We start from the raw sequence: 288,358 nt of genomic DNA, 5'->3' as shown, positions 1-288,358 counted from the left end.
TCAGGAGTGCAGGGTGGCTGGCAGAGAGGGCGAGGAGGAGCACGGCAGGAGAGCAGATGTGCAAGGGGATGAGGGCAGGGACCAGAGCACACCTGCCATGAAGAGGTGTGCTGCATCTCTTGTAAGGCTGTGGCCAGCTGCTCAGGCCATGTCCTCAACATCTAGCAGGTGTGACCCTGGTTTTGTGGGTACAAAAGTTTATACACTTTTGAAAGATCTTCTTTAATAAAAGACAATTTAAAACATCTTAGATCTTTAAAAAAAAAAAAAAAAGAAATAAAACTGATTTGGTCTCATGAATACCTGGCAAGCGTCTGTGAAAAATGTTATCCAAGTGGAGGGACCCTAAAGCTCGGGCTTCATTAACTTCATGGGAAAGCCACCTCGGGACTCGTTCAGAGCAGGTGCCAGCCCTCAGCCCTGGTACAGCTATCCTGGATGTCCCAGCCCAACATCAACAGGCAGGTGAAGCAGGCGGTAAGAGTTTTGAGGGGGCGGAGACAGTTGGGGAGGAACCTTGGAAAGAGTGGGGCAATGGTGTTAAGGTGTTATTGATATTTGCAAGGGAGTTGTGATAATAATGGCCTCTGAATCTCAGCTGCAGGAGTTACATAAGTTATCTATTTGTACGTGCTACGTAATACAATAACGTGCAGTCTATGCAGGAGGAGGAAAATGATGGAGAGGTCAATGGAGTCGAGATCTTGTGGAAGTCCCAGAATTGTGCAGTGTATGGGGTGGGGGGGTGCCAGGGCACATTCTTTTTAGACAATGGTATGACGGGAGAGTGTGTCCATAGAATGTAGATGTTAGAAGGGGTTCCTTTTCTGGTGATGCTAAGGAGCAGGAAATAACTGTTTGTGGTCACTGGGGGTAGTGTACAGGAAACATTGGAATTGAATGGCTGGAGTGTGGGACGGCTCCACCATGTGGATGCTTCAGCCACAAATAATGATGCCAAGCGCTGGGGCAGAGGAAGATACTGAGCGCTTTTTTTTTTTTTTTAAATCTTTAATTAAAGTGGAGAATTCCCCATTGTATAAGAAGCAGCTCTAGCTCTAGTTCTCATTTCCCCTGTTGCTGGAGGCGCTGGACAGAATCTACACAGCATCTGAATTCCTCTCCCGGTGGGAGATTCTGCTGCTGGTGTTAGAATCATAAGCAGACGCTACTGCAGTTGTCTGGGGCTTGGCTGACTCTGTGATCAGTTACACTGTTATATCTGTACTTTTCCTTTCCTTGGGAATGAGTGCCTTTCAAATGATCATGAGCTCTATGCCAAGTGTGTCATTACAAAGGAGAGATAGAGTGACAATGAATATATTACACTTTTTTGCTTTGCAAAAGCCTTTCATACGTTACCTGATTCTCAGAACAAACCCCCAAACAGGTGAGACAATCCCCACAAAAGAGAGAAATAGAGAAATGAAGTAACTTCCGCAAATCACACAGCTTGTAGATGGCATAAATACCTGAGCTGACTTGAAACCACGTATTGTAATTCCCTATCCAGTGTTCTTTGCACAATTTCATGGCCACTTCCCTTTTGTGAGGATGTCACCAATTCAGCTGCACTTACCAAGTTGCTTTCCTAATGTTACAAACCAGTTGGTCTCAGAAGAAAGGAGCCAATGACAGGGTACCAGGCCCGGGGCTTCATACGTCTGGGATGATGGTTTCCTCCACTGGAATTTGCTTGCTGAGTGGGCCATGTGGGTACTAAAGATTATGAAGCTGCCCCCCAAAAACTTCATAGGCTGTTGGTGATCATTGTTAATGCGAGTGTACAGCGGTGTAGGGAACCTTTCATTTACCACTTCTGCCTATGAGGTTGTGTGCACGGGTGCAGATATATAGACAAACCGGCTGGCCTATGATACCAAATAATTTCTAAGTTCCCTTGCCACGGTGCCTCTGCACATAACCCCCACCATCTAGAACATCCTTCATGCCTTCACTGCACGTCTTCCTTAATTTTACGTTTTTGCTTAAATACTCAGCTCTTGGAGGCAAAGTTTTTATCTTCTAAACTCCCTTTCATCCCAGTACTTTCTTTCTTGGATTAGCAGGAGTTCCTATTGTGAATACAATACCTTGACGTGGGAGTATACATATATAACTGTACACTGGGACATAGAAGAACTTTGTTAACAGTCTGCAAGGAGGGCCTGTTCATCTGGCCTGCCTGCCTGCACACAGATCTTGATTTGGGGCATCCAGGAGAGATGCACATGCAGTTCTGGTACTACTGAGAAATTCTAAGGTAAAGATGGCTGAATTGTAATGATAGTGATGGGAGGTAAAGTCAGAGTGAATGAGATAATTCCAGGGGGATTAGTAAGAAGCGAAGCAGGATGAGGACTGAACCTCGGGCAAACATTTAAAGGGAGACGATAAAAAGAATGTTGCACCAAAAGAAATTTGTCCCAAGTCAGCCTGTGCACGGGAGTGATAAAATAGCTACAAAGTAGCCTATGTGAGTAGTGAGCTACAACCTGGCTTGATGTGCATGCAGGTTGCAAGCGAACCCAAGAATACACTTTTTTTTGACAAGCAGGGTTAGAGAGAGACAGAGAGAAAGGTCTTCCTTCCGTTGGTTCACCCCTCAAATGGCCGCTACAGCCTGCTTGCACTGCGCCAATCGGAAGCCAGGAGCCAGGTGCTTCCTCCTGGTCTCCCATGGGGTGCAGGGCCCAAGCACCTGGGCCATCCTCCACTGCACTCCTGGGCCACAGCAGAGAGCTGGACTGGAAGAGGAGCAACCGGGACAGAATCTAGCACCCCAATCGGGACTAGAACCCGGGTTTCCGGCGCCGCAGGCGGAGGATTAGCCAAGTGAGCCGTGGCTCCGGCCAAGAATACACTCCTATAACTAAGCAACTGAGCCTCAGCCAATTGGAGGCCCAAAGCTACCAAAATGTGACCAAGAAAGGAACCACCAATGGCAGGTAATCAGGTTATTTCTGTATGTCACTGCCTTTTCTTTGGCTACCAACAGAACCACCTTTAATTTGGAATGTTGACTGGTTCTAGAACCTTTGTCTTGCTCTTGTAAAAGTTAAATTGAGCTACTCTCAGTTCTGTTTTGTTTTGAACAAGAGGAACCTCTGAGAAGAGTTAACTGGGATGTAGGAGAGTCAGGAGACTGTGGTTGGGAAGTGGTGACTAATGTGATTAACTGTTCCTCATTGCCTGGGACTGAAGGGGTTTCCGGGGTGTGGGACTTGGAGTGCTAAACCCAGGGAAGTTCTGGGTGGACCAGAATAAGTCGGTCATTCTATGTGAGGAAAACAAGAAAGCCCAACCTAAAAGCCAAACTCCAGATCTGAAAAGACTGTGAGGGAAGAGGTAGCAGCAGGAAGTAAAGCAGTATTGGGTTCATGGAGAAACTGAGTGGGAGGTACAGAGAGTGCTCAGTTAGCCCCTGTGCTCCACACACACAGCCTCGCCCACTTCAGTGTCCTGCTGAGTGGTGCCTGTTACAGCGGATGAATCTGCACTCACACATCATTACCACCAAGTCTGGTTCAGTTCAGATTTACTCCTGATACTGTTGTACATTGGATGGGTTTTGAAAAATGAATAATGGCATGTGTTTACCATTACAGTATTACCTGGAGTAGTTTTACTGCCCCCAACATCCTCTGTGCTTTGCCTCTTCATCCCGCCCTCCCGCAACTCTTCCCAACTGCTGATGGTTTTACTGTCTCCATGGAGTTGCCTTTTCCAGTGTCATACAATTTGGATCATGTAGGATATCACCTTTTCAGATTCATGTCTTTTTTTTTCTTTAAAGATTTATTTTATGTATTTAACAGATGGAGAGAGAGAGAGAGAGAGAGAGAGAGAGAGAGACGTCTTCCATCCACTGGTTCACTCCCCAGATGGCTGAAATGGCCAGAGTTGAGCCAATCCAAAGCCAGGAGCCAGAAGCTTCTTCCAGGTCTCCCATGTGAGGTGCAGGGACCCAAAGACTTGGGCCATTTTCTACTGCTTTCCCAGGGCATCAGCAGGGAGCTGGATTAGAAGTGGAGCAGCCAGGACTCAAACCGGTGCCTATATGGGATGCCAGCGCTGCAGTTTGGGGCTTTAACCAGCTGCACCACAGCGCTGGGCCCTCCTGCCTTTTTTTAAGAGCAAGAAAAACATAACCAGATACTCCATCAACTCTTTGTTCATATTTGACCATGGAACTGAGTCATGTGGACACCGTAAACAAGCCCACCGGGGGTTGGGCATTTGTATTATATAACTGCAATTTGGGTGATGATGATGATGACGATTGGCCTCTTCCATGTCTGTTTTAAATGATATCTGTGAAGACTGCTTTTAAGATGTTCTTCGTTTTCTTTAAACCTGGAAGAAACCTTTTCCCAGCTTATTCTGCCTATTCTCTGCAGACAGCTGTGCAACACTGTATGGTTTTGTTATAGTAACTGTGCAGATGAAGTTGAACACAGCACTCAGGCAATGGGAAACCAGCCCTTGGTGTCTGGTGGCTGTGTTTTTTTTTTTTTTTTTTTTTTTTTTAGATTTATTTAGTCATTTGAAAGTCAGAGTTATACACAGAGAGGAGAGGCAGAAAGAGAGAGAGATCTTCCATCCGATGGTTCACTCCCTAATTGGCCGCAATGGCCAGAGCTGCGCTAATCCAAAGCCAGGAGCCAGGAGCTTCTTCTGGGTCTCCCACATGGGAGAAGGGGCCCAAGGACTCGGGCCATCTTCCACTGCTCTCCCAGGCTATAGCAGAGAGCTGGATTGGAAGTGGAGCAGCCAGGTCTTGAACCAGCGCCCATATGGGACGCTGGCGCTTCAGGCCAGGGCTTTAACCTGTTGTGCCACAGCACTGGCCCCTGGCTGTGGTTCTACAACCTGTTGTCTGCTGTCTTGAAAACAGGAGGTACCTGCCTACCCTTGGGCCTATGCCGTTCTGAAGACTAAAGATTAGTAGAATGAAAAGCTCACATAGAAAATGCTACTGTCCCAGAAGTGCCTTAATACTGATAAGCTATGATGGGTTTATGATTCTTTTTTTCACCTATTTAAATCTCTGCTGAAATGTTACCTTCTCAGAAAAGTCCTTCCCTATCTAAAATAGCTCTCTCTGAGCCCTCATTCAGCTTCATTTTTGCTAACAGGACACACCAATGTGTATATTTGTTATCTATTGAGCCTCTAGGCTGAGGGAAGGCACAGTGTTTTGGAGGCTGCTGATTCCATAGAATCTAGAGCAGTATTCCACATTGTAGGTGTTCAATAAATCTATATTAAATAAAGGGAAATGAGACCACCAAGATCACCATCGCAGCCATTTTTTTTCTGAACAAAATACAGTTTATTTCATTAAGTACACAGTGTTATCAGCACCTTGGTCAATAGTTGTCGATCCTAACTATATACCTGAAAATTCAAAAAAAAGTAAAAATTAATATGTTTTAAGCTTAAGTCCAGCCTTGCCTCTTTGAGATTATGATCAAATTGGTTAAATGGGGCCCAGGAACTGGCATTTTTTTCTGTGATGTGCAGCCAGGAGTTAAAAAAAACCAGCCAACTAGTGGCTCAACTCTCTCCTAACCCTGACGCCACATAGCTGCAGACCAGAAGGTCTCTTCTGCACCCTCCAGTCTGTGCCAGTGGAGACTGTTTCTCCTGAGTGATGAGTTCATGTGCCCAGAGTGCATCTACCTGCTCCCCCAAATGAGGCCAGCAAGATTTTCAAGCTAATCAGGATTTTCCTTTTGGGTTTTGTGAAGATGGAATTAAATACCAGAATACAATGCAGGCCTGCTTGTAAGAAGAATAATTGTTTAGCAGAAAATCATCTTTGTGAGTCCACATGAAGACTCTTCTTTTTTTTTTTTTTTTTTTTTTTTTGACAGGCAGAGTTAGACAGTGAAAGAGAGAGACAGAGAGAAAGGTCTTCTTCCATTGGTTCACCCCCCAAATGGCTGTTATGGCCGGCGCGCTGCGCTGATCCGAAACCAGGAGCCAGGTGCTTACTCCTGGTCTCCCTCGTGGGTGCAGGGCCTAAGCACTTGAAGACTCTCCTTTGACATGTCTGGTTTATGAAATGGAAACTTTATGATTTTTTTTTGGGGGGGGGTCTCTTCCAATTTGAGGTCTTTGCAAAAGCAATAAGTACATATTCCTGCCTGAGTTTCTGGTACTAAAACATCCACTCCACTGTGAGAGCAGGATGAGTAATTAAAATTCTCATCTTTAAAAAGGTTTATTTATTTATTTGAAGGGCAGTGTGACAGAAAAGGAGAGGCAGAGAGAGAGAAATTGTCCATCTGCTGGCTTTCTTCCCACATGCCCACAGCAGTCAGGGCTGAGTCAGGCTGATGCCAGTTGCTTGAAAATCCATCTGGGCCTCCCCTGTGGGTCACAGGAACCCAAGTACTTGAGCCGTCACCCACTGCCTCCCAGGCACATTAGCTGGAAGATAGTTCAGAAGTGGAGGTGGGGCTCATTCCCAGGCACTTGAATATGGAATGTGGGCATCTCAAGTGATGGCTTAACTTGCTGTGCCACAAATCTGCCCCAAGTCATTAATATTACAGTCAGCAGTGAAAACAGTTATCATTCCTTATACTGATTTGCCACTGCAGGTTTTAAAGAATTTCACATCTATTTATGAATTTTTTGATTATGGTAATAAGATACTCAAGGCAAGCGTTTGGCTTTTGTATTTTCTATGTAAAGATGAAGAGAATGAAATACTCCTTAATCCCTCCAAAATGTCCACACAACTCATAAGGGACAGAACCTGGATTCAAACTCAAGATTTTCTGAAAATATGTTGAATACTTGCTAGATGTCTATTTTTTCTACAATACCCATACTGACAGTCTCTCCTTTCTGACCCATTCTGAGCCATGAAAATATTTATTTTGGGGGCTGGCACTGTTTGCATAGTGAGTAAGGCCACTACCCCAGTGCCGGCATCCCATGTGGGAACTAGTTCGAGTCCCCGCTGCTCCACTTCCGATCCAGCTCTCTGCTATGGCTTGGGAAAGAAGAAGACGGCCCAAGTCCTTGGGCCCCTGCACCCATGTAGGAGACCCAGAAGAAGCTCCTGGCTCCTTGGCTTCAGATCGGTGCAGCCCTGGCCATTGTGGCCATCTGGGGAGTGAACCAGCAGATGGAAGACCTCTCTCTCTTTGCCTCTCCTTCTCTATCTATGTAACTCTGATTTTCAAAAGAAAAAAGATTTATTTTGAATTTGTGTTCAATTTGGCAAAGATTTAGTGGACGTTTTTCAATAAACTTATACCTTAATCCTGAGTTAGTAGAATCTCTCCAGTGCTTAAAGCATTCCCAAGTAGGTCACTCAATTGAATACAGTTTTGTTAATCACTTGCTGTGTGCTAAGGTCTGCCAGGCTTGGTGCATAACACAAAGAGTAGAAGACAGTTTAGCATAGGGCAGCTGCAGATGTCTCTTCCAACCCCTGGGCTGCCACAGGACTTTATTTTAATCTCATTTCATCTGCTCAACCATGTAGGCAGGTGGTGGAGGTACAGGGCTGGGCATGCCTACCAGGAATGCCAGCCCCGAGGAACGGCTGGGTAATAGTCATCCTGCCTTGGAACTAGTCATTGCTTTGTGCCATATCTCAGAGCCCCCTCTAGCTTCCTCAGCTGCCACAATGTCCTAGATCCTGCCTACTAACACAAGGCACAATGATCTTTCAAAAATTACCCCACAACTTCTCCGTGCATGGTGTTGTAATTTAGAATGTCCATGTGGGAGGAAATTGAGGTGTAACCAAATTGGAAGGGAATGCTTACAAGGATATATGAAACTGAATTTTCTTAGCACAACATGAAATTGAAAAAAAAAGTGCTGATTGTTCATTTCAAAGAATAAAGCGCTGGGGCTTGCTTTGTAGCATAGCAGGTTAAGCCATTGCTTACTATACTGGCATTCCACATTGGAGTGCTTGGTTGAGTCTCAGCGGCCCTGCTTCTGATTCAGCTTCTTGCTAATGCGCCTTGGAAGGCAGCAGAAGATTGCCCAAGTACTTGGGCCCCTGACACCATGGGAGAGATTGGGATGCAGTTGCTGGCTTCTGGCTTCAGTCTGGCCTAGACCTGGCTGTTGTGGCCATTTGAGGACTGAACCAGCAGATGAAAGATCTTTCTTTTTGTCCCTACCTCTTGCTCTCTGTCACTCTGTCTTTCAAATAAATAGGTAGATAAAGATTTTTAAGATTTATTTTATTTATTTGAAGGGTAGAGTGATAGAGAGAAAGACAACCAGAGCTATATAAAGAGAGAGATATTCCTTTCACTGGTTTATTCCGCAAATGGTCACAATGACTGGTGCTGGGCAGGCCAAAGCCAGAAACCCAAGACTCTGTCCAGGTCTCCCAGGTGGGCGGCAGGACCTCAAGCACTTGAGCCATCTACTGCTGCTCTCCCAGGCACATTAGCAGAGAATTGGATTGAAAGTGGAACAGGCGGGAGTCTAACCAGTGCTCATATGAATGCTGGTGTTGTGGTGCTACAACACTATCTCCAAAAGCAAATTGAGAGAGAGTGAGAGTGAGAATGAGAGTGAGATTGAGAGTGAGAGTGAGAGAGAGAGAGAGAGAGAGAGAGAGAATATAAAGGGCCAATGGAGATTTTGGAGGAAGCTAACACCTGTATCACAATACCTCTCAACCTCCCCACCCCCGTTTGCTAACTAAATGAGGTGAAGATGTGGGATGTGCACTGGGTATAATGTAGCAAAAGAAAATACAGTTCTCAGGGAGATGGAGATGCTGGAGTGGACCTGCTGCTCAGGACTCATTCGCTTCCCGACAAAGCCTACCCAGAAGTTTGAAAGGCATTTCTTTCAGCAGGACATTGAGATGAAATTTCTGTTTTTGCAAGAATGAAAAATTATAGGCTCTGACTGACTCTCCTACTAAAAACAATTTGGACATGTGTATAAAATATTATAAAAATTAGTGCAAACAGGAACTGGAAAAAAAATGGAAACCTTTAGAGTCCAGACCCAAAGTGAATTAAAAGAATATGTTATTAATGTATGCAACAATATGGAATTAATCTCAATATCATTATGGTGAGTGAAAGAAGGCAGGCAAAACAAAATACATCCTGCATGATTTCATTATATAAAATTCTAGAAGCTGCAAAAGAATCTACAGTGATAAAAAGTAGCTCAGTGTTTGCTCGAGAATGGGGGCAGATGGAAGGATGTGTTAAGGTGCAGGGGGACATCTGAGGGTATGGAAATGTTATGGAAATGTTCTTTACCCTGACTATAGGGATGGCCTCATGAATACATAGTGCCAAAATTGGTCAGATACATGCAGCTGGTGGTACTTGAATTACACAGCAATGAAGTGATGAGTAAAAATCCCAGACTAACTCAACTAACACAAACAAAATGATAGCAGGAATTCAAACCTAAATCTTGCTTTGAAGTGGCTTTTGCCTGAGGAGCATATGATGGTCTTGGATTTCCCTCTCCCAGTACAGAAGGGCAAAGGGAAAAGTAGGAGAAGCCCAAAGTGGGGAGTTTAATTGAAGTGGCCCTTGTTAGGAAAAGAGGCGCTGGATAGAGAGGAGGCAGTGTAGGAATTACAGCCAGACTGAATTTATCCAGATAAAATAAATTCATAAATGTGGGTGACCAATTGCCTGTGTGCACATTAATGGGACATACTGACTCCCAGGGGTCAGACCTTTTTATCTTAGGAGGGCTAGGGATGGGGGTAGGGTGGGGGTAGTAGGTGGAGGGGAATTCCTGGAATTGGTCTTTCAGGTGGCCCTGTGGGACCTTGGGAACGTGGGAAAGAATGTGGGGCTGTAAATGCAATAGGGTGTGAGACTCAACTGAGATCCAAGGGCAAGGAAGAAATTCCAATGTTTATCTATCTTTTGGGCATTGAGCAAGAATGGATGGGGCTTATATCCTTGTTCCATCACCCCTGGTCAATGCTGGGACTCCCAAGTGCTGCACCTTTCATGTGAGGAAGACCAAGACATAAAAAGGCCCCTCGCTGCCTGCCCACTCAGAGGATGGTAGGTTTTTGTATGTGTCTACACTTAATTTATCTTGATAGTGAACACGAAGTTCCTGGAGCAGAGATCAGACCAGGAATTGGCTTATAGTAATAACATTACAGGTTTTCCGTGCTCCATCTACCTCCTTGTGGGGCCGGCATCCACCCTGCCTGTGTGTTGGGGAGGCATCTGCCCTACAGGGAGGACCCCTGAAATGATGACCCTCATAGTTGATGCTGCACAGCTGCTACCCTCAGCTCTACAGGGAGGGAGGGAGGGAAGAGGGAGAGGGAGAGGGAGAGGGAGAGGGAGAGGGAGAGGGAGAGAGAGAGAGAGAGAGAAGCACTCTTACTCTCTATGTAAACAAATCCTTTCTGGAAAGAGAAGGGGACAGTCCTGAGGCATTTACAATCCTTTGAAGTGTAAGCAAGCAGCTCTTGGGAAGGGAAAGCCCTAAACCTCCTTGGGGTTATGAACTACCTTTGACTTCCAAGTTTTGTTTGCCATACACTCTTATTTTGCCAGTAATTCCTGCTCATGCACAAACATGGAAATACACATCCAATGTGTTTCCCATACATTGGAACACTGCCTATCTTGGGTTTAGATACTCTGTACCCATTAGCTGTCACTCTGCATTCCACTCCAAAGCCCTAAACCCTGAGAGCTGATACTCTCATTTGTGTTTTTATGGACATGCCTACTTTTGACATTTCACATAAAGGGAATCATACACTAAGTGGCCTTTGATATCTGGTTTCTTTCAGTTAGCATATTGTTGTTAGGGTTCATGCAGGTTGTAGTCAGGACCAGGACTTCATTCATTTGGTGGCTGAATATTACTCCATGGTATAGTTATCCATGTGGTTTATCCACTCGTCACTTGATGAACATTTTAGTGGTTTCCACATTTTGCCTGTTGTAAACCATGCTGTTATGAAAACTCAAGTACAAGACTTTGTGTGAACCATATGTTTTCAGTTCTCCTGGTACATATGCTTAGGGATGGAATTGCTGGGTCATGTGATAAATATGGTTATCTTTTTAATGAACTTTTACACATTTCCAAAAGTAGCTGCTCCATTTTGCATTCCTACCAGCAATGTATGAGGGTTTCAATTTCTACACATCCACATTAACACATGTTATTGTCCACATTTTTAATTATAGCTATTGTAGTATATGTGGAGTGCTATTTCATTGTAGTCTTGGTTTATATACTCAATGACTAATAATATTGAGCATTTTTCATGCACTTATTGAATATGATATGACTTTTTTGGAGAAATGTTTTTAAATATTTTACCCATTTTAACTGATTAATTCATTTTTATAATTTATTTATGAATATTTATTTTAAAAAACAAAGAGAAAGAAAGATTTTCCATCTTTTCATTCACTCCCCAAGTGCCTGTAACAACAAGTGCCAAGCCCAATGCGGGAGCTCAGAACTCCTTCTGGGTCTCTCATTTGGGTGGCAGGGACCCAAGCACTTGAGATATCATCTGCTGCCTCCCAGAGTGTGCATTAGGAGGAAACTGTATTAGACACAGAGGTGGGACTTGATCCCAGGCACCCCAACATGGGACGCGGATGTCCCGAATACAACTTCACCTGCTTCATCACAACCCTTACCCTTTCTTTTCTTGCTCAACTTAAATTGACTTTTCATCTTTTTATTATTGAGTTATGACTTCTTTATATATTCTGGATATTTGCTCCTTATTGCGTATGTGATTTGCAAATATTTTCTCCCATTCTGTGGTTTTTTTTTTTCACTTTTTTAATACTGTCCAGACACTTTGTCTTTAAACCATTGAATACTAAGATCAGAGACAATTTTAAAGGCTGTTTCACTGTTCTGATTTGCTGGCGCCCTCTTCTCTTCAGGCTTCACTGGGTACATTTGGTGAACTGAAAGCACCTTTGACGCACAATGACATTTGATAGTGTTCATTATCCTGAACGCCATGAGGCCTGAGCTACTCATTTCTTCCTTAACACCGGATATTGCCTTGCAGAGCACAGAATAACTGCTCCTAGACAGCAGCAACTCAAGTGGTCAGTAAATAAGGACCAGTAGTTGTTTGAGTATAACTGCTTCACACACGTGCATGCATGTGTGTGCGTGTGGGCATGAGTGTGTATGCACATGTCTCACAGATCCAGAGCTCCGGGGACAGGTTGGTACAATGACTCTTGGCTTTCCTTGGGTTGGTGATCAGTATTGACTATATGTGGATGGTTGCCTGGGGAGTTGATTCATTTTTTTTTAGAATATAAAAACAAGTTTATTTAAATAGATGCATTTAGATTAAACATTAAATATATAACTGTGAGTAGTTGGATAATATAAGTGAAATAAATATTTAAGAAAATTCACTGTGGCTAATTAACATTTTATACAATAGTCATTAGCATTCCTTTGCATATATATAAGGTTAACTCTTAAATATATATATATATTTCAAAATATTTATTTATTTATTTGAAAGAGTTACACAGAGAGAGAAGGAGAGTCAAAGAGAGAGAGAGGTCTTCCATCTGCTGGTTCACTCCCCAGATAGCCCCAGTGGCCGGAGCTGTACGGATCTGGAGCCAGGAGCTTCTTCCAGGTCTCTTACGTGTGTGCAGGGGCCCAAGGATTTGGGCCATCTTCAACTGCTTTCCCAGGCCATAGCAGAGAACTAGATCAGAAGTGGAGCAGCCAGGATTCAAACTGGTGCCCATATGAGATGCTGACACTGCAGGTGGTGGCTCTACCTGCTATGCCATAGCACGGGCCCCTCTTATGTATATTTTTAAAAACTGCAATAATGAATACAATTCCTATATACTTAATCTTTGCCATTCCCCCCCCCCCCCCCCCCAGATCACTTCACAAGGCAAATTGGAGAGAGAACAGAGTTATCCATTCATTTTCTGGCCACCAGGATGAAGACTTCCCTGTGTGCCTCCTGGTTCCTCAAGCAGCCTCTTCCTGCAACCTCTGTGAGCCTCTTGGTTGGGCTAACTTGTCATATCCCCTGACCATGCCTTGCATCTGGTCCCATCACCGTTCTCCTGGCTTAGGCCTCCACGACCCGCTGCCTCCTCACTCCTTTCCTTGTTGCAGTGCCTCCTATGCCACCCTGGCCCCTGCACCACTGGGCGTCTGCTTCTGCATCTTCTAGGCTTGAACCTTGCCATTTACATTCTGCGAACTTGGCTCTAGGGATGGAGCCTTTTCAGTCTTATGAATAGCAACCCTCAGTACAAACTGTGTTAAAGAAAAGAAGTGAGCCTTCCTCCTGGGGTCTGAAGATCTCAGCATGGCACCCAGAGCGCCTTCTGCACCTGGCTGTATTCAGTGTCTCCTGCCCCATTTCTCACGGATCTCTTCTCCCCATACCTATCCTCGCCTGTAGCACAGCTGCTCTGCTCTGCTCTGTCCCTTGGCACCAGTAGCACCTCCATGGCTCTTGGCCCTGCTACACTTCATCTCTTTCTTCTTAGAATGTTCTTGATTCTTCAGGAAACAAGTGAAATTCCTCTTCTCCTTCCAGGCAGAGCTCCAACATCAGTTCTTCTTTGCAAATCTTCCTGAATGCTTTCTCATGGCCTCTTCTTTGCCTCTACAGTGCTGTCTACTCTTGTACAAGTGGCCACCTGCCTCTCATCTCCTTCCTGGAAGGCTGGGATTTTGTTTCATTCGGACACATCCTTTCAGGGCTTAGCACAGTGCCTGGTTAATAACTGAGGGTCAGTAAACATTTGCTGACTTGAGCTAATGTTTTATGTGCAAGCTTAACTTTTGGTTGGATCTTTCAGGATGAAAATCCAGGAGAGGAATGGGAATGAGTTTCAAAGGATAATGCTCTCCTTATTCCCCAGAAGTTTTTTCTATTTCAGGTGCCACCCAGCGGAAATCCCTGTCCACACAACAAAAAAGGGGGACTTCTTTTTCCTCTTCCACCTCCTCTTTGTGACCAATAGGTGTGATATCGGCTACCTTGGACTGTCTCCATGGTGACCTGGAATATAATCAGCAGTCTGCCACTGCACGCAGAAGGAGCAGGAGGGCGGAGGAGGGGTTCAGATCCTCTTACTTCTCTTTTTCTGGGGTGAGATTCGTGCCTGTTATGTGAGGGTGGGGGACAGGACTCAGAGCAGGAGCCCCCCGGGTATGCAGATCATTCGCCCAGCACTTCATCTCCCCCCACAGCCTCTGACAGGGACTCACTGTTCCCAGAATTGCCTTTCCTATGGGGTTAAGTCTAGGGTTCAGCCAAAGGACAGGAGGCAAGATCATAAAAACCTCTATACACCAAACCATCAGAGCTGTGACATCATTCATCTGTAAGGGCGCCCCAGTGGTGCTGTGCCTGGAGAGGGCCTGGGGATGGCAGTGATCGTCACTGTCCTTATGCTGGGGGGTGGCATCTGCCTTCTTGTTTTCTAGCACCTGGCCTCTTAATCCTTCTAATAACTCACTGTAACTGCTGTACTCAGACTGACAAAACCCCTCTGAACAGTTTTGAATATAGATCTCCCCATCCATCCCTCCTGTCCCTACCTGCCATTCCTAATCTCTCTCTGCCAATATGCACACTTTCAGAGCTAGCCCAGTGCTTAGCATCATCTCACACAGTTCAATATGGTACCCACCACGTATGTGTGCTGTTACATTTACATGGATTAAAGTCAGATTAAAAATTCGTACTAGTCACATCTCAGGTGCTCAAGAGTCACATGTGGCTAGCCTACATATTGGTCAGTGTAGACCTAGAACATGTCCATCAAGGAAGGAAGTCCCATTTGAATACACTGTCAACCACAAAGCGGAGCCTCTATGTCTTTCTGGGACATGCTCAGTGAATGTTATGTGATTTAGAAGATGTTTTTTCAAATTGAAGCTTTTATTGCTCATCTATTAGTTTCTTCAGAGAATCATCTTCTAGAGTTGGATGCAGTGTCACCAGTGTGGGTACACAAATAGGGGCGGTATAAGAACAGGCATTACTGTGCCCTGCCTGTTTTGAACCAGGTTACTTTCTCGAGTTGCTTCTGATCCTCAGGACAACCTTGGGAGTTAAGTATTTTGTTTCTGTTTACTAGAGGAGACTAAGGCTCTGAGAGGTAAAATGAACTTAAGGCCACACAGCTGATCAGGGGCTGGATTCCCACTCAGGTCTGTCTGGCTCCGAAGTCCTCTCTAAAAGAAGGAGTCTTCAAAAAGTGCATGGAAAATGTATATTATGAAGCAATGAAGCGTGCTTTCAAAATTTTCTTTCACCAAAGTAAACTTACCTTTGAATTCGATTTTTCCATGAACATTACGAAACACCCTCATATGCAAGTATACATCAGTGTCCCCACAGCCTGAAAAACCATTTGAAATGAGGACTCCTGAGACAAGGGGGCTTGGAAGATTTCAAGCACAACCTCTGTTTGCAGAGATCTTTCAGTCTAGCTGGGAAGGCAAACCTCATTGCTACTGCTCCCGGACTGCAAACATTTGTAGAGCACCTCATAGTTTACAAAGGGTGTTCTCCTGATGGTGGTACTCCCCGAGGTGCTGGAGAGCTGGGCTCAGGGAAGGAGAGGGGTATGCATTGGAGGGAGCCCTTAACTGTGATTGATGGGGAGACAGAGCAGGTGGCACAGGAGCTGAATCTCGATGGACGATGAGGGTTTCTACAGGTAGAAGGTGTACTGACCGGGCGGGGACAGCCACGTGATGGGTGACACCCAGCCTGCCTCCTTATCCCTCTCTGAGCCATCCTCCCCCACCCAGCTGCCCCAGGGAGCGTTCAAGGCTCTCTTCCTGGCTTCAAAGATTGTGGTGGCTCCCACTGCCCTGAGATACAGTTCTAACTGCGTGGGTTGGCTTGGGAGGCTGTACAGCCTGGATCTACCATTGTTCTCAACACTGCCATGTGTTTCTCACCTCCCACTGGACAGGTGACTTGTTTTCCTAGAACATTACAAGCCCTCTCTCACCTCGGGGCTTTTATTTAGACTCTTCTTTTTACTTGAATGTCCTTCCCTTCACTGACTTTTTGTTGTTGTTGCTGTAGCCAATGTCTCTTTATTTCTTCAAGATTCAGTTAGCTGCATCCTCTGTGTTCTGGGGCATCCTGTGTTTGCCATCGCCTCCATTGAAATAGCCTATTTTGGGTGGCTGCCTGCAGCTCCTCAGGCAATAAACAACTTAAGAGCAAGAACTGTGCCTCGTTCATTATGTACAGAGCACCAAGCACATTGTACATGATCGATAAATATCTGTTGAATGCATAAATGGAACTGTTCTTACTTAGGACACATACGGATCTGCCCTTAGGGAAAGCACCAGGTTTCCTGGCGAATGTCTCAGAAAGACCCTAAAGTAATTAGTATGTTGAATGTGCATGATTCGTGGGATGTTACCACAAATCAGTTTTATTTGCAGCTCCCATGACACTACATATATTTTTCAGTAGGCCTTGTTCTTCCCTTGCCCCTGAATAAAAGTGTGGGCATTTCCCGTGGATTTTCTAGTTATCCTTAAGTTACACAAAGCAACTCAATTTAGTAATTAGGAAATCAGTAGCCTGTTTAATGCCCACTTTGCTCAGACTGCTCCATCACCCTGATCCCTGATTCCTTCTTTGCCTGCTAAGACTGATACTGTGTTCCAGGGTGTGGCTCAAAGGCCACCTTCTCTGAGAGGCCTTCCCGAGAACTGCAGCTGGAGTCGCTAAATCACTTCCCAGGATCCCTGTAGTTACAGTAGGACTTTAACCAAGCTTAACACACTCTGCTGCCTTTAAACACACAATTGTTAGACGTCTCATTGTGTCAGATGCACCGGCTGTTGGCTTCTGCGACGCAGGAGTTGAAGGGGTGGTTGGACAGGAAGCGAAGATTGTGTGGATTGGTAAACTGAAGACCTTCAGAAGAGATAGAAAATGATACCTTGCTCCCCGTTTTTGGGGTGGCGAAGGATATTTGGGTATCATTAGGTAGAGGACAAGTGCCGGAGACTGAAGTCTCCATTTGCTCTCATTGAAGTTTTCAGGTTTTCTAGAAGCCTTGGTTCCCAATAAGAGGAAACAAGGACAGCACTCGGTTGACCAGTTGTCTCTGACAAGGTGATGGCCTTTGCTGGACCCACAGAAGCCCATAATTAGGAATTCAACTCCAGGGCTGGATCTCCTAAGTGAAGGGAAAGGCACTCTTGAGATCAGAAAGTTGACAACCTGGGGAAGGGGCTTGCTGATATCTTACTGTTTCCTGATTCGGAGTCTTTAGATTACTTTAGGTTGATGAAATTTCATCATACAGCTATGAACTATGCTAAGGTTGCTTCCAAGATGTACTGTGTGTGTTAGGGGTGAAGGAAGGGGTCCTCTGGTTTAGTGCCATAGATGGTCACAGCCGTGTTATAAAACCAGCAAACCATTATGGGGGAGCTTGCACAAGTATCTCCTGGGGACCAAAAAGCACGAGTCTATTCGTCACAGGATTGCACAGCCCTTACTTCATCCCATGTCTGGCCTTGTGATATTAGTTCTGTTGCACCATTAAACTGTTGGCTCTTCAATCTTGTGCACTCTGTGGACTCGGCTTTGGTGTTCACAGAGAACACTTCATATATTTATTTTGGTGTTTGGTTATTGAATGGCACTGCTTTACTTATTAAGGTTTCTTTGCTCTTTGTAGTCGTTTCACTCAGCTGGAATTGGGTGTGGGTAGATTGACACGCTGCTACTTGACCACTTGGGTAAAAGTTGAGTCAGAAAGCAGTGCTCAAATAGTGTGATGGGGACGGGGGATGGGGATGTTAGGTTATATCAAGTAAGGGTCTGCATTCAAGGATGACTAGTCAAGTGTGGAAAATATGATTGCATGAATGAAATTAGTTCTACTACATAATACCATTTAGCTCCCATATCACTGATTAAGAGAGAGAGAGAGAGAAGGTAACGGTGGTGTCTGTATAATGGTCAGTTTAGGGTTGTTGCCATGTAATTTTCCTAGACAAGGCTAGACAAAATATTGGTGGTAGCAAAGAAAAAGCTGTAGGTCTGGCTTCTATATCTGAAGAAGCCCTCCAGCCTAATTTTGGAATATGAGTGCACTTCCACCTGGGCCTTGCTTCCTGGAGAGGTACACGCTGTACCTCATGTGTGCACCTTGCAGATGTTGTGGCAAATCCTGTGCTGTGCGGCAATCCAGCTGCATTGTCTTTGTGCCCGCAAGCTGGCATTTGCAATATTTTGTTCTGTTTGCAAAACCTCCATTACTTGGCACAATGCTTTGCATAAGTGATGTACTTGATGAGTAAAAGGCAAATGAGAGGCCTTTGAACTTCAGGATGTAGCTGTACTGCATTCCAGGTAAGAGGTCACCACCAGAATAATGCTTATTTTATGAATTATCTGTAACATTGTTTTCAGATTTTCAGATGGGCCAAACAAAGGACTGCTCAGAAGGGACAAGTTTGTAGAAGGATCTTACTTTAGTACATTCATACCCTTTCAGCTCTAAACATTCAGACCAACTGGAGAGTGGTTCTTCTTGCCTGGTCTCAAAAATGTAGCACCCCCACAATCTCTATTACCCCAGTTCACTGCTACTTAGTTCACTTTACCCCCAAACTTTTAACAATTTTATTTACCTATTTACTAGTCATTTCCACTGGAATGTGAGTTCACTGTCATAACCCAGCTCATACAATTACATTGATTCGTAGGTGTTCAATAAATCATTGCTTAGTGAATTACTTAGAGTCCATGACTCATTGATTTGGGTTGTGACTTTCCAACTTTATGATGGTATAAACATGATATGCACTCCATAGAAATCATACTTGGAATTTTTTATTTGTAATCTTTGCCTAGGCTAGTGGGAGTGTGATGGCGGGTGGCAGTAGCAGTGGCTGCAGCTCCCAGCTACATGACCTGAGAGTAAACAACAGATACCCCACTGTGTTGCCAGTGTGTTTAGATATTGCACGACGAGTTTTCGCATCCTGTCATGACTTCACATCTACAAAGACCCATCTGTGTCTGCACATGAGATAGTCAATCATTTATTAAGAAACAGCCTTTGTAGTAGATGGTTTTACCTAACTGATATAAGTGTTCTCTGCACATTTTAGACAAAGTAGGCTAAGTGATGGTGCCTGGTAGGCCAGGTATTATTAAAAGCACCTTCAACATAAAATAGGTTTATCAGAATATGTATAACCCCATCATAAATTGAGAAACACCTGTATTCAGATCCCACCTTCTGGTACAAACACTTTGGAGAATGATTGGTACTACCTTGCACACATGCACAATGCATACTCTGTCATCCAGCAATTTCACTGCTAGGTATAAACTTATGGTAGAATTTACAGTTCTTTTCCATATACATTCTCTGCCTCCTACATGGAAATAGAATTCCTAGCTCGTAATCTGGCTGGACAGAATAAAGAATTTGTTTCTCATCCTCCACCGCCACTAGATTTGGACACATAATTTCTGGTCAGTAGGATATAAGCAGAAATGTATTGTAGCGTTTTCCAGGAAACTTCTAATAGATGATGTCTGTGCTTTGTATCTTATTTTTAAGAAATTACTTATTTATCTGAAAGGTGAAAGGAAGACACACACCTACACACAGGCCTTCCATCGGCTGGGTCACCTCTCAAATGCTTGCAACACTGTTGGGCCAGGCAGAAGTCAGGAGGCATTAACTCAATCCAGATCTCTCATGTGGACAGCAGGGACCCAGGTAATTGAAGCTGTCTCCCAGGATACATATTAGCAGAAAGTTGGAATTGGAAGTGGGGTCAGGACTTGAACCCAGGCACTCTGATATGAGATGCAAGTGCCCCAAGCAGTGTCTTAACCATTGTGCCAAGCACTTACCCCTGTATCTTAGCTTTTTTATTTTCCCTTCATCTCATTTGCTGCAATGCAGAATGCCTTTGTCTTGGATTGTGAGGGTGGGAACCATATCCTATCTGTGAGCTGAAAGGAGTCAAGGTCTCTGTGCACTTAGGGAGCAGGGCTGCGATTTTAGCCATGAACCGCTTCCAGTGTATAAGAGGGGGATACTTGTTGATTTGATTTGAAACCCAGTATTTTGGTTTCTGTCACTCATGGTTGAAACTAAGCCTAAGTGAAACAAGACCTAAAGAGAATCTAGCACGTGGACAAGAATACCCACATTACAATTGTTTATTATGGAAGTGAACAAGGAAATGTCCATCAAAAATTGAATGGAAAAAATTTTTCTTATCAAGTCATAAAAGTACAGAAATAAAAATAACTGAATGGTAGCTGGGCACATCAATATGGATGAATCTCAAAATCACTGTGAAGCCAAATGAAATTACAGAAGAATATATACAATATGATTTCAGATATGATACATGGTTCAAAAATAGGCAGAACAATTCTTTTTTTTAAAAAAAGATTTTATTTATTTGAGAGGTAGAGTTATAGACAGTGAGTAGAAGAGACAGAGAAAGGTCTTCCTTCCATTGGTTCACTCCCCAAATGGCCACTACGGCCAGTGCTGTGCCAATCTGAAGCCAGGAGCTTCTTCCTGGTCTCCCATGTGAGTGCAGGGGCCTAAGGACTTGGGCCATCTTCTACTTCTTTCCCAGGCCGCAGCAGAGAGCTGGATTGGAAGAGGAGCAGCTGGGACTGGAACCAGTGCCCATATGGTTTGCTGGTGCCTCAAGTGGAGGATTAACCTACTGCGCCACGGTGCCAGCCCTGGCACAACAATTCTTTAGGGGTACTATATATATACCAGAGAAACAGGAGGGGTGTGACCACCTGTGAGGGGAGGAGGGAAAATACACCAGGACAGGGCATATAGGACTTCAGAGGAATTGCAATTTCCATTTGTGAAACTCTGAAAGGGTACATGGTGTGTGTGTTTCCATATTCCTCTTTATACTAGACAAGTATTCTTGAATTTAGGGTATATTTCTTAGTTTTAAAAAGTTTCTGGGAGGTTAGTGTTTGATCTAGAACCTAAGACATTGGTTAAAAAACCCTCTCCACACATCAGATTGTGTAGCTTCAATACCTGGTCCTAGCTCCCAACTCCAGCTTCCGGCTCATGTAGACACTGGGAGACAGTGGTGATGGTTCAAGTAACTGAGTCTCTGCCCCCATGTGGAAAACTTGAATTAAGTTCCTGGCTCCTGGTTTTGATCCCCAATCCATGACCCTTTCAGGCATCTGAATGAACCAGAGGTTAGGCTCTCTCTCTCCATCTCTCCAAAAAGATTTTTTTTTTTTCTACTCTACCCATGAAAACATTGTTGTCATTTAATGTTTGCTCTTCATCTTGCTCAAAGTCTTAATACACCTAGGCAGACCATTGAAGATTAAGGTAGATTTATTCTACTCAGAGTAAACACAGTGATTAATGGTGACAATTAGTGTAACAGGGCAAATGAATGTCTATGTAAGGCTGTTATCCACTCATTTTATTATCAGTAATTTCTATCCATTAGTGAGAATTCTAATTTTCTTTAAGTTAATGCTGAAGTCTCTTCGTAACTGAAAGCAGAAATGTATTAATTCAGCAAATATTCATTACGTGTAGACCCAATGTGTATTTATCATTGTTCTTGGCACTGCAGATCCCAGTGTGGGCCACACAGACATGGTTCCTTGAGTGTAACAAAAGCACCAGTAATGATTATGTGACTGTTCCTAGCTCTACCACAAATCCCTAGCCCGTAAGCCTTAACACTGTCAGGTGGTTTCCCATCAATACCCTTTCCCTCCTCCTATCTGTTTTCTCTCCTTTAAAAGTTGGCCTCTGTATAATACTCATAGCTTAGAGTTAAATTGTTTACTTTGACAGATTCAAATCCCCCGAATTTTAGTGACTTTCAGCAAGACTTTCTTGTTTGAAAACATTCTGTGCTGAGTCTGGGCTGCTTTGGGGGGCATTGTGTTCAAGGTGTAGGCTCAAGATGTCAAGTATTTTGTGTTTATGACACTTAAAGTCAAGACTTGCTCCTACAATTCCCAGTGCAGGGGAATTACAGCTACAGAGCTGTCAGTAACATTTTCTTGGTGAAGAAAATTATGTGACTCCTTATAACATCAAGAGAGGTGGCAAAGGGCAATTCTCTGTGAGTCTGGAAGAAGTGGATATCAAATACTGTGAATACGGGCACAGCTATGGTAGTCTAAGATACACATTATGGAGGGCTCTTACACACCACCCAACCACGCCTCTGTTCTATGCCCCCAGACAACACAGCAAGGAAGTTAGTATTTCATTTCTCCGGATGACAAAGTTTTTGTTGCTTGCTTCAGATCACTTTTGATATAAGGGGTAGAGAAAGAACTCAAGTCCTGTGCCTGACAATAGTAATGTTTAATTGCCTTACATACCTTGTGAAGGAGTGAACCATGAATATAATCCGTGCTCTTCTTTTAGCTCCCAAACATTAGCCTAGCAAGAGTCATAAATCTTCTGGCTGGAGATGTTCCTTACTCACAGCAATAACCCTCAGCTCCAATAGGCTCCAGCACACATTTATACATTTCATTATACAGAGAGGCATTATTCAACTGTTTTATCAGTGCTTGCACATCTTCTTTCAAAACTTTTTTTTTTTTAATTAAAAAAGTTAGAGCGAGCTCCCATCTGACCTGCGGGTTCACTCGTCAAATGCCAGCAAAGGCTAAGACTGAACCTGGGAGCAGGTGACAAACTCCAGGTCTCTCACGTGGGTGGCAGGAACCCAATTACTTGAGTCATCACTGCTGCCTCCCAGAATCTGCACTGGAAGGAAACTGGAATCAGGAGCTGGAGCTGGGAATCGAACCCTGGTACCCCAACGAGGGATGTGGGCATCTTGGCTGCTAGGCTAACCACCTGTCCCCCACAGTTTTAAAATGCTGAGAACTGCAGTCTGCTTTTGTAACTTCTGTTGTACATCCCTTCCTAATTCAAGTATTCATGGCACAGCTTTACTAGGTATGGCAGCCTGAATAATGGGTTCCCAAGGATGTCCGTGTCTTAATCCTTGAGTCCTATGAATGCATTAATGGCCAGGGGGACTTTGCAGATGTGATGAATTCAAGGATCTTGACCTGAAGAATTTATCCTGGGTTATCTGGGTGACTCCAAAGTAATCACACATGTTTTTATAAAAGGGAGGGGGGAGAGCCACGGTCGGAAAAAAGGAGACGTAAGTGCAGGAGCAGGGCTTGGAGTGAGGCTCCCCGGAGAAGGGGGGAAGGGCCATGGGGGAAAGAATGCAGGGTCTTTGGAGGCTGGAAAAGCCCAGAAAATGATTCCGCCCTGGAGCCTCCAAGAGCAGCGCGGCCCTGCCCACACCATGATTTTAGCCCCATCAGATTTCATCCAACATCAGACAACTTCTGTGTTGTTTCCAGCCACTCAGGTCGTGGTTATTTGATAGAGCAGCAGCAGGAAAGGAACGCTGGGGCACACAGATGGGCAGCCTCTGGAGAGGTGTCTCCTCCATGGCCCTGCTGGGAGGCAGCTCGGTTCTCCTCCCCGTGCAGTCCTCCTCTCCCACGTCCTTGCAGTATTCCTGATCCTTCTTCCCTCCCTTTTATTACCTGGCATGTCACAGAGCCTTTGGATAAAATGTATTTCTGACTCACATTAGAAATGAATGCAAAAAAAAAAAAAAAAAAAAGAAATGACTGCAAGATGCCCCATGTAATGCATTTTGGAAGAAATAAGATACAAATTTAAATTAGAGAAAGTAAGAAGCAGAAGTCCCGTGGGCTGGAGAATCAGAGTTGAGCTTGAACATGAAGACAACCCAGTACCTTCAAACGTTATGTGTGCCCTTTTTAGATCCTACATTGAGTAAAAGGGCCATAAAAAAAGACAGATGGAGCATTTGTAGTATTTCAAGTGTGATAACCTACTATGAATTATGAGGACATACTTTGAATGAGCTCTTGTCTTCTAGTTCTTCCTAAGATATATAATATGGTATTATGAATATGGTCTCCCCACTTGCCATGGAACATGAGAACATATTTTTTCTTCCTAACTGTGTTTTGGTACCTATTCTCCAACTTCCCTCTTTCTCGACCTGCCCCCCACCCTTATCAGCCTCTAGTAATCACTATTCTACATCCAGATCAACTGTTTTTAGCATCACATATGAGACAGAACATGCAATATTTGTATTTCTGTCTCGGGCTTATTTCATTTAATATAATGCCCACCTGTTTTATTGCAAGTAACAGGATTTCATTCTTTTATGGGTGAATCATATTTCATTGGGTCTATGTATCATATTGTCTTTATCCAGCCCTAATCCCTTCTCCTGCAGAGATATTTTACTTATTTTTTAAATGTTTATATATTTGGAAAGCCAAGAGAGAGTATATTGTAGGTGTGTTCCCATGAGCTGGTTCACTCCCCAAATACTCTCAGCTGCCTGGACTTGACCCTACTGAAGTCAGAAGCCAGGAATTCATCCTGCATGGGTGGCAGGAAATCCAATTACTTGGGCTGTCTCTTGCTGCCTCCCAGGATCAGCAGTGACCAGAAGCTTGAGTCAGGAGTCAGAGCAGAGAGCAAATCCAGGCACTCCAACATAGGACACAGCCATTTTAACTTCCAGGATAAATGCCTGCCCCATTGCAGTATCTTTAAGTGAATCCCAGCTATCATGTCATTTGCCTCCATGATTATTCTAAATCACCTGACTTTGAGGGAGATTAAAACATTTTCTATTTTGTTAAAAGACTTAATTTATTTATTTGAAAGGCAGAGTTACAGAGAGAGAGAGGGAGACCAAGAGAGATTTTTTTTTTAAGATTATTTATTTGTTTGAGAGGCAGAGTTACAGAGAGGCAGAAGCAGAGAGAGAGAGAAGTCTCCCATCTGCTGGTTCACTCCCCAAATGGCCACAATGGCTGGAGCTGGGCCAATCTGAAGCCAGGAGCCAGGAGCCTCTTCCAGGTCTCCCATGTGGGTGCAGGGGCCTAAGGATTTGGGCCATAGCAGAGAGCGGGATTGGAAGTGGAGCAGCCGGGACTCAAACTGATGCCCATATGGGATGGTGGCACTGCAGGTGGTGACTTTACCCACTATGCCACAGTGCCAGCCCCCGAGAGAAAGATCTTCTGACAGGCTCTGCCTGGTGCCCATATGGGATGTTGACATCGCAGGAGGCACCATGACGCCAGCCCCAGATTAAAACATTTTCACGTTAATAAGATTTTAAGAACACATCGGCCTTGCTGATGGTGAGCTGTCAGTGAAAAGTGAGTGGTAATAACTGAAGGCTGTGCTTCCATGAGAGGTTCACATCCGGGCTGAGAGCGGGGAATGGCAGGTAAAATCGATACCTGCGTCAGTGTGACTAAGCCACTCTCCAAGTTGTGCCCCGAGGGGCTCGGGCTCTTCTTTTAGATGACAACAGCCCTGAACTTTTAGAAAAGCAAACGTGTACAAGCTGGACTTGTTGCTGGTGTGTGCGAAAAGCCAGTGCCTCTCTGGAAGGTTCACCCCCCCCCCCCCAATTTTTCCTTACAGAGTGGAAATCATCGAAGATCCGGGAGAAAAATCACACTATCTGAAAAATTAGACACACATCAGGTCATGTCTGATATCTTTCTCTTTTTTCCTAAGATTTATTTATTTATTTGAAAAGCAGAGATACAGAGAGTGAAGGAGATACAGAATGAGAGAGAGAAAAGAGATCTTGCAACCACTGGTTCACTCCCCAAATGGCCACTTCAGCTGTGGCTGGCCTAAGCTGAAGCCAAGAGCCAGGAGCTTTTTCTGTGTCTCCCACATGTGTGCAGGGGCCCAAGGACTTGGGCCATCTTCTACTGCTTCCCCAGGCCATAGCAGAGAGCTGGATCGGAAGTGGAGCAGCCGGGATTCGAACCAGCCTGCATATGGGATGTCAGCACTGTAAGCAGAAGCCTCATCTGCTATGCCACAGCGCCGACCGCTCTTTTTCTTTTTAAGTAAATATTTATTTATTTATTTGAAGGGGAGAGTGTCAGAGACAGAGGAAGAGATCTTCCATCCGCTGATCCATTCCCCAAGTGGCTGCAATGGCTAGGGCTGGGCTAGGCTGAAGCCAGGATCCCAGAGCTCCATCCAGGTCTCCCGTGAGGGGAAAGGGCTCAAGTACTTGGGCCATCCTCTGCTGCTTTCCTGGGTGCAGTTGGGACTTGAATCAGCGCTTAGATACAGGAGGTGAGCATTGCAGACAGCAGCTAAGGGCTCTGCACCACAGTGCCAACCCCAGTGACTGCTGTTTTTCTTCCAAAAGGGACAGATGCAAGTATTTTAAGAACACTTCAAAAAGTTCATGGAGGTGGGCAATCGATCTAGTGATATCAGAGAGCCTGGGTTTGAGTATTGGCTCTGCTCCTAATTCCAGCTTTCTGCTAATGTGCATTCTAGGAGGTAGCTGGTTTGAGTGATTGGGCCCCTGCCACCCACAGGAGAAACCTGGATTTATTTCCCAGCTTCTGGCTTTGGGCTCACCCAACCCTGGCTATTGTAAGCATCTGGGTCATGAACCAGTGAATAGGAGCTCACACTGTCTGTTTCTCTATGTTCTTCTGCCTCTCTAGTAAATAAGTCATTTAATTTATGGAAAATAGAATTAAAATTTATGTTTATTTTGGTGCAAGTGCCCATGCACACAGAAGTATTTCAAAAAGTTCATGGAAGATGTATATTATGAAAAGATTGCCTGAATTAAAAATTTTTGCACCCAAATAATTATTTAATTCTATTTTTCCACAAAAGTTTTGAGTCCCATTGTGTGTGTTTGGGTCTGGGGCTGCGCTACGTTATTCCACAGTCATCCAGCATGTAAAGATAACGTTTGCTGCTGTGCCATCTATTTTCTGGTAGCTGGGCCCAGTGCTCAGTCACAGCCAAGAGCGGAACAATTACCATGCTGAAAAGGTCGCCTGTAAGTGCCTCCCAGGCTCCGCGGCAGGGCTGATTTTCTCCTGATTGCAGTGTTCTAATTTCACAGGAAATTAGAACCAAGAACTACTATATTCTCTCTCACCGATAAAAACAATTTTCCCCACATGCAGTGCTAGAGTTGTAGTGTAGCAAAATGTTTGTGTAGAATTTAGTGAATGCATTTGCTTATGCATATAAAGCCATACCCACCTGTGTGAAGCTGGGGATGCACGTGCCTACCTAGGCAAGGATGCACTTCAGCAAATGCTCCTGCTACATGTTGTGCTGAACATCGGGGCCCCAGGGAAGCTTGAATCTGATCTTGGTCCCTTTTTTTTTTTTTCTCAAGGTCACTGACAAAGAGCATCATAAAACTCAAGTTTGCTTTTCTCTAGGAGCATGCTATGCCTTGCTCCTACCTCCTCTCTCAACTCCCTCCATGGTTCTGCTTTTGCCACATATTACATCCCCTACTGATATGGTTATTGGCAGGTGATCCTGGCTGAGGTCAGAGAATCACCCGGAAAAGGATTTCTCAGGTGTCACTGATAGAAGGCCAGGCTTGGTCTCTGCCTCCTGAAGAGAGTTTTCTGTAGATCTAACATACACTCCTCCCCTGCCGCAAAGATACATAGTCCTCACCAGCAAGTTCATTGCCCAGATTCTCTACCATAAGGAAACCTATTCAACCTAGTGTTTCCAGGACTTATTTGACCTCTGATGCTGTTCACCAAATGAATTTTTCCTTTGTGTTTTGTGGAACAAACTGTGGGCATTGTCAACCCAGAGGCATCTTGAACCATTAGAGCTGTTGAGTGCGGTCTGAATGAAACAGAATAGGGATGTGCCCAAATAGCAACTACTTTTGTCGCCTTCTTTGACTTTCGGGTTATTTGAAGCTAGAATCTAAGAAGCTGAAACTCTTATAGGAAAATCTTAATGTGTTTATTGTTCCTTAGCTTTATTCAGGCTAAAGGTGGCCTTATATTTGATCTACCTGAAGTGCTCTTTCAAAAAGCAATTGATGTTAAAGTTGAGACACCTCAAGTGGCGTCACTGTGTCACACAATTCCTTGGGGGAGGGGAGAGCAGTGGTAACAATTTTTCTTCTTGTAATCACACTATAAACAACGTTCCCTGAAGATTTTCTATACTTGGGAAGGCTGTGACTATCAAGGAAGGAAACCTGATTTATTACTTTTTGAGTCTCTAGTGTGAAATATACAGTAGGCACCCAATGAATGCATCATTTGGCTTCAGGTCCTATATTCATTCAACATTTGTTCTTTGGGGAAACCAAGAAGCTAATGAGGTTTTGAATATGATATCCCCAAATATGGCACCTTGGGATACTGGATTTATATGAGAGGCACACACATACATACACACACACAGAGTGAGAAAGAGGGAGAGGGAGTCACCAACCATTAGTTTACTCCCAAAATGCAAGAACACAATGATTTGAGCCATCACTGCTGCCTCCCAATGTCTGCATTGTGAGGAAGTTGGAGTCAGGAGCCTTAAGTGAGTATTGAACCTGGGTATTCCAATATGGGCCTTGGGTATCTTAACTGCTAGGCTAAATGCCACTCTTAAGACATTGAATGTTATAAGCTAAAGGAATTAGAAGCGGCAGGTGCCCTAATCAGGTCCTAAGAGTCTCATGTGGCAGGTACTTTTCCTAAACCTGCAGAAAAGGAACATCTTTATCTCTGAAGACACGAGGTTAATGGAAGGAATCTGAATAAACAGGGCTGGCTATGTTTTCACCAGTTTGACACTTTCTAGCTCATACTTTTGTTCTATCACTTTCTCCCACATCTCTACTCTTCATTGAACATAGCATAAAAAATGTTCAAGTTGAAGTACTTCAAGAAGTACTCCTTAGTCCTACAAATCTTCTGTAAAATAAATTTGTGTGCTTATCTCTCATTATTCTATCTTTTGCTGTAGAGGCCCCAGCTGGGAACTTAGAAGGACAGAAAAAAAAGAGGTTTTTCTCCCTGCAAGGAAAAGCTAGAACTGAACATCGCCACTCAGAACACGGACAGCACTGTATTTACGCCTTGTGATGCAGGACGAAGCCAGAATCGGGTTTGCAGCAGAAGCACCCTGGCCAAATGCACCCCTCCAGATTAATCCCAAAGTTACCCTGGTATTTGCAGAGGAAGCTCTTCAATCAAAAAAGATTCTCAGACTTGGTTCTATGGAGCAAGATTCTCAGACAAAGACCAGTGATGGGATGGCATTATAGTTTCATCTAGTGTGATTTTATTAAGCACGGTATTTGAAGGTAGACTCTGTTAGAGAGGAACACACACACAAACCCACAAAGACATGTGGCCAAAATAATAAAATAACCAAATATATACTTGATTCGCCTAAAAGAATGCAAGGAAAAAGGGACACATCCAAAAATTTAAAAATAGGTTGAGCAAATAGACAGCAAGTGCCAAGATGATAGCGTCAAACACTACCACTATGTAAAATATAGATGGGCTAAAAACTCCAATTAACAGAAATATTGTCAGACTGGATACAAAAATCAAAATGTTGTTAAAATGGGGAGAAAGAGATCAGTTGAATGTGTAAGCATGGGAAAGGGTGTGTAATACAGCCACTAAGCATAAGAAAGTCATTGGCCCCTGTATTACCAGGTGGTTAGGGAGTAGAGGAGATGAGAGTCAAACCCAGTGCACTTGGTCTACCACCACATTCCTTTCCACTGTAGTGGGAATGAACCCACTTTATAATAATGTAAGAGAGAGCGTATTCTATTGAATTCAGTGATACACAATTATTTTGTATATTAGTAAGACAAAAATCTGATATGCAATCAAGTGTAATCACACAACAGAATTTCAGAGATGTTAAAATATGAAAAATTGTGCTTGTTAGGATTGATGAAATTGGGACTAACTTCTTAAGAACTCAACTTAATTTCAGTCTGCATGATCCAGTTCAACTTGACTGGTACAAATTTAATAACCTCAGTACTTCTTGAAGATTTGAGGTAAATAATTAAATATAAAATCTCCTGCTGACTCCATGAATCATAAACCTTAAACTAGACTGTGACACACGTCATTGGCAATCTGCTAAGGAAATTGCAAAGAGGGAAAGGAAACTCACGCTGTTACACAGTCTAGCAAATACAGCCCACTGTCTACTTGTTAGCTGTCTTTATCCAAAGGAAAAATAAAACTCTGCTATCCTTAGGAAAAACAGAAAGTTAAATCCAGGAGGCAAGTGGTAGGCTTAGCCTCCCAGAAACGCAGGACCACCAACTTTGATGTTCACATCCAGGCCTTCAAGGAACTTCTTGGGATGCAAAACTGGCAAGAGACTTACTTAGCTTTAGAAAAAGGATTTACATACATCTCAAAGAGACAGAGAAAGCATTTGAGGCATGAAGTTTTCTAAAGAAAATGTTAAATTTAAAAGAGAAAGAAAACTCCATTTCTTGGTAGAGGGAAAATTTCAAATTTAAATTTCTTTTAGGTTTATATTTATTTGTTCTTACAGAGTGTCCTCTCAGGTTGTACCAAAGTTGCAAGATTTTTTTTTTTTTAAAGATTTTTTTAATTTGAAAGGCAGAGTTACAGGGAGAGGGAGAGATTTTCCACCCTCTGATTCATTTCTTAAATGGCCACAATGCCTGGGACTGGGCCAACTGAAGCGAGGAGCCTGAAACTCTGTCCAGATCTCCCACATGAGTGGCAGGGCCACAAACACTTAGGCCATCTTCTGATGCTTTCCCAGGCACGTTCACGGGGAGTTGAATTGGAAATGGAGTAGCTGGGACTCAAACTGGTGCCCCTAGGGGTTGCTGGCATTGCAGACAGTGGCTTAACCGATTACACCACAATGCCAGCCCCAGTTGCAAGATCTTTTAGGATACTCTATTAATTTCCTAGATTTGCTTTGACAAAATGTCACAAACAGGGGGTTTAAGATGAGAAATTGGGGATCCTAAAGTTCTGGAGGCCAGAAATGCATAACCAAGATGCTGGTAGGGCCACACTCCTTCTAAAACCTCTAGGCAAGGTTAGGTTCTAGGTAACCTGCCAGAGTGCTTGGTTTATGCCACTAGCTATAATCTCAGTCTGCACATTGTCATCTTCCCCCTCTCTCTGTGTCTCCTTTCTTCAAATAAGAACTCTAGTCATAATGGATTAGGGCCCACCGTCATCCAGCATGAATGCATTTTAGTTTGATCACATCTGCAAAGATGGAATTTCTTGGAGTAAAGTATCTCCTTCTACCTGGTGAGGTTCATTGGCTGGGGGCTTCTGCAAAAACAAAGACATTTAGTGAAAAAAGCATGCCCATTTATTTAAATTTTATATGACATAGGAGTCTTCATTAGGAAAGGAAGCCCCAGAGAAACAGCTAAACTTGAATGTGTTTTGTAGTAGGTTTGTTAAAAAGTAGGTTGTGACAGACTATGATAGAGGAAAAAATACGAAATTAAGAGAAGTAAGGGAAATTGGCAAGGCTTGTTTGGTTGAATTCCTCTTTGCCCCATCATCTTTATTTATTTACTTATTTATTTAAAAAGCAGAGAGAGAGAGCTCTCGATATCTGTTTCCTCTGGGCACCTCCCATGTGAAGTTCCTAATGATCTCCTTAAGGGGACAGCCAGACAATCCTTCCTAGGTTTTAAGACTCATTTGAAGAGGAAAAAGCTGGTCAGGCTTGAAGAGACCTTTCTGGTTCTGAAGTTTTCTCCAGTTCCTTCCACCTAAAATATTCAGTGTGCCAAGGTCATTCCCAACAAAGTCACATTCATGGGTACTGGGGATTAGGACTATCGTTTTGGGGGGCACAATTCAATAGACAATGGGTGCCCAAGTGTATATGTGTATATGTGTATAAGTGTATATGTGTATATGTGTATGGTGGAAGGGTGTGCAGTCCTCTCCCCAAATCCACTTGAACTTCAGCACCCCTTTCACACTCAGGGATTCACACTCAGTGATTGTGTCCCATGCCACACTTGGGACCCAGGGAGTTTTCTGGGACTGTCTCTGGTCCAGAAGGCACTAATCGTGCAGGTCCTACGTGCCTGCCCTGCGGCATTCCAGAGGCTCCGGGTGGTCCCCTCCCCTCTGGGGTTCTGAGACATTGTCTGGGGTTCCCTCGTTTTAGGGGCCCTAGACTTATCTGCCTGTTCACTCCTTTTCCATTCAGACCAGGCTGTCTGCTTCTGGTCTGGACAAGAGCCCTCTCCATTCATGATTCTCCAGGACAAATGAGCTCCCCTGGGGAGAGATTTTCAGGGTGATATTGCCAGATTCTTCCTCAGAGCAGGTGGCACAGAGCTGATTGCATAATTGGCTGTCAGGATGTAGATGGAATTATAGAGGCTAGAGTAAGATGTCAGACTTGTATTCCAGTTGTAAAAAAATTGAAATATGAATAAAAATGCTTTCTAATAAAAAGTCAAAGCAACAACAAAACAGTCACTCTCTCCTCCCCAACGCTTGCCAAATCAGCGTGCGTTGCCACCACCTTTGGATGCACAGCATGAAGAACCGGCTCATCTAGCGTCCCCCACCCCCACTCCCCTTCTTCCTGCTTATGGGGATCAGCTTTTCTGTTTTTCCCACTGCCATTCGCTTCTTACAGACCAGCTCGCTTCCTCATGACCCACCCCCTTCTCAGATGAACACACACATCTCTTTACCCAGGTCCTTTTCTGTCTCTAATCTAATTATTTCATGAAATTCTCTTTCTCCAGACTTGCGACGAGCTCAAAAGTGGCCCTAATTACAAATGATGAGCACAAGGACACTCTAATGACATACTGAGAAAAAGGAAAAGGAGAGCAGTGAAGTGTTCGGGGAAAATGACGCCATTACACCAATAGAGCCAGCACTTGCAAAGTCCTTCAAAGTCCTCAGAAGTTCCCCACAGAACTCTGGGGAAGTTTTTGTACGCCTCTCGATCTTGTCTAATCACGCCTGTCCCTCTTCAAGTAGCCCTGCACAAGATGAGTCAAATCAAATGTTCACTCATACTGCTGCATCTCTGGGAAGGACATTGCGGATACTTTGTGCTGAAGAAACTGATACTCGGAGAAGAAAAGTACTCGTGGCCAATAGGGCTCACCTACTCAGCGAGTTTGTGTTTACTGTGTCCCTACTATGTGCCAGACACACAGACACTATTTTAATTAATTAATTGATTTGAAAGGCAGAGAGAGAATGATCTTTTATCCTGAGGTGTGTTCCCCCAGATGCCCACAACAGCTGTAACTAGGCCAGGTTAAGTCGGGAGCCAGGAACTCAACCTGGGTCTCCCACATGGGTAGCAAGGACCCGAGTGCTTGAGTTCCTTCCCAGGTGGCTCATTAGTAGGAAACTGAGATGGAGATTAGAGCCACGACTCAAAGCCAGGCAGTCTGAGATGGGATGCAGGTATCTCAAGTGGCATCTTAGCCGCTGTGCCAGGCACTGTGTGTGTGAGCCTTGGAACTGCAGTGATGAATAAGGCAGACGTAGCTCCTGCTCTGGCTGAGATGACATTTTTTGAGATACAAAGGGAAGCAAATAACTAATTCAATGCCGCGTCTGCCGTAAGAGGTGATGGGTTGGTGACAGGAGCACTGGAGAGTGGTACCTTGAGAAGAGGCTCTCAAGTAAGTGAGATGCACTTGGCGGCATTTTAGCCAGATTCAGAGCTGGATGATGTTTGGGCGACTCTAAGAATAACACAAAAATGTATTCTGAGTTGCAAAGAAATGACTTATAAAATGCTGGCAAACAATTTATTTTACAAGGTGAAAATGAAGCTTGTTTTCTGATGTAGTTCCCTTGACAATTTGACCATAGGCACAACATAGGAGGAGTCAACAGTATAGAAGATGACCAGAAATTCTCAGTCATATACTTGTGATTTTCTCAGATTTATTTTTGCTATTGATTTGTAATTTCATTCCAAATTTAATGGCTTAATGAATTATCTATCTTGAAAATGTTTTACATATTCCAGAGATAATACATATTATGCTCTTGTTGGAGTGTTCTAATACTTTAAAAAAAAGATTTAAAAAATATTTATTTATTTTATTTCAAAGGCAGGATTACAGAGAGACAGAGAGAGAGAGAGAGAGAGAGAGAGAGAGAGAGAGAATCTTCCATCTGCTGGTTCACGCCCCAAATGGCAGCAATGGCCAGAGCTGGGCCAATCTGAAACCAGGAACCACATGGGTGCAGGGGCCCACACTTGAGACATCTTCCTCTCTTCCCAGGTGCATTAGTAGGGAGCTGGATTGGAAGTGGAGCAATTGGGACTTCAATGGTATCCATATGGCATGATGGCATTTACCCACAACACTGGCCCCTAGCATACACATCTTAACCTACTAGAATCTGCTTTAGGATTATGGTAACTTTAAAAAAAGAGAGATTTATTTATTTATTTATTTGAAAGGCAGAGTTACAGAGAGGCAGAGACAAAGAGAAAGAGAGAGAGAGAGGGAGAGAGAGGTGTCTTCCATCCACTGGTTCACTCCTCAAATGGTCACAATAGCCAGAGCTGCACCAGTCTTTTTTTTTTTTTTTTTTTTTTTTGACAGGCAGAGTGGACAGTGAGAGAGAGAAACAGAGAGAAAGGTCTTCCTTTGCCATTGGTTCACCCTCCAATGGCCACCGCGGCCAGCGCGCTGCGGCCGGTGCACTGTGCTGATCCAATGGCAGGAGCCAGGTACTTATCCTGGTCTCCCATGGGGCGCAGGGCCCAAGCACTTGGGCCATCCTCCACTGCACTCCCTGGCCACAGCAGAGAGCTGGCCTGGAAGAGGGGCAACCGGGACAGAATCCGGAGCCCTGACTGGGACTAGAACCCGGTGTGCCAGCGCCGCAAGGCGGAGGATTAGCCTAGTGAGCCGTGGCACTGGCAAGAGCTGCACCAGTCTGAACTCAGGATCCAAGAGCTTCTTCTGGGTCTCCCACATGGATGCAGGGGTCTAAGCGCTTGAGCCATCTTCTACTGCTTTCCCAGTCCATAGCAGAGAGTTAGATCAGAAGTGGTGCAGCTGGGACCCGAACCAGTTCCCAAATGGGATGCTGGCACTGCAGGAGGCAACTTTAACTGCTATGCCATAGCACCAGCCCCCAAAATCATAGTAACTTAATTCCAGTGAGCCATAGATACGTAACTCCTGTATAGCTCTATTCCTTTTCCCCCTTTTGTAGTATTGTTGTGGGGAAATAACGGTGGAGAACATATTACTGCAGTTCTTTGTCTCACATGGAAGAAGAATTTCCAAGGGGACAAGCAGAGAGATTTGAAATCAAAATTTGTTAGTGTCAAAGACCTCTGGTTTTCTTTATTCTTGTGCATTCATGTCACTATCTAGAGTCATTTCTTTAGCTCATGGACTTAACATGAATCTTCAGGAACATTCTACAGAAGATAATAAAAAGTGTAAGAGTATTGCAAAATATAATGCAAAATGGAAATAAAAAATAAATTTGATGGTAGGGATGGAAGGAATGGTAAGGATGGACCTGGCAGAATTTCACTAACAGAGCCCCCATGTATATTATGCATATCATAGTGTGTGTACTGTTCATGAACTTTTCAAAGTACCCTTATAAGTGAACATTTAGAAAAGAAACTGGGGCTGGTGCTGTGGCACAGCAGGTTAACACCTTCGCCTGAAGTGCTGGCATCCCATATGGGCACCGGTTCGAGTCCCGGTTGCTCCTCTTCCAATCCGGCTCTCTGCTATGGCCTGGGAAAGCAGTAGAAGATGGCCCAAGTCCTTAGACCCCTGTACCCATGTGGGAGACCTGAAAGAACATGCTGGCTCCTGGCTTCCGATTGGTGCAGCTCTGGCCATTGCAGCCAACTGGGGAGTGAACCATCAGATGGAAGACCTTTCTCTCTCTGCCTCTCCTCTCTCTGTGTGTCATGAGTGCCTACTGTCATGCAGCTCGACAGTAGCAAGTGCTACGTATGACTTGTCAGTCACGGGGAAGAAAGGAACACCAGGACACAAGACTGTCTTTCCAATGAGAGATTTTATTGCTTACACACCAGGGTTTTTTTTTTTTTTTTTATCACACTACTCATTAGCATGCTCATTGAGGTCAATACACTTATCAGTATCAATATACTTATCAATCTATACTATTTAATACACTTATCAATAAACTTAACACCACTACTTAATCATGACTTAACTACTTAACTTAGCTACTTAGCTTAATGTAGCTACTTAGCTTAACATAACTACTTATCTTCTACTTAACTTACTTACTATAATAACACTTAACTATCAGAGTAACACTATTTTCTTAATGACTAGAGGGCTACTGGAATCAATACCATTAATATCAATATCAATAATACTACTTAAACTTATTCATTAATCCACAGATCACAGAATACAGTGTTAAAGTAATTTTGAGGGCTATCCAATTATAATAGTATATGTACATCAAGGTCTCCAGCATTATTTGCAGATACCTTGCATAGGGTCAAAACATAGGGTCAAAGCATAGTTATATTATATTACACATGACTAACATTATTTGTAAAAGCTGCGTTTTCAAAGCTCATATCACGGTCATGAAAAAGTGTCAGTGTTCAATGTCCAGAGCTCTATGTCTCGGCAGAGATGGATCTTGGATCAGTCACTTACAGGCACGAAGTCGTGGGAAGGCTGTCACTCTGGACAGCAGGCTCAAAGTTACCAGGCGGATGGCCAGGTGAGAAGTTGGAGAGGTCCCCTGGTCCGGCTGAGAGGCCTGGTCTGGCTTTGTGGTCAGATCTGGCAGCAGGCTGATAAGGGGTCCAGGCAAGGTGGTGAGGCGGCATCTCGGCTGGAGTTTTGATCCCGTGGTCACCTTGTGTCGCTTAGCAAGGGGGGCTAGCGAGCTGGCTCTTCAGCTCCAAGTGCGAGGAGATCCAGAGGTTCACACGCACCGGGCCCTTTGTCCATTGTCGGCTTGTGCTGCTACCTGCTCCATGCAGAGTAACGGGCTGCCTCTTCAGCCCCAGATGTGTGGAGATCCAGAGGTTCACACACACCGGGCCATGATCCCCGAAAGGATTGAGAGCGGTGCAAAGGCTCCCCTTTTAATCCTCATTTTCCGGCAGTCCTCCAGCTTGCCATCCTCCAACTTATTGTCCAATCAGTGCTGGTTCCTCCTTGCTTGCAGTTGAACAGTCCAGTCAATACTGTTCCCGCCTCACTTATGTTTGAACAGTCCAGTCAGCGTGGGTAGGAGGGTATTGCCCATAGCACACTGTTATCTGACTGACCAGAGATGTCTGCTTGGTGTGATTAGGAGCATCTCCCTAACAGCCATTAGGCATTGCCTCAGCTCCTGACTTATAACTCACTTTACTTTTATTTTGTGGCTAGTGCTAACTTCTTAACTCAATGTTTTACTGTGGAGTTTCCAGAGTTCACCTCCTTTCCAGGTAAGCGGTGATCCGTGACTCTTTTTGAGACTCCTGTGGGATTCTCCACACTGTGTAACTCTGACTTTCAAATAAATAAATAAATCTTTAAAAAGAAAAGAAAAGAAAAGAAACCAAGATGGATGGGTATTTGGTATAGTGTTAAACCCCTGCTTGGCATATCTGCATCCCATGTTGGAGTGCCTGGATTTGAGTCCTGGCTCTACTCCTTATTCCAGCTTCCTGTTAATATGTATCCTGGTGTTACAGGGGACCTGGCAGCAGAGAAAATATTTTTTCCCAGTTCTTTGTCTTACATGGAAGAAGAATTTCCAAGCAGACAAGCAGAGATTGAAAGTGCGATTTTTAGTCCAAGACCTCCAGCCAGAGTGGCATGGAGGGGTGCTCCAAGAGAGGCAAAACCCAAGGGGGCTGGGGGTAGTGGGGTTTTTAAGCACAACTTTGGGGAAGAAAATACTTGACAATCAGATTGACATTCAGTTACAAGGAGGGGACAAAACCCATCAAAAGACCTGATTCACAGTCTTTTACCCTGTCTGGCTTGCTCATGATAAAACAAAAGAGCCATCAGAAGGGTGGATACCTAATTTGTTTTACAGAAAACTGGGAGCTCAGAAGGGTGGAGTCACCACTCCCTTGCTAGTCTCATGATAAGACTGGAGATTCCTAAAGAAGTAGGGCAGGCACTTTTGATCTTGCTTAAGATAACTTTTGGGGAAGAAAGCATTTTGCACCCTAAATTTCCACTGGGACCAACCTCACTGCCTATTAACCTGTCTGACTCCTCCCACTGATGTCTCAAGTAGATGCGTCCCTGCCACCTGTGTAGGAGACTTGGCTTGGATTCCAAACTCCCAACTTCACCTTGGCCCAGTCTAGGCCTTGTGGGCCTTTGAGGGAATGAACCAGAGGACAGAAGCTCTGCTTCTCTCTCTCTGCCTCTCAAATGATAAATAGAAAAGAAACTAACATTTGAGAAAACCAGCTCCATAGTAGAAGCTATGTAGTATATTGTACTAAGTGGTTTAAAAGTACTTCTGTGGGTTAGGCATTTAACCAATTTACATGAAGAAGTTTAAATTTTAAGAGCTGAAGCAACTGCTGTTCGGTCCTCTGCACTACGTGCACCCCAGCCGTGTGTTTCGGTCTCTCTGACTTTTGAGTGTCAGCACAGGCTGATTCCTCTGCCTGGCATTTTCTTCCTTACCACAGTCATGCTCCTGCTTGTCCTGCAAGACTGAGCTCCAGCCCCACCCCCTTGCAGAAGCATTCTTGGGTCTCCTAATTAATGTGGCCATTTGTTATTGTCTATAATATTTCAGTCAGGGGAACTACAGGCATTAAAGGACATTCAGAGTAGCGGCTCAGTAAATATTTGTTAGATCAATACCACATAGCATGTATTCAATGGGTTGGCTCTACTGTGTATTTGTCAAGACCCTTTGGGTTGGATGTGATAGAAACGATTCAAACCTACTTAAACAAAGGAGAGCTTATTGGTTCTTATAACTGCAAAAGCTAGGGGTGGCTCATTCAATCAGTTATGTTTTTGTATTCAAACAGTATTGTTAGTGAAATCATTGAGTGTCCTCTCTTCTAACTCAGCTCTGATTCCTGCGTTCGGCTCACCGTGAGGCAGAGGCAGATCTCCCCACCAAGCTGAAAAGATAATCACAGGTAGCTTACCTTCTGCCACAAGAACTACTCCAGAGGAGAGAGAAAGCCCAGGAGGATTTGTCTGCGAAACCTCCAGTAGAGTTCTTACAGGCATGGCCTGGTTCTGCATCTATCCCTGACCAATTATGTGGCCAAGAGAATGATAGGTTTTGAACAGTGAGACCTTGTAGTCATCTTCCTCCAAAGCAAATGGACTAAAAATAGGGAGCAGAATATTCCTCAAAGGAACTATCGGGGCACTAGCATCATCACAGGGAATAGCTGTGGGGCCAGCTCTATTAGCTGGGAGCTCCTGGGCTTCAGAAAGTTTTCTCAATTCCCTGAAACTCACACAGCAGGTAGCAAGTATATGTTGAGGACTGAACACTGATACATGTGATTAACTCATGCCTTTGGCTACTGCAAGCAGGAAAAGAGCAGGATGAATCTTAGGAATTAGAGAGCAGTCTCTCATTGAAAGGTGAGCACCTTATCCCGAGGACTTCCCCCTCTCCCTCCCAAACCCCTTTCCTCCTTTTCTCCTCCTTCCCTTTCCCCCTCTTCCTCCTTTCTCTTAATCATAGAAGTAGATTAGTGGTTCAGCAGCAAACAAAGCCAACCATGTCCTGGGGAACCGAGTGGGGAATATTGCTCCCATTCAACAGGGATCTGGCTCCTATACTACCAGGGGGAGAAGGACAAGGACATTAGTAACAAACAGAGTGTGGGTGCACATAGAAAATTTTAAAATAGAGAATAGAAGATTTAACAGTGGGACAAAGGTAAATGAGGGCCCCTTAAGAGCTATTTTCAGAGATCTCTAGAGTAGAAAAGGAAAGAGCAGTTCATCTTGCTTAAGGAGACAAGATTGAGGCAGACGGTTGAAACCTACCTGGGGGCAGATTTTAGCACAATATTATGAGTGTTTTTTAACCATTAGAGTTCAATCAATAATATGTGTGCCGTTACAGTAGTAACAGCTTTACTTTTGTCTGAGATTGGAGTTTGGCTACCAAAAGCCAAGACATGACCCTCATGCATTGCTGGTAACCATGAGAAGCTAGAAGGGGCACGGAAGAATTCTTCCCTTGAGACTGAGAGAGAGAGAGAGAGAGAGAGAGAGAGAGAGGATGGCCCCGTGACACCTTCCTGCTGGACCTGAGAGAATGGCTGTAGCGCCTAACCACCCAGCTGCTGGTGCTTTCCCTTGGTGTTGTTTTTGAAAGGAATGCACCAGCTGTGCCCCGAGAGCTTCTCCAAGCCTCAGTTGCTTCCTTTGTGGAAGGGAATACAAGCAGGTATATATTGTAGCTCTCTGAGGCCCCATAAACTTGACTTTCCTCCGGGCAGATAAAAGAGAAAGAGGTGCCGGCATCAGGCTGCCCGCGCCTCCCGCGCTGCGGTCAGGGCTCGGCGCACTGCCCACAGCGCCTAAGAAAATCGCCCCTGGTCGTTGGTGTGAACATTTTTCTCTTAACTGCCACAGCTCCCTTCTGGCTTAATTTCCAGACAGAGACGGCCGTCTGGGGGCACCGCTTGCTCCTGGAAGCCAGGCCGGTTTTAGCCGGTGATGAATGGATTTGTCGCCAGCCGTAGGGGTGCTGCTGTCTGACGTCAGAGACGCCTGGGCGCTAATTAAGGGGTGACTGTGTTTACAGGAAGACGGAGAAATAAATGTCAAGACTGCAGTGCTCCGGCTGCTATTTCACAGGGTCAAGGCCAATGATGACGTCTTTTAGCTGCGAGGATGGGGGTCAGACGGCTCAGGGTCCCCTGGTTCCTCACGTAGGCTGTGGCAAGCAGGAGCTGGGACCCAGGAGGGGGTCTCTCTCTCTTAGTCCCTCTATTCTCTCAGCTCCTCATCTGTTCTCCACTTATGCTTTGTTATAGGAGGGGGACACGGAGCAAGGAAAATCGTATCTGGTGAAATTGATGCATTTATAAAGAAGCCACGTTTCTCATCCCTAGCCGGCCTTGCAATCCTGCTAATGGTGTTTGGAACTGATAAGTCAGTCTTTCTAAACAGGGTATGAGAGGCTGCTTGGCTTTTGGAGGGACAGGAAATGAGAGGGCCTTGAGAGGGATGCGGCTGTCTGGCTGCCCTCTGTCCCTGCCCCCATGACAGACCACGACCTATGGTAGAAGAAAGCATAGGATGGGGCACAGGAGGGAGACTGAGGGGGGCTATTTGGCATTCACCTCTACATCAAGGATCCAGACAGACCCCATCCAGGACTGACAGCAGTGACACAGGAATTGATTAGCCAGAGAGCCTCATCTAAAGCTGGCTATCAGTCAAAACCTCTCAGCCAGGAGTTTAATTAGCTAGGAGGGTTGAAAGGACTGAACCCCCACACTGCAATCCTGACCCCTAGTTCCTAACTCTGGAAGCCTCTTGGGGCACTCAAGCCCCTGGATAGACAACATAATATCTCAAGGTCAAAGGCACCTTGGAAAGGGAGGATTGGAAACTCCCAGGGAAAAGAAGACCTCGGACAGGGTAGAGTCCTGGTGAGGGGCTCTGATGAGCAAAGCAGTCTGCTGACGTATTTGGATTCCACTGAATCAAACTGAAAAGTTCATTGTAGAAACATTTCCAGGAATGGTCCCATTTTTTCCGTGAAGACCAAAAGCTCGGCAAGAATGAAAGTGGTAATGGTTATCGCTATCATTTATTAAGTGCTATTGCCTGCCTGCAAGTCTGCATACATTTTGCATATTTCTTTCAGTAATCCTGCCGTGTAGGTGCATCGTTCCCTCTGGATAGGTGAGGAGGCTGAGGCTCAGAGATACACAGGAAGAGGCCTAAAAGCACACAGTGTGCGAGGGGAAGAGCCTGGCATCAAATTCAGCCCGATTTTGTGCTCCATGATTTCTGTGCTCCCTCTGCATTCCAGATGTCTATGGCTGCATAACTGGCCACGCCATAAATCATTGGAGATCAGTTATTGTTTTAGACTCCACAAATGAGTGAGATCAGGTGGTGCTTGCCTTTCTGTGCTTGACTTATTTAACATAACGACATTCAGTTCCATCATGTTGTTGTGAAGGACACCATTTCAACCTGTTTTGTGGCTGGGTAAAATTGTGTGGTGTATATGCACCACATTTTCTTTATTCATTCTTGGGTGTATGGACGCTTAGGTAGTTTCTGCTTCTTGGCTGTTGTGAATAGTGCTGTGATAAACCTGAGGGAGCAGATGTCTCTTCAGCTTTCTGTGGCGATATACCTAGGAGTGGGGTTGCTGGATCAGGTGGTGCTTCAAGGTGTGGTTATTTGAGGAACCTCCATACTGTTCGCCTGTTGTGTTCGAATTTCCCAATCAATGCACAAGGCACAGTCACATATGCGAAAGCAGAGGTTTATTTGTTATTTGTTACCAGCATCTGGGACCCCACACACAGCCATTTAGTAGTGCACAGGCAAAAGGCCCTCTCGTTTGCATAAGAGAGGTTTTTATAGCCTCACACTTACAAGGGTGCACGTGGTCATCTCCTGCATAGGTTACCTTCTTACTCTCTATATGGCAAGGTATTGGGACCTAACATGTTCATTGGTTCATTTAAATGTAAAGACTATATATGTTATATGGTGGGAAGGCCACACAAAGGGGATGGCACTGGGAGGAACTGGTGGGAAGCATTGGGCCATAAATCCCAGGGGAGCTGGTCGGGGGCAGGAGGTCATAAATTCCAGGGGAGCTTACTTTGTTCTCAAGGATCCGGCCTGCCTCCTTCATGGCCCAAGATGAGGCCTGTCATGGCCTTACAGCAGGCAAGCAAGCAAGCCAGAGTACAGAAGCGAAACCGGCATTTAGCAAGCTGGGGACTCCGACTCCCACATTCCCCACACGCCATGATGCCTGTACTGATTACGTTCCTACCAACAGTGTGCAAGGGTTGCCTTTTCTCTGCATCTTTGTTATCAGCCAGATAATCAGGCCCTTGCTACTTCTGCTGGACAGCCAATTCACCAGAGGTGAGAGTTGATCAAAGGAATGGGTTTATTTCAAGAATCCAGCATTCTTGGGGAGAGATCTCCGGATCCAAAATGTGTTCTTTCTGCCAAATAACTCCGCAAAACGGCTGTGTGTGAGTTTTTGTTTGTTTTTTAAAGGGACAAACATAGCTGTAGGGGGAAGTTAGAAAAGAGCAAGGAGTCCAGCTAATTGAGAATTAGGCAGATTTTCAGGCTTTTGTTCTGCTGATGGTCCATCCAGGAAATCCAGGGTGTAGCATCAGTTGGATGAAGGCTTCCTAACCCTGGAGCTTAGCATAAGTTGAGTGGAAGATTCCTCATTAGCTGGGTCTCCGGTCTGTCATTCCAAGTCATCTTTCAGTTGGCTCCTGAAATTCTTAGGCCAACATTATTCCCAAGACTAGTCACTGGTAATTCACAACAGCACTAGTAGTTTTGTTGTGCTTGCTGTTGCTAGTAGTAGTAGTAGTAGCTAAAAATATGAAAAGGAAGGGAAGATGCCTTGGTCAGGTAAGAATGTGAAAAGTAAGGAAGTGAGGATACTTTTCTTACAGTTATATCAGCACTTGTCATCTTTTGTCTTTTCAATAATAATCGATTTTACTGGCATGAGGTAATATTTCACTGTGGTTTTGATTTCATTTTTCTGGTGATTAGTGATGCTGAGCATTTTTTAAAAATGTACCTGTTGACCATTTTTATGTTTTCCTTTGAGAAATGTCTGCTTAGATCCACTGCCCATTTTAAAATTGGATTATTTGTTGTTTTGGTGTTTGAATTCTTTATATAGCCTGGATATTAACCCTTTCTCAGATGTGTGGTTTGCAAATATTTTCTCCCTTTCTGTAGGTTGTCTACTCTGTTGATTGTTTACTTTGATATGCAGAAGCTCTTTAGTTGATGAAATCCCATTTGTTTGCTTTTGCTTTTGTTTCCTGTGCTTGTGGGGTTTTATCCAACAAACCCTTGCTCATTTTAATGTCTTGTAGTATTTCCCCTTTGTTTTCTTCTGGCAATTTCAAAATTCCGGGTCTTACATTTATGGCTTTAATCTATTTTGACTTGATTTTTGTATGTGGTGAGAGATAAGAGTTTAGTTTCATTCTTGGGTGTGTAGTTATCCAGAGACATTGATTGAAAAGACTGTCTATCCTGTGAAACAGAGGTCAAGAAAAAGTTACCTGGATTCTTTGTCCCACATGGAGGAAGAATTTGCAAGCAGACAAGGCAGAGAGAAAAGCAAGATTGATTTAAGTCAGAGACCTCCTGGCACAGTGGCCAGGAGAGGGACTCCAAGAGAGGCAAAAACCTGAAAGGGCTGGTGCTAGTGGGATTTTTAAGCTCAGATTTGGGAAAGGAAAAAAAAAAAAAAAAACCCAACTTGATAATCAGTAACAAGGCAAGGACAAAACCCATTAAAAGACCTGCCTTGTAATCTTCTTTGCCCTGTCTGGCTTGCTCAAGATGAAACAAAAGCCATCTGAAGGGTGGATTCACAGTAAGTTATGAGCTCAGGAGGATGGAACCACCACTCCCTTGATGTTCTCATGATAAGACTGGAAGCTCCCAAGGAGCGGGGCAGGTGCTTTTGACCTTGCCTCAGATAACTTGGGGAAGAAGGCATTTTGCACCTTCAATTTCCACTAGGACCAACCTGACTGCCTATTAACCTCTATGACTCCTCACACTTCATTGCATGTTCCTAGTGCCTTTGCCAAAGATCACTTGCCTGCAGCTGAGTAGATGCATAGATTTAATCCTAGCATCTGTATTCTGTTTATTCATTGAACTACAGATCTGTTTTTATGCCCATATGTTAGTGTAGCTTTATAATATATTGTACAGTCAGACAATGAAGTGTCTCTTGCTTTTTATTATTTGTTTTTGCTTAGAATAGCTTTGGCTATTTGTGGTTGGTTCCATCTGAATGCTAGTAGTGGTTTTTCTAGTTCTCTTAAAAATATCATTAATATTTTGATAGGGATTCATTGAATCTATAAATTTCTTTGGATAGTGTGCAAATTGAAAAAAAAACATGATATCATACAAGTTAGTGTAGAATGGCACTATTCTTCTCTCATAAAATTATGGGCTACTTCTCTTGAGCAAGGAATATTAGGAAACAAAGTAGATACTAACCTATGTGTGTGAGTGTGAGGGGCTGAAGAAAATAGGAATTTTTGTGCAGTTGAATGAGGAAACAATGTAGAAGCAGGCCTTGGGAGCAGACCAGCGTTTGCACATCCAAAGTCTTACCTTTGTTCTATAACCTTGTTAGATGGGTGCCGGCCCTATCCTGGACTCAGGGGGCTGTTAGGTCCATTAGCACTGTGCTGCTAAAGTTCTGGAAGGAAACTCACAAATTTCATGCCCAGAAAGCCCTTACCCCACAATTTCCCAGGAGAGGTGGAGGGGAGGAGAATTGGTAAGTCATACCCAAATCTATGAAAAATCTAGTGTGAATGCAAACTGGGCTGTCAGCTCTTTACTGAGATGCATGCCTGGTCTGTCAGGTGTACTCTTTCCATTAAACTTGGCTAGCATGCTTATGGCTAACAGGAAACAAACAAAACTAAAATGGTTGTTACTACAGGCTGGGGAGGGAAGAAAAAACGGAGAAATGTGGAAAAGGTAAGGAATAGGTACTAAGCTACAGAAAAGACAGGACTAAGAATGTCTGGGATTTTCTTGCACAGTAGATGACTGTATATCTCCCTTCTTCATAAAACTAGAAGATAGGATTTGGGATGTTTTCACCATAAAGGAACAGCAGCTGTTTGAGGAGACAGATGTATTCACCCTGGTTGAACTTCACATAACATATACATGTGCCAGAGCATCACACAGTGTCACATGATATGTATGATTTTTCCGTGTCCGTTAAAATTTGTCTAAAAAGTCTGTGGAGTCGATCAACAATCATTTCATCACGTTGGTGAGTCTCTGGGTGGGGATTTAGGCAGGTCACAGTGGGGATGGCTCACCTCTGCTCCACAATGCCAACGGCCTCAGCTCGGGTGACCCCAAGAACGGGAGACAGCTGGGATAATGCTGCCAGGGCACGTGTCTGGGCCTTGATGCTGCCTTTCTGCTGGGTGCCTCTGTTTTGCTCTTCATTGCGTCCACTGATTTCTAAAAAGTCTTCTTCATTCACATGCCTGGTGCCTGTTTGGATGGCTGGGACAGAGCCTCTGTCTCCACCAAGCCTCTCCACAGTCACTTTTTCCACTGGTGTCTGCATAGCGGATGGGAAGAGACAGGAATCAGAAGCTCCCAGTTTCTTAAGCACTGACCCTAGAAGGTGGCACAGTATCACTTCTGCCATATTGTTTCTGTCGAATGAGTCAGCGCCCACCCAGATTCGGCGCTGCCTGCTAGATGCCTTGTGATTATCCTCTCCACTCCACACCAGGGCCCTGCTACAGAGCTCTTCTGAAAAAAAAAAAAAACAAAAAACAAAAAACAAAAAAAACAAAAAAAAAACCAACAAAACAAACAAAAAAAAACACAGTGTGTTGGATAATGATGATGCCTCAATTTTGTTTTGCTTTGTAGATTTACGAAGAGCTTCCAACTCTGCCTTTGAGGCACGTAGACTGGGTTGTACTATCCTTACTTTCAGGAAATTAAGCTTTCAAAAAAGCAAAAATGCTCACCCAAGGTAAAGCGTGGGCAAACTCCCAGCCCACCTGACTCTGGGAAGCTCCACAGACTACAGCTGGGAGCTCTTGCTGCTCATTTGTCATACGTGAGGGGTCTTCCAAAAATGTTTAGCCCCAAATAAACTTATCTTTAAATTCCATTTTCCATGATTGGTGAAGCACTGTTGTATGATTACTCTGCAGCATTTTTTAACCTTTCCAGGGGACTTTCAGAATAATAGTCCTGTTAATAAAATGTAGGGCTGAAAATAACTTAGAAAGCTATGTGTTTTACTTTTAATATACTTTTTAAAAAAGATTTATTTATTTTTATTTGAAAGACACTTACAGAGAGGCAGAGGCAGAGAGAGAAAGAGAGAGGTCTTCCATCTGCTGGTTCACTCCCCAGATAGCTGCAATGGGTAGAGCTGGGCTGATGCAAAGCCAGGAGCCAGGAGCCAGGAGCTTCTTCCAGGTTTCTCATGTGGGTGCAGGGGCCAAAGGACTTGGGCCATCTTCTACTGCTTTTCCAGGCCACAGCAGAGAGCTGGATCGGAAGTGGAGCAGCCAGGTCTTGAACCAGTGTCCATATGGGATGGCAACACTGCAGGTGGCGGCTTTACCCACTATGCCACAGCACCGGCCCCACTTTTCATATAATTTAGCTATTGTTTGTTATTTATTGTACTGTAATTCACACAATATAAACTTAACCGTTTTAAAGTTTGAGATTCAGTGACATTGAGTGCTTTACCACGTTTGGAACTGTGGCTTCTACCTAGCTCCAAGACACTTTCATCACACCCAAAGTTCCTGTGTTTTATATTATAAAAGTTACATGATATTTTCACCTTATACTTGGAAACAAAATGCTTTGTAGGTAATTATTAATGCTAGGTTTTATTAAAATGAAAAATCTGAGCCTTTGGACTCAGACTGAGCTGAATTGAAATCACAGCTCTCCAATTTTCTAGCTCTCCAATTTTCAGCAAAGTATTTAAGCCCATGTCCTCATTTCTCACACAAGGGAATAATGATGCCTGCTTAGAAGGGAAATTGTGAGCACTGGTGAGATAATGGCCTTCAAGCACCTCTCACAGGACATGGTTCTTGGTGGCTGCTTAAATAAAGGCACTTGTTATTCGTAGCATTAATGGCCAGAAAGGAAGAAAACCATCACAGCCCTCTGGGCTTCAGATTCCCAAAGGGAAACTGAAAGTCTGGGATTGAATGATTTCTGGGCTCTGATATGTAAGATGCTAAATGCCCCACAGCTCTAGTCTCCTTCCCTGTTTTCAAAGGCTTCATCCAATTTCCTTCTTCACCACCCCTACCGCTCATACACACACATGCACATGCACACACACTTATACACTCATATGCACACACATACTCTACCACCACATAATCACACAAATATTATTTCTCATCTTTTTTTAAAAGATTCATTTATTTATTTGAAAGTCATAATTGCAGAGAGAAGGAAAGAGATCTTCCACCTGCTGGTTCAATCCCCAAATGGCCACAATGGCCAGAACTGGGCCAGGCAAAACCCAGGAGCTTCATCTGGGTCTCCCATATGGGTAGCAGGTGCCCAAGCACTTGGGTCATCTTCTGCTGCTTTTTCCAAGCCATTATCAGGGAGCTGGATTGGAAGTGGAACAGTCGGGACTCGAACTAGCACCCAAATGGGATGGCAGTGTCACAGGCAGTGGATTAACCTCCTATGCCACAATGCCAACCTCTTGTTTCTCAACTTCTTGACCAGAATGAATCTATCTTTTAAACAGTTTATTGCAGAGAATTTGACATGTGAGAAACTGAACCTATTTAAAGTATAAAATTTTAGTTTGGCACATGTATACACTCATAAAACCATCTCCACAATCCAGGTGACAATGCTATCATCATTGCCAAAAGTTTCCCTTTCTCCCTGTGTTATTGTCAGCCCCCAATTATGAGAGGCTTGGGATGCCCTCGCACAGCGCCATTAGGACAGGCTTGTATGTTTTACTCATTGTATCCTCAGCAACCAGCAGAATACAGGCAAATAGCAGATGCACAACAAATATTTGTTAAATGAATGAATAACGCCTTTGTCCCTTGACTCCTGTTGCAACGATCTTCAGCATTTTCCTCTGAGTGCTGCAGCGATCAATGCCAAGACAGGAGAGAGCTCTGGTGGCTGGAGTGGTTGGGAAAATTTCACAGAGGAACAAAATTGCTTTGATGCTCGGCTGATGAAAAGGGGTTGTTGAGGAAGGCAGAACTAATGGCCTGAGCACAAGCCAGGGAGCAGTCCCGGAAAGTTGAGGAAGGAAAGAGTACATGGGAGGCAATGCAGTGGCTGAGAGTGCTGACAAGTGACGAGGGTGAGACCCCCCCGGAGCTGTGGGAAACGGGAGACTTTCTGAGACAGCAAAACAAACATAAAAGTAAAGCAGGTGCTGCTGGGACCTTGGCTGAGAATCACAAGGTATTAGGACTGGCTTGGCGGTTGGATATTAGACAAACACCCTCAGAACACAGATAAAAAACTGTAGTCTAGAGAAGTGACATCAATGTCTCCAGGTCCCACCGTGGACTCCTGGGAGAAGCAGGAAGGGGCCAGTCATGATTTCCTGCTTGGGGTCACTCATTCATCTTTTAATATTTATTTATTTATGTATGTAATTTACCAAGCTCTGGCAACATGCAAATACCATGTGAGGCACTGAGATTACAGAGATGAAAAATAGAATCCCTAGGATCAATGAGCTCATGGTCGAGTGGGAAAGGAATAAATTAATTATACAATGATTACAATATTGTGGGGCTGGTAATCCTAGATAGAGCTCACGTTTTCCCCAAATAAGGAGACAGCAATCTGTGGAGGGGAGATGATGTTCCAGGCACTGGGGGCAGCTTATGCACAGGAACACTTACTACACTGGGGAACCTCAGCCAAGTCAGGCTGACAGACGGAGGTTGGGGTTGGAGCTTCAGCCGGAAGTGACTGGAGAAGCCCAGCCATGGAGGATCTCTTCAGTTAGAGACTGGACTCTTTCTCACTCTCTCTGTTTTTAAAGATTTTATTTATTTATTTAAGAGGTAAAGTTATAGATAGAGAGAGGGAGAGAGAGAGTGAGAGAGAGAGAGAGAGAGGTCTTCCATCCACTGGTTCATTCCCCAAATGGTTGCAATGGCTGGAGCTGGGCTGGTCCATAGCCAGGAGCCAGGAGCTTCTTCCAGGTTTCTCATGTGGGTGCAGGGGCCCAAGGACTTGGGCCATCTTCTACTGCTTTCCCAGGCCATAGAAGAGAGTTGGATTGGAAGAGGAGCAGTCGGGACATGAACCAGTGTCCATATGGGTTGCTGGCACTGAGGGGGAGGATTAACCCACTATACCACAGTGCCAGCCCCTTGGCTCTTTCTCTTTAAAACAAGGGGAACTCTTAAAGGAGCTTGCTCTGAGGAGGCTATCATGGGATTTGAATTTGGGGAGGCTCACTGGGTCATCAGTGTGAGGGAGAGTGAAGGTGGGGGCTGGGCGATTCATACCTGTTCGGAGTAACCTTTCTGAAATGTCAACAGGACAAACTGTCCTGCTTAAACTTCTCTGCAGCTTCCTATTTCCTGTAAGAGTACAGTATGGACTTGATGCACAAACTACTGTATAAACCCAAACTTGCAAGGCCGGCGCTGTGGCTCACTTGGTTAATCCTCCGCCTGCAGCTGGGCTCCGGATTCTAGTCCCGGTTACTCCTCTTCCAGTCCAGCTCTCTGCTGTGGCCCGGGAAGGCAGTGGAGGATGGCCCAAGTGCTTGGGCCCCTGCACCTGCATGGGAGACCAGAAAGAAGCACCTGGCTCCTGGCTTCGGATCGGCACAGCGCCAGCTGTAGTGGCCAGTGGGGAAAGAGTGGCATTTGAGGAGTGAACCAATGGAAGGAAGATCTTTCTCTCTGTCTCTCTCTCTCTCACTGTCTGTAATTCTAGCTGTCAAATAAATTAAAAAAAAAAAAACAACCTTGCTAACTTTCTAGACTGTTCTATGGCTTCTTACCAACGGCCACCTTATTCTCACACCCAGTTTTTCTGCTAGTTGCTGTTCTGCTCAAGTACCCAGGTTTCTCGCTCCTCCACACCTTTGCAGCTGCTCTGCGCTTTTCCTAGAATGACTGCAGCTGCATTTTTGCTGAGATTCCTCCTCCTCCTCTTCTCTATTTTCTCCTGAGAAGCCCTTCTTGGGTGCCCTATTCGGACTGCTTCACTGTTGAGGCGATGCCCCCATTGAATCTAGCTTATGTCCCAGTGAAATTTGCCACCCTGTGCTGGCATGGTGTACCCATCTGCTTCTCATTAGGTTGGGAACCTCTTAAGGTCAAGGATCTTGTCTTTTCGTCTATGGCATCCCAAGCTTTCCTGTGCCCTGCCACCTTCCTGGGACTTAACAAGTGCCCTTCAAAGGATTCTACTGCTCTCCAAAGGGAGGCATCGGCACTGCGGGAGTCGGACTCTTTGCGCCCCACCTGTTATAGGCTGAGTTGTGTCCCACCAAAATTAGCATGTTGAAGTCTCAACCCCTAATCTCTCAGAATATGACTGCTATTTTGAGACACAGGCCTTCAAAAAGGCAATTAAATTAAAGTCAGGCCCTTAGGGTAGGTCCTAATCCAATCTGATGAATGTCCTTATACCCAGAGGTAATTTGGGTACACAAAGAGACACTAGAAATGTGCACACAGAGGTGCAAGGACATAGGGAAAATACAGCCATCTGAAAGCCAAGGAGGCCTCAGAAGCCACGTCTGACAGCACCCTGCCCTGACCTTAAACTTCACAGCCTCCAGAACTGTCGGTAAACCAATCCCTGCTGTTGCAGCCACCCAGTCTGTGGCATTTTGCTATGGCATCCCTGGCAGACCCATAGCCACGCCAGCTCTGCCCTATGGGCTGGCGTACCTGGGACTTGCTTTGTGCCTATTTAAGGTATCCATTTTCTGCTAGGCGTTTCTAGATTTCTAGAAGGGGTCGTTTTGAGAGATAGGCAGATAAGGGTTTGCTGGGCTGCAGAGAGAGCGAGGGTACTTCAGCTTCCCATTTACGCCTACTCTCTTTCCAGCTATACTCCCAGGATATAAAACACCATCTGGGTATGAGGGCCCCAGTGGTTACCATGGTGAGGCTGAGAAGAGCCAGGGAGACTGGTTGTGTGCCACTGTCTCTGACACTTGAGTCCAGTGAAATGTCAGCCTGGCTTGTGTTCATTTTTGACAGTATCTTTTTCCAGCTAAGTCATCTGAAAACGTTGTGTAGGTCCAGTTCTGATCACCTACAGGTACAAAGCTCCTCAAGAACAAAGGCTGTGTATTTTCTTATTTTATTCCTTCTTTCTGGTCTCTGGCCTCTCCACCCCCAGCCTCCACATTGCCCATAGCATTTCAATCAGGATCTGTCACTGAGTCGATATTCAAAGTTATTTGACCATTTTGAATTAATTAACCTTTGGAGAAACTCTTGTTTTTGTGTTTCCTTCTGATTTTAAAAGGCATTGACAGTTTCACCAGAAGTGTCTAGTAAATTTGAGTGGCGAGTTCAGATATTTGGTAGATAGCTGTGGCAGGATGGAGACATGAGCAAGGGACAGGGATTAGTGCTCAGAACTCAAGACTCTGACTCAGCTGGACCTGGGTTCCCATCCAGGTCTGCCATCAAATCGTTGTGCATCAATGACATCAGGCCCTTCATTTCTCTGGCCTTTTTCACTGTCCTCAAAATTGAGATGGTAATCTTCCCTGCTTCGTGGGGTTTCTGAGAGGGTTAGTGGGAACAGCACAGGGGAAGCCCTGGATGGAGCCCTCTGAATATTCCTGAAACTGTACCTGTTAAAATGCTTTTACGAGTTTGCCTTCCTTTTGGGTCCTGAGCTCTATGAGCTTGGGCACCTGTGTATTGAACTCCAACATTCTTCTTTATATAACACCCACAGATGTTTCTTTGGAAACTACTGAATTAGACTGTGAATTCTTTGAAGGCAGGGGCCATGTCATGTAAATATTGGCATCTCCTAAGTGCCTAGTGATGTGTTGTACCCATAAACATTGGTTAGTACTTGCACATTGATAGTCTATTGCAGCAATTCCCTCCCTATTTAAAATCTTTTTTTCATAGATTTAGTTCCAAAAGATCAAAGTCTTGATTGCAGTGTAATGTAATTGACCATAAATCATAATGAATTTACTTCCATTTTTGCCAATATAAAACCATGCTAGCTTGTAATAACTTCTTCACAGATGGAATTTCAGAGTTGATGCTAATTCAAGCTCTGTCATTCTCTAGCTATGTGGCCTAATGAAGGTCAGTCATTTCCGGAACACCAGGAACCATTGATTTCTCTTTTTTAAAATTTTTAAATTTTTTTTAATTTTTTATTTTGACAGGCAGAGTGGACAGTGAGAGAGAGAAACAGAGAGAAAGGTCTTCCTTTTGCCGTTGGTTCACCCTCCAGTGGCCGCCACGGCCAGCGCGCTGTGGCCAGCGCACCACGCTGATCTGATGGCAGGAGCCAGGTGCTTCTCCTGGTGTCCCATGGGGGCAGGGCCCAAGCACTTGGGCCATCCTCCACTGCACTCCCTGGCCACAGCAGAGAGCTGGCCTGGAAGAAGGGCAACCGGGACAGAATCTGGCGCCCTGACCGGGACTAGAACCCGGTGTGCTGGCGCCGCAAGGCGGAAGATTAGCCTAGTGAGCCGACCATTGATTTCTACACACAAAATCCCATTCTCCACAGTCTTCTGCATCTCCCAGACTGGTGCCACCATTAGCCTATTTGCTTAAACCAGAAACCTACGTGCCATTTTGAATTCCTGTCTTCCTTACTGCAATTCTCATCCTATCCGCTAGCAATTCTTACACAGTCCATCACAGTCCACACAACGGCCATCCAGTTCTTTCCACCTCCCTTGTTACCTGGACAAGAACAGCATCATCTTTTGCCTTAAGTAACAACTTCATCCCTGGTTCTTTGCTCCGTTTTGTCCACTTTCCCCTACAATGTCTACTGCAAGGTCAGCCAAAGTGACCTTGAATGTAGACCGTGATACTCCTGCTCAAACTCCGTCAGCCTTTCTGCTGCATTCAGTGAAATTCCTAAACTCCATATCATGGGCTGTGTATCTCTGCTGATCTTTACTATTTCTTTTTTTTTCTTTAAAGATTTATTTTATTTATTTGAAAGGCAGAGTTACAGAGAGAGAGAGAGAGAGACAAAGGGAAAGACAGAGAGAGTTTCCATCTGCCTGTTCGCACCCCAAATGGCCACAATGGCCACGGCTGAAGCCAGGAGCTGGGAGCCTCATCTGGGATTCCCACATGGGTGCAGCAGCCATGTGCTCTGCTGCTTTCCCAGGAGCATTAGCAGGGAACTGGATTGGAACCAGCACCCGTATGGGGAGCCAGAATTGCACCCACTATGCCACAATGCCGGCCCCCTGTGCTGTTACTTTCTTGTCTATTCTCTTCTTTGCTCGAGGCATCGCTGATTTATTACTTGTCTCTTATTTTCCCAGACAACCCAAGCTTCTATTGCCTCAAAAGTCCTACTGCAACTCCTTTCCCTGCAAGAGTGATCCATTCACTCTTCACATTCTGGGATCTTTTCTTTTCTTTTTATTTATTTATTTGAAAGTCAGAGTTACACAGAGAGAGAAGAAACAGAGAGAGTGAGTCTTCCATCCACTGATTCACTCATTCTCCAATTGGCCACAATAGCCAGGTTTGCACCAATCCAAAGCCAGGAGCCAGCAGCTTCTTCTGAGTCTCCCACGTGGGTGCAGGGGCCCAAGGACTTGGGCCATCTTCCACTGCTTTCCCAGGCCATAGCAGAGAGCTGGATTGTAAGTGGAGCAGATAGGTCTTGAACCAGTGCCCATACGAGATGCTGTCACTGCAGGTGGCAGGTTAACCCACTACGCCACAGCACCAGCCCCGGATCTTTTCTATACTTTAGGTCTCAGCTTAAATTCACCAGCCAGGGGCCAGTGCTGTGGCCTGTGGGCTAAGCTTCCACCTGTGGTGTCAGCATCCCACATGGGCACTGGTTTGTGTCCTGGCCAATCTTCTTCCTATCCAGCTCCCTGCTAACATGCCTGGGAAAGCAGTGAAAGATGGCCTGAGTGCTTGGGCCCTTGCACCTGCGTGGGAGGCCGGAAAGAAGCTCCTGGCTCCTGGCTTTGGGTTGGCTCGGCTCTGGCCATTGTGGACTTTTGGGGAGTAAACCAGCTGATGGAAGACCTTTCTCTCTGTCTGTAACTCTACCTCTCAAATAAATAAATAAAAATCTTAAAAAAAAAATTGCCTCCTAAAAGGACCTTTCCCAACCCCTCCCTATCCCTGTTTGTTCTCTATTTCTGTGACTTGTTTGTCCCCCTTTAGCACTGCCACCATTTGTTGTTATTTTATCCCTGTTTCTGTTGGTGTCCGCCAGTGGACTATGACCTCCATGATCTAGGATCCGTGTTTAGTCCTTGTATTCCCAGTTCTTGCTGGAATGACTGCAAATACACAGGAGGTGTCCAGTTTAAAAAAAAAAAAAAAAGCTCCATTTCTTCAACCTGCCTTACATTTGGTTGAGCCTTCCCACATAGCTTTAAACTGGCTCAAAGAAATAAATTCATGCTTCAAATATTTAATGTGCCAAGCTTGGTACTAAATAATACATGTGGTCATTCTTGAGAGATACAGTTTTCTGTGTAGTGGAGACAGGAGCTTGGACTTCGGGATAAGAAAGAACTGGGTTCTGTCAGCTTCTCTAAATGCTCACATCTTTGATTAAATGCTACTGCCCCTGAACCCCTCCCATCAGAACCAAAACTCAACCTTAGCTGTTCTGCTTGCATGTCCCCATGGCACCATTCCCATATCCTACATTTATCACTGCAAGCAATGATCTCCTCACCCTTATTTATAATCTGCTGGACTCCCAGGGACCACTCATGTAATGCTCACTGTTGTTGCTCTGTCCCCTCTACACATCCTGCATTGGAAGCCTTGACATTTCACGTGCTTCCTTGAAACCTCTGAGCCTCACTGGGCTCCACAGTCCTGGCTGTTCCCCTGCTTTTGCCAGATGTGCCTCCCACCCAATGGAAAAGGGTCTCTTATCAGCCAGCTCAGCTCTACCCATCTAGTCCCCAACCTAATGGGTTTCATCCACTGGCCAACCCTGGGAACTTTTTTTCAAAAACCCATTCACAACCTCTGGTAGGAACCACAAGTCATCTTGCCCTCTTGTTACCACAAAATCTAGCTGACACAGTCCCTGCCTGCTCATTCAGCTGAGTGCAATGTGTGTGTCTCTCTGTAGAGTGTTCACTGCCTCTTACTTTTCCATGGAAGACTTACAGAATGGATAAAGCCTATATCCCCCTTTGCCCCATTCTTCCCTGATTAATGCCCTGTGATAAAAGAAACTGCTGCCTATGACTTCTCTTACAGTTCTCACCTGTGTATTCCCAGGACCAGGGCTCAGATCACCCAAGTGTCTTACAGGAGAGAAGAATCTTTCCTCTTGGCTCTTACGGTTCATCTGCCCTTGCACCAACTCTCTATAATATTTTTTAGTTGTCTCAAGATCTCTGGACATACATCTCACCCTTTCCTTACCTTAATGCCCTCTTTCATGAGGTTTCAACTATGCCATACCACCGTAGTAGTCCTTAACATCTAGATTGGACCCACATGGAAATAAGCAAATATAATAGAGTAATTTGGTTAGTGGGGAGAACTCAAGATTTAGAATCAAGATGGGATTCCCTGACTCATTCTTACTGAGCTGTGTGACTAAAATCCCATCATTTATATGTCTCTGTACTTTGATTTTCTCATTTTGCCAAGAGAAAAACAGTAATGGTATCTATCCTTTTAATATCATGGCATGTTATATATGCAACATTAAAGTAACATGTTATAAAGTAGCATGAATGATCAACATTTGAAAACTTAGCACTCCAAAATGTTTAATAGCAGTGTGTGGGTATTTCTCACCTCTGCAAAAAATAAATATGCCAGGGTGGCTGAATAAATCAGACAGCTTTTCCAGAGAACCAGCCATAGTGTATATTCGGTCCATCTTGCCAATGTACATTCAAGTAGAATGTAAATGTGGGCCAGAGGTGTTAATTAGTTGCCACTTAGAAGGGCCAAGGACGCAAATTAAGTGTGCGTGCATAAAGCATCAGAGTTGCCAGCTCCTCACACTGACTGGGAGCTGAGCTGCTCAGGTCTTTGCCCTCTATTTCTCTCTTTCATCAACTTAGCAGCTGCAGTTGGCCACCCAGGTCCATGAGAAAGAGACCATCGAGTCTCCTACCTCCTGCTGAGACCCAGCTGACTCCAGACTCTGAATGAAGGAGTGGAATTGAGACCTGTCCAGGAGGGGTTCATCAGCCAGAGGGACAGGGATGAGTTGATCACAGCGGATGTGGGATGCTGACCTCATTGTGCTGGAAAACATGCTTTAAAAACTTTCTAAATATCTTTGCTGATAGGCAGTAAGGAACCTTGAAAAATAAAAGAGAAAAGAATACTCTCTGGAATATTACACATAACATTTGAAAAACTAAAATAGTGGCCAGTGCCGCAGCTCAGTAGGCTAATCCTCCACCTTGCGGTGCCGGCACACTGGGTTCTAGTCCTGGTCAGGGCACCGGATTCTGTCCCGGTTGCCCCTCTTCCAGGCCAGCTCTCTGCTGTGGCCAGGGAGTGCAGTGGAGAATGGCCCAAGTGCTTGGGCCCTGTACCCCATGGGAGACCAGGATAAGTACCTGGCTCCTGCCTTTGGATAGGCGCGGTGCACTGGCTGCAGCGCGCTGGCCGCGGCGGCCATTGGAGGGTGAACCAACGGCAAAGGAAGACCTTTCTCTCTGTCTCTCTCTCTCTCTCACTGTCCACTCTGCCTGTCAAAAAAAAAAAAAAAAAAAAGAAAAGAAAAACTAAAATAGTAAGAATGAATAATAAAATGATATGAATAGAAAAATGCTTTAAATATTTTTCATTTATTTGAAAGTCACAGAGAAACACACACACACACACACACACACACACACAGTGAGATCATCCATTCACTGGTTTACTCTTCAAATGCTTGCAACAGCCAGGGCTGGACAATGCTGATACCAGGAGCCTGGAACTTAATCTGAGTCTCCCACACATGTGGAATGGATCCAAGTACCTGAGCCATCACTGCTGCCTCCCGGTGCACAATAACAGGAAGCTGGATTGGAAGCACAGCAGCGGGGACTTGAATCAGGCACTGCAATGTGGGATGTTGATGTCCCAAGCATGGCTTAACCACTGCACTTCTGCCCCATTGAAGATGTCACAGAGAATGTTTACTCATGTGTGCTAGACACTGTGGTAACTGACACATCCATTGAGTCTTTAAAAAATTTACTTTCGGGGCTGGCGCCATGGCTCACTTGGCTAATCCTCCGCCTGCGGTGCCAGCATTCCATATGGGCACTGGTTCCAGTCCCAGTTGCTCCTCTTCCAGTCCAGCTCTCTGCTGTGGCTGGGGAGGGCAATGGAGGATGGCCCAAGTTCTTGGGCCCCTGCACCCACATGGGAGACCAGGAGGAAGCACCTGGCTCCTGGCTTCGGATCGGCGCAGCTCCGGCCATAGCGGCCATTCGAGGGGTGAACCAACGGAAGGAAGACCTTTCTCTCTGTCTCTCCCTCTCACTGTCTGACTTTATCTGTGAAAAAAAATTTACTTTCAAAATAAAAAATAAAAGTGTATGCACGTGGTTTTAAAAGTCAGTTATTTTTATAAAGTTTATTAAAAGGAAAATTATTCAGCTTGCACAATCCCCCTCCCCACATGTCATTCCCATGACCCTGAGCAGCTGCTTTGGACTCACTTTTTGACAGTTGCTTTGGTATTCCTACATTTCTCGACAGCACGCTTAGACTACTGTTTCTCCACCCCAGGAATTACGCTTCAACTTCCTGCTGTGAAAGATGAGGATTTGATTTGATTCTCTTATTTCTTCCTGGAAAACACACACACACACACACACACACACACACACACTGCCAACTTCACTCCCCCCATCCTCCTAAAATATTTATATCATTCAATTGATCAGTAAATATGACCAGGTAATTTTTATTCACTGTTGAGTCATAAAGTATACACTCTTTTTTTTTTTTGGTTTGGTGTTGAATTATTGAATAACTCTTTGGGGCTTTTTACTTTTTGCTATCTTACTTTTAGATTTCCAAGAGTGTTTTATTTTTATTTTTTTGTTTTATTAATGCTTCTTGGAAAAATAACAAATTGTTCTTATTTTATGGCTGCAACTGCCTTTTTTCTTTTTGAATATACTAATGTTATTTTCATTGTTCAAGTTACTTCTTCCATTGTCTCCATTTTCTACAAATCCCCTTTTTCTGGTATTTGTCAGTTGTTTTTCCTTTGTTTTGTTTTAGAGAGGCAGAGAGACAGAGAGGGAGAGAGGGAGAGAAGGAGAGACCAAGGATGCTCTCATCTGCTGGTTAGCTCCCCAGATGACTACAACAGCCGGACCTCAGGCATCCCAGCCAGCACCTTAACTACTAAGCCAAATGCCTGACCCAGTATTTGTTAGTTGTGATTCCCATCACTCAGGTTAGAAGTTTCTTCAAGTGTCTGGCAAAATTTGGGGCTGTCAGCACATAGATAGGAACAGGATATTGAAAAGCCAAGTGGAGGCTTTGAGGAGCATGAGCAGGCTCGTGGAGTTCATGGTAGGTGGGCCAGAATCAGCAGTGCTGGGGTTTACCTTCCTTTTCTCCTGGACTGGTCAAACTGCTCAGAGAAGACCCCAGCTTGGAGACTGCCCGGCTGCGTGTGTGGATTTTCTTCAAGCCCTCCTGGTTTCATTATATTTTCTCTCTCTGCCCTACCCCACACCCCAGTTGGGGTTTATACAGTCTCCAATCCAGAATCCCTTTGGTTTCCCGTCCACCAAGAGAATCAACGTCCACCCTGCAGGGAAGGGGCAGTTATCAGCTTTGAGAAGTAAGAGAGGAAATCTAGGGGTCTAGCTATATTAAAAATAGATTTTTCAACCTGTCTTCTGGTTTTTAGCTACCACCTCCCTCCCCTAAACTTACACTTTCACGGATCCCTTGATGCTGCCAATTATCAAGTTGATACGGAGCACAGCAGTACTTCTCAGCTTGCTTTTGGACTCCCTCAGAGCCAAATTCAGGCTTAGCGTTCTGAGGTCTGCTGCTGCTAAGGCTGAGAAACACTGCCCAATAATTCTGTGGCAAATGGATTGGAGGTTTGCAAGGGAAAACCAGGGGACGAGTTAGGAGGAAATAGCCATAGTCTAGGCAAGAGATTATGTGCTTTAGACAAACACAGTGGCAATGGAAATAAAGAAATAGTGGGACCTAACCTCCCCTTGTCCTGTACCTACCAAGTATTTATAAGTGCTCAATTCTTTGTTATTCATGCACAAAGAGTTGCTTTAATCATGGCTCTTGCTCAGTTGGCATGAGGTGTAGAATAACATTAAGTACACCATGGCAAACTTGATTCCCAAACAGATCAGCTTTGTGGGTACAATTTAAAATATTAACCTATGACTTTAAGAGCATTCATACCATAATTAAAGGCTGATACTTGTTTTCCTGTATCAGAGCAATCATTCATGTCAAATCTTTCACAAATATCCAATCATTTCTTTTTCAGAAAGTGTATTTTTCACAAGAAAAAGTGAGGGCTCCCTTACCCTTGAGCTTAGGTCTACTCTAAGAAGTTTCTTTTCCCCACCCCCACTGGGCCCCCAATATCTGATCAAATGGATGTGTGCAGGGGCTGAAAGATGGAGGAAGAGCAAGGGGACTAATTACACTTGTGAGAGGCAGAGGGAGGGAGCCACTTCTGTGTTTCCCTCATTTACCCGGTCATTGGGCAAGGCTCATTGAGTTCCTATTATGAATCAGTTGCTGAGGGGAAAAAATGCTGAATTTTCCCTTAATAGCTAGTGGGGACACAGAGTCTTTATAAATAATAACACAAATCCACATCTCTCAGTTTCAAAGTCTAAAGCACTCTGAAAATCAAAAGCTTTTTCAAAAGTTTGCAATGCTTGGCAACAAATCTGACCTGACTGATTTGAATCCATTTGTAGACTTTATCCCAATTATTTAAATACATGCCATGTGTTCAGACTTATTGCTGAAAAACATTCCTAAGCAACACTTATAGCAGCCTGCAACAGCACAATGGGATTATTACAAATATGAAAAGTCTTAGTTTTTAAAAAGATTTATTCATTTGTTTGAAAGGCAAAGTTATATAGAAAGGGAGAGAGCGGGAGAGAGATCTTCCATCTGCTGGTTCACTCCCCAAATGGCTCCAATGGCTAGGGCAGGGCCAGGCTGAGGCCAGGAGCACGGAACTCCATTGGTGACTCCCAAATGGGTGACAGAGGCCCAAGCACTTGGGCTATTTTCTGCGGTGTTCCCAGATACATTAGCAGAGAGCTGGATCAGAAGTGGCGCAGCTGGGACTCAAACCAGCACTCACATGGGATGCCTGTGTTACAGGTGATTGCTTCTGAGTTTTGAAATGCTTCTGGCTATGGGAATCTCCATGAATGGATAACATGTGAGTTAAAGAATCAGACATTTGTAGAATACCCATCAAGAACAAAACACCATGCAAATTACTGTATAGTATTATATTCATCTCACCCAGACCTCATGACAGCCCTCCTGACGTAGGCAGTACAATCCCATTTTACAGATTAGGAAACTGGGCCTCCAAGTAGCTTAAATAACTTGTATGGGGAAGGGGCATAGCCAGGAGTTGATCTCATGTCTGTTGACATACATTGATGTACGTTTTAGACACTTAGAAGCAACGGAGTGAGAAAACCTGGGTCTGAATGTGGTTGGTCACTCACTCACATTGTGTCAAAAAAGACCAGAAACAGACCCATAAGGTCCTATAGACTCATGTTTTAAAAAGAGGCAGAGGGGGCCTGCAGAGGACAGAAGCATTGATATTGTTTTGAGGAACACCCTAAGAAGAGTGGACTTTGAGCTGGCTCTTTAGGATTAGCAGTCATTTTTCTTGCAGGTGGTGAGCATGGCTCGCCTTACCTGCCTGAGGGGGAACAGGTACCTGGAAAAGGTTCCTGGCATCGTTCCCACCTGAGCTTTCCTGCAGAATACCTTGTTCCAGGGTTTGTGAGTGGAGACTGCGAGGGGCTCCTGGCTAGGCAGGAGCTGGTTCCCTTTGGAGTTAGGAGAGGGCCTCCAGGCTTAGGGCCTGAATGCTGTGCGTGGCTATATCAATTTTGAGGCTCACGATCTAGGCTGCCAGCCAAAGAGGTGCCCCTGGGAATCTCATAAAATATATTTTATTTGAGCGAGAAGCTTATTTTTTTTTTTTTGTCCTGAGTGGACATCAAACTCCTTTCATATATCTTGGAAAAAATGAAAAGGCTTTATCTTGGTGTTTCTGGGACTTTAAGGGTCTGACTTCCTCTGGAACTTAATAGAACACTGACCTTTCTCCTCCTGGGACATGAAAAATGCTCCCATCACAAGTTTCCCTGGTGGCACACTCGTTTGTCACCTGGAAGAAGCCTGCAAATTGGAAGGTTGACTCAGAAGCTGAGAGGGTAGCATGTGGTTAGTTCTCCTGTGGCGGGTTTAGATGTAAGGATATTATCTTCATGCTAGATTCAGAGGTGTTTAATGAGAAAAAGAAGAAAAAGCAAACAAACAAACAGAAAAATCAGGCCTGGGTCAGAATCAGGCTCTAACCGCAGCTGAGAAATGGAAAAGAAGTTCCCATGGGGCGGCCCTACTCTGCGCATTCCCAGAGGCTGCTGGACAGGCTGGGAGTCGGAAGCGCTGGGCTGTTGCAGATGTAACACATCTGTGACCTTCTTAACCTCCTCAGTCCAACAGAGAGATGAACTCTGTCATCTTTAAGGTCCCTTCTAGCCCCCCTAATTCTTTGTGGCTATGATTCTAGGTTTTTCATTTCACATTTAAAATATTTATGTTATAAAGTCAAGGCCAGCTATAATTTTTTATGTGGCAGCAAGGGAGGAGACATAGGGAAGAAGGTTGTCAGAGGATCAGCAAGTGTTGTGTCTGTGGCCCAGGGATCAGATGGTGAGGAGTCAAGGGCTGTGAGCTCTGCTCTGAACTGACCGCTCTCTGGAGCAGCCCCCATTGCTAATGAGCGCAATCAGCACCCCATTGTGATGCGCGTGCGCCGCCTGCCAGGCTGGGGGCAGAGTCAGCAGTAGGTTTTGGCTGCAGGCCCAGGGATAATTATTGCCTAGCCAATTAGAGATGGGCCTTCTGGGTACACCTGTAATGGAAAAATTACTGGGCTGTCTAGCATCAGCGTGGACCCTGCGTGGAGCCTCATGCCACCTACGGCTTCTCCCATTCCTTACCCCAACCTACAGGTTGGTTTCTGTCCAGCACTAGATGTTGGTTAATATCAACAGCTAGAGCCAACGTGGTGTCGTGGTGTCTGTGTGGATCCGCACTTTTTCTATTTGGGACCAAGGCCCTGCAAATGAACTGTGCTCTTTTACAGTTGGGGGTGGGGCAGGATATTCCGTTGCAAGTTGACTATACAAGTAGGAGAGTATGCATTACTGCATTTAAAAATTCAGGTAAGAATCACAAAACTAAGTAAATAACATCATGTTCATTTAACTTCAGGTTCTGAGTAATGTTCAGTCTGATGACAGAAACAGGGTGTAACGAAGTGTCTGAAAAGCATCCACGGATCACATCCATGTGCTAAGGCAGGGCCAGAGGCTGGGATTGCCAAAGTGAGCTGCATTTTCTCCCTGCCCTCAAGGGGCTTATAGCAGTAATACAGACAGACACAGGCAGAAATAAACTGTAGCTATGATGCATGGTGGTGGGTCCTTTGCCCACGGGTGGTGTTTGACAAATGCAAAGCTATCCTTATCTTTTTTCAGTATTTAGACCCTTCTCCTCTGTTTACTCTTCCAGGTCAATGTTAGAATTACTTTGTGATTAATGAGTTTCTGGAATAGTTTAGGGAGAATCATGTCTTTGAAATAATAAATACTCTCATATAAACACATGATACATTTTTTTCCAATTTATTAAGTTATCCTGTGACTGTGGATGGTAAAGTTTTATGTTTTTTTTATGTAACTTTTACATATTTTCTGCAATGCTTATTAACCTTGGTTTTATGTGTATAAAAAACCATAAGTGGGATCTTTTTTGTGTGGTAGTTTCTAAATGATTGTGCTTATTATATGGGAAAGTTGCTGGGTTTTCTTAGTCAGACTGAATTTATTTTGAGAACTTGAATATCAGAAAAGAATTTGGGAAACAAGAAGAAATTTTCTTATAATCAACTCTCCTTCTTCCAAAATGGACATGTTATAGAAAAAAGTATCAATAAAGGAAATTAGTAGAATACGCAAATACCTCAGTTTAGCCATTAGTTTGGATCATCTTTGACAATCAATACTTTCTTGAAATTGTGTGTGAATCTATTAAGTGAGTTCCCTAGCCTACTTAGGCTGCCATAAAAACTCCATAAACCGGGTAGGTAGTAAGCAACAGAAAGCTACAGCTCACAGTTTGGAAGGTTGGAGGTCCCAAATCAAGACACTGGCATAGCTGGTGTCTGGTGAGGCCCAGTTTTCTACTTTACAGGTGATGCCATCTCATTGAGTCTACTCATGGAAGAAGAAGCTAGAAAATTCTTTGGGTCCTCCTTTTTTTTTTTTTAAGATTTATTTATTTATTTATATGGAGAGAGGTCTTCCAACTGCTGGCTCACTCCCCAGATGACTGCAATGGCTGGAGCTGTGCTGATCTAAAGCCAGGAGCCAGGAGCTTCTTCCAAGTCTCCCACGTGGGTGCAGGGGCCCAAGGACTTGGGCCATCTTCTACTGCTTTCCCAGGCCATAACAAAGAGTTGGTTCAGCAGTGGAGCAGCCAGGACTTGAACTGGCGCCCTTATGAGATGCTGGCACTGTAGGCAGTGGCTTTATCGCTATGCCACAGCGCTGGCCCCAACAGCAACTTTCACACTTTTCCTACTAATCTGCACTAGATGCAGTCTATTTTGCAGGTGGCTGCTTGAGCCGCTACGCCACAGCACCGTCCCCAAAGGTCCTCCTGTTTTATAAGGGCACTAATCTCGCTCTGTGGTCTTTGCCCCCGTGACCTGGGTACCTCCCATAAGACCCCATTACCTAATACTACCACACTGGTGATTAGGCGTTAACATCTGATTGACAGGGACACATTCAGAGCATAGAAGTAGAGTGCAGGGGTAAATATGACCAAGGAATCTCCCATGGCTGCCTTCTTGGGGACCCAGGGATCTGGGCTTTTGGCTTCACTGAGATCACTGGTGAGATCCTGCCAGAGGTACCCCTCTTCCTAGAGCTGCACTTCCCCACCTGCAGAATGATGACTTTGGTCCAAATTATTCTAAGATTCTTACTGCCCCTAACATTCTAGGGACTACTAAGGAGCAATAGAAGTGACTGATAAAGTTTATCCTTTTGGGGGGCTCTTGCCTATCCTTATTTGTCAAAAAGAACCACTGAAAAGCAGGGAGCAAGCCAGAGAGACAAGGAGTCCATGTGATATCTAAACTCAGTAGTCTACCCTTGAATTCCTGAATGTTGTATCACAACACTGGACAAAGTAACAGGGCAGGAAAGCTCCAGATAAGAGGAACAATCTAGCTGTCAACCTCTCCATGACAGGCTTTGCTGCCCCAGATCATGTCATATTTGATTTGTCTTGATTAAGCTCTGCTTTCCATTACTGCCTTGTAAGAAACAGAGTGTGAAAGAAGGAAACAGGAACATGGTAGGAGCACACTAGCTGGTGTTTTCACCGAATGAGGGTATATTGACCACATATCTATTCAGCATTCAAAATGTTCCAGACGGGGCTGGCGCCGTGGCTCACTTGGTTAATCCTCCGCCTGTGGTGTCAGCATCCCATATGGGCTCTGGGTTCTAGTCCCAGTTGTTCCTCTTCCAGGCCAGCTCTCTGCTGTGGCCGGGGAGGGCAGTGGAGGATGGCCCAGGTCCTTGGGTCCTGCACCCACATGGGAGACCAGGAAGAGGCACCTGGCTCCTGGCTTCGGATCGGCGCAGCGCCAGCCGTAGCGGCCATTTGGGGAGTGAACCAATGGAAGGAAGACCTTTCTCTCTCTCTCTCGCTCTCTCTCTTACCCTCTCACTGTCTATAACTCTACCTGTCAAATAATAAAAAAAAAATAATAAAAAAAATTCCAGACTCTCTGTTTCAACTGTGTATGGACAAATTAATAATTCTTAATTGAATTAATAATTCAAACAAATAATTCTTACTCTCCAGAAGGATGGCAGACATGCAAACATGTATGTAAAGGATAATTTTAGGCGCTACCATAGAAATCTAAATTCAATATTGTGGGGATACTGGAGAAAGAGTTTGATTCTTCAAGGATGACTAAGAAAGTCGTGGAATAACAATCCTGCTTCCATTTTGAAGGCAGGAGGTAGAGAAGCCTATGCTTATAGAGAGAATGTCTAGAACAGAGGTTCAGGGGGCAAAATACAGGCTGGAGGGGCTGCAGATCTACAACTCTGGAGTGAGAGGGCAAGATACAGGCTATAGACGTGGGTGTGGGAAAAATGTTAAAGGCACACTTAAACCTTGTTAACAGTATTGTGAAGACCATGATTGGTTTTCAAGTGGTGGAGTGCTGTGGGCAGATGAAAGATCATTCTATCGACTGTTTCAACCTGGGTGGTTTGAGAAGACTTGAAACTGTAAGCAAGGAGACTGTTTAGGAGACAACCGCAGAAATCTGAGTGAGAACAAGGTCAAAGCTGTCTTGAGAAGGCGGCACATCTATGAGGTGGTAGGTTTGCTTTCTATTGGGGAATAACAAAATAACACAACTTGGCAGCTTAAAACAACACCCCCTTCTTAGCTCACCATTCTGTAGGTCAGAAGACTGGGCCTGGCATGGTTTGTTCCTTGCATGGAGGCTTACAAAGCTGAAATCAAAGTCTCAGCCAGCGCTGTTGTTCTCATCTAGGATCAGGATCCTCTTCCAACCTCATTCAGGTTGTTGGCTGAATGTTCTGTCTTGTTGTGGGACTGCGGTCATAGTTTTCTGGCTAGCTGTCAACTGGTAGCCACTCTCAACTCCTAGAAGCCATCACTCTCATATATAGTACTCACCAGGGATGGTTGTTTTCTTCAAGTCAGCTGGATTGCATCTCTCTGCACAAACCTTCTACTTCTAGAAGACACACATGTTTAGGTGAGGTTTTCCTGGTTCACCTGTTTTTCTTAAAATCAGGTGTGCTGCATTTGTACCCTAGCGATGGGAGTAAAATTCATCATGTTCACAATACCAGGGATTATGCATGGTGTGTATGTGGTGGACATGTTGGGGATAATGTTAGAATTCTGCCTACCACAAACAGTGCAACACAACAACAACCACAAAAAAAAAAAATGGGACTAGATAGAAGTTGGTTCTTTTTTAAAAAAAAGATTTACTTATTGTTTGAAAGTCAGAGTTACACAGAGAGAGAGAAGAAGCAGAGAGAGAGAACACAGAGAGAAGAAGGAGAGAGAGAGAGAGAGAGAGAGAGAGAGAGGTCTTCCATCCACTGGTTCACTCCCCAATTGGCTGTAATGGCCAGAGCTACACCGATCCTAAGCCAGGAGCCAGGATCTTCCTCTGGGTCTTCCCATGTGAGTGCAGGGGTCCAAGGACTTGGGTCATCTTCTACTGCTTTCCCAGGCCATAGCAGAGAGCTGGATGGGAAGTGGAGCAGCCAGGACTTGAACTGGCGCCCATAAGGGATGCTGGCACTGTAGGCTGTGGCTTTATCGCTATGCCACAGCACCAGCCCCAACAGCAACTTCACTCTTTTCCTACTAATCTACACTAGATGCAGTCTATTTTGCACAAATAACTCTTTTCTCTTTTGGACCTCTCTATTTGGCTCCTGACTTAAAATTTACTCTTATTATTCAAAATGTGTAAATCTTATGTAAGACATGGGAATCTGCCCTGTGCAACTTTTCCCCCTACCCTTTATACGTATCCAGCACAAACAGATTAACTTTCCAAAAATCTTGTTGAAGGATCTTAAAAAGCTATCCAAGTCTGAACAATCCTCAAACTGCTGTGAGTTCTCAGCAGAGTGAGTCACCAGTGCTTGGGATTAAAGTTTTTTTTTTTTTTTTTTTTTTAATAGAATGCCAAACATCGCCTGCTGCCAAAATGTGGTCAAATATTCTTTCCTAATATCTCTAGGTTTTTGGCTTCTTTTGGGTAGACATTGCCATCTCCAGCTTCTAGAAGAAATAGCCAAAGACTAGGCTATTTTCTAATATTAATTGATTCTTCCATTGTTTATTCAACATTTAATGACACATACAATATGCTGGACATTGTGTTAGGTAGTGCAGCTCAAAGATAGGAGAGACGCAGTACTTCTGTTCAGGAAATTCAGCCTATCAGAGGTGATTCCACTTAACACAAAAGCCAAAGTACAAATCACAGCAGATAAATGCTGTGGAAGGCCAGAGGTGGGAGAGATTTACCTCCAGCTTGGAAGAAAAGAAAATATTCAATTTTTAACCTTGGTTCTGCTCTAAAATTTACGCAGCCGGCCCTGATATATTAATTATGTGAATTGCAGCCTCAGAATAATTACTGTGATTAGCTCAAGAATTTTTAAAAGGGATAAATGCTAATGTAAAAAAATGACAGACTCAACAAGACGCATTAGAGGAAGCTGTTATGCACAATGGAGCAGGTTGAGTTTCCACCCCTCCCGTCTTTAGCGTCTCTGTTCCAGTGAATAACAGCAAAACGCACTCCCCTGTGTAGCCATTGCTCTTTTGCTTCTAGCTATCTAATAGGATGAGTCACTCTCTCCCCCTTCTGTCTCCTCCACCCTCCTTTCTGTTTCTCTCTTTTTCTCCTCTTTATCTGATGCGCACGTCTGTCTTCCATGTATTATTTATCCCAGTATTCCTCAATAATTATCTTCCTAATTTACTTATTAAAACATCTTCTTTGCAACAATCCATTCATAATTCATTGCCAGCCTGGAAAGTTGGTGTTTGTAATTATAATTTGGTAATCTGTGTTCAATGAATGGATATTGACTTGAATAGCTCAACTATAAAATAATACTTTGCATTGATACATCACCTTCTAGTTTCTTAAATGGATGCTGATGTCTTGTTTTTTAAACTTGAAATACCTTGTGATGTTAATTGGCCTTGTATTATGTAGACAATAGGAGAGACACTTGGACCCAATTAAAATTTGATTTGGTGCCAGTACCATCTAAGGCTAATCTTTTGCCTGTGCCCATTGCCTCCTCTGCAATAAATACGAAGGTTCATCCAGCACCACCACAAGCACAAGCTCATGCATGCTCTTGTTGCTCTTCTTAAAAAATTTTTAAATTGTTTTATCTATTTGAGAAGTAGAGTTATGGAGAGAGGGGGAGGCAAAGAGAAAGGCCTTCCATCCGCTGGTTCACTCCCCAGATGGCTGCAAGGGCCAGAGCAGCGCCAATCTGAAGCCAGGAGCCAGGAACTTCTTCCAGGACACCCACACAGGTGCAGGGGCCCAAGGTCTTGGGCCATCTTCTACTGCTTTCCCAGGCCACAGCAGGGAGCTGGATCAGAAGAGGAGCATTTGGGACTTGAACCAGCGCCCATATAGGATGCCAGCACCGTAGGCTGAGGCTTAGCCTACTATGCCACAGCACGGGCCCCTATTGTTGCTCTTTTAAGCTTCAAGTCAGGGCCGCCCTCTGCCTGGAGGGACTCTCATTCTTTATTAAAATCTCTATGCACTTGCTACACTCTCTTCTGTTCCTTCCCCAGAGAACCATCTTTATCAATCCTCACCTTGGTAGAAATAAACATTTGACTTTGCCAAAGTAAACCTACATGGAGATCAGGGTTTTGATCTGCTTGAAAATTCAGCAAGTACTAAGGACTGTATTCAGCAAGGTGAAAGGAGGGTCTGTTCAACAGGTTTGTGAACACACATCTAACATCACTAATCATTGGGGAAATTAAAGCCAAACATTAAAACCAAAACAAGATATTGCCTCACACCCACTAGGGTGCTTATTAGTAAAAAGGCAAAAAATAACAAGTGTAGGCGAGGATGTGGAAAAAGTGAACCTTTGTATACTAAGAAACAGTATGAAAATTATGTGAAAATTAAAATACAAATAGTTAACATAATCCAACAACTGCACTTCTGTATATATATCCAAAGGAAATAAGATCAGCACTTCAAAGAGATATCTACACTATGTGTTCATTGTGAATTACAATGATCTGAGTGTCTATCATCAGATGAATGGATAAGGAAATTGTGGTACATGCATGCACACACACACACACACACAGTCAAGGGCATATAATTCAGCCTTAAGAAGAAGGAAATCCTGCCATTTTCAAGAGCGTGGATCAAGCTGCTGGACAATATTCAAGTGAAATAAGCCAACCACAGAGGCCAAAATACCACATGATCTCAAATTTGTGGAATCTAAAAAGTACAATTAATTGAATCAAAGAGTAGGATGCAAATCAAAGGGCAAGATGCAGGGGAATTGGGAGATGTTGGTCAAAGGGTATAAAGTTTCAGTTATGTAAGATCAAAAAGTATAGTTATAGAAATACACTTAACATTTGATAACAGAGTGTGGTTTAAATGTTTTCACTACACATGCACAAAAGGTAATTGTGAGATGATGGGTATGTTGAGTATCTTAACTATAGCAATTATTTCACAACATATATTATATCAGAATCTCAAATTATATTTTGATCAAGTTATTTCTTAAAGGCAAGGCTACTTATTATCAAACTTTTTCAACTTGGGCTCAGAGTTCTACATGCCCCACTCTGAAACTAGGCAAATGGCCAGAATCTCCGTAAGCTAGCAATCTATTGAGATCTTCTAGGTCTTCAGATAGCCAGCCCAAACCTTCCCATGCCTGGTAGGCAGACTAAACTACTGACTTTCCCCTTTTTAGTATTTGGTGCCATCAAGCAGAAACCAGGAACTGATGCATTTCTCAATGCTCATGTCCTAATTAATTGGGCAAGTTTAGAGGAGAGCTGGTAAATATCACAGAAAACAGACAGTGCACAACTTGGTCCTATTGTGATCTATCACTTTACCAAATACTCTGATGGAAGAGATATCCTAACCCGCCCCGGATAGGGTCCCTTTAGATTCAGACATTCTCCAGCTGTTCTTACAAATATTTCCTTCTATTTATTGAGCCTCATTTTGCATTTGATAGGCCAGACCACCAGGCTCTAAACAGATTAGAATGATTAGCTGCACATGAATATGTCCTTGAGGCCAGCGTGTGTGAAATTCAGGCAAAATGTAACCCCAACAAAATTTGTAATACCATATTTGTTGCAAAAATAAAAACAGGAGACTCACAAATAATGCCTATGAAGATCTCATTTCGAACTTTTGGTATTGGAGGCTCAAGGATTTAGGATTCTTTTTTTTTTTTTTTTTTTTTTTTTTTGACAGGCAGAGTGGACAGTGAGAGAGAGACAGAGAGAGAAAGGTCTTCCTTTTGCCGTTGGTTCACCCTCCAATGGCCGCCGCTGCAGCCGGCGCACCGCGCTGATCTGATGGCAGGAGCCAGGAGCCAGGTGCTTTTCCTGGTCTCCCATGGGGTGCAGGGCCCAAGCACCTGGGCCATCCTCCACTGCACTCCCTGGCCATAGCAGAGAGCTGGCCTGGAAGAGGGGCAACCGGGACAGAATCCGGCGCCCCAACCGGGACTAGAACCCGGTGTGCCGGCGCCGCAAGGTGGAGGATTAGCCTATTGAGCCACGGCGCCGGCTAGGATTCTTAAGTCATTTGATTTGGGGAAAAGTTCACAGTGTCAGTCTTACTCTAGGCCATTCATTTGCCATTCCTCAGATTGTCACAGCTCCTCCAGCTACCATACCAACCGTTACTGAAACCCAAGGCCCTCCGCCCAAATCCTGAGTAAACTCCACATCTATACCAAATCCATTCTCTGACCTCCATTAATAGAAGGCTCTTCCTCTTGCCTTATTAGAGACCTAGAACTCACTGGATTCCCTGACCATTTGTTGTGGACACATGCCAAATATTTCATTACGGTACCTTGGTATACATATAATTATCAATTTTTACAGTCCTCGTTAATGCTGGGACTCATTGCAATTTGATACTAAGTTAATCTTTCAAATTTCAAACTGGAAAACACTTGGCAGGCTGATATTGTGGCACAGTGGGTTAAGACCCCACTTACAATGCTGGCATTCCATATTGGAGTGACAGCTCAAGTGCCAGCAACACTCAATTTATTTATTTATTTTTTTAAACTTTTATTTGGTAAATATAAATTTCCAAAGTACAGCTTATGGCTCCTCTACCCCCATAACTTCCCTCCCACCCGCAACCCTCCCAACTCTTGCTCCCTCTCCCATTCCATTCACATCAAGATTCATTTTCAATTATCTTTATATACAGAAGATCAATTTAGTATATATTATGTAAAGATTTCAACAGTTTGCACCCACACAGAACATAAAGTGTAAAATACTGTTTCAGGAACAGGTCTTCAAAGAAGGAGGTACCTTTCTCAGAAGGGAGGAGAGAACCTCCACTTTGACTATGACCTTGTCTAAACAAGATAAGAGTCGGAGAACTCAAGGGGCTTCCATAGCCTTGGAAACTCATGACTGGAGCATAGGGAGATTACTGATGCCATAAACAGGAGTGTCAATTTGTAAAGTCAACAACAGGAGTCACTGTGCACTTACTCCTCATGTAGGATCTCTGTCCTTAATGTGCTGTACATTGAGACTTAATGCTATAATGAGTACTCAAACAGTATATTTCACTTTGTGTTTCTATGGGGGTGCAAACTGTTGAAATCTTTACTTAATGTATACTAAACTGATCTTCTGTAAAAAAAAAAAAAAAAAGAAGAAATTATCAATTCCCAACTTGACTCTCACTGGGATTAAACATGACAATAGGTCTGATCTGATTTCATCATCATTTAAAAAATCATCTATTATTTTTCACTTTATGTTTCTGTATGGGAGCAAACTGTTGAAATCTTTACTTAATGTATGCTAAACTGATCTTCTGTATATTAAGATAATCGAAAATGAATCTTGATGTGAATGGAAGGGGAGAGGGAGTGGGAAAGGGGAGGGTTGCGGGTGGGAGGGACGTTATGGGGGGGAAGCCATTGTAATCCATAAGCCGTACTTTGGAAATTTATATTCATTAAATAAAAGTTAAAAAAATACTGTTTCAGTACTAGTTACAGCATTAATTCACATTGAACAACACATTAAGGACAGAGATCCTACATGAGGAATAAGTGCATAGTGACTCCTGTTGTTGACTTAACAAATTGACACTATTGTTTATGGCGTCAGTAATTTCCCTAGGCTCTTGTCATGAGTTGTCAAGGCTATGGAAGCCTTTTGAGTTTGCAGACATCGATCTTATTTAGACAAGGTCACAGTCAAAGTGGAAGTTCACTCCTCCTTTCAGAGAAAGTTACCTCATTCTTTGATGGCCCTTTCTTTCTACTGGGATCTCACTTGCAGAGATCTTTCATTTAGGTGTTTTATTTATTTATTTATTTATTTATTTATTTATTTATTTATTTTTTGCCAGAGTGTCTTGGCTTTCCATGCCTAAAATACTCTCATGGGCTCTTCAGCAGATCCACGTGCCTTAAGGGCTGATTCTGAGGCCAGAGTGCTGTTTAGGACATCTGCCATTCTATGAGTCTGCTGAGCAACACTCAATTTAATCACGTTCCCTGGTAATGTGCCTGGGAAGCCATATATGATGACTCAAGTACTTAGGCCCCTAACATATACGTGCAAGACCAAGATGGAATTTCTGGCTTCGGCCTGGCCTAGCCTTGGCTATTGAGGAGTGAATCAGTGGATGGAAGGTCTATCTCTCTCTCCTGCTCCTTGACTCTCCCTTTCCTTCTCTCTGTGTCACTCTGCCTTCCAAATAAATCTTTAAAATTATAAATTAAAACAAAAAAAGAAACACTTAACCATCAGCTTGTCACTGGTCATTGAGTCTAAGGAACTCAAACACTTTAGGAATACATTATGCCCAGGTTCTACATGTTAACAATTAAATTCTTAGCTCATACAATGGCTCTTACTCTAAAGAAATAGCTTGCCAACTTGCTAAAATGTCTCAGATAGGTTTAAATATAACAACGACAGCCATTTGGCACTACAGTTAAGCTATCACTTGGGATGCCCACATCCCATATCAGGGTGTCTGATTTGAGTCTTAGCTACTCTGCCTACAATTCCAACTTCCTGCTAATGCACACTCTAGAAGGCACCAGATGATGGGTCAAATATCGGGACCTAGCACTCACTTGAGAGGCTCAGAATAAGTTCCAGTCTCTAGGCTTCGGGCATTTGAGAAGTGAACCAGTGGATGGAAGATCTCTTTCTCTCTGTCTCTCTGCTTCTCTGACTTTCAAAAATTGATTAATTAGTTGATTAATTAATTAAAATATAACTATATGCCCTTGCCCTTAGCTCGACGAGCCTAAGAGACCTGGACTGTTAAACTTAGAGTGAAACATCATAGCATCCTAAGGCCCTGGCTCCAACCCAAACCTAAGTTCCTCAGTGTGCTCTCTATACTCTGTCTCACCACTGGTTCCATGGCCAACGGAGATCCATGCCATAGTGAATGCTCCATCTCTCATCGGAAAAATGATTTTATTGAACTGCTATCACAAATGGCTGTGTCTTAACAATAATTGACATTTATACATACTTCTCTTGGCTAATCATTCTCAACAATCTACTGCTAACATCATGAATAGAGATGTCACCAGATTGTTCTTAGCTCTCTTTGTGTCCCCGCATATCATTGACTCTGAACAAGCTACTCATTCATTTCAAGTGTGGGCTTTACTTACAATGAGGCATCATTGGCACATCCATTTTCCTGCTGTTCACAGGCATCAGGCTTGATAGAAAGACATAATGGCCTCTTCAAGGACATTATCTTAATAAGTAAACAAATTTTAGCCTGTAAAACTTTGGTGTGTGGTGGGAGACCAGTCAGAGGATTTTTCTAACTGGAAATGACTTCTTATAGCTGTGGCCAGAAGAACAAAGGAAACTTCCAAACCTCCTCCAAGTTGGGCGTGTAGGGCTGGTGCTTGGGATTGATTCTGAAGCTCTGATGATCGTGTGCTATGAAAAGAACTCTTAAGAAATCGTTCTTCGGCCGGTGCCGCGGCTCACTAGGCTAATCCTCCACCTAGCAGCGCCGGCACACGGGGTTCTAGTCCCGGTCGGGGCGCCAGATTCTGTCCCGGTTGCCCCTCTTCCAGGCCAGCTCTCTGCTGTGGCCAGGGAGTGCAGTGGAGGATGACCCAAGTCCTTGGGTCCTGCGCCCCATGGGAGACCAGGAGAAGCACCTGGCTCCTGCCATCGGATCAGCGCGGTGCGCCGGCTGCAGCGCGCCAGCCGTGGTGGCCATTGGAGGGTGAACCAACAGCAAAAGGAAGACCTTTCTCTCTCTGTCTCTCTCTCACTGTCCACTCTGCCTGTCCAAAAAAAAAAAAAAAAAAAAAAAAAAAAAAAGTCGTTCTTCCTCCTGCTCACTGTGTGGCCAAATTCTTGTGATCATTTTGTGCAACCACATATCTCATGGGAGAAAATGCTTCAGCTTTCTTACTTTCTGCCAAATGGTTTCTTAAGGAATCAAAGACACAGCAAAACCACAATCATCAGAAAGCAGGCCAGGATGATATCCTGGAACATAGGCATAGCAAGAGGATCGCCACATTGCTCAATTTTTGCTATTGCAAAAGTTTTTAAAATGCATTAACCTGCTCTCTTGCAAACAGGTCAGTAGGCTGACAGTGACTGAAAATCTCTGGGTACTGTCATGGTACAAAGTACACATGGTACTCAACTCTGCTTGAACTGTTATGTCCAAGAATGTAGGATGATAAAGTAGTATGTGTGAGCTCCAGCATATGCCACAAAATAGTTTAATAAAAATGCCTCTCATATCCTGAGCATATACTTGTGCCTGGTGATTTACATACATCCCCTTAAATCCCTACAGAAAGTCTATGAAGTAGTTACTATGGCCATCCCAATTTGGTGGAAAGTGGGATAAATGTTAAAGTCACTTAGCCAACAAAAGACAAAGTTATTTTTTTTAAAACTTTGGTCCATGTCACTCTCCAAATCCTAAATTATAACCACTGTCTTTCCTTCCTTTGATGTTCTTCATAGGTAGAATGATGCCTCCCAAAGATGCCTATACTCCAATCTCCCGAAAGGCAAAATAGACTTTGAAGATGTGGTTAAGGGCAGGATCTTGAGATGGGGAGATTATTTGTAGGATTATTGGTGTGGATCTAATAAAAGGATATTTATAAGAGACAAACTGGTGGGTCAAAGTTAGAGAAAAAGACTTGGCAATGGAAGCAGAACTTAAACTGACATAGTCATACATCAAGGAACATGAGCAGTGTCCAGAGGCTGAAAAAGTCAAAGAAGGAATTCGCCCCTGGCATCTTCAGAAGGAGTGTGGCCCTGCTCACACCTTGAGCAGATGTCTTCCACTGCTCCTTCCCTCCTCCACAGCAACCTGGGAGTTTGTTAGTGATGGGGAACCGTAGTGTGCAGAAGCCTTGATCCATTTCCACCACTGTATCTTTTTTTTTTTTTAAGATTTATTTATTTATTTGAAAGTCAGAATTATACACAGAGAGAGGAGAGGCAGAGAGAGAGAGAGGTCTTCCATCTGCTGATTCACTCCCCAGTTGGCCGCAACGGCCGGAGCTGTGCCGATCTGAAGCCAGGAGCCAGGAGCCTCTTCCAGGTCTCCCACATGGGTGCAGGGGCCCAAGCACTTGGGTCATCCTCTACTGCTTTCCCGGGCCATTGCAGAGAGCCAGACAAGAAGAGGAGCAGCCAGGACTAGAACCAGTGCCCATATGGGATGCCGGTACTTCAGGCCAGGGGATTAACCCGCTGCGCCATAGCACTGGCCTCAGCCACCACTGTATCTTTTATGAGCAAGAAACAAATTTCTACTTTTTCAATCTACTGAGAGTAGGGGATTTACCTATTTTAGCAAATATTACCTTCACTGCACTGCAACTTTGTGGAATAGCACCTCATCAAGTATAAATGTAAAGGACTATTCTCATGTTTGGTGACAGCGAAACTAGGGCTCAGGATGATGAACTAACTTGGACACTGTGAAAAATTTGAAAACCATAAAGATGGAATTCTGACTCCAAAGATAACGTATTTCCTTGGTGCTACCTAGTATTTTCTACAAAACTGCTGTTCAATTATCTGTTGAAAAACACATTAATTATTCATTCCATTTTTTGCTTATTTTTAAACAAAGTCTCTGACTTGTAGATTTAAGACCTAGAAGTCAATTTACATATTATCTTCCCTAAATCTTCCACAGTATTTGATTTTTTAATTTTAATTTTTATTTTTAAGATTTAATTATTTATTTGAAAGGCAGAGAGAGAGTCTTACATTCAATGGTTCACTCCCCAAATGGCCACAACTGCTGGAGCTGGATCAATCTGAAGCCAGGAGCCAGGAGCTTCTTCCGGGTCTCCCATGTGGGTGCAGGGGCCCAAGGACTTGGGCCATTTCCTGCTGCTTTCCCAGGCCATAGCAGACAGCTGGATCGGAGATGGAGAAGTGGGACTCGAACTGGTGCTGACATGGGATGCTGGCACTGCAAGCGTCGGCTTTACCGGCTACGCCACAGCACCAGTCCCTTACGGAATTTCAAAGATGAGAATAGAGATGCTTAAAATTGTCAGGTGGCTGGCCCAGGTGCTGAGTCACAGCCAGGACCAGAACTGAAGTCTTGACATCCCTACTCAAATTATTCTTGCATGAAAATTTGTTTTGTAGAGAACTCTTTTTCATAAAATGATTTGCAAATCTTTTGGTATCATCTCACATACAGTCATGAAGGTAGAGTTTTTTCTTTAGAATGGTCTTATTCTAGACTCATCTAGGTACAGTAGTTTGGCACCCAGTAATCAGAAATTTTGCTCCATTTTAAGTTTTCAGTCAGAATTGTGTAAGATGAACCGATTGAGATTTCATAGTGTTGGCCATGTTTCTGTTCATGAGAGCATGAACAAGATTACTACCTTCCTTGCAAATCATTGCAGACGGTTTGCTATTGTGGTTTTTATACATTATCTTGTTCCTTCTTTAAAAGAGTTATCCATTAGTAAACCACTGATTTGTGTTTTGTCTCCATAAGCTTTTTGTAAGACATCAATTATTTTACCCTTCTTCTATTCAAACTTCACTCTAAATTTGATATTTGTTATTGTCTCAGTTTCAGCTAAATTTATGTTTCTTTCAGACTGATGTCTTCCTTTCTTCATGCCTCAAATTTGATTCTGTCCAGACACAGAAAGTTAGTATCAGTTTACTTTGGTGCAAATAATAATAATAATAAAACCCCTGAAGTTCCTGCCTAGTTTTTCATTATATCCATTTTCCATGAATCTTTTGAAGGGCCCTCATGTATGTGTGTGTATGTGTGTGTGTGTGTTCATACCTTGTCTTTGCTCTATTAAGACTGAATTATATTTTAGGCCGGCGCCGTGGCTCAAAAGGCTAATCCTCTGCCTTGCGGCGCTGGCACACTGGGTTCTAGTCCCGGTCGGGGCGCTGGATTTTCTCCCAGTTTCCCCTCTTCCAGGCCAGCTCTCTGCTGTGGCCCAGCAAGGCAGTGGAGGATGGCCCAAGTGCTTGGGCCCTGCACCCCATGGGAGACCAAGAGAAGCACCTGGCTCCTGCCTTCGGATCAGCGTGGTGCGCCGGCTGCAGTGCACCAGCCGTGGTGGCCATTGGAGGGTGAACCAACGGCAAAAGGAAGACCTTTCTCTCTGTCTCTCTCTCTCACTATCCACTCTGCCTGTCAAAAAAAAAAAAGACTGAATTATTTTTTAAAAGATTTATTTATTTTTATTTGAAAGGCAGAGTTACAGAGAGGCAAAGGCAGAGAGAGAGAGAGAGAGGTCTTCCATCCACTGGTTCACTTCTCAGATGGCAGCAATGGCTGGAGCTGTGCTGATTGGAAGCCAGAAACCAGGAGCTTTTTCTGTGTCTCCCATGAAGGCATAGGGGCCCAAGGACTTGGGCGATCTTCTACTGCTTTCCCAGGCCATAGCAGAGAGCTGGATCTGAAGTGGAGCAGCTGGGTCTCGAACTGGTGCCCATGTGTGATGCCAGCACTGCAGGCAGCAGCTTTACCTGCTTCACCACAGCGCCAGCCCTATGACTGAATTATTTTCATGTTAAAAAAATAAAAGTGGCAGAGCACTGAACAGATGGAGAATTAAAAGAATGAACTGAGGATTCCACAACTTGGCAGCCTGAAAATATGTTCCACGACACTAAACATATTTTTAGCTAACAAACAATGCCAACTCATGTGGTTTAGCTTGTTTATTCTCCAAGTATAGCTGAACAATTTTACATATACATTTTTATTCTTATGGGGTGAACACATTTCATGTATGTCATATATACAGATCTAAGAACACAGTGATACTTCCCACCCTATCCCTCCTCCAGCCCATGCTCCCACTCTCCTTCCTTCCTATTTTTTTAAATTCTTACAATGACATACTTTCAGTTTATTTTATAATCACAAGATTAACCTTTCACCAAAGAAAGAATTCAACAAGTAGGAAGTAGAAAAGCCACTCTTCCTCAAGAGTATGCATGAGGGCTATAAACAATAATCAAATGTCAAAATGTCAATTTCACTCATATACATTACTTTTTTGTACTCTGTATATTAATTACTATAAATCAAGGAAAACATATGATATTTGTCTTTTTGACACAGGCTTATTACACTAAGCATGATGGTTTGCAGTTGCATCCATCCTGTTGCAAAAGACAGCATTTCATTATTTTATATGGCTAAGTAGTATTCCATAATATAAATATATATATCACATTTTCTTTATTCAGTCATCAGTTGATTAACATCTGGGTTGATTCCATATCTTAGTTACTGTGAATTGAGCTGCAATAAATATGGAGGCACAGATAACTCTTTTATATGCTGATTTCATTTCCTTTGGGTAAATACCAGGAGTGGGATGGCGGGGTTATATGGTAGGTCTATTTTCAGATTTCTGGGGAATCTCCATGCTGTTTTCCATAATGCTTGTACTAGTTTACATTTCCACCAACAGTATATTAGGATACCTTTTCCCCTACATCCTTGCCAGCATTTATTTTTTTTAAAAAAATTTAATTTTTCAAAAATATTTTATTTATTTATTTGAGAGGTAGAGTTACAGACTGAGAGGAAGAGACATAGAGAAAGGTCTTCCATCTGCTGGCTCTCTTTCTAAATGACTGCAATGGCCAGAGCTGAGCCGATCTGAAGCCAGGAGCCAGGAGCTTCCTCCAGGTCTCCCAAGTGGATGCAGGGGCCCAAGCACCTGGGCCATCTTCTGCTGCTTTCCCAGGCTGTAGTAGAGAGCTGGATGGGAAGAGGAGCAGCCAGGACTAGAACCAGAATCCATCTGGAATGCCGGAGCTGCAGACAGAGGATTAACCTACTGTGCTACAGTACTGGCCCTGCATTTGTTTTTTGATTTTTGGATGATAGCCATTCTAACTGGGTGAGATGAAACTTCATTGTGGTTTTTATTTTCAAATCCCTGATGGCTAGTTATCCTGATCTTTTTTTTCATGTGGCTATTGACCATTTGAATTTTGTCCTTTGAAAAATGCCCGTTCATATCCTTTGCCCATTTCTTGACTGGATTGTTTTGTTGTTGTTGAGTTTCTTGATCCTCTTGATAGATTTTGGAGATTAATCCTTTATCAGTTGCATAGTTTGCAAATATTTCCTCCCATTCTATTGGTTACCTCTTCACTTTGTGGAGAGTTTCCTTTGCAGTGCATAAACTTCTTATCTTGATGTAATTCTATTGTCTATTTTTGCTTTTACTGACAATGCTTCTGGGGTCTTTTCTAAGAAGTCACTGCCTATGCCAATGTCTTGCAGAGTTTCCCCAATGTTTTCCTTTAGTAATTTGATGGTATCAAGTAATAAATTTAGATCCTTTAACCATTTTGAGTTGATGTTTGTATAAAGTGTAAGGTAGAGATCTTATTTCACACTTCTGCATGTGAAGATCCAATTTCCCCAGCACTATTTGTTGCAGAGGCTGTCCTTTCTCCAGGGACTGATTTCAGCTCCTTTGTCAAAGGTTGTAGATGCAAGGCCTGATTTCTGGGGTTTCTATTTTGTTTTGTTTGTCTACATGTCTATTTTTGTATAAGCACCAGGATGTTTTGATTATAACTATTCTGTAGTATGTCATGAAATCTGGTATTGTGATGACTGGCTTTGTTTTTGTTGTTTAAGATTGCTTTAGCTGTTTGGGGTCCCTTTGGTGCCATGTGAATTTTAGCATCATTTTCTTCTAGATCTGAGAAGAATGTCCTTGGTATTTTGATTGATATCACATTGAATCTAAAAATTCCTTTGCGTAGTATGGACATTTTGATAATATTAATTCTTCTGAACTATGAACATGGAAGATTTTTTTTTTTTTACATTTTCTGTGTCTTCTATTTCTTTCTTTAATGTTTTGTAATTTTCATCATAGAGATCTTTCACATCCTTGGTTAAATTTATTACAAGGTATTTAAATTTTTTGTAGCTATTGTGAATGGGATTGATCTCAGAAGTTCTCTGAGCCATGACATTGTCTCTCTATACAAAGGTTATTGGTTTGGGGCTGGCGCCATGGCTCATTTGGCTAATCCTCCACCTGTGGTGCCAGCATCCCACATGGGTGCCAGGTTCTAGTCCCGGTTGCTCCTCTTCCAGTCCAGCTCTCTGCTGTGGCCTGGGAAGGCAGTGAAGCATGGCCCAAGTGCTTGGGCCCCTGCACCCACATGGGAGACCAGGAGGAAGCACCTGACTTCTAGCTTCAGATTGGCATAGCTCTGGCCTTAGTGGCCATTTGGGGGGTGAACCAACAGAAGGAAGACCTTTCTCTCTGTCTCTCTCTCTGTCTCTCTCTCTCACTGTCTAATTCTATCTGTCAAAAAAAAAAGGTTATTGATTTTTGTATATTAACTTTCTATCCCACATCTTTCCAAGCTCTCTGATGAGTTTCAATAGTCTCTAAGCGGAGTCTTTTAGTTTCCCTATATATAGAATCATGTCATTTACAAACAGGGATAATTTGAGTTTCTCCTTGCCAATTTATATCCCTTTGATTTATTTTTCTTGCCTAATGGCTCTGGCTAAAACTTCCAGAACTATATTGAATAGCAATAGTAAGAGTGGGCCTCCTACTCTGGTTCTACATCTTAGTGGAAGTGCTTCCAACTTTTCCCCCCTTCAATATCATGCTGACTGTGTGTTTGTCAATACTGCCTTGATTTTGTTATGGAATATTACTTCTCTACCCAATTTACTTAAGGTTTTTATCATTAAAGAATGTTGTATTTATCAAACACTTTCTCTGCATCTATTGAGATAATCATATGGTTTTTATTCTTCACTTTGTTAATGTGATGTATCAGATTTATTGATTTGCACATGTTGAACCATCTCTGCATACCAGAGATAAATCCCACTTGGTCCAGGTGAAGGATCTTTCTGATGTGTTGTTGGATTTGATTAGCTAGAATTTTGTTGGGATTTTTGCATCTATGTTCATCAGGGATATTAGTATATAGTTTTCTTTCTATGTCATATCTTTTACTGGTTTTGGGATTAAGATGATACTGAAGAACTTTGGGAGGATTACCTCCCTTTCAATTGTTTTCAATCGTTTGAGAAGAATTGGAATTAATTCTTTAATAGTTTGGTAGAATTCAGCAGTGAAGCTCTGGTCTGGGGGTTTTCTTTATTGTGAGGGTCTTTATTACTGATTTAATCTCTGTCTTGGTTATTGGTATATTTTGGTTTCTATGTCTTCATGACTTGATTTTGGTAGATTATATGTGTCCAGAAATCAGTCTGTTTCTTCTAGATTTTCCAATTTATTGGCATATAGCTGTTTGTAGTAATTCCTGATTCTTTTTATTTCCGTGGTATCCACTGTAACACTTTTTTCTTCTCTGATTTTATTAATTTGGGTCTTCTCTATGGTGTATCAATTTTGCTTATTTTTTTCTGTCTTTTTTTGTTTTTATTTTTTTAAATTTTGCTTATTTCAAAAATCCATCTCTTCATTTCACTGATCTTTTGTTTTTTTTTATTTCTATTTTTGTTTATTTCTTCTCTAACTTTATTTCTTTCTTCCTACTTATTTTAGGTTTGATTTATTCTTATTTTGCTACATCCTTGAGCTACATTGTTATACTACTTATTTCATGATTTTCTAATTTCCTGATGTGGGCACTAGTTACTATAAACTTACTTCCTAACACTGTCTTTGCTATATCCCATAAGTTTTGATATGTTGTGTTGTCATCTTCATTCATTTCCAGGAATTTTTTTCTTCTGTGACCCACTGTTCAGTCAGGAGCATGTTATTCAGTCTCCATGTATTTGCATATTTTCTATAGTTTCTTAAGTTGTTAATTTATAGCTTCATTCCATTGTGGTAGAAAAGATGCATGGTATGATTTTGATATTTTTGAATTTGGTGAGACTTGCTTTATGGCCTAGCATATTGTCTATCCTATAGAAAGTTCCATGCACTGAGGAAAAGAATGTGTATTCTGCAGCTGTGGGATGAATTATTCTGTAGATATCGATTAAGTCAATTTGGTCCATAGCTTAGATTAGCTTTGTTGTTTCTTGTTGATTTTTTGTCTAGTTGAAGCCCCCATTATTATTGTATTGGAGTCTATGTCTCCCTTTAAACCCACTAACATTTGTTTTAAATAGCCAGGTGCCCTGATATCGGGTCCATAAACATTCATTGTAGTTGCATATTACTGTTGAATTGATCTATTAATCATTACATAATGCTCTTCATTGTTTGTTATAGCAGTTTTTGTGTTAAAGTCTATTTTGTCTGATATTAGGATAGCTATTCCTGTTCTTTATTACTTTCTATTATTATGATATATTTTTTTCCATCCCTTTACTTTTAGTCTGTGTGTATCTTTGTTGGTGTGGTGTGTTTCTTATAGGCAGCAAATAGATCCTGGTTTTTAATCCATTCAGCCAATCCATATCTTTTAATTGGAGAATTTAAGCTACTTACATTTAAAGATGTTATTAATAAGTAATAACTTAATCTGGCCATTTCCCCATAAATATTCCTATTGTTTGCTTGGCATTTCCTCTGTATTTTTACTATCAGATTTTTCTGCCTTCACATTCGTTCCTAATGATGACTGTCTTTCTCTGTTTCTGTGTGTAGCACATCCTTATGTATTATTTGTAAGGTTGGACAAGTGGTGATAAATTTTTTTCAATTTCTGTTTGTTTTGGAAGGTTTTTATTTCACCTTCATTTATAAATTAGAGTTTTTCCTTTAGGACTTGGACTATGTCTCTCCATTCTCTCCTAGCCTATAAGGTTTTCTGATGAGAAATCAGCTGTGAGTCTAATTGGAGATCCTCTGAAGGTAATCTGGCATTCTCTTGTGCACATTTACAATTTTTTCTTTATGCTTTACTGTTGAAAGCTTGACTATAATGTGTCGTGGTGAAGATTTTTTTCTGGTCATGTCTATTAGGAGTTCTGTGTGCTTCTTGTATTTGAATATCCCTTTCTTTCTCCAAATTCGGGAAGTTTTCTGGTACTATTTCACTTATTAGAACTTCTAATCCATTCTCTCTTTCTACACCTTCAGGAACTCCTAAGACTTATATGTTAGGTCATTTAGTAGTATCCCATAAATCTCAAACACTGTTTCTTCCCTTCCTTTCCTTTCCCTTCCCTTCCCTTCCCTTCCCTTCCCTTCCCTTCCCTTCCCTTCCCTTCCCTTCCCTTCCCTTCCCTTCCCTTCCCTTCCCTTCCCTTCCCTTCCCTTCCCTTCCTTTCCCTTCCCTTCCCTTCCCTTCCCTTCCCTTCCCTTCCCTTCCCTTCCCTTCCCTTCCCTTCCTCCCTCTCTCTCTCTCTCTCTCTCTCTCTCTTTCTTTCTTTCTCTCTTGTCTGACAGAGATATTTCTGAAGATTTGTCTTCTAGCTTGAATTTTCTTTCTTCTACCTCACCATGTTCACCATATTTGTTGTTAAGGCTTTCTACAGTGTTTTTTATTTGATATTGAGTTCTTCATTTCTAATATTTCAGATTCATTTCTCTCCAATACCTCTATCTCTGGGCAAAATTTTTCTTCCATGTCATGTATGGATTTCTTTGACTCATGAATTTACTTCTCATTGTTTTTCAGTAATCTTGTGATCATTCTTTTGAATTTATTTTCAGGCATCTCATCAATCACTTCATCTTCACATTCTTATATTGAAGTGTTGTGTTTTTTGGGGGGAGTCATATTGTCTTCCTTGATCATGTTTCTCATATTTTTACATTTATTTTTTGGCATTTGTGGAACTACTTGTTGGTTTTCTCCTCTGATGGATTTTATCTTTGAGATATGTCTGCTCCTTCAGCATATTTTCAGAGGTGGATGCTGGATGGGGCAAGGAAGCTCCAGCCAGTGCTTAAAGGTGGTGGAAGGGTCCAGGGTGACATTCAAGTTTGCTGTGGTGTATCTCTGCTATTGTAAAGGGGGAAGGATATAATCACATCAGGCGCTATGATCACTGCCTCACCTCCTCTTTGCCAAGGTGATCAGTGCCGAAAGTGAGCCCACGGTGGCTACATACCCCACCCATACAAAGGATCTGTGAACCACATGAACCATACAAAGGATCTGTGCAGTCCTCAATATGAACACAATTCCTCTGTAATGACCCACCCTAACCATGAAGGAAACTCTGAATCTCTGAAGTCAGACACAGTGATTGCCCAGGAACCCAGCTACACCCCATGACCTAACATGCAGTCACAGAATTTTCACTGTCAGAACACGAAAGGCTCCCGTAGTCACAGGGAGCAAGGATCCATTCTTAGCCCTGTGAGCCTGCTCCACCCATGGAGAGAGCCAAGGGGTTCCCAGAGCCTGTTGCTTATTGGTGTTCCACCTTGACAATTTGAGTATAGTTGCCCATGATGGAGTTAGGGGAGGGGTGCACCTCACAGGTATAAGTGGGCATCCTGCTCCCTGCCAACCCTCCAGACCAGACTAAAATTCAGTAGGGATTGTGGATTTACCCATCAAATAAAATCCCCTACTTACATGTGTAGGAGCCGTGGCTGCCTGCACTCACCTTATTGAGATGATGTTTCCTCCCTGCTAGTAGCTAGGAGCTCTTGGCGGGAGGGGAGGATGGGCTCTCCCTTCCTGGGGTTAGGTGGGTACCCTGCCTGCAGCTAGTGCTCCAGGCCAGACTTGAAGTCAGCAGAGACCACAAGGTTGTCCCTCAGGCAATATCAGAAGTGACACAGTTTGCCACAGGATCCTCCCTTCTAAGATGCTGTCACCTCCTGATGCTGATTCTGATGCTGGTAGGTGCAGAGCAGACGCTCACTGCCTGACTTTTTGCTGCCAAGTATGGTGCTCTCTGGGTGTGAGGGAGGGGAAAGAAGCAAGGCAGCTTCCTTGCTCCAAGCCCAACCATTGCTCAGACCCCAGTCAGCTCCCCAGGCTGAAGTAAAAGCCAGTGGGTGACTGTGGAATTCCCTCTCATCTAAAACTCTGCACGGTGGGACACACAGCAGTTCCTTCTTACCTTGATGTGGTACAATGGCAGCTCACAGGTGGCAGCTGGCTATGCCATGCTGCTGGCTGTAGTGGTGTCTCTTTCTTCTCTCCTCTTGTCCCGTAGAGTCTTTGTTGTTACTGGTTTTTTTTTTTTTTTTTTTTTTTCCTTTTCACTTCTTTGCCAAAATTTCTGTCAGTCAGAACCCTGGAAATGTTGTCATTCCTTTGTTCTTTTTATATCCCTGAGCAGCTGAAGTGAGTGTGGCTACAATCTATTCAGCCATCTTGGAAGACATTTAGCTAAATTTTTTTGCAAGAAGCAGATATTGTCCACACCTTTAAATCTGAAAATTAATTTAAGAATGCCAGAGAACTGGGTAAAACTTTAAACTACATTTAGGATTTTGTACTGAGTGAATTTTTCTCTAGTCAGTTCAGGACACTGGTACAGGATAACACCATTTTGAATTCTTAGCACTGTTTTTTTTTTTTTAATTTAACATGGAAATCTAATATAGAACATTTTTCTCTATAAGCCTATTATTCTTGAATAGTGATGGCCCTAGAATATGGGGCCCTGAAATTTTGGTTATATAATTGTCAGAAGTTACTGGCAAACCCACTGCTATTGAGATTCTCCATGATACATTTTTATTTCAGTTCAGCATCTTAGCATCAAGGAATATCCATCCTCAATTGGAACTCAAAGACACAGAACAGAGAGACTTTCAGCCTCTATTATCTGGAAATTGTCTTCAAGTTCTATCTGCATACTATACTATTCTTTTCTAAGCTTTTTCTGTGTACTAATTTTAAGTTGACTCACATTTTAAAAATTAACAGCTTCTTGAGATATATTTCCATATACCATAAAATCCACTCATTTTAAATGTAAGCTCAATGATTTTAGTGAATTTTCTATTGTTCAACCGTTACGATTGAATTTTGGAACACTTCTATTATTCCTGAAGACCCCTTATGTCTCTGATGTCTTCCTTTAAATTGTCTGTGAATCTGACCCAAAAGCTGGACTCTGGTCACTTCCTTATTAGAATTAACCAAATTGCTCCATTAACTAAGAATGGCCAAAATAAAATGCTATGAGTATAAAAAGGTTTGTGTAAGCCCTTTATAATCATAGAGAAACAACCTCTAAAAGATACACAAGATATAAGGAGAAAAGAATCAAAACATAAACTGCAAAACAAATGACAAAACAGTGAAACTGGAAGAAAAGAATAAAGGAAGTACAAAATAGTAAACAATTAATGAAAAGCCAATAGTACATTCTTACAAATCAATAATTACTTTAAATTTAAAAACTATTAAAATTTCCTATAAAAATATAGAGTATATTTACATGATAAAAACTCCACAAATTAGGTTGAAGGAGTATTCCTTAATATAGGAAAAATCCATATATAACAATTCTGTATTTTACATTATACTTGATATTCTTTTTTAAAAGATTTATTTATTTTACTTGAAAGTCAGAGTTACACAGAGAGAAGATAGGCAGAGAAAGAGAGAGAGGTCTTCCATCAGATGGTTCACTCCCCAGTTGGCCACAATGGCTGGAGCTGCTCTGATCTGAAGCCAGGCGCTAAGAGTTTCCTCTGGGTCTCCCATGCAGGTGCAAGGGCCCAAGGACTTAGGCTATCTTCTACTGCTTTCCCAGGCCATAGCAGAGAGCCGGATTGGAAGTGGAGCAGCCGGGTCTCGACCCTGTGCTGGATTGGAAGCAGAGCAGCTGGGACATGAATCTGTGCCCATATGGGATGCTGGCATCACAGGTGGTGGCTTTACTCACTAGGCCACAACGCTGGCCCCAAATGTTTTGTAATTTTTGGTGCATATTTTAATTATGTAGCTATCCTGGGTTATGACTCCTCCAAGGGTATTTGTTGCCAATTTGCTTTTTTGGTTACTTGTTTAAACTAATTCTATACTCTATTTCTCTTACCATGTAGTCTCTGATGTCCTGCTGAATTATTTTTTAATAATTCTTTGATAAAAATTGTAAGACTGGCTTCCATGAATTCATCTCTGGGTCAACATAGTTAGTGGCCAGCCAATAATTCACCAGAAGTTTTGTTTAAACACCTTCCGTCCTAAAGCTTCCAACCTTTAAATCTCATCTGTGTGCAGAGAAGTGTGTAAATCAGGGCTCAAAACAAGAAACAGAACCAGCAAGAAATAAATGTTAAGAGATTTACTGCAAGGAAGTGGGATGAGTCATTGTGGGGCTGGTAGATAAACCAAAATCTTAGGATAGGAAATCAGAAAAAGCAGGTTGGAAATCTAGGGCATTGGCTGCAGACACTGTCCCTGTCTACAGGGAGCGTGTCTTCATGAGGGAAGCCTCCGTTCTATCCTTACAGACTTTCTTTCTTTCTTTCTTTTTTTTTTTTTTTTTTTTTTTTTTTTGACAGGCAAAGTGGACAGTGAGAGAGAGAGAGAAACAGAGAAAGGTCTTCCTTTTGCCGTTGGTTCACCCTCCAATGGCCGCTGCGGCCAGCGCGCTGTGGCTGGTGCACCGCACTGATCCGATGGCAGGAGCCAGGTGCTTCTCCTGGTCTCCCATTGGGTGCAGGGCCCAAGGACTTGGGCCATCCTCCACTGCACTCCCTGGCCACAGCAGAGAGCTGGCCTGGAAGAGGGGCAACTGGGACAGAATCTGGCACCCCGACCAGGACTAGAACCCGGTGTGCCGGAGCCGCAAGGCGGAGGATTAGCCTAGTGAGCCGCGGCGCCGGCCCCTTACAGACTTTCACCTGACTGAACCAGGCCCACCCGGGTTATCGAGAACAATCTTCCTCATTTAAAATCAACTGATTATGGTTTGATCATACCTATAAAATACTTTCACAGCAACACCCAGATTAGTGTTTGATTGTATAACATAAATGTAGGCTTGCTGCATTGTCACAGTGACATCACAAAAAGCCAGTGAAGGGTTTGTGCAAGGTGAAAATGTGATTTTGCTTGTTTTAGAGGAAGAAACGTTTTGTGGCCGTTTGGAAGCAGAAGGAGCTGGAGGCTCATAAAACAGTAAATTAAAGAGTGGTTGGGCCCCAGTTAGCACAACAGCATTGAACTTGAATAGAAGGAGGTGGACTACCATAAGCATTTTTTTTTTTTTATTTTTTATTTTTATTTTTTTTGACAGGCAGAGTGGACAGTGAGAGAGAGAGACAGAGAGAAAGGTCTTCCTTTGCCGTTGGTTCACCCTCCAATGGCCGCTGCGGCCGGCGCGCTGCGGCTGGCGCACCGCGCTGATCCGATGGCAGGAGCCAGGAGCCAGGTGCTTTTCCTGGTCTCCCATGGGGTGCAGGGCCCAAGCACCTGGGCCATCCTCCACTGCACTCCCTGGCCACAGCAGAGGGCTGGCCTGGAAGAGGGGCAACCGGGACAGAATCCGGCGCCCCGACCGGGACTAGAACCCGGTGTGCCGGCGCCGCTAGGCGGAGGATTAGCCTAGTGAGCCGCGGCGCCGGCCCTACCATAAGCATTTTGAAAGTAAGATATTTATAAAATGCTTATGCTTAAGTTTAGGTTTGGGTTACTAAACCAATGTGGTCAACATACCTAGTGAGATTCACACTCTGTCCAGTTTTATTCAGTACTGTTTATTGATTGTGTTAATCTCATGGAGTTTCCATTTTCTTATCTATGCTTTTCTTTTTTTTTTAAAGATTTATTTAGTTATCTATTATTTATTTAAAAGGCAGAGTTACAGAGAGGCAGAGGCAGAGAGAGAGGAGAGAGAGGTCTTCCATCCGCTGGTTCACTCCCTAAGTGGCTGCATTGGCCGGAGCTGCGCTGATCCAAAGCCAGGAGCTAGGAGCTTCTTCTGGGTCTCCTACGCGGGTGCACAGGCCCAAGGACTTGGGCCATCTTCTACTGCTTTCCCAGGTCATAGCAGAGATCTGGATAGGAAGTGAAGCAGCCGGGACTCAAACCGGCACCCATTTGGGGTGGTGGCACTGCAGGTGGCAGCTTTACCTGCTATGCCACAGCACCGGCCCCTATGCCTTTTTTTTCACATTAAGGACCCTTTTTCCAAGATCAGACTTGTTCCTATGCTGAATGCCGTGGTTGTGTGGTTTGCCTTCCCTTGATCCTCCCATGTAACTGGTATTTCCTGTAGAAAATAAAGACCGCAGAAAGCTAGGAGTATTAGTCAAGAGGACGAACAGGTCTCATTTCCTTAGGAGTCTGCAGAAACAGCATGCCTGTGGGAAGGTGACTCTGGTGGGCTGATGAACAGGTGCACGAGCCTAGAGAGAAGATGGAAGGACACACAGAAGCCGTGCAAGAGGGGAAAGTGGCCTAGGATGGATTGGTTTACATTTATCAGCAGAGCTCTACTCTTGGCTGAATGCAGGAGTTGAAGATAATTTTGTTTCCTTGTCCTTGCTTCTAGAGCCTGTTGTGGTCTCCACATAAGCAGTGCCAAAGTCCCAGACAAATCATTCACAGGGCTTGTGTTTGAGTTCTCCTGTTTCATCTCTTTGTGGCCCAAGGACATGGCAATCCTGAACTTCAGAACAGGTCTATCCTCAAGGCAAAAATCTCAAACCACGGATGACCTTGGGCTGCCTGGTTTCATGGAGGCAGTATGCACAGAAGAGGAGCCTGGACAGATGCATGCTCTTGATTATTAGCTGTCCTTTGGAGCAAATCACTCTGTAGAGCTCTTGGTGCTAATAAGCAGAACTGGGAAAATGCTAAGGACTCTCTTTGCCCCCTCAAGTCTGGGCAAAAAACACTTCAATAGATAAAGCCTTTGTTTGCCTGGGCCCTCCCGTTGGGGGCCCCTCATGGTATCTCCTCAGCCTTCCCAGGACACACACACCCCTTCCTTAGCCTCACATTTCCTAAACCAAATATAGACAAGAAGGGGAGAGCTCAAACCACAGCATTCAAATTCCAGGGTTTGTTTTTTCAAATAATTGTCCCTATCACATTGGAAGCTCTGGCCGAGCCTCGTGCCTGTGTCTTGCATGGCCTTCATCCAACTCAGTGCTCCGTGTTCCGTAGAGGTGGAGTTGGGGTGATGTGGGGGCTGGCCTCGATCTCTCTCTGGATGCTGCCTTTCCCAAGCCCCTTCTGAACCATGTAACTAAATCTGTTTGCTTGTATGAGTGGAGAAATTGTGTTTCATAAATCAGCATGCAGTTCACATGGCTCTAACCTCCGATAAACTGCCTGACAGCCTCGTGGTAACAAATCATTGCTTGTTGCTATGCTGCTCCTTAGAGACCTGAGCAAAAGATTCCATGATGCAATAACAGCCAGTCACATGTCCTGGGGGCAGCCGGAGCCGCAGCTTTCACCTTACAGCGCCTTGGCGCAGGTGGGAGCCATCCTCTTAGGAGGACCCCCCTACTCACCATTAAACCCAGCTCAGCTCTCTTCTGTGAAGCCCTCCCCGGCCCTCCAGCACAGCTCCTCCAGCAAAAACTTCACGAATCATTCCCTTCCATGGCTCTAGAAGCATCTTTTGTGCCCATCATTCCAGTGTGATGGTTTTTATTCCTTATCGCACAGTGAACTAACTGCAGGCAGTGGGGAGCCAGGGACTGTTTCTGAGCAGGAGAGAAACCCAGCCATCCTTGTGCTTCTATTGGAAGGCTTGCGTGGTAATGGAGGGTAGGATAGTTGGGAGCAAACCCAGAGGCTAGGTCACCTGTTAAGTGGTTCTTTCAACATGAGAGATAGGGAGGTAGGATCCACACAGGGGCAGTCAGCATAGAGAATACAGTAAGCCCCGCCCCCCCGCCACTCCCATCTGCAGCTTCAATTTCCACAGTTTCAGGTTACTGTTGTCAACCCCAATTGGAAAAACATTAGAAAATTCTAGAAATAATTCTTAAGTTTTAAGTTGCATACCACTATTAGTATTGTGATGAGATTCTACACCATCCCGCTCCGTCCTGCCTAGGTCACAAATTGTTCCTTTGTTCTAATATTCTCCCTGCCTATTAGTCACGAGCAGCCTCGTTGGTTTCAGACCGACTGTCACAGTATCATAGTGAGCTGGCAGTCCCAGCATGCTCAAGAGATGCCATAGGCGCATCCTTTAAGTGGCAAGGCGAAAAGAAATCACATGCATGATAGCCCCATGGTACGAACTAGCCATGGAATTATAAAGCAGGACAAAGAAGTTCGTATTTGTTTTATTGTCCCACTTCAAACTGCAGTAGTTACAGCCAGAGCATTTGACAAGTGCTTAATTCAAATGGGAATGCCATTAAATTTGGGGGTTTTGCCATCCGTGGTTTCAGGCGTCCTCAGGGGTCTAGGGACATACCTTCAGTGATAAGGTATTTCCACTCTATCTCCTTGTAATCTAATGTGTTTAGTAATTTAGTTTTAACTTGAAAAATGTAGCTCAGATCTCTTGATCAGTGAAACAGGGAAGGATGGCCACATACAGATTAAATGGTATCAGCACCTTGCCTGAGCCTGGCACATAGTAGATGCTGCGTAATGGTTTGTGTTTGTCCTTCCTCCCCCCTGCAGCAGCCACAGGTCTTGGCCTTCACCACTCTCCTGGAGGAGGAGTGATGGGCAGCAAACTCATCCATCACGGGGAGAAAGGCCGCCCTACCTTGTCGGAGGCAGATGGCGGGATGGCCCGATAGCTCTTGCCACGCAGTGGTGTGATACATCTACTCATCTCATCACCACGGATAGCAAGAGGCCACGCTTCTAACATGACGAACACTGTTAAAGTGCACAGGGCAGGGACGCTCTTTAAGAGACAAGATGCATGAGGGTCTACTCACAGCGAGTACAAGGTTGATTACCAGCAAAGAATCTGATGTGCGTCACGCTCATGCCCTCCCTCATGCAGAGGGCAGAGGAGGGCTGAGCACTGCCAAGGGCATCGGGTCCAGTGCTCTCCTTAAGCCCCTGCTTATTTCCTCTGTTTGTGGCTGCTCTAAGCCAGGATGGACCCAAATAAAGTCACTGATCTTCAGCAATTTGTTTATGCTCCCAGAATCTTTGCTTTTAAAATTTACATCCTGGAAATCACTGCCCCTGGCCCACACGGTTTTCATTAGGATGGAGGTGGGAGAAATAGAGCGAAGCCTTGGTGTTACGTGTCTACCCTAAGGCCTTGGGCTGGCTACAAAGGGTTCTTTTAAAAACACTGTCCTGGACTCATGGCTTAAGCCTTAAAACAGTTTCCCACTGCCCTTACAAAAGTCTGCTATCTTCAGCATGACATATGGGTTCGACATGCTCTGACCCTACTCGGATGCCAACCTCACCTTGAACCAGGCCCTCCCTGGCTCCAGCTGCACTGACCTTCTTTTTAGTCACCTAAAAATGCCATGATCTTCCCAACTGAGGGCTTTGCTGGTTTGGTGCCCTGCCTGAAACACCCTTGCCCCTCATCTTCACTTGCTCAGTGCTCAACTTGTTTTTAGGATGCAGCTTAAATTGACTTCAGTCACTCAAATCAGAAATATGTACGAAGTGCCTACCATCTGCCAGGCCCTGTTCTAGATGCTACAGACAGTAGTAACAAGAAGGCAAATTCCCCTGCTCCCATGAATCTCATATTCCAGCATTGGCGAGGCAGAGTGTAAACAGGCGACCCTTGAATGAACAAGATACTTTCCTATAGTGCTGGGTACTCATAAGGTAATCAAAGGATAGTGGGATAGGCGCTCTGGAGAGGGACAGAAGAAGGTAGCATGCATTAGACTGAATCACTTCTTAGCAGCGTGTGCAGTTATCTGAATGATAACAAAGGATACTCCAGGGAGAGCTGCAGATGCAGCTCCTTGGTGCAGGCATGAGCTGTGTACAATCAGGGAAAAAAGAAGAACAGGGTTCCTAGGACACAGAGCTGGATATAGAGAAATATTAGATAAAAAATGTGGGCAGGGGGCTGGCATTATGTCGTAGTGGGAAAAGCTGCTGCCTGTGATGCCAGCATTTCAAATGGGTGCTAGTTCAAGTCCTGGCTGCTCTACTTCCAATCCAGCTCCCTGCTAACGCACTTGAGAAATCAGTGGAAGATGGCCCAAGTATTTGGGCCCCTGCTATACATGTGGGAGACCTGGGTGAAGCTTCTGGTGCCTGGCTTCTGTCTGGCCCAGCCCTGGTCATGGCAGCCATTTGGCAAGTGAACCAGCAGGTGGAAGACACCTCTCTCTCTCTCTCTCTCTCTTTCTCTGTCTCTCTCTCTCTGTCCCTCCCTTTCCCTGTGTAACTCCGACTTTCAAATAAATAAATAAATCTTTTAAAAAAAGAGAAAATGTGGTCAGGGCAGATCATCCAGGGCTTTCTAGGTCGTGGATGAAGAGGTCGGATTTTGAGTGTAAATGGAAACCACTGAAATATTTTAATTTTAATTTTTAAAAATTATCCTGGATGCTTTGTGGACACTGTTTGGGAGACGTGACAGGGAAAGTATGGCAGCAGAGTCTTTGGATTCTGTGGGAGGCAAGGCGTGGGGGGAGATCAGTGGCTCAGACAGGGTAGAGTCAGTGCGACTGAGCAGAAGCTGAGTAATTTTGGAGTTGGGCCTCAGGAACTCACTCACAGTGGAGGTGAAAAATGAGAAGAGGTGATAGGAAAAGCGAAGGTGTCGGTGTCTGCCAAGTTCAATTACTTTCCGGTGGTAGGCTCCCTGATCTCCAGCTCTGGTGAGAGGGGCATATTGGTTGTTCCCAGGGCAACCAACACGCTGACACTAACACTCTGAGCATTTATCATGTGTCATTATTTGTTCAAAATAATTCCTGTGCTAGAACTGAGGGGAGGAAGCCACCTGTCTTGTTTAGCCCTGTTTCCCTAGTGTTTTTCACAGTGCCTGGCGTAGAATTGTAACGCTATTATAATACTCACAGATATGATATAATTACTATTATGTAACCACAAACCATACTTGAAGAGTAGTTTTCTGTGCCAGATACTATTCTGAGTACTTCACATTTGCTAACTATTTAGATTTTCACAATACCCTGAGATGGAGACCATCATCTTATTCGACAGATATACAAACTGAGGCACAGAGAGAGTAAGTAAACCCGCCCAAGGTCACACACCTAGCAAAAGGTCGATAGTAAATAAAGTTATTTTTACAAATAAGATAATTATTTGTGATCCCATTTTAGGTTTGAGGAGAGTGAGGTGGGGATGTGATTGGGGTGTCAATATAGGGGTGCTTTGTGGGCAGAACTGTCTGGAAGGAAGTGAGAAAGGCTCTGTTATCATGGCAACTAAGCTGAGGACACTCACCGTGTGGCCAGCTGACTTGACCTGTGAAGCCCATGTCTGCATCTTACTAGCTGTGTGTGCGAGATCCTGCACAAATAATTTAAAGCTCTCTGTGCCTCCATTCTCTCATCTGTCATTTGTACCACTGTTAGTGCTACCTGCCTCTGTGACGAATGGCTGGGATACTATTGGTAGAGTGCCTGGAATGGATATAGAAGCTATGAGAAGAAACTATAGTTTGCCTATATAAAATGACAAGAAGAGAGGGTCTCTGCCCTCCACGTCTTCCTAAGGGGTGTTCATGCTGGATTAAAATGGAAGAGTCAAAGAATCAAAGAATCAGTGACCTAATTTACCCCCTCCTACTCATCATCTCCATCCACAAACTGGGGCATGCTCTAAGGATATACATAGAGTGAGATAGGACAAAATCCTGGGGAGTCTGGGAAGAAATGTGAGACCTTCTTATGTGAGGGGTTCTATGAAACTGAGATTTAAGATTTTCAGAGCTAGAAAATCCGGCATCGTTTGTGATGGAAAGAAACACCTTCTCAATCACGTCTTAAGACATCCTCTCAATTTTCTGTGATTTGAGGACCAAAGAGAACAGGAAATATGAGCTGTTCAGTTACTTTCTAATTTTATCCTTGCACCAATCAAAAAAGTAAGCCTAGGCAACTGTGATGTTCTTTTCCTTTTATTTCTTGTTCCAGACCTCTGGCAGAGCTGATAATGAAAAGCAAGGTAGTCCTATCACAGCCTATCAGTAGACAGAAAAGGGATTAAAAACTCAGGGTAATCAGGACTAAAACTCTCATGGTTACCTATTTTGAACCTGACTTCACAAGAATGTGTCTGGAAAGCCAGTCCTGCCATTGCTTTTGAGAACCTTCTCTGAGTTGCAATCTTTCCTGTCAGGCCAGGCACTCAATGACGTCAGCCTGGTTTCTACTCCCACTGCCTAAATGGTTACTTAGCCAATTCCCGCTCCACTGAGCAAATCTGGCTTCAAGAAAGAGCTTTGCCGATCTGACACAAAAATCCTAGTCAAAATATTTGAAATCCAATTTGAGACTGTGGTCTGGCCTGATCCACACCATTCAGGGCTAAACACTCAGAAACTGACGCAAAATATGCGATCCACAGCAGAACTTTTGCCCAGGGCTGATGGATATGCAAATGATTGTAATCTTTCCAGAAAGTGGTTTGAAAATACAGATCAAGAACTTTAAAAATGCTCATGCTCTTTTACCTAGTCATTTCACTCTTAGGAACTGAACCTAAGAGGAGATGTTCCGAGACAAGGCTAAGGCTGACGTACAGGCTGTTCCCTGAAGCACTACCTACAACTACAGAGAACAAAATAAGGAGGAAAAAAAAAATCCAACAATGTTCAAATTGCTCGTATCAAATTTCAATCAACCCAATAGTGACTTGCTTAACAAAATGTTGAATGACATGGGAAAAATATTCCTGACATGAATGAAGAAGGGAGAAGTGGGGGAAATCCAGAATCCCAAACTATATGCCTGTGATTCCAATTTTGCCTGTCAGTTTTTTATCTCTGAAGCTACCCAGGGAATATATACCTAGAAAACTGAATATAAATATGGTAATAGTAATTGTCTTGGTGTATTGGCTTTGTGGGTATTTTTCATCTTTACATTTTTTAATATTTTAACCAAATTTTCCATAGTGAAATGTGCTACTTTTTAATAAGAAAGAGTATCCTATGCAGAGACAAGCCAACCCTTACCTCCTCCTGAAACTGAAAAGTCTAACCATATATTCTTCCTGCCTGCACCGCTCCCTCTCCTGCAATGCTGCTGCTATACCATCTTCCACACTGATTCTTCTAAACCATTCTTGGTATTACGTCATCCCTTGCCTTAAGGCTCCTCAGGCTCCTCGTGCATGTAGAAGTCAGTCATGGCTAAAGTCCTTCACCTGGCTTTCCAGGCCCTTGGCACTCTCACCCCATACATTTCTTAGTAATTTCCCTCAGAAATTCTTATTCAGCAGGCATTAATGAAGCGGCAAGTGTATGCAAAGCTGGCTCTATACTTTCCTCTTCATCTTCCAGTACTCTTCACGTAGTGCCCCTGCCCGAGACCAGTCTCATACACCTGCACCTTCAAGTCTCCCTCGGCACCCTCTTGCTTGGACCCACTGTGGGAGACCCAGGGCACTAGCATCTGTCGCTTGGCTGCCCAACTGGAGCACATGCTCTTTGGACTTGGGCAACTGCCTTCACTCCTTGTTGCTTCAGCTTTCCCATCTGGAGAGTAAAAATTACAGTAATAATATATGCTATGTACATTTGTTGGGAAGATCAAAGTGCTATTATGTGTACAATGCCTACAACAATGGCATAATGAAAGAGCTCAAAAAACATTCCCTGTTAATAAACTATAAAGTCCTACAAGCTAGGAGCCTAGTTTCCCTCCACTTTCCAACTCCCACAAGACCTAGCTTCTTGCTTTTTCTCAATGAATGTGGAGTAAACGTGTGAATGAATGACAGCTGCTGTAGACAGAAAGTTTGTGCCCCACCCACAAAATGCATGTTGAAACCTAAGCCCCAGTATGATGATATGTACAGGTGAGGCCTTTGGGAAGTGTTTTGGTCATGACAATGGAGGCTTCATGAGTGTTGCCTTAAAAGAGGGTGCCCGGAGAGCTCCCTAATACTTTCTACTATGTGAGGACATGGTGGGGGGATAGCCCTCTGTGAGCCCAGCCCTCCTGAGCTGTGAATCAGCCAGCATCTTGGTGTTGATCTTCTCAGCCTCCAGAGACAGAACTTTCTGAGGTTTACAAGCCACCCAGCCTATGGTATTTTGTGACAAAAGCGCAAATGGACATAGACAACAGTTGCATGTGTCTTTACTGGGCATACCTCTGCCCCTTCTGGTTACTCTGTGACTGTATACCGTATCCATATCCCTGATGACCCAACTTGTCAACAGCAGTGCTAACCATTGTGATTAGGAGAAGCCCCTATGCCGCAGCCACACAGCTCAGTGCCACATTCCTTCCGCTTCTGAATGGTGTGGCAGCAGATGCTTCATTATCTGGCTAACAGGTTCCTATACTTTTCCCATTTTGCAATGGTAAGTTGTAGAATAGCTACCTTCTGTTTTCCAACATTGCTGTTTTTCTTGGCCAAAAGTCTGAGGAAAATTGCATTCAGTCTCTCATTTTAAGCCCCTCCATTGCACTATCCCAAATGACTATCACTAAATGGGAATAGCCTACAGGGAAACTACCTTTGAAGTTTATTTGAAAATTAGAGAAAAATAAGTAAACAAAGGTAAGACATAATCAATTTATTTAACTGACCCTTATGTACCCAGTACTGTGATAACTTTTTATGCATTTATTTTGTTGGAAAGTGTTCAGGGTACTTAGAGACTGTGGCTACAAGTCAAATCCATCTGTCTTTGTAAGCCTTGGCTTGAGTTTCCCCAAGCCACTCTATTCCTTGCTCAGATACCGCTCCTGTTCTCTCTGACTCATCTGTCAACTGCCTACTAGAAAACTGTTTGCATGTGTAAGTGGGTTAATTATTTCCTATCCCCAAATGTTCTTCCCCCTGGATCTCCACCATCCATCTAGCTGTCCATCTCAGAAATCAGTGAGCCAGCTGCTCACCTGCCTCTGCCTTTGCGTGGTACTCATCATAGGATCCTTCTGTGTCCACCTACTTCATATACCCCAGTTTTCCCTTTGCTGTCCAGATCTGCTGGCACTCCTTCAGTTCAGGCCACTTTCGTGTGTCATCTGCTTCATGGTAACAATCTCTTCATCGGTCCTCCATCTCAAACCCCTCTTAGCCCCTCTAATTTATTACCCTCATTAAAGTTCTTTCTAAAATAAAATAAAGACCACTTTCTTGGTTTTAAGCTCTCAATGGCTCTTCCTCAACTCCATACGATGCCCCTTGGTTCCTACTTCTCTCTCAAGCCTCTTCTTTCCCGCCCATCAGTAGCTATACTATAGGTTTTGAACTTTATGTTCTACACAAGAGAGTCTCAAAGTGTGGTAGGAGGACTCATGGGGTTCCCAAGAACCCATGAAGAGGCCTGAGTTCAAAATATCGTTTCTGATACTAACACATTGTTTGCTTTATCCACTTTCACTTTCTCATTGGTGTTTTCCTGCAGTGCTGCTTTCCCAAGGCTGCATGTTGTGTGGTATTGCAACAGACTGAATGCAAAGAGAACTTTGAGAACCCAGCTGTCTTCTATCAAGCCAGATATTAAAGAGATTTGCCAACATGTAAATCTATGCCAGCTTCTCACTGTATTTTTTTTGTTTTGGAAAATGTATTTATTTTTCATAAAAGACATTTACATTAGCACATAGCAGGTGTATTATTTTTAAAATAAATATATACCTTTAAAGTTGTAAAATTTAAAATTTTAATTTGGTAAGTAGTAATAGATGTATCCCATGTAAAGGGAATATTTTTGCAATCCTCAATTATTTTAACACCGTGAAGAAATCCCAAGACCAAAACATTTCAGGACCACTGCTCGAGCCATACAGAACCATCCAGAGTGCCCCAAGTGTATTTTCTTTCTCCCTCCATCCTTTCAGTTTCTTTTTGACCACTCCTTTTGACAGGGGTACTTTCCAGACCACCAGTACTTTCCTTCCCTGCCTTGGTGGCTTCCTTCTCATGCCTGTCTCGGTGCACAGCATGAGCCATCACTCAGGGAAGGTCTTTTGAGCTCCCCAGAGCAGCTGCTGGGCAAACTTTCCCTGAAGTCTTCTCTCGGTTCAGCATAGTTCACAGATACGATTCGAAGAATGTAATGACATTCTCCTTCTAAGTCCTCTTGAGCTAAGCCTAGTAATCGTTGCTTTGCCTGCATATTCATTTCCTCTGAGTTAGGTTTGGCCAGGGACAGGGAGGGCAGGGAGGAGGCAAGACATAATGAGCTCCAGTCTAGAGCCGATGGACGTTCAGCCACTCAGTCACACAATTGTGAGTGACATAGTTGATCTGAACCCTTTCTCCTCCATGCTGCCCATGGTTCTCGCACCTGAGTGCTGAGATGTGCTGGTACATGTTCAATGACCCACTCTCCAGGGGGACCTGATTTATGGCGTTTGGCCACACACCATTGGTACTCACACTTCATAGGTAAGTGCCTCTACGATGTCCACTCCCATTCTACCTACATGACAGTACTGGCGCAGCAGGGAAGGGGTGTACAGTAGCATTCACAACTGAGAATTTCCACCAGACATGCCACCAGACATGTCTAATCCATGTAAAAATCATAAGAGCCTGGGGAACAGTGAACAGTGGGAAAATAGGAATTACAACAATGAATTCTGAGTACTCTGAATTTGAGCATACTTGTTTTAAATGTAATTTCTTTAATTATAAATTTATCTAACCTAATTGTATAATGACTGTGTTTAGCAAACAGCTCACAGATTTCCTGAGTATTTAACAACTGGCTCTTTGACCTTAGAATTAACTGCCCAGGCTTTGGCAGGTGCAGGGGCTCCAGCCCCCCTCCAAACCTAAAGAACATTGCTCTTAGCCCCAGGCAGTTATATTTGCACCAAGGCCCTCAGATTCATCACACATGGAGAGTCATTTGTTCATTATTTATTTCATTTAATTATTCAACCCACATTTATTAAAGGCTTACATTGTGCCTTCACCGACACCATTTGGAGGTGCTGGGATAACAGTGAATGAAACAAACCAGCCATCTCTGCTCTCAAGGAGAGGAAGTACTGCATAAACAAGGAAGCAAAAAATAGAAACTTGTAGACAGCAATAATTTTTTTAAAAAAAGATTTGTTTATTTATTTATTTGAAAGTCAGGGTTACAGAGAAAGATCAAGAGACGCACACAGACAGTGAGGTCTTCAACTCACTAGTTCACTCCTCAGAGGCTGCAGTTGCCAGGACTGAGCCAGGCTGAAGCCAGGAGCTTCTTCCAGGTCTCCCTGGTGTAGGGAGGGCCCCCCTGTAGGTGTAGGGGCCCAAACACTTGAGCTATCTTGCACTGTTTTCCCAGTGCATTAGCAGGGAGCTGGATCAGAAGTGGAGCAGTCAGGACACAAATCAGTGCCCACCTGGGGTGCTGGCATAGCAGGCGGTGGCTTTACCTTACATACCACAACGCTGGCCCCAGCAGTAACTCTTTGGAAAAAAAGATATGGTGAGGGTCAGAGAGTGACTTGGGTGTAGCAGGTGGTCAAAGGGCTGGGACAAGAGCAAGCTGGATGGGTGTAAGGAACAGCAGGAAGGGCAGGGTAGGTGGAGCAGATAACGAGAGTGAGTGAAAAACAGTGAGATCCAGGGGAGGGCAGGGCTGACCAATGGGCTTCAAGGTTGGAGGGTGAGGCAGAGAGGCTCTGCTGTTTGCCACGGACCCCATCGCAGGACGCGCATCAGCCCTTTCCACATAGCCAGAGTCAATTCTCCTACATCGTAAGTCCCCACCACTGCTCTGCATTTCTAGCAGCCTGCAAGCTCCTTTAGAGAAGGCACGCTATCTGTTTCCCAGAGCTTGGTTCAGAGTTTAATGTGCCATATAAACTTTGTGAATTGTGCTGGAGCACAAATGATAGCAACACACCAGAACTGATCAGCTTGGCTCTGATCAGCACAAATCCCTGGGATTGGAGGGTGTTAGTGCTAAGAACATGGGCTTTGGCATCAGATTGGCTTGGGTTTGGTCTGGCTTTTGGACAAGTAAGTTATTTTATACTTTTCAGTTGTCTTTTCTGTAGAAGTGCTATTATCCACTTCTGAGATGGTTGTAAGAATTGCATACGATCATGGTTTTGTCCCATGCTTAGCAAAGTGGCCTCTCTTGATCCTTCATCCTGTTATTTTTCTTCATGACAGTTAGCATTGCCTGATGTCTTATTATACTTGTGTATTTGTTTATTATTATATCTCCTCCCCCTATATCCTACTGAATGTTCTGTGAGAGCAATGATTCAGTCTGTTGCATTCATCTCTGTAGCCCCAGTACCAGAGCAGTCCCTAGTACCCAATAAGCCCTAGTAAATGTTGGATGGGTTGATGGATGGTTGGAGAGCCTCATATTGATTGGTGATTATTAAAAACTTCATGTTTTTTCAAGCACATCCCCCTGGATTAGGGGCCTCATGGGTGTCTCACTTGTCCTCCAGGTTCTAGAACATTTTTCCTCCTCCCGCAGTGTGGCACATGCCACAAGCCACACATTCCTGGCCTGTCCTCATGTGGCGGTTCCAAGTCCTCTCCTGCTGCATGCTGGAGATGTAAGGAGGCTCCTTGGAAACTTTTCTTTCTGATTCTGCCAGGAAATTGTTTGGTCTATTACTGTGATCTAAAGCCCCAGGAAGCCTTTCTGCTTCAGACTTAACAAAGTCAACCACAGAGTGACAAGCTGCTCTGTAACAATAGGGTAATTACATTTCCAAGCATATATTTAGCTCTTATTTTGCATCTGCACAGCAAAGTCAGTTGATTATTCTGACTTAAGCACAAAATGTTACCTGCAGATTTGTCTGATTTGTGCTCTCCCTTGGCAGATGATGAACTGGGAAGCAAAGAGATCAGATTTTGGAATTGGACAAATCTAGGTCTACCCTTCAGCGGCTCTGTGCCCTGAGAAAATACTTAACCTTAATGAGCCTGGATTTATTCTACAAATGTGGCTTCATATAATAACACAAGTTTATTAAGCACCTACTATGTTCTGCTCATAGTGCTAGACATTAGGAATACACTAGCGAGCATAAGTCGCATGTGGCATCATTGTCATGAATCTTATACTCTAGCTGGTTGGAAAACTATTAAACAAATAATTCTGAATAGGAGAAGCGAAGGGTATGATGGGAACTTAAAATGGGGCCATACCGTAGTCTGGACAATCAAGGAAGGATGAACTGAGGCATTAAGGGTTAAAATGAGTTAGGCAAGGAAATGAGTGGGCTACAAGGAAAGAGAAAAGAGGTTGGGTCCTATATTGAGCTGTGGTTTCAAAACAGAGGTCAAAGTTCTGTTTTCATAAGAGGTTGGGCAAGATGCTTGGAATTTGCCTTGCAACTTTGAGGACTAGATGACAAAATGCACTAAATTTGAGAGAAAACAATTCTTTCCACTTTTGCATGAAACTCAAGACTTCTCTGAGACCCCCGACATTTGCCATTATTGGGACAGCATGATGTAAACTTGGCTTTGGACCTTGCGATTGGAAGATTAAGCAGCTCTGGAAGAACGTGACGTTTCCCAGGTGGTGATGTAGTTGGTTGAGCAGTTTGCACGTAGATGTAACCCCAGGGGTTCTCAGAGGTTCTTTTTGGGAGTAAAGGTGGTGGATGTTCAATGACCAGGTGAGGACAAGGATGAGATCTATTAAATAATGTATTGCCTCATAAGTTTGGGACAGTTAAAGGGGTAACACATGTTTCTGGGATAACCATAAACAGAAACAAAATCTCTAGCTGCTAAACCAGTATTTGACAATAAACTGGATATCCAGAATATGATTCTGCTAACATTTGTTATATCAGGGAAATGGAAGTATTTTACAAATGCTAACTCAAATGCTATGCATAATGATATGATAAGCAGTTACTAGTTTGTTATTGCTGTGTAACAGATGATCATGCATACAGCAGGGTAACCAACACATGTTTGTTACTTCACAGTTCCTGTCGGACAGGCATCTGGGCACAGCTCAACTGGGTCCTCTGCTCTGGGTCTCCTAAGGCTGGCGTCAAGGTATTAGCCCAGCTGCATTCCTGTTTGGAGACTCCTCTGGGGAAGAACTGGTCTCTGAGCCATTCAAGTTGCTGGAAGAACTCATCTTGCGACTGTGGGGCCTGGCTTTTTGCTGGCTGCTGGCTGTCCTCAGCTTCTAGTGGCCACCCACTGTTCCTAGCAGCTACTCCCGTTCTCTGGCCATGCCAGCTTCTGAAACATGGCCGATTACGTCACCAAACTCACAAACCGTGTCTCCAACCTCCATCTGCCCACGTGGAGTCTTATACAGTGGAACATAATCACTGGAGTGACAGCCCACTACCTTTGTCATATTCTACTGGTTAGAAGCAAATCACAGGGGAGGGAATTCCGCACCATGACCCCTGTGGGGAGCAACTGGGAGCAACTCGGACTAGACTGTTACTGGAATTAAGACTTATTCTATGCATCTGCTCTCCCACAATATGGCGCTGGGAGAGGAGGAAACAGCTTCTACTCAGCTGCCTCCAGTTCAACCAATAAACTGTAGGACCTGCTCCTGATTGGAGGAGAGCAGCGTACTTGGCGTGTGGGTAGCAGAGTTGGGATTGGTGGAAGAGGACTATAAAGGAGGAGAGAGACAACATGCACCAGGAACATCTATCTGAAGGAACACCTGTGCAGCTCCCGAGAGAGCCGGCTGGCGGTGTGCCGCTCCCCCGCAGAAGTGGGGAAGGTGGCAGGGGGAACCGCCCTTCCACGGAGGTGGAAGGGTCGGTAGCCAACCCAGGAAGAACCAGCAGCAAACCCGGGGAGGGCCGAGCAGACAAAAGAACAACGCAGGGTCCTGTGTCGTTCCTCCACGAAGACGGGGAGCGACAGACCCCTAGGAGGTAGAACTCACTAGGGTCCCCTGAAGGATATGTAGAACAACATTGTAATGCAAAAACTATTTTTATCCCCTATTTTACAAATAAGGAAACAGAGGTCCTTGGCCAAGGCTGTGGTCAGCAAACAGGAGAGGCTGCCTGCCCGTTCTGGCAAGCTGGCCCCAGAACTCATCTCTTGACCACTGTGCTGTTCATACCCCATTGTAGAGACTCTGGTCTTGGGGCAGGTGCTGTGGTGTAGCAGGTAAAGCCACTGCCTGCAGTGCCGGCATCCCATATGGATATCGGTTGGAGTCCCAGCAGCTCCTCTTCTGATCCAGCTCTCTGCTATGGCCTGGGAATGTGCTATAAGATGGCCCAAGTGCTTGGGCCCATACACCTGCGTGGGAGATTTGGAAGAAACTCCTGGCTGCTGGCTTTGGATCAGCTCAGCTCTGGCCATTGTGGCCATCTGGGGAGTGAACCAGCAGATGGAAGACCTCTCTTTCTCTCTTTCTGTCTCTCTCTCTCTTTTTGCCCTTCCTTATCTCTCTGTGTAACTCTGACTTTCAAATAAATAAATAAATAAATAATTTTTTTTTTGACAGGCAGAGTGGACTGTGAGAGAGAAAGGCAGAGAGAAAGGTCTTCCTTTGCCATTGGTTCACCCTCCAATGGCCGTCGCTGCCGGCACGCTGATCCGAAGGCAGGAGCCAGGTGCTTTTCCTGGTCTCCCATGGGGTGCAGGGCCCAAGGACTTGGGCCATCCTCCACTGCGCTCCCTGGCCATAGCAGAGAGCTGGCCTGGAAGAGGGGCAACCGGGACAGAATCTGGCGCCCCGACCGGGACTAGAACCCGGTGTGCTGGCGCCGCAGGTGGAGGATTAGCCTATTGAGCCGTGGCACCGGCCAATAAATAAATCTTTTAAAAAAATAGAGACTCTAGCCTTAACTTCTACTGCCACAAACTTAGCAATTTCTTCACCCTGAATTATTGATATCTCCTGTCTTCAAACAATAATCTCTGATGATCTCCTGTCTGTGTTGCTTTGACAGCATTAAACACACTTCATGTAGTCCCACGATGTGAGAAAGATAGTTGTGTTGCCATTTTCTGGGTAAGGGAACTGATAAAAGGGAGATGAATCACACAGGTGTCATAGAATAGAAATGGGGCTCAATCAAGAGCTTCTAGCTCCACTCTCCATGTCATAATGCCATTATGGACAGTGTTTTATGAGGGAGCACAATGTTTTTCATTCTCCCAGATAATAATGAAATTGCCACAAAGTCACAGAATACTGAGGAATCACCCATGTTCACCAGACTGAGGTCTCTAGCTGGTGCCTTCAGGCCTTGCATAGTTGGACCCAAATAGAATTCTTCATAAACAGTTTTTAATTCATCAACAATATTTAAAAACTCTGAGATTTCCCTATAGAAATCAGAAAACTGCTGTAACATGGGGCCCACATTTCCCACTGAAACCGAGGAGAGGCTGCGTGCTATTGACTGGGCGTCATCTTCCCACCTGTAAGTCACCACTGTCTGGACTCCCTACTCGGCTGCTGTGCCCTTCACCTTGAGGTCTTCTCACTTTAGGGATGGAGAGCTGCATTGCACAGAAGCTTCCTGAGGCCCCAGCTGGTTAAGAATGGCAAGCTGATACATGTGCCATCAGGGCAGGGCACATGTCCACTCAGTAGGCATTTTCAGACCAAAATTCCAAACATGTGAAGAGCTGTCTTGTCCTCAGATAGCCTGGCCTCAGAGCGCTGCTTCCTCCCCCTTTAAACTGCACTGGGAACAAATACATTTCACAATGTTCAGCTCTAGGTTGCAGAGAAAAACACACCAATAGAGTGCTGCAATTATGAGTAATTTCCCTCCAAGTCCCTCTCCTTCTCTCCCACTCTGGATTATTAACTCTGGTACAAAGAGGCTACATGAGCTTTCAAAGCAAAAGGAGTAAACAGGAGGCCATGCATTAATGTGGCAGGCTAGTCACCTCCCACGCCTGGGTGCAGAGCTTATCGAAATGGAAAGTTTTAGATGTGCTTCTCTTACAAAGAGCAGGTAAACACAGTCTGTGGGAGGCCAGAGGCCGAGGTGTTGGGTAGATGGTTATTGGCATTAGCTATGGAGTGTCCATCTAAGGCAGGGAGAGCGGGGAAGGAAGCGGCAATCCAATTCAGCTAGCAGGTTGACGAGTTTCTAGGTGACGCGCATCCTGGACAATGATTTCATGGAGTCATTTTATTTCATCTGAACAGTTCACAGAGTCACATCGCAAGAAAGGAAAGATCCAGGATTAAGCACTGTATTTTCTAACTTTGGGCTCATCTGGTGACGTGAGGTGGACCTGGATGAGAATCCCAACTCCAGTGTCATCAGCAGTGATCTTCAGTTACTAATTTAACCCTTTGACCGTCATCTGTTTCTCTTGTGTTAAGTGTCAGATGCTAGCTGCACAATGTATTTGTTGGATTTTTTTTAATAATTAGTCCATATGGGTCCTCACTGGGATTACTTTAGCATTAAATAAATTGAAAAACCACTGTGATTGGTGTCAAAATATTTGGATTCTAGTCCCCACTCTGTCCTTTCCTGCTGAGACTCATAAGGAAATTAGCTGGGTGTTTTTTTCAGTAATTAAAAAAAGTAGGCATATGGCAATATAATTCAAACTGTATTCAAGGGTATAAAGTAAAAAGTGAGTCTCCTTTCCTCCTTGAACTGCCATTCCTCTCCTGACAGCCAATGCCTATTAAAAGTTATGTGAATATTCTTCCACAACAGTTTTCTATGAGGCATATTAAAAGCAACTCAACACAGCCCTGTCCCTGCCACACATAAGTGAACCCTCAAATGGGAGTGGTGATTTCAAACTAAACTTAGAGATACATTTTGTTGACTCAGACCAGCTCATTCTTTTAAGAAGCTGAGTCCCTGCGGATGGTCATACAGTCGATTTCTCCTGACAGTGTTAGTCATGGTGACTACTTGTAGATTGCTCACCATGTGCCGGGCCCTATCTTAAATACTTCATTTGTATCAACTCATTTAGAACTCACAACAGCCCTGGGCAGAAGCCATTATTTTTCAAGTTTATGTTTTAAAAATTTATTTGAAATACAAAGTTACAGAAACAGAGGGAAAGATGGGGAGAGAGAGAGAGAAAGAAAGATCTTCCATGAGCTGGTTCACTCCCCAAATGAGTGCAATGGCTAGGACTGTCCAGGCTGAAGCCAGGAGCCTGGAACTCCATCTGGGTCTCCCACATGGTGGCAGGGGCCCAGTGCTCTTGGGCCATCTTCCACTACTTTCGCAGGAGCATTACTAGGGAGCTGGATCAGAAGTGGAGTTTCCAGGACTCAACTCAGTTCTCATGTCGCAGGCAGTGGCTTAACCGCTGCAGCAAGCACGGGCCATTCAGAATGCTGTAGGCATCTCTCCTGCCCGCCCTCCGGTCTCCTCTGGGAGCACGTGCTTCCGCATATCCATCCTGAACAATCTGCTCTCACTCAACCTTCCGGTACAGTCTGTCTTCTGCTGTTAGTACACAGGCGGTTTTCCTTCCCTGTAAGAAAGCACAAATACCAAATATTGCTCTCCTTGATGGCTTCTCTGCTTTTCAGTAATTCATTCACAAATGTTATAAAGAGGAGATAGTATCTTAGACCTGGGCTATGGAATCCCTGACTTCAAGCAGCTTGTAGTTCTAGTAAGGGAACGGGGCAGGTGCCATGAGATGGGTCTGTTCTCTACACTATCATCACCTTGCAAAGAAGTGCCTGAATAGATTGCCGCTTTACCCAAGAACCATCATTACCAGATATTCTGACAAACGTGCCAATACCATGTGGCTAAAGATGTGTGTTACTGCAGCAATAGGTGACTCTCATCTCTGCTGATTATTGTGTGACCCTGGGCAAGTACTAAAGTACTGGAGGCCTTGTTTTCCTGATGTGTATAATGGATCTGATAAAAACTTCTGTTTCTCCTTGTCTCTCTGTAACTCTGACTTTCAAATAAATATAGTACATTTTTTTTTAAAGATAGATTTATTTATTTGAAAATCAGAGTTACAGAGAGAGAGAAGGAGAGGCAGAGAGAGAGAGAGGTCCTATATCTGCTGGTTCACTCCCCAATTGGCAGCAACAGCTGGAGCTGCGCTGATCTGAAGCCAGGAGCCAGGAGCTTCCTCCGGGTCTCCCACGTGAGTGCAGGGGCCCAAGGACTTGGGCCATCTTTTACTGCTTTCCCAGGCCATAGCAGAGAGCTGGATCAGAAGAGGAGCAGCCGGAACTTGAACCAGCGCCCACATGGGATGCCAGCATTGCAGGCGGTAGCTTTACCTGCTACGCCACAGCGCCGGCCCCAGTAATAAATCTTAAAACAAAAAACCACAACTATTCTGAGTTTGTGAGCTCTTCTCTCGGCCATGTGAGTTAACCTGGAGGATAGAAGAGATGAACATTTATGAACTTACACACGTAAACCCCTGAAGATGAAGTTTTCAAAAAGCTCATGGAAAATGCAGATTATGAAAAAAATTGTGTGATTTCAAGACTCTTGGGCATCAAAATGAACTTACTTTTAGTTCCCTCTTTCCAATGAACTTTCTGAAGTACTCTCATGCTGGTATCCAATAGTTAAATTTATTGAATCTCGAGTTGCAAAAGGTATTTATCTCCACACTTTTTCACTTCTCAGTGTGAAATGGATGGCAGATTTGAGAGTCAGTATCAGCAGCCTAGAAAAACACCATATCAGTGCAGTGGTAACATTTTCAATTTTCATTTATTTTAATCCTCGCCAGAACTCTGAATTCACTAAGTCTAATATGTTTATTTTTCCGGGCTCTGGGTCTGTGGGCCCAGGTTTGTAGATGTAGATGCACTGTGTGATTCCATTTGTATGCAAACATACCTCAGTAGATTTTGTTACACTTTTGTTCTCTTGAAGCTCATGAAATTCCACAGACATCTGACAACACAGAGACTTTAAATATACGCTATCAGTTTTTCTAAGGCATCTGACTGCTGATCCAAGCTAACGTATTTAATCAAGTTCAAATTAGAAATTGGTTCTTGTAGCCACTCTCCTAGATCAATACTACTGCCCAGCAGGAATATAAAGTGATTCACAAAGATGAACCATATATGTAATTTCCTGATAACAACATTAAAAAGATAAAATGAAACACAAAAGTAATTTTAATAATATTTTATTTAACCCACAATATTCAAAATGTTGTCATTTCAACATGTGATAAATGTAAAGAATTGTGAGATTCTACATTCATTTTTTATGCTAAATGCACACGGTATTTTAGCCCTACAACTTATCTCACTTCAGACCAGGCATATTTCAAGTGTCCAACAGTCACATGAGACTCACGGCTCTCTGCTGGACACTGCATATGGCAGAGGTATACATTCCTGCACCTTGGAGCACTGGCCTAACCCTCTGCTCCACAGCGCCAGCCCCAAGGAAAGAGTCGCATCTCCTCCCGTGCTGGGGAAGCGCCCCCTCCACGCAGCGTGTCCACAGGGTTTGAAGAGGTGAGATGGCCCACACTGAGGCTTAGAATAAGGAATGGGCCCTTCGGCTAGAAGTTTCCAGTATCCGATAATCTAGGTTTGGAAGCCGGAGTGTAACAAAAACTGCTAACTGTAGCCACATATTTTCTCTTCTTTTGAGGTGATAAAATCCTGAATTTGGCAAGGCACCTATCTGCTCGGGATAAAGACTACATTTCCCAGCCTTCCTGAAGAGGGTAGGGAGGAAGGACATGGATACGTATGCTGACAGTGGGCTGTCACCGTCCCCACCCTGTTTTTGTTTTTTAAATATTTACTTATTTATTTGAAAAGCAGAGGTACAGAGAGAGTGGGAGAGAGAAAGAGAGAGAGAGAGAACTCATCCATCTGCTGGTTCACTCTCCAAACGGCCACAACTGGGCCAGGCAGAAGCTGGGAGCCTGGAACTCCACCTGGGTCTCCCATGTGGGTGGCAGGGGACCAGACACTTGGGCCATTCACCACTGCTCTCCTAGGCACATTAGCAGGACGCTGGATTGGAAGAGGAGCAGCCAGGACTCAAACCGGTGTGCATATAGAATAAGAGGGGCGTTGCAGGCAGTGTCTCCGGCAGCACCGGCCCTCCCTTCCTCTTCCTGACCGACTGTGTGAGTAACAGTTGGAGTTTCACCAGTCATCTTGAATCAGGAAAGAAGGACAGCAAGGCAGGTAGAGAAAAAAATATAGAAATAGTCTCTGCCTCCTGAAGCTCTGGAGCACCCTGTGGCCCTGGATCGATTAGTTACAAACTTCTTGCTTATGAGAGATAAAGAAACTTCTGTTGTGTCTAAGCCACTGTTATTTTAGATTTTTCTGTTACTCACAGCTTAACCTATATGACCTTGAGCCTCAAAGCCTTCCTGGACTTGTGTGACATCTTTCCTTGTCCTCTGGCTCCAGTTGGTTAGCTGTCCTTTGCGCACTCCCAGGGCCCAGTGTAAGCACTGCTTTCATGAAAGCACACTGTAATTATGTATGTTTCTCATTGTTTTCATTGCACATGTACTGTGTATTTGTTGACTGCTAGTGGCAAGTTGTCTACTGTCAATTCAGGATTGGCATTGCTCCTTCTATGTTCTTCTTTGTGACCCGGGGTTGCTTTCCATAAATCATTCTAGGTTGTATGTCTGACAACAAGAGGTCCTCATATAAGGTTTACAAGGATAAAGAGACAGAGAAAGTGTTGCTTAAAGAAAGCATTTGAGGGTAAAGCTGCCACCTGCAGTGCCAGCATCCCATATGGACGCTGGTTCAAGACCTGGGTGCTCCACTTCCGATCCAGCTCTCTTCTGTGGCCTGGGAAAGCAGTAGAAGATGGCCCAAGCTCTTGGGTCTCTGCACCCATGTGGGAGACCCAGAAGAAGCTCCTGGATCCTGCCTTCGGATCAGCTCAGCTCTGGTAATTGTGGCCATCTGGGGAGTGAACCAGCTGATAGAAGATATCCCTCTCTCTCTCTGCATCTCCTTCACTCTCTGTGTGACTCTAACTTTCAAATAAATAAATATTAAAAAAAAAGAAAGCATTTGAGAAAATGCAGCTGCAATCATCAGTGGGATGCCTAAGACTTTCTTAGCAGCCACTTGACTTCTGCTCCCCTCACCCTTCCAACAGCTGTAGATGACTCTTACTCCTTGAAGTAATCTTTCTAGACTTAGCAATGTTTCTCTTTGTCTAAATGTAAAGCCAGCTGTTATAACCCCTGTTATCAAACATCATAATATAGACTAGTTGGAATAACAACGTATATATATGTATATATACACATATGTATGTATATGTGTATATATACATATATAAGTGAAATGTCCTTCACCTCATGGAATGTTCCATCTCTGTGAGCTTCCAGACAATAAGAAATTGTGTCTTATTTGTCTTTGCCTAGCCCCAATCACAGTGCTAGGCATATAATAGATTCTCAGTGAGGGTCCATTAAATGAACTGACTTGGACAACATGTAGCTGCCTCCTGAAGCTTAGGTGTGATGAAATGAAGGTCAATGCTGATGAAGTGGTGAGCCAAAGAACATGCAGCTTTGGAACATCAAAGGTGGATGTCTAACTCACAGCTCCGGATTCTTACGTGCAGCATTTTAGGAAGGTGAGAGCCTCCGAAGACACCTTTATGTTCCTGCAACCGAGGAGAGATGAATAGTTTCCTGCCACTTCCACATTGTTTTAACGAAATTGTAAAAACCCACAAAATTAAAACCAAGCCTCCAACTAGAAACATGGAGATGCTGGGCTACACAACAAAGTTCCTGGCCAGAGCAGCGCCTTTGCCCCACAGGGCAGAGAATGCCTTTCGTCAGGTGGAGGTGTAAGGTGGCCTTGTTGCTGGAGGCACCAGCAGAAGGGAATCCGCTTACCAGAAGTCTAGCATGGGAAATATTCTTCACACCTCTGGGTAGGCTGTTCTCTTTTCCTACCTCAGGCATCAGGCAGCCTTGCCCCAGACAGGTGCTTTCCACTTCAGTAAGGGATATCAGGAGGGGTTTGTGGGGGTCCTAGCAGTTGAACCAAGCGGACTGAAGAAGCACAGCTTAAGCTCTGAAAATTAGATTGTCATGGAACTAAGGCCTGCAAAAGGAGGCCAGGATCTGAGTGCTAGTCCAAACCAGGAGAGAGTCTGTGAAAACGGAAGATTTAAATTGAATCATGAACCTCTTCCATAATAGTCAAAGTATCTATGAAACAATCACTTATCACCAGAAACCAGGAAAATCAGAACTTGAATGACAGTCAACTGTACCAACACTGAAATGAAGACAATGATGAAACTAGCTGACAAGGATTTTAAGAAGCATCATAAAAAAAGCTTCAAAAAGCAATGATAAAATCTGTTGAAAGAAACTATAACTTGGGAAATCTTAGCCAAAAAGTAAAGTTAGGAAAAACAACCAAGTGGAAATTACAAAACCCGAAGAAAATATAATACCCAAAGTAAAACACTTGCTGGTTGAGCTCAGTAATAACAGAGTGAGAACGGCAGAAGACAGAAACAGTAAAACTGAGAAAGGATCAATAGCATTTACCCAGTCTGAACAGCAGACAGCAAGTAGATTAGAAAAAAAAAAAAAAAAAAAAAAAACTACCAGAGCTCCAGGGATCTACAGGACCCTAACAAAAGTCATCGTTACCTGTCAGGAAGATTTCAGAAACTGGGGAAAGAGAAAGGTGCTAAAAGAACATGTGAAGAAGCCATGGTTGAAAACCTGCTAAGTTTGCAAGAAGATATATATGCAGATTCAGGAAGTTGATTGAACCCCAAATAGAATAAGCCCAAAGAAACCCATACTAAGATACATTACAAAGAAACCTCCAAGAACTTTAAGCGAATAAAAAATCTTGAAACATCTAGAGAGAAATGACACAGGGAAATATCAACTTGAATGACAGTAGATCTCCTAGCAGAAACTAAGAAGGCCAGGAGGAAGTAGCCCAGTGTTCTTCAAATGCTGAAAGAAAATAATGGTCAACCATAAATTCTATGTCCAGAGAAACAATCCTTCAGGATTGGCAGAGAATTTGTCACAAAGAGGTCCACCTTAGATTGATGGCTAAAGGATGTTCTTTAAACGAGAGGAAATCATAAAATGAAGAAATTTGGGCCATCGGGAAGAAAGTGCAATCAAAGAACAAACATGGATAAATGTAGTATTATCTTTCTAGTGAGTTTTTATTTTTTTTTGTTTTCTTTTAAAAGGTTTTTATTCAATGAATACAAATTTCATATGTATAGCTTTTAGGAAAATAGTGGTTCTTCCCCCGATTCCCGCCCTCCCACCCCCAGTCCCATCCTACCTCCTACTCCCTCTCCCATTCCATTCTTCATTTAGATTTGTTTTTAATTGACTTTATATACAGAAGACCAACTCTATACTAAGTAGAGATTTCAACAGTTTGCACCCACACAGACACACAAAGTATAGAGTTTGAAGACAAGTTTTACTGTTAATTCTCACAGTACACCTCATTAAGGACAGATGTCCAACACCAGGAGCAAGTGCACAGTGACTCCTGTTGTTGACTTAACAGTTAGCACTCTTATTTTTTATGCCAATGACCACCAGAGGCTCTTGACATGAGCTGCCAAGGCTATGGAAGACTTCTGAGTCCACAAATTCTGTGGCTATTTAGATAAGACCATAAGCAAAGTAGACGTTCTCTCCTCCCTTCAGAGAAAAGTACATTCTTCTTTTATGGCCCCTTCTTTCCACCTAGGTCTTCTAGTGAGTTTTTAATGTAATATATGAGAAAAAGATTACAACACCATATAATACACAGGAAAATTTGAAAATATGTGTCATGCGAATATTAATTTTTTCAGGAATGGATGGATTACTAGTTGAATGTCCTTAATCTAAAAATACAAAATACAAAATGTTCTAAATGACACTACAAGTGGGAAATTCCTGATTTCAGGGGATAGGTCACAGTAAAAAAGGCAGATACAATGAAAACATTGTGTAAAATTACCTGCAGGGGCTTGACTGCCACCTGCAGTGCCGGCATCTCATATGGGAACTGGTGTGAGTCCCAGCTGCTCCACTTCTGATCCAGCTCTCTGGTGTGGCCTGGGAAAGCAGTAGAAGATGGCCCAAGTGTTTAGGGCCCTGCATGCATGTGGGAGACTGGAAGAAGCATCTGGCTTCTGGCTTTGTATTGGCGTAGCTCCAGCCATTGCGGCCATTTAGGGAGTGAACCATCAGATGGAAGACCTCTCTCTCTCTGACTCACTCTCTCTCTCTCTCTCTCCATCTGCCTCTCTATAACTCTGCCTTTCAAGTAAATAAATAAATCTTTGAAAAAAATTACCTGCAGGCCATGTTTATAAGATATATATGACATATAAATTAATTTCCTGATTAGACTTGGGCCCTGTCCCACAGTATCTCATTACATATATAGAAATATTCTTCAATGCAAAAACACTTTTGGTCCTAAGCCTTTCAGATAAAGGATACTCCAATTTTATCATCACATACAGTATACTTCATTGCAAATCGAGTTACTTGAACTAGAGGGACATTATATAAAAATGAAAACATCAATTCACCCATTCAATTTTCTTTTATCTCCATTCTACTATTGAGCCCACCCAGATTTTTATAGTTTTCAATTCTGTAATTTCCATTTAATTCTTTTAGTATTTTGTACATCTCTGCTGAGTTTTCCCATTTTCTTAATTTGTTAAAAGAACATATAATTGCTGTTTGAAAGTTTTCTTCAGATAATTTCAACAACTCATTCCATCTTGCTGTTTGTGCCTGTTGATTTCTCTTCCCATTCAAGATGGGATTTTTCCTGGTTTAGGTTCAAGGAATGATCTTTCTCTTGTATCCTAGACATTTGAGTTATTAGGGTTTGAGACTCTGTGTCCTATTTTACCTTTGTTTGAGCAGGCACTCCCTCTATTGAGGTGTGGTTTGAGGACTAGGTGGGCGTGTCTTTTCAGCTACCTGTTGGATTTCATCACCACCACCCAGCAAAGGCAGAGTTCTGACTCACGCTGCAGAAGGCTGGAGTGGGATTTCAGCTCCCCTCTCAGTCCCATGGAACTCTTCCCAGAAGTCCTGAGCGTGCACTGGTGGAGGTGTCAAACCAGCTCCTCCGTGAGCCTGGGATGTATTAGAAGCCAGGGAATCTGCATCATACCATTCCTCACTTCCCGGGTTCTCAGGCTGTCTTCCTAGTTGCACTTTTAAGTATTTTCTTTTGCTTAGTTGTTGTGTTACATCCAGGGTTAGTTACAGGAGAGAGAACCTGGGAAGAACGGGGTTACTTTATTTTGACAAACCGGAAGTGTCACTGATCTGCTACAATTTAAGCAACACTTACTAATCCTCATCTTCTTCTTCTCCTTCTCCTCTCCTCCTCCTCCTCCTCCTTCTTCTTATTCTGTGATGGACTACATACTTTTCCTTGAAACTCATTTCCTGCTCACCATTTCTGTACCTTATGAATTTCCTCTTAGTTTTTGGTCCCTTCTAAGTGTCCTTCAGTTTCTTCTTTGTCCATAGCTTTCTAGATGCCTCTGTTCCCCAGGATACTGTCCTAAATCCTTTCATTTAGCCCTCTCTTCTCCCTTTCCACAACCTTACCATCAACCATATGCTGAGAACTTGCAAGTTACTGTCTATAGACTCTACACCCAGTCCAATTCGTATTGGAAACCTCTGCCTGAATGTTCTATAAGCACTTTGCAACTGTGATATCCAAAATGCAATTGTCAGTACGTGCCTGTGCGAACAGATATTCACACAAATCGGCTCTTCTCTGCAGCTTTGAACTTGGTTAATTATCCTCATAACCCATCTAGATACCCCACCCAGAATTTGGCAGTCACCTTAGTTTCTCTCTGTCTTTCAAACTCCCGCAAATTGCCATTCTTCCTACTAAACAGTTTTCAGATTCATCCCTTTGTGTCCATCCTCTCTAGCAATGCCTAAAACATTTACTCAAAATTTAATTCCTGGACAATAATAATAGTTTCCTAATTAGTCTACCTGTCTTTCTCCAAAGCCACTTCCACAGAGGCTCTGGAGCAATTTTTTTACAAAGGCAAATATGGGGGCAGGTGCTGTGGCGCAGTAGGCTAATCCTCCCCCTGCAGCACCAGCATCCCATATGGGTGCCAGTTTGAGTCCCAGCTGCTCCACTTCCAATCCAGCTCCCTGCTAATGTGCCTGGGAAAGCAGTAGAGGATGGTCCAAGTGTTTGAGCCCCTGTACCCACATGGGAGTCCAGAAGGAAGCTTCTGGCTTTGGATTGGCCCAGCTTTAGCCACTGTGGCCATTTGGGGGAGTGAACCAGAGGATGGAAGACCTCTCTCTGCCTCTCAAATAAATAAATCTTTAAAAAATAAAATAAAATTGCAAATATGATTATGTCTGCCTGCATCCTTTAAAAATTTCCTATTATTCTAAAGGATGAATTCTTTTTTTTAAGACTTATTTATTTATTTGAAAGTCGGAGTTACACAGAGAGAAGGAGAGAGAGAGAGAGAGAGAGAGAGAGAGAGAGAGAGAGAGAATCTTCCATCCACATTCACTCCCCAATTTGATGCAATGGCTGGAGCTGCACCAATCCAAAGCCAGGAGCCAGGAGCTTCTTCCGGGTCTCCCATGTGGGTGCAGGGGCCCAAGGACTTGGGCCATATTCTAGTGCTTTCTCAGGCCATAGTAGAGATCTGGATTAGAAGTGGAGCAGCCAGGACTTGAACTGGCACCCATATGGGATGCCGGCACTGCAGGCGGCGACTTTACCCACTATGCCGCAGCGCTGGCCCCTAAAGGATGAATTCTAAACCCTGACTCTCCAAGCTTGTCTTCCCCAATCTGCTCCATCCATTCCCAGAAACAAGCTGTGACCTTTGTCCATGACTTTGTTCATTGCTCTGCCTTCCTGAAATGTCTCCCCTGCTTTCCCCCGACATTCAGCCCATCTAACTGAATGCCTAAGAGCCCTAAAAGATGCCAGTCATGTAGTCTCTTTTGGGAAGGCTTTCAAGTCTTGGTGTAAATGCTTATCTCCCCTGTTTCTGAAACACCCTATGCCTGTGGGATTGTTGCGTTGCTTCTCACCTCCCTTCCAGGATTCTAGAGAGGTTCTGACGATGCTTCATTTTCTGCCTCTGTGTACCATGAATAAAGAGGAAAGGTGCAATCATTCATCTTGTGACTAGTCCCCTTAAAGAGGAAATGTATGGGTTTCAACTACAGACTGAAAATATTTGGGGAAAAAAATGTACCTGTACTGAATGTGAAGACCATTTTTCTTGTCATTGTTCTCCAAATCATATAGTATAACAATGATTTACATAACCATAATACTTACCTTGTATTAGGTAATATATCTAGAGATGATTTGAAGTATATAGCAGGAGGATTGCATAAATTATATGAAAATGCAATGCCATTTTATTTTTTAATTTATTTTTACTTATTTGAAAGGCAGAGAGAGACAGAAACCCGTCATCTGCTAGTTCACTACTCAAATGCTGGCCAAGGCTGAAACCAGGAGTCTGGATCTCTATCTGGGTCTCTCATGTGGATGGTCAGGGACTCAAACACTTGAGCCATCACCTGTTGCCTCCTAGGGTGTGTATTAGCAGGAAGCCAGGGATTGGGAGTAAAGCTGGGGCTGTAAGCCAGGCACTTGATAGGGGATGTGGTTCTCTCAAGCAGCATCTTAATTCCTACACAAAATGCATTCCTCCCAATGTCTTATTTTTGACTAAGTATTATCTGCAACATTAAAAAATGTATTCTTTTCTTTCTAAAGATCACTGTTTGTATTTTATTCAAATCCTTGGTAATCTCTTTGCTCAACGACAGGGAACAACAATAAATACAATAGATTTTTCAAGGACAATTCTGGAATAGTCAAAATAGAATATTTTCTTTTGGAAGTGGAATTAGTCCTTTGGGGACTTTAGCTAAAGATTATTTTTTAAGAATAGAGTTCATGAGAAGCAATATGATAGAACCACTTAAGTATTTTCTAGTGGCTGAGAACAATTGCTATGAGAATGGGTGAGAAAATGTTAAATAATTGGCCATTTAAAAAGGAGGCACTGAATAGATTTTCTAACCTCCAAACTCAGTCTATGCAACTGTGAAATAGATGATTCCTTCTCAATGCTGTGCCTACTTCCTAGAAACACAAAAGTTGGCCAATAGATATCTGTTCAGTAAAAAAAGTATTGTGTGGATAATCAGTTAAAAGCTTCCCTCTACCTCCTTCAAATTAAAAACACACACACTAAAGCAAGGAGGTATGTGTATTTATGTAGTCCCTCACTCAAAACTTATGCTCAAATGTAAGATCTTTTCTAAAACTCCATTATGGGGGAGTTTCTCAAATTTCAAATCCCAACCATTCCCCCCTCCCATTCCATCCCCTTCTCCCCTCTCTATTTCTTGAAGATTTGAAGCAACAGAAGGTTCACTTCTGCCTTTCACCTGCTTCCTCTGAAACAGCACCACAGTGAGCATCCTCTTCCAAGATGCCTGGAGTTCTTCCGGGTATCAGCCCAGGAAACGTTATGGATACAAAACAGCTCTGCATTGCAGGGACCATTTATGTGTGAAGTTCTTATTTTTTTTTTTCTGACAGGCGGAGTTAGTGTGAGAGAGAGAGAGAAAGGTCTTCCTTTTCCGTTGGTTCACCCCCCAAGTGGCCGCTATGGCTGGCGCGTTGCACCAATCCGAAGCTAGGAGCCAGGTGCTTCCTCCTGGTCTCCCATGCAGGTGCAGGGCCCAAGGACTTGGGCCATCCTCCACTGCCTTCCTGGACCACAGCAGAGCGCTGGACAGGAAGAGGAGCAACCACGACAGAATATGGTGCCCCAACCAGGACTAGAACCTGGGGTGCCAGCGCCGCAGGCAGAGGATTAGCCTAGTGAGCCATGGCGCCGGCCATGAAGTTCTTATTAGCAGGCTTTCACAGATGTGGCTTCAATTTTAAAGCACTGTTTTTGTGGCCCAATGAGAAAGAAATTTCTGAGAACTGATTGCACACAAGAAAAGCTTTATTAAGTCAAGGAGGTGTTACACGTTTTGAAAGCTGCGGTGTGGAATACCAAACATTTCAAAATACATTAGGAAACAACCATCAGAGCTTTGGTGAATGAAGTTTCACTTTCACAATTTGCTCTCACCCTCATGTCATGGAGCTGCTACTATGCACAGCAATCTGTCAAGGCATTTGTTGGAAAAACACGTTTCTGAACAATCAAGTACACAATGAAGAGAGATGATCAGGCACTTACAGAACTAGAAAGTGTAAAAACAATACACAATCATAGGGTTACAAGAAGGGTTGTGGGATCTTTCATTTTGGTATCTTTTCCCCCTCAAATCATGTTCTTCCTTCCCAGGTAGCATTAACAGTCTGATCTAAAATGCACAGTGCTCTCCCCCTCAACGCCAATACCTCAGGGACCTGAATCGTCTGGCTTGGGCAATAGAGTTGTCAGCTTACAAGGTACATCTAAGGAGGGCTAGTTGTTACAGTCCGGACCACGGCACGCAAGTCCACCGCATACAATGGTGACACGTTACACGAGCATGAGTCTGTTTTCTACACACTACAGGGGAGGAAGGTCACGCTTCGAAGGCCTGGGGCTCACATGACAATGCACTTGGTGAGCAGCTTCTCCATGGTCTTGGACACCTGGAACTTCTTCTGGGGGCTCTGGAGGCAGGCAGTGGGCATCTTCTCCGGGTTCAGGAGCATGTGGAAGAGCTCCTGCACGTTGAACTCGGTCTTGGCCGAGGTCTCCAGGAAGGCGCAATTCCACTCGAGGGCACGGGCGGCGCCGTCACTCACGCTCAGCTCCCGGGTGCTCTGGTCATTCTGGTTGCCCACCAAGACGACAGGAAACTTGTGCAGGTTGTTGCCTTTAATCCGACGGATCAGCTCGTAGAAGGGCTTCAGCTCATCCAGCGTTTCCTTCTTGGCGACCGAATAGACCAGGACGAAGGCGTGGCCCCGCAGGATGGCGAAGTGCTTCAGCCCGGGGTAGTGGCGGGTGCCGGTGGTGTCGGTGATGTGCAGGGCTCCGATTTTGTTGTTGCGGCCCAGCCCTTGGCGATGGGTACTCTCAAGGGATGCCATGTACTTGTCGCGGAAAGTGCCGCGGACCCACCTCTTCACGATGGCGCTCTTGCCCACCCCGGAGGAGCCGACCACCACGATGCGGTAGTCAATTCTCCTCCGGTAGCGAGTAAAGGAACGGACGATGCGTAGGCTGGGGGGCAGAGACCGTAGGCGCAGCAACAGCCCTTCCTTGAGGGGAAAGCAGGAGTTGCCCATCGCTGGGATTTCGAAGGGAGACGCAACTGCTTTGGCTCCTGGCAGGTGACGAGTGATGCCTGCGGAGGAAAGAGAGAGAGAGTGAGCGGCGGGAGTTCTCACCTGGAAGGCGGCCAGAGCTCAGTGTGCCTGGTCAGCAGCTGCCTTGGGACGCCTCCTACACAGCACTTAGAAAATTCCGCGGAGGGAGTGCAGTGGAGGATGGCCCAGGTGCTTGGGCCCTGCACCCCATGGGAGACCAGGAAAAGCACCTGGCTCCTGGCTCCTGCCATCGGATCAGCGCGGTGCGCCGGCCGCAGCGCGCCGGCCGCGGCAGCCATTGGAGGGTGAACCAACGGCAAAAGGAAGACCTTTCTCTCTGTCTCTCTCTCTCACTGTCCACTCTGCCTGTCAAAAAAAAAAAAAAAAAAAAAAAAAAAAAAAATTCCGCGGGTGGGCGGGTAGCCTGGGCCGTCCGCTTCTGGTATCCGTGTACCTGGGCTACAGTCCCCAACTCGGCTTTTGATCGACACTTCCTTATGTGCAGCCTGCGTAAGGTGGCAGGGGATGGGGGTCCCAGCCACCCACCTGGGAGACCCGGATGGAGTTCTGGGCTCCTGGCTTCCCCTGCACTGTTGGGGCAGTGAACCTGTGGATGGAAGAGCTCTTTCTCCCGTTCTCACTGCCCTTCAAATTAGATGGAAAATAAATAAATAAATAAATACAAAATTTTCAAAAGGAGGAAATTCCTGGATAGCGTAGAATGGCCCGCTGGGGGCAGGAGGGGAGATGCGCACCTCTAGCCTTATCCCGCGCTCCCGGGCCACCCCGTCTGAAGCGGCTTTGTGCAATTCTCGCTCCAGCCCGCTGAGAAACGCGGAATTGCATTGCCGCAGGCGTCGGAAGCCGCGAAGATCGAACTGTGGAAAAGCAGGTGAGAACAGCCCACCACGGATGAGGGCTCGACACCCGTGACGGCACCACGCCGGTCAAAGTGATCATGCCAGGAGTATGTGGGGGAAAGGTGTGTTTTTGGCGAGGGGAAGATAGTAAAGGGGAAAAGATTCCGAATGCACCCCAACGAGAGCCGGGGATACGCTAGCGGCAGAGGACAGCAGAGCGCTCCACCGGACGCAGCCAGGGTCTCCGCTCACCCCACAAGCGCCCCTTGGGGCAGAATGTCCCCTATCCCATCTCAGACAGTCGGGTCACAGTACCACGCCGGGTCTCCACGACACTTCACCCGTCTCTGGTGGCCACATACTCAGACGCACCCATTTTAATTTTTCTTCATGACACTACTAAACTCTCATTTACCAAGAGCAGAGAGCAAATCTATAATACTGGGGGGGGGGGGGGGGGAGAATGAAAAGAAAAAAAAGGCTAATTTTACGGTTTGGTACCCGCGCGCGCGTGCCTCCGATGCGAAGTTCGGGCGAGAGTTGGACGCGGGCATCCGCGGCACCGCAAGCTGTGGCTGCGGCAAAGGGTCCCCGAGGGACTAAGAAGGTGGGCTGGCGGCGCTCCGAACCCCGCACCGAGAGATGCACGTCCACGGCAGCTCGTTCCAAAGGATATCGAGGGTCTGGGGTCCCGTCCTCCGCCACAGCGGTCCACGCCGTGGCTTGCAGCACCGTCCCCCAAAGCACGAGTCTCTTACCTGTCTCCTAGGCGCGAGCCGAGGCCGCCACGATCCGCTCCTCTCGAAAACCGCTGCAGCCTGCGGCAACCAGTGGTCCCGAGGATTCGCAGAATAAAAGCCAGGGGGCACAGGCCGGGAGACTCCACTTGCCTACTGCGCAGGGGGAAACGGGGCTGCGAGGGGCTGGCAGAGGCAAGCGGCCGCCTGGCATCCCCCTCACCCAATTGGAAGGTCTCGGAGCGTAGGCGGAGGCTGGGGGTGGGGGAGGGGGCGGTCACATGAATCACCGAGTTGAGCACCACCTAGCTTTCACAGCCTTTCAAGATGCCCAGGGTCTCTATCATAGGGATAGATCTGCGTAATCTGCAAGAACTGTTGGCTGGCTGCCTGGTTTTTCGCACGGTCCTTTCCAGAAAGGGTTTGTACGATGAAAATCGCCAAACGCTAATACAAGAAACCCAAGCGCTGTATCGATGGAATTAACATGTTCGTAGAACATGAGGAATGTTTTAAGAATGTCTGTTCTTTCTAAATTCATCTGCAGGTGATTGCACAATTCCTGTCAAAAATCATAGCTTTTTTTTTTTTTTGCTAAATGTAGACAACACCAAAACAAAAAACTAAATTTCACACCTTATTTCAAAAATTACGTGAACGATGGTCATATATAACATGTAAAATTTCAAATAGCTTCAAAAACTTAGCAAAACTCTTTAAAAAAAAAAAACAGAATCTCTGGGCTCTAAGGCTGGGCAAAGAGTTCTTAAAACTAGTGACACGCTGCATAAAAGGAAATTTTGATAAAGCAATGTGCACAACACTTAGAAACTTTTGCTTTGTAAAATATCTAAAGGTGGTGCTGGCGCCTTGACTCACTTGGCTAATCCTCCACCTGTGGCGCCGGCATCCCATATGGGCGCCGGGTTCTGGTCCCGATTGCTCCTCTTCCAATCCAGCTCTCTGCTGTGGCCCAGGAGGGCAGTGGAGGATGGCTCAGGTGCTTGGGCTCCTGCACCCACATGGGAGACCAGGAGGAAGCACCCGACTCCTGGCTTTGGATCGGCCCAGTGCTGGCCATAGTGGCCATTTGGGGAGTGGACCAGCGGAAGGAAGACCTTTCTCTCTGTCTCTCTCTTGCACTAACTCTGCCTGACAAATAAATAAATAAATAAATAATAAAAAAGATCTAAAGGTAACTATTAGAAAAAATATTTCAAGTCACATAACTGGTATATTTCCTTATAAAAATACAAAAACCAATAAAAATTCAATTAGAAGATATAAATAGAGACTTCACTGAAGACATAAGGATGGCAAATAATCATAAGAAAAGCTTTTTAACACCAGAGAAATCTAAATTAAAAATACAACCAGAGGGGGCCCCCCTAGGGTTCAGTGGATTAAGCTGCCACTTCCAACACTTGCTTACAAAGCTTCCTGGATTGTCATCCGTTTCCGATCCAACTCCCTGCTAATGCGCCTGAGAAAGCAGTGGAAGATGGTTCAAGTAGTTTGGCTCCTGCCACCCAGGTGGGAGACCCAGATGGAGTTCCTGGGTCTTGGCTTCAATTTGGCCCAGCCCTGGCCATTGTAGCCATTTAGGAAATAAACCAACAGAAGGAAGATATTTGTGTGTCCATCCCTTGTATAACTCTGTATTTCAAATAAATAAATCTTTAAAAATACGAAATATTGGCCGGCACCGCGGCTCACTAGGCTAATCCTCCGCCTTGTGGCACTGGCACACCGGGTTCTAGTACCGGTTCGAGTGCCGGATTCTGTCCCCGTTGCCCCTCTTCCAGGCCAGTTCTCTGCTGTGGCCCAGGAGTGCAGTGGAGGATGGCCCAAGTGCTTGGGCCCTGCACCCCATGGGAGACCAGGAGAAGTACCTGGCTCCTGCCATCGGATCAGCGTGGTGTGCCGGCCACGGCGGCCATTGGAGGGTGAACCAATGGCAAAGGAAGACCTTTCTCTGTCTCTCTCTCACTGTCCACTCTGCCTGTCAAAAAAAAAAAAAAAAAAACAACAACAACAACAACAACAAAACGAAATATCGTTATACTCCCGCCAAAAATGACTATCCTAAGAAATAGTGATTACATCCTTTGGTAAGAAAACTGAATCACTCATTCATTGCTATTGAGAATATAAAATGATCCAGCTACCCTGGACAGTTTAAAAAACTAAACCTACAATCCAGTAAATGTATTCTTGGGTATTTAGACCAGAGAAATGAAAACTTCTGTTCATATGAAATGCATACATTTTTACATGTGAATTTTGTGTACAAATATTTATAGCAGCTTAATTCACAGTAGCCAGATACTAAAAACAACCCAAATGCCCTTTAATGAATGGGTGGTAAAACAAACTGTGGTATACACAATTCATGAAACACCACTCAGGGAAAAAAAAATTATCCAAGCAGATGAATTGCAGGATGGTGAATCCACTGACACCCCCCCCCCCGCCCCATCCTTAACATTTACTTGAAAAGCGGTTTTATAGATAGGGAGGCACACACACAGATTGAGAATCTGCATGAACGCTTCCACCTGCTGGTTCACTCCTCAAATGGCCGCCATAACGGAGGCTCAGCCAGGTGGAGCCAGAAACTCCATCCAGGTCTCCCAAATGAGTGGCAAGGTCCAAGCACTTGGGCCATCCTCTGTTGCATTCCCAGGTGCATTAGTAAGAAGCTGGATCGGAAGTGGAACAGCCGGGTCTCAAACCTGCACTCACATGGGGTGCCGGAGTCACAGGCCATGGCTTCCCCTGGGCCCAGTGGCTGCTGCTTGTGGTTTAGTGTTTTCTGAGTCTCTGCGGTGGTAACGCTGGGGTAGCTGCTAACCTTGGGTCTCATCTCCTAGATTCTGCTTACCCTCTTCATTGCCATCCTCTCTAGGCTGTCTTTGGTGAGGAGACCCCTGAGGAACAGCGGTCTGTAACTGCGATCCACGTTCTGTCTCCGTTCTGTCTACCTTGTTCCCTGAGCGCACTTTCATCACTTCTCCCTGCACGGAGGAGCGGAATACTTGGGTCTCTGCCCGTAGACTGGGGAGGGAGGAACCTTCGCCTGCGGCAGGGTTTGCCTGGTTGGGCCTGGCCTCTGGGAGCACTTCATTTTCTCCGTCAACAAACATCCAATACCAGGGTCTCTCCATCTCCTACACTGTCTAAGGATTTCCTGGGGTTACACTACTTCACTGCCTTCCAGTTGTACAAATCCGTCTTCCTGGGCGCCATGCCTGTTGCTGAAACCACATCTGTTTCTCTTACACTGAGCCACTTTACTGTTCACAAAACCTTCCTTGAGATGACCTTTGGGTCGGCGGTGGAATGTGGGCCTCCCTGGACCACTGCTCCCGTGCGCCCCTGCTGTGGTTCTGGGCTTGGTTTCTGGGCAGCGCTGAGAATGGGGGCTGCGGGGTCTCTGCTTTGTGTCTCGTGGTTGCGGTGAGGGTGACTAGGGCCAGTGGTGGTGGCTCCTCCCAGGGGTTGAGGGTGACTTGGGCCGGCGCCCGCAGCCGCTCCTCTGTGGTGTGATGGCCGATAGGCGGGCGCCTGCTGTCGGGCTGCTCAGGACTGCCTGCGATCCACTCTCTGCTGATGCTACTGATGGAAGTTGAGTGTTTACACATGGGCAACAGAAAGAATTGTAGTGTCCGCGCTGTTCTCTGTCTTGGCTGCGGGTGTAGATACACAAATCCATCCTTAAGGTAAAATCCCACAGAATGACATGCACGTGCACATGAGTACAAGTGAACCTGGAGAAATCTGGGTAAGATCGATAAACAGTCTGTGAAATTCTATCATTGGCAGAAAAATAGTTGGAATGGAGGACAATAAGCCAGACACAGAAAGATATATGCTCTCCCTTATATGTGGGAACTATTTTTTTAATTAAAAAAAATGCTGGTGTGGTGTACCAGTTTTGGTGCAAGTACAACATCTTATCAAACTGTTTTAAATCTTTGCCAAAGAAATCAATAGGAATTATATACTGCTGTAGTTTTAATGACTTATTATTTAAAAATTTATGAGCAAAGTTGAATATCTCTTCATTTGATTATTGGTAGCACTTGCATATTCTCCCGCTGGACTGTGGTTGCCCTCTTTATTTACTAGAACATTAAACCTTTGACTATAATGTAAATTAAAAATGTTATCTAAAAATAAAATATTAAGTTGAAAAAATGTTGATATTCTGGCTGTGATGCAGATTATACTTTTGTGAGATATTACCATTGGGACTACTGAGCAAACATTACTTGGGCTCTCTCTGTATTTCTTTTTTTAAATTTTTATTTATTTATTTATTTTTTGACAGGCAGAGTTAGTGCAAGAGAGAGACAGAAAGGTCTTCCTTCCGCTGGTTCACTCCCCAAATGGCCGCTATGGCCGGCACTGCACTGATCTGAAGCCAGGAGCCAGGTGCTTCCTCCTGGTCTCCCACGCGGGTGCAGGGCCCAAGCACCTGGGCCATCCTCCACTGCCCTCCTGGGCCACAGCAGAGAGCTGGACTGGAAGAGGAGCAACCGGGACAGGATCCAGTGCCCCAACCAGGACTAGAACCCGGGGTGCCAGCGCTGTAGGCTGCGGCACCGGCCTGTATTATTTCTTACAAGTCCACATGGATCTTCTGTTAGCTCAAAATTTAAAAGTCATTTGCACAAAACAAGAAACAACCCAATTCTAATGGCTTCTCATTGCCTGTAAAATTAAAGTTCAAATCTTTAAATGAATCATCCCAGCTCCCTGATAATCCCACATATCCTCTTGAATTGTTCCTTCCACAAGCCTCTGCACACACTGGCTTAACAATTAGCTGTTCCTTGGGGTTCTCATGTCTGCTTCCCCACCTAGTCCACGCCATGTGCGTGCTGCTGCCCTCCTCCCTGTCCCCATCCTCTCAGCCACAGAGCCCAGTCCTGTTCTCCTTTGAGGTTCAGCTCCAGATGGTGCCTCCAGCTGGACTCTCTCCCGAGCTCCCCAGGCACCTTTTCCCCATGTGTTGCAGCCCTGGGTGTACTTGCCTTAGGTTCTCCATGAAACTATCAGTTTTTCTTGGGTAGAATCGAGATCACCTACTTCTGACTTCCTTATGGCTATTTGGAAGTGCTGGTGTGTGGCGCTCACAGTCAGTCACCTCGGCGGGGGAGCAGGCATTCCATGGAGAGGGCTGGAAGCCACTGAAGGAGAGCCAGCTCTGGAGCCAGCCCGACTTCCTCACCAGGTCTCCTTCCACCACGTGCTTGTAGTTGGGCTTATCCTCAGTTTCCTCAGCTGATGATGGGGGAAATCCTTGGCAAGTGCGATGTGTTAAAAAGCCCCTTCCTCAATACCAGCACGCAGTAGGCACTCAGAAAATGCAACTGGAATTTGGGGACCTCGTCTCCAATTCCTGATGGGTCAGGAACTAGTTGCATGGATGTAATAGTAGTTGTACAGATGTAAGCAAGTAGTTCATTTTCCTCTTTCAGCTTCTTAGTAACATTTTATAAAAATATCTATGTTTGAAATACAACTAGTTATTTGTGTAAACACATGTTAGAAACGATAGAGCACAATATTCAAGCAGGGTATTGCTTGTAAATATAAATGAGGTAACAATCCCTTGAGCCTTTGCCATGAGCGGGCACTGCTCTAGTAATTTTACGGGTGTTAACGATTTAGATCTCACTTTGATTCCATGAGGTGGGAAAATTCCTATCTCTGTTTTACACATAGGAGGCCAGGCACACAGAGGTGAACCATGTGGCAGGGTCTCTGCCAGCTTGGTCCCTCCAGGACTGAAGTGCTTGACAGCATGCTGCCTTTCTAGAGCTGGGTGAGGTTGGCCCTTCACCCTTACACTTTTGGGGGTCTATTTCCTGTCGGTTTCCCACTAGATCCTCCCTAAGCCCCGTGGCAGTTTTATCCTCACCTTCACAAGCAGGTTAAGTATTGTGTTCAGGATATTTGATTTCCAGGATCAGGGTTGCTTAAGAGCCCCTTCCCATGTCTCAGTTACGTCTCTTCTCCCATTCCTACCACGTCTGTTCCCAACCTGTCTGCTTTCTCCTGCACTCTGCTCCTACAAATAGCTCCTTCTCACAGATAGCTTATCCCTTGCTTATGAGAAATGAAGCCACCAGATACAGCTCACCAGCTCCCGGCCACACACCTCCTCCAGCTTCTTCACTCCTTCATCCAAGGTTAATCCCATCATCTGAGCCCTGGGTTGCTTTTCAACCCGTGGGCCTAGGGGTACCTGTTTTGGAATCACCTGGGGTGCTTGTTAAACAACACCTCAGATGGTTCTACTCAATCAGAATCTGGAGGTGGAGTCTCAGGCTCTGAGCTTTCCTGGGCGATGCTGATGGAGAGGAAAGCTTGAGTCGACCCCTTTCCAACCTTGCCTCATCAGTCACCCCCTCTCACCCAGCTCTTTGAGCTCTTGGTCTTTTTTTTTTCTCTTCTCCTCTCTCCGCAAGGCATTTGAATGCAGAAAGCAAAAATTCCCCATCCTTTTTGTAGTGAGCATTGTTAGTATTCAACTCTGCAATATTTATGTTGCATCACATGAAAACAATGTCACACAGTTTTGTTGAACTCAATATAATGGCAAAATCAGGAGGAAAATTAGAACTAATATTTCTGCAAAACACAGAAAGTTGTATAGATTATTAACAAGATTTTATTTATTTTACTTGAAAGGCAGAGTCAGAGAGAGGAAGAGAGACCTTTCATCTGCTGGTTCATTCCCCAGATGGCTGCAATGGCTGGAGCTTCATCCACGTATCTTAGGTCTCTCATACCCAGGTCTCTCACATGGGTGCAGGGGCCCAAGCATTCAGGCCCCTGATGCCTTTCCAGACCTATGAACAGGAAGCTGAATTGCAAGTGGAGCAGCTGGGACTCGGACTGTACCTATATGGGGTGTCAGTGTTGCAGGCAGCAGCACAACCTGCTATGCCACAACAACGGCCCCTATTAATAGGATCTTAAATGTTTATAGCCCTGTGGAATTTTTGCTGCCAACTGAAATAAAAAAAAAAAAAAAGGAAGTCATCCTGACCTAAGATATTCCAAAAGATTAATTCATAAAAAAAATGACAATTTATTCCATGGCTAATAAAATTCTTCTTTAGGGATTGTAACATAAGATAATTCTGGTAAGAACTGTCAAAAATATATAAACAAGAGTAGAGATTTGCATAGCATTTAAGACTCTATTTTAGGACCGCCCCCCCATCCCATATCAAAGTGCTGAGTTCTGCTTGGTTCTGCTTCCGGTTCCAGCTTCCTGCTTCCTGCCAATGCATCCTGGGAGGCAGCAAATGATGGTTCAAGTGCTTGGGCCACTGCACCCACGTGGGAGCCCTGGATGGGGTCCCTGTGTAATGTACTAGTAGAAGTTACAGTATAGGGTGGTTGGACTGTGCCAGCCACTACAGCACTCGGGGTCAAAGAAGCCCTCCGTGTAGACGCGCCAGACTCGGGTGACAAGGTAGTGAGTGGTAAAGATGGCAGACAGAAATTGGCTTCTCCCGGAAAGATTTCCGGGATCTCAACTGTGTCCCAGGGAGCCTCGTGAGGTCTGCAGACAGTGGAGTCAAAGCTGTGGTATTACTACAGACGCGCAACTTGGAGAACTCACTCAGGTAAGCGGCATCTCCGCCGTCCAGATCCTCTAGAATGCCATCTTTCGTTCACTTTCAGATCTTTAGCATCAGAAAAAAGATGGCTGCCAGGGAAAACAGGTCCTGGCTGGGGAGGAAATGACTGGATCTGTGGTGCCGCCCGCTAAGGGGAAGCGGGGAAGAGAAGGTCCCTGGGTGCCGCGTGTCCGGAGCAGGGCGGAACGCTCCGTGTCATTGGGAGTTCCTTCAGCTTGCTCTTGTATTCCCTGGACATACTTTCAGTGATGGGTTGGGGTTCTTTTGTTTGTGTTTTGGCAAATCCTTACTTCTGGCACTACAAGATTCTCCAGGCTTATCCTCTGTATTTCCTGCCCCAGTCCCAAAATCAGCCATTTCTTCAAATAGAATGGTATTTTTTCTTTTTAAAAATTAGGCTCTTGTATGCTTGTTGCGACACGGAGGTCATTGCTTTGAGTCTCTCATAGCTGACAGGGCAAAGAAATACATGTTTGAATACCAAATCATGTAAACATTTCTATCAGTATCTATCTTAAGTTAAACGTGAGTTCTTTGGATGTATCCAGCTGTAACAGATTATCATAAAACATCACTCCAGCTCTTTCTTTGGTTGATATGAAAACTTCAAGTACAGGCTGGCGCCGCGGCTCACTAGGCTAATCCTCCGCCTTGCAGAGCCGGCACACGGGGTTCTAGTCCCGGGTCGGGGCGCCGGATTCTGTCCCGGTTGCCCCTCTTCCAGGCCAGCTCTCTGCTGTGGCCAGGGAGTGCAGTGGAGTTTGGCCCAAGTCCTTGGGCCCTGCACCCCATGGGAGACCAGGAGAAGTACCTGGCTCCTGCCTTCGGATCAGCACAGTGCGCCGGCCGCAGCGGCAATTAGAGGGTGAACCAATGGCAAAGGAAGACCTTTCTCTCTGTCTCTCTCTCTCACTGTCTACTCTGTCTGCCCCCCCCCCCCAAAAAAAAAAAAACACCTTCAAGTACAGCAGTAAGAAATTTGGCTCCCACCTTCTGTCACATTTACTTATTTGTCTAATCAGAGAGAGAGAGAGAGAGAGAGAGAGAGAATGAGAATGGTTCAGAATTATTAACTGTATCCCCATGGGAAACATCTTTATGGACTACCATTGATTAATAGTACTGTTCAGTTCAATTGTATTCTTACTGATTTTCTGCTTGTTGGAGCTATCAATTACTGAAAGAGTGCTGGTTAAATCTCCAATTACAATAATGGATTTGTCTACTTATCCTCATAGTTCTATTAATTTTTACCTCATGTCTTTTGATATTCTGTTTTTAGGTTCATGCACATTAAAGAGTGCATCTTGGATGTTCCTTGCAAAATTGAACCCTTTATCATTTTGTAATGTCCTTTGTATTTTATCCCTGATAATTTTTCTTATTCTGAAGGCTGATTTGACTAAAATTAATGTAACTACTCCAACTCTCTCTTGCTTAGTATCATTATGGTATACCTCGCCATCATTTTACTTTTAACTCATTTGTGTCTTTATATTGTAAATGAGTTTCTTGTAAATATGCGTAGTTGGGTTTTCTTTATCTACACTGACAGTTTCTCTCTTTTAATTGGTATATTTAGACAATGCACATTTAATTTGATTATTGATATATTTGGTTCAACATTTACCATGTTAGTAATTTTTTCTATTTATTGCACTTTTTCTTTATTTCTTTTGTTTAAAGATTTATTTATTTTTTTGAAAGGCAGAGTTACAGAGAGGCAGAGGCAAAGGCAGAAAGAGAGAGAGAGAGGTCTTCTATCTGCTGGTCACTCCCCAAATGGCTGTAATGGCCGGAGCTGGGCTGATCTGAAGCCAGGAGCCAGAAGCTTATTTCAGGTCTCCTACATAGGTGCAAAGGCCCCAAGGACCTGGGTCATCCTCCACTGCTTTTTCAGGTACATTAGCAGGGAGCTGGATCAGAAGTAGAGCAGCCAAGTCTCGAACTGGTGCCCATATGGGATGCTGGCACTGTAGGCTGGGGCTTTAACCCCCTGCTACACCACAGTGCTTGGCCCCACTTTTTTAAAATTTCTCTTTTATTTTCTCCCACTTTTCTGCCCTCTAGTTTTAGAGGATTTTGTATAATTTAATTTTCTCTCATGTTAACATATTAATTATATATTTTTTAAAGATTTATTTATTTATTTGAAAGTCAGAGTTACACAGAGAGAGAAGGAGAAGCAGAGAGAGAGAGAGAGAGGTCTTCTATCCTCTGGTTCACTCTCCAATTGTCTACAATGGCTAGAGCTACACCCATTCGAAGCCAGGAGACAGGAGCTTCATCCAGGTCTCCCATGTGGGTGCAGAGGCCCAAGCACCTGGGCCATCTTCTACAGCTTTCCCAGGCCATAGCAGAGAGCTGGAACAGAAGTGGGGCAGCTGGGACTCAAACTGGCGCCCACATGGGATGTCGGCACTGCAGGCGGTGGCTTTATCGGCTATGCCACAGCGCTGGCCCCTTCAATTATATCTTTTAAAAAAAAAGATTTTATTTATCTATTTGAGAGGTAGAGTTTCGAGAGTGAGAGGGAGAGACAGAGAGAAAGGTCTTCCCTCCGTTGGTTCACTCCCCAGATGGCCGCAACAGCCTGAGCTGCGCCAATACGAAGCCAGAATCCAGGTGCTTCCTCCTGGTCTCCCATGTGGATGCAGGGGCCCAGGCCCTTGGGCCATCCTCCACTGCCTTCCCAGGCCATAGCAGAGAGCTGGATAGGAAGAGGAGCAGCCGGGACTAGAACCGGTGTCCACATGTGATGCGGTCACCACAGGCAGAGGATTAACTTTAGTGTGCCACTCAATTATATCTTTAAAAAAAAAATCTTTCGGTCGTTGCCCTAGAATTTATAACATAGATTTATATGACTCATTTAAGTCTGCTTTCATATAATACCATATCACTTCACATGTAATACAAGTGTCTCTCTCTCTTTTTTTTTTTTTTTTGTCAGGCAGAGTGGACAGTGAGAGAGAGAGAGAGAGAGAGAGAAAGGTCTTCCTTTGCCGTTGGTTCACCCTCCAACGGCCACCGTGGCCGGCGCGCTGCAGCCGGCGCACCGCGCTGATCCGATGGCAGGAGCCAGGTACTTATCCTGGTCTCCCGTGGGGTGCAGGGCCCAAGGACTTGGGCCATCCTCCACTGCACTCCCTGGCCACAGCAGAGAGCTGGCCTGGAAGAGGGGCAACCGGGACAGAATCTGGCGCCCCAACTGGGACTAGAACCTGGTGTGCCGGCGCCGCAAGGCAGAGGATTACCCTAGTGAGGCACCGGCCCACAAGTGTCTCTTAACAGTATTCCCATTTCGTCCTTCCCATCCCTTATTTTTTAATGCTGTATTCCATAGATTTTGTCTTTAAGTATCTTTTTTTCAAAGATTTTATTTATTTACTTGAGAGGTAGAGTTACAGACAGAGAGGGAGAGACAGAGAGAAAGGTCTTCCATCCGTTGGTTCACTCCTCAAATGGCTGCAACAGCTAGAGCTGGGCTGATTCAAAGCCAGGAGCCAGGAGCTCTGCTATGGCCAGGGTCCCAAGTACTTGGACCATCTTCTACTGCTTTCCCAGAAAGCTAGATCTGAAGAGGAGCAGCCGAGACTCAAACTGGTGCCCTTATAGGATGCTGGCACTGCAGGTGGAAGCTTAGCCCACTACGTCATAGTGCTGGCCTCCTACAGTGTTTCTGATTTCTAGCATTTCTTTATTCTTTGTTAGAATTTCTTTATTCTTTGTTTTGTCTCTCTGCTATATTATGTGTGTTCTTACATGTTCTTTATTTTTTCCCATTTGTTTTGTCTCTCTGCTATATTATGTGTGTTCTTACATGTTCTTTATTTTTTCCCATTAAAGTCCTTAACATATTTATCACATTTATTCTAAATTTCCTATCTGATAATTCTAAAATCTGTCATATTTCTGAATCTGATTTTGATGCTTGCTTTGTTTCTTCTTTGCTTTTTTTTTTAAGATTTATTTTACTTATTTGAAAGGCAGAGGTACAGTGAGAGGTAGAGATAGAGAGAGAGGTCTTCTGTTTGCTGGTTCACTCCCCCAAATGGCTGCAATGACCAGGGCTGCACCAGGCTGAAGCCAAGAGCCAGGAGCTTCTTCCTGGTTTCCCACATGGATGCAGGGGCCCAAGCACTTGGGCCATCCTCTGCTGCTTTCCCAGGTGCATCAGCAGAGAGCTGGATTGGAAGTGGAGCAGCTGGGAATCCAATTGGTACCCATATGGGATGCCAGTGGTGCTGTAGGCTGGGGCTTTAACCCGCTGTGCCATTGCACTGGGCCCCTTTCTTTTCTTTTAGTATGCTTTGTAAATTTTTATTGAAATTCATATATAATATATTAGGCAATTTGGACCAAGATAAGTAGGCCTTTAGTGTAAAATTTTTTGTTAATGTTTACTATAGCTATAGATGCCCGTAGTGCCTCCTTATTTTCGTCCTTTGTTTTCTTTGTCTTTCCCTAAGAAGTCCTTTTAAAATAGTCTTGAAGCTCTTTCAAATATAATCTAGTGTTGTTAAATTGGACTGCTGCAACCATTCTTGAGCGTTTAAAAATTAACAGAAAATTGATCTCTGTGAAACATAGGAGTGGGAATAAGAGAGGGAGGAGATATATAGGACGGCACATACTCACTCAGACCTACCTCCAATGATGGAACTAGAAATGTGCCAGGGGATTTCAACTCAACCTTACCAAGGAGGCAGGTACCAATGCCAGCACACTTGGTAAAGTGATAAGTATAAATACACAACCAATCAAAAAGATAGGGTAAGTGTCGAAGAGATTTCACAAATAAGACCAGTGTAAGCAAATAATGAAGGATAGAATCAAAAGGGAGAGAATGATCCTGCGGGGGAAGCAGGACACACAGCAGACTCACAGAATGGCAAACGCCCAGAACAGCACTCCTGCCTCAGAATCAACCCTTGGGACATTCGGATCTGACTAAAAGGTCCATGAGAGTCTCACAGGCATGGAAAGCCATGACACGGTGGCAAAAAACAATCTAAATGAAAGATCCTGGTGAACAAGACTCCAGCAGAAGGATCAGGCCATCAAGGAGAGAGATACCTTTCTCTGAAGGGAGGAAGGAACCTCCACTGTGATACGGCCTTGACTAAACAAGTTCAGAGTTGGTGAACTCAAGGGGCTTCCATAGCCTAGACAGCTCATAGCAAGAGTCTCGGGTGATTGCTGACATCATAAATAAGAGTGCCAATTGTTAAATCAACAACGGGAGTCACTGGGTTCATGCTCCCCACGCAGGATCTCTGTCCTTAATGTGTTTAACTATGAAACTCAAAAACAACACTACTAGTCGAACAAGACCCTATACCTGGTTCGGTTGTGTGAGTGCAGCCTGTTGAAATCCCTGCTTAGTATATACTAAGTTGATCTTCAGTATATGAAGGTAATTGAAAATGAAATGTGATGAAGGGTGGGATGGGAGAGGGAATGGGAGAGGAGAGGACCACGGGAGGGAGGGAGGTTGCGGGGGGAGGCCACAACAATACAAAAGTTGCATTTTATATTCTACTTAAAACTATTGGTTGAACTCTGTAATTAATACACAATTACTCTTAGGTGTTTAATTAATGCTATAACTAGTACTCAAATAGTATTTTACACTTTGTGTTTCTGTGTGGGAGCAAAATGTGGAAATCTTTACTTAATATACGCTAAATTGATCTTCTGTATATAAAGATAATTGAAAATTAATCTTGATGTGAAGGGAAGGGGAGAGGGAGTGGGAGAGGGTAGCGTTGTGGGTGGGAGGGACGTTATGGGGGGGAGGAAGCTATTGTAATCCATAAGCTGTACTTTGGAAATTTATACTCATTAAATAAAAAAAAAACCAAAAACAAACAAACAAAAAAACAACCCATAAAAAAAATTGGACTGCTGTTGATGCGGTGGTAAGGCTTATAGAAAGGAAGAGTTCTATAATATTTAATTTTCAGGTTTTTGGTGGGCCCAAGTCTCTGAACTTCAAAAGTGTTTCTTAGTCTTTGTTTTATGAAGCAAGAATGGATGCTACAGAGGACCAGAATTTGCTTTTGACCTGTCCCCATGTAGATACAACTCTGATCAAGCTGTTTCCCCATCCGTGGGCTATCAACATATTCTACTATAATTTTTGTAGTGTAGTGTAGTTTTTCACTCCCCAATTGGCTGCCATGGCTGGAGCTACACCGATCCGAAGCCAGGATTCAGGAGCTTCTTCTTTCACAAATAAGTAGTTAATTAAACTTTGTATGTGGTGTGTTTTAATATAGTTCTATTTTTCTTGCATAGGGAAGCAGGTTTCTCAATACCATCTACCAATCAGATAGATATGAATTTATGATGGAAAAAATTATTGAGAAATTTCTCCCAATTAATGGGGGCGACAGACTAGAGAAATGGGGACAGTTTCTTAGAGATCTTGCCATATCATCTGGAAAGAACCTAGAAAAGAGAAGAGAAAAGGATTTTCAGACACAACAATGGCCAAATGGCACAGAACCAAGAAAGCATCTATGAATGAAATAGTGGTTAATTTGGAATCCATCCTAGAAATCATCTCTGGCCGATTACTCCATTTCCTAGGTGAATAATTTGCCCACGTTTACACAGCTATAAAGTTATAGAGCTGAGATTCAAACCCGGCAAGAATGACTCCAGCACTTATTCTCCCAACCACAGCGGAAGGCTGGAACCTACTCAAGGTTGCCTAGCCAGTCGAGCACAGAGCCAGGACGAAGCCTTTCGTCCTTATCTCCCAAGCCCCACCTTCCACTATTGCACAGATATACAGCCTGAAAAATACAGAACACTCGGAAATTCTCTGGAGACTTTAGTGATGAATTGAAAGAATTTCTGGGGTCACGGGAAAAAAGATTCCATAAGGATCAGCAGTGATAATCTCAGAAGGCAGAGAAGACTGTGGAGTTGCACTAATCAAGCTTTGAATACACTGCCAGCATAGTCTTTTAATTAAATGGGCCAGAATCCTTCTTTGGAACCTTTCTGGATATTATGAGGTCTATGTAAGTGATTGTCTTAGATTCCAGGGTATGCATCAACCAATGAAAGCTAGCTCTCCCTTGAGGGTGGAAGTAGAGAGAGGAGAGGGGGAATGGCAGAGGAGGCTTGCCTCAGAGTGTTATCGTGCTGTAATTAAAAGTGAAATACAGGGCCAGCGCTGTGACGCAGTAGGTTAATCCTCTGCCTGTGGTGCTGGCATCCCATATGGGTGCCAGTTCGAGTCCCGGCTGCTCTACTTCCAATCTAGCTCTCTGCTATGGCCTGGGGAAGCAGTAGAAGATGGCCCAAGTGCTTGGGCCCCTGCACCCCTGTGGGAGACCCGGAGGAAGCGCCTGGCTCCTGGCTTCGGATTGGCTCAGCTCCAGCCATTGTGGCCATTTAGGGAGTGAATCAGCGGATGGAAGACCTTTCTCTCTGTGTCTCCTTCTCACTGTCTGTAACTCTACCTCTCAAATAAACAAATAAAATCTTTAAAAATATGTATATATTTTTAAAAAGTGAAATACTAGATGTTCACATCACAACATGAATGAGTACTAAAAAGCACTAAGAAAATGAGATGAGGTCAGTGTTATCCCCTTATTTACATAAATTAAAGATACATGCTCACAAAATAATATTACACTTTTTTCAGGGACACGTATATATGACAAACATTAAATGCTTTAGAAGTCACCAGTGGGAGACAGGGAAAGACCATGAGCTAAGCAGAATACATCAGGATACTTCAAAAAGTTTATGGAAAGTGGAACTGAAGGATAAGTTTATTTTGATGCAAAAAAATTTGAAATCCATGTATAGTTTTTTCATAACATGCATTTTCTTTTTTTTTTTTTTATTTTTTTTATTTTTTTTTTTTTATTTTTGACAGGCAGAGTGGACAGTGAGAGAGAGACAGAGAGAGAAAGGTCTTCCTTTTGCCGTTGGTTCACCCTCCAATGGCCGCCGCTGCAGCCGGCGCACCGCGCTGATCCGATGGCAGGAGCCAGGATCCAGGTGCTTTTCCTGGTCTCCCATGGGGTGCAGGGCCCAAGCACCTGGGCCATCCTCCACTGCACTCCCTGGCCATAGCAGAGAGCTGGCCTGGAAGAGGGGCAACCGGGACAGAATCCGGCGCCCCGACCGGGACTAGAACCCGGTGTGCCGGCGCCGCAAGGTGGAGGATTAACCTATTGAGCCACGGCGCCGGCAGATAACATGCATTTTCCATGAACTTTTTGAAGACCCCTCTTAGTGCCTGGCCTATAACCTGTCCTTAAACATCCAGAAAAACTGATGTGTGAAAGTTTAGTATTTCCATCTTCAAACAATATCTCCAGCATGGCTACTCATACCCACAAGTGGTAGAAAAATCCTCTACAGATGGTACTTTCTGATGTGGGATATGGAAAATGTAGTCAATACAAGCCATTGGAGAGAGCCGGAAAGAGCATGCCCAGGGGCCTGGAGTGGTCACCAGAGCCTCGTAGAGGAAGCTGGAGTATAGAACTGAGGGGGCAAGGCATGGACAAAGGTTTGAAAGCAGGAAGCTCAGGGCGTTTAGTGGTGGTGAATTTTCTTCTGTTAATATTGGTATCACCTAGGAGATCTGTGAAAAATATATTGGAAAAGGTGGCTTGCAGAGAGATTACAGGGACCTGAAAATCCAGGAGAGAAAATATGAGATCCCTCCCTCCCTCCCTCCCTCACTCCTCCCTCCCTGCTCCCTCCCTCCTCCCTTCCTTCCTCCCCTCCCCTCCTCTCCCCTCCCCTCCCCTCCCCTCCCCTTCCCTCCCTTTATAGCAACAGCTACAGAAACAGCAATGAGAAAAACCAACAGAAAATCAGCCCAGTTACTAAGCTGTGTTGTCAGATTGAAGGTGAAAACCCAAATTTCAACATCTTATGTGTTGCCTACAGAAGCCATACAGAAGCCCCCTGGAAGGTATGTACCTCTTAGGATAAGAATCCTGGGGGCTGGCACTGTGGTGTAGCAGGTAAAGCCGCCATCTGCAGTTCTGGCATCCTGTATGGGCCCTGGTTCGAGTCCAGCTGCTCCACTTCCAATCCAACTCCCTGCTATGGCCTTGGAAATCAGTAGAAGATGGTCCAAGTCCTTGGGCTCCTGCTCCCATGTGGGAGACCTGGAAGAAGCTCCTGGCTCCTGGCTTCGGATCAGTACAGCTCCAGCCATTGCAGCCAATTGGGGAGTGAACCAGCGGATGGAAGACCTCTCTCTCTCTGCTTCTCCTTCTCTCTCTGTGTAACTCTGACTTTCAAATAAAATAAATCTTAAAAAAAAATCTTTGAGGGCTGCATTCACTCAGGAGGAGTAACAGCAAGTTGCAGCATTAAGAGAAATGTGTCCCTGGGACCAGAAGGAATGCAGGTTGGGTAAGAACATCAAGAGCCTCAGAGGTGAAGACAGTGTGCTCACATGCCACAGAGGGCCCTGGCCTGAGTCTGACGCAAGTAGGGGCTGTGCAGGAGTTTTGCCTTTGTTGACCTACCTTTTTCAATTGTGTTCTTCAAGGAGTACAGCTTTATTATTTTATTGCCAGTTTTAACCATATATAATTTTCCCGTTTTGTTTAATCAATCTTGCTTATAAATTGTCACATCAAGTAACTTTATTATAGTGTATAAAACAGTCCTGTGAGACTGGTCTGATTAGGGCATTGATGAATTTTTTAAAAAGATACTGAATTGCATCAAGTGTGAAAATGAGTGTCCAGCTCATCAGCACGCAGGTCGGTGCAACCCATTGCTATAACCAGCGGGCCATTTCCACACCCAGAAGCCACGCTCAGCTCCCTTCCGCAGAACTGTTCTTTGCCCATTAATTACCAGGCAGATTTCCACAGTGACAGTTTTGCTTGCATTTTACCGTATATGAGTAGAATCACATAATAGATTTCCTTTTGTCATGGATTTCTGTGCTTAAAATGATGTTTGTGAGATTGGTTCATGTCTTATGTTTCTAGTTTTTCCCCCCATCACAACTGCTATGGAGTGTTTCAGAGAATGAATACATCACGTTTTCTACTATGAATGAACATTTGAGTTGCTTCCAGTTTGGGGCTATTTTTGTCCTCTTGTTAACTCAGCATCTGCTGAGTCTGTAATGAAACCCAACTTTTCATTCTTTTTTTTTTTTTTTTTTTTTTTTAAGAAAAGATGTAGCTGAGCCAAGCCTAAGCCAGAACCAGGAGCTTCACTGGGGTCTCTGACATGGGTGCAGGGGCCCAGGGACTTGGGTCATCATCCACTGATTTCCCAGGCACATAAGCAGGGAGTTGGATCAGGAGTAGGGCAGCCTGAATTGAACCAGTGCCCGTGTGATGCTGGTGTCGCAGGCAGCAGCTTTAGCTACTGCACCACAACTCAGGCCCCCCCCCTTTTTTTTTCTTTTTCTTTTCCATCTCCCCCCACCCCAAAGATTTATTTACTTATTTGAAAGTCAGAGTTACAGAGAGAGAGAGAGAGAGAGAGTCAGAGAGCGCCCTTGGTACTTCTTAACTTGCATGAAGCTGGGAATCATGCCATTGAAGAAGGACTATGCAGATGGAACACAGGAGCCCTATCAGATGGAACACTTCCATCTCAAATATGTGTGTGTAATGATCCCTTTGTCATCCTGAAAAAGGCAAGTCCTAATCTAAACTTTTAGAAAAAGGACCATATTTTGTTATATAGAGAATAAATAAATGTAAGGTAATAAAATGATATGCTTCAACTTGAAAATGCTCAGGTGTGATGATACCGGAGAGCCAGTGAGGTTGGCAGGTGCTCACTCTAGCTTACAGCAAACAGATTTGGATATAGGAAAAGTAAGACAATACTCAGAGTACTATATTTAATATTCCAAGATAAAGGCTAGCGGCATATTTGTGTGCACATAGAAGTAGGACCAGTGTGAATGTGACAGCTGCAAGTACCTAGTGATACAGGTGTGTTGTATTGTTGACCAGAATACCAGAGGCAGTTATCATGGGTGATGGAACAGCTTGAAGTGGTGAATACTTCTTGGTCAAGTTCCAAATTGTTCTACTCTGAACCATGTGCTGTTTGTCCAGTTAGACCCAATACTGGCTGGTGATACACATTCTCAAGACTGTAAGTTGTTTGTATGTTACCAAAGAGAAGTTCTGTTGTGCATGTTTTATGTTTTGTACTTACGTAGTTATGCTGTCCAACATCATATCCACTAGCTGTATTTGTTACTGAGCACCTGAAATGTGACTGCTGGAATTGAGGAACTGGAATTTTAATTTAATTTAGCTAAAATTTAATGTAAAATTTAATTTACCCTAAAATTGAATCATTGCACAATACTTTTCTGTTGAACACAATTTACTTTGATAGGACCATATTTCACCTAAACCATTAGTTGTGTAAAATGTTTAGGTTACACTGTAATGCATGTGCCAGGCTTGCATGTTGTTTCTAGTTTGTATGTCACCATCTAGTCAATGTCAGTGATCTGATTTATGTTGGAGTGATTTTTTCTATGTATTTTTGTAACATTGTAATATATTCATTTTAAAACTTTGTACAGAGAATACATTACACATTACCTATTTCCACCTATTTAAATGTGGCTTCTAAAACTTTCTACATTACACAAGTGGCTCACATGCTGTTTCTCTGGGACAGTGCTATTCCATATGATCTGTAAAATTTATTCCAAGCAAATGTTGTCATATCCAATTTCATTGGTTTTGTAGATAAACCCCATGTTCAAGTGAATACACTGCATGCAACTGCTATTTCCAAAGCAGTTTAAGCAAGGTGCCACAGTGTCCACCTTCTGCTAGTATTCAATATGCATTGGATGAATGAATGGATTTGTGTGAAGCAAACACACGAGGACACACAGATGAATGCTGCACACTGTGTTGGGCTGGGGATTGCACAGTTGAAAAAAGTCCTTGCATTGCCAGGGATATGCACCTTTGATGCCTTAACTAGACGTTCTCAGCTCTATCACATGCAACACTGCCATGTAAAATAATATTTGTTGCTCTTCATTATCCTGAAAATAGAAATTCATAAATAATCTAAACTTTTAGGAAATGGTACAAAGTGAGAATCAGTAAGTGATAGGTGATGTGTAACGAAATAGTAAGTATTCTAATCTGGAAATTCTCAGAGATATGACGTAGTTGGCAGATGCTTGCTCTTACTTATAATGAGTAAATTTGGATGTAAAACAGGAAACTACTCAAGGAATATTTATTGTTGGCATTTTCTTTATATTTAGCATTTTGAGGTGAAGACTGAATGAGTATATTAAGGTGAAAGTGACAGCTCCAAGTACAAACTGATACAGTTGTGTTGTTTTATTGACCCAAATATCAGAAGCCAATTTGTCATTTAAAAAAAAAAATTAAGGAAGCTTTTATTAAGTTGTCATTGATGATGGAAGATTTCAAAGTGCTGAGCCATTCTTGGTTAAGTTCTGAAACAAGTAAAGTACAATCTCCCCTTGATTCACTTTTTGGAAATTACAGAACTAGAAAATTCAGTACATACAAAGACAATAAAATAGCCCTTAAAAATACATAAAATGGAGTTACAGATCGTGAGTTTGGGTCACAATACAGATTCTTACTTCCATAAATTTCTAATGGTGTTTTGGAATTTGTATGGAACTGTCTCCTCCATTGTTGGCTGTTAGTGGATTTGTCCCTTGCCCATTAAATCCCAGTAGTACCTTCTCCCCCAATTATTGTGAAGATCAATCCCTCCTTGCCCAACAAATTGTCCAATGCCTCCCAGAAAAAATTGCCATCCTGGTTGAGAGCCTGCACCTCGTTCATGTAAAGATAGAGCTGCCTTCCTTCCCCCACTGCCTTTCCCAAATTCTGTGAAAGCCCAGCACATGCACTGTGGGTATATAGCAAACCACATATGAGGACTCCAAACTCAGATCACTGAATCATCTTTCTGTTTATTATTATTTTATAAGTGTCATAGTATCTTCCAAGGCAAAGAGATACATTTATAGACAGGGACAATGTCCGGTGGGGTGACAAGTAGAGAGACAACAGGCCGGCAGAATGAAGGTGGGGAGAGCCTACACCTAAAGCACCTAGTCCCAGGGCTTTCACACTTGCAAAAGGTAAGACATAACCTGGTTTCTCAATTTCAAGAGGAACACATGACCGGTGCCTCAATTCCTCTGTTCATATGATGGAAACAAATTACTGCCAAAGTAAGGACGTGGACTCTGGAGTCAGACTACTTAGATTCAACTTGACTTCACTCTTGCAGCCCGGAGACCTGGAGTTTATCACTGTGCACTTCAGCCCCCTGCCTATAAACAGGATCATAGCCATACCTGAAATGCCTACCATGTGGGCTTAGATAAGTTGATATACATAAACTGGCTAGAAAGGTAAACAGTAGCTACTTATAGAAGCATTTGCTAAATAAGCAAAAAAAAAAAAAAGTTGCTCAGGGAAAATATAGCTTTGCACAGCCATTTCTTTCACAAAGTGATATGAGATTGAATTACCTAGACTGCATGCTCAGAGGAAACTTGACATTCCTCAGTTCCAACAGGCGTGTACTATAATGTCTGCTGTGCTTTGCAGTAAATCATGGGGCCAGAGCTGGCTTCAGGTGAGGTGCAAAGAAGTGGTCTATTGTCTCCCCCACACAGAGTGTATCTGGGCTCCAAAATTCTGCCTTCCACCAACATCCTATTGCAATTCCAATTACCATTTCTTCCCAAGTAAAGAGAGAGAACATGAGAAATCAAGTGCAAGAGACCCATAAACTCAAAATCCTCCAAGACTATGTGAATCCACAGTGGAGTTTCTTTGAATAGAGTCTTCACTTTGGCTGTGTATTGGACAGGTTTGGAGATGGGAGGGAGAAGGTGGGAAGGTAGGGGTTAAAGTTTTGGCAAGAATTCAAAATTAAATTGGACTGGCACAGTTGGACCACTTACCAGTCTGAGACTGCATGCCAAGTTACTGAGAGTCTCCAAGGCCCATTTTCCTCATCTGTAACCTGAGGATGGTGCTAATCACTGCCCGGTGGGATGGCTGTGAAGACAGAGTGCCCAGCGCCGCGCCTGGCGCAGAGCCAGCGGCCGATAAATGTCAGTCTTCATTGCCATTGCCATTGTTGCAGGCATCAGCAACCTGTCACAAGGGAAGTACTTTTCCTTCGGCCTCTGAGGGAACGAGGCCTCGTGCGAGTCCACCTTAGGAAGGCGTCATTTTGGTTTCTTCCTTCTTCATTGAAGCTGTCATCTGGAGAGAAAGAACTGGGAAGCCGAGTCGCTCTAAGGGCCCGTGAAGCAGCACAGGGAGCGGCACGTGCAGTTAGACCCAGTCAAGCCTTCCCTCTGGTGTGTGGTCCTGAGCACGTTGTCCTCCCTCTCTGACCCTTAGATATTTGCTCATTGCCCAGGATCTAACACATGACAGGGCTTGCTGGGATGAAGCTGCTGGTTCCTAAATGAGGACCTTTGCAATATCATGCAAGATGCCCAGAAAGGCCATGAATTGGGAGAGAATCCCCCAGTGATGAAAGTTAGGAAAGACTGCAAGGAGTTTGTGAAGTGTGTGTTTCTATACCCATTCCCTATCCCATTCACAAGGAAAAAGGTAAAATTCTATAAAAATTAAAAAGGTAAAATTCTTAAAAATTCAATAACAAGGGGCAGGCATGTGGTGCTGCAGTTGGGATCCTGCTTGGCACACCCACGTCTCACATCAGAGTGCATGGGTTTGAGTCTTGGCTCCATTCGTGATTCTAGCTTCTTTCTCTGGGAGGTAGCAGGTGATGGCTCCACTTCTTGGGTCCTTGCCATGCACATGGGAGACCTGGATTGAATTCCGAGCTCCTGGCTTCAGCCTGCCCTAACTTCTAATGTTGCAGGCATTTGGGTGGGGGGAGGGTAAGCCAGTTGATGGGAGATTCTCTCTCTCCCTCTCTGCATTTGTGTCTGCCTTTTAAATAAATTAATTAAAAAAAAAAGTACTTCAAAAGTTCATTAACAGTAACTCCCCACTACTAAACTATCACCAGACAGAAAAGGTCTTACTGTATGTTTTCATTTTCAAAGGGACTTTGACCTTGTGCATGTGGGTGGTAGGTGATAAATGCCTTCCTCGCAGCTGCAGAGGTGCGGGCAGCCAGCATTCTGCTCACCGGGAAGCAAGGACAGGTGGGGCACGTTTACCACGGGCCAGCTGTGTAGCCTCACCATTTCATTCAACACCTGCCTTCCTGTGTGTGTGGGGGGGGGGCGGCTGGCCGGGGGGTGGGTAGGAACCATTTTCTCTCCTCCTATGCTCTTGCCAGTATAGATCAGAGGACTTCCTGTTCTCTCTGGGGAAATGAGAACTTAGCTCCCATCCGCCCTTCTGTCTCTCCTTCAGTTCTTCCCAAGAGAGGGAACGACCTGTCTTGGTGAGGTAGGAGAAGGGACCTGACCAGTGATCACAGGGTGGAGATGCATCTGTGAAAAGAGCCAGATCCCAGCCCAGGGTCTGGAGACCACCGTCTCTCTCCCTGCACTCCAGAATTTACCGATTTGTGGCCAGCTGCTGACCCCCAGGTATCTGCACCACACGTGCAGGTCCAGACTCAGTTGGAGTTGTGCCGTTGGAAGGTTTGGCTGGAGGTCCAGGTTAAGGGCTCAGTGCCCAGCAAGACTGCTGCAGTCCCCTCCTTCAGGCTGTATTATGACAATTTTTCAATTGGTTCAGAGCCAGAGAAACTTTACTAACCCCAAGAAGCGGGAAAGGGCCATGAAAAGGATATAGCTTGGCTGGCACCATGGCTCACTAGGCTAATCCTCCGCCTGTGGCACCGGCACCTCGGGTTCTAGTCCTGGTCGGGGTGCCATATTCTGTCCCGGTTGCTCCTCTTCCACTCCAGCTCTCTGCTGTGGCCTGGGAAGGCGGTGGAGGATGGCCCAAGTGCTCGGGCCCTGCACCGCATGGGAGACCAGGAGGAAGCACCTGGCTCCTGATTTCAGATCGGCACAGCACGCCGGCTGTAGCGGCCACTTGGGGGGTGAACCAAAGGAAAAAGGAAGACCTTTCTCTTTGTCTCTCTCTCTCTCTCTCACTGTGTAATTCTGCCTGTCTATATATATATATATATATATATATATATATATATATAGCTTGAGCCCCTTGTTGGGCGAGGAAAAGGCCAAATCCCTCCCTCCTGTTGGCCCCTCTCCAGGCCCACCTGGGTCCTGGCAGCCAGATGATGTGCTTGGTCACCTGGTCTGCACCTCCTGCTTCAAGCAGTGGTCCTGCATCTGACCTCACTGTCTGGGTCTTGTCTATGTAGACTCCTTGCCTCACCTTGCTGTGAATATTGCTTTCATTCACTGGGAAACCCTTGTATCTTCCTCCCCTTGGCCCTCCTCGGATTCCTTTGGTTTGGTGTGAGACTGTGACCAGTGTCCTATTCTGGAATGACCCTTGTGGACTGGAACCTGCAAACAGGTCTGCTGCTTCCCTGTCCAGGGCTCTTCCTGCCTGAATCGGGGAGGACTGTCACTGTGAATCACATGACCGGACTTCTCTTAATACCACACTCCATCAAATAGAACAATAGTTTTATCTCACTGTGATGCAGAGATGGTTGCTATGGAAACCAATGGGGATATGCTTAATTAAATCCTGTAATTGCCCCAAATTAGCAGCAACTCGTGCTCTGGCTTTAATAGGATTTGGACTGAGCTGACTGGGAAGCAGGTGCAGAGGGAAGAATGACCACATATTGGCTCTCATCGCTACCGTTCACGTGACCTCCTAGTAAAGCTCTTTCTCCCACTTTGCCAGAAAGCCAAAGGGATTGAAGGGGAGAAGAGGGAACATGGTGGAGCCCTTCTGATGGGCCAGGAAAGTTAGAATGACACAATAATGCAAACTCTCTCTTCTTAGGCACCCAGGTGGCCATGACTGGGTGACAGGGAGTAGTGCTAAGAGATGGAGAGAGAAAGGGAACATCCTCAAGGACTCCATAGAATGGACTCAGAGGGACCAGTGCTGTGATACAATGGGTTAAGCCACCACCTGTGATGCTGGCATCCCATTTGGGCACTGGTTCAAGACCCAGCTGCTCCACTACTGATCTGGCTCCATGGTAATGTGCTTGGGAAGGTAATGGAAGATGGCCCAAGTGCTTGGGTCCCTGCAGCCACGTAGGAGACTCAGAAGAAGTTCCTGGATCCTGGCTTCGGCCTAGCATAGCCCTGGCCATTGCAGCCATTTGGGGAGTGAACCAGAAGATGGAAGATCTTTCTCTCTCTGTCTCGGTAACTCTGCCTTTCCAATAAATTAAAAAAAAAAAAAAAAAAAAACTGAATCTTAAAAAAAATAAAATGGACTCAGAATCCCAACACTGTACTTTGTAGGTACAAATTCTCCAAATTCAGAGACTCAAGCTGCTTGGGAAGCCTTATTATCAGGAGAAGCTAGGGTGGACCATGTGTAGGAGCCCAGTGTCAGATCTGAAAGAGGCCTAGCAGCAGCCCTGCAAGGCCTGGCTGTAATCCATGCTGGCAATCAGAGGGTCACCCACACTCTGCTTCGACATTCTGATGATGCAGAGCACACTCCTTCTGGTGCCAGCCCATTTGGTTCTAAAACATCCCTGGTTGTTCAGCCATGAGCTGAAAAAATGAAGTGGGGTTGGGTACCTCGTCCTCCCTTGATGTGTTTGGCTGGCTGGACTCCCGGAGCTGAGACAGACCCCTGTCTGGCATTGAATCCACCGTGGTCAAGCCACCCTGGCCCTAGGACCCTGGACTATCCTGCCTATTGAGGGATCACCTTCAGCCAGCAGAGAGAATCAGTAAGGAAACACTGAACCTCCCCAATGTAATGTTGGATTAGGAATAAAGAGAACAGCCTTTGTCTCTGAGGGCCCTGCTGTGTTTGTCCCACTGTGATAAAAAGCAAAAGCAAAGTGCAGAGCCTTGTTGCCTAGGATAAATGTCACATGGAACTCCGCCTCCTACACTGTGGTTGGGAGAATAATCGCTATCATTATCAATGGAGAAAGACTCCATATTCCAGATGGAAGTAGGTGAGGTAAATCCTATGGGGTCCCTGAGCTCTCTTGGGGCAACAATAATTCCATGAATTCGGCTGAACATCACATCAGCCCTTGGCAGCTGCATCTCACAGGTGGCTCGCATTAGATTCTCCAATCAGTGAACACCCCCAGGCCATTTCTCCTTTGTTGGTGCAATATCACATGGCCCTCAGTACCAGCTCTGTTCTGAGTGTGGGTGTCCAGGGCCCCTCTAGCTCCTTGCTTGCTTTTACTGTCAAGTTTGAGCTCACATTCTCGCTCTAAAATTCAGGATTGCAAGAATGACTCCCTCCAGGTTCCTCTTCTGGTCTTCACACTCCCAGCAGGTCTCTCCCTGTTGATCTTATCTGCAAGGTCCTGTTTTCTCCAGCTCTAATGTAGCCAGAGCATCATGCCTAATGAAGTTAAATGTCTAAGGCACCCTTTATCAATGTCTACTCTCTCTTTTCCAAAAATGTTGGAGGAAAGGCAGGGGCCAAGGAGCTCTGCTCTTTCTCCCATCTGTTGGGGCATCGTAATTAGCTTAACTGAGACTGTGTAAGCCTTGTGAGAAGTAACAGTGCAGGAGTGTTCATATTTTACACAGCCCCTTTGCATTGTTTACTGTTGTTGGTTTTGTATTTATGCCTTTGCATGAAGTTCAAAATTTATTGCACCAAAATAAACAATTTTTTTCCAAAAAGACTTATTCAAAATAAATATCTTTTATTTGAAAGGCAGAATCACAGAGAGAAAAGGGCGAAGAGAGAGAGAAAGAGAGAGAGGGAGAGAGAGAGAGAGAGAGAAAGAGAGATCTTTCATCCATTGGTTCACTCCCCAAATGGTCACAATGGCTGAGACCAGGCCAGATTGAAGCCAGGAACCATGAACTCTGTCTCCCACATCAATAGCAGGGACCCAGGTACCTGGGCCATCTTCTGCTGCTTTCCCAGGCTGGTTTGCAGAGAGCTGGGTCAGAAGAGGAGCAGCTGGGACGCAGACTGGAGCTTGCAATGGGACAGCAGCATCACGAGCAGTGGCTTAACCTGCTGCCCCTCAGTGCTGGCTCCTGAACTTCTCTCTCAAGTCCATTTCCCCACAAGCTCTGTGAAGTACCCTCACAGTACTACACTTCTAGTCAGCTCCTTCTGTTAGTATGTTGTGAATAAACATCATTTACTTAAATATATCTGTTTATACATAAGGTTTAGTCATTGCCTAATATTCCATTGTATAGAGTTGCCATTGTTTAACTGTTAAGCAACAAGGCTTGTGTTTTTTTTTTTTTTTTTTTTTTTTTTTTTTTTGTTATTAACACGTGACAATCTTTTTCAGACAAGGTTTTTTTTTTTTTTAAGATTTATTTTATTTATTCGAAAGGCAGAGTTACAGAGAGAGAGAGGAAGAGACACACACACACACACACACACACACACAGAGCTTCCAACCACTGGTTCACGTCTCAAATGACCGCAATGGCTGGGGCAGGGCCAGGCTGAAGCCAGGAGCCAGGAACTTCTTCCGGAGTGGGTGCAGGGGCCCAAGCACTTGGGCCGTCCTCTGATGCTTTCCCAGGCTCATTGGCAGGGAGGTAGACAGGAAGTGGAGCAGCCGGGACAAGAACCAGTGCCCATATGGGATGCTGGCGTTGCAGGCCTTACCCCCTATGCCACAATGCCAGCCCCTCAGACAAGACTTTTTATTGTCAGAGAGTAAAAGGATGTTTGCACCTAAAGGTGAGAGGGTCGATGAGTCGGGACAGTTGAGTGTCTGCAGGCGGAAGCCCTTGCTTCAGGTCCACCCCTGCCAGTTGCTTACTGGCCATGAGACCTTAAGTCAGTCTGTTCAAGCTCTCTGCATCTCAGTCTTCTCATCTGTAATATGACAATAACAACACTTAGGGTGATTGGGAAGTGACACCCATATGAAATTGCCTTTGAACTGTGACTCAAAGTAGGAGATGTGGGGGAAAAAAATCAGCATTATTTGCCCCGTACCATGAGCCTTTCCCGTGTCAGGCACTGTCCCATGTTTCATTCCTTCATCTCATTTCATGTCCCAGCACACCCATGAGACAGGCACTGCTTTTTTGTCCACTTTCTCCATAGCAGGGAAATGAGGCAGGTGCATAATCTGCCCAATGGGCACAAAGGTGAAAGTGCCAGGACCACGACTCCGACTCAGGTCTGCTGGGCCTGCACTCTAGCTCCGAAGTGAATGTGTTGCAGAAGGTGGCCACACTCCACTCAGCTGTCCGCTGGACCTGACCCTCGAGGAGATGAGCCGAATTCTGGCTGGAGACAACCCAGAGGCCAAAAAGGCCCCACTGGTGCTAGTAGCCTAGGTCCCAGGGGACTTTCTGACTCTGAGTACAGGTTCTGTGATCCTCATAAGCACGTAACACGTGCACACTTCAAAGCTCTTTCTCGTCCATTCTTTCCCTTGGTCCTGACAATCTGTGTGTGCCACTGGGATCTCATGTGTGAGAAGCAGCTGTCAACAGCACACGCTGTCAGAGGAAACTGGCACACTGGGTGCCTGGTCCCAATCATTTGAAAAGGGCGTGTTCTCAGCTGATTGGAGAAAGATCTGGTCTCAAATCCTGGCTTCTCCGTTTCAAAGTTGTGCAGCTTTGGTTAACTGATTTGACTTCTTGGATCCTGTTTCTTCACCTTTAAAAGAGATCTCAAGGGGCCAGCGCCATGGCATGGTACGTTAAGCCTCTGCCTGCAGCGTTGGCATCCCATATAGGGACAGTTCATGTCTCGGCTGTTCCCCTTCTGATCCAGCTCTCTGCTATGGCCTGGGAAAGCAGTGGAAGATGGCCCAAGTCGTTAGGCCCCTGCACCCACATAGGAGACCCGGAAGAAGCTCCTGGCTCCAGGGTCCTGGCTCCTGGCTTCAGGTTGGCACAGCTCTGGCCATTGCGGCCAACTGTGGAATGAACCAGTGGATGGAAGACCTCTCTCTCTCTCTGTCTATCCCTCTGTCTGTAACTCTGCCTCTCAAATAAATGAATAAATCTTTAGAAAAAAATGAGAGAGAGAGATTGCAAACAGGGCTAACAATTCTCATGTGACAGCGCAGTCTTAAGGAACCTCATGAGATCATGGGGAGTATTAAAAATACTCACCACTCTCCCGCCGCTCCTGCTCAGGCAGGGCACGCACCTCCACCCCAGCCCTCAGTGTTATGTGGTCTACACAAGACCCCCAAAGCCCCTTCCTTCTCCACTGTGGTTGGTTAGACTGAAAGGAGACAATTAGAGAGTAGCTAGCAGGCCTCAAAGGAATTCATCCAATGCTGAGCTGAGTCTTCTTTTGATATTTTTTCACCAAGAACTAACTTTTTAATTTTAATGAATTTAAATAGCCACATGGCACTAGTGACCACTATATCGTATGGTTCAGGGATATAGGTTTATTGGCAGGAGATTAAAGAGAGGTAAAAAAGCCGGGGAAAAGTTTGGGAGATATTGTTCTCATGGGAAACACCATCACACCAAGGATGCTGTGGGTTCAGAGGAAGCCAAAGAAATATGAAGGAAAGAAGCTGTCATGCCTGGGGGTGGTCGAGACACCTGTCGGGAGGTCACGTTGACTGTGAAACACAGTGAGAATGGGGGCTAATGGGAACTCCGAACAACCACCCTGCAACACTGCCTGGTACTGTATACACGGTTTGACGCAGGAGTTTCCGGCTGAGAATGGTGCGAAAGTGATGCAAAGTCAATAGAAACCATACTTCAGATTTCAAAGTTTGATCTTTTTCCAGGCTAATGACATTGTGATGGGCGCTGGGAGACATGGAAAGAATATCCAAGAATGTGAAAGCAAACAAACCACAGCCACACGCATTGCCCTGGGTGAGTCACACAAGCGCTGAATTTGAAAAGTGTGTAGATCACATAAACTCTGATTCTCTCCGAATCTTCAAAATGAGTAAGGTGAAATAATGCACTGGCCTGACCTTCATAAGCAGCTGATAAAATATATATTAAGGCAAAGGAAGGGTAAGAACCACATTTGGGAAGGTGACAGCCTGAAGCAGGCCAAAAGCTGGTGTAGGGAGCAGTCCACAGGCACATAAAAAGCCACTGGTTGTATTTTAATTAGGTTCTCAGAGGGCTTTTATTATTTATTTTAATTACTTAGATGTACATTATGCTAGTTATTATAAAATGTTCCATAATAAACATCTCAAAGATACCAGAGCAATAATAACATTTATAATAAAATTTATTTATTGGCTGTTGTCTATGATTAGTCATTAATTCAGAGGAGCCAGGACTCTATCAAAGGGCTCCTTCTGAGTTAGACAAGGGATTTTCAAAGAGTTTATGAAAAAACTTGTGGATTTCAAAATTTTCTTGGCACCCAAATAAACATGTACCAACTTGTGAAAACATTGGTGCAAGATCGAGTTATGAGGTGCTAAGAAGGACAACATGAGTCTGAAAAGAGCCCTATCAGAACAACACGAAATCTGTGAGAACAAGAAAGGACCAACAGCAGTGGTCCAGCCTGGGGGGTGGGGGTAGAATCTTTGATGCTTTACAAAAAGTGTATGGGGAAAATGTCCCAAGGAAATCAGGGGTTTCTAAATGGACAGCTTGTTTTCAGGAAGACAAGACAATATTGAAGATGAAGCCCGTAGCTTCAGATCACCCACCCTGATTTGCAAGGAAAAAGGCATTTGGTTCGTGCCCCAGTTGAAGAGGACCAAGGATTCACAGCAGAAACACCAGCCAATACCAAACATCTCTCAACCGGCTCACCTTACACAGTTCTGACTGAAGAATTAAAGGAGTACAAGCTAGCTGCCCAAAGGGGCCCACGTAGCTGCAGACAAGGGCAGAGCTTTCAACAGAAGTTTTAAACAAGTGGGATCAAGATCCTGAATTACTTCTTCAAAAGGAAACAGGAGAAAAACGTGGCTTTACCAGAATGATCCTGAAAGTGAGGCGCAATCGAAGCAGTCACGGCAGAGGTGCCAGTGGTCCGGGCATAGCCAAAGCAGGTTGGTCGGAGGCAACAGCTTTTTGGGGGGAGGCTCAAGGCATTTTGCTTGTTGCTTTTCTGAAGAGCCAAAGAGTGCATGCTTTGAGAAAGTGATCTTGGAAGATCTTAGAAGAAAAACGTCTTGAAAAGCTGCACCAGAACCTGCACCCTGACAATGCTGCTGCTCATTCCCCTCATCAAAGGAGGGCGGTTCTGTGTGAGTTTTGATGGGAAATCACAAGGCATCCACCTTAGGGTCCTGATCTGGCCTCTTCTGACTTTTTTTTTTTTTTTTTGGCTTTTTAATATTAAAAAAATTAAAGGGCCCCAATTTTTCTTCAGCTAAAGATATAAAAAGACCTCATTGACATGGTTAAAGTCCATGGACCCTCAGCTCTTCAGAGGTGGTCTAAATGACTGGTCTCATAACTTACAGAAGCATCTTGAACTTGGTGGAGTTTGTGTTGAGAAATAAAGTTTGTACATATGTTTTTAAGTGTTTGTTTTCATCAACTTGAAAGGTAGAGCAAGAAATAGAGTGAGAGTGAGAGAGCAAGAGCAAGAGTGAGAGCGAGAGAGAGAGAGAGAGAGAGAAGAAATCAATCTTCTATTCACTGGTTCACTCCCCCAGATACCCACAACAGCAACAGCAGCCTGGTCTGGGCCAGACTGAAGCCAGGAGCGCAGACCTCCATCCAGGTCTCCCAGGTGAATATCAGGAACCCTGAGCCATCATTTGCTGCCTCCCAAGCTGCATTAGCACGACACTGGATCGAAACTGTAGCTGGGGCTCCAACTGGCACTCAGATATGGGATGCAGGCCTCCCAGCAGAGGATTTAACATGCTGTATCACAATGCCTGCCCCTCAAGTTTACATTTGAACTTTCTAGAGATCGCAGTACAAGACTGAGGCCCGGTGACTGGATGGGAGCCACATGCCTTCCCAGAGTGGCACTGGCCCCAGAGGGCAGCAAGAGGAGGAGCCACAGCACCCAGTCTCCCCAAGCCTTCCTCAAGGGGCAGTACCAATGCCTGGCCCCAGACCCCCTGCTCACTCAGCTAGAAGAGGTTCGTTTCCCTTTATCATGGTAAACAGTGATTGGCAGGGAGGTGCACCCAGCGATGGGTCTGTAGCCGGAGGAGGTTGTGTGGAACCTGGATCCAGCCCGTTGAAGAGGGAGGGTGCCGAGGACAATGCGGGCCATGGAGATCAGGGCGGGCTTCCGAGCTCCACTTGTTGCAGGAGGAGGAGGAGGAGGAGGAGGAAGGCAATCCTGGTTCTTGTGTCACTTCCAAGAAGACGAAGAAGCATTTCCATGTGGACAGGGACAGTGAGCAAAATGAGATTTATTGATGCGAGACTCCTGCCACAGCAGTCAAGAGAGGGGCTCTAAGAAAGAAGTTGCCAGAAAAGCTTATGGGTGCCTGCGACTTTTATACACCGAGTGGCTCTCTCTGCAAATCAAACCTAGATGGAACCCGTCAGGGGAGGAGCGGAATAACGCAGCAGGCGGGGATTACAGCCCTGTCTGGCTTTGGAAACACTACGTGCCGTTAAGTGACCTCACTGCCTTCCACCTGACCTGACTGCCCCTTAGCCGGTCCAGCTGCTCACACCCCCGCCTCGTTCACCCTTGTCCGTGCATGTGCGCCCCCCGCCCGGAGAGGCCAGACAGAGGTTCAAATCAGGGAGCCCACCGGTCTTCCGCTTATCATTTTTATCTGTTTGCCTGTTGCCCTGAACTGAATGTTTGCATTTCCTGAGAAGTCAGCTGTTGAGACTCTAACCCCAATCTGACAGTTTTAGTAGATGGGGCCTTTGGAATATAATTTGGCTGTGAGGGTGCAGCCATCGCCATGGAGTTAGCGCCGTTATAAGAACAGACATGAGCTATCAGTTATCAAATATCCCTGCCACCCCACCATGTGAGGGAAGCAGGAAGAGACACAGGACCTGCTGGCACCTTGATCTTGGACTTCCGGCTTCCAAGACTGTGAGAATAAGTGGCTGTTGCTTAAGCTCCCCGCCTGTGGTGTGCTTGTTCCAGCAGCCACAGCTAAGACAGCTTATAAGAGCATTTGGAGAAGATGGGTGAACTCAGATCCCTCGGTTCTAGAATGTTCTCTGGCCTCAATTCAGAAACCCAGAGAATGATGAAAGCTGAGGAGAGGACCACTCTGAGGTGAGCAGGGAGAAGCTAGCGAAAGCGGCCCCAGCTGAGTCACTGAGCCTGTTTTCCATACAGAAACGGGGGTCCAGATGTTCTCATTTGGGGTGATTCACCCTTCCTTAAGGAGACATCCGAATATGGAAAGGGAATTTGGTTATCACAATGACGGGGTGACCTTGGCAAAAGTCTGAGATGCCAAACACCCCTCCCTCACTGCGCAGGGAGGGAGCCGCACCCTGAATCGCAGTGGAGCCCTAACTGAGAAGGCCGCCCTTGAGCAACCTTCCACGCTTCCCGGGATCATCTGCCCGTGCGTGGTGTTCACTGCCGGGCGGGAAAGCTGCTGGAGCCGGCACACAGCACGCGGGGCTCCCGTGCTCCCTCGGGACAACGAGGGATCTGTTCCAGGGGGCTCTGTTCCCGCTCGGGTCCTGCGTGGCAGCTGAGCTGTCCTTGCTGGCGAGAGATTTAACTGAATTCAGCCGAGGTGGAAATAGCAGACCGGTTGCTTCCAGGATCCGGTTTGCTCCAGTTCGAACCGCATGCTCAGAACCACTTGTGCAGGCAGGGCTTTGTCGTCCCGTGTGAAGCTGAGCAGCGCCCTCCCTGGGCCATTGTGGGAAAGTACACAGCTGACTGCTTTGAGAAGATGCGCTGGTCACAGGTGACCTGAGCAAACTGGCCGGCGCCCGCCCACGCAGGTGCCCTGTGAACCCTGGACAGAGGGTCCGGGCGGGGGGAAGGAAGCCGCACCCAGGGGTGCACAACTTGATGCGAGACTGAGGCCATACTTGCTCTCTTGGTCAGGCACAAGCTGTACAGCCGTGCCTGGTAGACTCTCTTGAGCTCTACCGTCATTTACATAGTCTCTCTCATTATCCGAGTACTTTAAGGTCTGACTCATTTTCACTCCTCTGGGAAGCCCTCTTGGATTGCCCCGCCCAGAAATCACTGGAAAATACCATTGTGTCTCTCATGGGTCACTGGCTACACGGTTCCTGTACCGGGAAATTTGGTCTCTAAGAAGATTACTGAAGGTGGAAACCTAATTTGACGAGACGTGCCCCCACTCCCGGCTGCTCCTAAGAATCCCGCTAAGCAGTTGTCATGGTAACAAACTGCTTCTCTCCTTGCTCTCTTGGAACAAAACTATCTGTGAAAGAGCGAGGAATAGCCGGCGCCGCGGCTCACTAGGCTAATCCTCCGCCTAGCGGCGCCGGCACACCGGGTTCTAGTCCCGGTCGGGGCGCCGGATTCTGTCCCGGTTGCCCCTCTTCCAGGCCAGCCCTCTGCTGTGGCCAGGGAGTGCAGTGGAGGATGGCCCAGGTGCTTGGGCCCTGCACCCCATGGGAGACCAGGAAAAGCACCTGGCTCCTGGCTCCTGCCATCGGATCAGCGCGGTGCGCCGGCCGCAGCGCGCCGGCCGCGGCGGCCATTGGAGGGTGAACCAACGGCAATGGAAGACCTTTCTCTCTGTCTCTCTCTCTCTCACTGTCCACTCTGCCTGTCAAAAAAAAAAAAAAAAAAAAAAGAATAAAAAAAAAAAAAAAAAAAAAAAAAGAAAGAGCGAGGAATGTGGCTCCCTGCATAGACTGGCAGTGAGACATCAGGCAAATGTTGAGGCCAAAGTCGTGACGCAGGGTCAGTTTGCTGTCCTTATACTTGGCCTGGACTGCTTTGGTCCACTCTCTGGGGTCATCGGCCAGCTTGCGCCCCACACCCCTGAGGCCCAGAGCAGGAAGCCCACTGTCTCCATCCACCCCTCTGAGGCCACAACAGCATTGTCCAGTGTCCCAGGACCATAAAAGCGCCCATGTGCTTACAGGTGGACGCCTTCACAGGTGAGCTGGTGGAGCCAGATTTATGAGTTGGAGAAAGAGATGTTTGGGATGGTTTTAAACAGCTTTGGCACTTCGCAGAGGTCCTGAACCACTTACAAACTGAAATGTAATACATGCCATCCCAGTGAATCTTCCAGAAAATGCCAGAAAAGGGTCATCATGGCTGAGAAACCCTACTAATTACTCAGCCCTCCTGTGTCGCATGCACTGGCTAGGTTCTGGACCCACAGCTGGGGATGAAGCCGACAGAGCCCTCAGGGTCCTCTCCAGCTAACAGCCCAGCCCCCTATTCCCAGCAGGTGGGAGGTGGGAGGGGGCTACACCAGGCACTCTGGGGACAGACTCTTCATCCCACATCTGTCTGCATCAGCATTGCCCTGGGAGCCCATCAGAAACGCAGACTAAGGCTCCTACCCGAACCATCTGATTTAGACACTGCCTGTTGGAGATAGCTTTGTAAATTATTTGTTTTATTACTTTTTTTTTATGTGACAGGCAGAGAGAAACAGACACATAGATGGACAGAGTCCCATGTGTTGGTTCACTCCCAGAATGTCCACAACAGCCAGCCAGGTCTGAGCCAGACTGCAGCCAGGAGCCCGGAACGTCATCTAGATCTCCCATGTTGGAGGCAGGGACCCAGCTACTTGAGCCGTCACCTGCTGCCTCCCAGGGTGCCCATGAGCAGGAAGCTGGGATCCTAAGCAGAGCTGGGGCTGTAACCCAGGTCCTCTGCTATGGACGTGAACTTCTCAAGTGATGTCTGAACCGCTGGGCCAAATGCTTACCCTCGAGACAGCTTAGTAGGAGTCCCCTGATGGGCTGTGTGCAGGTGAAGGTTTGGAAAACCCTGCTGGAGAATCTCAGGTCCCATGGGTGGTCCTGCAAGTGGAAGGGAACAGAAGGATCTGGTCCATTGGGGAAAGGACACACACTGTGCCTCCCTTGCAGATCCTGCAAGCTGGTTCAGGCACGATGCACACATCTTCAGAGGAGAAACCTCCAACTCAGATAAGGTCCTTGCAAGGGGTTCCTTTGGGGTCATGGCTGTGCCTGGCTGGCAGGTGTGGATCACGTGGAAGCCTAACCACCTGTCTCCAGGGACACACAGCACACCTGCTGCTTCCCAACATGCCAACACATGCGCCAGAACCCTCATGGGACTAGGACCACTGCTGTGTGCTCCCACACACCCAAGGGGACAGTGCCTCTGCTTCCTGAGCTTGGCCAACCTGGAGCCACTCTCCCAGAGTCTGGAGGTGGTGCCCTCTGTTTGTGTATCCCATACTTTGGGAGCCAGCACAGAGTAGTGGTAATAGAGCCAGGCAGGCCCAGCCCTGGATGTCAGCCGTGTGGCCCAGGGCAGACGACTTAACCTCTCTGAGCATCCGCGTGCTCATCTGTGTGTGTGTGTGGTGGTGGTGGGGGGGAGACACGGAAGAGCCTATGGCACTGGGCTGCCGGGAGTTGTTGGCTTGGCTGGCGCTCCCCAAGGAGCAGTGCGTGCTGTGGTTAGCGCTGGACACGGCCAACAAGCGGTGACTCTGGGCGACAGAATAACAGAACACTTCAGATCTGCCCTTGGACAACATCAGCACATTCCTCCAGGCACTTGAAAGCAGTTTTTTAATTTCCTTATAAAGTTACTCTTTTTCTAAGGGTGAACATACTTTTCTCAGAAGTTGGCAAAGAGAGAGCACGCGGGTCCCACCCTCTCTTCTCGGCAGAGGTCCCGGGCGCTCAGTGCAGCCCTCCCTGGAGAGAGCGGGTCCCCTCACCCCGGCCAGCAGCTGCCAGCTCTCCCCTGCAGCCGCACTGCAGCTTCTTGCTGTCCCCTTTGCCCCAGGGCCCGCATCCCAACAGGGAAGGACCTTCCCTGTTAGCATGAGCTGCCAGGCTGCCCTGTTCCCCTTCCTGCTGTGCTGGGGTGTAGGGACCCCAACACTGGAACTTGGAGCCACTGGGCAGAGATTCAGCCCGTCCTGAGGGCCAGCGTTGGGGAGGGAGGGAGAAAGAGGCCAGGGACGAGCACTGTTAGGGTCCTGCTGTAAGCACACACTTCTCTGTCTGATGACGGCCACATAGCTTGCAAGCCAGCAGTGGCCAAGGAGCCACCAGGGAGCCGTGAGCCGTGCTTTTGCAATTGCGGCCAACAGTGACTTGGTCTATACCGTATTTTGGGCAGGAAGAGCAGTGTGTCTCCCAGAGCTTGCCAGGGAAGGGCAGTCAACAAGGGCACTTCTGAAAGTTCTTGGAGGGGCCAGCAGACTACGCTGCCCCTCGTGATGCCTGCATCACACTTTGGAGCACCTGGTTCGAGTCCTGACTGCTCCACTTCCCATCTAGCTTCCACTAATGCGCCTGGGAAAGCAGCTGATGATGTGTGTCTCTGTCACTAACCTGGGAGGTCCAGATGGAGTTCCCAGCTCCTGACTTCAGCCTGGCCCAGCCTTGGCTGTTGTGGACGTTTCGGGGAGTGAGCCAGCGGATAGAAGATCTTTGTCTTTTCTCTGCCCCTCTGCATTTTGAATACATAACTTTTTAAAAAAGGAAAGTGCATTGAAAAATGGAATTAAAGGCTAAGCTTATTTCTTGCAAAACATTCTGAAACTCTGCATTTTTTCATAATATATATTTCCCATGAACTTCTTGAAGTACCCTCATATTAGTTACTTCCTGGCGGTGTGGTTGAATCATCCGATTTCTCTGAGCCTCAGTTTCCCAATCTGTAAAATGGGGGAAGCAACCATACCTGCCTCCTAGGATTGAGCTGAAGATTCAAGGAGCTGACAATTGCCAAGTTCTGGTAGGTACACAGCAAGCACTCTACGCTAACTATGACAACTGCTAGTGAATTAAATCCCATGAAGCCTAGCATCTCTGTTTCAGTTGTTGGTCTGTTTTATGACAGTGCTTGGTAATTTTTTCCTATTTATTTATTTGATGGAGTTATAGACAGAGTGAGAGAGAGAGAGAGAAAGATCTTCCTTCTTTGGTTCACCTCCCAGATGGCTGCTATGGCCGTCGCTGCACTGATCTGAAGCCAGATGCTTCTTCCTGGTCTCCCATGCGGGTACAGGGGTCCAAGCACTTGGGCCATCCTCCACTGCCCTCCTGGGCCACAGCAGAGAACTGGACTGGAAGAGGAGCAACTGGGACTAGAACCCAGCGCCCATATGGGATGCTGGCACTGCAGGTGGAGGATTAACCTAGTGAGCCACGGCGCTGGCCCCAGTGCTTGGTATTAGTAGGTGCTCCATAGATACCTGTTGGGTGAATGAATACAATGATTTCAATCAGATGGAACTCTTCGGCAATGCAGCCATTATTTAATTTGACCAGCAGAGGGCAGCAAATAGCCGTGACCAACACAAGTCTGGCAAGGGTGGTTTTAAAAAGGTTCCCTAGAGAGGTTGGAAAGATGGCTGTACCCCTGGATGACTGCCCCACCTGTCCACCTGTGTGCAGGGCAGAATGATTGGCAGAAATGGCTACTCACAACACACCTTGGTTCGATGTCTTCTCCTAACCTCAAATCCTTCCTCCCTCCTGTAATGATCTGGGGCTCCCTCCCACCTCCCCCCCCCCACACACAGACACACACGCCTGTGCCTCAGGTGGGGCATACGGTTTGCACTCCCACATTGCTCCTGCACACCTGCAGCTGTATTCCAAGCCACAGTGTCTTGAGTGGGCATCCTGATTCAACATTCTGCTCAACCATTCATACTGCTAAATGGACTGCCATAAACAGGACATCTGATTGGATCAAAATGACACCCAGGGAAGTGTGCATATATCCTGGTCAGGTGTACTTGGTGTACTGCAGTGTGGCCTAGGACACACTGCAACAAGCCGTGGACTTAGAGCCCCAGACAAGGCTTTCTGCCCGTCCATCACACCAGCTCAGCACTCACTTCCCCCTTTGCCCACAGAGGAGTCTGACGTGGTTGCAGTTATCAATCTATCAGCACTTCTGGCCCCAGAAGTCGTTGTCCTGGGCTCTGGCACAGAAGAGCAGATGGCTTTGGAGGTACAGGACAGTGGGCAGGCGGTCACTGCTGCCTGTTTCCCAGCACACCCGGCACCTGCTCCGCGCCCCGAGGCTCCCTCTGTGTCACAGTGCACGTCTGCCTTCCCAGCAAGGGCCTTTGCTGGATGCTGACAGGGCCACGTGGCTGGGTCGGAGTCTCAGGGCTCCCTCTGCTTCCTGGCTGCACTTCTGGAACTGCTCCCAGCACGAGTGGTTCCCCGCACAGCTTCACAGTGGCTCCTGGGGCTCCCTGGGCACCCCCTCCCCAGTTTGCTCAAGTTCCCATCCTTTCCTGTTATTATCCCCCAAACCAGACGGTGACAACTACCTGGAAACATATTTGCAATTCCCACTGAAAAGGAGATTACATGTGAACTTGCCAAAAAGAATGAAAACCAAAGAGAAACATTTTAAAACTGGAAAAAACATAGGTGACCTGTTCCTATTAGCGTAGGTTAGGAGAGATTTTTCCCTTAAAGATTAAGGAAAAGAAAGTATAAAAGAAAATATTGCAGGTTAACCACATAAAATAAGACATTCTCTACCCCCCAGGAAACACCAAAAGCAACATTAAAAGTAAGTGCCAATTTGGGCAAACTTTGACTACATATATCCCAGCCAAAGGATAAATATCCTAAGTAAAATATCAGAGGAAAATGGATAAAGACTCTGAATGTGAAATCCTGAGAATACAAACCCAAAGGAACAGGAGCCACGTTCAGTCTCGGGATAATTAAGTAAATGAAACATTCAACTGTGCATTGCCTCCTAAAGTTGCCAGTTTCCAAACGTCTCGTCTAGTCAGCAGTGAGGGTGCCACGCCCAGGCGCACACCCACTCGGTTGTTTCTGGAGGCCACTTTATGCTCGCGGGCGTCCGTGCCAGGTGCTTCTCCTGTAGTCTTCATCACTGGCAGTTTGTGATGTGCGGCTTCTGCCACACCTCCCTCTATCTGGACAGTCAGTGCCCTCTGGGAGGATAGGGACCTCATGTACTGCTCTGTGTCGAGTGTTGCAAAGAGCACCTGGCCCCAGCTGGGATGTTAGCATAGATGGACTGGATGGATGACGGCTCTTTCACCCCAGCAACTTTCCTCTGAGGAACTGACTCTAAGGCAACAGAGACACACAGAGATTTATATCCCAGAATGCTCCTTCCACTCACGCTGTGGTGGTCAAATTGCACACTGTTTGCATGTCCAACAATAGGGAATTGGCAATAAACAAATTCTGACACATCTTTATTCAAGAATACAGAAATGAAATCACTGAAGCCATATTGTAGAAGACATTGTATGACCTTGGAAAGACTTTCTAAATATAGTGTATCATGAAAAAGGTAGGTACACGACACTGAACAGAAATTAATTTTCTAGGGATAATAGAATGCTAATTTAAGTACAGAAGGCATATAAGGGTACTTCAAAAAGTCCATGGAAAATTGAACTAATGATAAGTTCATTTGGAGGCAAAAAATGTTGAGATCAACACATGCGAGGAGTCTTTTAAAAAGTTTACAAAAATGCATATTATCGACAAATTATGGATGGATTTCAGCAGTTTTCTGCACCAAAATAAATTTATATTTTCATTTTATTTTCCACAGACTTTTGAAGTTCCCTTGCATGCACATTGACACACTGGTATTTTAACAGTATTTATCTTTGGGTGGTGCCATGGTGAACATTTTCCATTTTTTTCTTTGTTGTTTTGTGTATTTGGCCAAGTTTTTACAGTGAAACTGCTTTGTTTCTTAGATGAGATCAAAACCAAGTAGCTGAGGCCATAAGTGTGCCATGGTACTCTCCAAGCTGGCCCTTGCTCCCGTGGCCACCGCCCAGGAGCCCAGGACTGAGAATGGCTGGCTACCCCTCCAGGCTCTGTCTGCCCCAGGGAGTAAATTCTTTTTTCAAAAAGAGATCTATTTATTTATTTGAAAAGCAGAATTACAGAAAGAGGGAGATGGTGAGAGGCAGATAGATCTTCCATCCATTGGTTCACTCCCCAAATGGCTGCAACAGCCTGGGTGGCGAAGGCCAGGAGCCAGGAGCTTCTTCCAGGTCTCCCAGGTGGGTTCAGGGACCCAAGTACCTGGGCCATCTTCCCAGGCACCTTAGTAGGGAGCTGGATTGGAAGTGGAGCAGCCGGGGCTCCTATGGGATGCCTGCGAGCAGGCTGGCTTAACTCGCAGGACTACAATACTGGAACCAGGGGGGACAATTCCGCAGCTTATCAGAAGGGGCCCCAGCACACCCTCCGCCCCCCACGCTGTGCTTCCTGGGATCACCTTCCAAACTCCTTGCCCAGAAATCCTTGTCTCCGAGCCTGTGTCCAGGAGGAGCCCAGACCAGGAAGCACCCCTGCAGAGGACCACAGCTCTGTCACACTTTCCACAAACCGGGAGATCATCTTCCAGAGCGTTTTCTCAGATCAGCAGAGCCTTGCCCTGAGCGGCCAGCGTTCGGGCAGTGCGTGAGCAAAGGCAGCCAAGCCTCGCGCAGTGCAGAGCTCACAGCGTGGCCGCTCCGGTGCATGGTTCACTTCCTGCCTCTCGGTGTCTCTGCAGGGAAGACAGAGCCTGATTGGCTGGGAAAGACCACCCCGACTAAAGTCCTCCGGACAGAAGGAGTTTCTGGACACAGGCAAGAATTGGAGCCCGCCGTGGGCTCCGTGGAGCTGGGGAGTCCGTGGGTGTGCGTGACCCATTCCCACTGCCACACCCCAGGCCGCCGAACCCGCCCATCTCACTATAGGATGTCTTTTATGATTCTGAGAATTGGAGTGGTGAGGTTGTGAGAATTCACCTAGTTCAAGGCGGTAGGGGAGGTAACTGCTCTGAGGGTCCTGGAGCGAGAGTTGGAAGCAAACTCAAGTCCATCCCTCGCTCAAAAGCAAGAATAATGATGCAGCGACTACAAATCCCCAGAGTCTAACGTCTGGGTTTTGTCTTGAAGGTTTGTGTGCAGTGACAGTTGTGATTCTCCTTTCGGCCAGCAGAGGGCAGACTCTTGCCATCGATGGAGGTGAATTGCGGACCCAAGTGTTTCGGGACTGGAATAACATCTCCCAGTGAGGTCATTTGGCTCTAATGAAAGTGCAGCTCAAAATAACTCTTGACTCTTCTGCTGCAAATATGCTAGTAATAAGACCGTGAGGTTTGGCGACTGAAGTTCTTCTCCTTTTAGCTCCTGCCCTGCCACATCCACATATAACCCTGGACCGGTCACTGCACTCTGTGACTGAGAGGAGGTGATGTTAGGGGCCAAAGGAGAGGATTAAAGTCCTGTGCTGCAACAAACACAGACAGTAAAGAGTGTAACAGGAGTGGGGTGTGTGTGTGTGTGTGTGTGTATGTGTGTGTGTGTGAAGGAGCAAATAAACAAAGCAGTAAGATCCAAGGCAAGGCAGCATTTTTTGATGCCGAGCAAATAAATGTGGGGGCTTCATAAAGTTCATGGGGAAAATGACATTAAAGAATTATTAAAAGATTTATTTCGGTGGAAACGATTTTGAAATCCATGCCTAGTTTTTTCATAACAGGTGTTTTCATAAACTTTTCGAAGATCACTGGTTTAAATGGACTTCAAAATTGTTTCCACCAAAATAAACGTATCGTTTAATTCTGTTTTCCACAAACCTTTGGAAGTATGCTCATGTATTTGTGGATTTTGCAGCAAAGGAAAACAATCCATTTTGTATTTAGAAAGGACTTAACTGCTTTTATTTTTTTAAGAATTATTTTGTTTATTTGAAAGAGTTACAGAGGGAGGTAGAGCCAGAGAGAGAGAGAGGTCTTCCATTCCGCTGGTTCACTCCCCAAATGACCGCAACAGCCAGAGCTGAGCCGATCTGAAGCCAGGAGCCAGGAGCTTCTTCCAGGTCTCCCATGCGGGCGTAAGAGGCCCAAGGAGTTGGGCCATCCTCCACTGCTTTCTCCGGCCATAGCAGAGAGCTGGATTGGAAGAGGAGCCGCCGGATTTAAGCCAGCGCCTATATTGGATGCGTGCACCGCAGCCTGGGGCTTTAACCCACTGTGCCCAGCGCCAACCCTGGACTTAACGAAGTCTTACTTATGTCTCAAGCTATGTTTGTTTTAAAGGTTAGATGTGCTTTACCTATTGCAGTTGTGCTTGAGAAAAATTTAATGTAACAAGGAAGCATGGAAAGTCCTACAGTTAAGTAAAAATATTTCTGGAAGCTGTAGGAATGTATTGTGTTAAATTTTAAAACACTGAATGTTTTATGAAGCTGGCACTGTGGTGCAGTAGGCTAAAACCCGGGTCCTGGCTGCTTCTCTTCTGATCCACTCTCTGCTTAGGGTCTGGAAAAGTAGTGGCAGTTGTCCCAAGTGTTTGGGCCCTGGCATCTAGGTGGGAGACCCAGAAGAAGCTCCTGGGTCCTGGCTTCAGATTGGCCCAGCTCTGGCCATTGTGGCCATTTGGGGAGTGAACCAGCAAATGGAAGACCTCTCTCTCTGTCTCCCTCTCTCTGTCTGTAGCTCTGCCTGTCAAATAAATAAATAAATAAAATCTTTTTAAAAACACTCATAATGTTTTGGTGGTTACATAGTCGTAAGGAGATGTGGATTTTTTTGTGTTAAGATATGGAAATGTTGGGCCGGCGCCGTGGCTCAATAGGCTAATCCTCCACCTTGCGGCGCCGGCACACCGGGTTCTAGTCCCGGTTGGGGCGCCGGATTCTGTCCCGGTCGCCCCTCTTCCAGGCCAGCTCTCTGCTATGGCCAGGGAGTGCAGTGGAGGATGGCCCAGGTGCTTGGGCCCTGCACCCCATGGGAGACCAGGAAAAGCACCTGGCTCCTGGCTCCTGCCAGGATCAGCGCGGTGCGCCGGCTGCAGCGGCGGCCATTGGAGGGTGAACCAACGGCAAAGGAAGACCTTTCTCTCTCTGTCTCTCTCTCTCACTGTCCACTCTGCCTGTCAAAAAAAAAAAAAAAAAAAAAAAAGATATGGAAATGTTTAAGAATCCTGCTTTATTGTCTTAGGATATCAAGCCCTAGCATGAGAAGTAGAACAACACTGCTGTCTGAGAATCACGCTGAGGGACAATGAGACACTAGAATGCACTGGACAGGGAGGCAGTAATGACAGGACTTTCTGGAAATCATGTCTGATTGAGGAATTGAGGAAATGAGGTGCCAAGTCTGGGAAAGAGAAAACCCACGTGGGACAGGACCTGCTGGAAGGGGATCAGTACGAAAGCACTCAAATCACGGAGGAAAGGTCTGGTCTCAACCCTGTGGGCTTCTGGGGGCTGCCACTGGAGACAGGGAGCTCCTCCTCTGAGATTGTTCAAGCTGCCCCCGGAAGACCCTCTGGCATTGGCACATGTGGTCTCAGGAACCAAGCTGTTACTGCACAACAAATGTAGTGAGGGGCGATAGTGAGAGCCAACCTGCAAACGTCAGAGGGTTGCTGGAGCCGAACAGGACGGCCAAGACCTTGAGCTCCAGGGGACCAAGGCAGTCTCGTCGCAGTCCGAATGCACCAGAAGGCTCCACTTAGCCAGCCCTGTGGCCAACACAGCGCTGAATGTCAGCAGCAGGAGCAAAGCTAGCTGGCATCAGAAAGACAGTCCCTGAGAGCGTAGGCTTCCATCATGGTCCGAGGGAGACCAGGAGCCATAAAGCGCTCCCACTTGCTCGCTCTCCACCCTTGCTGTTGCCTTCCCACGCCACCCCAGGCCCCTGAGAGGGAACTGTGTGCATTTCCCTTGGAGGCACAGGGATGACCACCCAGGGTTTATCATGGTTGGGATGTTATCTCCTTCCAGGGCACCCATTCCTCTGTGTATTTAGCTATTGTCCACCAAAACCCCTTCTGCTTTCTCTTTTAGCCTCCATGGTTTCCTGACAATAGGAAGCCAAACAAAAAATGCCTGGAATGGTAGAGCCACAAGGTACGTGTATTCTTTGCCAAGAAACGCACAGTGGAATTCTAGTTTACAGATCCCCTAGCAGCCTCAGCCAGCCCCTGAGAGCCTGGTCCGAAATGAAAGAGTTGATAAAACATAGCTTTTAGAACTGCCAGGCTGACACAGGTGAAGTCCACCAACCTGCCTCTGATGCTGGGACCCCAGGGGCGGGACTTTCAAGGTCTCCCCCAGCTCCGACAGTAGGGACTGAACTCAAACATTGTTAGGGTTTTGAGAAATGATTGAAGCTACCTGGGCTCACACATGGAACTACTAATCTATTAGGCATATTTTCTTCCTTTAAAGGGAAAATGTAGGGATGACAGACACCCAATGAAAACCCAATGGGATAACCCAAATCAATCTGGTTTTGTTTTCTATGTCAAATAGCAACTGCCTTTTACTTATTTACTGAACGCATTGGTAAATTTTACTGTTTAAAAGCAAGCTGATCATTGGAACATTTTATGCTTTTCTCTAGTATCTTTAATTTAAAGCTGCATGAATTCTTAAGATGATGTATAAAACTGGTGTCCACAGTGAGTTCTTCCTCCAGGTTGATGGCCCTTCCTACAAGAGTCCTCACCCAATGAAAAGGGTCCTCTTCCCTGTCCACCCAGTGACTTGCTTGTGGGTGACCTGCATCCCATGCCCACAGACCTCCTCATTTATTAGTCAATAAGTGGAGAAGACAGAGGGCCCACAGGACATGCCACAACCACAGCTGGATCTGCCCTCAGGTTTCCAAACTCAGTAAAGTCTTCTCCCAGACTTTCTAGAAAGTGCAAGCCTTGTGTTATACAGGTTCCTCTTGGAGCAACTATCCTCCCACCTCTTTCCTTCTCATCTTGACCTCCCACTGACGCTGCTCCCCCACCACTCATCGACCACCGAAGCCAATAGGTTTTACTCAATCTTTCCACGCTGCTAAGCCTCTTGGGATATCTTCTATCCCCCATGAATCTGGCTCTTTCTTTGGCTTCTTGGAAAGCCTTTCTTTTCTAATTGATCTGCCTCATTTTCTTCCTCTCTCCTATTGAATGTGGCCATGCCTGGCTCGTCACAATTGCTGGTTATCTTTCTTGAGGTTTTGATGCTGCACGGGTGGTACCTCCCATTCTCAATGATGATGGAGGCCAACTCTCTTGGCCTACGAGTTGGCCCTTTTTTAACTGCTAGTTTGTCATGTCCTTTAGGTGATGGCTCCTGAAACCCACTCAGGCAAACCCAAACTCCTCCTCAGGGCCATGGGGCTACATCTTTTCTGGTTGTTTTCTCAACTCAAAATGGATTCTTCCTTCTTTGGAAACTAACTCCAACCCACAAGGTGAACCCCTAGCAGGCATCCAATCCAGCTCCCCAGTCACAGCTGACATGGGCACAGGGCCTTGTGTGAGGCTGGTCAGCTCAGGAACCGAGTCCTAGTTCTGAGAAGACAGAGGCTTGGGCTACTTGTAAATGTGCTGCTCTCAGGGGAAGATGCGTGAATTCCTGGTGCTGAGGTCCCTTGGAGTTGTCCCTGTTCTCATTCCTTCTGATTAATTCAAATTTTTCATAAAGCCAGGAGTCATTCTAGGGAACTTCTAGAAAGTATTTCCTTTTCTTAAAGATTTATTTATTTGAAAGGTAGAGTTAGAATAGATCTTCCATCTACTGGGTCAGTCCTCAAATGACTGCAACAGCTAGGGACGGGCCAGGCTGAAGCCCGGAGCCCAGAGCTTCTGCCGGGTTCCCCGTGTGGGAGCAGCAGCCCAAGCACTTGGGCCATCCTCTACTACTTAGAAAGTCCTTCTTTTGACTAAGCTTGCTATAACTGGCTTCTACTTTTTAGAAACCCATGGACAGGTGTTCTCCAGGAATCTCTACTTCTCCCAGGGGCCCTGCCAACTCTCATCCCGCAAGGGCTTAGGATTTGAGTCTGCTCTTGCTTTCTGTGATACCCACACTCACAATTCTCACCCTTTGTCTGTTTTATCTCCAAAACATGCGTCTCTATCTATGCCCTGATTCTGGTCTTTGTGATCACCTTGCTGGGTCTGCCCAGCCTCTCCCTGCTCCAGTGGTAGTTCTGATCACATTACTTCTCTGCCTAAAACCTGAGGCTGTCTTGTGACTCTTACCATGGCATGAAGAACCTCTCATCCCAGCTTGCAGATGTATGGGGCTCGGCTTCTGCTGTTTCCACCCCTATGTGCCAGCTAAGCATGACGCTCATCCTTTGCCAATGTTCTCCACGCTTTGTTTGGTTCGTGAGTTGTGTCCTGCTGACCTTTTCCCCTGCAGCTCTGGGAACAATCTCAGTTCTTCAAAGCACATCTCTCTCTCTCTCTCTTTTTTTTTTTTTTTGACAGGCAGAGTGGACAGTGAGAGAGAGAGAGAGAGAGAGAAAGGTCTTCCTTTGCCGTTGGTTCACCCTCCAATGGCTGCTGCGGCCAGCGCGCTGAGGCCGGTGCACCGCGCTGATCCGATGGCAGGAGCCAGGTACTTATCCTACTTATCCTGGTCTCCCATGGGGTGCAGGGCCCAAGTACTTGGGCCATCCTCCACTGCACTCCCTGGCCACAGCAGAGAGCTGGCCTGGAAGAGGGGCAACCGGGACAGAATCGGGTGCCCCGACCGGGACTAGAACTTGGTGTGCCGGCGCCGCAAGGCGGAGGATTAGCCTAGTGAGTCGCGGCGCCGGCCCAAAGCACATCTCAAGCCTTTTCCCTATCCCAGAAGAGAGACAGGATAACACTTGTGCTGCTTTAAGTTCACCTGGGAAAGCTCAGGCTGCATGTGATTCCTGGTACCGTGGTGGCTGATCATTGACATGGATGTTGAGTGTATAGGATCATATGCGCTCCAGGTGTTCTTCAGGCTAGGAAAAGGCCTGCCTAAAGAAAACAGCCGAAATCAAAGTATACCCTACCGTCACCGACTACCATGATTTTGGGCAAAATTAAGAAAAACAAAGGATGGGGAGGTGGGTGTCACCAAATGAGTAAGTTACACAGACCTCCAGGTGTCAGTGTTTGAGAAACAAGACACTCATGAAATTGTGTTAGTGCTCCAGGAAGAACACAGAAGGCATTTCCATATACATGAGCTGATCTAATGCTCACTGTGACCCTGTAAAGCCATTTATGAATGTCAGTTTGCATGTGAGGGAACAGGCCAGATGGCTTGAACAAGGTCAGACCAATGGTAAAGACAGGAAGCAGTGCCTTCTAAGCTTGGGACCCAACATTCGTTCTGCTACAGCACGTTGTTTCTCCCATGACAGCATCAAAATGCAATGAAAAAAGCTATTTCAGGGAGTGGGCAAAAGGTAGGGCATGATCTGCTTCAAAAGTCCACTACCGGGCCGGCACTGTGGCTCACTTGGCTAATCCTCCACCTGCGGCACCGGCACCCCATATGGGTGCTGGGTTCTAGTCCCGGTTGCTCCTCTTCCAATCCAGCTCTCTGCTGTGGCCTCGGAGGGCAGTGGAGGATGGCCCAAGTGCTTGGGTCCTGCACCCGTATGGGAGACCAGGAGAAGCACCTGGCTCCTGGCTTCGGATCAGCGCAGCGCCGGCTGTAGCGGCCATTTGGAGGTGAACCAATGGAAGGAAGACCTTTCTCTCTGTCTCTCCCTCTCACTGTTTAACTCTGCCTGTCAAATTAAAAAAAAAAAAAAAAAGTCCACTACCTGCTTCTACCCTCGTTGCCACACACCAGAACTTTCCTCGCTAGCAGAGGGAGGTTAACTACCCAGCGCAGAACACGTTACCTTATTTCAGAAATAGATACTGCCCTCGAACACTTCGATTTCATGGCAAAATATTTTAAGTTTTTCATAAAACTATTTTCCCAGCCTGACAGTCAGCATGGAGAAGAGTGTGCATACGTGTGTGGGGGGCACAAACACGTTTATTTAAATGATTGGATCTACACCTTGGGAGGCTGTTTGAAGCATCTTATCAAAAGAAAACACATGTGAAGCAAGAGGTTAAAAAAAGCTTTTCGGGCCCAAAGGCCATTTAATAACTACTTGAGTAGTTTAGCAAACATTTTTTTTTAAAACCCACATTCAGCAGACTGGTTAGTATTGGATACACAGATTTGGTTTCAAAGCAGAATATGCCCCTGTGGAACTGACCTTTTCATGAAATTCAGTTATTCTATACTATGCCTTAAAAAATAGGGACACGTATCTATTGACAACTTAAATATTAACTCCATGGGCTACTAGGTGATATAAATAGAAAAAAGAAGTGGTCGTGGACTCGGAGTTAGAGACACCAGCCCACTTTGGACTTCAAAGGATGTTAAAAATCTATCCTAGCATCTACAAGAGAAAAAAGCCAAATATTCCACCTGATATAGACCCATGGGCCCAAACCATTTCCCCAAGGAGTACACCCCCCAACAAATGAGGTTTGCTAAGCACCTGCTACAGATGTTACTATGTCACTAGTTAACAACGAGCACAGAGAAGGTGTCATTCCAGAGTTTCTGGGATCATACACAATGCATTCGTGGCTGCGGGAATCTTCCTCCGAAAGCTACGGTCAGAAGCTAGACTGACCGAAGTCCACGCCGCTGCTGGTCCGCAAACCCACAGCGAGGAGGCCGGGCGCTGTTTGTGCACGGAGCTCTTCCCGCCGCGCCCTCTGCTCTAGGGAGCGGGGCTGGGGCGCAGCGAGGCAGTCCCAGCCTACTCCTGAGCCTCCTTGCGGGTCAGCTTGTAGATCTCGGTGGGGCCGTGCACGTGAGTGATGGTGGTGGTGAGCTGGAGCTCCTCCCCGCTGTGGACGCCCAGGTCACCTGCAACAGGATTTCTCGGTGTTAGTATGCTCAGGGAGGGAGGACAATGAGGTGGGTACTATGGCTATGGTTATGGCAGCTTTATAGATGGGAAGTTAGAAAGGCCACTGCCTTGGTAGGAGGTGCAGGCCCGTAAGACAGCCGAGGAGGGGGTGTTGGACGAATGACCTGCAGAGTAACCACACTGTGTGAAGACAGCCAAGTGCTACCCAGGCTGGGTGCTAGCCCTAAGACGCTGAGGACAAGGGGCTTTTCTCACGCTCCAGGAGACAAGCGCTGGAGGTGTGCCCTGCATGCTCTCTGCCACTCAGCACCTGTCCACGCCGGTACCTGAACTCCTGGCTGGTGGGCCAGGGGCATTCTGCTCAGTGGAACAAGGTGGCCTCTTGTTAATGGTCAGAGAAAAGGTACATTCCTGTATGTTGAACCCTTCGGGTCTGCTGCGTGCCACAAGACCGTAAGAGAACACATGACTGATAAAGGGGAAGTGGGAACCATCTGAGCCAGTCCTGCCCAGTTGTGTGTGTGTGTGTGTGTGTGTGTGTGTGGGCTCACCCACATGTGCATATGAGGGGACAGCAGTGCTGCTAAATAAAAAGCTAAGTTGCATCTATGATCATTCTCAGGTCTCAGATATTCCTGGATGGAAATCTTTCCACGTTTAGAGCACAGAATGAAATAAGTAAGTGCTATTTTAAATGGAGCATCCACACCACAGCACAGAAGCGGTCTTGGCCCTACCCTGAGGGTTAAGAACGAGTCTGATGGGCTTGGACCCCTGGGGGTTACTCCACACACTGGCTCTGCAGGATGCTTGGCTGGCGCCCTTCATGGTGGTGCCACACAGTGTTGGCTTCTGGACGTGAGCCCGCTTCTCAGGGCCTGCACAGCCAGACCTGCCCTATTCTTGAAGCGAGGCTGTAGCTCTCTGCCCAAGAGACTCCCTAGTCCCAGAAGCAGGGTCACGAGCGGCCTCAGAGGATTGCTAAGGGCTCTCGGGGCTGTTTGGGCAGGGTCTAATCCACAGGATTTGGACGGAGAAGGCACTGAAGAGGCATCCACCCAGCCTCAAGCACATCCCAGTTGATTCACCTCCAGCTGGACCACAGGTGGAAAGAAAGGTTGGAAAGAGTCTCTAGGGACTGCCCGGGGCCACAGCGGGCCCCTGCTTATATGATGAGCCCATTCTCTCAGTCACTAGCTTCGCGTTTCAGACCAGCCTCCGGCAAGCAGCGGAGGTACAAGACCCACACTTCTTGTCAAAGAAGGCCAGTTTGGGATGTGCATTTCCAAAATGTGCGTCTCTGAGTGAGCCGCCCAAACCTCAAAGTGGTTTCAGGATCTGCCTGGCTGGAGTCATCAGAATTGCAGAGGGTCCCGGACACCCAGCTTTATGTTTGCCTAAGGAGGCTCTCCTCTGATGACACTAAGAAGGAGTTCTACTCGGGTCTAGAAATGAAGATGCTAATTTGCCGCAAAACGGGACTCCAACAAGCAGTTCCTGGGCAGCGTGCACCACCAGGCAGGTCACTCGGACAAACAGCCGAAGCTGCTCCGGCATCTCTGTCAACAAATACGTGTATTACAGTGCTGATCGCATGCCGAGACCCTGCTACACACTGCACAAAATGTTAATGCATCTGATTGTCACTCCTTTGACAAGCACTGCTGTCATCATTCCCCTCTGTCAGCGAGGCGGAGGCATGCACAGAGAAGCTAAACAACCCACCCAACTCCCAGGTTTGTCAACAGTGGTGCGGCATTCAAACCAGAGTCGTGAGGCCCCAGGCGCTCCACCTGTGGGATCCACTGCCTCTTCCAAAAAATTTCCTCCTCAAAGAGGCACTGCAGTGGGATGAGATGTCCACATTCAGTGTGGTGGTTACATTTACTCGCGAACGTGTGGATGATCATGTGGCATATAGGTTTTGCTTTTGGATGCTCCCACAAGCAGTGTGGGTCGGGAGAGCTGTTATTTATGAGTATTTGCCATATGCACAGTTGGGAGGCTTCGCGTGCCCTGCATTTCCTTGGAAGTACGTAGACACAGAGCTCTTTCCTCTACTGTGCTGTATGAGGAGCTGGAGCAATGGATTCTGGGTAGCAAAATTTGTGATTCTTGTGTGATTGCACTGTTCCTTGAAGATCACCTTTTTCTCTTTAGGGAATGGCTGTGTGAATCCCTTGGCAGGAGTGGGAAACCACACAGCAGGAGTGGGGATCCCTCCATTTGTCTATGAATCACATTGACTCCTACATGTGCCAAGGTCTTGCTCCATCTGCCAGTCTCTTCTCTTGGCTCCCACCACTCAGTGCACAAACAAGCTAAAAATCTCCATCTAAGGCAATACACACACACACACACACACACACACACACCCTTCCAAAAATGTGATCTGCTTCTTACCAGGGGAAAACAGAAAAGAGAATAAGAAAAAGAAAAGGAATTTTTCAGCTTGCAGTCAATCTCTCTCCCCAGTATGATATCAATCCCAGCCAATTAACATCCAGATGAAGGCTGTTTCTTGCTAATCTTTGTGAAATGAGAACCATCTCTGGCACCGAGGGGACCTCAAAGGACGGTGGCAGTGGATGGTTATCTGTGGTGTCACATCCCCAGGCACGGAGCTGCCACTCGTATCTGACATCCCAGGACGCTACTGAGGTCTACACGGCTCCTTCAGACAGATAGCACTTCAGCGACAGCTGATCGTGTGTCTGGGGCCACTTTAGTAAAAAAGAAGGAAAACCACTGGGGTTGGTTTGTAGGTTCTGGGGAAGAACAGAAGTCTGCTAATATCAGTCAAGGGAGCCTTCATTTTGTCCCCACGGCCACTAAGGCAAACGAACGCCGCGTTACCCAGGTGGGAAGGCAGACAGCTCCACCCACACCGTGAGTTCATATGAGTTCCTCAGGGTCAAACGCAGCACGCACTAGAGCCAGGATTCCAAGCCAATCTGCTTCCATCTCCAAAACTTGTGTTCTTTCCACAACACAAGTTACTCTATCCTTTTTTGTGGCATTTTCCCTAGGCCTACACCTACCTCCAACCTCCCAATTACCTTCAAAGCTAAGATCAAATGATAAGGATCTTTGCAATGAAGTTCCTGGTTCACAGACAACTAAGAGAAATAAGGAGGCTGCGTATCTGTGAAGCTGAATCACCCCTATGCGGAGAGCTGTGCTCCCTGGGAAGGCACCTGCCCCACAGCTTCAGGGGTTAATAATGTGACTGCTTTGTTAAATAAAACAGTGGGGAGTATGTTTTCTCAGTTCCTTCCTCATTCCCTTCCTCTTCTTCCACCTCTTCCTCTTCACATCCTCTTCTTTGTCTTGTTTTTTAAAAGAAAGTAAGTACCCAGTATAGTATGTGGTATACAGGAAGTGCTCATTAAACACCCACCAAGATTTGCTTGATGGAGGCAAGTCCAGCTCCTCCCTGCTCTACGTGGCTAGTTCTAGCTGAGCGCGCCAGCACTGCTGCTCTCTGCTGGAGTTTAGGCCCAAACCCTCAGATAGAGAAGAGCTACATCCCGGGATGGGGGAAATGGCTTTGGTGGAACAGGATTCTGGAACCCTGGTCTCATCATCTCTCCATGCCTTTCAACCGCAGAGGGCTGGTTTATGGCCAGCGTGGATTAAGACATTTGCCATCTACCTCCCAAGTACCCGCAGACTCCTACTGCTAGGTGGCACCTCTGAAAAGGAGGGGGACGCAACAAAATGTCACAGCCTGGAGTGAGATCTTTGTGTTATCCGCTGAATTGTACCTTACCCATCACCTAAAATTCGTATTCGATATTCTAACCCCCAGGACGTCAGAATGTGACTATGTGTAGAGACAAGCTCTGCAAAGAGGTGAATAAGTGAAACTGAGGTTGGTGTGTTCCCCATCCAATATGACTGGCATCCTTTGAAAGGGAAGGAGACTAGGATGCAGGTGGAGGAAGACCCCATGAAAACACAGGAGGAGGTCAAAACCAAGTCCAGGGGAAAGGCCTCAGAAGAAACCAACGCTTGTGACACCTTGATCTCAGATGTAGTTTCGTGTGTGTGTGTGTGTGTGTGTGTATAGGGTCTTCTATCCGTTGGTTCACTCTACAAATGGCTGCAATAGCTGGAGCTGAGCTGATCCAAAGCCAGCTTCTTCTGGGTTTCCCATATAGGTTTCCCATACAGGTGCAAGGGCCCAAGCACTTGGGCTATCTTCCATTGCTTTCCCATGTGCATTAGCAGGGAGTGGATCAGAAGTGGAGCAGCCGAGACTCAAACCAGTGCCTAGAGGGGAGGCTGGTATTTCAGGCGGTGGCTTTGCCAGTGCAACACAGCAGCAGTCCCTCAGTTGTATTTTCTTTGTGAGAAAATAAATTTCTGTCATTTAAGCTGCTCAGCCTGTGGCATTTCTTTCAGCAGCCTGACCAGCGTAACGAATTTAGGAAGCAGAAAGATCTTTCCAAGAATGAGACTCTGAGGTGCTACTATCATGGCAGGAGGGACCACGGGAGGAAAGGGCAGGTCACTGGTAAGGAGCAGCCCTGGAGGGGCAGGAGGCACAAAGGACCTGACCACAAAGCGCAGAGCGGGAGGCGCCAGGCTGGCAGCGGGGCCCGGTTTCCCTGCAGAATGGGGAGGGGCTGTGGAGACTCCCTTTAGACTCAGGGTCCAGTCCTGGGATTAAGAGCCGTTCCATATCCCCATTCCAGGAGCCAGCACTGTGGCACAGCAGGTAAAGCTGCTCCTTGTGGTGCCTGCATCCCATATGGGTACCGGTTCGAGTTTCAGCTGCTCCACTTCCAATCTAGCTCCCTGCTGATGCACCTGGGAAAGTGGTGGAGATGGCTGAAGTGCTTGGGCCCCTGTCCCCACGTTGGAGACTGAGAAGAAGCTCCTGGCTCCTGACTTCTGATTGGCCCAGCTTCAGTTATTGCAATTATTTGGGGAGTGAACCAGCAGATGGAAGACCTCTCTCTCCTCTCTCTCTCTCTCTCTCTTTCTCTCTCTCTTCTCTTCTCTCTCTCTCTCTTCTCTAACTGTGCCTTTCAAATAAAATAAATCTTTTATTTTTTTAAGAGCCGTCTTATTGGTGCTCATAGGCAGCCCACAGAAGCCAGGTTGGACATGGGTGGATTCCCCAACCCACAACCAGAGGATGACTGCAGTGAAAGACACCACAAAGCCTTGTGACTCAACCCAAATGTGTACGGAGGCAACAGCTAAAGCCGCCTTTCCTATGAAACAAGTGGCGGAGACCTCAGGTGGCTCCAGACCTGGCCTCACAGGGTGGCGAGCGACTCCCACGCGGCACCACGTGGCCACTATGGCTTCCAGCAGATGCAGAAGCAGACAAGGCATGTGAACAGAAAGGGAGAGGCAGGTGGTAACTGGGGCCTCCTGTTCCCTTTGCCTCTGTCTTCCAGCCAGAAATTCCATGCCTCACATTTCTTTCTACAACATCTTCACCCGAACCTTACAGAGCAAAGAACACAGAAGTCAAAGCTGTTCTCAGGAATGGCTGACTTTGAGCAGCTCCAACTAAGTAGCCCATGTGCGCATGTCTGCCCAGGTTCTCACGGGTGGAGGGTGTGGCTGCTGTGCCCCTGGGAGACAGAGGCGCCCCTGGGAGATGGAGGGCTGGCTCCATGGGAAAGGCTAACACCAGCCTGCTGCAGGCCCTGGCTGCCTGGGAAGACATCCACGATGATTTGCAAACTCGCTGTGGTAGCAGGTAAAAGGAACAATGGAGGGAAAAGGCCGCAGAGCAGAGGAGAAAATGTAACTTCTTTTTGAAGGACAGAGAACTAAAGTACCTTTGCTAGATTAGGGGAAACAACCCTATATATTAACATGTACACACACACACACACACACACACACGCAAAATGATTAAAAAGATGCAGTTGTATTCTTGGGTATTTGGGGGCATAGCTTCTAGGATCCACCTCCAACCTCCTTGGGTACAAAAATGCACAGGTGCTCAAGTCCCTTATGTAAGATAGGATTTGTGTAAACCCATGTGCATCCTCCCACATACTTGCAGTCACATCTGGATTACTTACAATGCCTAATACGATGCAAGTTTCATATAATTAAGTTTCATATAAGTGGGTATAGCACTTTACTGTTTATGGACAAGAAAGAAAGTCTCTACGTGTTCAATACACATAGATTTTTTTTTTTTAAATTCGAGAAGCAGAGAAAGAGACAAGAGATCTGTCATCTACTGGTTTACTCTCCAGATAGCTAGTAACAGCCAGGGCTGAGCTGGGCTGAAGCCAGGAACTGGGAATTCAATCCAGGGCCCCCACACGGATGAAGGGATCCAGCTCCTTGAGCTATCATCTGCTGCCTCCCAGTGACTGTATCAGCAGGAAGTTGGAATGGGAGCAGAGCCAGAACTCGAACCCAGGCCTCTGTTATGGTGCATGGTCATCTTAATGGGCATTTTAAGCACTAGGCCAAAATATATTTGTTTTGATCAGAGGTTGAGTGAAGCAGCAGACACAGAACCTGAGGACAAGGGCCAAGTGTAATTTTATCTGTATATAATGCGTAAGGTGAGTGTGCTTGTATCACCACTGCAGCCATGGGCAACCAAACAGGAAGAAACCAGAGCCCCCACGCTCCGGCTGCACCTGTCAGCTGCTGAAAACACGCTGGCTCCGAAGTGCGGCCATGTCCTGTTTCACGAAGGAGGTGAGGAAACCCGCTCCCCAGGCCAGGCTGGTGGCTTCTCCGGGTGTCCCCTGCAACCTGGCCCTGTGCTGAGCACTGAGACGCTGAGCGCCTCATTCATAAAGCGTTGCTTTCTGCTTCACACAATGAAAGGCAACAGAAGAGATGAGAGGAAATGCTATTCGGAAGGGGACCCTCTGCTGAACCTCCTGCCTGCTTTATTCTCTGTCCATTCCATGACCAAACGGCAGAAATAAAAGCCCTTGTTTAATGCTCCCATTTTCTTCCTACCTGCTCCTTCCTGACACTTCCCGGCATCACAAAACAACCCTCCACAACAGTTCTTTCGCTGTTTAAAAATCCCCTTTGGCCAGCGCCGCGGCTCACTAGGCTAATCCTCCGCCTTGCGGCGCCGGCACACCAGGTTCTAGTCCTGGTCGGGGCGCCGGATTCTGTCCCGGTTGCCCCTCTACCAGGCCAGCTCTCTGCTGTAGCCAGGGAGTGCAGTGGAGGATGGCCCAAGTGCTTGGGCCCTGCGCCCCATGGGAGACCAGGATAAGTACCTGGCTCCTGCCATCGGATCAGCGCGGTGTGCCGGCCGCAGTGCACCGGCCGCAGCGGCCATTGGAGGGTGAACCAACGGCAAAAGGAAGACCTTTCTCTCTGTCTCTCTCTCTCTCTCACTGTCCACTCTGCCTGTAAAAAAATAAATATATAAAAATCCCCTTTGGTGTTGGAAACTGCAGGTGAACTTCCTGGCAATGGACTTGATCCCAAGGCCACCAGGATCCGTCTCCCAAAAGCAAGAAGCACCCCACACCCGGGGTTCATTCTCCACAGCAATGATTCTTGGCTCTGGATCTCAGAAATAAGAAGGGGGAGGGCAGAGTCTAAGCTGACTGAAAAATAAGAACTCACTACCAGAAAGGAAACGGAGTAGGGGAAGGCTGGGGAAGGAGAATGGGTACCATCAGAGACACGGAGAACTGAAACACACAGAGGAACTCCCTAGGGGTTCAGTTTTAGGTTTCCATGCGATATTACAAAGCAGGTCTTTCAAAGGAGCTCTGAGATCTTGGCAGGTGTTTGGAGTTGTGTTGTCTGGTGGTACACACAGAGATGAAAAGGAAAGCAGAGTGGAGAAGGGAAATGATCAGCGACCACAACGGTAAAGGGTTCCTTCCAAAGATGCAAGGTCTCAGCACCATGCAGCAAACTGGAGAGCACAGGAGCTGCCGGGGGCCGAGGGGCGGCCTGGAAGTCCTGGTTGATGGCATCACCAGCACTGCTAAACCCTATGGCTTTTGTATTGACGATCAGCATGGGGTCCCAAGACAGGCTGCTCACTCCTCTGCTTCAAGAATGCCCTCAGTAGGGGCTCCCTTGGCACTTCAGGGAGGATGATTCCTTTTTTTTTTTTTTTTTTTTTTTTTTTTTTGGACAGGCAGAGTGGACAGTGAGAGAGAGAGACAGAGAGAAAGGTCTTCCTTTGCCGTTGGTTCACCCTCCAATAGCTGCCACGGCCAGTGCACCATGGCCGGCGCACCGCACTGATCCGAAGCCAGGAGCCAGGTGTTTATCCTGGTCTCTCATGGGGTGCAGGGCCCAAGCACTTGGGCCATCCTCCACTGCACTCCCTGGCCACGGCAGAGAGCTGGCCTGGAAGAGGAGCAACCAGGACAGAATCTGGCGCCCCAACCGGGACTAGAACCCGATGTGCCAGCGCCGCAGGTGGAGGATTAGCCTAGTGAGCTGCGGCGCCTGCCAGGATAATTCGTTATATCAAGGGACTATTTTGCTCATTGCAGGACATCTGGAATCCTTAGCATCTGAACACTAAATGGCAGTGGCACGTCCCAGTCACAATGACAATCCCAGACAACCACAAACATTTCCAAACACCTCTTAGCAAAGGATTCAGGGGATCTGACTTCCAGTGGAGAACGATTTTTCCAGTTTTCTGTAAAATCACCTATCAGTATTCAACAAGAAATTCTGATGGGGAAGAGACCAGGCCCTGCTTCTCAGCTGCAAGGTGTTGAGCCCAGGAGGGTGGGTGTGCTTCATCATGAGAAGTCCTGCTGGGACTGGATCCAGAATCTGCCCAGGGTTCTGGATCAAGGTCATCGTGTCTCTGCAGAGTTGGCCATGGCTCTGGGCTCCCACTTGTCTGACATTGCTGGTGTTGGGCATGCTGTCATTAGTGTTTGAAAAGCCCCGTGACAGAGCCACCCTCCTGGGGTACCACTTAAGTGCTGCAAAGTGCTCTGATGTTCCTTCCTTGCCAACATAAAGCGAACCACAGAATGCCATAGTTTTGAAGCACTGTAAGAGCACACTTACAGCTGAGAGATGTGGTACATTGAGTAGTTTGCCAATGGTCATGTAGTAAAAACAACCCAGAGAGTTTGTTATGGAATGCACACAGTTCAATAACTATTACCCACCAGCACTCAACATCACAGGAAGTCCAGTGATGGCTTTATGTAGTATTTGCAGGAAGGAAGGAACTCCACCTACTTAAGTCAACAACAGGGCCATCTTGTTTCAATCAGTGTCCGACAGGATGACCATAAGTGAGATCAACAGCCCTGTCTACCAGCCCACAATCCCTTCCTGTTTGTACTGTGGAGGTCTGCTGATTGAGGGGCAGCATGCTCCTACTCTCCATGGCTATCGTAAAACCATTTGAGTGCCTGCTTAGCTTGCCTTCTAGAAAAGCAGTCAGGAAAACCAAGGGTTGGCCAAGGGGTCCTAATTCTTAACCAGAAACTATGGCCAGAAATGGACCTGATACAGAGAAGTCTTAACTCCAATGAGGTCAAAGAGTAGGGCAGAAGAGGAGCTGCAGGCCCAGGATGCCCTTGGATGGAAGTGGCAAGTACAACACGACAGAGTGGCTGAGATCACTCCACTACCCTTGACCCTGAGCATAGATGCCATCCTCCTCTACTCCTTTCTGTCTCCATATCTTAAGTCATTATCTCCCCTTTTTTCCCCTTCTCAAGATCACTGGCCCATCTGAGAAAGATGAGGTCTCCCCTAGAACCCCTATTTCTAAGGTGTGAATTCATTCAGAGTAGCTATTCTAGGAGGAGAGTGGAGGTGCAAGAGAACTCATTTACCACATCCCCCTGGGGTGTGTCAAGTGCAAGTGGAATCATTCCTCAGGCCTGTTCCTTAAGATGCTCATTCCAAAAGACACCCCATCTGAGAACAGGGTGCCAGGGCCAAATTATTTAATAATTTAGGGAAATGCTGTTTCTGCCACCTTAGTCCAAATCAATACAATAACAGCATCCAGATGCCATATGGTAAAATCTCATTAATGTTTATCAATATAACTCAAAGTTATTTGACTACTAAATGCCCGTGGCAGGTCCCAGACACAATAACAATCTCAACCACAAACAGTTCCAAATCCCCCTAGCAAAGGATTCGGGGAACAGTCCATTGGCTTTGTGGCTTGTTAGATTCTAAGTGGGGTGATCAGGAATATGATGAAGGGTAGGGGCAGGTGGGCCCAGGAGATGGGCAGGCTCTCCTCAGACCCAGGTGAAGGCAGGGTGTGCACTCATTGGACACACATGCTGAGCATGCGTGATAGGTAACACAGTGTGATAGGCTGCTCCTGGTTTCCGCCTTGAGTAAAGGGCACCGACCCTAACCTGAGAAAGTGCATCTCAGCTTTGCAGGACTGCAAGGACATGGAGAAGGTAGAGTGAACGTGAAAAAGAGGGAGGCGGGAGGCTGGAGGAGATGGTAGACCTGTTTACCCTGAAGAGGGCGCACGTTAGCAACACCGGCCCAGGCTGCAGGACCACTCCCCTCCCCCACGGCTGGCGGAGAAACCCCAGGCAAGCTCTTGCCTTCTCTGCACCTCGGTTTCCTCATCTGTAGAATGACTGCCTGATTACACTCGCTAAGCATCCAGGTCTCAGGGCTCTGTGGGCTTGGCACAGGAAGAGAGCAGAGCCAGCACTGTAGGACAGCATGGTTCGGGGGACGGGGGAATAGCTTTTGGTTCGATGTCTGGAAAAGCACCCGAGGAGATACAGGAGCAGGAGAGAGATGACACCCAGCCCATCCTCAGCTCTCAGGGCCCAGTCTCCCTCCATCTGAAACCTTAGGGCCACATGTCTCAAAGTGGAAGAAGAGACGTGGGCTTGCTTTCCAGGAATCGACTGTGCTCCAAAAACCGAGGAAAGCAGATTTGACTTTTGTACTAAAAGCAGACACAGTTTAGACTAGAAGGTAATCTTCTCAATGTATTCTAGAGGCTACCATGGAGGGACTCCGGGAGAGACCTGACACGTGCCACCTGCCTGTCTCACAGCTCCAGTGTGACTGGGTGCTGAGAGGGAAAGCCACGAATCCTGTGGACACAGAGCTTACTTCCCTTGCAGTACGTTGTGCTAACAGGACTGGAACTCACCATTGGACTGGTCGTCCCCGTAGTTCTTATGGGAAGGTGCATACAGGAACATCAAGGCAAAGACGTACAGGTTCCACATCCCGTAGATGCCGGTGAAAAAGGCACTGTTCACTTGGACCGTCACGCCGCCCCACTTCCAGTGCCCTTCCGTCACCTGGGGAGAAAGGACAGTGGCATTCAGTCGGAGCAGAGGAGAAACCTAAAACCAACGTAAGAACAGCCAACCAACGCAGAAAGCAGGCCCTTTTCCACGTACAGGAGAAGAGGGGGACCCCGTGACACTGAATCACAGCAGCATAAACTAAAGAGAGCAAGTGGGCGTGCCGAGGGCGAAGTCTGTGCTGTTTATCTCGGCTACATGTGAGTATCCCCTGGGGGTGTCTCTTCCTAAAGCCAGCAGTAGATAGTGGTCCCTAAATGAAAGAGATCGGATGCTGGAGCTCCACAGTGATCCATGATTAGGAGTCCTCCTCTCGCCTCCGTCTTCCCAGCTGATCTGACCTCCCCCCAGGCTCTGCCCTGTTTGGTTTTCTCTGCTGCTGTGTCTTCATCTCCTACAGGCTGTGCCACTCGGTCTAATTAAGACAAACTTGTTTGCTGCAGTGGAAAATAGGATCTTGCAGGGTTATGGGGGAGAACTAAGTACAAATATTTCTAGAAAGTGCCTGGCACACAGCGCGCTCAGTAATCGGTCCTGGGTGTTCACGAGACGTCTCTCCAGGCAAGTCCCTCATGAAGGTAAGGACGGACCTCTGCCTCACTCACTCTGCTGCTGCTTTGGTCTGTGTCAGGGACTGCGTCTTTGTGGGCAGGGCCAAGAACTGCGTGTGGGTTACCCCAGGAACTGCCAGTAGACCTGCTGAGCTGAATGACTAAAAACTGGTACCAGCTCTGGGATCAATGGAGTGATTGTTACCACCTCTGCTTGCCACAGGACATTTCAAAGGGGAATAAAGGAAAGGGTTGGATAAATGTTCCTGTGACAACATAATGAGGCTGGGTTACATAACCCATCCCTAGGAGCCACTTCTGAACTGTAAGGTGGCAGGCTGGAACTAAAGGTTAATGGTGAGAACCAGCAGGTAGATGGTACCTCCTGTTATGACACCATGGGCCTGTCCTCACCCGGAACCGCTGTATAACCCAGGATCCACTGAGGCCTGGGGCCTAATGAAGGTGTCAGTTACAGGCGTTTCCTTTTCAAACACCTGGAGTGTCAGTGAACCAGACTCACCAATTTTAGACTTAGCAATTTTCACTTGGCCCTGGTGATACATAATTGTTCATTTTTGTGACTCATGAACAAACCACCACCATGAACTCTTATTTATTTTAGAAAATAATTCACTTTATAGGAAGTGCCCAGGAGTGAGTGTTTTTCTTGTTTTTCACTCTGTTTTACTTTGTTTGTTTGTTTTGGCAAAGAAGGATTTCAACATCATTACTGATTTTAGGACAACGCATCAGTATCCCAGCGACTTAGGGCGTCTTAGAAACATCTCCAAATGTCACTCTTCTTACTTTTAAGTATGGACTATCCTAACTTTATAAAAGTTGTAGTACTTAGAACACCTGATAGTGAACTTCAGTGCATTTCAAACAGAATGAGAAAGGAATCTTTAAGATAGGCCCTAGCAATAAACATACCTGCTCTCACAACACACAGAACCCTTCTACATGTGTTTAGGAGGGAAGCGAGGCTGGGGGGGCTATGGATGAGATAGCATAAGGCATTTCTCCCCTCTCTGACTTAACTTCCTGGGATGTAAGTGGGAATACTCAGTACTGACAATTTTGGCAAAACTGATTCTTGCTAGGATTGGTATGACCAACCCATCTAAGGAAACACCAACCTGGTACACAATGGTACTCCACAGATGTTTGCCAAACAAATAGGGTAAGATCGTGAAGATGTGCAGGGATGCAGTAGAAATACACAGAGAGAGGGGCCGGGGCTGTGGTGCAGTGGGTTAACACCCTGGCCTGAAGTGCTGGCCTCCCATATGGGCACCGGTTTGAGACCTGGCTGCTCCACTTCTAATCCAGCTTTCTGCTATGGTCTGGGATAGCAGTAGAAGATAGCCAAATTCCTTGGGCCCTTGCACCCACGTGGGAGACCTGGAGGAAGTTCTTGGCTCCTGGCTTTGGATCAGCGCAGCTCCAGCCGTTGCGGACAACTGGGGAGTGAACCATTGGATGGAAGACCTCTCTCTGTCTCTGCTTCTCCTCTCTCTGTGTAACTCTGACTTTCAAATAAATAAATAATTTTTTAAAAGAAATACACAGAGGGAGAAAGCAGGGGTACAAACAACCACTCTTAATCACATGACTAAAAAAAGTAAAGAGAAAGTATTTAGTAGGAGGCTGGTGCTGTGGCATTGTGGGTAAAGCTGCCCCTTGCAGTGCTGCCATCCCATGTGGGCACTGGTTCGAGTCCCAACTGCTCCACTTCTAATCAATCTCCCTGTTAATGCATCTGGGAAAGCAGGGGAAGACGGCTCAAGGGCTTAGGCCCCTGCACCCATGTGGGAGACCCAGATGAAGCTCCTGGCTCCTGGATTTGAAGCAGCTGTTGCGGCCATTTGGGAGTGAACCGGCAGATGGAAGATCTCTCTCATCTCTCTCTGTGTCTCTCTCTCTCTGTCCCCTTTTCTCTGTGTGTAACTCTGTCCTTCAAGAAAACAAATTTTTTCTAAAAAGAATATACTGCAATCTATAGTGAACAATAATAATTGTACCAAAAAGTGAGAGGAGATGTTAATGGTGACAACTGTTATTTCATTTAAACATTGCTCTCTATCGCATCCCTTTTCTATCACTTAAAATAAATATCTAAAGTAGATATTGGCAAAGCTAAAACTCTTTGGTTATTAATACCATGGATCACCAGCTAGCATTCAATTAATGCTAATGATGTGCCAGGCACCGTACTAGGCATTTACATGGAAGATATGATTTAGTCTTATGAACAGCTCTGTGAGGTGGATGAGTAGGTAATACATCCATGCAACACGTGAGTAAACGGAAGCACAGAGAGATGTAGAATCTTGCCCCAGATTGCTCAGCCAGAAGGTCATAACTCAAGAAGAAGGTCGTCTTAATGTTGTGTGACACAGGGTAGGTAGGATATTGTCTTAACCAGGATGGGTCTCTGAAGGTAGCATAAGGCAACTAATGTGTGACATTACATTTACTTTGGAAATTCACCTCATTGTCCATTATACACATTATTTATGTAGCATGAACACACAGGTTTGTGCATTTAAAGCTAGACAGTAATATATATGCAGTACAGATCCTAGACATAGTAACATAGCGTAAATAATAAACCAGATATAAATACAAAATATAATCTTGCAGCAGATGCACTGGAAGATGGTCATACGAGAGGGGTACACAGGAGCTGAGCCTGGCTGAGAAAATAGCAGATCCATGCTCCCATCTCCTGTTTGCTCTGGGCCACCGGCAGGCTGTTTAGAATGCAGTTGCAGAATTACCTACGTACTGAATTTATAATCTGCAAATGTATTATTTCCTGCTGTGGGCAGAGTTGAGCTGCATAAAGGAGCTGTGTAGATCACTTAACTCCACTGTTTGGAGAACTGGTTGTATTCTCCCCACTCCTCTCTCAATTATTCATGCCTGAAACACCCTGAGCTTGGAGCGCATTCCCCCGGCTACAAACCACAGTGAGCAGCCTCCACAGATCAGGCCTGAGCCGCGCCAACTCTTCCCGACACCAATGTGCAGGGGACGGTCTCTCCCTCCTAACTGTCAGAGAGAAAACCAGGTAGCTTTAACCAGCTATTGTTTCCCCAGCCAATCATCTCCTCTTCTGCTGGCCGTCTTGGTTCCAAAAGTCCTTGTTTTTCTTGATTTCACATTTCAACAATTTACTTTTGTGTGAAACCACCCAATTTCACCCCTGGGGCCAACTGAAGGTCAAACCCCTTCACACCCAGTAGTCCTGACAACCAGCATTCCACTTCACAACAAGATTTCCAAGCCCCAGACACGGCTTACTTACTGGAAACCCTCCTTGGTCAATCACACACACACACACACACACACACACACACACGCACAGCCTGGACGGGGCTTTGGGAGTTTGCAGCATGTGGCTTGACCTGAGTGGTCAGGCACTTGGGGGTCCCCTTTGCAACCCCCAGTGACCTTCCCCCCTGCACTGCCCTTCTGTTTCCCACTGTGGCCACCTCCCCACGGAACACCTCTTTCTTTACCAGGAGGAAGGGGTTGAAATCCCACAGTGTGATGTGCCATCTCTCGGTTGCTATGACTGAGGCCATTAAAATGGCAGGCATTAAAAGACCGCATCTCGGTCCCCAGCTACAAAGCCTCAAGGTCACCACATTCCACAGCTTCCCGTGGGCCTTTCATTCCTGGCCTCGGCGCTTCAATATCCTGGCACGATCCCCTCACATTCTATTTCATGGAGCTTAAATGCAAGCTCTCCCAGCGAGCTCGAGAGTATAATGGGGGTTTAAATACATTCCTTTTACCTAAGGCTGGGATCCATTTCAAAAAGTTACCCAATAGGTTTCCTTTCAGGTGAGCTCATTGCTCTGACATTCCAAAATGACATTAAAAAATAAATCCTCTGATGACTGTATTAATACAGTACCTGGGACGCAGAGAGTTAGGCTGGAAAACGTCTTAGATGTCTATAAATAAACCTTAAAAAAAAAACCCAGCAGGAGGAATGTGAGCAGCTAATGGAATTCAAAAGGCCTCATTGCTACCCCCTTAGAGTTGAAATCCACTCCAGGCTGACTGTCACAGCAGATCTAAAAAGCAGCCACAGGCCGGAGCCATGTTAGGAAATACTAGGACAATGCAATATTAATCTTTTTCTGCAAAGAAAAGCCACAAACAATGCTCCTTGGATGACAGCTGTCCTTGCTTTAACAACTGCACTAATTAAACATGTACAAGGTTAAGTTCTGGTGAGATGCAGCCCCCTTAAGGTTCAATGGCTCTTGACTTCAGGTGGAAGGCCCTCTGTGCAAAGACTGCAGGGGAGAGGCAGGTGTGGGAAAATGTGTTCAGCTTTCTCCAGGGGCAGCAGCACGTGGCGGGAGCAGAAGCAGCCTTCCTGGGGACTTATCTTGGGAGTAGCCTTTGATCCCTGAATGCGTGTTCCTTCAGCGTCGGCTTCTCATGGAAGCACCCATGAGCCCTCAGCCGTGCAGACCTGGCCTTGCAGTAACTGGCACATCACTGGACACATTACTAAGGGACTGCAGGAACCAGAAAGTATTTTGGACACAAGAAGGAATTCGCCATGGCCTTAGGCACCCCTGTGCGAATATGGGAGCCTGAACTTGAGCTGGCTGAATAAAAGACTCATTCAGAATTTTGAAGAGTTTTGCTGCCTGTAGAGCGGAGGGCGAAGTTTCTAAGGTTTCATAAACAAACAGTCTGACACAAACCCAGCCCTGTTGCCGGGCACGGCAGATGCGGCGATCAGAACTGATGAAGACGTGGAAGTTTGCTGGTCTGTTTTCCTCCACATTCACTCTGCCTTCAGCGGTCAGCCACCCTAACAGCTCTTAGCAGACAAAACAAACGGGACTCTAGTAACTCTGAACTCAGGGGTCCCTGGGACTCAATGCGAGGAACCCATGACCTAGAGTAGGAAAAGCTGTATCCATATTTTTAGCAGTCTCTAACACAGTGTTTCCTTCAGCTATGAATGTAGAAAACAAACCCCTACAGTATTACTATGAGCGCTAGCGTGCTTTCCTCATCAGTAAAAATCATGTTTTCCTATTACAGCCGTAAGAGGGGTGTGTGTGTAGGCATCTCTCCAAAATAAACATGTATGGTTGTAAATACAAACATGCTTCCTTTTGAAACTCAAAGTACTTTATTTTACTTATTCAGAAACATTCTCAGGGAAGGCATTTGGCCTAGCAGTTAAAATACGGCTTGAGTCACATCAGAGTGCCCGAGTTTGAGTTCCACTCCTCATTCCAGCTTCCTGCCAGTGTATGCTCAGGCGGCAGCAGCGATCGGTCAAGTCCACATGGGAGACGGGGACTGAATTCCTGCTTCCCAGCTTTGGCCTGGCCCAGTCCTGGTCACTGCAAACATCTGAGGAGTGAACCATGGGCGGGGTCTCTCTCTTTGTATGCCTCACTCTCTTGTTTTAAAACACATTTTATTTATTTATTTATTTATTTATTTATTTATTTATTTTGAAAGGCAGAGTTACAGGGAAAGAAGGGGGGGGCAGAGGGGAGAGAGTAGAGAGATGGAGATTTTTCATCATCTAGTTCACTCCTCAAATGGCAGCAAGAGTCTGGGCTGGGCCAGGCCGAAGCTAGGAGTCTGGAACTCTGTCTGGGTCTCCCAAGTGGGTGGCATGGGTGCAAGCACTTGGCATCTTCCACTGATTTCCCAGGTGCATTAGCAGGGAGTTGAATAGGAAGTAGAGCAGCCAAGACTCAAACTAGCACTCATATTAGATGCTGGCATGGTTGGTGGTACTTAACCCTCTGTACCACAATGCTGGCCCCTCTGTCTGCCTCTTAAATTAAACAAAATCGTGACACATCATCCAATTTAAAGAAACAAAAATGCTCTAAGAAGAGACCCATCACCTTTATCAGATCGCCAAAGGTGCCCATACACAAAAAAGCTTGAGAGCATCTGTAGGAAAGGGAAACTTGCTAGAAGAATGGAGTCAGTTGTGTCCTCAGGCTCTAACCTACAGCGCTAAAATTGTCTATTCTGGGGCTGACATTGTGGTGTGGTGAGCTAAAGCTGCCAGCTGGAGTCCAGGCTGCTTGGTTTCTGACCCAGGTCCCTATGTGCCTGGGAAAGCAGTGGAAGATGGCCCAAGTGCTTGGGCCCCTGCCACTCATGTGGGAGACCTGGTGGAGCTCCTGGCTCCTGGCTTTGGCTCAGCCCAGTTCTGGCTGTGCAGACATTTGGGGAGTGAATCAGGGGATGGAAGATCTCTTTCTGTCTCTTCTCTCTCTGCAATTCTATCCTTCAATAAAAATAGGTACATTTTAAAAAATAATAAAATAAAATCTCCCATTTTGATCAAATATAAAGATGAGAAAATCCTGGCAAGAGAGTCAGGTCTGGGCCCTGGTACCTAACTTGATGTGTATACTTGGGCATGACATGCAGCTTTCTTGCTATCCCAAAGGGCACAGTTCCACATACGTACAATGTGCCAGGAACTCTGCCAATCGCTTTGCAAGTGCTACTTCCTATGACCCTACAGCGACTTCCTGCTGGGTGGTACTATTGATAAACCCATCTAACAGATGAGAAAATTAAACCTTGCAACTATCATGTAATCCACCCACAGTCTCATCCAGCTGGAGGCTAATATAAAAGAGAAATACCTCTAAAGGCATTACATTTCCTATTTTAGCACACTGGGGAAAAAATTCCTACCCCACTTAGTTCAGTGGATTTCTGTGGAGCTCAAATGAATAACAGATACATTTCACATTTAAACAGTACTTTCCACTTTCCAAAGCCAATTACCAACATTTAAAATTATTATCATTATCCGTATTGAAATCCAAGTCTAGCAACATTATGAGTTTTGAAAATACCCAGAGGAAAGACAAGGTTCTATCAAGGCAATATTTAATGATGTTTCATGGTTAAATGGCCAAATAATTATCACAAAGAATGGCTGACAGAGATGGACTCAATACAATTAATACTTGTTAGTGCTATGCTACAGAGCTTGGAAGTTTATTCTTAAGCAAATGAAATGTGCGTTTTTTAATTTGGCTGCAGGATTTTAATCTATTTAGCAGCTTTGACCTCCTATAAGGTTGTCCCAGGTTGGAGGGGTCTGAACAAACATCGCTTCACCAGTTGTCCAGAATAAGATCCTCTCCACTCCTTTCCTCTGGAGCTCTTTAGAACTGTTTGTTAAAGATTTATTTATTCCTGTGAAAGGCAGAGTTGGAGAGAGAGAGAGAGAAAGACGTAGAGAGAGGGAGAGGGAGATAGAGAGATAGATTCCATCTCCAATGCCCATAACAGCCTTGGTTGGGCCAGGTCAAAACCAGGAGTGTGGAACTCCATCCAGGTTATTCCACGTGGGTGGCAGGGGTCCAAGTACTTAGGCCATCCTCAGCAGCTTTCCCAGAGGCAATGCAGGGAGCTGCATCAGAAGTGGAACAGCTGGGACTTGAACCAGCACTCCTATGGGATGGGGGAGTTGCAGCTGGTGGCTTAACCCATTGTGTCACAACACTGGCGCCTTTTTAGAATTTTCTTTGTGCAGCATAGAGGGCCATGCTCACCTGGACATCTCAGGGTCCACTCACCTGACTAACGATGAAGAAGATGACAGTCATGGCAGCACAGGCCAGGGTGATGAGCATGAGGAACTTGAACCTGAAAATGAGCCCCTATTCAGAAAGGGAGAAAGAATAGTTGAATATTGCTATCGGTTATCACCAATCTTGTACACAAATCTATGGAAATGCTAATTTGAAGGAAACCTATAAAACCAAATCACTAAGAATAACAGTCAATTAATTTCACAGAATAACATTTCGCCTACAGAGGTGAATGTGGCTGAAAAACTTCTCAGGGCCACACATTTCCTATGTTTGTATTGTTCATGAAACAGAGATAGCAAAGCCCGGGAAATTATATTCACAACACGTCTTGGAGCCGCTAATTTCCCTGCTAAGCTGGTTCTGCTTCTCTGTAAGGGTTCAAAGTTACCAAATCCAAGTTTTCTGCGGTTGTAATAAAATTCTGCTCCAGTGAACAAAAAGAAATGTGCATATTAATCAACATGAAGTGGATCTGGTTGCATTTTCTCATGTGTCAGTCCCTCTCTGGAGACAGGCAAGTCTCTGAAAGTGCGTGCGGTTTCCTGAGAGCAGGGCTGAAGGGAACCTGTGTTTCAGGGAGGGATGCCTATTGTCGAGGGGCTCTTGTGTGCGGATCTGGTGCACAGAAAACTCCTGCCATTCGGCAGCTCCTGCTTCTCTTTTCACAGAGGAATTAGGTCCGTGTCTCCAAGGACAGCCACTTAGGCATGAACCCAAGGGATCCTTGAAAAATCAAGAATGCATTGCCTGCATTCAAAATTCGAGGACGTTAAGTGTTTCTCGTGAATGGGGGACATAACCAATACAGAGAGATTACTGAACTCCATCGGAGCACCTGCTGGAGATTTAGTTGAGTCTGGGAATCAGATCATGTGGGCTGAAGCTGTCTTAATGGTGTTTCTGAGCCAAGGAACCCTGACTAAGACTCGCCATAAACCAACTCTCAATTCAGCCACAGTCCAATCGCCCATCTAGTAGACGCCTGCATTCCATCCTAAAGCTGAAGAACCTGTTGAACAAGTTCACCCCTTAGGACAGAAATGTATTTACAACACAGGAGACTCTAAGGTCACTTAGATGATTCTCAAATTTTGCCCAGGAATCCTGCGACAGACTCTCAGCGTGTATCTGAAAGTAACATCTTTCCATCCCCAGGGTGCGTATTTACCTATCAAGCTAGAAGCTTGGAGCACCAGTGCCTGAAGGAGCCAAGAGATTCGCTCACCTCATAGTGTAGCCGCCGGACTTTGCTCATGGCTGGCAGACTGGACTGCTTCCCACTGATGTTCCGAAACACCTGAAACACCATGAAGCAGAGAAACAGGAAGTAGAGGCAGAGGCAGATCCCAGCCACGATGATGAAGGCCATCTGACAGCCCAGTGAAGGAAAGGACAGGCTAGCCAGCACTTGAGCACCTTTGCCCAGTTCTGCTTGGGGATACATTTATTTTACCTCCAAATATTTAGGGAATCTTCAAGGAGCTAAAATAGTGAAACCTGGCATTTTAATACCAGAGATGCAAGGTTCTCTGATGCAACAGCACCACAGAGGAGAGTGTTCAAATTTCCTTTCTAAGCCAAGTAAGAGAAACCTTGCCTCGTCTGTTAGAGATGCAGAGATGAGGACTCCCCTAGACCGACGGAAGCTGCTCTGTAACCAGGGCCCCAGGAGATTCGCATGCACCATCAATTTTTGAAAAGCATTAACAAAGTGGATATTGGTTGTAACCAATGGGTTAGGTGAAAACCCACATTAAAATAACTGGAAGAGTTTTTTTTTTTAAGATTTATTTATTTATTGATGTGAAAGGCAGAGTTACAGAGAGGCATTGGCAGAGAGAGAGAGAGAGAGAGGTCTTCCATCTGCTGGTTCACTCCCCCAAATGATACAACAGCTGGAGTTGGGCTGATCTGAAGCTCAGGGTCTCCCATGCAGGCACAGGGGCTCAATGACTTGGGCCATCCTCCACTGCTTTCCCAGCTTACAGCAGAGAGCTGGATCGGAAGTGGAACAGACGGGTCCTGAACCAGCACCCATATGGGATGCCAGCACTACAGATGGCGGCTTCACCCACCACACCACAATACCCAGCCCCTGGGAGAGTTCTAATACAAGAGTATTTCAAAAAATTGATGGAAATGGAATCCAGATAAGTTTATTTTAGTACAGAAATTTTTTAAATCGATGCATAGTGTTTATTTTTTTTTTTTTCCAATGGAGTTCAGTTTCTCCACGGCTGGAAAACCCAGTATAAGCAGGTTTGGAAAACACTGGGCTGGCCCATGTGTTTTTATTAGAATGAGACTAAAATGGCCTGGAATTGTGTGTGGCAAAGGGATTCAGGGGGTCAGGTGCAGCAGCAGTTGGCAGGGACCCTGGGCATGGCAATGAAGATCTTGCAGTGAAACTAGGAATAAAGTGCTGTTTGCACTCTTCAGCTACCACAAGAAATCATGTGAAACTGAATGAGAGGAGAAGGAGGTGTGGTGAAGGTGGGGGTTGAGGGAGTCGAGAACCATGGGGAGACTGAACTCACCAAGGCTTTGGGGTGGCATAAGCTGGCTGGGCAGGCACTTGACTCCAGTCCCTTTCCGCTACAACAACCCTCCCTCAAATTGTCTATTTTTTTTCTTTTTTTACATTTTAACACAAGTACTTCTTAACATGTGTAATTCACTGAATAAGATATTTAATATAGTTTCTCTTTTTCCATAACCAAGAGTACCCTGGAATAAGAAATACAGCCATATGCTGCAGAACTCAACATTTCTTTGCTTCCCTCCATCCTATCTATAAAACAAAAGTGTGATGTAGGCCGGCGCCGCGGCTCACTAGGCTAATCCTCTGCCTTGCGGCGCCGGCACACCTGGTTCTAGTCCCGGTTGGGGCGCCGGATTCTGTCCCGGTTGCCCCTCTTCCAGGCCAGCTCTCTGCTGTGGCCCGGGAGTGCAGTGGAGGATGGCCCGGGTGCTTGGGCCCTGCACCCCATGGGAGACCAGGAAAAGCACCTGGCTCCTGGCTCCTGCCATCGGATCAGCGCAGTGCGCCGGCCGCAGCGCGCTGGCCGCGGCGGCCATTGGAGGGTGAACCAACGGCAAAGGAAGACCTTTCTCTCTGTCTCTCTCTCTCACTGTCCACTCTGCCTGTCAAAAAAAAAAAAAAAGTGTGATGTAGCTGGTAAAGCTACCACCTGAAGTGCTGGCAGTCCACGTGGGCACTGGTTCAAGTCCCAGCTGTTCCACTTCTGATCCAGCTGTGTGCTGTGGCCTGGAAAAGCAGTAGACGATGTCCCAAGTGCTTGGGCCCCTGCACCCATGTTAGAGACCCAGAAGAAGTTCCTTGCTTTGGATCAGCTCAACTCCGACCACTGTGGCCATTGGGGGAGTAAACCAGCAGCTGGAAGTCCTCTTTCTCTCTGTGTCTCTCCTCTCTCTCTCTGTCTCTCCTCTCTCTCTCTGCCTTTCTGTAACTCTGCCTTTCAAATAAATAAATAAACCTTAAAAAAATTAAAGAAGGGGTGGAACTTGCTTTAACATTCTGCACGTTGCCCTTGGTGAGCTGTAGAGAGCAGGTAGTGGAGGAAGAGTGGAGCTCAACTCCTTCATCTTGAAGGCAATGATGACATTGCTAATTTTGTTTGCTCAAAAAGTTCCTGTGATGCTAAGAAACCAATAGAAGCTCAACAGGCAAAGCACATTTGCCAGCCCAGGGCAGCATATGAACCATCACGGAAGAGGGCAGCCCAAGCCTTTTTTTCCCTGCTCAAAAGGAAAGTCTTTTTCCTCCCAGAACACTTAACATATTATTCAGGAAGATAAAATATTTAAATCCAGCATCCTTAAAGGGATAAGCTAAGACTGTCACTTCTGCTTCATGAAGATGACTCAAAGAGAGTTGATGCGAACCAACCAGAGGCCTCAGCAACGCCTCTGGAACTAATCCCCTTAGCCTTATCTCCCCTCGGTCTCAGAAACCAATAGCAGCGGTGTGGTGCACCAGCATGCCACGGTGAGTCTCACGCACAGACCACTTGAGAAACCTGCTCTCCCCACAGGGCCCAGAGATGAACCTCTGTGGCTCCAGGGAAAAGCGAGTCAAGCTTTAGGCTGCAGTGAATGGTGTGTAATAGACAATTTAGACAGGCCGCGGGAAGTCCAGCAGCTCTGATGCCTCTGCCGCGGGACGGCTGCAACTTCCTTGCTTTGCCTGCTCTCACCCGGGCTTGAAGGCAAGTAGTAATTCTTTTCATTATTTGCCTTAATTGCACCGTTATCATGGGTCTGAGGATCAAAGCTCTTGCTGAGCACATTTGGAGAGCATCAGCTAAGCCTTAGAAAATGATCTTGGGGACCAGGCAGCTTTGGGAAGCAATAAAACCCTGAACCCATCAAGGAAGGATACGGCCAGCTCTGTTCCAACATCTGTAGTCCAGATACTGTAGAAGGGATTCGTGAGTTGTACCCCTCTACAAAGAAAGGCAAGACAAGATTAATACAAAGGCAAAAGGTAACTTTCCATTTTAACAGATTCTTAGCTTTGCAACTGGAGGACCTGGGGCTGCGTTTAGGTTAAGAACCATCACAGAGAAGTGGAGCCTGTCAAACTTGTAGAACTCTTTAGTTAAACCTGTCCTTATGTGGGGAAGTGACCACGCTCAGTGCCTTCATCCCGAAGGTTCCTTCTTGATCAGCATTCCCATATTGGAATATTCCTCCCAAAGAGACGGGCAATGACATGCCATGGGTATTTCAACTCAAGAGTCCCCTGGGCACCTGCTCACCTCTCACACATGTCAAAGATGAAGAGGCAGAAGGAGCCGACAGCAATCGGTCCAACTTGTTTCCAGTACCCTGCAATGTGGTTCCGTTCATGCTGGTCCTGAGGAAAACCAAATGAAGACAGGAGATAAAGATGGGAGGAGAGCAGAGTGGTTCCGGGGTGAAGTAGCCACTCAGGCACTGCTTGCTGACCACTCCCTGTGCAGCCGGCACCATGCTAGATGCCAGGAATACAGAACAAAGACACACATCTCTTGCTCAGGAGCTCGCTTCTGTTGGTGGAATCCAGTCCATACACAGATCATTAGGAGGTCCACCCCTAAGACTGACAGGAGGAAGAATGGGATGCTCTGGGGACCGAAAGAAAGGCCTCGCACTCTGGGTGGGACAGTTTTGTGGTCCATAACATAACTCAGAATTAAACTCCTGTGGGACTTATAACTTGTGTCCTTAAAGACGGGGTGAGCCTAAGGATAAAATAAAGGTGTTAAAGTATTTAAGTGCACCAAGCACAAGAAGTCCCTTGCAGTTAGAAAACTAGACACAGCGTCTCACTATCAGCATTCAAACCAAAATGATTCTTGCTGACAGATACACAAACACACTAACAGAAAGAAAACGGAGGAAGAACGCAGAGGGAGAAAATGGGGAAGGCAAAAGCCATGGCTGAGCCTCCATGGTGGGACTGGCCCAGGTGTGATGTGACAGTCCAGACAGCTCACTCTGGACAGTCTGCCCTGGCCAGCAGTCCCGCTATTGCTCCCAAGTCCCCTCCCACCCAGAACCTGCTGTGCAGGCTCATTCTCTGCGTCTCTGCCCGAGGACCCCTCGTGGTAAAGGATGTCCCACACCGAAGTCCAGCAGCAGGCAAAACCTTCTCTCTCCCCACACACTGCTCCCTGGAAAGGCAGCAGGGGTTCAGAGGTTTGATGTTTATGACCAAAGCAAAACAGTACTGAAAGCAGTCTACTGCCCTGGGAAGCCCCTGTGTGTGACTTGAGGACCAAGTCCCAGCTGGCACACCACCTCAGCCACAACGTGATGATGGCGCCATACTTATTTTTATCCATGGGGCCCTCAATCCCTCTTGAAATAGATTTTGGTGTCTGTGCAAACTGAGGACACCATGCAGGTTGGTATTTCACAGTCATAGGGGTTACTAGGCCACTTGGACAACTGCCCACTGGGACGAGCCAGAACCAGGTTCTCCGGTGGTTAACCTGCTCCTGGGGACAGAACAAGCAGAGAAATAGTAGAAATACAAGAAATAGTAATGATTACTAGAATCTCTGTGTTCATCTTCTCTGATGTAAGTTGCATTATCTCATTTAATCCTCACAAAACCCATCAGCCTATAACATTAGGCCTTCACATCTCATTTTTTAGCTGAGGAAGCTGATCTAGAGCGATGATGACACTTGTCTAAGGCCACTCAGCTAGTTAGCAGGTGGCGAAGCGGGATTTGAGTTGGAGGATCTGACACTGGGGTTCCCACCTGCAACCATGAGCTCACTCTGCCTTGCTGGCAGCTGACTTGAGGCCGAGGGAGGTGGCTGCGGTGTGGACGTCTGTCCCCTCCCCAGGAAGCACTTACCATCATGTGCTCACCACAGAAGATGATCCAGAAAGACAGAAGCATGGCATAGAATATGCCCTGCCGGATATCACCAAACAGCAGCATCCAGGTCCAGTCAAAGCCAATGGAAAACCATTCCACTGGGATATTGATAAAGGTCATGGAAATCCCAAGGGCAAAGATGACCCTGAGGGTGAGAAAATATGAAGAAAGCCACTTCATTTATCTGGCAGGCAGACTTTCAAAAATCAGAAGCCAGTGTTAAGAATTGAGATGTTCCTTATTGGAACTAAAACCAGGTGATAAGTTCCTTAGCTTTTTTTTTTTTTAGAGTTTTTAAAAGATTTATTTATTTATTTGAAAGAATTAGAGAGAAAGAGAGAGACGTGTGTTCCATCTGCTGTTTCACTCCCCAAATGGCCAAAATGGTCAAGGCTAGGCCAGGAGGAAGCCAGGAGGCAGGAGCTTCTTCCACATGGGTGCGTGGAGCCAAGCACTTGGGACATCCTCTGCTGCTTTCCCAGGCGATTAGCAGGGAGCTGGATTGGAAGTGGAGCAGCCAGGACTTGACCCAGCACCCATACAGGATTTTGGCTCTGCAGGCGGAGGCTTAACCTTCTATGCCACAGCGCTGGCCCCAGTTTCTCAGCTTTCATAACGTGTTTTCACACAGAGATGAAAAATGTCCTATTTAGTTGTCAGCACTCCAGAATGCAGGGATGTTACATTAGCCTCCCTGTACCTTTGAAGTCACCTTACTGCCCCCAACTTTTTCTGATACCACCTTCAGATTAAGAGCTTCCTATGCTGTTTTTGTACCCTTTAACCTCTTAAATAGACCCCATTGGGTGTAATTGTCTTTTCTTCCCTGTTCACATTATCAATGACATGATCATTAAGAGCACTCATTATTATCGTGATATCCTCAGCAATGATAAATTGTATAAACATATTTATTTTCACAATAAATACCTCCAAACACTATGAAATATAAATTTTTCAGTCTGAGTGTTGTGCTTTTCTTTTGCTTCCCCCATCACACTATTAATTGCTGAAACATTTTTCTGTCACTGATTTACTGATACCCATGAGATACCTATGTTGATTAAACACACACGATGTATCATGGACTCTGTTTGTTAGGGCTATAAATGCCTAAATGAATATGACCGCTTTTTCCTGGAGACCCATTTAGTGGGAAAGCAGGAGAAACAGGCAACTAAAGCATGATTAGCAACATTACAGAAGTACAGAAGCACAGAACACGGCTACTGGGACTTTCAACTTTTTTTTTTTTTTTTTTTTTTTTACAGGCAGAGTGGACAGTGAGAGAGAGAGACAGAGAGAAAGGTCTTCCTTTTCCATTGGTTCACCCCCCAATGGTCGCTGCGGCCGGTGCACCGCGCAGATCCGAAGCCAGGAACTGGGTGCTTCTTCCTGGTCTCCCATGGGGTGCAGGGCCCAAGCACTTGGGCCATCCTCCACTGCACTCCCGGGCCACAGCAGAGAGCTGGCCTGGAAGAGGGGCAACTGGGACAGAATCCGGTGCCAGTGCCGCAGGCAGAGGATTAGCCTGTTGAGCTGCGGCGCCGGCCGAAGCACAGATCCCGGCTACTGGGACTTTTAACTTTGACAGTGATGGAAACTGAGCTGAGTTGGGTCAAAGTTAGGGAGTGGAAAGGGTGTTCCAAGCAGAAGGTAGAGCCCAAAGGGAGGCCCAGAGGCTGGAAAGAACCTGAAGCATTTGGGGATTTGCAAGTAGCACCTGCCAGGAACTGACAGGACGTGTGACCAGGGAAATTAAGAGAGCTGAGCTCATGCAAAAACTTGCATACCTCACTCGAGAATTGGAAGTTTATTTTGAGGAGATTAGAAATCCAATAAAAAATTTCAACCGCAGAGTGACAGGCCTGATTCATTCAGCGAATATTTATTGAATTACTATGTGCTGTTACTAATCTAGATGCTAAGGAGATAGTAGTGAGCAAAGCAAGCGAGGGCTCTGCTCCTGTGATGTCTGCATTCACGTGGGATAAGAGGGGGCATTCGGGGGTGAATACAATACATGCACAAGGAGCACTATGGAAAAAAGGAGAGGCTAGGTAAAGAATGGGGAGTGCACGCTCGCTCTTTCTATCTCTCTCTCCTCTCTCTCTCTGCATGTGTAACTGCCTTTAAAATAAATAAATAAATCTTTTTTTTTTTTTTTTAAGGGGGCCAGCTTTGTGGTACAGTGGGTTAAGTCACTGCTTATGAAGCCAGTATCTCATATGAGTGCTGGTTGGAATCTCAGCTGCTTCACTTCCTAACCGGTTCCCTGTTAATGCCTCTGGGAAGGCAGTGGAAGATGGCCTAAGTGATTAGATCCCTGCCACCCATGTGGGAGACCTTCAAGTTCCAAGTGCCTGCTTTGGTCTGGCCCAGCAGTGGCCACTGTGTGCAAATGAGGAGTGAACTAGTGGATAGAAGATCTCTCTCTGTCTCTCCCTTTCTCTGCCACTTTCTCAAATAAATAAATAAATCTTTTTTTTGGACAGGCAGAGTGGACAGTGAGAGAGAGAGAGAGAGAGAGAAAGGTCTTCCTTTTGCCGTTGGTTAATAAATCTTTAAAGAAAGAATTGTGATAGGAATGTGTCTCTATACAAGTTGGGAAGGAAAAAGTCTCATAAGAGATGTTAGTGCAGGGCCTGAAGGAAATGAGGAGCTGAGGAATGTGAAAGAGTGTTTCAATGAAATAGAAGAGCAAGTGCAAAGGCCCAGGGGTGACAGCATGCCAGCCATGTCTGAGCATCAACAGGGCCAGCTGAGAATAGGAGACACAATCAGAGGTGGCAAGGGGCAGATCACAAGGGGTTACAGGCCAGGACAAAGGAGATGAAAAGAGTAGAGAGTTTTGAGTAGAGGAGAGACACGATCTGATTCACACCTGAAAGGGAATGCTCTGGCCAGTGTGTGAATACACTATAGGGAGAAAAATGGTGGAAGCGAGGACAGGGTTGAGAGGCTGTTTCCAACAGTTCAGGTGAGAAGAGATGGCGGTTAGTAGATTAAGCTGGTAGAGTAGAAGTGTAGGCTGGATTAGTGGCATGAAAAAAAAGAGAGAAATACAGGATGACTACTAGCTTTCTAGCCGGAACAACTGAAAGAATGGAGTTGCCATTTCCTGAAGCGGATCAAGTCTGGAATGGGAGGAAAAGAAGTGTTGTCCTGTGTACATATCACGTTTTGCTGCCAGGGAAGATGTTAAGCGTAGTGGAGTCTAGGAGCCGGGGCGGGGGGCTGAGGCTGAGGGTATAAATTTGAAGTCATCAGAGGGGAGATGATTTTGAATCCATGGGGATGGAGGAGATCACCTGCGGAATGGGTACAGCTAATAAAGAGAAGAGGTCCAAGGACTGAGCCTTGGCTCCCAAGTTTAAGAGGTTGGAAATATAGGAGGAAATGGTTACGGAGACTAAGGGATGGTCGGCAAAGGAGAATAACCAAGGAAGAGTGGAGCAGGCTCTCTGACAACACAGGGTGATCAATTATGTCAAAGCTGGTGATGAGTCAAGAGGAGGGAGGAATGAAAAATGAGAAATGGGCCTTGGCTTCGGAATGTGAAGGTCACTGGTGATTCCATCAAGGGCAATTTTAGTGGAGTGTCAGCGGTGAACCCAGACTGCAATGGCTTAAAGAGAGCTCAGGCAAAGACGTGTGGACAAGGGTTTTGGGGTATCTTACCATAAAGAGGGACAGAAAAGATGGTGCTGTGGTCTCAGTGGAAAGTGGGAACATTGTGTGTAGACATGGGAGATGGTGGCGCATGTTTTTGTATTAATGGAAATAATTTATCAGAGAGGGAGAAGTCAGTGGTGGGAGAGGGAAAGGGCATATAGCTATAGACCCACTGACATCCTGTGGGTAAGAAGGGTTGGGCTTAGTGAGGAGTAGGGCTCATGGACCAGAGAGAAGCATTCATTCAGTTCTGACCATGGGATTACAGAGCTAAGAAGAGAAATGTGACAGGGAAACCCCCGGGGATTTCACAATGCTTTGCACGTGAAGTCTGAAGGAGAGAAAGGAGCCCACACAGGAGCATGCTGGATCTCGGGAGGCCAGCACTCCTTAGGAGTGCTGCAAAGTCAGCTCTTACTTTTCCAGAAGCACTGGGGGCCGGGACATCATGGTGATCCTCCTCCAGTACCACACCATAATGATGAAGATGCTGGGTGTGAGGAACGTCTTCATGGCAAACCACACCTTGGTGAAGCCTCCATTTTGGTGGATTCCCTAGACAAAGAGCAATCATAACATTGAAGCTGAACAGACCTTACTATCACTTTCTCCCATCAAGTGCGTCTGGGGGACAGGTGAATACAGATCTTGTCAGCTGAACATTCGAGATCAAGAGCTTCCTCAGTCACAGCATGGAGGGCTCTCCTCACCCCTTGGCCCCTCCTCAGGCGTTACAGAAACAGGTATCAAAAGGCAGAAAAACAGGCCCGTGCTCTGCTAAGGGGGTGGCTGGGAGCATGATCCATGTTTTCAGGGAAATGCTGCAGGTCCCCCAGATGCCCAGTATGCTAACAGTAAATGTGTTCCGGGACATCTAGACAACGGGAGCCGAGCTATAAGGCAGGTGTATCCGGTCACCGTATGCCATTCAATGAAGAAAGCAAGACACAAAAGTCAGATCAGTATGCTCCCATTTCTGTAAAAGAAGGACTCTGTGTGTGTGTGTGTGTGCGCACGCGCGCCTGTATTTCATGTATCCGTGTACTACTGAAAAAGCCTACGAGATCTATCAAAACCTCAACTGTGGTTATTTCTCTAAATAGTAAGATAGCGCAAGTAGTCGTTATGCTCTTCTGGGTCCTTACCTGTACTTTCTAATTTTCTATAAAAAATACATTTTCTTGTATGACTTTTTTTAGATTAAAAAAAATAGCCTCCTTATTCCATGTTCTTCTTTTTCTCCAGTTAAATAAAATAGAAAGAATCTAAAAACATCACTAGTCCCTTTACATCTGTGTTTGCAAGGTAAGACAGGTTAAAAAAGGTTTTTTTCCCCTACATTTATCTCCGTGTTCTTCATTATTCAAGCACTATCATATTATCATGATCTTATAATCACTGTAATGATCTTAAGTGATCATAACTGCACTAATAATTGCATTGTTTTCCATTTCTGTAATCTCTGGCACAAATTAATTCTCTTTGATCTCAGCTGTCAGGGGATGTTATTATTTCCACCTCTCAGGTCAGAAAGTGGAGGCAAGTGAGGCATGCAGTGAGATGGAGTTCCCTTCCAAGAACCAGTGCACTTGGCCAGCGTTCCAGTGTCACCGCCTGCTCGGACCAGCTAGGTTTACTTACCACTAGCCGAATATCCTTTATCTCCCCAATGCCAACGTTGATTTTCTTCTTCTCATTCACAGGCAGCCGGATGTTTAGAAGGTAATACTTGTGAGCCACCGACCCGATCTCCATGAAAGGCAGGACATCACATTCATAATAGCGGCCCTCATGCTCTGGGGTCTGCAAGAAGAGCAGGAGGTGTGAGGAAGAGCCCCTATTTCTGGTAGACGGTGCCTGAGTTCTCTTACCTTGGCCTCCTGTCACCAATTTTTAAAGATGAGTGCTTAAAAATACACATTAGAGGTGCAGATAAACAGGGCACACTGGAGATACACAGTCCAGCCAGCCACCCTCCCTCCCCAAAAGCCACATTTGAGGTAGAACCAGAAATTTCAAGAAAAAACCAGAGGGAGAGCTCTTCTATTTCTTTTCTTTTCTTTCTTTTTTTTTTTTTAAGGGGGAAAAACACATTTAATTTCCCAACAACCCTCTGAAGAATTAGAGATGTGGTAACTGCATCTAAGGTATGCTAAGTAACTCTTCCAAGGTCAAGCCAGAAGCATGAATCAGGGTGAAGATTTAAACTTTGGGAGTCTGGCCCAGATCTGCATGTTGCAGCATCCTCAAAAAGTTAGCAATACATCCTAGCAAACTATGTAGCTCTAAAAATACAGAAACAGACCAATAAATCAGTCAATTAACTGATGTGCAGATGCATGGGTATATGCGCACACATATATAAGGGTACTTCCAAAAGTTACTTCAAAATGATTTAAGGGGTAAGTTTATTTTCATGCAAAAATTGATATCTTTGCACATTAGAGGTCTTCAAAAAGATCATGGAAATAATGTACTATAAATAAACTAGACGTGGAATTTCAAAATTTTTACAGCAAAATAAACTTTTTAATTGCATATTTCCAAATGCCTTTTGAAATACCTTCAAGAATTTTATATATTAAATGACACGTTTTCACTAAGATATTGTCTATTGTGTTTCAGTTGTTATCTTCTAAAGAGCTCTCCTATTTCTTGACACCTTTCTCAACTCTTTCATCCTCAGTAGAGCCTTGTAGCAGGCTCATCTGGTCTACCAGAGCTGTGGGAGCTTTTTATTTGCAGTGAATCACCAGAGACCTCTAAGGCTCTGCAGAAGAGTCAACTTCTTAAATGTCCAAGCAGAAGCTCTGACTGGCATTCATTATAGTCTTTGATGATGGCTAATTATTTTCTTGCACTTGGCCTGAAGTAAAAGCTACAAGAAGCTGAATATATTATATATATATATATATATATATATATATATATATATATCAGGAAAAGAAGCAACCCAAAGAGGGAGTTCCTTATTAGACAGTGGGGACATAAATGGGGGTTGCAGAGGCCCAGTGCTGTTCGTGCTACGAGGATGCCATGCATGGGATCATACATGTACTGTATCCTAAGGAGTGAGCTTTACCTCCTAGGGCCACTGTAGGAAGAATGATTAACAATCCCATTATTTGTCTTTTCCTGTAACGTCCATGTGGGAATGTGTGTGGGAATGCAAGGTACCCCCTCAATCAGTAGTAATCAAGTCTGTTAACTATTACCAGGTACTCTTGGATTTTTGAAAAAGCTATTTTTTGATTTTCAGTGTGATTGATAACCACACATAAATCTGTCTTGGTTAAACCCAGTTCATGAGCTACTCACCCTGTAAGAACAGTATGAAGCCTGTCATCCAATTCAGGTTTGCAGATCAGCCAACTCAGGTAATTGGTTGTTTACAAGATTGAATCCTGTTTGACTAAACAAATCAACTTCCTTGATTCTTCCAACCAGGCTATGATTATTTCAGTCAACAACAGTCAGAGCTTAGAGTGCAATGCATCTTCGGGAAGATGGAAAGCACACATGCAGAGGGAGAGGGAGAGCAAACAAACACCTTGCCTCTGTGCTTCCCTCTCTGCCCTTCTCTGCACTTGACAGACATCTCTAATCAGTCAAGAAGAGCTCCTGTCAGACATAACCAGTTGCTTTGATTTGGCAGGTAGGATTAACAAAAATAATTCTTATGCAGAAAGAACTTTGTTTCTCAAACCTCTGCTGTGGGTTGGATTCTTCTTGGATGGGTGTCTTTCTCTCACCTTCACTCCCTTCTATACTTACTCATCTGAGCTAGACTCGGGGCTCTGCAGGAACTACTGACAATACGTTATAGGCTCCCACTTAGCCTCCCAGTTAACTGAGTGGATGAGGCTCACTACCCTCTGGGGTAACAGCCAGAGGATGGTTTTCTGATGTTTTTCTCCGTGTCTTACTTTATTTATAGAAACTGGGAATTTGAGGGGGAAAGGAATAAAGCCTACTTGGTCTAATACCATTTGCTTTATCTCATCCAAGGAACTAAAAGCAGTAGCAGCAAATGAAAATACTATGACAGTAGATGTAGACCTGGGCTTTCTTTCTCTTTCTTGACTTATTTATCTGTTTTAAAGACAGAGTTACAGGGAGAGACAGAGAGGTCTTCCATCCACTGGTTCACTCCTCAAATGGCTGCAAAGTCCAAGGCTGGGCCAGGCTGATGCCAGAAGCCAGGAGCTTCATTTAGGTTTCCCATGTGGGTGCAGGGACCCAAACACCTGGGCCACCTTCCACTGCTTTCCCAGGCACATTAGCAGGGAGCCAGATGGCAGTGGAGCAGCTGGGACACCAAACAGCACTCATATAGGATGCTGGCAACACAGGTGGCTTAACCACTGTGCCACGATGCCAGCCTGGACATAGAAAAGTCCAGTCACACAATACTGCTGCTTCCAGTTCCGATGGAAGAGGACGCTCAGTGCACAAGAAGAAAGGAACAGCTTTGCTCAGATGTGTCCCAAGGCAGGCTCTGTACCATGAAGAACAGACTTCTCAACTCCTGGCTGGGGCTCAGATTCTAGTCCTGACCTTGACCCTTGCTGGGTACCTGGGGTCACCCGACTCACTTGCCCTCACTTTCCTCCTAAGTAAGGTGAGAAGGTTACAAAATATATCTCCAGGGCCACTTCTAATTCCCTGCCATGAGTCGCTGAGTGTCTAACATTTCCCTCTACCATTCAGGAGACAAATTTTCCTAAGTTCAACAAATTGAGAGAGACATACTGGCTTCCAGGATCTTGTGCTGGTCTATCCGCCTTAGAGATAAATTCAGTGTATTTTGTGAGGGAGTTTTTTTTTTTAGGCATTGAAGTTCTGCCTCTGCCAGTATTTAGGGCATTTAAAAAGAAAGATTCCTCTTTTTCTCTCTTTCCTTCCCCCACTCCCTTCAGTTCTACCCCAACTGCAGCAGGAGACTGGCTAATTAGGACAAATTACAGCAGGTGGCAACTTGATTTTTTTTTTTTTAACTTCACAATCCACCAGGGACTAAAAAGCTTTAAAGCAATTTCTCATTTAATCTTCGAACTCAAGACTAAATTTCACTGCAATCAAAAAGCATAGATTTGATGATTCATTTCCCTCACACCTGTCAGGCTTATTAAGAAGCAGTTACAGGCCAACACCCCTCCCTCCTCATTCTGCTGTCTGGTGCTCTCGAAGGCTGTCAGTAAGGTGAGAAATGACTTTTCCCTTTCTCTGAGGATGAAATTCCATATCCCACAGCCCTCAAGCATACATGCTCAGCCAGTCTCTCCAGTGAAAGAAGCAGTCAACCCGCAGTGACAGCTAGGAAGGAAGGTCTTAATGAATCCCCACCACTGCATACAAACAAATCCGAAAATGTTACCATTTCTCTCTCCTGCTACTTCTACTTTCTCTCCACCATTCATTTTTACCTACAGATTACCCCGAAGGGCCTACCAAAAACAATTCCAGATGGCTCTCTTCTTCGGGTGGGGTGAGAAGAACCCCCAGAGAACATAGAACAGTGGCTCTCAAGCATTTTGAACAGAATGAATTGAAAGTCTGACCGCTTGGCCTCACCCCAGGATTTTGATACAGTAGGTGCTAAGGTTTGAATGTCTCTTCTGCAAGTCATGCTGGAAATTAATGCTACCATGATGGTATAAAGAGGCCGGATCTTTAAGAGGGGGTTCTGTCATGAGGGCTTTGTCCTGATGCATGGATTAATGTCATTATCACAGAAGTGCGTTGGTTATCTCAAGTGGGTCTATTGGAAGTCAGCCCCACTTGCCCTCTCTCTTTCTCATGCATACTCACTCACCCTTCCATCATATTATGACACAGCACAAAGGCCCTTGCCAGATGCCAGCACATGTTCTTGGACTTCTTCACCTCTCGAACTGTGAGCCAAAGAAAATTCTATTGTGTATCATTTATCCAGTCTTCTATGCCTTTACAGCAGCAGAAAATGGACTACGGTAGTAGGTTTTTGTTGCAGGCTGGGAATTTACATCTCCAACAAGTTCCCAAGTGCTGCTGGCAGCATGCGTGCTGAGCTCATACTTCTGTGGTCTAGGGGAGGTGAGGGAGGGAGAGTAAGAAGTGCCAGGCAATGCAATGGGCGCTTATGTGAAGGGGGTATGGTTAGCCCATGCGAATCCCAGTGTACTCCTTTAGGCTGGTGGTCCATCTGCTTAACAAACCCTTTCACTCTCAAACACATCCCAGGTAAGATGCTCAGTTATAAGGTCACCTTGCTTATGCTCATTGTCTCCTCCAGTCCTTACAAAGATTCCCATGAACCCATTTGCAGAAGAGAAACTGAAGCTTGGATTATGTAGGCTTACCTGAAGTGATACAACCAGGACTTGAAGGCAAGCATGCTGCTGTTCCAAATCCGTGTTTTGAACTCATGTTAACACTGCGACCTCCCTCACCCCATCACACCCTTCTTCAGGGTTAGGTGGGTAACGTCAGGGCATGTTACCAATGGGTTCATTCTGCCTGTCTATTTCACAGGAAACTGTAACTTAACAGTTACTGGCAAAAGAAAGGCTGGGAAAGGTCAATGCTAGACAAGAGGAACTAAATCAATTAACAGAGCCAATATTACAAAGCTAGCCATAGCCTTCAAGCACCGATCTGATTTTATCAAATGAGAAAACACATAATCAAAAGTGTGCTTCAGTAGAGACTTTGGTCTCTCATGCACTTCACACACATTTCTGCAATTAAAGCGACAAAGTTCACCTAGCTGGTGGTGCTGCATTGCCAGCACACTAGAGGAACATGGGAACTGATGAGAAACAGTCAGTGTGGCTCAATCCTACCTTCACAGGGACTTTCCATATCCCAAAGCCCTGGAGCTTACATGCTCGGCCAGTCTCCCATGAAAGAAGCAGTCAACTCCCACTGACAGTTAGAAAGGTCTTCATGAATTCCTGCCATTGCCTACAACAATCTGAAAATGTTACTTTCTCTAAGTGGGTGCAGGTGCAGGGAGAGCAGACTCTTGGGAAGGTAGGTGCAAGGGGAACACCTGCCATTTGAAAAAGCCCTGGCAAATTCTGAGTTGGTCCTTATACCATCAAGTCTTACTCTCTGAGGGTCAGGACGACAATGCCTGCATTTTAATTTGTGAAGACCCCGTGCTCTATGTCCACAAGAAAAGGCCTCCCTACACTCACTGTATGATTGTAACCTCCCTCTCAAGAGCGGCTGAATGAGCTTTCCTGAAAGGACTAGAGAAGGGAGAGTCCTAAAGGTGGGTAAGATGACCAGGGGGTCTCAAGTGAAACTAGATCTCCGCCCTGGGGCCCTTTATTTGTGCTATTCACTGGCATCGCTGTCTTCAGAACCAATCATTCGCTGTAGCAACACTCAGAAACCTAAGAAACAAGTATTGATGCCTAGCAAGTATTGATGCAATATGAACAGATTCTTGCCCTCTCAAAATAACTTAGCAATGTCTAAAGAACATTTAGCTATTTACCATTTTTAGCTATTTAGCCATATGTTGTGCCATGAGAGTATTTCTGTCAAGTAAACAGACATTCCTTTTTAATTTTCCTCCTTTGCAGGGACACGAGTTTCCACACTGTCCTCTCTACTAAGACGTAGGATAATGACTAACTTGTGTGGTTCAGGCATGCCAAAATATATGAACACACCTGTGAAATGCAAGCAAATCTTTCCATACACCTGGAGACCAAATAAGCATTCCATCAACTTACATATCAAGGCATCCTACCTTGGGGGAGGTGAAGGTGCACTTGAGTTTCCGTGGAACTCTCTCATGGGCCATTTCAGTCCATTCAGCAAACATATCATCACGGTAAGCCAGGGAGACATCCATGGAAACTTCAGCATTTTCCCCTGCAAGAGAAAGGAAGCACAATTCAGAAATGGCTTTGGGGAAGATACTTGGAAACAGTTCAGAGACACTTACAGGCTCTGTCATGGAAAATAAGAAGACAAAAGAGAGTTCTCATTGAATGCCCGATCTGAAGTCTTCAAGGTCACAGGATGAAAGTCTAAGCTGGATGCTTGTCCTCCTAAGAGCTTCCACTTAACTTCCCCCAGAGACAGAGAGCTCACTCTTTGACCAGCTCAAATAGATTCTAACTCAGGGGCAGAATTTATATTCCTATAACTTGCACCATGCTCACAGATCTGGCCAAAGGAGGCACGCGGAAGGTAAGGGCCTCCCTTCTTCTCAAAACACGTCTTAGGTACTCGACAATCACACTTACCTGCCTGGAGTTTGCTATCTTCATTGACATACATGGCCATGTTTGTCAGGCTCCCCTCAGACGTGGTTTGAGTCCCTCGGGACTCTCCTCTGGACCCTGTGGTCTGAAAGAACCCTCCTGTATATCACCCCCTAGGAAGTTCTCAAATATAGGATCTGCCAGTTCTCCAAAACTCAAAGCCCCTTCTTCATATTACAGTCAACGCTAATGTAAAAGGCAAAGAATTTCTCACAACTGAAAGACTGCACAGAGAAAGGCCTGTAGTAATGAGCGCCTGAGTGTAAATGAATGTCCCTACACAACCTTCCATTTCAGTAAGGACCCTGGGTGGGTCTAACTCATTACTCCCACTAGGGAGATCGGATGAGTAAAAGCACGTCTATTTGGTATGTTTTCAATATGTTGAGCTAGCTCAAGAATATGGGGAGGTGGGAAGGGGCCAACACTCTGGCACAGCAGGTAAAGCTGCCGCCTACAGTGCCGGCATCTCATGTCAACAACGGTTCAAGTCCCAGCTGCTCCACTTATGATCCAGCTCTCTGCTATGGCCTCGGAAAGCAGCAGAAGATGGCCCAAGTCCTTGGGACCCTGCACCCACATGGGAGATCTAGAAGAAACTTCTGGCTCCTGGCTTTGGATTGGCGCAGCTCTGGCCATCGTAGCCAACTGGGGAGTGAACCAGCAGATGGAAGACCACTCGCTCGCTCGCCCTCTCTCTCTCTCTGTAACTCTGACGTTAAAATAAATAAATAAATCTTTAAAAAAAAAAAAAAGAACAGAGGGGTCTTGATAAGGACAAAAAAAAGTACAAACCACATTTCCAAAGCAATTGGAGAGCCAGTTATCACCAGGTTAGGAAACTGGCTCTATTTGAGGCTCCAGCTATTCAGCCTTGAGTGAATCTCAATATCCAAGTACCAAAATCTGCTCATCTGAAAAGTGATTCCCACCTCCAGGGTTGTTACAGGATTAAAGGAAGTCACTGAATGCTGTCTGGTATGTACTAGGTGCTTAATGAGTGTTTATCCAACCCAAATACACAGATGTCACAAGGCGGACAGACATGAATATCGGCTCTCTGGAAGATTAGGGCTTTGCTATTCACGGGTCTAGAGCGGCTTGAAGCTGACTTGACAGGGTGGTAAACCTGTGATTTTTGGAGAAAATCCAGGAGGAGGGAGAAATGATGCATGTAACATGGGGATCCGAAGTCATTCTAATGCAGACAAAACCTTCAGCAACCCCAGCACCCATGGTAACACTTTTATGAATCCTCTTGAAACCCTGAGGTAAACATGGTGAATTGCCTACTGAGTTTTCCTCCTCTTCCTTTTGAAAGTCTATCAAAAGACAATAAAAGAAAACCAAGGACATAGAGTCACAAGGGGAAATACTGTAGAGACAAGATTGCAACAAGTTTTGCCCATCAAAAAGTAGATGAAGTAGTTTCCTGACAGACACAGCCTAACCTCCTATAGAGGGGATATTCCAGAAAAGTGAGCCACCAAGCTTCATAGAAGCCCAAGCCTCTGAATTGGAAAGCACCAGGGGCTGGAGGCAGGGCAGAGGCACGGTGCTGGCGATGGGATGACACCGAACCTAGGATGACCCTATGTTCTCCGGCACATTCCCATCTCTGCACAGTCCAAGCAAGGACTCTGGGCTTCAGGACACCAGGCAATGCCAAGACCCAGAGCTGACTCTGGAGAACAGGATAACAGCCTGGATGAGAAGGGGTGTGGCCTCCAATCTGGGCGGAGCAATGCTCAGAGTTTGCTCATCCAGTGAGCTAGGGCCCAGGCTGGCTACTGCTGCTCCCCACTCCGCAGCTTCCGTGGCCAAATAGAAAAATTGGCTGGAACTCCCATCCATAAGTAAAATACTAGGCATAGATGTCTATCTTTTTCAATTCTTACCCTAAGATTAGGAATCAGGACTGTGAATTGTGTTGAAAGAGAGCTTGGAGAACCACAGGACTCGAATACAAATCCAAAAGGCTCTAAGAAGTCATCTGGTGACCTGGGTGACACACAGCAGTTCTCAAACTGTGCACACTGGGGTGGTGGTGGCCTTGGACACAAGAAGGACAGGCCCTTATTCTTCTAAACTTTTTAAAAATATTTGTTTGTTTTGAAAGAGAGAGAGAATCTTCCATCTACTTTTTTCAATCCCTAGATGGTCTCAATGTCCAGGGCTGGACCAGGCCAAAACCAGGAGCCAGGAGCCAGGAGCTTCATCTGGTCTCCTATGTGGGTGCAGGCGCCCAAGCACTTGGGCCGTCTTCTGCTGCTTTTCCCAGGGAGCAGGACTGGAAGTAGGACAGACAGGACTTGAAATGGCACTCCTATGGGATGCTGGAGGCATTGCAGGCAGTGGCTTAACCTGGTACAGCACAACGCCAGCCCCAGCGCCACATTTTTAATGGGTCTTGCTCCCTCTAGCCCTCTTCTGTTAGTCCCTTCCTTACTGGAAGAGACAACCCTCAAGTAAAGGGGACACAGACACCAGGAGCCTAGCCAGCTCCCTACTTCCTGCCACGCTCCAGGACCTCAGGGCTCTAGAATGCTCTCCCCCAGAGCTGACACTACCTGAAAGGCCTGCAAGACCCCCACCTCTCCGCTCTGGGATGACAGGAGGCCCACAGGCTGCTGTTGCTAGGAAGAAATAAAATAGAGCTTGGGCTTGGAGCTCGGGGTGTCCACACACCAGCACCCCTCTTGAATGGGATGCAGCCAGGGTGGAAAGGAAAGGAGTGTAGGGGCCTGCACTGCCTGTTCCGTCACATTGTAGCACAGGGTTCCAGAAAGTCAGAGTCCCCGAAATTCAAACCTGCCCTTCCAGTTCCTCTATGGAGGGAAACATCACAATCAGACACAGCAGCACCCTTGGTTTACCAGTCGGTGGCCTGATTTATCACTTTTCAACACTAAGATGACTGTGTGTGTGTGTGTGTGTGTGTGTGTGTCTGCCTGGGTGCCCTTGCCCTTGGCCCCTGGTGTAGAGCATGCACCTCTGGGGAAACAGGCCAGGTTTGCCTCCTGGCCTGGGCCCAGCTCAACAGCTGTTCCAATCTGTTGAGGATTCTCAAAGGAAAAACTATTTTAAAATATGTTGTCATAAAAAAACAAGCAAAAAATCTGAACAGTATCTTAAGGTACAAGTACTCTGCAAATTTCATTCAGTTACCTCATTTAATTTTCCCAGCAATTCCAGGAAGTGAACACAGGTATTTCCCCTTCATTTTTTTTTTAAAGATTTACTTATTTATTTGAGAGGTAGATTTACAGAGAGAGGGAGAGAGAGACAGAGAGAGGGGTCTTCCATCCACTGGTTCACTCCCCAGATAGCCACAATGGCTGGAGCTGTACTGTTCCGCAGCCAGGAGCCAGGAGCTTCTTCCGAGTCACCCATGTGGTTGCAGGGGTCCAAGTACTTGGGCCATACTCTGCTGCTTTCTTAGGCCATTAGCAGAGAGCTGGATTGGAAAATGAGCAGCCAGGACTAGAACTAGTGCCCACATGGGATGCCTGTGCCACATGCAGAGGCTTTAGCCCACTACGTCACAGCACTGGCCCAGTCTTAATTTTTTAAGATTTGTTTATTTGAAAGATAGAGTGAGAGAGCAAGGGAGAGATAAGTAGATAGATAGATCCATCTTCCATCTGCTGGTTTACTCCCCAAACACCACAATAGCCAGGGCTGGGCCAGGTCAAAGCCAAGAGACAGAAACTCCATCTGGGTAGCAGGGGCCAGGTACTTAGGATACCTTCCTGCTACCCTCCCAGGTGCAATAGCAGGGAGCTGGATTGGAAGCTGAGCAGAAGGGATTCGAACTGGTGCTCCGATGTGGAAAGCCAGTTGTCAACTTTGACCAAACACCTTACTACAGGAGAGAAACACGAACAGTGCCTGGCAGTATTACAAGGATGGCTCATGTCACTGTCAGACTTCACTGATCCGAGTGTTCAAGGGAGACCTTGCTGAACCCAAGCCAGCACCTCTTCTAATACTCCCTGCAGAAGCATGGCATGATTCAGGGAGGACCAGGCTGCAAGCCTGCAAACACCAGGCTTCACGTCATGGTTCTGTCCCTAACTATGTGTGGGCAAGGGCAGGCTGGGTTTGGAGTTGGGGGCAAGTACCCTCTAAAGGAGGTAGCTCCTCTGGGCTCTGGTCATGAGGTAGTACTGGACAGACTAACTTTTTTTTTTAAAAAAGAGAAGTAAGAATTCCAGAATTTCTATGAAACATCTCCCAGTTTTTAAATGTCAGTAACTAATTCACACACAAAAGAAATCTCTGCACAGGTGAACTTAACAAAGCATTCAGCCACTTCTGAGTAAGTCGGTGACAACACATGTCTTCACTGTGTGCTGGCTACCACCGCACCACGTGTTTCTCTCCAGTTCACAAGTGGAGTTCTTTCTGAAGCTGTCTTTTGTTCCTCATTTGCTTTACGGCACGTGCTGCCTCGTCCTCACTCCTCACCTCCTTATTTGCTGTGTAGCTGGGGGCAGAGGTGTTACTCTTCCTGCTTAAGAGGGGCAGAAGTCAAACTCATGGCCTTCGTCTTACAGAATTTTACCATATTGCATGGCAAACAGAAAGCATGGGGAGGAGAAGGGCACGGCTTCTTGCCTCCTTCATTGGATTATGTGGTATCACCTCTGGGCAGACGGTTAGTTGCTGTACCTATTACAATGGAATTTACAACTCCTAAGATTTTTATGATCACTGTGCTAGTTACTGTATGAAAAATACTCACTGCAGAAATCATTCACTACTGTTATGGCCATTTTATTGTAGACACAAAACTCATACCCACCTCTAATTCAAAATAATTCCCAGGTTTCAGGAACACGGAGCTTCCCACTATGCACCCCTAATACAAACCTGGAGCACAAAACTCAGAAGCAGGCAAGTGCTGGGCAGAGGAACCAGAGAAGCTATGCAGTCGAACGCTGGGATCATTTTTCCCTTCTGCCTCCAATGGACTCAGAAATAAAGTTCAGCTTTAATGACTATGTTGCATGTAATAAAACACCGGTTTCATGACTCCTGGGATGCTGTGTGGGCAACGCTTCCCCCTCATCCCCACTCTGGAGATAATGAAGGAGAAGAATACAATCTGAACTCCCTGGGAGAATGGCAGGAAAGCCAGAGCTACATCTGGCATCTGGGGAACTTTTTCTATAAAACAAGGTCACTGGTTGTATCAGTCCCACGGAGTCAAGTTGTCAAATATTGGCAGAGGGCAACCAGAAATTCGAAATTCATAGTTTCTCCCATGTCTATACCAGACCAGCAGATTTGGTATAGAAGCCCATAGGTCTTTTTTTTTTTTTTAAACTTTTATTTAATGAATATAAATTTCCAAAGTACAGCTTATGGATTACAATGGCTTCCCCCCCATAACGTCCCTCCCATCCGCAACCCTCCCCTTTCCCACTCCCTCTCCCCTTCCATTCACATCAAGATTCATTTTCGATTCTCTTTATATACAGAAGATCAGTTTAGCATACATTAAGTAAAGATTTCAACAGTTTGCTCCCACACAGAAACAACATAAAGTGTAAAATACTGTTTGAGTACTAGTTATAGCATTAAATCTCAATGTACAGCACACTAAGGACAGAGATCCTACATGAGGAGTAAGTGCACAGTGACTCCTGTTGTTGACTTAACAAATTGACACTCTTGTTTATGGCCTCAGTAATCACCTTAGGCTCTTGTCATGAGCTGCCAAGGCTATGGAAGCCCCCTGAGTTCACCAACTCTGATCATTTTTAGACAAGGCCATGGTCAAAGTGGAAGTTCTCTCCTCCCTTCAGAGAAAGGTACCTCCTTCTTTGATGACCCATTCTTTCCACTGGGATCTCACTCGTGGAGATCTTTCATTTAGGTTTTTTTTTTTTCCCCCAGAGTGTCTTGGCTTTCCATGCCTGAAATACTCTCATGGGCATCTCAGCCAGATCCGAATGCCTTAAGGGCTGATTATGAGGCCAGAGTGCTGTTAGGACATTTGCCATTCTATGGGTCTGCTGTGTATCTCACTTCCCATGTTGGACCATTCTCTCCCTTTTTGATTCTATCAGCTAGCATTTGCAGACACTATTCTTGTTTATGTGATCCCTTTGGTTCTTAGTCCTATCATTATGATCAATTATGAACAGAAATTGATCACTGGGACTAGTGAGATGGCATTGGTACATGCCACCTCGATGGGATTGAATTCGAATCCCCTGGTATGTTTCTAACTCTACTGTTTGAGGTAAGTCAGCTTGAGCATGTCCCGAATTGCACATCTCTTCCCTCTCTTATTCCCACTCTTATATTTAACAGCGATCACTTTTCAGTTAAGTTTCAGCACTTAAGAAGAATTGTGTATTGATTACAGTATTCAACCAAAAGTATTAAGTAGAACAAACAAAAAAAAATACTAAGAGGGATAACATATTAAGCTGCTCATCAACAGTCAGGGTGAGGGCTGATCAAGTCACCGTTTCTCATAGTGTTCATTTCACTTTAACAGGTTTCCTTTTTGGTGCTCGGTTAGTTGTCACCTATCAAGGAGAACATGATGACCCGTTCTTTCCACTGGGATCTCACTCACGGAGATCGTTCATTTAGGTGGGTGGTTTTTTTTTTTTTTTTTTTTTTTTTTGCCAGAGTGTCTTGGCTTTCCATGCCTGAAATACTCTCATGGGCTTTTCAGCCGGATCTGCATGCCTTGAGGGCTGATTCTGAGGCCAGAGTGCTGTTTAGGACATCTGCCATTCTATGGGTCTGCTGTGTATCTCACTTCCCATGTTGGATTGTTCTCTCCCTTTTTTAAGTGAGAGAGATAGAGACAGAGAGAAAGGTCTTCCTTCAGTTTTTAAAAACTGTTCAAGTGGCTGGCGCCGCCACTCACTTGGCTAATCCTCTGCCTGCGGTGCCGGCACCCCGGGTTCTAGTCCCGGTTGGGGCACTGGCTTCTGTCCCGGTTGCTCCTCTTCCAGTCCAGCTCTCTACTGTGGCCCGGGAGTGCAGTGGAGGATGGCCCAAGTGCTTGGGCCCTGCACCCGAATGGGAGACCAGGAGGAAGCACCTGGCTCCTGGCTTCAGATTGGCGCAGTGCCGGCCGTAGTGGCCATTTTGGGGAGTGAACCAACGGAAGGAAGACCTTTCTCTCTGTCTCTATCTCTCTCACTCTGCCTATCAAAAAAAAAAAAACAAAAACAAAAACAAAAAAACTGATCGAACTTCATGTCTTCCAAGTGGCTTTGGAAACGTGTTTTGATTGGGTGGAAAATGCCCTCAGAGTACTGAGAAAAGAGGAATGCGAAGGCACCAGGGACATCACATCTAGAGTTTCCATTCTGTCACAGGTGCAGTGTTCTGACATGAGGCAACCTGAGCTCCAGGGTTCTTTCTGTAGGAGCAGACTCAGACCTCAGAGAATCATTGCAGACACGAAGAGCCATGCCTCTCCATGTTGGGAGGACTCTCTCCCTGTGTCCTTAGGAAGTCTTTATCACTATGCTACTTTTACTGCCCTGCACTGTCTGAGAAAAGCAATTGCCAGTCATGTTTCTGCAGGCAAAAGCAGCGTCAGAAAGGAGAGCAGGTCCTTTATACATGCCAAAAATGGTGGGGAGACAAGAAGCTGGAAAAGAGGTAGAATAGTCCCAGGAAATCTAGGGCAGTTGCTTAAAGCTGGAGCAGACAATTGGGCAGGGGTGAAGTGAGGCAGGAGACGTGCAGCCTCATAGCCTCCCATTGAAGCTTTGAACCCTTTCTCTATTGCAATGGGAATTTTCAGCCTGGACAGCATGGAGAGCACAAGTCTGGGGGATACATGGTACTCAGGTTTTGAATTCTATTTCCATGTCTTCCTGGCAGTGATCTTGAATAAGTCTTGGCTTTCATCTTTGCAAGATACAAGCAGTGGGACTTACTGCTAAGGGGTTGACCACTTGTCACACAGCAGGCACTAAAATTCCAAGTTCTAGGGCCAGCATTATGGCACAGTAAGTTAAGCCACCACCTGCAACGTCCACATCCCATATTGGAGCATGAGTTCAAATCCCGGCTGCTCCGTTTCCAATCCAGCTCCCTGCTAATGCACCTGGGAAAGCAGCAGATGGCAACTGCTTGGGCCCCTGCACCCACATGGGAGAACCAGACTGAGTTCTGGCTCATGGCTTCAGCCTGGCCCAGCCCCATCTGTTGCAGTCATGTGGGGAGTGAACCAGCAGGTGGAAGATCTTGCTCTGTCTCTCCCTCTCTCTTTGACACTCTGCTTTTCTAATAAATAAAATGAATCTTTTTTAAAAAACTCAAGTTCCTGTTCCCTTTCATCCCATAATGGTTAGGTTATAGTATTGGCCAATTAGTTGGAAATAACAGGGATAAGTAAGAGGGCACGTTACACTGAAAGAAATGGAGAATTAGGCTATCGTTGTCAAAAACTTTTAGGTTGCTCGTGAAGCCTTGATTTTCTTGAGCCTTTGCCTTGGGAAAAAGATTAAAGAGGTTTCGCAATGCTCATTTGCATTCCCGTGTTACATAGGGGAGCTGCCAGTCACCAGAGTTTGTTTGGGTAACCTCAGAAGGAGGCCACGCCGACCGGCCTCCTCCCAGCCTTCGGCAGACATATAATCTGGGGTTATCCGTGCCAGCATTCCTTCCCCAATCAAAGACTCCCTGACCTGGCTTGTATTTTCTTGACGCTTTCAATTAAGGAAATAACAAAGGCAACGCTGTCCTATATCCACGGTTGGGTCTGGCAAAAATGGACTCGGCTAATTACAAATTTGGTCCTGACTGCTTCCTTACAATGCCCTGCAGGCCTGGGTGTGAGTGGTCATAAAAGTGAATGAGCACCATTCTGTCGCAACACAGCCTAACAGTGTAGCTCACATTACCTCTCTCATCTTCCCCCAGCACGTCAAGCATTCGCACTGTGGAGAAATACTTTCCACGTGGGAGAAGACATCTTTCTAAGCATCCGCACATGGCCCCTTGCTATCCTCAGACAGGGTGTCTCCTAGTCGACATCAGGTGTCCGTCTCTGAAACACGACTAGAACCAAGGAGAACACTGATCACATGGAGTCCTTTGCAAGGCGACAACTCAAAAAACACCCACTCGTCTCTCTTCCGGCCACCGCTGCTACTGCTTTGAGGTTACACAACCAGACCAGTCACTGGCGATCCTGATTGTTTGGTAAAGCACTGGACCTGAAGTGCCATGGCCATGGAAACGTGCACGCTAGTGTCGAACAGTCCTTTCGCCCTGGGACGACACACACTCTCCCTGAGGCACCCAGGTGGCCGGCCCCGGGGATGCTGGTCTCCCGCTGCAAACCAAGTTTGCCTCCACAGATTTGATCTGCAGATCTCTCTTCCAGTGTCTTCTCCCATCGTGCACGAAGTCAAACCACCAAATCCCATCAATCCTTTCCGCTTGGTGTCTTTCTGATTTATCCCCCCTCTCCTCGCTGACCATTGCACTGTCCAGGAAGCTGTCACCTCTAACCTTGGTCACTGAACCACTTTTCCCATTCAATGTTCACACTGTAGATGGAGAAATGACTTCTGAAATTCTTTCTTTTTTTAAAGATTTATTTATTTGAAAGTCAGAATTACACAGAGAGAGAAGGAGAGGTGGGGAGGGGGGATTCCATCCACTGGTTCACCCCCCCACTTGGTTGTAATGGCCAAAGCTGCGCCGATCCAAAGCCAGGAGCCAGGAGCTTCTTTGGGTCTCCCACACAGGTGCAGGGGCCCAAGGACTTGGGCCATCCTCCTCTGCTTTCCCAGGAAAGCAGAGAGCTAGATCGGAAGTGGAGCAGCCAGGACTCGAACCAGTGCCCATATGGGATGCCGGCATTGCGGGTGGTAGCTTTATCCCCTACACCACAGCACTGGCCCCTGAAATACTTTCAAAACCTTCATATTTTCCTAAAGTGGCATCCCTGGGATGGCATATAGGCTGAGACCTGGGTCCTGGATAGCCTCTCAGATTGCTATCCTGTGAGTCCTTCCCTCTTCCTTCTATCCGGGGTGCCCACCTAGAGTGCAGACCCCTTCCCTCTGGCCTTGGAGCATGGGGAAGAAAAAGCTCAGCTCTGGAGACAGACAGCCTGGCATCGCGGCTCACCCCAGCCACTTTGGGCCTGGGCAGTTGCAGCAAGTTGCTGAATTTCTCCACCTATAAAATGGGGGTCATGGTAATGTCTGCCTCTGCTGGTGATGTGAAGCCAATGAACATGAGCACAGCCCTGGAATGCAGGAAGCACTCAGTGAATGCTGGCTGCTGGTTCAAGGCTGCTCCTCAAGGTCACGTGCACTTGCTGCTCTCGGGGTCCTCCTTAGCAAATCAGGTTGAAAGGAGACAGTGAGCTGCCAACAGGCTTCTTTACACCGTAGTCCGGGCTGCGCAGGGCTTGGCATCCCTGCCCATACCACAGCAACTCCTGAGTTACTCATCTCCTACAATTCCACTGGGCTTACCCTGCCTGGACTCACCCAGAGACTCGGTGTAGCTCCCACCCTCTTGCTCCCACAGGTGCCTGCTGGCCCAGCACTCTAACACTTACACTACCACAGTGCTCCTACCTGACGGCTTCTCTGTGTCTCTCTCCCTGCCCACCTCCTACTTACACTGGGGTATCCTGAAAGCCAGAGACTACATCAGTCTTTTATTTTAAGATTTACTTTATTTATTTGAAAGACAAAGTTACAGAGAGAGGTCAAGCTAGAAAGAGAGAGAGGTCTTCCATCTGCTGATTCACTCCCCAAATGACTCCCCAGAGCTGAGGCCAGATGCCAGGAGCTTCTTCCAGACCTTCCAGCAGGTTCAGGGGCCCAAGGACTTGGGCCATATTCTACTGTTTTCCAAGGCCACAGCAGAGAGTTGGATCAGAAGTGGAGCAGCTGGGACACAAACCGGTGCCCATATAGGATGCCGGCACAGCTGGTCGGGGCTTGAACCTCCTGTGCCACAGCGCGGACCCCATGGCATCAGTCTTATTCATAAGTACATCATCCAAGTGTTCACACAAGAAGCATTCTTTTCAACTTAAGAAATTCACAAAAACCATCCTCTTTCTCCAAAGACCCTTAAAATCCCAAATTCCCTCTGCTGCCCATTTCACTCTAACAAGCAAGCAACCTGCCCTATTTTGGTGGTATTTGCACCACCCCCCCAAAAGCTTGTTTCTCTACCTTTACCCCCACAAACATGTACACACAACACACACACCTATACACACACAACACACACACACACACATCACAGAAAAGGTGATGCTTCTCAAATTTGGTTCAAAGTTCCCACCTAGGAAAAATATGCCTCTTCCCCAGGACTGGGTAAAAGGGGGAAATTAATATATTTATTTGAGAGACACAGAGAGAGGAAGCTCCCATCTGCTGGTTCACCCACCACAGGCCTGCAAAAGCAGTGGAAAAGGGCACAGCTGGGCACTGTGAATTCAAACTGGGTTTGTCAAGTGGAAGGCAGGAACCCAACTGCTTGATCCATCACCACTGCCTCGCAGGGTCTGCATTAGCAAGGAGCTGGAACTGGGAACTGGAGCTGAGTACTGAACCCAAGCACAGGCACCCTCACTAGTGTCCACCTCCAGGCCAAACACCTGCCCCAGAAAGGGAGCATGTAAGAGAAGTGACTCTGAAGGGGGTTCTGCATCCATTCCCCTTCTCCTTTCTGAATTATAATATGAGACTGTGGGGCTGGTGCTATGGCGTAGTGGGTTAAGCCTCTGCCTGCGGCACCAGTATCCCATAAAGGCACTGGTTCAAGTCCCAGTTGCTCTGCTTCTGATCCAGTTCCTTGCTAATGGGCCTGAGAATGCAGCAGAGAGAATGGCCCTAGTGCCTGGGCCCCTGCACCCACATGGCAAACCTGGAAGAAGCTCCTGGCTCCTGGTTCAGACTGACCCAGCTCCAGCTGTTGTGGCATTTGAAGAGTGAACCAGCAGATGAAAGATCTCTTTCTCTCCTTCTCTCTAACTCTGCCTTTCAAATAGGTAAATAAACATAATGACATGCAATCAATACACCTCTGAAGCCAGACCATCGAATTCATGTTTGCATCCACCAGATGTTTGTTAGCACATTCTCATTTCCCTTCACAGGAGCGGGAATGAAAAGATGTCCCGGCAATGCCACTGCCGTCCAGTGGTTCACAGCGGAGCGGGGACGGCAGGTGTACACATAAACAAGTAGAATCCCAGCATGACAGCAGTAGTGCATTAGAAGTACACGTGCAGTATACAGTTGGCACACAGAGGTCAGGAGTGCTGGGGCAGGGTAGCACTGACGACGTGCTCTTCGGGATTACCGCGTGCAGAAGAGGTCATGTTTACCCAGGAACCCTAGGCAACAAGGCAAAGAAGCCAGAGAAGGAATGACAGGCAGGGGAGCTGCTGGTATAGAATATCAGGTGGGGCCGGCATTTGCACGGCAGTTAATCTGCCACTTGAGACACATTTGTCCCATGTCAGAGCACCTGGGTTCGAGTCCCGGCTCTGCTCTGGAGTCTAGCTCCCTTCTAATGCACACCTTGGGAAGCAGCAGGTGATGGCTCAAGTAACTGAGTCCCTGTCACACACAAGGGAGATTGGAACTGAGTCCCTGGCTCTTGGCTTTGGCCTCACCCGACCCCAGCCACCATGGGCATTTGGGTAATGAACCATAAGAGCTCTTAGTAGGTTTTTCTGTCTCTCTCTTTCCCTCTGCCTTTTGAACAAATAATTTTTAAAAAAAATTTTTTAAAGTCATGTCAATGCAAGACAGCATTGTCAATGTGGCAGAGAACATGGGAGGGAGCGGCAGTATTTTGTTAAGAATGGTTAAGCGGGGGCGAGCTTGTGGCAGCTGTGTGAAAGGCAGACAGACTTGGGCTGCGCAGAGAAGCCAGCCAGAGGAAACTGAGCCCCTCTGCACTGCACAGATCGCACAATGCTTAAGATGTTTTAACTGCACAGAAAAGATATTCTCTAAGGATTTTGTTTCCCTAGGAATTTGAAGTCAACACTCAGCCGATCTAACAAAGCCAGAGCAATCAGAACCAACCGAGTCAGCAAGTGTTAAAACCCTGGAAAGTCAGTGCGGCACCAACTCTTTCCTATTTGACCATAATCAACATAAATGTGGAGAGAAAACAAACCTGACAGCCAAGGGAGGCACACACACAGTGGGCTGCTTTGCTTTCTCCCCAGGACGCCGCCGTGCACACAACATTTAGAATAGTTGGGCTGAGGGCTGGGAAAATCTACCTGCCTCTCTCCTCTCTCTCCTCTCTCTCTCTCTCTCTCTCTCTCTCTCTCTGAATGCAATTAGAGAGGAGAGCTTCATTCACACTGCATCTAAAAATAGACCATGGCAGGGTTCACAGACTGACAGCTGCATTCTCCTACAGTAACCAGGAAAGGGAAGGGATGGCTAATTTAACTTAACAACTTCCAAAACAAACCGTGCAGAAGGAGCCCAGGATAAAGAAAAAACACAAAGGTCAGTTCTATCAAAGAGCTGGAAGAGGCATGGGGTCACTGCCAGGCCATTTATTAGTCCTCCCCAAAGCCCGAGGAAATGGTCCAAGTACATTACCCAGGGTGCTTCAGACAGGAGTTTAGACAGCTACAGTGGCCATGGGTTCCAGGCATGGCCAAGAGGAAGGCCCCGGACTTCCCCTCCCAAGTCCTCCAGGTGTCACCTAGACACCCTGAGACTCAATCCAGTTTTCTAGAACAGGTAAGTGAACTAAGTTTTACTCCCCTCACCAGATCTAAATTACACTCTGCATAGCCTAGGGCATTTAAAAAAATGATTCAGGAAACAAACATGGATCATTAAGGGGAGAAACCAGGTATCTAAAAGAAGCAAACCATTTCTCTCTGGAGCCTTGGTTCTAAAATGTTTCCTCCTCCACCACCACCACCACCACCCCGCCCCCCGCCCCGTCTTTCTTCCCCAAGCAGGCGATTATGGTCCGGCTTCAAAAGAAGCAAGGGATGGCTTGTGGACAGAAGCAGACCGCCCTGGCTCTCGCGCACACCTGGGCCAGCCCTCAGTGGCTGCCAGCCACACCCTGGCACCCCCTCGCCTGCTACCTCCATGGCCCTGGTAATCGGGCCAGGATGTTTCAACAGCTGTGTTATTGCTGGACACGGGCCAGTGTCACTCACGGAGAATCTGTTCCTTAAGGCCTCTGTGGGCAATTATCGCCCTGGGAATTTGGGATTCTCTTTGCAAAGAAAGTTCTCCCCTGATCAATTAGCCAGGGCCGTCCCCTGAAGTTGAGCTCGGGGAAGCACAGGAGACAATATTCCCCGGCTCTCCTAGCTGCCTGGAGATGGGCAGGTTCACCGCGCTCCTCTCTGCACGTGAGACAGCAGGCAGCACGTTGGAGAACCAAGAGCTGCAGCTGAGCCCTGGAAGATCTCCATTGTACTCACACCGACAGGAGGCTTACATTGGGCCCCGCCCCCCAATTCCCACCTTTCCCTGGGGGTCATTTCTCTTTGCTTCTCATAATGTGGGCACCCATTTGCCCCGTGGGTCTGTACTAGCATCTCTCCACACACCTGTGCACAACACTGAGTCCCAGGTACCCCTCCCACAGCACCTGGGTGTCTCTGCCTCACATCGTGTGCCATTGCTTAAGTTAACCCATCTCTAACCTCTTGCTCTATGAATGTGGGAGGGCCTGTTTTGAATTGCTTGGATAAATCAACCCAAACTCCCTTCTGCATTGTACCCATAAGCCCTATTTCCCGTGGATGGAACCAATTTCTATTTCCAGTCCATTGTGGCATCCTCTCAGACTGTTCCCTCTCCTGAGTTCTCACCAGGGCACCATTTCTTGACATTGAAGAGATGTCAGAGTTATGTGTTTAGCTACAAAAGCAGTATAGGATTTTAAAAGGAAATTTAAAATAATTATTCTTTGGGTTTGTGCTGTGGAGTAGCAGATAAAGCCATTGTTTGCAGTGCCGCATCCCACAAAGGCACTGGTTCCAGTTCCTTACAAATGCGCCCCGGGGACAGCAATGGAAGATTGCCCAGATCCTTGGGCCCCTGGACCTATGTGAGAGACCTGGATGAAGCTCCTGGCTCCTAGATTAGGCTTGGCCCAGCCCTGACCATTGTGGCCATTTGGGGAGTGAGTAGGAGGATGGAACATCTCTTTCTCACTCTGCCTCTGCTTCTCCTTCACTGTAACTCTGACTTTCGAATACATAGATAAATCTTTTTTAAAAAGTTATTATTAAGAGCTCATAGGTTTTTTTTTTTAAGATTTGTTTATTTATTTTGAAAGGCAGAGGGATAGAGAAACAGAGAGAAAGATCTTCCATTCACTTGTTCACTCTCCAAATGGCCACAACAGCCAGAGCTGGTTCAGGTCAAAGCCAAGAGCAGGGTACTCCATCCAGATCTCCCACATATTGAGCCATCTTCCGCTGCTTTCCCAGATGCATTAGCAGGAAGCTGGATGGGAAGTAGAGCATCTGGGACTCAGAACGGAGGTCGGATATGGGCTGTGGGCATCACAGGTGATGACTTAACCCACTGTACAACACAGCCCCCAAGAGTTCACAGTTCTGAGGGCCTACTACGTGCAGATATTTTTACCCACATGGGTGCCAGGCAGAAATAAACAATCATTGGCAATCTCAAAATGAGGAAACTGAGGACCACAGTCACACTGCTAGAGTGAGAGGGAGGGAGGCCAGTTGTGAACCCGGGTTTGCCAGAGCTCCGGTCCTTTCCCCTCTCACTGTGTCACCACGTGCCATTGTGTTGGAGGGTTAGCAAACCCATTGCTTGCGCTGTGAAGGGCTACTATTTAGCTATCCAACTTGAACACACTCCTTTATATACTAAGGTCTTTCATTAAATACTGACCTTGGATCACATGACCACTAACATCCATTCTAGTCCTAATATTTCATTAATGTAGAAATCTTAAAAAGGCCCCCGGATATTTAAATGCTTTCTATGTTTAAAGCACTATGGCAAAATCAAAGGACTACAAAAGTACTCCTGCCCTCAGGGCACTGTTGTGCCAAGGGATAATAATCTGAGTTTGACTAATACAAGAACTAAACAGTTGACAGATACAAAAAGACCAGCGCACCAGACTACATAGCAATAACTAAAGGGGAAAAAAAAAAACCCACCGTCATAAGTTACTACAAAAGGGAGTAGGTATTTTGGGGGTAGTGGTTAAGCTGCTGCTGGGAACACCTACACGCCATATCAGAATGCCTGGGTTTGGGGCCTGGCTTCCCCCTCTGCTCCAGCTTCCTACTAATGCACGCCCTGGGAGGCAGCAGGTGGTGACTCAAGAAGCTAGGTCTCTGCCACCCACATGGGAGACTCAGATAGAGCTCCAGGCTCCTGGCTTCAGCCTGGCCCAGCCCTGGCTGTTGGCGGCATGGACCAGCAGCTGAGACATCTCTCTGGATCTCTCTCTGGTCTCTCTCTCTCTCTCTGCCTTTCAAATAAATTAAATACATAAACAAATCATCTTTTAAAAATACTAATGATACAAGGAGCAAAGCAGATTTCAACAATACCAGCGCTCCTATCCCCAAAATATTCCGGGGCTGCCAGCAGGAAGAGCAGAACTCGTGCTCACAGGAAAAGCCAGCTGCTAGAGGGATCCCGTCTGCTTCACGGGAAAGCTTTGTTTCTGACAAGTTCCGTAAAGGAAAAAGTAGGCTAGAACAAGCTTTTTATTTCCAACCCACCTCTTCTTCGTTCCCATGAATGAGGAGGGATACAAATGAGAGCAGGCAGCCAGGGAGAAAAATAATACAGCGGCTGGGTCCTGACCTCTTGGATTCCCGCCAGCAGAGAAGCCCGAGAGGCGACATTTAATTGTGGAAAAACCAGCCTGGCTCTCCTCTTATCTTTTTCCTCTGTGACTTAAACCCACAATTACTGGCAACCCCTAGATTCCGAGTCACTCAGCTGGTGGTGGCAGCAATGGCTGTGTCTGTAGCTGAAAAGCAAAAGGGAGTTGGGTTTTACCTGCCTCCGAGGCTGCGCGAACACAGCCCTAACCCAGCTTTCCGACTTCTCCCATTAAAAAGTTCACAGATGCCCCCCTGTCGCGAATACCACCAAGTGAGAAGTCCAGATGGAAGAAAAAGAAACGCCACTTCCAGCTGCTGTCTAATTCAAAGGACAAACTCTGAGTCTCAAATCCTAAATTCCACATTTCATTTCAGCACTGGATATGCAATTTTCAATTCCTTTTCTTAAGGATCAAACTCCACATTTTTTTTTAGTCTGGTCATCAAGGCTACTCACTGATTGGCACCTCTGTCTTTTGAGACCTCATCATTTCTCCCCACTGCGGGCATTCTTGTACAGCCTAACAATTGGGCTTAATGTCCTTTGCACACAACATGCTAGTTTGCAAAATTTCATGGCAGGAAAAAAATGGGTCCTTCTCATCCTGGCTTTCTTACCTTCAAATAAGGTGACCTTGGAGGATTCACTTAGCTGCCATAATTTCAGTTTGCAGAAACTTTTACATTTGTATTCCAGTACTGGCTTCACAGAAAACAGTAGAGATTTAACCTTGAGCATCAAGTATTGGGCATACATAGGAGATGCATACTAAATGTTCTTCCCTCTACCTTAATGCCTTTGCTGAGTTTTTATCTTCATCCAGAAAATGTTCCCATTTCCAGATCATGCTCTATTTTCTCCTTAACACTACAGGAGGTTGTCGTCCCTACATTCTTCTCCCATCTTGGATTATTATTCTGTTTCACAATGTTTTGATTTACATGTTATTGGGTATAAGTTAGCCATGCCCCCCTAGGAGAAGGGGCACCTTCTCCTAAGGACGTTGAGAATTCCCCATACCTTCTATTTTAGGGTGTTTCCCAGTTGCTTCTGTATGGACCAACATGTAATTTGCTACTCGTGGATCCTGTACTATGAATTTGAAGCTCTTAGCTTGGGATTCATGACCCACTGAATTTCTAATGTTTGGATAAGCTTTGGGAGTTCTGTTCAAATATGAACACTGATCATGTAATGTGACCCAGGCACACTTTTCTCCCAATGTGAAAGTCCTTAACCACAGAATAATAACCACTGCCCTGGCTACATGATGCTAATTTACTAGGATAGGTCAATTTTGTGCCAGCCACCATGACCATACAATTAATCTGAATTGATAAAACCCAGGCAGTGTCTACCTACCTCCTTGTCTTGCAACATTGAATCTGCCACTTGTTTCTGGGCCTCTGTGTTCTCTCAGAACTCATACTCCTTCCCTCTATTCAAGTTCAAAAACAGTAAGATTCGCTGTTATCAAGCGTTTACTGTGTACCAAGTACTTTTTGGGCTAAAGCATCACTTGAATTATTTTACTTCAGTCCTTACAAAAAACACCACGAAGTTAGTACCATTACTTCTGGTTTTACAGATGAGGACAAGGCAGTACAGGAGCGTTTTAAAAACTTCCTTGCCAAAAGTCACGTGATTGTAAGTGGTAGGAGAGGGATTCAGCCCAAACACTCTAGCGTTAGTTGCCTCTCCAAGCTCTTTTACTTCTCAAAACAAAATAATGCTGCCTTTGGACTGTGATCACAAATTTTGTGATCACAAATTACAACATCTTTAAAATTCAAGATTCAATTTAAAAATTATCTTTTCAGTGAGTTACCCATTTCTCTTTTTGTGTTCATGGAATACTTTGGACACTTAAAAGCACTGGAGATATTGGAATAATTGTTTTTGTTTCTCTCTCCCTGAACCAGACTGTGAACTTCTAATTATTCTGATAACATCTCAAGTATTTACTGTGGTTGGGACTGGGTTAAGTATGGGGACAAGAGGAAGAACAACACACAGTCTCTGCCTTCAAAGAATTCAGCCTTGCAGGATACAGACATGTAAACAAAGAGGGGCGGTGATGGTTCTTGAAGTTGTATTATGAAGAATAAAGACTTGTTTTAAATGATTTGCTTTTTAAATCCTATGCAAAGTATTAGGAGCTCAGTAAATGGCTACTGAATGAATAAATGAAATTGGGGAGAGGACCTTAGATGCCGGACTCTCAAAATTAAAGATCACGAAAACTTTTTGAGGTTATTTATACACTGACTCACCTAAAAACTGCTTCCTGTGTTGGTGGCTATGATACATTTTTTTAATGTCAGACTAAAAATACACTTCCACTACACCAACTCTATCTGCCTACCCAAGGACTAGAAATGAACACAAGGTAATATGTAACAAAATAAAATACACGAAAACTCTCATCCCAACACTAGGCTCACCCGCCAACAAAGGAGCATCTCTTCTGAGTCGTGTCTGCCAAAATGGCTCACACCCACTTACAAAGCCAGGAGACTTCTGTAAAGTCAAAGCCTTAAGTGAGTCACAGACGCTTGGCTTCTGGAAGTTATGAGCAGATGGGACCTTACGGGTTGTCTAGTGTAGGAGCAGGAAGTCACTTCACAGCACTACCAACAGATCCATGGGAGGACCACAGTACCGAAGTCCTAACATCACACTTACTTAAACCCCTCTATTTCCCAGCTCCAAGACTCTTTAGAAATCATGACTGATGAAATAATCAATCATAATCGGAGACCATTTCGTGGAGGATTAGACCTACAATAGCTTCGGCAGAAATTAGCCAGAAGCATACAATAACAACTCCAGGACAAGCAAGGGCAGAAAGTGCTCTTAGCTTGAGGAACTGGAAGCAGGAATAGAAAGATGTCAAGTGTAAAGTCATCGCTTGTAGTCTAACAACCAGGCCACAGAAGCCTTCATCTCCACTTTCCTCTTTGCATCTGGTGTTCTCATTCCACCAGTCACCTCTCTGCTTCTCTGTGCACATGGCTGCTCAGATGGCCCTCGGGGCTTTTCAGTTCAGGTGCCATGGAAGAGAGGCCTAGAATTATTGAATCCCAGTTTCTTATGAGAGAATTTGATAGACTGCCCTTGAGTCAAGGGGCCCCCTATAATCCAATTAATTGTATTTGGGACTAATCATGTGGCCAGCTGCCTGCTCAGTAGCAGTGGCGGAACACTGAGAGAGGGCAGTTAGGCAGGTTCCTTAAATGGATCTGGAGTCCAGCGCTGTGGCATAGTAGGTAAAGCCTCTGCCTACAGTGCCAGCATCCCATATGGGTGCCAGTTGGAGACACAATTGCTCTACTTCCATCTAGCCTCTGCTATGGCCTGGGTAAAGCAGTAAAAGATGGCCCAAGTGTTTGGGCCCCCAACATCCACATGGGAGCCTGGAAGTAGCTCCAGGCTTCTGGTTTCAGTTCAGCCCAAATCCAGCCACTGTGGCCATCTGGGGAGTGAACCAGCTAATCGAAGATTTCTCTGTCTCTCTGTAACAGCCTTTCAAATAAATAAATAAATCTTACAAAAAAAAAAAAGAAAGAAAGAAACGGATATGGGGGCAAAGGAAATGACTGGCAACAAAACAACTACCAGCCATCTCTGCTACAAAGTCACTTTGTAAAGAAAGCACCACCCAACGCAAACTATCATGGTGGGCATCACGATGATCCCTTCTGCTTGATCACTCCCAGGTACAGGCTGCTCACTGCTTTCAGAGACAACGTTCCTCGATGAGGAGCTCCAGCATCGGAGCTTTTTTCCACCTGACAGCAACTTTTTCTCAAGTATAAAATTTAAATATTTTCCATCTTTCTCCAAACCTTAAATTTAATGAAGCTACAGTCTTGCTTGTTAGGTTAGGCCTGTGCTTTCCTTTGTAGTTATAACATGAAAAATGGGCAAAGCAACAAAAGAGAGATTCTTATTAGACACTTTAGGAAACAACCTGGACTACAACATTTAAAAAACCAGAACCCTCCATTTCCTTAAAGAATTACTACTACTTCTGCTACTAACACCATTGTTACTGTTACTAACGCAAAAGAGGAACTGGAACCATTTCTAGCATCACAGTGTAGACAGAAGGTGGATGTTGGGGAAAATTTTTTTTTCCCCAATGTGTAGTCCCTAGCACATTTGCAAGTAGAATTCTTCTTTTCTCAACAGAGGATTTTCCTACTGCAATCTAAATTCCTTTTGCTTTAAAGTACATGTTCTACAAAATAATTTTACTTCATTTTTTTCTTAAATTAGCCAAAATATGGATGAGATTTTCCCCATGAGAGAATCTCACATATACTACATTTTGTTCAGAGTGGTATTTAAATACAGACAAGAAGACTGAAAGTTGGAAGAGGAGGTAGAAACACAAAACCACCATCTACATCTTGAAGCCACCATCATGGAGTCTGCTGCTGCCGGCTGCTCTGCTGGTCACGTTGTTCAGTGATGTCACTAGGCTTTTGTTTTAGTAACCAGGATATACTTGTTATGGATGCAAAGAGAATCTTCTCATTTATATTCTAAACTCAGAGCAGGAAATGAGACATGTGGGTGATCTGCAGCTGTGGCACTATAAACAGGACCAGCTTACCACCTCGTCTAGATTCAAGACTGCACTATATTCCCTGAGATACAGATTGGGAAATGTTTAAAACACTGAAAATACACCGTTTTAGAAAGACAAATGCATCTTTGTCCAAGAATATTTTTTTTTAATTTTTCTTGTCCAAGAATATTAAGAGGCCAATGTCTGGTAGAAGACTAACTTCACCTTCAGATGGTACACTCTTGCTGCTAGAGGTACAATCCTTCTGTCTAAACTGTTGATGTACAACAGGAAATCTTCTTTGGCTCCAGCTGGGCAAGAATCACTGAGCTAAGCATTTCTTTGTTTGACAAATTAAAGGACGAGGGCCAAGCATCCCCTTTCAAACTGGACAAAAGCTATAGATCTTCCTACCCTAAAGATGCATTTCAGTAAATATGATAAAAATTTTACATAGATTATCAGGGAGCTCACTTAGCTCTTGGATTCCATGCATAGACTACCTGGTTGAGGCTTATTAGACCAGCAGCCCTGTATTGTTCCCACCAGTCCTGCTAAAAGTATGCAAAAATATGGTTGATGTTTAGAAACAATTCCCACACATCACTCACCACCATAAATGGGGGTTTTGTTAAACTGAGGAGCAACCTAATATGATCTACTTGCCAGCATTAAATTGACAGTGAGCCAATGGATGGCTGAGAGGAAGTGTGAGGAACTGAATAAACCAAACTATAAACGCTAAAGTCTATCCAAAATGCTTGGGTCCAGAATAGAAGTGTTTTGAATTTCAGATTTTGGAATATTTGGATGCCAATAATGAGATATCTTGAGGATGGGGCCCAAGTCTAAACATGAAATTCATGTATGCTTTATACATACTTTATATACATAGCCTGAAGGTAATTTTGTGTATTTTTAGTGAGCCCACATTTTGACTGTGATACGCTACATGAGCTTACGTGTGGAATTTTCCATCTGTGGCATTATGTTGGCACTCAAAACGTTTTGGATTTTGGAGCATTTTAGATTTGAGATTTTTGGATTAAAAAAAAAACGAATCTATAATAAATAACTTTGAAAGAGTTTTAGATGAGCCCTACTCTGTTTCCAGATTGAATTTTTTTTTTTTTTTTCATTTGAAAGCACCTAACTCAAAACTACTGAGCCAGATAGAGCTTTATAGTGGTGATAGTCGACAATCAGGGAGTTCTACGGTGATGCTGTCCAAGTAACTGTGCTTACCAATAATTACACCCAAATAAAACAAAGCCAAAGGTTCCCACGCTTCTGCCAACATAAACTTGTTCACAATGGTTAATTCCCAAGGAAGAGCTGTACAGGTGTACCTAAAGATTCCCTCCAGGGAAAGATAATCCATGAGGCAGCATGAGCAAACATCATGTCTCTAATCTTCTCTATCCTAGGTTAAACATCAAAATGTAGTCTTCTGCCACAATAGAAGTTTCTTTCCATTGCAAGTCATAAGTAATACTGGTGCACAAATGGAGGAGCACAATCATTTCACTAAAAGTTACACAACTTCATCCCAGGACTCTGAGCTGTCAAACTGGAAAACACACTGGGTAATAATATCATTCTAATTACTTTTTTCCTTTAGAATTATGTTTAGCAGAAAAGCTTTCATCTTGGGGAAGAAAAATTGCTTGCCACTACAGAAATACTTCTGCTTCATGTAATTGTTTGTAATAATGAAATATGCAAGTGAGACTTAGTACTCAATTGTAGTATACAGCAGAGGGCTCAAGGCAAAATATAACACCATTGTTATGTAAGAATAAAACAAATGTTCTGTCTTTCCCCTCTCCCACATCATTTACCAGCATTTTTTAAGTCAAAGGGAATTTAGACCCTGGGAATCCTAGATTGTTACTTAAGACAGATCAATCCATCTTGAGACTTTGTGCCAATGGCTCTTAGTACTTCTATTTCCACCTAACTTGAAGATAGAGACAGAATCCCCAGGTTGAGTGCTTAGTCCCCTAAGACTGACTCCCACATCAGATGCCAGTAAAGAGCTCAGGTTTTGGTCTCTGCTTCTGATCAACTGGCTTTAAATTCGGGCCGACCAATCCCCTCCTCTGGATGAATTAATTCTGGAGTGGCTCGCTGAACCCAGGGAGACACCTTACATACATTTACCGGCTTATCCTAAAGGATACTGGAAAGAATACAGATGAGCAGCCAATGGGAAGAGCGATGCAGGGCCAGCATATATGGGAAGGGCGTGGAACTTCCTGGTCCCCTCCTAGGGCATCACTCTCTGGCACCCTCCCTAGGCAGGTATTTGAAAGCTTCCCTAACCAGTCCTTTGAGTTTTTATAGAGACTTAATTAAGCAGGCATCACTGATTGTATCCTTGTCTACTGATGAGCAACTCAACCTTCAGGCCCTCTCCCTTCCCCAGGTGTTGGGGAGCAGGGCTGAAAGCACAACCCTATAATCCACCATTGCCTTTTCAGTGACCACAGTACAAGCACTCTTCAAAAGTTCAGGCAAAATGCATATTATGGAAAAATTATGCATGGTCTAAAAATGTTTTAACTAATTTATTTTATTTGAAAGGCAGAAACCGATATCTCTCTGGCTTTCAAAGTTTTTTGCACCAAAATGAACTTATCTTTTAATTCCATTTTCCACAAACTTTTTGAAATCCCCTCTATGTATGGACATCACAAAATGGCCATGCTTTTCCTACTTATCACTGAATGACAAGCACAGGTTTTTAAAATGTTTAAAATGTAAGAAGGAAGGGCTCTGTCTAAAGACTTTTTTCAAATGTGGATTATTTTTTTGCATAATATGCATGGAATATTTTTTCACAGTACTTAGATATAATATACATATTATCTAACTGCTTTTATTATTATAAATTACCTTATAATGCCATAGTTTTCTTTCCAAAGGCATCAGCTTGATTAAATTCTGGAATTGAGTAAACAATGGCCAGCTATTATAGTGTAAATCAATGCTTTCTACTTGAGGAATTGTTACAGTCTCAAATCCTAGCTAAAACCTGTATTGTCCATAAATTAAAAGATTCAAAAAGAATAAACATTTAGCTTCAAATGCCTAAAAATCATTTAAAATATGTTCAAGACCCTTCAAAGGTAGGTGAAAATGCTGACCAGCCTTTTTCTGGAAATCTCAGCTTTAATTTCACATCCCAAACATGAAATTATATTTCTCTTTCTCTCTTTCTCTCTCTCTCTCTCTCTCTCTCTCTCTCTGTCTCTCTCTCTTATTTTATTTGAAAGGCAGAGAGAGAATCTTCCATCTGCTGGTTCACTTCCCAAATGCCTGCAATAACCATGGCTGAGCCAGGCTAAAGCCAGAAACCAGGAACTTTATCTGGGTTTCTCATGTGGGTAGCAGAAGGCCAAGTACACGGGCCATCATCTACATCTGCTGCCTCCCAAAGGGCACATTAGCAGGAAGCTGGATGGGAAGTAGAGGTGGGCCTAGTTCCCAGGCACTCCACTGAGACACTGAGGCCTCCCAAGCAGTAGCTTAACCCCCTGTGCCACAATGCCTGGCTCTGTTTCTTCTCTTTAGTGTGAGTCCTAAATTTCTCTAAATTAGATAACATTATTAGTCAAATCTGTGATAAACAGGAAGCCATTCACACGTAACAGGATCTTGTTTACCATGTCCCCAACCTCTTTTCTTATATCAGAAAGGAATAAAATGAGAAGATATAAAACAATTTCATGCTTTCTTAACACAAGGATCAGAAGATAATCTAGGCCCACACTGTGGCTCACTTGGCTAATCCTCCACCTGCGGCGCCAGCACACCGGGTTCTAGTCTCGGTTGGGGCGTCGGATTTTGTCCCGGTTGCTCCTCTTCCAGTCCAGCTCTCTGCTGTGGCCCAGGAGTGCAGTGGAGGATGGCCCAAGTACTTGGGCCCTGCACCCGCATGGGAGACCAGGAGAAGCACCTGGCTCCTGCCTTCAGATCAGCACAGCACGCCGGCTGTAGCGGTCATTTGGGGGGTGAACCAACGGAATGAAGACCTTTCTCTCTGTCTCTCTCTCACTGTCTAACTCTGCTTGTCAAAAGAAAATCTAAATTTGTTGTACTTAATAAATATTATTTTAAGTCAATTATATGTATGTAAATATTTACATCAATGAACAATGACATCATTCTTTAGATGATATCTTACTCAAGGTCCATAAACAAAGGTACAGAGAGTACATTTAAGAAATAAAGGTGTTCCCACAAACTCAACAGGTAACCTTTTCATTTGAATATCAGCAGCCTCTACTCACTGCTTTACTCATGTAAATTACTTGATCTGTTTTTCTTTTTAAAGATTTACTTATTTATATGAAAGGTAAAGTGATAGAGAGGCAGAAACAGAGAGAGAGAGACAAGATTTTCCATCCACTGGTTCAATCCTCAAATGCTGTTAAGAGCCAGGACAGGGCCAGGCTGGTGCCAGGACCCAGGAACTCCATCTTGGACCCTCACATGGGTGCAGGGGCTCAAGCACTCAGGCCACCTTCTGCTGCCTTCCCAGGTACATTAGCATGGAGCTGGAAGGGAAGTGGAGCGACCAGGACATGAATTGGGGCTCATATGGGATACTAGCATCACAGGTGGTGGTTGTGCCGCAACGTTGGCCCTAAGGATAATTTTTAAGATAAAAAAACTGGTACAATCTTTCTCTAGATGAAGATAAAATCCATTTTGAAGCCTGAAAACATGCTTGAGAGAGAGAAAAAAATGACATTCCTATTGCATTTACATACAGGAACGTTTTAATAAAAGTCTTGCCAACATGGACTTTTTTGTTGATGATAAATATTTACTGGAAAATACTGGAATTCATCTGTGAAGTTATTAACATGTGTGGGATTATTTCTTACTATCTGGCTTAGTAGAAATGCTCACTATTTGAGTTTAAATCATTTAATTTGCACTGCTGAATCTAAAAAGAGGTGAATATTAAGCTTCCAGCATATTTTAAATGAGCTTACAGAATACTCAAACAGTCAATCCATTTATAATAAACATAAAACTTCATTAAGAAGTGGTAAAAAAATCAATATTGCTAAAAGAATTTGAGTTATTTTACACTATTGGAAAAGTTTATTTGAGAACATCTTTGGGGTAAGCTTTTGGCCTAAGGGTTAAGACTTCACATGGGATACCCACATCCCATAGCTGAGTGCCTGGGTTCTAGTCCTGGCTCTACTCTTGATTCTGGGTTCCTGTCAATGAACACCCTGGGAGGCCATGGATGAAGGCTGGGTCCCTGCCACCCACATGGGAGACCTGGACTGAGTTCTCTCTTTTGATCTGCACTTGGCCCATCCGCAGCTACTGTGGACATTTGCGGAATGAACCCCAAGACTGGGAATGTGCTTTCACTCTCTTTCTGTCTCTGTCTCTCCACCTCCCAAATAAATTAATAAAAAATTAAAAACCAAAACACTTCAGTTATGAAATAACTCACTGAGCATATTTAACAACCTTTTTCCAAATGTTATCACATGATTTAATTTTAGAAACTTATCATAAGCTTCTAATATTTCACACAAACTCACCCGAGGCTCAGAATTATTTTACACAATGGTTCTGATGCCAAATTCTAAAAATGAATTATGGGCCAGTCACCTTCAGCAATGCAAAAGGCAGAATGGCAGGAGGATCCCATGCTTCCCTTACAATCTGAAAACTGAACAAGCTTCAAACACATACTAAAGTGTGGGACTACCCTCTAAATAATGGCCTGAGTATCAGGCTGCTTGAAGGTAGAAACATAGGACTCCTACAGTCAATTCTGAATATCTTGACCACAATGTACCCAACATAAGTAATATAAGTAGTTTGAGTATCTGTATTCTCGAATGCTGAAATGTTATTTAAATAACCACAATGTTATTTTGCTTTATGTCCCTCTTTTGGGAAAATGAAAAGTGAGAAACTTTCACCCAGTTTCCTGCACACAAAGCTGTGGATTATGTAAATGTGGACATCAGGCACAATCTGCCCACTGCAAGCTTACAATCTAGTAAGAAACCACAGAACACAATTCAGCTGTGCAGGCGGCAAGGCTGGCAATGCAGACATCGCAAAGCCAGTCATGAATAGTGTTTAAGGAATGATAAAGTCTGTCCAGGAGGGAAAGGAGAGGGAAAGAATACAGAACATAGCCCAGAAAGCTCAGGGGCATGTGAGCAGTGGGATATCTTGAGGGACGGTGGTTTTCAATGAGGAGCCCTTCATTTGTGGGAAGAAGGTCACCAAGAAAGGAAGAGGTGGGTAGGCAGGACAAGAGCAAGGGTGGGAAGGGAGAAACCTCTGGATGTGTTGGCAGAGTAGGAAATGACTCCTGTCTGAGGATGCAGAGAATACGCATGGGTCAGCAGGGAGAGAGAAGGCTAGACAGCAACTTTGGGCAGGAGTAGAGAGGACTGTCAATGCCAAGCCTTATCTATTAATCACTGAAGGTGTGCTGAGCAGAGGAAGGATAAGGATAAAGCTATACTCCTATAGACTGACCCCACGGTCCGTCTTTGTGGTGTACCAGGTAAGCTGCTGCCTGCAGCACCTGCATCCTATATGCTGCCAGTTTGATTCCCGGCTGCTTCATTTCTGACCAAGCTCCCTGCTAATACATCTGGGCAAGTAGCAGAAGAAGGCCCAAGAGTTTGGGCCCTTTCACCCATGTGGGAAACCCAGATGAAGCTCCTGGCTCCTGGCTTCAGCCTGGCTCACCTCTGCCATTGTGGCCATTTGGGGAGTGAATTAGTAGATGGAAGATCTCTCTCTCCTCTCCCTCTCTCTGCCTCTCTAACTCTGCCTTTCAAATAAATAACAATAAATAATCATTAAAAAAAGACTGAGTTGACTAATAAAGGTATAAAAATAAAAACTGGAAAAGGGCTTAATTTCTGCAGTAAGGCAGAAAGGATAGCTTACAATAGCTAAATAGAACTTTACATAAAACTAATTTATTCCTTGGGTTGATTGGACTTACTGGTTGGCTTCTAACCAATAGCACTCAGCAGAAGGGATGGGGTGTCCCTCTCAAGACTGAGTGGCCTCCCTGTTGGGAGCTCCTCATGCTCTCTCTCTGGCTCTCATCACTAGGCCTGGGAGAGGCCAGCTGCCATGCAGTGAGGCAGGTCTATGGAATACCTTTGTGGGGAGCATGGCAGCCGGCCACCACCACATGAGTGGGTTTGAAAGCTGAGCCTCTTCCCACCTTAGAAGCCTTCAAGCCTCTGATAAGACTGCAGATCAGGCCAACAGGTTGACTGCAACCTCAAGAGAGAGGCTGAACTCCCAAACCAAGCCATGCCGGATTCCTTATCCACAGAAGATAGTAAGTGTGCACTGATTTAAGATGCTAAATATTGGAGTCATTTGATACTCAACATTAATGCAGCCAGATGACAGAAGTTGTTTGAATTTTTTTATTAGACAGTAAATCTTTTCCTTTACACTCAGAGCGAAGAGGTTGGAGTCTGTCTAACAGAGATTAGACCTGAAATAAACCACAGACAACCAACTCAAGCAGTGGAACGCTATGTCCTTAACCTTTCCACGCAAACACACCTAAGTGCGGTGTTCTGCTTCTCACACCCTCCAGGCCTCCTCTTACAGTCCCCATTCTCTTCTCGAATGCATTCTTCCCAGGACCAGGAACGCTAAAACCCAATCCTTGAGGTTCGGAAAATAGTTTTCAATCATAGTTTTTATTCACACAGCAAACTCTTTGTTTCCCAGAGCTCACACATTACAGTGTACATTTTTCTGACTATAGCACATAACACATTTTTGCCCATTTGTAGGTTTAGGTGGTCTTTTTTTTCCAGGTACCCTCTCCCCTAACCTGGTAGAACCATGTCTTATACAATTGTATATCCTCAGTACCTAGTGCTTAAGACATGGTTGGGGGTTAAGACAATTTGAATGAGCAAAAGAGTAAGTGTTTTGTACAACCAGTGAGTGAATGAGCAAGTCAGACTGTTGCCCAAATCTGGACCTTCGGATTAGCCTCTAGAATTTCTGCACTAGGCAGTTTTATGATACTAAAGGAAATGCCTGTGACAAGCTATTTACAAATGAGAGACGCTTACTTTGGCTCTTACTTTTAGAGGTGCAAGTGCAAAATCAGGCAGCCCCAGTGGTGGGGCATCTACTGAGAGCGGCAGATGGCAACAGCGGAGCGTGCTGGAGGGGAGGTAAGATGGTGAACCAGGAAGCAGAGAGAAGGGCTGGGCCTGACTCAGCTTCTGTGACCAATCTTCTCATAAGAAATAACTCACGAGGGCACACTCCCAACAAGCTAAGGACCTCCACTAGGCCCACTCCCTAAACACCGTCCCTGGCTGCAGTGTTTAACCCTCTTAGTACCATTTACTTATAATTTTAGGGAAATAAACCATCTTCAGAAGTTGGGGAGCCAAATCCTGACCAAACCATAGCAATATCCTTTGACCAAGACTTTCCTTCCAGATAGAAAGCTCTGCACCTTACCCCAACCTCACCCCCAACTTCATGCCAGACTTGCCTCTCTTTAACATTTACCTGCAAAAACTGTCTGCTCATCTCTATATTCCTCCCCAACACTCAAACACCTGCCAAGCCAGTCTTCTCTTTCCCTGCTCCAAAGCCTTGTTCTTACGCTCCCCCAGCCTCAAGGGGAAAACCTGGATCGCAGCACCCAGCACACCCTACTGTCATGATTGCTTCTATGTCTCTCATCCACCTGACTCTAAGTCCCTTAACAGGTAGCATGTTCATCTGTGCCCACATGGCCAGCCGTCAGCACAGTGCCTTGCAATAGTGGACACTCAAAAACAGTTTGCATTCCATAAATTATCTTAGCATAGCCTGATGATTTGTTTAACAGATAAATTGGCCATTGAGCACATATACTGCTCCAACTTCGAAAGAGCAAAATCAATACAAGTGTGTATCAAGATTACTGCTGATACCGAAAATGCTTCAATCCACAGACAGGTCCCAGGCAGAGCTGTCTTTAACATTTTCTCCTCTTTGCCTTGAACTTCTCTGGTGTTGTCTCAGTAAAAATGTTTTCTCCCTTCTCAACCTAAGATTCTGTAGACTGTCCTGACATGTGTGCATGTCTCTACCTCTGAGAAATCACCAAATAATCTCCTTCCCACCAAATATGATAAGTCCCATACCCATGGGACTTTTGAACTACAACCAAGTAGGCCAAAAATCTCACCTGATATGGTGGGGAAATGGGTGTTGATGGGTGTCATTCCCTGTTTTCATAGGAATCTTTTTCTTTTTCTTTTTCTTTTTTTTTTGACAGGCAGAGTGGACAGTGAGAGAGAGAGAGACAGAGAGAGAAAGGTCTTCCTTTGCCGTTGGTTCACCCTCTAATGGCCACCGCGGCTGGCGCGCTGCAGCCGGCACACAGCACTGATCTGAAGGCAGGAGCCAGGTGCTTATCCTGGTTTCCCATGGGGTGCAGGGCCCAAGTACTTGGGCCATCCTCCACTGCACTCCCTGGCCACAGCAGAGAGCTGGCCTGGAAGAGGGGCAACCGGGACAGAATCCGGCGCCCCGACCGGGACTAGAACCCAGTGTGCCGGCGCCGCAAGGTGGAGGATTAGCCTAGTGAGCCGCAGCGCCGGCCAATAGGGATCTTTTTCTAAGGCAAGGATTCTACTCAAAGCCCAGGAGGAGCCCTCGCCCGGGGTGCACTCCCTCTCGTGGTAGAGAGGGGATGAAGCTTGGTGGTTAGGGCAGCTTCCTCAGTTAGAAATCCCGGTCTCCCACTCTCTCATCTTCTCATCTCTATGTACAAAGTAAAATGCTATTAAGACCCACCTCAAGGACAGGTTGGGAAGAGTAAACAGATTAATACGCTGAAGTGCTCAGAAAGTGCCTAGTTAGAAGTTGGCAGCCCATAGCCTTCTGTGATTATCATTGCCAGCACTTTTACAGTCCTCAGAGTGGGCTCCGAAAGAACCTGCCGAGGGCACTTCTCGGGTCAGCGAGGGAAGAGAGGAGAATGTACTTACTGATTTGGTTGTTCAGCTTGAAGGCAATGTCCAGCTGCAAGATGAAGAGCATGAATTGGAACCAAGGACTCATTTCCATGGCTGGGAGGGGAATGTGGACAGAAAACACAATGTCGTTGGCTTCAATTTCCCTTGGAATCGCCTCCTCGATGTCGCGGATCTTGTCGCACTGATTGGGTCCCCAAGGCATTAGCCATTTTGTCTTGTGATGGTTCTTACGGACGTCCACACATTTCACTGACATGTAGGACACCGCTGTCGTGGGCCCTGGAGCTGAAAAGAGAGAGTTTTCTGTTTTAGTAAAACCATCTACTGAAGTAATCACTCCTGTTTAACCTTCTTCCTTTTTACTTCCCTCCAGTGTAGGTACTTCCTTCTACAAAGAAAGGGGGAGCGGCGATACCTCACAATCTCCCAAATCCAGGTGAGGATCCTTCTGAGACCGCCAGGGGTCATAAAAGTATCCCCAAGCATCCCCCCATTTTGTGTTTTCCAATCAATGTGGTTCAGTGGCCTCCTCCCTCTATATCACAGTTCAGAACTCAACTGTCTCAGCAGCCTGAGGGCCGGGGGTGCTCTGGCCTTCACAGAGTACAGTGTGTGGGATCAGAAGACCTGGGTCTGAAGCCTCATTGAACAACTTGCTGCCAACGAATCTGGCCTGTCAATTAAATGGATCATCTGAGAATCAGGACGGTTGGTCTCTAAGATTCCTCTGAGCTCTAAAATTCCCCAGCATTGCTTTTGAATGAAAGAACTACAGAGACCTCACTTATGAACCTATCAGAGGGTAGAAACCCAAACACTGACTGCTACTTCTAAGGTATGATAAAATATGATTCTTATATTTCAAGACAGCAAATCAAATTTGAGATATATAATATTTTTTTAAAAATCCACCATTTAGGGGCCAGTGTTGTGGCCCAGCAGATTAAACTTCTGCTTAGGAAGCCCACACCCTATATCAGAGTGTCTAGTCCCAGTCCAGGCTGCTCTGCTTCTGATCCACCTTCCTACTAGTGTACATGGGAGGCCGCAGGTGATGGCCCAAGCACTTGAGTTTCCACCACCCACTTGGGAGACCTGGATGGAGTTCCTGGTTCTTGGCTTCAGCCTGGCCCAGCCCGGACTATTGCAGCCATTTATGGAGTAAACCAGTGTATGGAGGATTTCTCCCGTCGCCCGCCCCCGCCCCCGCCATCTCTTCCCTACCCTCTCCCTGTCACTCTGCCTTTCAAATAAATAAGCAAAAAACCCACAGTTTTTTTTATGATTGTTAAGTTCCATGAATACAATTGAAGCTTTGCAAGCTATAGAAAATTTAAGTTTAGAACAACATTTACCAAAAATCCCACTAGAAATAAACATTGTTGGAAAAGTATAAAAATACAAGCTGTCTTTTCTGAGTGTGTAATTAGGTAAAAATGTGTGCATGAATTAAATTGTATAACTTTTATATGTATACAAATATTAAACTGTTTTTACAAAATAGGGTCACTGGGACTAGTATTGTGGTATAGCGGGTAAAGCCGCCACCTGTGATGCCAGCATCCCATATAGGCACCAGTTTGTGTCCCAATTGCTCCACTTCCAATTCAGCTTCTTGCTATGGCCTGGGAAAAGCAGAAGATGGCTCAAGTGCTTGGGCCCCTGCCACCTACAGAGAGACCTGGAAGAAGCTCCTGGCTTTGGCCTGGCCCAGTGCTGGACATCGCGACCACCTGGAGATTGAACCAGTAGATGGAAGATCTTTTTTCTGTCTCTCCCTCTCTCTCTCTCTGTATCTCCATTTTCAAATAATTAAATCTTTTTTAAAAATTTAAAAATAGGGTCATATCATACATAGTTTTCCTTTTATTTTTAATTATTTTTTGAAATTTATTTATTTGAAAGCAGAGTAATAGGGAGAAAGAGAAAGAAAAAGATTTTCCATCTGCTGGTTCACTCCCCAAATGGCCCCAATAGCCGGGGTTCACTCAGGCCAAAGCCAGGAGCCCAGAGCTCCATCTGGTTCTCTGACATGGGAGGCAAAGCCATCTTCTACTGCCCCCAGGTACACTGGCAGGGAGCTGGCTCAGAAGCAGAGCAGCTGGACTTGAACTGGTGCTTCATGTGGGATGCTGGTGTTGTAGGCAGCAGCTCAGCTCACTATGCCACCCTGCTGGCCCCTATTTTTAATTTTTTAAAATTAAGGTTTTTTAAATTTATTTGAGAGACAGACATGCAGGCAGAGCTCCCAACCATTGGTTCACTCTCCAGATAGCTGCAGTGGCTGGTAATCTGAAACTCAGTAAAGGTCTCCCATGTGAGTGGCAAGGCCTCAACTACATGAGCCATCACCTACTGCCTTTAGCGTGTACATTAGCAGGGAGCTGGGATTGACAGTGGAGTCAGGACTTGAACCCAGGAACTCCAATACAGGATGCCAGTGTCCAACGTGTCAGCCCAACCTCTAGGCCAAATGCCTGCCCCAATTTATTTGCTTAAAGAAGCAGTGTACCACATGATAAATTACACCAGCTCAAGAGGCAACCTGTTTGGTGTTAATCCTGGCTCTACCATTTCCCATTTACTTTAGCGTCACCACCAATCCATACTAGGAAAGTTTTGGGCAAATTACTAAGCCTATCTGTGTATCGGTTTCATCATCTCTTAGGGTAATAATCATTAGGTACACAGAGCTCTCAGAGTCTCTGAGTCATATGAAAAGCTCTCAGAACACTGCACACACATAAAGTACAAAATTAAGATTAGTGATTATACTACACAGATCTTTTCTATATCATTAAAAAATGCTCAATTAATGGTTTCAAAATGTCAATCATATGTTACACCAAAATTTCAAGTTTGCAAAAGCTATAAGTCAGAAAAAATTCTTTGCCAAATATTTTTGTGAGCAATTTCTTCAAACTTTTCCAATCATTATCTTAAAGTATTTATGCCACATTTTAATAGAGAAGTTACATACTTTTATTTTTTTTAAAGTCCGTAGGAATGTATGCAGAACTATACAGCTTTACAGTTGCAAACTTCCTCCTCCCTCTCTTATTTCCACTCTTATTACATACTTTTATAGAATCCATCTTTTTTTATATTTTTCCCTTGTTTTTGTGCTTAGAGACTGGCCTTCTTTATCTCCAAATTCAATAAAGAGCCACTTATATTGACTTGCAGTTATTTCTATTATTTTATTTTAAAAAATATTTAAATAGTTGATCTTTCTGGAAATTGCTTTGAAGTACGAGGTGAGGTTCTAGTTCTATTTTTCCTAAATAGCTACGTTATCCTTTATTGAACAGACTCTGCTTTACTTTATGTAAACCAGCTTGTGTCACTGGAGAGTCTCCTCTTTTCCACATACTGGACTATCAATTCAAAGGCCAGTACAAAGATCTCTTTACAAACTGTAATAGTTTTCTTCATATGGGTCCTGCTAGTATAGAACAATTTGAAAGCATATTTATAAAACTCTCCTTTGAAAGTTAGTAGTGAAAGAAAACATCATAAATCATGGCTTTTGTGTGTGGTTTAAACATGTTTGAGTCTGTGTAGCTGACACTTGACATATTATGTTTATGGAGCTTCTCTGAGCAGAAATTAGCTCTTATTTAACAGAGCTCAGACAGTATCGAGGAGAACATGTGAAGCCAGGGGAGTCACTTTGGAAGAAAAATGTGTATTACCAACATTCTATCCTACTTCTCACACTCAAACCCACACTTCTTCTACCCCTAAATATCTAACTTTGGGGGAATTTTGAGTACTAAAATGTTATGTTTGTGAAAAGTAAGAGGCAATGACTATTAAAACTTCCCAGAAAACTCAGCACTGCTAAACTCTAGCCAAAAGTCTTCTGATCCATGCTGAACACGGCAACGTGGAGTCACCGCTAGGCTGTGCTAGGCAAGTTTTCCTTTGTAACTAAAAACTGTATAACTGTATCACACAGACTTTCTACACCTAATCCATCTAAAATCAGACATCTGGCTTATTATTAGAAATATGAGTCAATCAAACTTTGGTATCCTGACTCAGCTAAATGGCCCACTAACATGAGAAAGACCAAATGGCACATTTAACTGAGCGCTTTTTAATGTGGTTGGAGAAATAAACAGTGAGACAAAAGTCATGAATTCTATTTTTGGCTAACATACTCAAACTAACTATTTGCTGCAGAAAATAGTTACTGCATTTGAAAACTGCAATTCTTCCAAAATGAACCTAACCTTTTTCCATTTCTTTATTTTTTTTCCTTTTGAAAAACAAGTCTCTTACTCCTCAGACCAAAATGAAAAATAACTAGCCGAGTTCCTCAGCTAAGCTCCAAAACCACATTCCAAACTTAATAACAGAGAAGCTGAACACTTTATGGGCAGAAGGGCTGCATTTTTAATGGATGCAGTGAACACATGCCTTTGTAGCAGCCTGCATTATTTTCATTCTTTCATTAATCTAGTGTTTCTTCCTTAAACAAAAAAAAATCCCAAGAATACTAATATTTTCATAAATATGGCAATGAATTTGGACAAGTCTCAAGTGCATCTTAATCTATACCATGAGGACAAATATTTTTCTCTACTTGAATGAATTAGTCCTCTTGTCTCAAAACGTTTTTGCATCATTTAAAAACCTGAAGATAATTCAATATATTCCAATTTTTCTCATACTGTTCTGAAGGAAAAACACATTTATTGCTTGAGAAAGTAAACAGATGTCCCAATATTCAAATATGGACAGTTATATTCCCCCAATAATTATCTTTACAGCTCAGCACAACTTCCAACTCCAGCTAAAAGTGACTTTGCAGCTGTTTCTTTAGGAAACCTATCAGGCAGACTTTATAGCTAGTAGCTAGTTGCCTTCCACAGAAAGTATTTTCTTGTAGCTTAGCCAGACTTCTGACGGACTATACGGCTTACAAAACAGTGTCAATCATAGTAACAATGACAATAATAATAAAGCCTGATTTGTTTTTCAATTAAAAATAGAAGTGTGAGGGATTTTATTGTAAGAGAAAAGAGTCAAATGGAGGAAGTTAAAATTATCTGCGACCTTTGAACAAGCCACAATCAGCTAACTAACAGGTATTTTTAATGAAGGCCTTGCTTAGTCACTAATGTGGTTCTAGGGATTAATAGAGTTTGTGTGTTTAAGAAGGGGCTGGAAGGATTCAGGTCAACAAACTGAGTCATGTTTGCTCAGGTGAAAGCTAAAAATACTCACTCTCAGTATTCCTAGGCTAGTAATGCAATATCACCCAGCTGCCACAGCACACACTATAAATGTCCCCTCCACCCATCCATAGCATACAATTTAACTGAAAGCAAGTGAGCCAAAAGCTACTTCTCTATCAATACAATTTTGTAGGCAGAACAATTTAGCCAAAAATGAATATAAGTTGTCACTGTGAATTGGTTAACTTATAGGCGCTCAGGATAGCCTTGAGAATATGCACATTAGTTATAAAACCGCAAACCACTCATGGATAATGTTAGCCTGTTTTGAGGTCAGTTCTCATTACAATGTCAAACTTAGGCCATTTTATTTCATTCTTTATGTATATTTCAACTTATTATTTTTAAATATATAATTTTTAATCAATATAATTGTGCATATTTATGGCATAAATTGTGATATTTCAATAGAGGTATACGATAGTTTTGATCAAATCAGGCCCCCACTGAAGTACTCAAATTGTGAAATGTGATACTAGACCACATTTAATTTCACAGTGACGGGAAATCACTGAGACCTCTGACAAACTTAAGGCTGTAGAGAACTGCACAAATCCGGCATGAAGCCTCATTGGCAATTCGGTGGTCCTGGGCCTGGCATTGTGGCATAGCGTAGTTGCCACAAGCCCAGCATCCCACATGGTTCAAGTCCTGGCTGCTCTACTTCTGATCCAGCTCCCCGCTAATGCACCTGGGAAAACAGCAGAAGATGGCCCAACTGCTTGGGCCTCTGCACCCACGTGGGAGACCCAGAAGAAGATCCTGGCTCCTGGCTTTGCCCTGGCTCAGCCCTGGCTGTCGCAGCTATTTAGGGAGTGAACCAGTGGATGGAAGACCTCTCTGTCTCTGTAATTCTGCTTTTCAAATAAATAAAATAAATCTTGAAAAAAAAAAAAAAAGAAAGTTAAGTGGTCCCTCATTACATATATTACCAGGGCTCAAACTACATTTACAAAATAACTCTTGAGTACCAGTCACTATATGCTAGACACTGTCAGGTACTAGAACACACCTAACAATCATCAGTTGAGTAGAATATAAAAACAAAGGAGAAAAAGACAATAAACATCAATTATGGTGAATGCTATATTTAACCTGACATTCCCTGAGAAAAAGCAACAGTCAGATATTTGGGAGGATGGAAAAATGAATACATTTGAATGAGTCAAAAATTCCAGGCACCATTACAATGTAACCTCGAATAAAAATGTAAGTGAACAATGACTAACCCTGTACTTCTTTTGGAGAATATCCGTTGACTCCAGTCAGCTTCCTGTTATCTCATCTCAAATGGCTGTCCACTCTACAAATTACTATCTAGCCAACCACCACCATTTATCATGCTCAAAGTTGAGTCAACATCAAATCATTAGCCCCTGCTCCCTGTAATTAAAGAGTTGGACAGAGAGAGATACAAGACTTGGTTGCCTCTGAGAAAAGTTAAAATAAAACTAAAACAACATGCTGACATGACACATGGTCTCCACTGAAACCGACACAGACTATTTATTTCCTTGCTTTATCACAGGTAGCCAAGATTCCTTCAGCAATCGCCTAGGAGTATTACTAGGGGCCAGGCAGTGCGCTAACTAAAGTTAGAGACAAATGACAGTGCCAGGCTCCGACGTGACTTGCTCACAGTCTAGTGTGGGAGGCTGAGAAACTGCCAGCCAATTGAATTCTGATTGAAAAGGGTTCCAACAGAGGTTTGCGCAGGATGCTCTCGTTGTAAAAAGGGTTGGGGGTGGCTGCCTGCACGACTTAGCCTTGAAAGAGACTGGGCGTCTGTTGGCCAAGAGAGGGTTGGCAAAGTAGGGAGGAGTCTACCAGATCAAAGGATATCTAAAATAATCCCATTTTGTGCAGATGCCTGTGTTTGACTACTAAACATTTTTTAAAAAATCATTTAACAGGTGCAAAAGGCAGCATCTCTCCTACCTTTGTTTCAGCCTTTCTTTTTTTTCTACCCATTAGCATTAGTTCTACTAGGGTGCATGGCTTCTGCTCCCAATAGTTTCTGCTCCACTCTAGAGAGCAAGTAAAGAGTGAATACCCACACATAACAAAGGATTTTTATTTGGGTGAATATTTTCCTTTCAGAGCCCTATCTCTGCCCTGTAGCTAGTCACTAGGCCAGACATAAGATGTGCTGGAAGAAAGGGGAATGTGAGGGTGGTCGGTGGGAATGGAGAAGCTCCACCTTCTATTCCTGCCACGGGCCCCAAGGAGCCTTTGAAGTCGCAATCATCAGGTAATAACAGCCTTCTCCTAAATTAGAAGAGGAATGTCTGCCTTGCAACAAAGATGATATTTAAAGATTAATCTGCTTTGGGCTACAAGGGGAAGGAATGTGGAGAACAGACCGGTTGAAAGGGTAATTCATGTTTACAAGCATTAATAGTCAGAACCCCATAATTTGAGAAAGTAATGACTTTAAGTAAAAATGGTCAAGAATTTCAGAAATAGCTTAGAGAATTTTACTTTCATAATATCGTTTAGCTAACAAAAATGACACACTGACTGTAAAACACACAGACAATTGCTAGCAGATACTTTCTTTTTCTGTCCCCTGAGGAATGCGGACTTAATTCCTGAGGTCGAGTCTCAGTTAGCAATCAGCTATCATCATCTCTGCACCTGTACAAGTGTGAATGTTTGATTTATCTAGCTATGTTTTAATCATTTCATTTTCTTTATTCTCTACCTTCTTTTCTTTCTTTCTCCTTCCTCCCTCCCTCCCTCCCTCTCTCTCTCTCTCTCTCTTTCTCTTTCTTTCTTTCTTTCTTTTCTAGACTGTGTAACCTCGGCCAGCCGGGTCTTGGTCTTTTTTTTTTTTTTAAGATTTATTTATTTATTTGAAAGTCAGAATTACACACAGAGAGGAGAGGCAGACAGAGAGAGAGGTCTTCCTTCCATCTGATGGTTCACTCCCCAGTTGGCTGCAATGGCTGGAGCTGTGCCAATCCGAAGCCAGGAGCCAGAGTTTCTTCCGGGTCTCCCACATGGGTGCAGAGACCCAAGGACTTGGGCCATCTTCTACTGTTTCCCAGGCCATAGCAGAGAGCTGGATCAGAAGAAGAGCAGCCGGGACCAGAACCGGCGCCCATATGGGATGCCAGCATTTCAGGCCAGGGCGTTAACCTGCTGCGCCACAGCACTGGCCCCTATTCTCTACCTTATTTTATAAAAGATTTTGGGCATTGTGGCACAGCAGGTTAAGCTGCTGTCTGTAACACTGGCATCCCATATGAGCACCGGTTCTCAACCAGGCTGCTCCATTTCCAACTCACTTCCCACCTAATGCACCAAAATGGCGCAAGTACTTGAGCCCCTGCCACCCATGTGGGAGACCTGGATGGAGTTCTAGGTTCCTGGCTTTAGCCTGGCCCAGCTCTAGCCATTATGGCCATTTAGGGAGTAACCAATGGATGGAAGATCTCTCTCCCTGTCTCTCTCTCTCTCTCCACATAAATAAATAAATCATTTTTTAAAAAACAAGTGCATAATAGCTTTTATTAAAGAAATAATTATTGGAGCTGATTTAAAAGAATAGAATAAATGAAAGAGGGCTCTAAGAATTACTTGGCCTATGTCTATCTTCAAATACAGAGAACAAAAGCTATAGCTGGGTAATGTAAGCTCCTAAAACTTTCACCTGTTCTGTGAGGCTAAATAACTCAATATCCATCTCATCTTCTAATATAGAAAAAAACTCCACTGCCTGGCTACAAACAGTATTTCTAAAAAGCTAATTACAATATACATGCTGAAATTGGTTTTAAGCTTTGCTATCTGAACACCCATGCTTGCTTCCATGAGAAGATACACGAGATGCACTGGGCATTTAGAGTTTGCTTAGTATTTTGTGATGTCCATCAAAACGGGCAGCATGGAGGAGAAGAAGAAAAAAGGGAACGTAAGTGTCAGAACTGAAGGAAACTAGATGAATTTCTGTAATTTCTATAGCCACAACCATGATTCAAAAGCCCCTGAAAGTACTCACTTAGCATAGGAGAATCCCAGCTAAATTTAGAAATTAGCTTTTAAATGTCTTGAATTGGTTCCCTCAGACATTCCTTGCACCTTTCTCAAGCTCAAAAGTCTTAATTCGTCCTAAAAGGAAACATGCAGAATTTTCTACAGGGCTAAAGCTGCCAGATCATATTCTCTGGTTAAGTTCTGAGGTCTTAGACAACTAGTGATTCCTTAAGCCAATCTTGCTTAGCATTGACTCAGGTCATGTGCTAAAAAGACATCTTAGTATCTGCCATAGTGTGTGTCTAAGTTTTAGAATGTCTGTTGGAATTACTACTGCAAAATTTTCAGCATAAGAAGTGCAAATACTTGTGTTAAACTGACTTAGTGCTTAGGGATTAGTTGACTCAGTCTGTTAATTCCTTTACTGAAATTGCTCTGAAGTTACAATATTCGGACACTTATTCTACCTCTGACTCTGAAGATGAAATTCTCCAATATATCAACCATCCAAATTAAATCTTGCTGGATTACTACATGAAATATTATTTCATGATTCCTTCTCAATTACCAAGGAACTGAAAGTGTTTCTGCCGAAACTAGACCTGGAAAAGTGATTTTTTGGAATTATTAGCGCTATGCCCTTGAATGTGAAATGAGGAACACCAAATAAAATGCAGTTCATTCTTGCCAGCATTTTGAGTAAGTAGTTAATTATATTAACATCTGTTCTAGGAAAGCTAAAATTTTTAATAAGGCAGAACATTCCTCTACACTAAACTACTACCACCAAAACACACAAACACATACTCCACACGGCAGAGTTGAATGCAAAGTCATTTGCACTGTACACACAGAAGTTGAGCATTTGAAAAAAGTTCCTGGGTCACTGTGGCGTAGGGGGTTAAGCTGCCACTTGGGATACTCACATCCTATACCAGTGCCAGTTCAAGTCCCGGCTGTTTTGCTTCCCATCCAGCTTCTTGCTAATGCATCCGGGAAGCAACAGATGATGCTAAAGTACTTGAGTCCCTGTCACCCATGTGGGAGACCTCGATGGAGTTTTTGGCTCCTGGCCTAGCCTCAGCTGTTGTGGGCATTTGTGGAGTGAACCAGTGGATGGAACACACCTCTCTGTCTCTCTGCCTTTCAAATCAATAAATACACCTTTAAAAGAATAAAAATAGTTTGCTACATAAACTTATGAATAAATGACATAGACCTTTTGATAGCAAAGTTTCAGAAATTATAGCAAACGTGCAAATTCATTCTGACTCAGAAAATATTGAAAGATATGGTATGTTTACATCTTAGGCAGATGAGGATTTTAAATACTTGGCCTGCAATCTCAATTGTTGCCGCCGAGCCAAAGATGTAACAGCTTTGAAGAATAGAAGAATCACTCTGCATTTGTCAGAATGTACACAGCAAACAAGCAGCGCCACTTGGCTTACATTACTTGCCTGGCTTGGATCCCATGGAATTGAGGAACATTGGAACTAGGAGGGAAAAGAATCACAGTGCTTTGGGACACTGTGCCAAATTCGTACATAGTCTTCGAAATTGTGTGGTAAACATGAAATTCTTTTAGGCTCAAGACTGGGGCCGGTAGTTTTTTCCTCTTTTTATTTTGAAAAAAAAATAATAAAATGTACATATAGGACCTTGCCAGAGGTTTAGCCCATAAAATCTGCCAAGGTGTGTGAATTGGAATAGCAATCTGGTATCTTACATTTTGATTAGAAAATTGGCCCTCACCCTTTGGTGGCCAGCAGCACAGAGAAGCCTGACAGTACGAATCCTAACCCCTATCCGGGAAAACTGCCCGTGAGGACTGATTCTCCATCACTCTAGAAGTATTCAAAACAGCAGAAATTAAATACATATGAAGTGAACACAAAAGACCTCCACAGAAAATGTCTCATCGGTTGACTATTATTGCCCACTGCTTGGCAAACCGGGGCCCTAGGCTGCATTTCTGACTTGGTGCCAGTGCTTCAAAAACCAGCAACCTTCAGCCAAAAAGCTACGTAGAAGGCAGCCAAGACCACCTATGGGAAGTGAATTACTGCATCTTACAGTTTACTACCTTGGGCTATGATCTCATAAACCCAGAGCAGAGAGCACACCATCCCTTGTGTGGGAAATCTGTGAGATCAACTGGAGAAGCCCCTGAACTTGTTACAACAGAGCTGTGGATGCAAGGAAGACAACAGAGTGGACCACGGACACTTTTTGTATGCACTCACCACTGGCGTATGTTGTACTGGAATTTTAGGACTAGCAATTCCCCAAAGTAGATCTCCCAGGAGAAACTGCCAGCTGCTTTATTCTGAACTACCTATTACACTCTAGAGATGTCCAACTGCTATTATTTATAATTTGTTATCAGACATCTATAAATTAGACATTTGTCTTTCACTGATATTAGCAATTATCATGAACAAAAACTCACACATGGATAGCAAAGTACTCTTACGTAGGCAGATCACCTAATCCTCCTCTTAAATAGGTAAAGTCATAATTACCCCCATTGTCCTACCAGTGAGTGGCAGAGCTAGGACTGGAGCCCAGGTCTGACTTCATACCCAAGGCTCCTTCCAATGCCCCACATTGCCTCTCAACTGTCGCTTATTTGTTAGCTCTCACTGTTAACTGGTGCTCTCAAATGACCTGGAAGGTAAATTACAGAGCAGACCGGCCATAAGGAACATGCAGAAGATCCACAGGCAAGATGACAATGTGCACTGGGCTGGGCACAACGAAAGGGAACCAGGACAGCTTACCTGAGAGACTTACAGTCTGGGACACAGCATGGATACAAGTTCCATAAAGGTGATAGAGGCAGGCAGAGAGGATTAAATTGATTAGATTTGTGAGCTGGCGCTCTCATGCCCCTACCTGACCTCACCTGTACACCCACCTGCCAATCAGACTAAGTAACTACTCCCCTTTTGAAGTGAATAAGAGGCCTGGAGCTTCTGGGCCTGCTCTCTTGTTCGCCCCCACACCTCTTGGCAATGGGCAGCCTGATGCCTGCTCGTCCATGTGCTCTCTCCCTTCCAGCCTCCAGTCTACTCTCTGGTAAAGCCTGATAAACTTCTAAGCTCCTTCTCCCTCTTATAAACCCCTCACTTGCCTGTGTATCTCTCTCCAAATAAATGTTAAACTGTACCATGTTGCCAGTTTCATTTATAAGCAGCCGAAATTTAGAATTCTTACCTAAATATACAGCAAGAACCCTCAAAATATTAATCTTAAAGTAATTAATAAAATTTCAAGCACAGGTCCCCGACAGCAAAGGCATGGTGGGATAACAGGCTCCTGAAAATGTATTAAAGACACATCAATCTCAGGGACACTCTCCCGCGATTGGCTGAGGTCTTGGTTGCAGTTTCGTGTTTCCCCAGGCAGTTTTGGGGAACGCTAGCCTACAGAAGATCTGACTCAGGAACCCACTGCTGCCACAGAAGAGTCTCTCAGAGATCTTGCAGGCAGAATATGAGACAGAGCACCAGTTAAAGGCAGGCTGACTTCACAGCAACCTAAGGAAGAGTTTACTGATAAATCAGGTAGGCAAACAATAGTACAATTTGACTCAGGAAAAGGGTGTGTTCTCCACTGTGGAAACATTCAGGAAGTAACTAAGAGATAAAAGCCTCAAGAAAAACTAAGCTTTTCTCCCTGACACCAAAATGATCAAGTCTCCCATGCATGTGTGCAGCAGGCTGGGGAATGGAGAATTTAAGGCCCGATGAAGCATAGCGCTTTTTATTGATTTGCTTCTCTCCATGTTCCGATGAGTTTTAGATAAACAGATGAAAATACTTACAGGAACAAAAAGTGCAGGGCATTCTAAAGGGTCGAAGGTTTGGTGTTAATACGATGTAAGCTGAGGCTAAGAACAGGCAGCGCCTGTTATGGACTTTATCTAGAATTTCATAAATTACAAGGATGATCATATTCCTTTTCCTAGTTGTTCAAGAAAAAGCAGACTCATCATTTGTGAACTCCCTAGAATTGATGATAAGGACCAATTTTAAGGGTGATCTGCAACTTTAATTTCGCATTCTTAGGAAAAATGGTGGTTTTTGAAAAACATGTGACAATTTAAATAAAATATTATGTGCATGTTAACTATTTTAACATTTTCTTCATTTCTGGGTTCTAGTCCAATTGCCAGCTCTTTCCTTCAATTTGCTGAAATCCTAGAATGCACCTGCCTCTAAGGTTTTCTCTGTTTTTCCTTCAGTAATGAAAGACCCTTATTTCCTCTAGCGCCGGTCCCTCCTGTTCGGTGTCCTTATTAGAGCATTCTACTGTTTGCTAGCATTGAACCTGAACCTTACAAAATTGTAAGTTCCTCAGGGAAAAGACCTCATCTTATTCTTCCTCATGGCATAAAGCACACACTTCAATATGCAAGGCTTTCAAACCTGCAGGGAACTATTTACATTATGGAGTCTTTGGGTTATAATAAACACAGTACGTTATGCTTGATTTACTTAACAAACTTTCATCAAACCCCTATTAGGCATCATTTTTTAAATGTCATAGGGAACTAGATCTATGGCCTGCCGATATCACAGTACAGTTAATGACTGGCACTCAAAGACAGTTTCGCTGCCTTCCATGATATCAACCTCCCCATCTCACACATGGGCCCAACTCGGCTCACTTCCTACAAATACTTAGCATGGTTCTTACAGGCCTCTGTCAACAATATACAACACAAACACTGCATTTTAGAACCAAAATGAATTTGTTCTAAATTGTCTCCCCAGCCCACAGTATGAAAAGTAACTTACACACACACCCAAAGAAATGACAGAAACAGCTGGCAAACAAAAATCATGATTTTTGAAATTTGCTTCCAAAGGGTTTATAGCCAACATTAATATTATGGCAGCATGTTTAGAGAGCTATTCTTTGCAACACTCTCTGGAAATTAAGGCAGGACTTCAGGCATTTACCTTATTCTAACACGCCCTGACAGTTTTTTTTTCCCCCAAGATTTATTTTATTTATTTCAAAGGCAAAGGCAGAGCCGGGAAGGGGGGTGGTCTTCCATCCGCTGTTTACTCTCCCAATGTCTGCAATGGCCGGAGCTGGGCCAGGCCAAAGCCAGAAGCAAGAAGCTTCTTCAAGGTCTCCGACGTGGGTGCATCCTTGGCTGCATTCCCATGCCATTAGCAGGGAGCTGGATCAGAAGTGGAGCAGCCAGGACTTGAACAGGCACCAATATGAGATGCAAGCATTGGCCGGCGCCGCAGCTCACTTGGCTAACCCTCCGCCTGCGGTGTCAGCACCCCGGGTTCTAGTCCCAGTTGGGGTGCCGGATTCTGTCCCGGTTGCTCCTCTTCCAGTCCAGCTCTCTGCTGTGGCCCAGGAGTGCAGTGGAGGATGGCCCAAGTGCTTGGACCCTGCACCCGCATGGGAGACCAGGAGGAAGCACCTGGCTCCTGGCTTCGGATCAGCGCAGCGCCGGCCGTAGCGGCCATTTGGGGGTGAACCAATGGAAAAGAGAAGACCTTTCTCTCTGTCTCTCTCACTGTCTAACTCTGCCTGTCCAAAAAAAAAAAAAAAAAAAAAAAATAGAGAGAGAGAGATGCAGGCATCGCAGGCAACTGCTTTACCTACTATGCCATAACACTGCCCCTGCCCTGAGGCTTTTAAAGCCCTACCTACATGGATAGAAAGCCAATGGGAGAGAAAAGGAGATAAAATATTTACATCTCTTCTTTAAATGTACAAAATTAATGGCCACATATCTGAAGATTTTATAACAAAATCCAGACTCTGAAGAAAATACATAAGGAAAATGCTGGCCATTCCATTTAACAGGACCCAAACAAGCTCTACCAGAGAAAAGGAGGCACACTACACCGAAGGTATCAATGTCCTACATCTGAGATCAAATCTATAAAGCAGGTGCTTCCAGAAACATGGGCAGAGCCACCTTCTATGGCATGCATGTACCATATACCCTGCAGTTCTTTGTCCCTGCCCCCAGTGAATGATATCTGAAGGTTCCTGAGGCTCTGGTAAAGAGCAATGAAAAACTGGTGTTGACACAACTGTGGAGTGTAAGAAGGGTATAGGAAGTCTGGAGATGACGCTAGGCTTCAGAATGGTGAGAGGCACAGGCAGTTGTGACAGAGGGAAGAACTATGATGGTGCAACAATTCACAGGCCCTGATGAGTCATGTGTGATGTGAGCAAGAGAAAGAAGTCAAGGATGTTAACTAATTCCTAGCACCAACTGAGTGGTAGGGCCATACACTAAGAGAGGAACCAAAGGCACAGGAGTGCTATGTCATATCCTAGGCAGAACTTGTAGAAGCTTGTTGTAAGAAGTGAGCTCGGAATAGGAGGTGGGGGACTTACAGATAAAAGGTCCAATGCATGGCCCAGATGTGGGAGAGGATTTATTCTGAGTACTTCCAACCTTGCAAGTTCTAAGGAAGGAAATCTGAGATCAATAAAATCCGACTGGCCAAAAGTTAGCTGAAAGTGGGGTATCCTTGCCTGTTAGAGTACAGGTATCCTGCCAGGAATAACTGGGGAACAGAAAGGGTGCAGAGGACTCAGGGCACTGGAGGAGGACGGGAGATGACCTTTAGGGCTTTTAGCCTCATTAACATTCTATGGTTAGAGCTTCAAAGCTGGGCCAGAAATTGGTCTGCTATTTCTGAACCAATGAAATTGTGAGGGTAAGAATCTCGGCAGGAGGATTTACCCCAGAAAACAGTGTTGCTGAAGTTGCCAAACAGGCAAATTAGTCCTGCAGTCTTGAACCTTCCATTTTCAACTGTAAAAGGTACTATTCACTTTCAGATACATCTAACTTAGCCATTCTATGATTCTAAAGAGAATGTATGTACTCTGCGATATGGTAAAAGTCATTCTTTTAAGATGAAAAAGAATCCTTTCAAAGTGTTGTTTATTTGTATGTCAAGAGTTTAGTACAGTAGATAGCCCTCCGCATCTATTTTCATATCTGTTAGAGGAGTAGACCCCAATGGCCCTGCTCTTACTGTTACTGTTTGGAGTCTGAATTGGTGTTTTCTGTCTTCCAACTGGTGAGACCAACGAAGTATTCCAGAAAGCAAGGGCAAGCTACAGCCAACTATAAAACTTCATATTGACGTCTCCATCACAGTGACATACAAGGGCACTTCAAAAAGTTCATGGAAAATGAAATTACATGGTAAGTTTATTTTGAGTCAAGAAATTTTTAAAGCCATGCATACAAAGTACCTTTAAAAAGTTAATTTAACATGTGTACTATGAAAAAGCTATGCACACATTTCAATGCTTTGTGTAACAATATACATATCTTTTAATTCTAGTTTCCATGGACTTTTTTTTTAAGATTTATTTATTTATTTGAAAATCAGAGTTACACAGAGAGAGAAAGAGGCAGAGAGAGAGAGAGAGAGGTCTTCCATCCACTGGTTCACTCCCCAATTGGCCACGATGGCCGGAGCTGCGTTGATCCAAAGCCAGGAGCCAGGAGCTTCCTCTGGGTCTCCCATGCAGGGTGCAGAAGCCCAAGGACTTGGGCCATCTTCTGCTGCTGTCATAGGCCATAGCAGAGAGCTGGATCAGAAGAGGAGCAGCCAGCACTTGAACGGCGCCCATATGGGATGCCGGCACTGCAGGCAGCAGCTTTACCCTCTGTGCTAGAGCGCTGGCCCCTCCATGGACTTTTGAAGAACCCTAATGTGCCCCCATAATGTATGCTGAGGGAAAGTGAGTCTAATGAAAGTTTTCAGGAAAATCATCCAAAAACTTTCATTCCAGCTTCCACCCAATGGCTCATAAACTCAGTTATACAATGCAAAGACATTCCAATACAATGAAATAACTTGGATCATGTCCTACCTCTGTTTTGTAGAATGACAGAAATCAGCTCAACAGAGCTAAGCCTATTTTCACAAGCGAGAATCATGACATACACTGCTCCAGGCCAAGACATACATCACCAACAAATCTGCTAATGAGACATCAACTTAGAATATTTGCCCAGATTTTTCATTGAAACTGCTGGGTTCCTAATCTAATTCAAAATTTACTCAGATTACCCTCTTCAAAAAAATGCATGCCGTAAGAGAAAATAATGAATACAGTGCATCAAGGGATTACATTCACACGTTCTTCAGGCATCTACAAAAGCATGACCTCTGCACTCAGAAACAATTGGTAGTTTAGTTCGGCAACCCACTCAGCTTTATAGAACACCAGTTTCCTCTTTGTAAAACTTTACAAAGAGTATTCATTTCCTCTTAGGTTTCTTGTGAGAATAAAGTAATTAATATAAATAATCCATTGTAGGAGTGGGCACATTGAATCAGGTTGCTGCTTGGGACACCCACAACCCATATAACAGTGCTGGTTCAAGTCCTGGCTTCACCTCCAACCCAGCTTCCTACCTAGGCATCTTGGGAAGCAGCAAATTATGGCTGAAGGGCTTGGACCCCTGCAACCCACCTGAGAGTCCCAGATAGAGTGCCTGGCTCCTGGTTTCTGTCTGACCCTGTCCTGGCTGTTGCAGATACAGAGGATGGAAGGTATCTGTTTCTCTCTGCCTTCAAGTAGATAAAAAAATAAACTTTTTTTTTTTTTTCACAAAGTCAGCTACAGTACTTTGCACACAGTGAGGCCTTAGTAAATGTTAACTACCGACAACATCAATGCTGTCAACAGATGGGAAAGAGCAATCTGGTAGGATATGAAGATATACTTCCTGGGGCCAGGCATTTGGTCCAGCGGTTAAGATGCCACTTGAGACACTGCATCTCATATCAGAGTACTGGGGTTCAAGTCCCAACTCTACTTCCAATGCCAGTTTCCTGCTAATGCTCATCCTGGGAGGCAGTGGTGATAGCTCACAAACTTGGGGGACTTGGATTGAGTTCCTGGCTTCTGGCTTCTAACCCATATAGCCCCAACTGTTGTAGGAATTTGGGAGTGAACCAGCAGATGGAAAGTCTCTATCTCTGTCTCTTTGTTTTCCAAACAAAGAAAAATAAATAAATAAATGATTTCTTTAAAAAAATATATATATATACTGCCTGTTCTCTGTTCTGCCTTGTTCCCTTGAGGGATGTGTTAATCAATATTCAAGGAAATAAGAAGTGTGGATCTTGGTTGTTAAAAACGTGCACAGCCAAACAATCAGAGATAACTGTAGAACTTTTTTTTTTTAAAGATTTATTTATTTATTTGAAACTCAGAGTTACACAGAGAGAGAAGGAGAGGCAGAGAGAGAGAGAGAGAGAGAGAGGTCTTCCATCCACTGGTTCACTCCCCAATTGGCCGCAACGGCCGGAGCTGAACTGATCCGAAGCCAGGAGCCAGGAGCTTCCTCCAGGTCTCCCACGCGGGTGCAGAGGCCCAAGGACTTGGGCCATCTTCCACTGCTTTCCCAGGCCAAAGCAGAGAGCTGGATTGGAAGTGAAGCAGCCGGGTCTCAAACCGGCATCCACATGGGATGCCAGAGCTTCATGACAGGGCTTTAACCCACTGCGCCACAGCGCTGGCCCCAACCTTAGAACTTTTAATTTGAACATCCAAAGGTATCTTTCTATGCTAAATAATCTAGGGCTAGCCTAAGCAGCTTGTTATTTTGGGGAACTAGAATTCCTCAGTGAAATTTAATTATAAAACATTTTTCCCACAATCCTCTTCACAAATTATTACAATATAATTATGGCTGAGCAAAAATTATTATTAACATGAAGAGATTTCTGGTTTTGCCTGTCCTCCTCTGCCCCCCAGTGAGAGTTGAACTGTTGCTGGATAGATTCTTTATTTTCATCCTATACCATGGAAAAAAAGGAAATGAGTAGAAGAGATGTGGTTGGGCTGGGGGTGGAATTTTATCAGGGGAGATTTTGAGGGGATTTTGGAAGAAAAAGCTAGAAGCATAAGAGTAGATGAGAAAGACAAAGGAAATTTCTAGAAGTGTTGCTATAGATCATTTGTCCTTTTCACCGTGTTTGATGATACAGTTGATGGTACAAATAAGTAACAGAAGTTTTTAGGTCATTTTAAATTCACCTATTGGCTGTTTCATCTCTTGGACACTGGATTAAGTAGGTTATATCTCAAATAGGGGTAACATAAGAAAATAAGACAATGGGTATAAAAATATCATATAAACTTCGGGATTTATTACATATGGGGGAATACTGAAAAAGTCACTATCTTAGAAAGTCATGTGAGGACTCTGGGGCGGCAAGATTATGCAAAGTCGGAGCCACGGCTCTACCAGACCATCATCTTAATTTACCATTTTGCCCAAAGTCTGCGTTCCTCACTATCAGAGAGCTATACCTGCCACTTCCCTCTAGTACTCCTAGCTCCCCTGCCCACATTTCTCTACCCCAGGATTTCTCAGCCTTGACGCTATTGCTAATTGGGGCTGGACTACTGTTGGGGGTAGAAGGATGCTGACCTGTGCATTGTGAGCTGTTTAGCAACATCCTTGGCTTCTACCCACTAGTTAGATGACAGTAACATCCTTCTCTCTCTTCCAGCAAGCCCTGAAAAAAAATTACCTCCAGATAGTGCCAAATACCCCTGCTTAGGGAGATAGATCATTCCTGGCTGTTACCTCCTGATTTATCCTGACCACTCAGGCTTATAAGAAAAATTCATTTTCCATTAAACCATTCTGTGACAATCCCTTTTCAAAGTTTACAACTATAGGATTCCAAGTTCCCAATAATCTATAACCATGATGGTTTGCATACATGCCAGACTGCCTGTATTAGGCTATCAGCTACAAACTGTAAATGACAATAACAGCTACAATTTGTCACATGTTTCTTAAGTGCCACACATCGTGCTAGGGACTTAACTGGATTGATTTTCATTCTTATATAGAGTGGCAGACATCTCCATTTACAGATGAGTAAAATGAGGTTCTGAAAAAAGAAAATAACTCATCTACTGTCTTAGCTAGCAAGTGACAGCTAAACTGGGATTTGAACCTAATCAACCTGAGTCCACAGTCTCTCTTCCTCTTAGGCCGTGCTATTTATCCTATGGTAAAAACTAACAGATAAATGAGAAATGTACTTGCCATAAATTACACATGCTAAAATGATGAGTCCAGCATATAGGCTATGGTAGAGCTTTGCTCTCAGCACCAAGTTGACCACCAGCAGGAAGCCTGTCTTTGTTCTATGCACACCAACAAGCTGATCTTTGAATTGTGGATTTTCTACTGAAAACAGGAAAATAGTGGTTTCCTCTAAGTAGAAGTATCAAGCAGTAACTGGTTGCCATGGTAGCAAAGGTAAACTTATCCTTAACTGGGAATACAATTACCAGAAAGAGACAGCAAGCATAGTAAGGAATCTGAATGAGACAAGGGGCATTTCATCCAAAGAGGAGAAAGTCAAAGGAGGGAAATAATAATCACCACTGATTATTAAAAGGTCACCACGTAGAAGGGAAGCACATGTTCTAGATTATTTCAAAACGAAAATCCAGGGTTCAAGAGTGGAAAACACAACATAGTAATGGAAGCCAGTTTCCAACTGAATGATAAGCACATTAAACCATCGTAGAGTTTCACATGAACTGAAAATTAAAATGCGGGGCCAGCACTGTGGTGCAATGGTGGTGTCTGGCCTGAAGTGCTGGCATCCTATATGGGCGCCAGTTCTAGTCCCAGCTGCTCCACTTCCCATCCAGTTCTCTGCTGTGGCCTGTGAAAGCAGTAGAAGATGGCCCAAGTCTTTAGGCCCCTGTACCCACATGGGAGACCTGGAGGAGGCCCCTGGCTCCTGGCTTCGGATCAGCGCAGCTCCCGCTATTGCGGCCAATTGGGGAGTGAACCAGTGGATGGAAGACCTGTCTCTCTCTCTCTCTCTCTCTCTGCCTCTCCTTCTCTCTCTGTGTAACTCTGAGTTTCAAATAAATAAATAAATCTTTAAAAAAAAGAAAATTAAAATGCTACCAAAAGAACAATCTATCACCAGAACAGAAGGGTACAGGCAAGAGGGGGCTGCCTCTTTGGGAAACTACAATGTGGGAGAGATAGGACTGGACAAAGTCGCAGGCTCCTTCCAAAAAAAAATCTGTTTCTCAAAAAAAATAGGTAAATTTTGGATTTCCTGTTGAAATCAGGCAAGTGGAAGATGAGGAAGTGAGGGTTTTCACTGGACAGAAATCATCAGTATCTACTCATCACTATCATAAGAAAGGTAAACTCCAATCTTTCCCGGGCAAGGTGGGAGGGGTGGGAGGGAGGAATGTCACTTAGATGAGACCAGACACAAGAAGGGAAAAAAACTTGAAGGAAAATTTTTCCTTCTATTCTAAGTGGATAGTAAGGGAATAAGACAGTAAAAGTACAAAAAGACCAAGAACCAAGCAGCTGTTAGCACTGTCTTCCAACTTTAAGATATTCTGAAATTTCTTTCTTGAAATTTATAGCCATTTCCCAATACTCTGGCTTGAATATTTAATTCCATTTAATTTTTAAAAGAAAATAGACAACCAGCCAGCTAGAGGATAGCCAGTGTAATAGTTGATGAGGTCCTTTCTAAACACTAATATTGCTTTTGGCTTCATTACTCTTATTTTTCCTAAACCAACAATTCATTATAAAATATCTCACCACTAGAATCAGTAAGTAAATGGATAGGACAGAGCTTAAGTCAAACTTTCCTCTTGGAAAACAACTGTATCGCAAATTTGCAGGACACGTCTTGGAAAATAAATTTGTTACAAAGTCAACTTCCACCAAGACTATACAATCTCTCTTGTAAGACAGGTAACTGATGAAACAACAGGTTTTCTTAAAAAAAAAAAAAAAAACACTATACTAATTCATCTTCCCATTTTATTTTACTGTTAAAGATTTGCTTATTTACCTGAATGGGAGAGAGAGAGAAAGAGAGAGAGAGAGAGAGAGAGAGAGAGAGATTAATCTTTTCCATGTGTTGGTTCACCCCGAAATGGCCACAACAGCCAGGGTTGGGCCAGGTGGAAGCCAGGAGCCAGAAACTCCATCAGGATCTTCAACAGAGGTGGCAGGGGACAAGCACTTGGGTCACTATCCACTGCCTTTCCAGGTGCTTTAGTAGGAAGCGGGGTTGGAAGGGGAGCAGCTGGCACCTGAACCAGCACTCTGATACAAGATGCTTACTTGGCAAGCAGTGGATTAACTCGCTGTGCCACAACACTGCTCCCATTTTCCAATTTTAAATATAAGTAATACTTAAAAGAACTTTCCCTATCTCTTTCTTCATCTCTAGGGCACCCAAAGCATTTATTATCTCATTATTTTACACAACACTTATAAGTGGGCACCAAAGATTATTATCCTCCTTGGTTTCTAAGAAAGCCACTATAGAAAGATTAAACAGGTTGTTCAAGGTTGCTCAATAAGTTGAGATACTTAGACCTTCCATTAAGTGCTTGTTTTAGGGACTTAATGCAAAGTGACTGAATCTCATAAACTCATCAAAACCCTCAAGTCTTAGGAATCGCTGCCCCCTTTCTCATCACACATGACATTTTCATGATCAAAGTATAAATCTGCCACCATGTAGGTGTGGCACAGAGCTATCTTTTGAGGCCAGTGCCATGTCTATAAAAAGCCTGGCACTGACTACACCTGATTTGGCTTTTGAATCCCTATCAACCAACTCCTTTATCAAATTGATTGTGCCTGGCTGTATCTAGAAAATATTTAACTCCTCGTTTAGCTATTGCACAGTTGGTTTAACTCAGACGAGACAGAGGGCCAAACAGCAGTGGTTTAAATAAATGCCTCCCCCATTCTGATCACAAAGGAGGCATGATTAACGAAGTCCCCTTTGTGTCCCGAGCTCCATTCTGAAAGAGAGAGAGAGGGCTTTCCTCCCCCCTTTTTTGATTGCTGAGTCTTTTCCTCCTTGTCTCATCACCCACACAATCTGTTCACAGCCCAAACAGACAATCCAGCCAGTCTGTGGAGAGTTCCTAAAACATTTATGGCGTGAAAGCAGACAGGATGAACAGGACCTCATTTCGACAAAGGGTGATGGGACATTCAGCAAAACGGTTCACAAAGGGAAATACAGACACAGGCCCCGAGGTGAATGGATCGGCCCACAATGTCTAACACAACGCCAGCCCTTATGGGCACTTTAAACTTTCTGGTCCATTTACAGTCACCTCCTGGTTTTGGTCCCCAAACTTCATTGCTTTCAGACTGAGCATTTAGATATATAATTCACATGTGAAGGAAGTCCAAATCTGCGCTTTAAAGATCTTCCTATCTCTAGAATTTTAAACATGAAAACAGCAAGTCAAAGATTCTAGTTGCAACTCAACCAGCCCAGGGGGTTGAGATAATGCACATATAACATAGCACATGGTGTATACTCAGTGTTCACACAATATTGCTTAATATTTCCTGCATCTGCTACTCTGTTTTATTAATGATATTTTTATACATGTCCTGCCTGTCTAAAATAGCTCCACCTTATCTGTCTTTAGTGCATTATAAAAGATAAATGCCTTTATATATATTATCTTATTTAAGCCTGCATATATAAAGTAGGTTACAGACAAGATAGAAAAGTGAGCCTAGGTCTCAAAGCTGGCAAGCCATAGATTCCCTGGCTGAGATATCATTCATTAATTTCACATCCAGTGCTCTCCTCCACAACACCAGAGATGAGCGGATTATTGGGTTTTGTGTCTCTTCATATTTATAAAACTTAGTAAAGTGCTAAGATATACCTTAATCAACACATAAAATAAATTCTAATCTCTAGGTAACCTAAAGACTCAGGATTTACTCTAGACCCTTTAACAAAAAGAAGAAACAAGAAGGGTGGAAAAGACCTTTGGCTTTGCAGAAAGATAGACATGGCTCTGTTCTTATTTGTCAAGGGAAAGTATTACCAGGTTCTTGCAGCAAATAATAAAGGCAGGCAAATTATGAAGGACCGAATAATATCTACGGACGCAATGGTGCTAGAGCCAGATCTCTTGATACTCTGCTCAAGGTATTTTCCTACTGAGCTCATCACTAATTTGAAGGAGGTGAATGTTTCCTTGAATTAAGTACATCAAGGTGTGCTTCAAATGAACACCACATACTTTAAAGCCCCATGTCAAACCCCAGTTCTTCAAAAAAGACTTCTCATCTAATCTAAAAACTGCCAAGAACATTAGTCCATTCTACATTTTGGCCCTTAACAACAAACTGTCTTATCTTAGTGATCTTGCCTTCCAATCAAATGGCTCAAAGGAACCCCCAGTTCAGGAGTTGTAATAACACATATTGGCTCCCTGCTTGTTCTGCCTCACAGCCGAAGATGTCTCCAAGAAACCTCTAAGAGCATCATAACACGCAGTAAACTTTCCCAACCATACGCTGATAGACTTATCTGTTTGGGCATCATTAAAGCTTCTCGCCTGCTTTCAAGAGCCTCATTTCAGCCACTGGGACAACCTCTTGCCAACCATTTCCCACGGACAACCAGCCCAGCAGGAGCACATGTTGCAATGAGCTTTGGTTGAAAGCCTGCAGCTTGGCCAAGCTCCAGAAGTTGTCACTAATGATCTTCACCAGCCACTTGGTGTTCAACAGTGGTTCCCTCACTATGCATACACACACACACACACATTACACACACACACACATTACACAAATGATTTCAAATACAGCTCTACTTAGAAAAGCTATACCTAACAGAGGTTGGTCCCATAACTGATTATTTTTTAAAGATTTTATTTATTTACTTGAGAGGTGGAGTTACAGACAGAGAGAGGAAGAGACAGAGAGAAAGGTCTTCCGTCTGCTGGTTCACTCCCCAAATGGCTACAGTGGCCGGAGCTGCACCAATCCAAAGCCAGGAGCCAGGAGCATCTTCCAGTCTCCCACACAGGTGCACGGGGCCCAAGGACTTAGGCCATTTTCCACTGCTTTTCCAAGCCACAGAAGAGCTGGATTGGAAGAGCAGCCAGGACTAGAACAGGCACCTATATGGGATGCTGGCGCCACGGGCAGAGGATTACCTACTGCGCCACGGTGCTGGCCCCAATTTTTTTAATTCTCATAGAAGACCTAGTCTATTAAACATAAGCAAACCCCATCTGCAAGATAGCAGTGACCTCCATGAATTTATCGTTAAACCAAAGACATAATAAGTGCATCAGTTTTGGTTGCAAGAGATAGGAAATCCTGCATTAAGATGTTTGAGCAGAAATTACACTGATCAAATATAAGGTGAAAGTGAAAAATGTCCAGAGATAGAGCAGTCTTTAGTGGTTGTTTTGAGAAATCAAATTATATCAACAGAGCTCACTGCTCTGCTGTCATTGAGTTCTACCTTTTATTTTATTAGCTTCATTCTCAGACTTCATTGGCAGGATTCCAACAGTTCCAGACTCATATTCTCCAAGTTCAAATTCAGTAAGAAAAAGAGAGAATACATCTTTCTGGTAGTCTCCATGTAAGTCTCAGAATTCACTCTGATGGGACTAACTTGAGCCATATATGCACATGGCCATCACTGAAATCAGAAGCAAGGATTCCCTTAACCATGTGGACTGAGAGTAACAAAGGGAAATGCTACAAATGAGATTCAGTGTTTTGTCACTACAATGGGTAAATTGAGCACATTCAGCAGCCAAAAAACAGCAACCATCCTCCTCAATAAATTCTCCCTTTTCCTAATCTCCAAGAAGTTGTATTACTGGGAGGGTCAATTTTGAACATAGTATATTAAAGAAAAGATAACCAAGTAAGTCATAAAAAATATAAATACCCAATAAGCACATGAAAAGAGTTTTACCTTACTATCAATCAAAGAATTACTATTTAAAGAATAAAATTTGTGGGGTGGGGGGAGGCTGGTGCTTTGGCACAGCAAGTTAAGCCACCATCTACAGCACTGGCATCCTATATGGGCACCAGTTTAAGCCCTGGCTGCTGCACTTCTGCTCCAGCTCCCTGTTAATGCACCTGGGAAAAGCAGTGGAGGATGATACAACTCCCTGGGCCCCTTCCACCCACATGGGAGACCAGAAGAAGCTCCTGGCTCCTCGATTCAACCTGGCCCAACCCTGGTCATTGTGGCCATTTGGGAAGTGAACCAGCTGATGGAAGATTCTCTCTCTCTCTCTCTCTCTCTCTTCCTCCCTCACCCTCTCCCTCCCTCTAACTCTGCCTTTCAAATAAATAAATAAATCTTTAAAAAAAGAATATAAAGGAACTTAACGCAAATTAAATCTCATACCCTCACTAAAATCTCCATCAAAAATTTTAAAAATAAAAGTACTGCCCATTACTGGCCAAGATGCAAGAAGACTGACATTTGCAGATACGGTTAATGGGTTATTTGATGATTATCAGTGATCACCAAAATCTTTATAAACGTGGACATAGTTGTTTTTTTTTTTTTCACTTAAGATAAATTCACAGAAGTGAAACTGCCAGAAAATAGGTAAGGATGTGATTAAGAATTCAATTACTAGGAAAATCTTTCCAATATTGTTTATTATATGCCCCAAAGTGGAAAAACCATAAATGACCAACAATAGGAGACTGAGTAATTTAACTGTGATGTCCATTCTATGGAATATCAAACCAATATAAAAATGGCCTTTCTGTGAATATTTATTTATTTGACAGACAGAGTTAGACAGTGAAAGAGAGAGACAGAGAAAAAGGTCTTCCTTCCTTTGGTTCACCCCCCAAATGGCTGTTACGGCCTGCGCTCTGCGCTGATCCAAAGCCAGGAGCCAGGTGCTTCCTCCTGGTCTCCCATGCGGGTGCAGGGCCCAAGCACCCGGGCCATCCTCCACTGCACTCCCGGGCCACAGCAGAGAGCTGGACTGGAAGAGGGGCAACCGGGACAGAATCTGGCGCCCCAACTGAGACTAGAACCCGGGGTGCCGGCGCCACAGGCAGAGGATTAGCCAAGTGAGCCGCAGCGCCGGCCTCTGTGCATATTTATTGCCATGGTTTAAATACAGGAGAAAGGCATATCACAGAAGAATTAATCCTGTGGATGATCACACTTTAGCATCATTCACTAGCTACACCTAGCAAATTAGCTTCCATCTCCTAGGCACGCCCTTCCTCCTTCTTTGAGATTTACCATAGGGTCTGTCTATGGAAAAAGCAAAACATCTGAACACTCTCAGGAGGCCACAATTTGTTGAAACTATATGTAAATGAATACCCAACAAGTATTTATGGGAGTAATTGAGAGCTGAGTGACACAGATGACGTGAAGAAGATGGATCACAGATGACATTTACTTGTTCTGGAAGAAAGCTCCAAAAGTAAGGCTTGGTTAATATACAGTGATTTCTATAACAAATAATTATATTTTGTTAAAATTATTTTCCTGTTTGTCAATCTATCATCACATAATAATTAATTTTTGAATCCCCAGTGTTCTTCCACCCACAAACAAATCTACTGCCTTCCCAAATAAAACGATCACAGTTATTCACCATTTTGGGTTCCATAACTTTAAAATATGAAAATCCCTGGTGGAAGGCCTGTCTTACAGTGTTGCTGCTATGCTCCAATGGGGTGATTACTACAAAAGTATCTCAAGCGAGGAAAGAACCACTATACAACAGAGCGGTTTCATGAATATCAACGCGCTGAGACTTAAGCAATTAAATAATGGAGGGGAATGCCAGAGAGAGGAGAGCATCAGGGAGCTCAGGAAAGCCTTCGGCTCTTCTACAGTGCTCATGCTCTTTTCCAGGAGTCATGTCCAAAAATCAGATGTTGTTTGCCAAGTTTCCCTGTAACAAAAAGGTGGGCCCTCTCTAACTTTCAAACTGGCTGAAGAGTAAAATAAAATAAAAGCATGGTGTTTGTTAGGTGTTGATAAACTTAAATAATTAAGTAATAGAGGGAACTGCCCAAGATAATCCAAAAGACAGAGAGACATGCCTGATACAGATTGTAGCCTTGAAATGGAAAAGGGCTATGGCACGAACAAGTAAAGAGTTAATGGTTCGCATATTTTCTATTCGAGCCATAATTAAAAATCCTAGAAGATGTAAACTTCCTACAGTGAGCATTCTTTTAGAATTACAGTAGCCCTCCCTTATCCACAGTGCATATGTTCCAAGACCCTCAATGTATGCCCAAAACCATGGATGGTACCAAACTTTGTCATATACACCATGCTTTTTCCTATTCATATATTTATGATAAAGATGAACTTATGCACTGGGCTCAGTAAGTGTTTAACAATGATATATGGCAATAAAATAAATAAAACAACTATAATATATAATATGATAAAAGTTGTTCAAAACTTATAGATTATCTATTTCTGGAATACTCCATTTAATATTTTCAGACTACAGTTGACCACAGGTAATAAACCATGGAAAGAGAAACCTTGGATAAGAGAAACCTAGCATCATGTTATAGCACTAGATGGATATAGATAGTCAGATACATCTTTGCAAAGGAAATCACTACTTTGAAAAAAGAAGAAAAGTTGTTGGTAAGGCTGTGCCTCTACACAATGAACTTATATAGTGTTCCTTCTACAGACGCTTTATTTTAAAGAATGTTAAAACAGATGGATAATACGTACAGTGAAGTTCTTAAATGCCCTTCTTTTAAATCCCTACACCAATTACATCCCTCCCTTGAGGATATTTACAATCCTCTATGACACATGCTCTCTACCTTCTCGGTTCAAGGAAAACACACCTACAGCATTTCAAATTAACTACTGACCCTTACTTTCACACTATAAACAAACCCTTTTCAAAATCTCAATTGCATTGTGTCCACATTGATTAAAGCCTGAAGCCTGGTGACCTCATGTGGTGTTAACTTCTCCCATGCACCAACAGCATTCCGCCTTTCTACTCAATTACCCCCTTTGGTGCCAGAGGATCGCTACCCAATGAACATATACAATGGACTTCTGCTTCATTACACTAACCAACAGCAGGATAGAAATAAGCAGAAGAGGAATAAACAAGCTAATTTATCATGAGGACAGAGCAAGCTTTCACTAGTCTCGTCATGGAAAACTTCAGTGGTTAACAGGAATATCAATAGTCTGGGGGTGATGTTTATGATCTTACAGATTATAGACAAAGCCCCAACAGAACCTCTCTGATTAAATAATTTTGCACATTAGCAGGTGTGAACACACACACATAAACCCCAGGCCTGAAAACTCTGGGATCCAACATAAAACCTGCTCGATAATTATTTTGGGAAGCATAACCCTGGGCTTCAGATAATGTGGACTGACACCCTGGTAATTTGCCCCAAGTGTTCAAGCTAACCATGGGGCCTCCCTCATTCATCTTTGGCGAGGTGGCCAGGAGGGACCCAGCCTCTTTGTGAGAAGGATCCGCTTGCCCCCCTTCATTAGGCATGGCAAGGGCACAGCGGTTGATTAAATTAACAACTCTGGAGGGCTTCAGTCCCAGTTCCCAGACATTAGCACCATCATCCAGAACAAATTAAAAGTCTCACAGCAATTAAGCAGATTTTGAAAATGAATTTCCCATGGTTCAATGGCTCAACAGCAATCTTGGGTTAAGAAGTAGAGCAGAGTTTCAAAGGAAGAGAAGAGGAACTGACTGCTGCATTCCCAAAGTAAACATGCAATTGACAGAAGCAGCAGAAACAGTAAGCTTCTGGGCTTACGCTGAGCAGGCTTTTACATTTCTTTTACGTAAAATTGGAAATATCCAATCACAGGAGAGGAACAACAAAGAGGTAACACAGAATCCTTACATTAAAATAGCAGATTGCAAGAGTTTCTTGTTTTCTTTTTTTTAATTCCCTTAACATCATTGTATTCTTGTTTTTAAAAGAAAGATATTGGGAGGTCACAAAAATGCCTATTTCCAATCACTATATTTCAAATTCAAACAAGCGATCTAAACCTGGCTCTGGAATTGGGTTCAGTTACTCTCTTCTGAACCAGTGCAGCAAGTCTCAGAGCAGGCAAAGACCTTTTGTGCCAGCCTCCAAAGGAGCTGGGTGATTTACCTCCAAGAACTCAATCCTGGGGCAAAAGAAGAATTATAAAATAGTACCTATTACATTCCGAGAGCTTACTATTTATTATGCCTTTTCACACATCTACTCATTAAATCATCTGAACATCATCATGGGACAGCAATAGGACTCCTACTTTTCCCACTTGGAAGATGAGGACATGCAGGCTCTGAGTTAAACATTTTGTTCAAGGCCACAAAGCTGGCAAGTGGCACAATGAAGATCTGAATCTAGTCTCCTGGCTCCAAAACTCTGACTTATGTTTGAAATAATACATTTCTATTTCCAGGGGGGTTGTATCCAGTCTCTATTAAGGCAGTGATGGGTCCACAGCAGAATGACAACAAAAACAAAAATAACCCTAAGAAGTCATTTTTAAAAAGATTTATCTTAAAAAAAAAAAAAGATTTATCTTACGTATTTGAAACGCAGAGTGACACAGAGGGAGAGATGCAGAAAGATCTTCCATCTGCTGGTTCACTCCCCAAATGGCCACAATGGTCAGGGCCGGGCCGGGCAAAAGCTAGGAGACCCCGGAGAGGGGCATGGGTCCAGGCACTTGGGCCATCTTCCACAGCTTACCCAGGTGCATTAGCAGGGAATTGGATCCAAAATGGAGCAGAGGAGCTAGGACTCAAACCAACGCTCTGCTATGGGCTGCCTGTGTAGCAGGCAGGGGTATAACCCACTGCGACACAATGCTGGCCCATTTGCCATTATTTTAAAGGAAGGGAATGCATGATAACAAGATGGCCCACTAAGGAAGAACTCCTAGTGCTCATTTCAAGTCCCTGTTGTCTCTCAATCCACTACCGCCCTCCCACCCCACTTCCCCACTGCACCAGCTCTCCCTGCTGCTCCCACTTCTTGCTGGAAGGTCTAAAAGTCACACAAGTGCAGCTTTTGTGTGGTTTTGTCTCTACTGTTCTCTTCAGCTTTCTCTTCCTTCCCTTTCGGCTTACATGTGCTTCTTAAATCTCTGCTCCTCTGCCTGGCTCTACTTGCAAGGATTCTCTTTGCCTGCAGGCACACAGTGAGCACAGCGTGTTTCAGGACCTACCGTTCAGGAACCTGGAGGAATGTGTAGATGAATTCATTCCACCCACCAGATCCACAAGCTGAACACAATGGAATGCAGAGGTGGTTATTTGCATGAATTTTGTTTTCTAGTCAAGGGCATTTATGAAAGCTGACATCATACATGTATTATTGGTCTCTAAGAATAACCATAAATAAATCCCAGAAATTCTTAGAAGGAAAACTTAGAAAGATGAGTTTTCCATTTTTAAAGGCCTATAGATAACAAAGCAAACACTGTAGTCTTCTAAGAGAAGCCCCTCCAAGATTGTCCTTGTGGAGCGGAAGCAACACATTTGCTTCTAAGCATTCAACATTTCCTACCGCATATTCAAAATATGGAAATACACGCCTAATATGTATTCCCTTCCTCTTAATAAACTTTACCAACCAGTATGGACTGCCAACCATCCTCAGTTATCTGCCCTTTCAGCTAACTAAAGGCCAAAATATACAGTGAAACATAATCACAATGAGCATAATAGTATCATGGGTAATAAAACACTTTGCTGTAGCCAAGAAGCTGAGTTCAAATCTTTTTCTCTCCTTATACTTTCTCTGGGCCATATTATGTAGGAAAAAGTCCCCTTCCTACCCCAAAAATTGAATGACTATTACAAACATTAGCACATGGATGAGAGTACTTTAAAAAGTTTGTAGAAAAATGTAATTAAAACAAATTTATTTTGGTGCAAAAAACTTTGAAATCCATGTATCCTTTTTTTCCCATAATTCAAACTTTTTGAAGATCCCTAGGGTGAATGAATTTCAACATTTTCACATTGAAGCATACCTTTTTTTTTTTTTCATTTTTCCACAAACTTTTCAAAGTGCCCTGGTACTACAATGGTAACACAGTCTTTTACATTCAAGTGAATAATAGGAACCCTTATCTAATCTAAATACTAAAAGCACAGCCCAGAAATCAATATTATAAAATTTAGAGCAGACCTGAAGTTTGGAGTGTTATAGCTACCTCTATAGGAAGTCCCAAATGCATGGCATTTACCTATTAACTTCTTCAAGAAATATTGCTCACCTGAACTGTACTGTTTGTGGTAACAACTGCAAATGAATCTGAGCAGTTGCGATCGCCCATATTCTCAGGTAGCTTATAGTTTTATAGAGGTTATGTTGTAATCATTAGTTTTTGTTTAACATTTCTCACAATACAACACTGCTATTCCAGCTAATGTTTCAGAAGTAGTTAATATTTTATAAGAAAATGATAATCATTTTTATTCAAAATTTGACTTACAAAGGTCTTTGTCATTTATCTTATTATCTAGCATTTTTAAAAAATCTCTGTGGGTAAGGGCTCCAGTTTTATAATGTAAAACATGGGCAGGTATTTGGCATTGGAATTCTGGCAACACTTATCTGAGTATTTGGATTTGAGTCTTGACTATGCTCTGGATTCCAGCTTCCTGCTAATGTACCCCCTTGAAAGCAGCAGGTGATGACTCAAGAACTTGAATCCCTGCCACCCTTAAGGGATTGAGTTTCCTTCTCTAGCAGGAAACCAGACCAGGCTGTTGCAGGCATTTGGGGAGTGAACCAGCAGATGAGAGCTATATGTATGGTATGTATGGATGCATGCATACATGCATGTATATAGTAAAAAAAAAAATAAATCTGGGATTAAGTTTGCAGCAAACAATTTGGAATATGTCCCTTCCACATAATTGCTACTTAAAAGTTGCTAACTGGGCTTCAACTATGATATAAAGAGCCATGAATACTGGCCTACATTTTTTAAAAGCAGAAATTAAAGATTTAGGTTAAAAACTGGTAAAAATTACTACAGACTAAACAAAAAATTAGGTTAATCATTCTAATTACCAAATACATGAATGGCATGTTTCTTGGACTATTTATTGCCACAGATTATGCCTAACAAGAAGGCTATCAAGCAGAGTTGTTGGGTTTCTAATTTTATCTAATCCATTAAGGCATTGAAGCAACGTGCTGTGTGACTAAGAAAACCAGGATGACACCCAAAAAATGTTTTTAAAAGCCTTCAAAAAGCCAATTAGTAGAAATTTCTAATTCAGGGGACTGGTTCACACATATTAATGGAACTTCCACCTACATGCGGGTACGCAAGAACCACATAACATTCTCTCACTTGAATTCCACAACCTCCCCTTGCAATACAAGTTCCTGAGGCTCACGGCACATAAATGCTTTGTCTATGTCACAAAACAAGTCTGATAAGTCAAATCACTGTCGGATCAATCCTAAAACCACATTCCAGGAGTCAGTAAGTAATATGATTATTGTGGAAGGAAGGATGATTATGGTTCCTATTGGACAGAAGCTGTCCCATGGAACACTTGAGCGAACACTGTGTTGTTTTGTACAAAGATTGTTTCTCAGAAATCTTATCATAAGTCCACGTCATCAACAAAAAACTTTCAAAATTATCACAAGTTTGTTTTGTTGCCAGAGTTGATGTCTTTCCTGGACAGAACTGGCGTAAGTACCCTGCTTGAGTCCTAACCCAGAAATGTTATTATCTCATACATACACCAATCCTGACTTTATTAAAATTGCAAACATACTACTCATCCTTCTAATCTCTTATTTTCTTGCTTTATCTATTGTCCCAGTGGGTAGGGTAGGAGAGGAATGTCCTGGAGGAATTCTTCTGACTTGTTTTAAACAAAAGAATGAAATGCTAATTAAAACACAACCTTAGTGCTCTTTTAGTTTAAAACTTTTGAGCATCTACAAATTATACCGTTGCTTTCTCTTTCATCAACCATTACCCAGAAATACCTTATTCTCATAGAGCGAAACTGTCCTGTTTGAGCATGTTCAAAGAATAGTGCCAGGAATTTAACCCTGGCACATTCACAGACCTGCACATTCTAAACCTGAAGGGGGAGGGGTGAACAAAAAGATGTCTCAGGTCTCAGAGTTGCCAAGTTTCCCCCCAAAACCGCGATGCTAAAGACGCTGATCCTTTCTAAATAAAGACGTGTTTTAAAAGTCACAGCAAGGCCCAAGGTAAAGTCTGTTCAAAGCCTCAGCAAAAATCTTATCTACAACTTCCCTCTGGCATGCAGAGTAGGAGCCCAGTTCGCACAAGCCAGAACTAGCTCCAAAGAAGAGAAGAGTGGATGGAATGCGAGGACCTGTCTTTTCCACACTGCAGGCACTGCACTCCAGGGCAGTTTACAGCATAAATGGCAGCAGATAAAATACATAAGAACCACAGCGAAAGGAACAGGACCTCAAAAGCTCTTAATCTGCCTTGAGAGACGGCTGGAGTTAATAAAATACAGGACCCACCTTTTTGGCTGTGATCACCTGAAAGCAAGCAAGTTAAACAGAGACTTAAGGGTCAAGAACCGTTTCAGCGAAATGAGATGGTGAAAAGCAAAAACAAAAATAAAAACCACCACCAGCAACAACCGTGCTTTCTGACCCTGCTTAATTTCAACAAGAAGAAAGACAGAGGAGGGAGAATCTACGGTGTGACACTTGCATCTCTCGTCCGAAAACTATGCTTGTCACTCACAAAATCTGGGGCCCTTAACATTTTGAGTCCGATCTTGGTCCTGTGAATTATCTGCTTACAATGTCCTTCAGAGGGAAGAAAGAGCAGAGACAAAGGAGGAGGAATTTTGTCGCTTCTTTTGTATGTAAATCAGATTTTAAAAATACTGGGCTATGTGACTTTTCTCCAAGCAGCTATAGCTTGAGAATCATACCTACCAGGAACATCCTCCGCAAGCACAAAAGTTGGTAGAGGTTTCTTTTATTCAAGGAAGCCTCACACCAATCAAGCGTTAAAACTAAACACCAAGGACTATGCATGGGTTGGAAAAGTTTAAGAGTTTTACATTTACATTCCCCTCAACATGCAAAGAAGGGATGCAGAATTGTTTTTTAATTAAAAAAAAATCTTAATTCTGTAATGCTGCTTAAAGTCCACATAGAATTTAACACTATCATTCCATGGCTCCATAAGAGATTAGCTAAGAATATTAAGCGTATGAAGACAAGAAAGAGAAGACAAAGTTATCGCGGCTTTATTTTCAAGTAACAGAAAAGCCTATTGGGCTGTGAGAAGCACAGGTTGGGAATTTTCTGCACATTAATTCTGAGAGCCCAGAACAGCAGGTGGGGAGGAGATATACCCTCCAAGCACTGACTGGCACCGCAGTCTCTGTCCAAGTCATGGCTCTGCTCTCTCGCTGTGTGAACTCAGTGACTTCCCTTGCCTGGGATTCTGACCTCCTAAATGAGACAGAACGAGATAGTCTCTAAGGTCCTTTCATCTTCACCATTTCATTCTGACAAGTTTCACAGCTTCCATTCAGGCCACACACCAACTAAGTGTATGGATACAGTGGACACAAATATTTGCACTCATGGACGATAACAAAATCAGTCAGCTATACAGTAAAATCAATGATCTCATTAGCCGATAATGCATTGATGGCACCCAGAGGGTGTGGGAGGAGAGAACCACTGAGGAGTGAGTTCACTTTCCTATATCCCAGAGACCCCAGCATCCTGGGCTTCCACATTCTGGACAGACTTTCCATCGATGTCTTGTCTCCTTCTCTGCCCTCGTGTGCCCACACTCCTAACATCGCCATGCTGCCATTGGGTTTCTGTGGCCAATTATAGCAACTTCGAAGTGTGGACTCGGAAAATGGCTTTGTTAAACTTGGGGATAGTGCACAAGCAATAGACCCTGACTAAATGCAAGAGGGAATTCTCCTGGGAGTAAAACATGCTTGCATGCTTGCTTTAGAATAATCTGGGCTTGCATTCTCAGTGGTTCTCCACAACAAAATTCAGATCTACCATTTTTGGAAGACTCAATATAAGATGTTGAGTTATAATACTGGGATTAATATTAGAAAGCAGTATGACCTCTCTGAAGTTTCGAACCCAGACTGAGCAACGCTTCGGGTCATTCTCATTCCTTCTGCCTCAACAGATCCGCACATCTGTCGATGTTTGACAAAATGGTGGTAACTAAAGAAAGAAAAAGAATGGATAATAAATAATGCCACATTTCAGTTCCCCCAGATCTAGGAGCAGAGGGGGACAAACAGAAAAGTAGGAGAGATGCATATGGAGTTTAAGTAGGTAGTTTCAGTTGCAAGTACTTGGAAAGTCACTCCTCTGGTAGGCCAGGTTCAATGAGACACCCCCAACACATGCCAGATCCTCAAGATAGTGGATTCCAAGGATTTTTAATCCCTGAAGCAATCCCCATAAGGTAGGAGGCTTCTGTCTCACATCACAACTGAGAGGGAACTAAGCAGCGACTGTGATCTATTTGAGATCACTGAGACCACAGGCTGTCTACAGGGTCCTAGTCTTAAGATCAGAAGCACACACTCTCGGTTGTTTCTCTCTCTCTTTTTCTCTCTCTCTCTCCCCCATTCCCCACCCCGAGGTGGTAAGACAGGACTGAGGCGGCAGTAACCTAGCTCAGCTTTCATGAACTTGGTCTTAATAATTAGGGATTTGGAACAACTGAGTCAACCATTTATAGGCTGATTACTTTATTTCGAAAGAAAAGTCATAATGCGTTGCCAAAACAAATGCAGTAACTTGGCCTCTTTTTTTTTTTTTCCCAAATACCTCTGTTTTCTGGGAAATGTGTACTGATAAAGCCTTTGAGTTAACAGGGAATGCACCAGAAGTTTCCAAAGGCCCCATAATTCTTGTCAGGCAAAAAACATTGAAAGAACACTCCTTTACCCAGGAATATGAAGAGAATGGTACAGGAAAGAGAAAGCAAGGGCAGGAAATCACACTTGCAGTTCCAGGATGGAAACAGGCAGAGTGGATACAAATGCCAGCTCAATTGAGGAGGAGTAGACGGCATCAGAAGTGGGTTTTGGAAATCCGGGCACAAGCTGTGTCCTGAAGAGATGGTCATGTGTCTAGTTTTCCTCTCCTGAGCCCATACTCTACTCCTTTCTCCCTTTTCCTCATCATATTGTCCTTGCTTTTGCTCAATAGCTACCTTCAGGACTTCCGGTATATGCTAAATCAAAGGGGCGCTCCGTGGGTGTCACGTTGACCAGTTTTCTACTACAGGCAGAAAACTAAAGCCACCCCTTGCTGTAACCCTTCCTTTCAGAGGAGCTGCATATCGTTTCCTCAGCTTCAGCCCATCCCCAAATGCAAGAACTGGTCAGTGTTTACAATGGCTGGTGCAGTAGTTATCACGTCATGGGACCATTTGTTTAGAATAAGTTCAATGATGGACAACCAGTGATGCGATTTGGGGAAGGGGTAGAAGAGGAGAGACTGAGCTCTCACTTCCACTCAATCTGTGTAGAATCAGTTTCATCACACTCACCCCTTTGTTCCCCATCGAAATTGCAGGGACACTGGGAGGAGAGTGGCATTAAGCTCAAGAGCATAGCTTGGGAGTCAATCAAGGATCACACGCTCGAGTCTTCGTCCTCTTGTTTACTATTTCAGTAACCTCAGAAAAGTTCCTAAAATATGACTCAGCTTCAACTGAAAATTGAAGAGGGCAGTAACTGCTTCTCTGGGCCGTTATACACATTCATCAAATCAATACACGTGAAGCGCTGTCACCCCGTATATATCTTCAAAAAGCAGCAGATGATAGTAAACCAAATGATAGTGAGTGTTGCTTTTGCGCCTCTGCAAGATTTCATGAGGGAAGGAATGTGATAGCTTGGGGTGGGGAGGGGATGTGGTTGTAAAAGGCTAAAGAACCTTGGGTTCTGCATTCTGAAATATGTAAGCTGCTGTTTCCTGTAACTTAGCAATCCTTTTAGGAAAAAGAAAGTCAAAAACCATTTCTCAATGATCAAGTTTCAGGCTGTCAATGCCACCAGGCTCTTCCTCTCATCTCCTATCACTGAGCTGCCACTTGCTTTGGGAACTGTTCACCTCTGTTTACTGGGCTACCTTCACAATACCCAGAGAAGAATTAAGATCTAAAGGAAACAGATGCAATCATTTCATGTCTTCATGCTCACTGTCTCCAAGGAGCTAGAGTCTCTATCAAAATTGAGGGCTACAAATGTCTTGCTAGAAAAAAAATCTACCAGCATTTTTCCTAAAGAATAAAATGTACCCATCATAGTGTCAGTGTGGCTGTTCCTGGGAGCTGCTGGTTCGGAATAGCCTCATTATTATACATGGGTGTGTACGTAAACAGAAATTATCCTTTGGGGAATGAAATTTTCACCTTCCAATAACAAGAGGATCTTCTGTCAAGTGCTCCATCCCGTATCCTCCCAAACCCTTTCCAACCCTCAGTTAATTCCTTTTCCATCTTCTTCCTTTGAGAAAGTCCAGGTTTATTATAAAATAAATAAATACAAGGCCATTTCCCTAAAGTTCATGAAAATGAAATTAAAATATAAATGTGTATTTTCTGTTAACTTTTGAAGACCACCTTGTTTGTTAAAACCACTAGTTGAAGAAAATAAAACCAAGTAATGTGTTCTAAAGCAGCAGACTCTCAAACACATTATGGTTAATGAAGCTGAGTGCTGAGACGATTGGATGATTCATGCGTCATGGGGACTGGTTGGAACTTGTAAGAAATTGGTGGGACTGGCACATGCAGCCTCCTCAAAAGGTATCTCCCTCAGCTGTGGCAAGGCACTGCTTTGCTCTGGACAGCTAGACACCACTTATCGCCATACTTAATTACTTTGTTTTAATATGTCATCCAATGATTAAAAATGAGAAATCAGTTATATTTCACTGTCAGTCATTATGGTTTTTTTTTTCTGTATTAAAATGATTTTTTTATTCAGACCAAAAAGTCAAGATTTGGGGGTTTGGGGGAAGGATCTAATGGTTGCTAACTCTGGCTGTGGTGGCCCACTGACTGGAGTCCAATCCCAGCTTTGACCCCAACTAGCAATTTTACTAGATCTGCACCTTGGTTTCTTTACATGTAAAATAGGTAAAAAAAAAAAACAGCAAGTTGGTAATGCTTTGTGTGGACAAAACAAATTCTGCCACTGAATACACGTTAAACTTTTTATTAATATATTTATTTCAAGATGAAATGTTAAAACAATTATTTCAGGGTAAAATTAACAGGACTTGTAATTTCATATAATTCCCAAATTCCCAACAATTAAGTGAAAATTCTCCTTACAGGAAATACTTTGCTGGCAACCTTGCATTAAGAGGGGCACTTTAAGATTCTACAGATGGCTCCCCAACTTTACTGAGATCCCAAGTGCCCTCTTCACTAACCCTCAGTCAGCATGCAGCCCAATCGTGAACACATGGTAGGCCCTGATAAATATTTTGCACATTAGGCAAGTGGTACCCATGAGCTTCAAGCTAAGAGACTTCATACAATCTCAACAAATCATAATTCTCTATAAAACACATTTATGAGGGAGATAAGGGAAGAATCTCTCCTTGGTCTACATGGATTTTTAAAAATTTTACTATCCCTTTCTCTCTCTCTCTTTCTCCCTCCCCCTCCCCCTGCCTCTCTCAATTAAATAAATAATTTTTAAAGTATATTTTAAAGGTCAAATTATTGTAAAATGTCATGTTGGTAGGGAAGGCTTTAAATCTACATCTGGATTCCAGAAAGGAGACTTGAAAACCTCACAAAGTCACATATAACATTATTATCTCCAGGAAATGTTTCTCACTTTTAGAGGGAAAGGAAAAATTCCAGAAGAAGGCTAGACAGGCTGAACTGAAGGAACCATCAGATGAAAGAGCCATTAGCGACTTCGCCCAAGCATGATTGCATTCCGACAACCAAACAGCGAGTTGAGCCTTTTAAAAGCCACACAAGGTAATTTCAATTACTAAAATAATTTTCCACCCTTTAAAGATGAATTTGTGAGGTGGCACAGTAGTCCTACATTACATTAAATACCTCTAGCTGTTAGCAGAGGAAAACAATGACATGGTGTACTCAGATATGGCATTTTACAAAATAAGAAGCAGAATCAAATAAGAAAAATGTGGACTAACATCAATTAAAAATCAATTAATCAGTGCTTTATAAAAGTCTCACTAGATAGCCAGACACTGCAGAATTGCAATTACATCATTAATTTATACTAAAATGTAATAAATGCAACAAGCTTAAAATTCATTAGAGAGCAAAAACTTACATAATCTGCATAACTATAATTTAATTTCCTAAAATTCTATAAGCTTCAAATGAATGATAGCAGACACAAAAGCTCACATGAATAGATCACAATCAAAACCACCAATAGCTTCCATTTAAACAATAGCAGCCCAATAGTAGGGGCTATATTACTGAAAGGAGCGGGCAAATCCACGTACAATTTGAGAACATTAATAATAATATGTATATATTTCACAGAATATATTCATCACATCTAAAAAAAATTAGGACACTCACATAGGCGAGTTTCTGAAAGAAATAGTGATCCTTCCTAAAGAAATAAAAACTGGCCATTTGCTATACCTGCTTGGAGTTGTTTAAGTTGGGAATATTCTCATTTCTGATATGCTTAAAACAATGCTACAGCTTTGTGTTCACCCAGGCCTGATCTTCCTTCTCTTCAGTTTTAGAACAGGTGAGAACAGTGACCTGCTTTTTCAACCATTGACATGCTTTTTCAACCAGACATGACTAATTTGAAGCTGAGCAAATTGCACATAATGGGCCAGGGATTCGAGTTCATGACTGTTAGTGGGCTGCAGTCCCACTCCGGGGCCCATCATCTCCACCCCCTCCCACCTTCCCCTATGCCTGCAACTGCTTCTCCGTGAGCTAAATTCACCAAACGCAAAATTTAAAAAATATTTTTTGAAATCTGCAGGCTTATTTTTAAGGAGGACAAATATGCAGCTCTATCATTAAAAAGTATTTTAATTTCTTTCAGGGGTCCTTAAATTTTTAAATGGATCCTAAATACTAGAGAAACCAGTCACTTAGGAAGCCTTCTGAACACACAAAACAATTAAATGCATGATCTTACTGGGGCTCAAAGTTTTTATGAAAGCATAGTACAAATTGGTGAGTTTATAAATACCCTAAGTTCTACCATATCAGATACTGCTTGCAGATCCTGTTTGCAAAATCCCATTATAGGTTTAGCAGTACACGGACACTGGCACAAGCAAAGCAAACAACAAAGCAAGGAAAATAAATAAATACATAAACAAGCAAAACCAAGTTGGCAAGAGGAGTATTTGAGCTGGCTAAACCAAAACCCAATCACTCCTAATTCCTTTTATAGTTAATATTTAAATGTCCTCCCATCAACTCTGGAAGGCCGCAACCAAGACATCAGCGGAAATGTCACATTAAACTCTCTAGGCAATGAAAGGGTGACACAGTTTTAGGACTGAAATGGACGTTTAATCACCCCGCCACTGCAGAATCACTTTGGGGCTCACACTTTGTCAGTGATTTGGAAGAGGGGCTGCTAGTTGTTTTTGTGTTGTGAACATGTGTGTGCAGTATTCCCACCCCTAAAATAGGAGCGGTGCCATATATAAGCTTCCTCTCATCAAGGACAACAGTGATCAAAAAGAAATATAGACTACGGCCAGTTCCAAGGGTCCACCTCCATGTCCCCCTTAGGCGGCTGCGGACACATGAGAAAGACACCGCCCCCTGAAGCAGCAGAGGCGCCAAGAGCAGGGGGAGTTCTCCTCTCACTGGGTAGGCACCCAGAAGGAGGTGCAGGAACTTTGCTTTGCCTTTCCAGCCTACACCCTGCTCCTTCAACTCCTGGCTCCATCTGCCTGCTTGATTGAAGTTCTATTTTTTGCTCAGTTTCATCTGCTTTCCAGTGTAGGAAAGTTGGGTGGAAAACATGATCATCCTTTTCTTGATAATTCATTTCCTATGTTTGGGTCTTAGAGCATGTTCAAGTTCCTAGATTTGTTTGGGGGCGCGCACACACACATACACACACACACACACCCCTCTCTAAGTGAAAATCACTGTTCAAGGATTTGATCTGTGTAGTCTTTGGGCTAGAACTGGGGACAAGGCCTTGTGGCTGAGAGGAGAGAGACACTGGCAATGGACTTACCCAACAAAGTCTCCCAGGAAACTTTATACATGGGTACTTTTCTTTTCAGGAGGGAGTTGGAACTAAAGAGGCTCATTAATTGAGGGAAGTCTACTCAGCTTTAGGAGCTGCCACTACGGACTTTTGGAGGTTGTTGTCATACAAGGTCACTAAATTCTCCAGCAAACAACCCTTGGCACTGCTGACTCCAGGCAAACCTTTTGCTTTGAACAGACAACGCTTCCGACCCTACAGCAACTCTAACATCTTGCAGCCACTGAAGGTGCCTGGGACCTCCTCCCACAGAGCAGCATTCCAGAAATTGTACCTGTTCTGGAAGTGCCCCAGGAAACGGAGAACACGGATAATGGGCTCTTCCAAGCTGGGAGATGAGCTTTAGAAAAAGAAACACACACCAACAAACACCAGGAAACTATGTGTAATGGTTCGCTGCTTGTGCAAAAACCTCAAAGAGGATGAAGGTCAGACAGGGATAATAGGCCAATTTAATTCTGAAAGCACAAGGTGCAAGAAATTTTAATTATGGTCTGCCACTGAAATCACACAAGATCCAATGGCATCTAACTGCAACTGCTCATCAAGGGAGACAAGAGGTGTAATTGTAACCGCTGCGTAATCACTGCGAAGGCACAAGGAAGGCTGCCTTCAGCTCCCAGCAGACGAGGTATTAAGAGCCTCGAAAAATCCAATACAGGGCAACATGGAGATGGCACACAGTCCAACAGGAGCTCTTAACACAAAGCCAAAACTGGTCTGTGCGCGTGTTCCGAAGATGCAGATTCCAGAAATAAAACCGATGAAGTGTTGATTCGAGCCTGGCAAACTCCGAACCCCTTTCTGCTTTGTGAACACACGCACACGGGGAGAGAGGCATGATCTCCAGGAATTTCTCTCCTCGATGAAGCTGCACCCACTCTCCTTTGTCTAAAACAATTAGCTTCGATTTACAGTACCCGGCTCCCCTTAAATTGCCCCCCATCAGACCAAGTCCGGAGACAAAACGCCACGCACAGGACTCGAGGTGCCCAAAGCTCATGCAGCTCTCGCGACGACGGCGCCCGCGCCAGCGCCGTTCGCCCACAGCCCACGGCACGCGGGCTCCCGCAGACGGACGCGCGGGGCCAGCCCTTCCGTGGGCTCCCTCCACTCTGCAAACTTTAACAAAGCCGCGAAGGCAGGAAGCCGATCCTCGCATCCGCGCCCGCCCGCCCGCCCGCCGCAGAGTTGGCACTGAAGTTTGTGCCGGGATGTCCCAAATCTTGAGGGGAGGTGGACGCGAGTGTGCGGAGGGGCGGGAGGGAGCTGAAGCCGGAGAGACAGCGAGGGGAATGGGGTTTTTCCGAAGGGACGGTCCTTGAGACAGCGGGCACCCGGAAGCCTGTTTGGCTCCGAGAGGTGCACGCCTCGGGAGGTCTCCCACGGCGGGCGCCATCGCCTGGGGCCTGCGACCTGTCACCTGCGGGGGGCTGCGGCGGCAGCCGGGGTGGGGGTGGGGGGCAGAGGATCGGGGACTTCAGACTTCGCGGCTGTTGGGGCTCTAAGAAGTGGGGGAGGGGAGGTTCACGCGAGGGCAGGAGGCCAAAAGCAACACCTTTCGGATACGCTTTTCCCCTCCGAGCACTCCAACTTCCCGCGGCGTCCGCCTAGGGCTCTCTCACCCTACAGTACCCCATCCCACGTCCCCGCCCGCCTCCTGGACTCGTCTGCGGCCACGGGAGGGGGTGCGGTTTAGAAACGCCCCCCACCCCCCCTAACCCCAACCAGGACGACCGAACGCCGTCTGCACCGGCGCCGACCGCAGCTTTGCGGCAGGGCTCCGGGTTTGCGCCGGGCGCAGTTCCCCGACTCTTCTGTTGTTCCTAATAAAGTCGATTACGTTGCCCAACCGGAGCTGATTGGAAGGGAACGGAGAGGAAAAGGGCGGGGGGGGGGGGGGTACGCGGGAAAAAGCGGAGACGGGGTGGGGGGGGGGGCTCGATCAACTTCGTAACCCAGCGCTTCCTCGCGCGATCCGTCGCCATGCTTAAGATTCCCACCCCCGCCACCCCCTCCTGCCTTTCAAGTGGATACTGAAACTAGGCCAAAACTTTTTCCCCTCCTTTTCTCTTAGCCACTAGACTGGATGGTGCCCCACGGAGCCCCATGGAGCTCTGCTTTCTTAAGCACAATAGCCGGACTAATTAGATCATAGAAGCGAGGCAGTGATACTGTAACAAGTAGCCCGAGAGGCGAAGAGGGAAGGGGCCCGAAAAGAGAGAAAGGGGGAAAAGTTTGCAGCTCTCGCACTTACCAATCAAGCCTCCCACCAGAAAGGCGATGACTTGGAACACGAGCAGAATGCCCCCGACAATGCACAGCTTCTTGGTGCTCATGTTCTCTATAATTGCCCCAGCCATGTTCGCGCCCCCCCTTTCTCTTTCCTCCTTGAAATAAATGTTTTAGGGTGTGCTTTTTTCTTTTTTTTTTTCTTTTCTTTTTTCTTTCTTTCTTTTTTTTTTTTTTTGCTCCTTCCCCTCTCGCGCGCCCTCCCTCCCTCGCCGCCTCGCTGGGCGCTGCAAAACTTCAGGGGTGCAGGAGCGCGGCAAGGATGGGACCCGGACCGCAGGCGCCCACACGGATTCCCCCGGCGCAGCCGGCTCGGGCTCCCCCAATGCCCGGAGCTGTGATTGTGGCCGCTCCGCCGCCTGTGGACGCTTAAAGGAGCAGGGAAGCGGATCACATGACGCCGCCTCCCTCCCTTTCTTCCTCCCTCCCTCTCGCGCTTCCTCCCTCCCTCCCTCCCTCCCTCTCTGCCTCTACCCCTCGCCCGCCTGCCCAGGGATCGGAGCTCCGGCGGGCGCTGGCCCCGCGCTGCCGGGCTGGCCTGCAGCCTGTCCCGCCACGGGCCGGGACCGTTCGGGCGCTGCTGTGGCTGTTCAGAGGCTGTCCGCCCAGCCTCGGGCACGTTTCCCCTACAGCTTCCCAAAGTGCGAGATTTAACCCACCCGCGGGCCGCCCTGCAGCCCTTTAAACTTCCACGTTCACTTCAGGAGGAAATGGCCCCGTCCCCGCCCCCAACTACTGGAACTCTCTTTAGGAAAGAGGAGAATGGTTGAAAGGAACCCCTGAGAGGCACAGAGATGCGGGACCGACTCCCAGCTCGGCTGCCCTGGGCAGGTCCCGGCTCCCTTATCAGACGCGGGGCCCAGCTAAAGCCCTTCAGGAACCCTGCGCCCGCGGCCTGCGGGGCTTCCACAGCCTTCGCCCGGGCTGTTGCCTTGAAAACACGTTCTGCCGCATCTTGAAAGCCCGATTCAAAAACCAGCACTTCTAAAAAAGCCTTTCTAATTGTCCACAGTAGCTCCGTGTAAGTTATCTCTGGGAGCTGAGCCCCTGCAATTCTGTGTTGACGTTTTCACCTCCTATAGTGAGGACTTCTGTATCCACGGTTTGACTCCACAGCTGAGCTGTTAATTCCTGAAGGATAGGGACCGAGTTTTAGTCATCTGTGTCCCAGCCTCCCCACCCCCACCCCACCCCGGGGTGCCAAGCAAAATTCCAGCGCTAATAGGTCCTCCGTAAACTTTGGTGGAATGAATCGATAAGTGCAGGGGAAAGCAAGCGCAGAGTTTGCATTGCAAAAGCATAAAGAGACCTTTATGGGTTTTAGATGGTACTCATACCGCAGTGTTTGTAGTCTCTTTGTGAGCATACACAGTCATGCGTGGCTTAGCCATGGGAATAGCATTGTTGAGCCATCTCGTGGGTGTGCTGACATCATAGAATGTACTTACACAAACTAAAAGGGCTACAGCATCACTAAGTGATCCAGGAAAGTGGGGGTGGGGGGCATCCTGCTCCTGCAAGCCTGAATTCCAGGGCCGGGTTTTTT

The 288,358-nt window shown here is 45.0% G+C and overlaps 2 protein-coding genes across 3 annotated transcripts; both read right to left on the bottom strand.

Annotated features, from left to right (window-relative positions):
* Positions 1–120,463: 120,463 nt before the first annotated feature.
* DIRAS3 (DIRAS family GTPase 3) lies at positions 120,464–123,635 on the bottom strand. Of its 2 annotated transcripts, none has more exons than XM_008265079.4 (2): positions 123,407–123,635; positions 120,464–121,826 (listed from the first exon to the last, which is right to left on the bottom strand). In XM_008265079.4, the coding sequence occupies exon 2, from the start codon at positions 121,765–121,767 to the stop codon at positions 121,078–121,080; it is 690 nt and encodes a 229-aa protein (XP_008263301.1). In that variant the 5' UTR covers positions 121,768–121,826; positions 123,407–123,635; the 3' UTR covers positions 120,464–121,077. The 2 variants fall into 2 exon arrangements, with proteins under 2 accessions (XP_008263301.1, XP_069933075.1); XM_070076974.1 differs by lacking the exon at positions 123,407–123,635 and adding an exon at positions 122,544–122,567.
* Positions 123,636–172,070: 48,435 nt separating this feature from the next.
* On the bottom strand, positions 172,071–287,211 carry WLS (Wnt ligand secretion mediator). The gene is made up of 12 exons (XM_002715930.5): positions 286,778–287,211; positions 242,147–242,419; positions 210,158–210,282; positions 204,055–204,216; positions 202,832–202,968; positions 198,715–198,883; positions 197,123–197,220; positions 196,744–196,807; positions 193,567–193,710; positions 192,324–192,407; positions 183,997–184,150; positions 172,071–172,888 (listed from the first exon to the last, which is right to left on the bottom strand). The coding sequence occupies exons 1-12, from the start codon at positions 286,881–286,883 to the stop codon at positions 172,779–172,781; spliced, it is 1,626 nt and encodes a 541-aa protein (XP_002715976.1). The 5' UTR covers positions 286,884–287,211; the 3' UTR covers positions 172,071–172,778.
* Between the last annotated feature and the right edge of the window lie 1,147 nt (positions 287,212–288,358).

Source organism: Oryctolagus cuniculus, chromosome 7 (assembly GCF_964237555.1).
Source record: "Oryctolagus cuniculus chromosome 7, mOryCun1.1, whole genome shotgun sequence".
NCBI classification, from domain to species: domain Eukaryota; kingdom Metazoa; phylum Chordata; class Mammalia; order Lagomorpha; family Leporidae; genus Oryctolagus; species Oryctolagus cuniculus.
The sequence above is the reverse complement of the archived record's forward strand: the minus strand, read 5'-3'. Positions and strand labels throughout refer to the sequence as shown.

Excerpts from the sequence above, each read along its gene's own strand:
- WLS (XM_002715930.5), bottom strand. The coding sequence starts at position 286,883 with ATGGCTGGGGCAATTATAGAGAACATGAGCACCAAGAAGCTGTGCATT. Across the intron at positions 198,884-202,831 it reads CCCCCAGTGCTTCTGGAAAA|GGTCATCTTTGCCCTTGGGA; the intron begins GTAAGAGCTGAC and ends TCTCACCCTCAG. Across the intron at positions 172,889-183,996 it reads CGGGGACGACCAGTCCAATG|GTGACCTGGGCGTCCACAGC; the intron begins GTGAGTTCCAGT and ends ATCCTGTTGCAG.
- DIRAS3 (XM_008265079.4), bottom strand. The coding sequence starts at position 121,767 with ATGGGCAACTCCTGCTTTCCCCTCAAGGAAGGGCTGTTGCTGCGCCTA.